This window comes from Pristiophorus japonicus, chromosome 19 (genome assembly GCF_044704955.1).
Source record: "Pristiophorus japonicus isolate sPriJap1 chromosome 19, sPriJap1.hap1, whole genome shotgun sequence".
Lineage (NCBI taxonomy): Eukaryota > Metazoa > Chordata > Chondrichthyes > Pristiophoridae > Pristiophorus > Pristiophorus japonicus.
The window spans coordinates 64639742-64928099 of record NC_091995.1 but is presented as its reverse complement, the minus strand read 5'-3'; positions in this window follow the sequence as shown (position 1 = coordinate 64928099).

The window sequence follows — 288358 nt, the reverse complement described above, 5'->3', positions numbered from 1 at the left end:
TGAACCAACTCCTGATCCTGAACCAACTCCTGATCCTGAACCGGGTCCTGATCTTGACCAACTCCTGATCCTGAACCGGATCGTGATCCTGAACCGGGTCCTGATCCTGAACCGGATCCTGATGTGAACTGGGTCCTGATCCTGAACCAACTCCTGAACCTGAACCGGATCCTGATGTGAACTGGGTCCTGATCCTGACCAACTCCTTATCCAGAACCGGATCCTGATGTGAACTGGGTCCTGATCCTGAACCAACTCCTGATCCTGAACCGGATCGTGATCATGAACCGTGTCTTGACCCTGAACCGGGTCCTGATCCTGATCCAACTCCTGATCCTGAACCGGTTCCTGATCCTGAACCGGGTCCTGATCCTGAACCAACTCCTGATCCTGCACCGACTCCTAATCCTGAACCGGGTCCTGATCCTGAACCGGGTCCTGATCCTGAACCGTGTCCTGATCCTGCCCAACTCCTGACCTGAACCGACTCCTGACCTTGCACAGGATCCTGATCCTGAATTGGGTCCTGATCCTGAACCACCTCCTGATCTTGAACCGGGTCCTGATCCTGAACCGGGTCCTGATCCTGAACCAACTCCTGATCTTGAACCGGGATCTGATCCTGAAATGAGTCCTGATCCTGCACCAGATCCTGATCTGAACTGGGTTCTCATCCTGAACCAACTCCTGAAACTGAATCGACTCCTGATCCTGAACCGGGACCTGATCCTGAACCGACTCCTGAACCTGAACCGGGTCCTGATCCTGAACTGGGTCCTTATTCTGAACCGTGTCCTGATCCTGAACCGAATCCTGATCCTGAACCTGGTCCTGATCCTGAACCAACTCCTGATCCTGAAGCGACTCCTGATCCTGAACCGTGTCCTGATCCTGAACCGGGTCCTGATCCTGAACCGTATCCTGATCCTGAACCGACTCCTGATCCTGAACCGGGTCCTGATCTTGAACCAGGTCCTGATCCTGAACCAACTCCTGATCCTGAACCTGGTCCTGATCCTGAATCGGGTCCTGATCCAGAACCAACTCCTGATCCTGAACCGGGTCCTGATCATGAACTGGATCTTGATCCTGAACCGGATCCTAATCCTGAAATGCGTCCTGATCCTAAACCGGGTCCTGATACTGAACCAACTCCTGATCCTGAACCAACTCATGATCCTGAACCGGGTCCTGATCCTGAAGTGGATCTTCATCCTGAACCGGATCCTGACCTGAACCGGGTCCTGATCCTGATCCGGATCCTGATCCTGAACCGACTCCTGATCCTGAACCGGGTCCTGATCCTGACCCGGGTCCTGATCCTGACCAACTCCTGATCCTGAACCGACTCCTGATCCTGCACCGGATCCTGATCCTGAATTGGGTCCTGATCATGAACCAACTCCTGATCTTGAACCGGGTACTGATCCTGAAATGAGTCCTGATTCTGCACCAGATCCTAATCCTGAACTGGATCCTGATCTGAACTGGGCCCTCATCCTGAATCAACTCCTGAACCTGAATCGGGTCCCGATCCTGAACCAAATCCTGATCCTGAAACAACTCCTGAACCTGAACCGGTTCATGATCCTGAACCGACTCCTGATCCTGAACCGGATCCTGATCCTGAACCAGATCCTGACCTTAACCGGCTCCTGATCCTGAACCGGATCCTGAACTGGGTCCTGATCCTGAACCGGATCCTGATCCTGAACCAACTCCTGATCCTGAACCGGGTCCTGATCCTGACCAACTCCTGGTCCTGAACCGGATCGTGATCCTGAAACGGGTCCTGATCCTGAACCGGATCCTGATGCGAACTGGGTCCTGATCCTGAACCAACTCCTGAACCTGAACCGGATCCTGATGTGAACTGGGTCCTGATCCTGACCAACTCCTTATCCCGAACCGGATCTGATGTGAACTGGGTCCTGATCCTGAACCAACTCCTGATCCTGAACTGAATCGTGATCCTGAACCGGGTCCTGATCTTGAACCGGGTCCTGATCCTGAACCGACTCCTGATCCTGAACCGACTCCTGATCCTGAACCGGGTCCTGATCTTGAACCGTGTCCTGATCCTGAACCAACTCCTGATCCTGAACCTGGTCCTGATCCTGAACCGGGACCTGATCCTGAACCAACTCCTGATCCTGAACCGGGTCCTGATCCTGAACCGGATCCTGATGTGAACTGGGTCCTGATCCTGAACCAACTCCTGAACCTGATCCGGATCCTGATGTGAACTGGGTCCTGATCCTGACCAACTCCTTATCCAGAACCGGATCCTGATGTGAACTGGGTCCTGATCCTGAACCAACTCCTGATCCTGAACGGGATCGTGATCATGAACTGTGTCTTGACCCTGAACCGGGTCCTGATCCTGAACTAACTCCTGATCCTGAACCGGTTCCTGATCCTGAACCGGGTCCTGATCCTGAACCAACTCCTGATCCTGCACCGACTCCTAATCCTGAAACGGGTCCTGATCCTGAACCGGGTCCTGATCCTGAACCGGGTCCTGATCCTGCCCAACTCCTGATCCTGAACCGACTCCTGACCTTGCACAGGATCCTGATCCTGAATTGGGTCCTGATCCTGAACCAACTCCTGATCTTGAACCGGGTCCTGATCCTGAACCGGGTCCTGATCCTGAGCCAACTCCTGATCTTGAACCGGGAACTGATCCTGAAATGAGTCCTGATCCTGCACCAGATCCTGATCTGAACCGGGACCTGATCCTGAACCGACTCCTGAACCTGAACCGGGTCCTGATCCTGAACTGGGTCCTTATGCTGAACCGGGTCCTGATCCTGAACCGAATCCTGATCCTGAACCTTGTCCTGATCCTGAACCAACTCCTGATCCTGAAGCGACTCCTGATCCTGAACCGTGTCCTGATCCTGAACCGGGTCCTGATCCTGAACCGACTCCTGATCCTGAACCGACTCCTGATCCTGAACCGGGTCCTGATCTTGAACCGTGTCCTGATCCTGAACCAACTCCTGATCCTGAACCTGGTCCTGATCCTGAATCGGGTCCTGATCCTGAACCAACTCCTGATCCTGAACCGGGTCCTGATCATGAACTGGGTCTTGATCCTGAACCGGATCCTAATCCTGAAATGCGTCCTGATCCTGAACCGGGTCCTGATACTGAACCAACTCCTGATCCTGAACCAACTCATGATCCTGAACCGGGTCCTGATCCTGAACTGAATGTTCATCCTGAACCGGATCCTGACCCAAACCGGGTCCTTATCCTGAACCGGATCCTGATCCTGAACCGGGTCCTGATCCTGACCAACTCCTGATCCTCAACCACTCCTGATCCTGAACCGGATCGTGATCCTGAACCGGGTCCTGATCCTGAACCGGGTCCTGATCCTGAAATGAGTCCTGATCCTGAACGAACTCCTGATCCTGAACCAGGTCCTGATCCTGAACTGGGTTCTGATCCTGAACCAACTCCTGATCCTGAACAGGGTGCTGATCCTGAACCAACTCCTGATCCTGAAACAACTCCAGATCCTGAACGGAGTCCTTATCCTGAACGGGGTCCTGATCCTGAACCGACTCCTGATCCAGCACCCGGGTCCTGATCCTGAACCGGGTCCTGATGCTGAACCAATTCCTGATCCTGAACCAACTCCTGATCTTGAACCGGGTACTGATCCTGAACTGGGTCATGATCCTGAACTGCATACTGACCTGAACTGGGTCCTGATCCTGAATCGGATCCTGATCCTGAAATAAGTCCTCATCCTTCACCAGATCCTAATCCTGAACTGGATCATAATCTGAACTGTGTCCTGATTCTGAACTAACTCCTGAACCTGAATCGGGTCCTGATCCTGAACTAACTCCTGAGCCTGAACCGGGTCCTGATCCTGAACCAACTCCTGATACTGAACCGTCTCCTGATCCTGAACCGGGTCCTGATCCTGACCCGGGTCCTGATCCTGACCAACTCCTGATCCTGAACCGACTCCTGATCCTGCACCGGATCCTGATCCTGAATTGGGTCCTGATCATGAACCAACTCCTGATCTTGAACCGGGTACTGATCCTGAAATGAGTCCTGATTCTGCACCAGATCCTAATCCTGAACTGGATCCTGATCTGAACTGGGCCCTCATCCTGAATCAACTCCTGAACCTGAATCGGGTCCCGATCCTGAACCAAATCCTGATCCTGAAACAACTCCTGAACCTGAACCGGTTCCTGATCCTGAACCGACTCCTGATCCTGAACCGGATCCTGATCCTGAACCAGATCCTGACCTTAACCGGCTCCTGATCCTGAACCGGATCCTGAACTGGGTCCTGATCCTGAACCGGATCCTGATCCTGAACCAACTCCTGATCCTGAACCGGGTCCTGATCCTGACCAACTCCTGGTCCTGAACCGGATCGTGATCCTGAAACGGGTCCTGATCCTGAACCGGATCCTGATGCAAACTGGGTCCTGATCCTGAACCAACTCCTGAACCTGAACCGGATCCTGATGTGAACTGGGTCCTGATCCTGACCAACTCCTTATCCCGAACCGGATCTGATGTGAACTGGGTCCTGATCCTGAACCAACTCCTGATCCTGAACTGAATCGTGATCCTGAAACGGGTCCTGATCTTGAACCGGGTCCTGATCCTGAACCGACTCCTGATCCTGAACCGACTCCTGATCCTGAACCGGGTCCTGATCTTGAACCGGGTCCTGATCCTGAACCGACTCCTGATCCTGAACCGACTCCTGATCCTGAACCGGGTCCTGATCTTGAACCGTGTCCTGATCCTGAACCAACTCCTGATCCTGAACCTGGTCCTGATCCTGAACCGGGACCTGATCCTGAACCAACTCCTGATCCTGAACCGGGTCCTGATCCTGAACCGACTCCTGATCCTGAACCGGGTCCTGATCCCGAACCAAGTCCTGATCCTCAACCGACTCCTAATCCTGAACCTGGTCCTGATCCTGAACCGACACTTGATCCTGAACCAGGTCCTGATGCTGACCAACTCCTGATCCTGAACCGACTCCTGATCCTGCACCGGATCCTGATCCTGAATTGGGTCCTGATACAGAACCAACTCCTGATCTTGAACCGGGTCCTGATCCTGAACCGGGTCCTGATCCTGAACCAACTCCTGATCCTGAACCGGGTCCTGATTCTGAACCGGGTCCTGATCCTGAACCGACTCCTGATCCTGAACCGTGTCCTGATCCTGACCAACTCCTGATCCTGAACCGACTCCTGATCCTGCACCGGATCCTGATCCTGAATTTGGTCCTGATCCTGAACCAACTCCTGATCTTGAACCGGGTCCTGATCTTGAACCGAGTCCTGATCCTGAACCAACTCCTGATCTTGAACCCGGAACTGATCCTGAAATGAGTCCTGATCCTGCACCTGATCCTGATCTGAACTGGGTTCTCATCCTGAACCAACTCCTGAACCTGAATCGTGTCCTGATCATGAACCAACTCCTGATCCTGGAGCAACTCCTGATCCTGAACCAACTCCTGATCCTGAACCAACTCTTGATAATGAAACGGATCCTGATCCTGAACCGGGTCCTGACCCTGAACCGGATCCTGATCATGAACTAATGCCTGGTAATGAAACGGGTCCTGATCCTGAAGCAAATCTTGATCCTGAACCGGGTCCGGATTCTGACCAACACCTGATCCTGAACCAACTCCTGATCCTGAACTGAGTCCTGATCCCGAACCGGGTCCTGACCCTGAACCGACTCCTGTTCCTGCACCGGGTACTGATCCTGAATTGGGTCCTGATCCTGATCCAACTCCTGATCTTGAACCGGGTCCTGATCCTGAACCGGATCCTGATCCTGAACCAACTCCTGATCCTGAACCAACTCCTGATCCTGAACCGGGTCCTGATCTTGACCAACTCCTGATCCTGAACCGGATCGTGATCCTGAACCGGGTCCTGATCCTGAACCGGATCCTGATGTGAACTGGGTCCTGATCCTGAACCAACTCCTGAACCTGAACCGGATCCTGATGTGAACTGGGTCCTGATCCTGACCAACTCCTTGTCCAGAACCGGATCCTGATGTGAACTGGGTCCTGATCCTGAACCAACTTCTGATCCTGAACCGGATCGTGATCATGAACCGTGTCTTGACCCTGAACCGGGTCCTGATCCTGATCCAACTCTTGATCCTGAACCGGTTCCTGATCCTGAACCGGGTCCTGATCCTGAACCAACTCCTGATCCTGCACCGACTCCTAATCCTGAACCGGGTCCTGATCCTGAACCGGGTCCTGATCCTGAACCGTGTCCTGATCCTTCGCAACTCCTGACCTGAACCGACTCCTGACTTTGCACAGGATCCTGATCCTGAATTGGGTCCTGATCCTGAACCAACTCCTGATCTTGAACCGGGTCCTGATCCTGAACCGGGTCCTGATCCTGAACCAACTCCTGATCTTGAACCGGGATCTGATCCTGAAATGAGTCCTGATCCTGCACCAGATCCTGATCTGAACTGGGTTCTCATCCTGAACCAACTCCTGAAACTGAATCGACTCCTGATCCTGAACCGGGACCTGATCCTGAACCGACTCCTGAACCTGAACCGGGTCCTGATCCTGAACTGGGTCCTTATTCTGAACCGTGTCCTGATCCTGAACCGAATCCTGATCCTGAACCTGGTCCTGATCCTGAACCAACTCCTGATCCTGAAGCGACTCCTGATCCTGAACCGTGTCCTGATCCTGAACCGGGTCCTGATCCTGAACCGACTCCTGATCCTGAACCGACTCCTGATCCTGAACCGGGTCCTGATCTTGAACCAGGTCCTGATCCTGAACCAACTCCTGATCCTGAACCTGGTCCTGATCCTGAATCGGGTCCTGATCCTGAACCGACTCCTGATCCTGCACCCGGGTCCTGATCCTGAACCGGGTCCTGATGCTGAACCAACTCCTGATCCTGAACCAACTCCTGATCTTGAACCGGGTACTGATCCTGAACTCGGTCATGATCCTGAACTGCATACTGACCTGAACTGGGTCCTAATCCTGAATCGGATCCTGATCCTGAAATAAGTCCTCATCCTTCACCAGATCCTAATCCTGAACTGGATCATAATCTGAACTGTGTCCTGATTCTGAACCAACTCCTGAACCTGAATCGGGTCCTGATCCTGAACTAACTCCTGAGCCTGAACCGGGTCCTGATCCTGAACGAACTCCTGATACTGAACCGACTCCGGATCCTGAACCGGGTCCTGATCCTGACCCGGGTCCTGATCCTGACCAACTCCTGATCCTGAACCGACTCCTGATCCTGCACCGGATCCTGATCCTGAATTGGGTCCTGATCATGAACCAACTCCTGATCTTGAACCGGGTACTGATCCTGAAATGAGTCCTGATTCTGCACCAGATCCTAATCCTGAACTGGATCCTGATCTGAACTGGGTCCTCATCCTGAATCAACTCCTGAACCTGAATCGGGTCCCGATCCTGAACCAAATCCTGATCCTGAAACAACTCCTGAACCTGAACCGGTTCCTGATCCTGAACCGACTCCTGATCCTGAACCGGATCCTGATCCTGAACCAGATCCTGACCTTAACCGGCTCCTGATCCTGAACCGGATCCTGAACTGGGTCCTGATCCTGAACCGGATCCTGATCCTGAACCAACTCCTGATCCTGAACCGGGTCCTGATCCTGACCAACTCCTGGTCCTGAACCGGATCGTGATCCTGAAACGGGTCCTGATCCTGAACCGGATCCTGATGCGAACTGGGTCCTGATCCTGAACCAACTCCTGAACCTGAACCGGATCCTGATGTGAACTGGGTCCTGATCCTGACCAACTCCTTATCCCGAACCGGATCTGATGTGAACTGGGTCCTGATCCTGAACCAACTCCTGATCCTGAACTGAATCGTGATCCTGAACCGGGTCCTGATCTTGAACCGGGTCCTGATCCTGAACCGACTCCTGATCCTGAACCGACTCCTGATCCTGAACCGGGTCCTGATCTTGAACCGTGTCCTGATCCTGAACCAACTCCTGATCCTGAACCTGGTCCTGATCCTGAACCGGGACCTGATCCTGAACCAACTCCTGATCCTGAACCGGGTCCTGATCCTGAACCGACTCCTGATCCTGAACCGGGTCCTGATCCCGAACCAAGTCCTGATCCTCAACCGACTCCTAATCCTGAACCTGGTCCTGATCCTGAACCGACACTTGATCCTGAACCAGGTCCTGATGCTGACCAACTCCTGATCCTGAACCGACTCCTGATCCTGCACCGGATCCTGATCCTGAATTGGGTCCTGATACTGAACCAACTCCTGATCTTGAACCGGGTCCTGATCCTGAAACGGGTCCTGATCCTGAACCAACTCCTGATCCTGAACCGGGTCCTGATTCTGAACCGGGTCCTGATCCTGAACCGACTCCTGATCCTGAACCGTGTCCTGATCCTGACCAACTCCTGATCCTGAACCGACTCCTGATCCTGCACCGGATCCTGATCCTGAATTTGGTCCTGATCCTGAACCAACTCCTGATCTTGAACCGGGTCCTGATCCTGAACCGAGTCCTGATCCTGAACCAACTCCTGATCTTGAACCCGGAACTGATCCTGAAATGAGTCCTGATCCTGCACCTGATCCTGATCTGAACTGGGTTCTCATCCTGAACCAACTCCTGAACCTGAATCGTGTCCTGATCATGAACCAACTCCTGATCCTGGAGCAACTCCTGATCCTGAACCAACTCCTGATCCTGAACCAACTCTTGATAATGAAACGGATCCTGATCCTGAACCGGGTCCTGACCCTGAACCGGATCCTGATCATGAACTAATGCCTGGTAATGAAACGGGTCCTGATCCTGAAGCAAATCTTGATCCTGAACCGGGTCCGGATTCTGACCAACACCTGATCCTGAACCAACTCCTGATCCTGAACTGAGTCCTGATCCCGAACCGGGTCCTGACCCTGAACCGACTCCTGTTCCTGCACCGGGTACTGATCCTGAATTGGGTCCTGATCCTGATCCAACTCCTGATCTTGAACCGGGTCCTGATCCTGAACCGGATCCTGATCCTGAACCAACTCCTGATCCTGAACCAACTCCTGATCCTGAACCGGGTCCTGATCTTGACCAACTCCTGATCCTGAACCGGATCGTGATCCTGAACCGGGTCCTGATCCTGAACCGGATCCTGATGTGAACTGGGTCCTGATCCTGAACCAACTCCTGAACCTGAACCGGATCCTGATGTGAACTGGGTCCTGATCCTGACCAACTCCTTATCCAGAACCGGATCCTGATGTGAACTGGGTCCTGATCCTGAACCAACTTCTGATCCTGAACCGGATCGTGATCATGAACCGTGTCTTGACCCTGAACCGGGTCCTGATCCTGATCCAACTCTTGATCCTGAACCGGTTCCTGATCCTGAACCGGGTCCTGATCCTGAACCAACTCCTGATCCTGCACCGACTCCTAATCCTGAACCGGGTCCTGATCCTGAACCGGGTCCTGATCCTGAACCGTGTCCTGATCCTGCCCAACTCCTGACCTGAACCGACTCCTGACTTTGCACAGGATCCTGATCCTGAATTGGGTCCTGATCCTGAACCAACTCCTGATCTTGAACCGGGTCCTGATCCTGAACCGGGTCCTGATCCTGAACCAACTCCTGATCTTGAACCGAGATCTGATCCTGAAATGAGTCCTGATCCTACACCAGATCCTGATCTGAACTGGGTTCTCATCCTGAACCAACTCCTGAAACTGAATCGACTCCTGATCCTGAACCGGGACCTGATCCTGAACCGACTCCTGAACCTGAACCGGGTCCTGATCCTGAACTGGGTCCTTATTCTGAACCGTGTCCTGATCCTGAACCGAATCCTGATCCTGAACCGGGTCCTGATCCTGAATCAACTACTGATCCTGAAGCGACTCCTGATCCTGAACCGTGTCCTGATCCTGAACCGGGTCCTGATCCTGAACCGACTCCTGATCCTGAACCGACTCCTGATCCTGAACCGGGTCCTGATCTTGAACCAGGTCCTGATCCTGAACCAACTCCTGATCCTGAACCTGGTCCTGATCCTGAATCGGGTCCTGATCCTGAACCGACTCCTGATCCTGCACCCGGTTCCTGATCCTGAACCGGGTCCTGATGCTGAACCAACTCCTGATCCTGAACCAACTCCTGATCTTGAACCGGGTACTGATCCTGAACTGGGTCATGATCCTGAACTGCATACTGACCTGAACTGGGTCCTGATCCTGAATCGGATCCTGATCCTGAAATAAGTCCTCATCCTTCACCAGATCCTAATCCTGAACTGGATCATAATCTGAACTGTGTCCTGATTCTGAACCAACTCCTGAACCTGAATCGGGTCCTGATCCTGAACTAACTCCTGAGCCTGAACCGGGTCCTGATCCTGAACGAACTCCTGATACTGAACCGACTCCGGATCCTGAACCGGGTCCTGATCCTGACCCGGGTCCTGATCCTGACCAACTCCTGATCCTGAACCGACTCCTGATCCTGCACCGGATCCTGATCCTGAATTGGGTCCTGATCATGAACCAACTCCTGATCTTGAACCGGGTACTGATCCTGAAATGAGTCCTGATTCTGCACCAGATCCTAATCCTGAACTGGATCCTGATCTGAACTGGGTCCTCATCCTGAATCAACTCCTGAACCTGAATCGGGTCCCGATCCTGAACCAAATCCTGATCCTGAAACAACTCCTGAACCTGAACCGGTTCCTGATCCTGAACCGACTCCTGATCCTGAACCGGATCCTGATCCTGAACCAGATCCTGACCTTAACCGGCTCCTGATCCTGAACCGGATCCTGAACTGGGTCCTGATCCTGAACCGGATCCTGATCCTGAACCAACTCCTGATCCTGAACCAACTCCTGATCCTGACCAACTCCTGGTCCTGAACCGGATCGTGATCCTGAAACGGGTCCTGATCCTGAACCGGATCCTGATGCGAACTGGGTCCTGATCCTGAACCAACTCCTGAACCTGAACCGGATCCTGATGTGAACTGGGTCCTGATCCTGACCAACTCCTTATCCCGAACCGGATCTGATGTGAACTGGGTCCTGATCCTGAACCAACTCCTGATCCTGAACTGAATCGTGATCCTGAACCGGGTCCTGATCTTGAACCGGGTCCTGATCCTGAACCGACTCCTGATCCTGAACCGACTCCTGATCCTGAACCGGGTCCTGATCTTGAACCGTGTCGGGATCCTGAACCAACTCCTGATCCTGAACCTGGTCCTGATCCTGAACCGGGACCTGATCCTGAACCAACTCCTGATCCTGAACCGGGTCCTGATCCTGAACCGACTCCTGATCCTGAACCGGGTCCTGATCCCGAACCAAGTCCTGATCCTCAACCGACTCCTAATCCTGAACCTGGTCCTGATCCTGAACCGACACTCGATCCTGAACCAGGTCCTGATGCTGACCAACTCCTGATCCTGAACCGACTCCTGATCCTGCACCGGATCCTGATCCTGAATTGGGTCCTGATACTGAACCAACTCCTGATCTTGAACCGGGTCCTGATCCTGAACCGGGTCCTGATCCTGAACCAACTCCTGATCCTGAACCGGGTCCTGATTCTGAACCGGGTCCTGATCCTGAACCGACTCCTGATCCTGAACCGTGTCCTGATCCTGACCAACTCCTGATCCTGAACCGACTCCTGATCCTGCACCGGATCCTGATCCTGAATTTGGTCCTGATCCTGAACCAACTCCTGATCTTGAACCGGGTCCTGATCCTGAACCGAGTCCTGATCCTGAACCAACTCCTGATCTTGAACCCGGAACTGATCCTGAAATTAGTCCTGATCCTGCACCAGATCCTGATCTGAACTGGGTTCTCATCCTGAACCAACTCCTGAACCTGAATCGTGTCCTGATCATGAACCAACTCCTGATCCTGGAGCAACTCCTGATCCTGAACCAACTCCTGATCCTGAACCAACTCTTGATAATGATACGGATCCTGATCCTGAACCGGGTCCTGACCCTGAACCGGATCCTGATCATGAACGAATGCCTGGTAATGAAACGGGTCCTGATCCTGAAGCAAATCTTGATCCTGAACCGGGTCCGGATCCTGACCAACACCTGATCCTGAACCAACTTCTGATCCTGAACTGAGTCCTGATCCCGAACCGGGTCCTGACCCTGAACCGACTCCTGTTCCTGCACCGGGTACTGATCCTGAATTGGGTCCTGATCCTGATCCAACTCCTGATCTTGAACCGGGTCCTGATACTGAACCGGATCCTGATCCTGAACCAACTCCTGATCCTGAACCAACTCCTGATCCTGAACCGGGTCCTGATCTTGACCAACTCCTGATCCTGAACCGGATCGTGATCCTGAACCGGGTCCTGATCCTGAACCGGATCCTGATGTGAACTGGGTCCTGATCCTGAACCAACTCCTGAACCTGAACCGGATCCTGATGTGAACTGGGTCCTGATCCTGACCAACTCCTTATCCAGAACCGGATCCTGATGTGAACTGGGTCCTGATCCTGAACCAACTCCTGATCCTGAACCGGATCGTGATCATGAACCGTGTCTTGACCCTGAACCGGGTCCTGATCCTGATCCAACTCCTGATCCTGAACCGGTTCCTGATCCTGAACCGGGTCCTGATCCTGAACCAACTCCTGATCCTGCACCGACTCCTAATCCTGAACCGGGTCCTGATCCTGAACCGGGTCCTGATCCTGAACCGTGTCCTGATCCTGCCCAACTCCTGACCTGAACCGACTCCTGACCTTGCACAGGATCCTGATCCTGAATTGGGTCCTGATCCTGAACCACCTCCTGATCTTGAACCGGGTCCTGATCCTGAACCGGGTCCTGATCCTGAACCAACTCCTGATCTTGAACCGGGATCTGATCCTGAAATGAGTCCTGATCCTGCACCAGATCCTGATCTGAACTGGGTTCTCATCCTGAACCAACTCCTGAAACTGAATCGACTCCTGATCCTGAACCGGGACCTGATCCTGAACCGACTCCTGAACCTGAACCGGGTCCTGATCCTGAACTGGGTCCTTATTCTGAACCGTGTCCTGATCCTGAACCGAATCCTGATCCTGAACCTGGTCCTGATCCTGAACCAACTCCTGATCCTGAAGCGACTCCTGATCCTGAACCGTGTCCTGATCCTGAACCGGGTCCTGATCCTGAACCGTATCCTGATCCTGAACCGACTCCTGATCCTGAACCGGGTCCTGATCTTGAACCAGGTCCTGATCCTGAACCAACTCCTGATCCTGAACCTGGTCCTGATCCTGAATCGGGTCCTGATCCAGAACCAACTCCTGATCCTGAACCGGGTCCTGATCATGAACTGGATCTTGATCCTGAACCGGATCCTAATCCTGAAATGCGTCCTGATCCTAAACCGGGTCCTGATACTGAACCAACTCCTGATCCTGAACCAACTCATGATCCTGAACCGGGTCCTGATCCTGAAGTGGATCTTCATCCTGAACCGGATCCTGACCTGAACCGGGTCCTGATCCTGATCCGGATCCTGATCCTGAACCGGGTCCTGATCCTGATCCTACTCCTGATCCTGAACCGGTTCCTGATCCTGAACCGGGTCCTGATCCTGAACCAACTCCTGATCCTGCACCGACTCCTAATCCTGAACCGGGTCCTGATCCTGAACCGGGTCCTGATCCTGAACCGCGTCCTGATCCTGCCCAACTCCTGACCTGAACCGACTCCTGACCTTGCACAGGATCCTGATCCTGAATTGGGTCCTGATCCTGAACCAACTCCTGATCTTGAACCGGGTCCTGATCCTGAACCGGGTCCTGATCCTGAACCAACTCCTGATCTTGAACCGGGATCTGATCCTGAAATGAGTCCTGATCCTGCACCAGATCCTGATCTGAACTGGGTTCTCATCCTGAACCAACTCCTGAAACTGAATCGACTCCTGATCCTGAACCGGGACCTGATCCTGAACCGACTCCTGAACCTCAACCGGGTCCTGATCCTGAACTGGGTCCTTATTCTGAACCGTGTCCTGATCCTGAACCGAATCCTGATCCTGAACCTGGTCCTGATCCTGAACCAACTCCTGATCCTGAAGCGACTCCTGATCCTGAACCGTGTCCTGATCCTGAACCGGGTCCTGATCCTGAACCGACTCCTGATCCTGAACCGACTCCTGATCCTGAACCGGGTCCTGATCTTGAACCAGGTCCTGATCCTGAACCAACTCCTGATCCTGAACCTGGTCCTGATCCTGAATCGGGTCCTGATCCAGAACCAACTCCTGATCCTGAACCGGGTCCTGATCATGAACTGGATCTTGATCCTGAACCGGATCCTAATCCTGAAATGCGTCCTGATCCTAAACCGGGTCCTGATACTGAACCAACTCCTGATCCTGAACCAACTCATGATCCTGAACCGGGTCCTGATCCTGAAGTGGATCTTCATCCTGAACCGGATCCTGACCTGAACCGGGTCCTGATCCTGATCCGGATCCTGATCCTGAACCGGGTCCTGATCCTGACGAACTCCTGATCCTCAACCAACTCCTGATCCTGAACCGGATCGTGATCCTGAACCGGGTCCTGATCCTGAACCGGGTCCTGATCCTGAAATGAGTCCTGATCCTGAACGAACTCCTGATCCTGAACCAGGTCCTGATCCTGAAATGGGTCCTGATCCTGAACCAACTCCTGATCCTGAACAGGGTGCTGATCCTGAACCAACTCCTGATCCTGAACCAACTCCAGATCCTGAACGGGGTCCTGATCCTGAACGGGGTCCTGATCCTGAACCGACTCCTGATCCTGCACCGGGTCCTGATCCTGAACCGGGTCCTGATGCTGAACCAACTCCTGATCCTGAACCATCTCCTGATCTTGAACCGTGTACTGATCCTGAACAGGGTCATGATCCTGAACTGGATCCTGACCTGAACTGGGTCCGGATCCTGAATCGGATCCTGATCCTGAAATAAGTCCTCATCCTTCACCAGATCCTAATCCTGAACTGGATCATAATCTGAACTGTGTCCTGATTCTGAACCAACTCCTGAACCTGAATCGGGTCCTGATCCTGAACCAACTCCTGAGCCTAAACCGGGTCCTGATCCTGAAACAACTCCTGATCCTGAAACGGGTCCTGATCCTGAACCGGGTCCTGATCCTGAACCAACTCCTGATCCTGAACCGACTCCTGATCCTGAACCGGGACCTGATCCTGAATCGGGTCCTGATCCTCACCCGGGTCCTGATCCTGACCAACTCCTGATCCTGAACCGACTCCTGATCCTGCACCGGATCCTGATCCTGAATTGGGTCCTGATCATGAACCAACTCCTGATCTTGAACCGGGTACTGATCCTGAAATGAGTCCTGATTCTGCACCAGATCCTAATCCTGAACTGGATCCTGATCTGAACTGGGTCCTCATCCTGAATCAACTCCTAATCCTGAACCTGGTCCTGATCCTGAACCGACACTCGATCCTGAACCAGGTCCTGATGCTGACCAACTCCTGATCCTGAACCGACTCCTGATCCTGCACCGGATCCTGATCCTGAATTGGGTCCTGATACTGAACCAACTCCTGATCTTGAACCGGGTCCTGATCCTGAACCGGGTCCTGATCCTGAACCAACTCCTGATCCTGAACCGGGTCCTGATTCTGAACCGGGTCCTGATCCTGAACCGACTCCTGATCCTGAACCGTGTCCTGATCCTGACCAACTCCTGATCCTGAACCGACTCCTGATCCTGCACCGGATCCTGATCCTGAATTTGGTCCTGATCCTGAACCAACTCCTGATCTTGAACCGGGTCCTGATCCTGAACCGAGTCCTGATCCTGAACCAACTCCTGATCTTGAACCCGGAACTGATCCTGAAATTAGTCCTGATCCTGCACCAGATCCTGATCTGAACTGGGTTCTCATCCTGAACCAACTCCTGAACCTGAATCGTGTCCTGATCATGAACCAACTCCTGATCCTGGAGCAACTCCTGATCCTGAACCAACTCCTGATCCTGAACCAACTCTTGATAATGATACGGATCCTGATCCTGAACCGGGTCCTGACCCTGAACCGGATCCTGATCATGAACGAATGCCTGGTAATGAAACGGGTCCTGATCCTGAAGCAAATCTTGATCCTGAACCGGGTCCGGATCCTGACCAACACCTGATCCTGAACCAACTTCTGATCCTGAACTGAGTCCTGATCCCGAACCGGGTCCTGACCCTGAACCGACTCCTGTTCCTGCACCGGGTACTGATCCTGAATTGGGTCCTGATCCTGATCCAACTCCTGATCTTGAACCGGGTCCTGATACTGAACCGGATCCTGATCCTGAACCAACTCCTGATCCTGAACCAACTCCTGATCCTGAACCGGGTCCTGATCTTGACCAACTCCTGATCCTGAACCGGATCGTGATCCTGAACCGGGTCCTGATCCTGAACCGGATCCTGATGTGAACTGGGTCCTGATCCTGAACCAACTCCTGAACCTGAACCGGATCCTGATGTGAACTGGGTCCTGATCCTGACCAACTCCTTATCCAGAACCGGATCCTGATGTGAACTGGGTCCTGATCCTGAACCAACTCCTGATCCTGAACCGGATCGTGATCATGAACCGTGTCTTGACCCTGAACCGGGTCCTGATCCTGATCCAACTCCTGATCCTGAACCGGTTCCTGATCCTGAACCGGGTCCTGATCCTGAACCAACTCCTGATCCTGCACCGACTCCTAATCCTGAACCGGGTCCTGATCCTGAACCGGGTCCTGATCCTGAACCGTGTCCTGATCCTGCCCAACTCCTGACCTGAACCGACTCCTGACCTTGCACAGGATCCTGATCCTGAATTGGGTCCTGATCCTGAACCACCTCCTGATCTTGAACCGGGTCCTGATCCTGAACCGGGTCCTGATCCTGAACCAACTCCTGATCTTGAACCGGGATCTGATCCTGAAATGAGTCCTGATCCTGCACCAGATCCTGATCTGAACTGGGTTCTCATCCTGAACCAACTCCTGAAACTGAATCGACTCCTGATCCTGAACCGGGACCTGATCCTGAACCGACTCCTGACCCTGAACCGGGTCCTGATCCTGAACTGGGTCCTTATTCTGAACCGTGTCCTGATCCTGAACCGAATCCTGATCCTGAACCTGGTCCTGATCCTGAACCAACTCCTGATCCTGAAGCGACTCCTGATCCTGAACCGTGTCCTGATCCTGAACCGGGTCCTGATCCTGAACCGTATCCTGATCCTGAACCGACTCCTGATCCTGAACCGGGTCCTGATCTTGAACCAGGTCCTGATCCTGAACCAACTCCTGATCCTGAACCTGGTCCTGATCCTGAATCGGGTCCTGATCCAGAACCAACTCCTGATCCTGAACCGGGTCCTGATCATGAACTGGATCTTGATCCTGAACCGGATCCTAATCCTGAAATGCGTCCTGATCCTAAACCGGGTCCTGATACTGAACCAACTCCTGATCCTGAACCAACTCATGATCCTGAACCGGGTCCTGATCCTGAAGTGGATCTTCATCCTGAACCGGATCCTGACCTGAACCGGGTCCTGATCCTGATCCGGATCCTGATCCTGAACCGGGTCCTGATCCTGATCCTACTCCTGATCCTGAACCGGTTCCTGATCCTGAACCGGGTCCTGATCCTGAACCAACTCCTGATCCTGCACCGACTCCTAATCCTGAACCGGGTCCTGATCCTGAACCGGGTCCTGATCCTGAACCGCGTCCTGATCCTGCCCAACTCCTGACCTGAACCGACTCCTGACCTTGCACAGGATCCTGATCCTGAATTGGGTCCTGATCCTGAACCAACTCCTGATCTTGAACCGGGTCCTGATCCTGAACCGGGTCCTGATCCTGAACCAACTCCTGATCTTGAACCGGGATCTGATCCTGAAATGAGTCCTGATCCTGCACCAGATCCTGATCTGAACTGGGTTCTCATCCTGAACCAACTCCTGAAACTGAATCGACTCCTGATCCTGAACCGGGACCTGATCCTGAACCGACTCCTGAACCTCAACCGGGTCCTGATCCTGAACTGGGTCCTTATTCTGAACCGTGTCCTGATCCTGAACCGAATCCTGATCCTGAACCTGGTCCTGATCCTGAACCAACTCCTGATCCTGAAGCGACTCCTGATCCTGAACCGTGTCCTGATCCTGAACCGGGTCCTGATCCTGAACCGACTCCTGATCCTGAACCGACTCCTGATCCTGAACCGGGTCCTGATCTTGAACCAGGTCCTGATCCTGAACCAACTCCTGATCCTGAACCTGGTCCTGATCCTGAATCGGGTCCTGATCCAGAACCAACTCCTGATCCTGAACCGGGTCCTGATCATGAACTGGATCTTGATCCTGAACCGGATCCTAATCCTGAAATGCGTCCTGATCCTAAACCGGGTCCTGATACTGAACCAACTCCTGATCCTGAACCAACTCATGATCCTGAACCGGGTCCTGATCCTGAAGTGGATCTTCATCCTGAACCGGATCCTGACCTGAACCGGGTCCTGATCCTGATCCGGATCCTGATCCTGAACCGGGTCCTGATCCTGACGAACTCCTGATCCTCAACCAACTCCTGATCCTGAACCGGATCGTGATCCTGAACCGGGTCCTGATCCTGAACCGGGTCCTGATCCTGAAATGAGTCCTGATCCTGAACGAACTCCTGATCCTGAACCAGGTCCTGATCCTGAAATGGGTCCTGATCCTGAACCAACTCCTGATCCTGAACAGGGTGCTGATCCTGAACCAACTCCTGATCCTGAACCAACTCCAGATCCTGAACGGGGTCCTGATCCTGAACGGGGTCCTGATCCTGAACCGACTCCTGATCCTGCACCGGGTCCTGATCCTGAACCGGGTCCTGATGCTGAACCAACTCCTGATCCTGAACCATCTCCTGATCTTGAACCGTGTACTGATCCTGAACAGGGTCATGATCCTGAACTGGATCCTGACCTGAACTGGGTCCGGATCCTGAATCGGATCCTGATCCTGAAATAAGTCCTCATCCTTCACCAGATCCTAATCCTGAACTGGATCATAATCTGAACTGTGTCCTGATTCTGAACCAACTCCTGAACCTGAATCGGGTCCTGATCCTGAACCAACTCCTGAGCCTAAACCGGGTCCTGATCCTGAAACAACTCCTGATCCTGAAACGGGTCCTGATCCTGAACCGGGTCCTGATCCTGAACCAACTCCTGATCCTGAACCGACTCCTGATCCTGAACCGGGACCTGATCCTGAATCGGGTCCTGATCCTCACCCGGGTCCTGATCCTGACCAACTCCTGATCCTGAACCGACTCCTGATCCTGCACCGGATCCTGATCCTGAATTGGGTCCTGATCATGAACCAACTCCTGATCTTGAACCGGGTACTGATCCTGAAATGAGTCCTGATTCTGCACCAGATCCTAATCCTGAACTGGATCCTGATCTGAACTGGGTCCTCATCCTGAATCAACTCCTGAAACTGAACCGGGTCCTGATCCTGAACCAACTCCTGATCCTGCACCGACTCCTAATCCTGAACCGGGTCCTGATCCTGAACCGGGTCCTGATCCTGAACCGTGTCCTGATCCTGCCCAACTCCTGACCTGAACCGACTCCTGTCCTTGCACAGGATTCTGATCCTGAATTGGGTCCTGATCCTGAACCAACTCCTGATCTTGAACCGGGTCCTGATCCTGAACCGGGTCCTGATCCTGAACCAACTCCTGATCTTGAACCGGGAACTGATCCTGAAATGAGTCCTGATCCTGCACCAGATCCTGATCTGAACTGGGTTCTCATCCTGAACCAACTCCTGAAAATGAATCGACTCCTGATCCTGAACCGGGACCTGAACCTGAACCGTGTCCTGATCCTGAACCGAATCCTGATCCTGAACCTGGTCCTGATCCTGAACCAACTCCTGATCCTGAAGCGACTCCTGATCCTGAACCGTGTCCTGATCCTGAACCGGGTCCTGATCCTGAACCGACTCCTGATCCTGAACCGACACCTGATCCTGAACCGGGTCCTGATCCTGAATCGGGTCCTGATCCTGAACCAACTCCTGATCCTGAACCGGGTCCTGATCATGAACTGAATCTTGATCCTGAACCGGATCCTAATCCTGAAATGCGTCCTGATCCTGAACCGGGTCCTGATACTGAACCAACTCCTGATCCTGAACCAACTCATGATCCTGAACCGGGTCCTGATCCTGAACTGGATCTTCATCCTGAACCGGATCCTGACCTGAACCGGGTCCTGATCCTGAACCGAATCCTGATCCTGAACCGGGTCCTGATCCTGACCAACTCCTGATCCTCAACCAACTCCTGATCCTGAACCGGATCGTAATCCTGAACCGGGTCCTGATCCTGAACCGGGTCCTGATCCTGAAATGAGTCCTGATCCTGAACGAACTCCTGATCCTGAACAGGTCCTGATCCTGAAATGGGTCCTGATCCTGAACCAACTCCTGATCCTGAATAGGGTGCTGATCCTGAACCAACTCCTGATCCTGAACCAACTCCAGATCCTGAACGGGGTCCTGATCCTGAACCGACTCCTGATCCTGCACCGGGTCCTGATTCTGAACCGCGTCCTGATGCTGAACCAACTCCTGATCCTGAACCAACTCCTGATCTTGAACCGGGTACTGATCCTGAACTGGGTCATGATCCTGAACTGGATCCTGACCTGAACTGGGTCCTGATCCTGAATCGGATCCTGATCCTGAAATAAGTCCTCATCCTTCACCAGATCCTAATCCTGAACTGGATCATAATCTGAACTGTGTCCTGATTCTGAACCAACTCCTGAACCTAAATCGGGTCCTGATCCTGAACCAACTCCTGAGCCTGAACCGGGTCCTGATCCTGAACCAACTCCTGATCCTGAACCGGGTCCTGATCCTGAACCGGGTCCTGATCCTGAACCAACTCCTGATCCTGAACTTGGATCTGATCCTGAAATGAGTCCTGATCCTGCACCAGATCCTGATCCTGACCAACACCTGATCCTGAAACGACTCCTGATCCTGCACAGGATCATGATCTTGAATTGGGTTCTGATCCTGAACCAACTCCTGATCTTGAACCGGGTCCTGTTCCTGAACCGTGTCCTGATCCTGACAAACTCCTGATCCTGAACCGACTCCTGATCCTGCACAGGATCCTGATCCTGAATTGGGTCCTGATCCTGAACCAACTCCTGATCTTGAACCGGGTCCTGATCCTGAACCGGGTCCTGATCCTGAACCAACTCCTGAACTTGAACCGGGAACTGATCCTGAAATGAGTCCTGATCCTGCACCAGATCCTGATCTGAACTGGGTTCTCATCCTGAACCAACTCCTGAACCTGAATCGTGTCCTGATCATGAAGCAACTCCTGATCCTGGAGCAACTCCTGATCCTGAACCAACTCCTGATCCTGAACCAACTCTTGATAATGAAACGGATCCTGATCCTGAAACAACTCCTGATCCTGAACCGGGTCCTGACCCTGAACCGGATCCTGATCATGAACTAACTCCTGGTAATGAAACGGGTCCTGATCCTGAACCAACGCTTGAACCTGAACCGGGTCCTGATCCTGAAAAGGTGCTGACCCTGAATCTGGTCCTGATCTGAACTGACTCCTGATCCTGAACTGGATTCTGATCTTGAACCATGTCCTGATCCTGAATCGGGTCCTGATCTTGATCCGGCTACTGATCCTGAACCGGGTACTGATCCTGAACCTACTCATGATCGTGAACCAGATCCTGATCCTGAAATGGGTCCTGATCCTGAATCGTTTCCTGATCCTGAATCGGGTCCGGATCTGAACCGGGTCCTGATCCTGAAATGGGTCCTGATCCTGAAAGGTCCTGATCCTGAACCGGATTCTGATCCTGAACCGGGACATGATCCTGAAAAGTTCGATCCTGAATCTGGTGCTGATCTGAACCGACTCCTGATCCTGAACTGGATTCTGATCCTGAACCATGTCCTGATCCTGAATCGGGTCCTGATCTTGATCCGGCTCTTGATCCTGAACTGGGTCCTGATCCTGAACAGGATCCTGATCCTGAAATGGGTACTGATCCTGAACCGACTCCTGATCCTGAACCGGCTCCTGATCCTCAACCGAATCCTGATCCTGAAATGCGTTCTGATACTGAACCGACTCCTGATCCTGAACCGGGCCCTGATCCTGAAACGGGACCTGATCGTGAACCGGGCCCTGATCCTGAAATTGGTCCTGATCCAGAACTGGGTCCTGATCCTGATTCGGCTCCTGATCCTGATCCGGGCCCTGATCCTGAACTGTGTCCTGATCCTGAACCGGGTCCTGATCCTGAAATGTGTCCTGATTCTGAACCAACTCCTGATCCTGAACCAACTCCTGATCGTGAACCATATCCTGATCCTGAAATGGGTCCTGATCCTGAATCGTTTCCTGATCCTGAATCGGGTCTGGATCTGAACCGGGTCCTGATCCTGAAATGGGTCCTGATCCTGAAAGGTCCTGATCCTGACCCGGATTCTGAACCTGAACCGGGACATGATCCTGAAAAGGTCGATCCTGAATCTGGTCCTGATCTGAACCGACTCCTGATCCTGAACTGGATTCTGATCCTGAACCATGTCCTGATCCTGAATCGGGTCCTGATCTTGATCCGGCTCCTGATCCTGAACTGGGTCCTGATCCTGAACAGGATCCTGATCCTGATATGGGTACTGATCCTGCACCGACTCCTATTCCTGAACCGGGTCCTGATCCTCAACCGGATCCTGATCCTGAAATGCGTCCTGATCCTGAACCGACTCCTGATCCTGAACTGGGCCCTGATCCTGAAACGGGACCTGATCTTGAACCGGGTCCTGATCCTGAAATGGGTCCTGATGCTGAACCAACTCCTGATCCTAAACCAACTCCTGATCTTGAACCGGGTACTGATCCTGAACAGGGTCATGATCCTGAACTGGATCCTGACCTGAACTGGGTCCGGATCCTGAATCGGATCCTGATCCTGAAATAAGTCCTCTCCTTCACCAGATCCTAATCCTGAACTGGATCATAATCTGAACTGTGTCCTGATTCTGAACCAACTCCTGATCCTGAACCTGGTCCTGATCCTGAATCGGGTCCTGATCCTGAACCAACTCCTGATCCTGAACCGGGTCCTGATCATGAACTGGGTCTTGATCCTGAACCGGATCCTAATCCTGAAATGCGTCCTGATCCTGAATCGGGTCCTGATACTGAACCAACTCCTGATCCTGAACCAACTCATGATCCTGAACCGGGTCCTGATCCTGAACTGAATGTTCATCCTGAACCGGATCCTGACCCAAACCGGGTCCTGATCCTGAACCGGATCCTGATCCTGAACCGGGTCCTGATCCTGACCAACTCCTGATCCTCAACCAACTCCGGATCCTGAACCGGATCGTGATCCTGAACCGGGTCCTGATCCTGAACCGGGTCCTGATCCTGAAATGTGTCCTGATCCTGAACCAACTCCTGATCCTGAACCGACTGCTGATCCTGAAATGCGTCCTGATCCTGAACCGACTCCTGATCCTGAACCGGGCCCTGGTCCTGAAACGGGACCTGATCTTGAACCGGGTCCTGATCCTGAAATGGGTCCTGATCCAGAACTGGGTCCTGATCCTGATCCGGCTCCTGATCCTGATCCGGGCTCTGATCCTGAACTGTGTCCTGATCCTGAACCAACTCCTGATCTTGAACAGGGAACTGATCCTGAAATGAGTCCTGATCCTGCACCAGATCCTGATCTGAACTGGGTTCTCATCCTGAACCAACACCTGAAACTGAATCGACTCCTGATCCTGAACCGGGACCTGATCCTGAACCGACTCCTGATCCTGAACCGGGTCCTGATCCTGAACTGGGTCCTTATCCGGAACCGGGTCCTGATCCTGAACCGAATCCTGATCCTGAACCTGGTCCTGATCCTGAACCAACTCCTGATCCTGAAGAGACTCCTGATCCTGAACCGGGTCCTGAACCGACTCCTTACCCTGAACCAACTCCTGATCCTGAACCGGGTCCTCGTCCTGAAACAAGTCCTGATCCTGAACCGACTCCTAATCCTGAACCGGGTCCTGATGCTGAACCGGGTCCTGATCCTGAACCGGGTGCTGTTCCTGAACCGACTCTTGTTCCTGAACCAGGTCCTGATGCCGACCAACTCCTGATCCTGAACAGACTCCTGATCCTGCACTGGATCCTGATCCTGAATTGGGTCCTGATACTGAACCAACTCCTGATCTTGAACCGGGTCCTGATCCTGAACCGGGTCCTGATTCTGAACCGGGTCCTGATCCTGAACCGACTCCTGATCCTGAACCGTGTCCTGATCCTGACCAACTCCTGATCCTGAACCGACTCCTGATCCTGCACAGGATCCTGATCCTGAATTGGGTCCTGATCCTGAACCAACTCCTGATCTTGAACCGGGTCCTGATCCTGAACCGGGTCCTGATCCTGAACCAACTCCTGATCTTGAACCCGGAACTGATCCTGAAATGAGTCCTGATCCTGCACCAGATCCTGATCTGAACTGGGTTCTCATCCTGAACCAACTCCTGAACCTGAATCGTGTCCTGATCATGAACCAACTCCTGATCCTGGAGCAACTCCTGATCCTGAACCAACTCCTGATCCTGAACCAACTCTTGATAATGAAACGGATCCTGATCCTGAACCGGGTCCTGATCCTGAACCAACTCCTGATCCTGAAGAGACTGCTGATCCTGAACCGGGTCCTGAACCGACTCCTTACCCTGAACCAACTCCTGATCCTGAACCGGGTCCTGGTCGTGAACCAAGTCCTGATCCTGAACCGACTCCTAATCCTGAACCGGGACCTGATGCTGAACCGGGTCCTGATCCTGAACCGGGTGCTGTTCCTGAACCGACTCTTGTTCCTGAACCAGGTCCTGATGCTGACCAACTCCTGATCCTGAACAGACTCCTGATCCTGCACTGGATCCTGATCCTGAATTGGGTCCTGATACTGAACCAACTCCTGATCTTGAACCGGGTCCTGATCCTGAACCGGGTCCTGATTCTGAACCGGGTCCTGATCCTGAACCGACTCCTGATCCTGAACCGTGTCCTGATCCTGACCAACTCCTGATCCTGAACCGACTCCTGATCCTCCACCGGATCCTGATCCTGAATTTGGTCCTGATCCTGAACCAACTCCTGATCTTGAACCGGGTCCTGATCCTGAACCGGGTCCTGATCCTGAACCAACTCCTGATCTTGAACCCGGAACTGATACTGAAATGAGTCCTGATCCTGCACCAGATCCTGATCTGAACTGGGTTCTCATCCTGAAGCAACTCCTGAACCTGAATCGTGTCCTGATCATGAACCAACTCCTGATCCTGGAGCAACTCCTGATCCTGAACCAACTCCTGATCCTGAACCAACTCTTGATAATGAAACGGATCCTGATCCTGAACCGGGTCCTGACCCTGAACCGGATCCTAATCATGAACTAACTCCTGGTAATGAAACGGGTCCTGATCCTGAACCGGATCCTGATCCTGAACTGGATCCTGATCTGAACTGGGTCCTGATCCTGAAGCAAATCTTGATCCTGAACCGGGTCCGGATCCTGACCAGCTCCTGATCCTGAACCAACTCCTGATCCTGAACTGGTTCCTGATCCCGAACCGGGTCCTGACCCTGAACCGACTCCTGATCCTGCACCAGGTACTGATCCTGAATTGTGTCCTGATCCTGATCCAACTCCTGATCTTGAACCGGGTCCTGATCCTGAACCGGATCCTGATCCTGAACCAACTCCTGATCCTGAACCAACTCCTGATCCTGAACCGGGTCCTGATCTTGACCAACTCCTGATCCTGAACCGGATCGTGATCCTGAACCGGGTCCAGATCCTGAACCGGATCCTGATGTGAACTGGGTCCTGATCCTGAACCAACTCCTGAACCTGAACCTGATCCTGATGTGAACAGGGTCCTGATCCTGACCAACTCCTTATCCAGAACCGGATCCTGATGTGAACTGGGTACTGATCCTGAACCAACTCCTGATCCTGAACCGGATCGTGATCATGAACCGTGTCTTGACCCTGAACCAGGTCCTGATCCTGAACCAAATCCTGATCCTGAACCGGTTCCGGATCCTGAACCGGGTCCTGATCCTGAACCAACTCCTGATCCTGCACCGACTCCTAATCCTGAACCGGGTCCTGATCCTGAACCTGATCCTGATGTGAACAGGGTCCTGATCCTGAACCAACTCCTGATCCTGAACCGGATCGTGATCATGAACCGTGTCTTGACCCTGAACCAGGTCCTGATCCTGAACCAACTCCTGATCCTGAACCGGTTCCTGATCCTGAACCGGGTCCTGATCGTGAACCAACTCCTGATCCTGCAGCGACTCCTAATCCTGAACCGGGTCCTGATCCTGAACCGGGTCCTGATCCTGAACCGGGTCCTGATCCTGAACCGTGTCCTGATCCTGCCCAACTCCTGATCCTGAACCGACTCCTGACCTTGTACATGATCCTGATCCTGAATTGGGTCCTGATCCTGAACCAACTCCTGATCTTGAACCGGGTCCTGATCCTGAACCGGGTCCTGATCCAGAACCAACTCCTGATCTTGAACCGGGAACTGATCCTGCAATGAGTCCTGATCCTGCACCAGGTCCTGATCTGAACTGGGTTCTCATCCTGAACCAACTCCTGAAACTGAATCGACTCCTGATCCTGAACCGGGACCTGATCCTGAACCGACTCCTGAAACTGAATCGGGTCCTGATCCTGAACTGGGTCCTTATCCTGAACCGGGTCCTGATCCTGGACCGAATCCTGATCCTGAACCTGGTCCTGATCCTGAACCAACTCCTGATCCGGAAGCGACTCCTGATCCTGAACCGTGTCCTGATCCTGAACCGGGTCCTGATCCTGACCCGGGTCCTGATCCTGACCAACTCCTGATCCTGAACCGACTCCTGATCCTGCACCGGATCCTGATCCTGAATTGGGTCATGATCATGAACCAACTCCTGATCTTGAACCGGGTACTGATCCTGAAATGAGTCCTGATTCTGCACCAGATTCTAATCCTGAACTGGATCCTGATCTGAACTGGGTCCTCATCCTGAATCAACTCCTGAACCTGAACCGGGTCCTGATCCTGAACCAACTCCTGATCCTGCACCGGGTACTGATCCTGAATTGGGTCCTGATCCTGATCCAACTCCTGATCTTGAACCGGGTCCTGATCCTGAACCGGATCCTGATCCTGAACCAACTCCTGATCCTGAAACAACTCCTGAACCTGAACCGGCTCCTGATCCTGGAGCAACTCCTGATCCTGAACCAACTCCTGATCCTGAACCAACTCTTGATAATGAAACGGATCCTGATCCTGAACCGGGTCCTGACCCTGATCCGGATCCTGATCATGAACTAACTCCTGGTAATGAAACGGGTCCTGATACTGAACCAACGCTTCAACCTGAACCGGGTCCTGATCCTGAACCGGATCCTGATCCTGAACTGGATCCTGATCTGAACTGGGTCCTGATCCTGAAGCAAATCTTGATCCTGTACCGTGTCCGGATCCTGACCAACTCCTGATCCTGAACCAACTCCTGATCCTGAACTGGGTCCTGATCCCGAACCGGGTCCTGACCCTGAACCGACTCCTGATCCTGCACCGGGTACTGATCCTGAATTGGGTCCTGATCCTGATCCAACATCCTGATCTTGAACCGGGTCCTGATCCTGAACCGGATCCTGATCCTGAACCAACTCCTGATCTTGAAACAACTCCTGAACCTGAACCGGCTTCTGATCCTGGAGCAACTCCTGATCCTGAACCAACTCATGATCCTGAACTGGATCTTCATCCTGAACCGGATCCTGACCTGAACCGGGTCCTGATCCTGATCCGGATCCTGATCCTGAACCGGGTCCTGATCCTGACGAACTCCTGATCCTCAACCAACTCCTGATCCTGAACCGGATCGTGATCCTGAACCGGGTCCTGATCCTGAACCGGGTCCTGATCCTGAAATGAGTCCTGATCCTGAACGAACTCCTGATCCTGAACCAGGTCCTGATCCTGAAATGGGTCCTGATCCTGAACCAACTCCTGATCCTGAACAGGGTGCTGATCCTGAACCAACCCCTGATCCTGAACCAACTCCAGATCCTGAACGGGGTCCTGATACTGAACGGGGTCCTGATCCTGAACCGACTCCTGATCCTGCACCGGGTCCTGATCCTGAACCGGGTCCTGATGCTGAACCAACTCCTGATCCTGAACCAACTCCTGATCTTGAACCGGGTACTGATCCTGAACAGGGTCATGATCCTGAACTGGATCCTGACCTGAACTGGGTCCGGATCCTGAATCGGATCCTGATCCTGAAATAAGTCCTCTCCTTCACCAGATCCTAATCCTGAACTGGATCATAATCTGAACTGTGTCCTGATTCTGAACCAACTCCTGATCCTGAACCTGGTCCTGATCCTGAATCGGGTCCTGATCCTGAACCAACTCCTGATCCTGAACCGGGTCCTGATCATGAACTGGGTCTTGATCCTGAACCGGATCCTAATCCTGAAATGCGTCCTGATCCTGAACCGGGTCCTGATACTGAACCAACTCCTGATCCTGAACCAACTCATGATCCTGAACCGGGTCCTGATCCTGAACTGAATGTTCATCCTGAACCGGATCCTGACCCAAACCGGGTCCTGATCCTGAACCGGATCCTGATCCTGAACCGGGTCCTGATCCTGACCAACTCCTGATCCTCAACCAACTCGTGATCCTGAACCGGATCGTGATCCTGAACCGGGTCCTGATCCTGAACCGGGTCCTGATCCTGAAATGAGTCCTGATTCTGAACGAACTCCTGATCCTGAACCAGGTCCTGATCCTGAAATGGGTCCTGATCCTGAACCAACTCCTGATCCTGAACAGGGTGCTGATCCTGAACCAACTCCTGATCCTGAAACAACTCCAGATCCTGAACGGAGTCCTTATCCTGAACGGGGTCCTGATCCTGAACCGACTCCTGATCCAGCACCCGGGTCCTGATCCTGAACCGGGTCCTGATGCTGAACCAACTCCTGATCCTGAACCAACTCCTGATCTTGAACCGGGTACTGATCCTGAACTGGGTCATGATCCTGAACTGCATACAGACCTGAACTGGGTCTTGATCCTGAATCGGATCCTGATCCTGAAATAAGTCCTCATCCTTCACCAGATCCTAATCCTGAACTGGATCATAATCTGAACTGTGTCCTGATTCTGAACCAACTCCTGAACCTGAATCGGGTCCTGATCCTGAACTAACTCCTGAGCCTGAACCGGGTCCTGATCCTGAACCAACTCCTGATACTGAACCGACTCCTGATCCTGAACCGGGTCCTGATCCTGACCCGGGTTCTGATCCTGACCAACTCCTGATCCTGAACCGACTCCTGATCCAGCACCGGATCCTGATCCTGAATTGGGTCCTGATCATGAACCAACTCCTGATCTTGAACCGTGTAATGATCCTGAAATGAGTCCTGATTCTGCACCAGATCATAATCCTGAACTGGATCCTGATCTGAACTGGGTCCTCATCCTGAATCAACTCCTGAACCTGAACCAACTCCTGATCCTGAACCGGGTCCTGAACTGGGTCCTGATCCTGAACCGGATCCTGATCCTGAACCAACTCCTGATCCTGAACCGGGTCCTGATCCTGACCAACTCCTGGTCCTGAACCAGATCGTGATCCTGAAACGGGTCCTGATCCTGAACCGGATCCTGATGCGAACTGGGTCCTGATCCTGAACCAACTCCTGAACCTGAACCGGATCCTGATGTGAACTGGGTCCTGATCCTGACCAACTCCTTATCCCGAACCGGATCTGATGTGAACTGGGTCCTGATCCTGAACCAACTCCTGATCCTGAACTGAATCGTGATCCTGAACCGGGTCCTGATCTTGAACCGGGTCCTGATCCTGAACCGACTCCTGATCCTGAACCGACTCCTGATCCTGAACCGGGTCCTGATCTTGAACCGTGTCCTGATCCTGAACCAACTCCTGATCCTGAACCTGGTCCTGATCCTGAACCGGGACCTGATCCTGAACCAACTCCTGATCCTGAACCGGGTCCTGATCCTGAACCGACTCCTGATCCTGAACCGGGTCCTGATCCCGAACCAAGTCCTGATCCTGAACCGACTCCTAATCCTGAACCGGGTCCTGATCCTGAACCGACACTTGATCCTGAACCAGGTCCTAATGCTGACCAACTCCTGATCCTGAACCGACTCCTGATCCTGCACCGGATCCTGATCCTGAATTGGGTCCTGATACAGAACCAACTCCTGATCTTGAACCGGGTCCTGATCCTGAACCGGGTCCTGATCCTGAACCAACTCCTGATCCTGAACCGGGTCCTGATTCTGAACCGGGTCCTGATCCTGAACCGACTCCTGATCCTGAACCGTGTCCTGATCCTGACCAACTCCTGATCCTGAACCGACTCCTGATCCTGCACCGGATCCTGATCCTGAATTTGGTCCTGATCCTGAACCAACTCCTGATCTTGAACCGGGTCCTGATCCTGAACCGAGTCCTGATCCTGAACCAACTCCTGATCTTGAACCCGGAACTGATCCTGAAATGAGTCCTGATCCTGCACCTGATCCTGATCTGAACTGGGTTCTCATCCTGAACCAACTCCTGAACCTGAATCGTGTCCTGATCATGAACCAACTCCTGATCCTGGAGCAACTCCTGATCCTGAACCAACTCCTGATCCTGAACCAACTCTTGATAATGAAACGGATCCTGATCCTGAACCGGGTCCTGACCCTGAACCGGATCCTGATTATGAACTAATGCCTGGTAATGAAATGGGGCCTGATCCTGCAGCAAATCTTGATCCTGAACCGGGTCCGGATTCTGACCAACACCTGATCCTGAACCAACTCCTGATCCTGAACTGAGTCCTGATCCCGAACCGGGTCCTGACCCTGAACCGACTCCTGTTCCTGCACCGGGTACTGATCCTGAATTGGGTCCTGATCCTGATCCAACTCCTGATCTTGAACCGGGTCCTGATCCTGAACCGGATCCTGATCCTGAACCAACTCCTGATCCTGAACCAACTCCTGATCCTGAACCGGGTCCTGATCTTGACCAACTCCTGATCCTGAACCGGATCGTGATCCTGAACCGGGTCCTGATCCTGAACCGGATCCTGATGTGAACTGGGTCCTGATCCTGAACCAACTCCTGAACCTGAACCGGATCCTGATGTGAACTGGGTCCTGATCCTGACCAACTCCTTATCCAGAACCGGATCCTGATGTGAACTGGGTCCTGATCCTGAACCAACTCCTGATCCTGAACCGGATCGTGATCATGAACCGTGTCTTGACCCTGAACCGGGTCCTGATCCTGATCCAACTCTTGATCCTGAACCGGTTCCTGATCCTGAACCGGGTCCTGATCCTGAACCAACTCCTGATCCTGCACCGACTCCTAATCCTGAACCGGGTCCTGATCCTGAACCGGGTCCTGATCCTGAACCGTGTCCTGATCCTGCCCAACTCCTGACCTGAACCGACTCCTGACTTTGCACAGGATCCTGATCCTGAATTGGGTCCTGATCCTGAACCAACTCCTGATCTTGAACCGGGTCCTGATCCTGAACCGGGTCCTGATCCTGAACCAACTCCTGATCTTGAATCGGGATCTGATCCTGAAATGAGTCCTGATCCTGCACCAGATCCTGATCTGAACTGGGTTCTCATCCTGAACCAACTCCTGAAACTGAATCGACTCCTGATCCTGAACCGGGACCTGATCCTGAACCGACTCCTGAACCTGAACCGGGTCCTGATCCTGAACTGGGTCCTTATTCTGAACCGTGTCCTGATCCTGAACCGAATCCTGATCCTGAACCTGGTCCTGATCCTGAACCAACTCCTGATCCTGAAGCGACTCCTGATCCTGAACCGTGTCCTGATCCTGAACCGGGTCCTGATCCTGAACCGACTCCTGATCCTGAACCGGGTCCTGATCTTGAACCAGGTCCTGATCCTGAACCAACTCCTGATCCTGAACCTGGTCCTGATCCTGAATCGGGTCCTGATCCTGAACCGACTCCTGATCCTGCACCCGGGTCCTGATCCTGAACCGGGTCCTGATGCTGAACCAACTCCTGATCCTGAACCAACTCCTGATCTTGAACCGGGTACTGATCCTGAACTGGGTCATGATCCTGAACTGCATACTGACCTGAACTGGGTCCTGATCCTGAATCGGATCCTGTTCCTGAAATAAGTCCTCATCCTTCACCAGATCCTAATCCTGAACTGGATCATAATCTGAACTGTGTCCTGATTCTGAACCAACTCCTGAACCTGAATCGGGTCCTGATCCTGAACTAACTCCTGAGCCTGAACCGGGTCCTGATCCTGAACCAACTCCTGATACTGAACCGACTCCTGATCCTGAACCGGGTCCTGATCCTGACCCGGGTCCTGATCCTGACCAACTCCTGATCCTGAACCGACTCCTGATCCTGCACCGGATCCTGATCCTGAATTGGGTCCTGATCATGAACCAACTCCTGATCTTGAACCGGGTACTGATCCTGAAATGAGTCCTGATTCTGCACCAGATCCTAATCCTGAACTGGATCCTGATCTGAACTGAGTCCTCATCCTGAATCAACTCCTGAACCTGAATCGGGTCCCGATCCTGAACCAAATCCTGATCCTGAAACAACTCCTGAACCTGAACCGGTTCCTGAACCTGAACCGACTCCTGATCCTGAACCGGATCCTGATCCTGAACCAGATCCTGACCTTAACCGGCTCCTGATCCTGAACCGGATCCTGAACTGGGTACTGATCCTGAACCGGATCCTGATCCTGAACCAACTCCTGATCCTGAACCGGGTCCTGATCCTGACCAACTCCTGGTCCTGAACCGGATCGTGATCCTGAAACGGGTCCTGATCCTGAACCGGATCCTGATGCGAACTGGGTCCTGATCCTGAACCAACTCCTGAACCTGAACCGGATCCTGATGTGAACTGGGTCCTGATCCTGACCAACTCCTTATCCCGAACCGGATCTGATGTGAACTGGGTCCTGATCCTGAACCAACTCCTGATCCTGAACTGAATCGTGATCCTGAACCGGGTCCTGATCTTGAACCGGGTCCTGATCCTGAACCGACTCCTGATCCTGAACCGACGCCTGATCCTGAACCGGGTCCTGATCTTGAACCGTGTCCTGATCCTGAACCAAATCCTGATCCTGAACCTGGTCCTGATCCTGAACCGGGACCTGATCCTGAACCAACTCCTGATCATGAACCGGGTCCTGATCCTGAACCGACTCCTGATCCTGAACCGGGTCCTGATCCCGAACCAAGTCCTGATCCTCAACCGACTCCTAATCCTGAACCGGGTCCTGATCCTGAACCGACTCCTGATCCTGAACCGTGTCCTGATCCTGACCAACTCCTGATCCTGAACCGACTCCTGATCCTGCACCGGATCCTGATCCTGAATTTGGTCCTGATCCTGAACCAACTCCTGATCTTGAACCGGGTCCTGATCCTGAACCGAGTCCTGATCCTGAACCAACTCCTGATCTTGAACCCGGAACTGATCCTGAAATGAGTCCTGATCCTGCACCTGATCCTGATCTGAACTGGGTTCTCATCCTGAACCAACTCCTGAACCTGAATCGTGTCCTGATCATGAACCAACTCCTGATCCTGGAGCAACTCCTGATCCTGAACCAACTCCTGATCCTGAACCAACTCTTGATAATGAAACGGATCCTGATCCTGAACCGGGTCCTGACCCTGAACCGGATCCTGATTATGAACTAATGCCTGGTAATGAAACGGGGCCTGATCCTGCAGCAAATCTTGATCCTGAACCGGGTCCGGATTCTGACCAACACCTGATCCTGAACCAACTCCTGATCCTGAACTGAGTCCTGATCCCGAACCGGGTCCTGACCCTGAACCGACTCCTGTTCCTGCACCGGGTACTGATCCTGAATTGGGTCCTGATCCTGATCCAACTCCTGATCTTGAACCGGGTCCTGATCCTGAACCGGATCCTGATCCTGAACCAACTCCTGATCCTGAACCAACTCCTGATCCTGAACCGGGTCCTGATCTTCACCAACTCCTGATCCTGAACCGGATCGTGATCCTGAACCGGGTCCTGATCCTGAAACGGATCCTGATGTGAACTGGGTCCTGATCCTGAACCAACTCCTGAACCTGAACCGGATCCTGATGTGAACTGGGTCCTGATCCTGACCAACTCCTTATCCAGAACCGGATCCTGATGTGAACTGGGTCCTGATCCTGAACCAACTCCTGATCCTGAACCGGATCGTGATCATGAACCGTGTCTTGACCCTGAACCGGGTCCTGATCCTGATCCAACTCTTGATCCTGAACCGGTTCCTGATCCTGAACCGGGTCCTGATCCTGAACCAACTCCTGATCCTGCACCGACTCCTAATCCTGAACCGGGTCCTGATCCTGAACCGGGTCCTGATCCTGAACCGTGTCCTGATCCTGCCCAACTCCTGACCTGAACCGACTCCTGACTTTGCACAGGATCCTGATCCTGAATTGGGTCCTGATCCTGAACCAACTCCTGATCTTGAACCGGGTCCTGATCCTGAACCGGGTCCTGATCCTGAACCAACTCCTGATCTTGAACCGGGATCTGATCCTGAAATGAGTCCTGATCCTGCACCAGATCCTGATCTGAACTGGGTTCTCATCCTGAACCAACTCCTGAAACTGAATCGACTCCTGATCCTGAACCGGGACCTGATCCTGAACCGACTCCTGAACCTGAACCGGGTCCTGATCCTGAACTGGGTCCTTATTCTGAACCGTGTCCTGATCCTGAACCGAATCCTGATCCTGAACCTGGTCCTGATCCTGAACCAACTCCTGATCCTGAAGCGACTCCTGATCCTGAACCGTGTCCTGATCCTGAACCGGGTCCTGATCCTGAACCGACTCCTGATCCTGAACCGGGTCCTGATCTTGAACCAGGTCCTGATCCTGAACCAACTCCTGATCCTGAACCTGGTCCTGATCCTGAATCGGGTCCTGATCCTGAACCGACTCCTGATCCTGCACCCGGGTCCTGATCCTGAACCGGGTCCTGATGCTGAACCAACTCCTGATCCTGAACCAACTCCTGATCTTGAACCGGGTACTGATCCTGAACTGGGTCATGATCCTGAACTGCATACTGACCTGAACTGGGTCCTGATCCTGAATCGGATCCTGATCCTGAAATAAGTCCTCATCCTTCACCAGATCCTAATCCTGAACTGGATCATAATCTGAACTGTGTCCTGATTCTGAACCAACTCCTGAACCTGAATCGGGTCCTGATCCTGAACTAACTCCTGAGCCTGAACCGGGTCCTGATCCTGAACCAACTCCTGATCCTGCACCGACTCCTAATCCTGAACCGGGTCCTGATCCTGAACCGGGTCCTGATCCTGAACCGTGTCCTGATCCTGCCCAACTCCTGACCTGAACCGACTCCTGACTTTGCACAGGATCCTGATCCTGAATTGGGTCCTGATCCTGAACCAACTCCTGATCTTGAACCGGGATCTGATCCTGAAATGAGTCCTGATCCTGCACCAGATCCTGATCTGAACTGGGTTCTCATCCTGAACCAACTCCTGAAACTGAATCGACTCCTGATCCTGAACCGGGACCTGATCCTGAACCGACTCCTGAACCTGAACCGGGTCCTGATCCTGAACTGGGTCCTTATTCTGAACCGTGTCCTGATCCTGAATCGAATCCTGATCCTGAACCGGGTCCTGATCCTGAACCAACTCCTGATCCTGAAGCGAATCCTGATCCTGAACCGTGTCCTGATCCTGAACCGGGTCCTGATCCTGAACCGACTCCTGATCCTGAACCGGGTCCTGATCTTGAACCAGGTCCTGATCCTGAACCAACTCCTGATCCTGAACCTGGTCCTGATCCTGAATCGGGTCCTGATCCTGAACCGACTCCTGATCCTGCACCCGGGTCCTGATCCTGAACCGGGTCCTGATGCTGAACCAACTCCTGATCCTGAACCAACTCCTGATCTTGAACCGGGTACTGATCCTGAACTGGGTCATGATCCTGAACTGCATACTGACCTGAACTGGGTCCTGATCCTGAATCGGATCCTGATCCTGAAATAAGTCCTCATCCTTCACCAGATCCTAATCCTGAACTGGATCATAATCTGAACTGTGTCCTGATTCTGAACCAACTCCTGAACCTGAATCGGGTCCTGATCCTGAACTAACTCCTGAGCCTGAACCGGGTCCTGATCCTGAACCAACTCCTGATACTGAACCGACTCCTGATCCTGAACCGGGTCCTGATCCTGACCCGGGTCCTGATCCTGACCAACTCCTGATCCTGAACCGACTCCTGATCCTGCACCGGATCCTGATCCTGAATTGGGTCCTGATCATGAACCAACTCCTGATCTTGAACCGGGTACTGATCCTGAAATGAGTCCTGATTCTGCACCAGATCCTAATCATGAACTGGATCCTGATCTGAACTGGGTCCTCATCCTGAATCAACTCCTGAACCTGAATCGGGTCCCGATCCTGAACCAAATCCTGATCCTGAAACAACTCCTGAACCTGAACCGGTTCCTGATCCTGAACCGACTCCTGATCCTGAACCGGATCCTGATCCTGAACCAGATCCTGACCTTAACCGGCTCCTGATCCTGAACCGGATCCTGAACTGGGTCCTGATCCTGAACCGGATCCTGATCCTGAACCAACTCCTGATCCTGAACCGGGTCCTGATCCTGACCAACTCCTGGTCCTGAACCGGATCGTGATCCTGAAACGGGTCCTGATCCTGAACCGGATCCTGATGCGAACTGGGTCCTGATCCTGAACCAACTCCTGAACCTGAACCGGATCCTGATGTGAACTGGGTCCTGATCCTGACCAACTCCTTATCCCGAACCGGATCTGATGTGAACTGGGTCCTGATCCTGAACCAACTCCTGATCCTGAACTGAATCGTGATCCTGAACCGGGTCCTGATCTTGAACCGGGTCCTGATCCTGAACCGACTCCTGATCCTGAACCGGGTCCTGATCCTGAACCGACTCCTGATCCTGAACCGGGTCCTGATCCCGAACCAAGTCCTGATCCTCAACCGACTCCTAATCCTGAACCGGGTCCTGATCCTGAACCGACACTTGATCCTGAACCAGGTCCTGATGCTGACCAACTCCTGATCCTGAACCGACGCCTGATCCTGAACCGGGTCCTGATCTTGAACCGTGTCCTGATCCTGAACCAAATCCTGATCCTGAACCTGGTCCTGATCCTGAACCGGGACCTGATCCTGAACCAACTCCTGATCATGAACCGGGTCCTGATCCTGAACCGACTCCTGATCCTGAACCGGGTCCTGATCCCGAACCAAGTCCTGATCCTCAACCGACTCCTAATCCTGAACCGGGTCCTGATCCTGAACCGACTCCTGATCCTGAACCGTGTCCTGATCCTGACCAACTCCTGATCCTGAACCGACTCCTGATCCTGCACCGGATCCTGATCCTGAATTTGGTCCTGATCCTGAACCAACTCCTGATCTTGAACCGGGTCCTGATCCTGAACCGAGTCCTGATCCTGAACCAACTCCTGATCTTGAACCCGGAACTGATCCTGAAATGAGTCCTGATCCTGCACCTGATCCTGATCTGAACTGGGTTCTCATCCTGAACCAACTCCTGAACCTGAATCGTGTCCTGATCATGAACCAACTCCTGATCCTGGAGCAACTCCTGATCCTGAACCAACTCCTGATCCTGAACCAACTCTTGATAATGAAACGGATCCTGATCCTGATCCGGGTCCTGACCCTGAACCGGATCCTGATTATGAACTAATGCCTGGTAATGAAACGGGGCCTGATCCTGCAGCAAATCTTGATCCTGAACCGGGTCCGGATTCTGACCAACACCTGATCCTGAACCAACTCCTGATCCTGAACTGAGTCCTGATCCCGAACCGGGTCCTGACCCTGAACCGACTCCTGTTCCTGCACCGGGTACTGATCCTGAATTGGGTCCTGATCCTGATCCAACTCCTGATCTTGAACCGGGTCCTGATCCTGAACCGGATCCTGATCCTGAACCAACTCCTGATCCTGAACCAACTCCTGATCCTGAACCGGGTCCTGATCTTCACCAACTCCTGATCCTGAACCGGATCGTGATCCTGAACCGGGTCCTGATCCTGAAACGGATCCTGATGTGAACTGGGTCCTGATCCTGAACCAACTCCTGAACCTGAACCGGATCCTGATGTGAACTGGGTCCTGATCCTGACCAACTCCTTATCCAGAACCGGATCCTGATGTGAACTGGGTCCTGATCCTGAACCAACTCCTGATCCTGAACCGGATCGTGATCATGAACCGTGTCTTGACCCTGAACCGGGTCCTGATCCTGATCCAACTCTTGATCCTGAACCGGTTCCTGATCCTGAACCGGGTCCTGATCCTGAACCAACTCCTGATCCTGCACCGACTCCTAATCCTGAACCGGGTCCTGATCCTGAACCGGGTCCTGATCCTGAACCGTGTCCTGATCCTGCCCAACTCCTGACCTGAACCGACTCCTGACTTTGCACAGGATCCTGATCCTGAATTGGGTCCTGATCCTGAACCAACTCCTGATCTTGAACCGGGTCCTGATCCTGAACCGGGTCCTGATCCTGAACCAACTCCTGATCTTGAACCGGGATCTGATCCTGAAATGAGTCCTGATCCTGCACCAGATCCTGATCTGAACTGGGTTCTCATCCTGAACCAACTCCTGAAACTGAATCGACTCCTGATCCTGAACCGGGACCTGATCCTGAACCGACTCCTGAACCTGAACCGGGTCCTGATCCTGAACTGGGTCCTTATTCTGAACCGTGTCCTGATCCTGAACCGAATCCTGATCCTGAACCTGGTCCTGATCCTGAACCAACTCCTGATCCTGAAGCGACTCCTGATCCTGAACCGTGTCCTGATCCTGAACCGGGTCCTGATCCTGAACCGACTCCTGATCCTGAACCGGGTCCTGATCTTGAACCAGGTCCTGATCCTGAACCAACTCCTGATCCTGAACCTGGTCCTGATCCTGAATCGGGTCCTGATCCTGAACCGACTCCTGATCCTGCACCCGGGTCCTGATCCTGAACCGGGTCCTGATGCTGAACCAACTCCTGATCCTGAACCAACTCCTGATCTTGAACCGGGTACTGATCCTGAACTGGGTCATGATCCTGAACTGCATACTGACCTGAACTGGGTCCTGATCCTGAATCGGATCCTGATCCTGAAATAAGTCCTCATCCTTCACCAGATCCTAATCCTGAACTGGATCATAATCTGAACTGTGTCCTGATTCTGAACCAACTCCTGAACCTGAATCGGGTCCTGATCCTGAACTAACTCCTGAGCCTGAACCGGGTCCTGATCCTGAACCAACTCCTGATCCTGCACCGACTCCTAATCCTGAACCGGGTCCTGATCCTGAACCGGGTCCTGATCCTGAACCGTGTCCTGATCCTGCCCAACTCCTGACCTGAACCGACTCCTGACTTTGCACAGGATCCTGATCCTGAATTGGGTCCTGATCCTGAACCAACTCCTGATCTTGAACCGGGTCCTGATCCTGAACCGGGTCCTGATCCTGAACCAACTCCTGATCTTGAACCGGGATCTGATCCTGAAATGAGTCCTGATCCTGCACCAGATCCTGATCTGAACTGGGTTCTCATCCTGAACCAACTCCTGAAACTGAATCGACTCCTGATCCTGAACCGGGACCTGATCCTGAACCGACTCCTGAACCTGAACCGGGTCCTGATCCTGAACTGGGTCCTTATTCTGAACCGTGTCCTGATCCTGAACCGAATCCTGATCCTGAACCGGGTCCTGATCCTGAACCAACTCCTGATCCTGAAGCGAATCCTGATCCTGAACCGTGTCCTGATCCTGAACCGGGTCCTGATCCTGAACCGACTCCTGATCCTGAACCGGGTCCTGATCTTGAACCAGGTCCTGATCCTGAACCAACTCCTGATCCTGAACCTGGTCCTGATCCTGAATAGGGTCCTGATCCTGAACCGACTCCTGATCCTGCACCCGGGTCCTGATCCTGAACCGGGTCCTGATGCTGAACCAACTCCTGATCCTGAACCAACTCCTGATCTTGAACCGGGTACTGATCCTGAACTGGGTCATGATCCTGAACTGCATACTGACCTGAACTGGGTCCTGATCCTGAATCGGATCCTGATCCTGAAATAAGTCCTCATCCTTCACCAGATCCTAATCCTGAACTGGATCATAATCTGAACTGTGTCCTGATTCTGAACCAACTCCTGAACCTGAATCGGGTCCTGATCCTGAACTAACTCCTGAGCCTGAACCGGGTCCTGATCCTGAACCAACTCCTGATACTGAACCGACTCCTGATCCTGAACCGGGTCCTGATCCTGACCCGGGTCCTGATCCTGACCAACTCCTGATCCTGAACCGACTCCTGATCCTGCACCGGATCCTGATCCTGAATTGGGTCCTGATCATGAACCAACTCCTGATCTTGAACCGGGTACTGATCCTGAAATGAGTCCTGATTCTGCACCAGATCCTAATCATGAACTGGATCCTGATCTGAACTGGGTCCTCATCCTGAATCAACTCCTGAACCTGAATCGGGTCCCGATCCTGAACCAAATCCTGATCCTGAAACAACTCCTGAACCTGAACCGGTTCCTGATCCTGAACCGACTCCTGATCCTGAACCGGATCCTGATCCTGAACCAGATCCTGACCTTAACCGGCTCCTGATCCTGAACCGGATCCTGAACTGGGTCCTGATCCTGAACCGGATCCTGATCCTGAACCAACTCCTGATCCTGAACCGGGTCCTGATCCTGACCAACTCCTGGTCCTGAACCGGATCGTGATCCTGAAACGGGTCCTGATCCTGAACCGGATCCTGATGCGAACTGGGTCCTGATCCTGAACCAACTCCTGAACCTGAACCGGATCCTGATGTGAACTGGGTCCTGATCCTGACCAACTCCTTATCCCGAACCGGATCTGATGTGAACTGGGTCCTGATCCTGAACCAACTCCTGATCCTGAACTGAATCGTGATCCTGAACCGGGTCCTGATCTTGAACCGGGTCCTGATCCTGAACCGACTCCTGATCCTGAACCGGGTCCTGATCCTGAACCGACTCCTGATCCTGAACCGGGTCCTGATCCCGAACCAAGTCCTGATCCTCAACCGACTCCTAATCCTGAACCGGGTCCTGATCCTGAACCGACACTTGATCCTGAACCAGGTCCTGATGCTGACCAACTCCTGATCCTGAACCGACTCCTGATCCTGCACCGGATCCTGATCCTGAATTGGGTCCTGATACAGAACCAACTCCTGATCTTGTACCGGGTCCTGATCCTGAACCGGGTCCTGATCCTGAACCAACTCCTGATCCTGAACCGGGTCCTGATTCTGAACCGGGTCCTGATCCTGAACCGACTCCTGATCCTGAACCGTGTCCTGATCCTGACCAACTCCTGATCCTGAACCGACTCCTGATCCTGCACCGGATCCTGATCCTGAATTTGGTCCTGATCCTGAACCAACTCCTGATCTTGAACCGGGTCCTGATCCTGAACCGAGTCCTGATCCTGAACCAACTCCTGATCTTGAACCCGGAACTGATCCTGAAATGAGTCCTGATCCTGCACCTGATCCTGATCTGAACTGGGTTCTCATCCTGAACCAACTCCTGAACCTGAATCGTGTCCTGATCATGAACCAACTCCTGATCCTGGAGCAACTCCTGATCCTGAACCAACTCTTGATAATGAAACGGATCCTGATCCTGAACCGGGTCCTGACCCTGAACCGGATCCTGATCATGAACGAATGCCTGGTAATGAAACGGGTCCTGATCCTGAAGCAAATCTTGATCCTGAACCGGGTCCGGATCCTGACCAACACCTGATCCTGAACCAACTCCTGATCCTGAACTGAGTCCTGATCCCGAACCGGGTCCTGACCCTGAACCGACTCCTGTTCCTGCACCGGGTACTGATCCTGAATTGGGTCCTGATCCTGATCCAACTCCTGATCTTGAACCGGGTCCTGATCCTGAACCGGATCCTGATCCTGAACCAACTCCTGATCCTGAACCGGGTCCTGATCTTGACCAACTCCTGATCCTGAACCGGATCGTGATCCTGAACCGGGTCCTGATCCTGAACCGGATCCTTATGTGAACTGGGTCCTGATCCTGAACCAACTCCTGAACCTGAACCGGATCCTGATGTGAACTGGGTCCCGATCCTGACCAACTCCTTATCCAGAACCGGATCCTGATGTGAACTGGGTCCTGATCCTGAACCAACTCCTGATCCTGAACCGGATCGTGATCATGAACCGTGTCTTGACCCTGAACCGGGTCCTGATCCTGATCCAACTGCTGATCCTGAACCGGTTCCTGATCCTGAACCGGGTCCTGATCCTGAACCAACTCCTGATCCTGCACCGACTCCTAATCCTGAACCGGGTCCTGATCCTGAACCGGGTCCTGATCCTGAACCGTGTCCTGATCTTGACCAACACCTGATCCTGAACCAACTCCTGATCCTGCACCGACTCCTAATCCTGATCCAACTCCTGATCCTGAACCGGTTCCTGATCCTGAACCGGGTCCTGATCTTGACCAACACCTGATCCTGAACCAACTCCTGATCTTGAACCGGGTCCTGATCCTGAACCGGGTCCTGATCCTGAACCAACTCCTGATCTTGAACCGGGATCTGATCCTGAAATGAGTCCTGATCCTGCACCAGATCCTGATCTGAACTGGGTTCTCATCCTGAACCAACTCCTGAAACTGAATCGACTCCTGATCCTGAACCGGGACCTGATCCTGAACCGACTCCTGAACCTTAACCGGGTCCTGGTCCTGAACTGGGTTCTTATTCTGAACCGTGTCCTGATCCTGAACCGAATCCTGATCCTGAACCTGGTCCTGATCCTGAACCAACTCCTGATCCTGAAGCGACTCCTGATCCTGAACCGTGTCCTGATCCTGAACCGGGTCCTGATCCTGAACCGACTCCTGATCATGAACCGACTCCTGATCCTGAACCGGGTCCTGATCTTGAACCAGGTCCAGATCCTGAACCAACTCCTGATCCTGAACCTGGTCCTGATCCTGAATCGGGTCCTGATCCAGAACCAACTCCTGATCCTGAACCGGGTCCTGATCATGAACTGGATCTTGATCCTGAACCGGATCCTAATCCTGAAATGCGTCCTGATCCTAAACCGGGTCCTGATACTGAACCAACTCCTGATCCTGAACCAACTCATGATCCTGAACCGGGTCCTGATCCTGAAGTGGATCTTCATCCTGAACCGGATCCTGACCTGAACCGGGTCCTGATCCTGATCCGGATCCTGATCCTGAACCGGGTCCTGATCCTGATCCAACTCCTGATCCTGAACCGGTTCCTGATCCTGAACCGGGTCCTGATCCTGAACCAACTCCTGATCCTGCACCGACTCCTAATCCTGAACCAGGTCCTGATCCTGAACCGGGTCCTGATCCTGAACCGTGTCCTGATCCTGCCCAACTCCTGACCTGAACCGACTCCTGACCTTGCACAGGATCCTGATCCTGAATTGGCTCCTGATCCTGAACCAACTCCTGATCTTGAACCGGGTCCTGATCCTGAACCGGGTCCTGATCCTGAACCAACTCCTGATCTTGAACCGGGATCTGATCCTGAAATGAGTCCTGATCCTGCACCAGATCCTGATCTGAACTGGGTTCTCATCCTGAACCAACTCCTGAAACTGAATCGACTCCTGATCCTGAACCGGGACCTGATCCTGAACCGACTCCTGAACCTCAACCGGGTCCTGATCCTGAACTGGGTCCTTATTCTGAACCGTGTCCTGATCCTGAACCGAATCCTGATCCTGAACCTGGTCCTGATCCTGAACCAACTCCTGATCCTGAAGCGACTCCTGATCCTGAACCGTGTCCTGATCCTGAACCGGGTCCTGATCCTGAACCGACTCCTGATCCTGAACCGACTCCTGATCCTGAACCGGGTCCTGATCTTGAACCAGGTCCTGATCCTGAACCAACTCCTGATCCTGAACCTGGTCCTGATCCTGAATCGGGTCCTGATCCAGAAGCAACTCCTGATCCTGAACCGGGTCCTGATCATGAACTGGATCTTGATCCTGAACCGGATCCTAATCCTGAAATGCGTCCTGATCCTAAACCGGGTCCTGATACTGAACCAACTCCTGATCCTGAACCAACTCATGATCCTGAACCGGGTCCTGATCCTGAAGTGGATCTTCATCCTGAACCGGATCCTGACCTGAACCGGGTCCTGATCCTGATCCGGATCCTGATCCTGAACCGGGTCCTGATCCTGACGAACTCCTGATCCTCAACCAACTCCTGATCCTGAACCGGATCGTGATCCTGAACCGGGTCCTGATCCTGAACCGGGTCCTGATCCTGAAATGAGTCCTGATCCTGAACGAACTCCTGATCCTGAACCAGGTCCTGATCCTGAAATGGGTCCTGATCCTGAACCAACTCCTGATCCTGAACAGGGTGCTGATCCTGAACCAACTCCTGATCCTGAACCAACTCCAGATCCTGAACGGGGTCCTGATCCTGAACGGGGTCCTGATCCTGAACCGACTCCTGATCCTGCACCGGGTCCTGATCCTGAACCGGGTCCTGATGCTGACTAAACTCCTGATCCTGAACCAACTCCTGATCTTGAACCGGGTACTGATCCTGAACAGGGTCATGGTCCTGAACTGGATCCTGACCTGAACTGGGTCCGGATCCTGAATCGGATCCTGATCCCGAAATAAGTCCTCATCCTTCACCAGATCCTAATCGTGAACTGGATCATAATCTGAACTGTGTCCTGATTCTGAACCAACTCCTGAACCTGAATCGGGTCCTGATCCTGAACCAACTCCTGAGCCTAAACCGGGTCCTGATCCTGAAACAACTCCTGATCCTGAACCGGGTCCTGATCCTGAACCGGGTCCTGATCCTGATCCAACTCCTGATCCTGAACCGACTCCTGATCCTGAACCGGGACCTGATCCTGAATCGGGTCCTGATCCTGACCCGGGTCCTGATCCTGACCAACTCCTGATCCTGAACCGACTCCTGATCCTGCACCGGATCCTGATCCTGAATTGGGTCATGATCATGAACCAACTCCTGATCTTGAACCGGGTACTGATCCTGAAATGAGTCCTGATTCTGCACCAGATCCTAATCCTGAACTGGATCCTGATCTGAACTGGGTCCTCATCCTGAATCAACTCCTGAAACTGAACCGGGTCCTGATCCTGAACCAACTCCTGATCCTGCACCGACTCCTAATCCTGAACCGGGTCCTGATCCTGAACCGGGTCCTGATCCTGAACCGTGTCCTGATCCTGCCCAACTCCTGACCTGAACCGACTCCTGTCCTTGCACAGGATTCTGATCCTGAATTGGGTCCTGATCCTGAACCAACTCCTGATCTTGAACAGGGTCCTGATCCTGAACCAACTCCTGATCCTGAAGCGACTCCTGATCCTGAACCGTGTCCTGATCCTGAACCGGGTCCTGATCCTGAACCGACTCCTGATCATGAACCGACTCCTGATCCTGAACCGGGTCCTGATCCTGAACCAACTCCTGATCCTGAACCGGGATCTGATCCTGAAATGAGTCCTGATCCTGCACCAGATCCTGATCCTGACCAACACCTGATCCTGAAACGACTCCTGATCCTGCACAGGATCATGATCTTGAATTGGGTTCTGATCCTGAACCAACTCCTGATCTTGAACCGGGTCCTGTTCCTGAACCGTGTCCTGATCCTGACCAACTCCTGATCCTGAACCGACTCCTGATCCTGCACAGGATCCTGATCCTGAATTGGGTCCTGATCCTGAACCAACTCCTGATCTTGAACCGGGTCCTGATCCTGAACCGGGTCCTGATCCTGAACCAACTCCTGAACTTGAACCGGGAACTGATCCTGAAATGAGTCCTGATCCTGCACCAGATCCTGATCTGAACTGGGTTCTCATCCTGAACCAACTCCTGAAACTGAATCGACTCCTGATCCTGAACCGGGACTTGATCCTGAACCGACTCCTGAAGCTGAATCGGGTCCTGATCCTGAACTGGGTCCTTATCCTGAACCGGGTCCTGATCCTGGACCGAATCCTGATCCTGAACCTGGTCCTGATCCTGAACCAACTCCTGATCCTGAAGCGACCCCTGATCCTGAACCGTGTCCTGATCCTGAACCGGGTCCTGATCCTGAACCGACATCTGATCCTGAACCGACTCCTGATCCTGAACCGGGTCCTGATCTTGAACCGGGTCCTGATCCTGAACCAACTCCTGATTCTGAACCGGGTCCTGATCCTGCTTCGGGTCCTAATCCTGAACCAACTCCTGATCCTGAACCGACTCCTTATCCTGAACCGGGTCCTGATCCTGAACCGGGTCCTGATCCTGAAACGGGTGCTATTCCTAAACCGACTCCTGATCCTGAACCGGGTCCTGATGCTGACCAACTCCTGATCCTGAACCGACTCCTGATCCTGCACCGGATCCTGATCCTGAATTGGGTCCTGATACTGAACCAACTCCTGATCTTGAACCGGGTCCTTATCCTGAACCGGGTCCTGATCCTGAAATGTGTCCTGATTCTGAACCAACACCTGATCCTGAACCAACTCCTGATCGTGAACCATATCCTGATCCTGAAATGGGTCCTGATCCTGAATCGTTTCCTGATCCTGAAAGGTCCTGATCCTGACCCGGATTCTGATCCTGAACCGGGACATGATCCTGAAAAGGTCGATCCTGAATCTGGTCCTGATCCTGAACCGAGTCCTGATCCTGAACTGGGTCCTTATCCGGAAGCGGATCCTGATCCTGAACCGAATCCTGATCCTGAACCTGGTTCTGATCCTGAACCAACTCCTGATCCTGAAGTGACTCCAGATCCTGAACCGGGTCCTGAACCGACTCCTGATCCTGAACCAACTCCTGATCCTGAACCGGGTCCTGGTCCAGAACCAAGTCCTGATCCTGAACCGACTCCTAATCCTGAACCGGGTCCTGATCCTGAACCGGGTCCTGATTCTGAACCGGGTGCTGTTCCTGAACCGACTCTTGTTCCTGAACCAGGTCCTGATGCTGACCAACTCCTGATCCTGAACCGACTCCTGATCCTGCACCGGATCCTGGTCCTGAATTTAGTCCTGATCCTGAACCAACTCCTGATCTTGAACCGGGTCCTGATCCTGAACCGGGTCCTGATCCTGAACCAACTCCTGATCTTGAACCCGGAACTGATCCTGAAATGAGTCCTGATCCTGCACCAGATCCTGATCTGAACTGGGTTCTCATCCTGAACCAACTCCTGAACCTGAATCGTGTCCTGATCATGAACCAACTCCTGATCCTGGAGCAACTCCTGATCCTGAACCAACTCCTGATCCTGAACCAACTCTTGATAATGAAACGGATCCTGATCCTGAACCGGGTCCTGACCCTGAACCGGATCCTAATCATGAACTAACTCCTGGTAATGAAACGGGTCCTGATCCTGAACCGGATCCTGATCCTGAACTGGATCCTGATCTGAACTGGGTCCTGATCCTGAAGCAAATCTTGATCCTGAACCGGGTCCGGATCCTGACCAACTCCTGATCCTGAACCAACTCCTGATCCTGAACTGGTTCCTGATCCCGAACCGGGTCCTGACCCTGAACCGACTCCTGTTCCTGCACCAGGTACTGATCCTGAATTGTGTCCTGATCCTGATCCAACTCCTGATCTTGAACCGGGTCCTGATCCTGAACCGGATCCTGATCCTGAACCAACTCCTGATCCTGAACCAACTCCTGATCCTGAACCGGGTCCTGATCTTGACCAACTCCTGATCCTGAACCGGATCGTGATACTGAACCGGGTCCAGATCCTGAACCGGATCCTGATGTGAACTGGGTCCTGATCCTGAACCAACTCCTGAACCTGAACCTGATCCTGATGTGAACAGGGTCCTGATCCTGACCAACTCCTTATCCAGAACCGGATCCTGATGTGAACTGGGTACTGATCCTGAACCAACTCCTGATCCTGAACCGGATCGTGATCATGAACCGTGTCTTGACCCTGAACCAGGTCCTGATCCTGAACCAACTCCTGATCCTGAACCGGTTCCTGATCCTGAACCGGGTCCTGATCCTGAACCAACTCCTGATCCTGCACCGACTCCTAATCCTGAACCGGGTCCTGATCCTGAACCGGGTCCTGATCCTGAACCGGGTCCTGATCCTGAACCGTGTCCTGATCCTGCCCAACTCCTGATCCTGAACCGACTCCTGACCTTATACATGATCCTGCTCCTGAATTGGGTCCTGATCCTGAACCAACTCCTGATCTTGAACCGGGTCCTGATCCTGAACCGGGTCCTGATCCAGAACCAACTCCTGATCTTGAACCGGGAACTGATCCTGCAATGAGTCCTGATCCTGCACCAGGTCCTGATCTGAACTGGGTTCTCATCCTGAACCAACTCCTGAAACTGAATCGACTCCTGATCCTGAACCGGGACCTGATCCTGAAGCGACTCCTGAAGCTGAATCGGGTCCTGATCCTGAACTGGGTCCTTATCCTGAACCGGGTCCTGATCCTGGACCGAATCCTGATCCTGAACCTGGTCCTGATCCTGAACCAACTCCTGATCCTGAAGCGACCCCTGATCCTGAACCGTGTCCTGATCCTGAACCGGGTCCTGATCCTGAACCGACATCTGATCCTGAACCGACTCCTGATCCTGAACCGGGTCCTGATCTTGAACCGGGTCCTGATCCTGAACCAGCTCCTGATTCTGAACCGGGTCCTGATCCTGCTTCGGGTCCTAATCCTGAACCAACTCCTGATCCTGAACCGACTCCTAATCCTGAACCGGGTCCTGATCCTGAACCGGGTCCTGATCCTGAAACGGGTGCTATTCCTAAACCGACTCCTGATCCTGAACCGGGTCCTGATGCTGACCAACTCCTGATCCTGAACCGACTCCTGATCCTGCACCGGATCCTGATCCTGAATTGGGTCCTGATACTGAACCAACTCCTGATCTTGAACCGGGTCCTTATCCTGAACCGGGTCCTGATCCTGAACCAACTCCTGATCCTGAACCGGGTCCTGATCCTGAACCGGGTCCTGATCTTGAACCAACTCCTGATCCTGAACCGGGTCCTGATCCTGAACCGGGTCCTGATCCTGAACCGGATCCTGACCTGAACGCACTCCTGATCCTGAACCAACTTCAGATCCTGAACCAACTCCTGTTCCTGACCATCTCCCGATCCTGAACCGGATCGTGATCCTGAACCGGGTCCTGATCCTGAACCGCATCCTGATGTGAACTGGGTCCTGATCCAAGTCCTGAACCTAACCAGATCCTGATGTGAACTGGGTCCTGATCCTGACCAACTCCTTATCGAGAACCGGATCCTGATGTGAACTGGGTCCTGATCCTTAACCAACTCCTGATCTTGAACCGGATCGTGATCATGAACCGTGTCTTGACCCAGAACCGGGTCCTGATCCTGAACCACCTCCTGATCTTGAACCGGGTCCTGATCCTGAACCGGGTCCTGATCCTGAACCAACTCCTGATCCTGAACCGACTCCTAATCCTGAACCGGGTCCTGATCCTGAACCGGTCCTGATTCTGAACCGGGTCCTGTTCCTTAACTGACTCCTGATCCTGAACCGTGTCCTGATCCTGACCAACACCTGATCCTGAAACGACTCCTGATCCTGCACAGGATCCTGATCTTGAATTGGGTTCTGATCCTGAACCAACTCCTGATCTTGAACCGGGTCCTGATCCTGAACCGTGTCCTGATCCTGACCAACTCCTGATCCTGAACCGACTCCTGATCCTGCACAGGATCCTGATCCTGAATTGGGTCCTGATCCTGAACCAACTCCTGATCTTGAACCGGGTCCTGATCCTGAACCGGGTCCTGATCCTGAACCAACTCCTGAACTTGAACCGGGAACTGATCCTGAAATGAGTCCTGATCCTGCACCCGATCCTGATCTGAACTGGGTTCTCATCCTGAACCAACTCCTGAACCTGAATCGTGTCCTGATCATGAAGCAACTCCTGATCCTGGAGCAACTCCTGATCCTGAACCAACTCCTGATCCTGAACCAACTCTTGATAATGAAACGGATCCTGATCCTGAAACAACTCCTGATCCTGAACCGGGTCCTGACCCTGAACCGGATCCTGATCATGAACTAACTCCTGGTAATGAAACGGGTCCTGATCCTGAACCAACGCTTGAACCTGAACCGGGTCCTGATCCTGAAAAGGTGCTGACCCTGAATCTGGTCCTGATCTGAACTGACTCCTGATCCTGAACTGGATTCTGATCTTGATCCGGCTACTGATCCTGAACCGGGTACTGATCCTGAACCTACTCATGATCGTGAACCAGATCCTGATCCTGAAATGGGTCCTGATCCTGAATCGTTTCCTGATCCTGAATCGGGTCCGGATCTGAACCGGGTCCTGATCCTGAAATGGGTCCTGATCCTGAAAGGTCCTGATCCTGAACCGGATTCTGATCCTGAACCGGGACATGATCCTGAAAAGTTCGATCCTGAATCTGGTGCTGATCTGAACCGACTCCTGATCCTGAACTGGATTCTGATCCTGAACCATGTCCTGATATTGAATCGGGTCCTGATCTTGATCCGGCTCCTGATCCTGAACTGGGTCCTAATCCGGAACCGGATCCTGATCCTGAAATGGGTACTGATCCTGAACCGATTCCTGATCCTGAACCGGCTCCTGATCCTCAACCGAATCCTGATCCTGAAATGCGTTCTGATACTGAACCGACTCCTGATCCTGAACCGGGCCCTGATCCTGAAACGGGACCTGATCGTGAACCGGACCCTGATCCTGAAATTGGTCCTGATCCAGAACTGGGTCCTGATCCTGATTCGGCTCCTGATCCTGAACCGGGCCCTGATCCTGAACTGTGTCCTGATCCTGAACCGGGTCCTGATCCTGAAATGTGTCCTGATTCTGAAACAACACCTGATCCTGAACCAACTCCTGATCGTGAACCATATCCTGATCCTGAAATGGGTCCTGATCCTGAATCGTTTCCTGATCCTGAATCGGGTCCGGATCTGAACCGGGTCCTGATCCTGAAATGGGTCCTGATCCTGAAAGGTCCTGATCCTGACCCGGATTCCGATCCTGAACCGGGACATGATCCTGAAAAGGTCGATCCTGAATCTGGTCCGGATCCTGAACCGAGTCCTGATCCTGAACTGGGTCCTTATCCGGAAGCGGATCCTGATCCTGAACCGAATCCTGATCCTGAACCTGGTTCTGATCCTGAACCAACTCCTGATCCTGAAGTGATCCAGATCCTGAACCGGGTCCTGAACCGACTCCTGATCCTGAACCAACTGCTGATCCTGAACCGGGTCCTGGTCCAGAACCAAGTCCTGATCCTGAACCGACTCCTAATCCTGAACCGGGTCCTGATCCTGAACCGGGTCCTGATCCTGAACCGGGTGCTGTTCCTGAACCGACTCTTGTTCCTGAACCAGGTCCTGATGCTGACCAACTCCTGATCCTGAACCGACTCCTGATCCTGCACCGGATCCTGATCCTGAATTGGGTCCTGATACTGAACCAACTCCTGACCTTGAACCGGGTCCTGATCCTGAACCGGGTACTGATTCTGAACCGGGTCCTGATCCTGAACCGACTCCTAATCCTGAACCGGGTCCTGAACCTGAACCGGGTCCTGATCCTGAACCGGGTGCTGTTCCTGAACCGACTCTTGTTCCTGGACCAGGTCCTGATGCTGACCAACTCCTGATCCTGAACCGACTCCTGATCCTGCACCGGATCCTGATCCTGAATTTGGTCCTGATCCTGAACCAACTCCTGATCTTGAACCGGGTCCTGATCCTGAACCGGGTCCTGATCCTGAACCAACTCCTGATCTTGAACCCGGAACTGGTCCTGAAATGAGTCCTGATTCTGCACCAGATCCTGATCTGAACTGGGTTCTCATCCTGAACCAACTCCTGAACCTGAATCGTGTCCTGATCATGAACCAACTCCTGATCCTGGAGCAACTCCTGATCCTGAACCATCTCCTGATCCTGAACCAACTCTTGATAATGAAACGGATCCTGATCCTGAACCGGGTCCTGACCCTGAACCGGATCCTAATCATGAACTAACTCCTGATAATGAAACGGGTCCTGATCCTAAACCAACGCTTGAACCTGAACCTGGTCCTGATCCTGAACCGACTCCTGATCCTGCACCGGATCCTGATCCTGAATTTGGTCCTGATCCTGAACCAACTCCTGATCTTGAACCGGGTCCTGATCCTGAACCGGATCCTGATCCTGAACCAACTCCTGATCCTGAACCAACTCCTGATCCTGAACCGGGTCCTGATCCTGACCAACTCCTGATCCTGAACCGGATCGTGACCCTGAACCGGGTCCTGATCCTGAACTGGATCCTGATGTGAACTGGGTCCTGATCCTGAACCAACTCCTGAACCTGAACCGGATCCTGATGTGAACTGGGTCCTGATCCTGATCAACTCCTTATCCAGAACCGGATCCTGATGTGAACTGGGTACTGATCCTGAATCAACTCCTGATCCTGAACCGGATCGTGATCATGAACCGTGTCTTGACCCTGAACCGGGTCCTGATCCTGAACCAACTCCTGATCCTGAACCGGTTCCTGATCCTGAACCGGGTCCTGATCCTGAACCAACTCCTGATCCTGCACCGACTCCTAATCCTGAACCAACTCCTGATCTTGAACCGGGAACTGATCCTGAAATGAGTCCTGATCCTGCACCAGGTCCTGATGCTGACCAATTCCTGACCCTGAACCGACTCCTGATCCTGCACAGGATCCTGATCCTGAATTGGGTCCTGATACTGAACCAAATCCTGATCCTGAACCGGGTCCTGATCCTGAACCGGGTCCTGATCCTGAACCGGGTGCTGTTCCTGAACCGACTCTTGTCCCTGGACCAGGTCCTGATGCTGACCAACTCCTGATCCTGAACCGACTCCTGATCCTGCACCGGATCCTGATCCTGAATTTGGTCCTGATCCTGAACCAACTCCTGATCTTGAACCGGGTCCTGATCCTGAACCAACTCCTGATCTTGAACCCGGAACTGATCCTGAAATGAGTCCTGATTCTGCACCAGATCCTGATCTGAACTGGGTTCTCATCCTGAACCAACTCCTGAACCTGAATCGTGTCCTGATCATGAACCAACTCCTGATCCTGGAGCAACTCCTGATCCTGAACCATCTCCTGATCCTGAACCAACTCTTGATAATGAAACGGATCCTGATCCTGAACCGGGTCCTGACCGTGAACCGGATCCTAATCATGAACTAACTCCTGGTAATGAAACGGGTCCTGAACCTAAACCAACGCTTGAACCTGAACCTGGTCCTGATCCTGAACCGGATCCTAATCCTGAAATGCGTCCTGATCCTGAACCGGGTCCTGATACTGAACCAACTCCTGATCCTGAACCGGGTCCTGATCCTGAACCGGATCCTGATCCTGAACCAACTCCTGATCCTGAACCAACTCCTGATCCTGAACCGGGTCCTGATCCTGACCAACTCCTGATCCTGAACCGGATCGTGACCCTGAACCGGGTCCTGATCCTGAACTGGAGCCTGATGTGAACTGGGTCCTGATCCTGAACCAACTCCTGAACCTGAACCGGATCCTGATGTGAACTGGGTCCTGATCCTGATCAACTCCTTATCCCGAACCGGATCCTGATGTGAACTGGGTACTGATCCTGAATCAACTCCTGATCCTGAACCGGATCGTGATCATGAACCGTGTCTTGACCCTGAACCGGGTCCTGATCCTGAACCAACTCCTGATCCTGAACCGGTTCCTGATCCTGAACCGGGTCCTGATCCTGAACCAACTCCTGATCTTGAACCGGGAACTGATCCTGAAATGAGTCCTGATCCTGCACCAGGTCCTGATGCTGACCAATTCCTGATCCTGAACCGACTCCTGATCCTGCACAGGATCCTGATCCTGAATTGGGTCCTAATACTGAACCAAATCCTGATCTTGAACCGGGTCCTGATCCTGAACCGGGTCCTGATCCTGAACCAACTCCTGATCCTGAACCGGGTCCTGATTCTGAACCGGGTCCTGATCCTGAACCGACTCCTGATCCTGAACCGTGTCCTGATCCTGACCAACTCCTGATCCTGAACCGACTCCTGATCCTGCACCGGATCCTGATCCTGAATTTGGTCCTAATCCTGAACCAACTCCTGATCTTGAACCGGGTCCTGATCCTGAACCGGGTCCTGATCCTGAACCAACTCCTGATCTTGAACCCGGAACTGACCCTGAAATGAGTCCTGATCCTGCACCAGATCCTGATCTGAACTGGGTTCTCATCCTGAACCAACTCCTGAACCTGAATCGTGTCCTGATCATGCACCAACTCCTGATCTTGGAGCAACTCCTGATCCTGAACCAACTCCTGATCCTGAACCAACTCTTGATAATGAAACGGATCCTGATCCTCAACCGGGTCCTGACCCTGAACCGGATCCTGATCTTGAACTAACTCCTGGTAATGAAACGGGTCCTGGTCCTGAACCAACGCTTGAACCTGAACCGGGTCCTGATCATGAACCGGATCCCGATCCTGAACTGGATCCTGATCTGAACTGGGTCCTGATTCTGAAACAAATCTTGATCCTGAACCGGGTCCGGATCCTGACCAACTCCTGATCCTGAACCAACTCCTGATCCTGAACTGGGTCCTGATCCCGAACCGGGTCCTGACCCTGAACCGACTCCTGATCCTGCACCGGGTACTGATCCTGAATTGGGTCCTGATCCTGATCCAACTCCTGATCTTGAACCGGGTCCTGATCCTGAACCGGATCCTGATCCTGAACCGAATCCTGATCCTGAACCTGGTTCTGATCCTGAACCAACTCCTGATCCTGAAGAGACTCCAGATCCTGAACCGGGTCCTGAACCGACTCCTGATACTGAACCAACTCCTGATACTGAACCGGGTCCTGGTCCAGAACCAAGTCCTGATCCTGAGCCGGGTCCTGATCCTGAACCGGGTCCTGATCCTGAACCGAGTCCTGATCCTGAACTGGGTCCTTATCCGGAACCGGGCCCTGATCCTGAACCGAATCCTGATCCTGAACCTGGTTCTGATCCTGAACCAACTCCTGATCCTGAAGAGACTCCAGATCCTGAACCGGGTCCTGAACCGACTCCTGATCCTGAACCAACTCCTGATCCTGAACCGGGTCCTGGTCCAGAACCAAGTCCTGATCCTGAACCGACTCCTAATCCTGAACCGGGTCCTGATCCTGAACCGGGTCCTGATCCTGAACCGGGTGCTGTTCCTGAACCGACTCTTGTTCCTGAACCAGGTCCTGATGCTGACCAACTCCTGATCCTGAACCGACTCCTGATCCTGCACCGGATCCTGATCCTGAATTGGGTCCTGATACTGAACCAACTCCTGACCTTGAACCAGGTCCTGATCCTGAACCGGGTCCTGATTCCGAACCGGGTCCTGATCCTGAACCGACTCCTGATCCTGAACCGTGTCCTGATCCTGACCAACTCCTGATCCTGAACCGACTCCTGATCCTGCACCGGATCCTGATCCTGAATTGGGTCCTGATACTGAACCAACTCCTGACCTTGAACCAGGTCCTGATCCTGAACCGGGTCCTGATTCCGAACCGGGTCCTGATCCTGAACCGACTCCTGATCCTGAACCGTGTCCTGATCCTGAACCAACTCCTGATCTTGAACCCGGAACTGATCCTGAAATGAGTCCTGATTCTGCACCAGATCCTGATCTGAACTGGGTTCTCATCCTGAACCAACTCCTGAACCTGAATCGTGTCCTGATCATGAACCAACTCCTGATCCTGGAGCAACTCCTGATCCTGAACCAACTCCTGATCCTGAACCAACTCTTGATAATGAAACGGATCCTGATCCTGAACCGGGTCCTGACCCTGAACCGGATCCTAATCATGAACTAACTCCTGGTAATGAAACGGCTCCTGATCCTAAACCAACGCTTGAACCTGAACCTGGTCCTGATCCTGAACCGGATCCTGATCCTGAAATGGATCCCGATCTGAACTGGGTCCTGATCCTGAAGCAAATCTTGATCCTGAACCGGGTCCGTATCCTGACCAACTCCTGATCCTGAACCAACTCCTGATCCTGAACTGGGTCCTGACCCCGAACCGGGTCGTGACCCTGAACCGATTCCTGATCCTGCACCGGGTACTGATCCTGAATTGTGTCCTGATCCTGATCCAACTCCTGATCTTGAACCGGATCCTGATCCTGAACCGGATCCTGATCCTGAACCAACTCCTGATCCTGAACCAACTCCTGATCCTGAACCGGGTCCTGATCTTGACCAACTCCTGATCCTGAACAGGATCCTGATCCTGAACCGGATCCTGATCCTGAACCGGATCCTGATGTGAACTGGGTCCTGATCCTGAACCAACTCCTGAACCTGAACCTGATCCTGATGTGAACTGGGTCCTGATCCTGACCAACTCCTTATCCAGAACCGGATCCTGATGTGAACTGGGTCCTGAATCTGAACCAACTCCTGAACCTGAACCTGATCCTGATGTGAACTGGGTCCTGACCCTGAACCAACTCCTGATCCTGAACCGGATCGTGATCATGAACCGTGTCTTGACCCTGAACCGGGTCCTGATCCTGAACCAACTCCTGATCCTGAACCGGTTCCTGATCCTGAACCGGGTCCTGATCCTGAACCGGGTCCTGACCCTGAACCGGGTCCTGATCCTGAACCGTGTCGTGATCCTGCGCAACTCCTGATCCTGAACCGACTCCTGACCTTGTACATGATCCTGATCCTGAATTGAGTCCTGATCCTGAAACAACTCCTGATACTGAACCAACTACTGACCTTGAACCGGGTCCTGATTCTGAACCGGGTCCTGATTCCGAACCGGGTCCTGATCCTGAACCGACTCCTGATCCTGAACCGTGTCCTGATCCTGACCAACTCCTGATCCTGAACCGACTCCTGATCCTGCACCGGATCCTGATCCTGAATTTGTTCCTGTTCCTGAACCAACTCCTGATCTTGAACCGGTTCCTGATCCTGAACCGGGTCCTGATCCTGAACCAACTCCTGATCTTGAACCCGGAACTGATCCTGAAATGAGTCCTGATTCTGCACCAGATCCTGATCTGAACTGGGTTCTCATCCTGAACCAACTCCTGAACCTGAATCGTGTCCTGATCATGAACCAACTCCTGATCCTGGAGCAACTCCTGATCCTGAACCAACTCCTGATCCTGAACCAACTCTTGATAATGAAACGGATCCTGATCCTGAACCGGGTCCTGACCCTGAACCGGATCCTAATCATGAACTAACTCCTGGTAATGAAACGGGTCCTGATCCTAAACCAACGCTTGAACCTGAACCTGGTCCTGATCCTGAACCGGATCCTGATCCTGAACTGGATCCCGATCTGAACTGGGTCCTGATCCTGAAGCAAATCTTGATCCTGAACCGGGTCCGGATCCTGACCAACTCCTGATCCTGAACCAACTCCTGATCCTGAACTGGGTCCTGATCCCGAACCGGGTCGTGACCCTGAACCGATTCCTGATCCTGCACCGGGTACTGATCCTGAATTGTGTCCTGATCCTGATCCAACTCCTGATCTTGAACCGGGTCCTGATCCTGAACCGGATCCTGATCCCGAACCAACTCCTGATCCTGAAACGACTCCTGATCCTGAACCGGGTCCTGATCTTGAACGGGTCCTGATACTGAATCAACTCCTGATCCTGCACAGGGTCCTGATTGTCCTGATCCTGAACCAACTCCTGATCTTGAACCGGGAACTGATCCTGAAATGAGTCCTGATCCTGCACCAGATCCTGATCTGAACTGGGTTCTCATCCTGAACCAACACCTGAAACTGAATCGACTCCTGATCCTGAACCGGGATCTGATCCTGAACCGACTCCTGATCCTGAACCGGGTCCTAATCCTGAACTGGGTCCTTATCCGGAACCGGGTCCTGATCCTGAACCGAATCCTGATCCTGAACCTGGTCCTAATCCTGAACCAACTCCTGATCCTGAAGAGACTCCTGATCCTGAACCGGGTCCTGAACCGACTCCTTACCCTGAACCAACTCCTGATCCTGAACCGTGTCCTGGTCCTGAACCAAGTCCTGATCCTGAACCAACTCCTGATCCTGAACCGACTGCTGATCCTGAAATGGGTCCTGATCCTGAACCAACTCCTGATGCTGAAAAAACTCCTGATCGTGAACCAGAACCTGATCCTGAAATGGGTCCTGATCCTGAACCGGGTCCTGATCCTGAATCGTTTCCTGATCCTGAATCGGGTCCGGATCTGAACCGGGTCCTGATCATGAAATGGGTCCTGATCCTGAAAAGTCCTGATCCTGAACCGGATTCTGATCCTGAACCGGGACCTGATCCTGAACCGGGTTCTGATCCTGAAAAGGTCGATCCTGAATCTAGTCCTGATCTGAACCGACTCCTGATCCTGAACTGGATTCTGATCCTGAACCATGTCCTGATCCTGAATCGCGTCCTGATCATGATCCAGCTCCTGATCCTGAACTGGGTCCTGATCCTGAACCGGATCCTGATCCTGAAATGGGTGCTGATCCTGAACCGACACCTGATCCTGAATCGGGTCCTGATCCTGAAATAGGTCCTGATCCAGAACTGGGTCCTGATCGTGACGGGTCCTGATCCTGATCCGGGCCCTGATCCTGAACTGTGTCCTGATCCTGAAATGTGTCCTGATCCTGAACCAACTACTGATCCTGAAAAGATCCTGATCCTGCATCTGGTCCTTATCTAAACCGACTCCTGATCCTGAACTGGATACTGATCCTGAACCATGTCCTGATCCTGAATCGGGTCCTGATCTTGATCCGCCTCATGATCCTGAACCGGGTCCTGATCCTGAACCGGATCCTGATCCTGAAATGGGTCCTGATCCTGAACCGACTCCTGATCCTGAAATGGATCCTGATCCTGAACCATGTCCTGATCCTGAACCTGGCCCTGATCCTGAACCGGGACCTGATCCTGAACCGGGTCCTGATCCTGAAAAGGTCCTGATCCTGAATCCGGTCCTGATCTGAACCGGATCCTGATCCTGAAATGGGTCCTGATCCTGAAAAGGTCCTGATCCTGAATCGGGTCCGGATCTGAACCGGGTCCTGATCCCGAAATGTGTCCTGATCCTGAAAAGGTCCTGATCCTGAACCGGATTCAGATCCTGAACCGGGACATGATCCTGAAAAGGTCGATCATGAATCTGGTCCTGTTCTGAACCGACTCCTGATCCTGAACTGGATTCTGGTCCTGAACCATGTCCTGATCCTGAATCGGGTCCTGATTTTGATCCGGCTCTTGATGCTGAACCTGGTCCTGATCCTGAACCGGATCCTGATCCTGAAATGTGTCCTGATCCTGAACCGACTCCTGATCCTGAACCGGGCCCTGATCCTGAAACGGGACCTGATCCTGAACCGGGTCCTGATCCTGAAATGGGTCCTGATCCAGGACAGGGTCCTGATCCTGATCCGGCTCCTGATCCTGATCCGGGCCCTGATCCTGAACTGTGTCCTGATCATGAACCGGGTCCTGATCCTGAAATGGGTCCTGATCCTTAACCGACTCCTGATCCTGAACCGGGCCCTGATCCTGAAACGGGACCTGATCCTGAACCGGGTCCTGATCCTGAAATGGGTCCTGATCCAGAACTGGGTCCTTATCCTGATCCTGCTCCTGATCCTGATCCGGGCCCTGATCCTGAACTGTGTCCTGATCATGAACCGGGTCCTGATCCTGAAATGTGTCCTGATCCTGAACCAACTCTTGATCCTGAACCGACTCCTGATCCTGAAATGGGTCCTGATTCTGAACCAACTCCTGATCCTGAACCAAATCCTGATCGTGAACCAGATCCTGATCCTGAAATAGTTCCTGATCCTGAACTGGATCCTGATCCTGAATCGTTTCCTGATCCTGAATCGGGTCCGGATCTGAACCGGGTCCTGATCCTGAAATGGGTCCTGATCCTGAAAAGGTCCTGATCCTGAACCGGATTCTGATCCTGAACCGGGACCTGATCCTGAAAAGGTCGATCCTGAATCTGGTCCTGATTTGAACCGACTCCTGATCCTGAACTGGATTCTGATCCTGAACCATGTCCTGATCCAGAATCGGGTCCTGATCTTGATACGGCTACTGATCCTGAACCGGGTCCTGATACTGAACCGGATCCTGATCCTGAAATGGGTCCTGATCCTGAACCGATTCGTGATCCTGAACCGGGCCCTGCTCCTGAAACGGGTCCTGATCCTGAAATGCGTCCTGATCCTGAAATGGGTCCTGATCCTGAACTGGGTCCTGATCCTGATCCGGGTCCTGATCCTGATCTGGGCCCTAATCCTGAACTGTGTGCTGATCCTGAACCGGGTCCTGATCCTGAAATGTGTCCTGATCCTGAACCAACTCCAGATCCTGAACCGACTCCTGATCCTGAAATGTGTCCTGATCCTGAACCAACTCCAGATCCTGAACCGACTCCTGATCCTGAAAAGGTCCTGATCCTGAACCCGATCCTGATCCTGAACCGGGACCTGATCCTGAAAAGGTGCTGATCCTGAATCTGGTCCTGATTTGAACCGACTCCTGATCCTGAACTGGATTCTGATCTTGAACCATGTCCAGATCCTGAATCGGGTCCTGACCTTGATCCGGCTACTGATCCTGAACCGGGTACTGATCCTGAACCTACTCATGATCGTGAACCAGATCCTGATCCTGAAATGGGTCCTGATCCTGAATCGTTTCCTGATGCTGAATCGGGTCCGGATCTGAACCGGGTCCTGATCCTGAAATGGGTCCTGATCCTAGAAAAGGTCCTGATCCTGAACCGGATTCTGATCCTGAACCGGGACATGATCCTGAAAAGGTCGATCCTGAATCTGGTGCTGATCTGAACCGACTCCTGATCCTGAACTGGATTCTGATCCTGAATCATGTCCTGATCCTGAATCGGGTCCTGATCTTGATCCGGCTCCTGATCCTGAACTGGGTCCTGATCCTGAACAGGATCCTGATCCTGAAATGGGTACTGATCCTGAACCGATTCCTGATCCTGAACCGGCTCCTGATCCTCAACCGAATCCTGATCCTGAAATGCGTTCTGATACTGAACCGACTCCTGATCTTGAACCGGGCCCTGATCCTGAAACGGGACCTGATCGTGAACCGGGCCCTGATCCTGAAATGGGTCCTGATCCAGAACTGGGTCCTGATCCTGATCCGGCTCCTGATCTTGATACGGGCCCTGATCCTGAACTGTGTCCTGATCCTGAACCGGGTCCTGATCCTGAATTGTGTCCTGATTCTGAACCAACTCCTGATCCTGAACCAACTCCTGATCGTGAACCATATCCTGATCCTGAAATGGGTCCTGATCCTGAATCGTTTCCTGATCCTGAATCGGGTCCGGATCTGAACCGGGTCCTGATCCTGAAATGGGTCCTGATCCTGAAAGGTCCTGATCCTGACCCGGATTCTGATCCTGAACCGGGACATGATCCTGAAAAGGTCGATCCTGAATCTGGTCCTGATCTGAACCGACTCCTGATCCTGAACTGGATTCTGATCCTGAACCATGTCCTGATCCTGAATCGGGTCCTGATCTTGATCCGGCTCCTGATCCTGAACTGGGTCCTGATCCTGATCAGGATCCTGATCGTGATATGGGTACTGATCCTGCACCGACTCCTATTCCTGAACCGGGTCCTGATCCTCAAACGGATCCTGATCCTGAAATGCGTCCTGATCCTGAACCGACTCCTGATCCTGAACCGGGCCCTAATCCTGAAACGGGACCTGATCTTGAACCGGGTCCTGATCCTGAAATGGGTCCTGATCCAGAACTGGGTCCTGATCCTGAAATGGGTCCTGATCCAGAACTGGGTCCTGATCCTGATCCGGCTCCTGATCCTGAACTGGGTCCTGATCCTGAACAGGATCCTGATCCTGATATGGGTACTGATCCTGCACCGACTCCTATTCCTGAACTGTGTCCTGATCCTGAACCGGGTCCTGATCCTGAAATGTGTCCTGATCCTGAACCAACTCCTGATCCTGAACCGACTCCTGATCCTGAAATGGGTCCTGATCCTGAACCAACTCCTGATCCTGAAAAAAATCCTGATCGTGAACCAGATCCTGATCCTGAAATGGGTCCTGATCCTGAACCGGGTCCTGATCCTGAATCGTTTCCTGATCCTGAATCGGGTCCGGATCTGAACCGGGTCCTGATCATGAAATGGGTCCTGACCCTGAAAAGTCCTGATCCTGAACCGGGACCTGATCCTGAAAAGGTCGATCCTGAATCTAGTCCTGATCTGAACCGACTCCTGATCCTGAACTGGATTCTGATCCTGAACCATGTCCTGATCCTGAATCGCGTCCTGATCATGATCCAGCTCCTGATCCTGAACTGGGTCTTGATCCTGAACTGGATCCTGATCCTGAAATGGGTGCTGATCCTGAACCGACACCTGATCCTGAACCGGGCCCTGATCCTGAAATGGGACCTGATCCTGAACCGGGTCCTGATCCTGAAATGAGTCCTGATCCAGAACTGGGTCCTGATCCTGAACCGGGTCCTGATTGTTACCCGGATCCTGATCCTGAACCAGGTCCTGATCCTGAACCGGGTCCTGGTCCTGAAACAACTCCTTATCCTGAACCAATTCCTGATCCTGAACCGGCCATGATCCTGAACTGGGTCCTGATCCTCAACGGGGTCCTGATCCTGAATCGGGTCCTGATCCTGAACCGGGTCCTGATCCTGAAACAACTCCTCATCTTGAACCAATTCCTGATCCTGAACCGGCCCTGATCCTGAACTGGGTCCTGATCCTGAACCGGGACCTGATCCTGCATCGGGTCCTGATCCAGAATCAGGTCCAGATCCTGAACCGGGACCTGATCCTGAAAAGGTCTTGCTCCTGAATCGGGTCCTGATCTTGATCCGGCTCCTGATCCTGAACTGGGTCCTGATCCTGAACAGGATTCTGATCCTGAAATGGGTATTGATCCTGAACCGACTGCTGATCCTGAACCGGGTCCTGATCCTGAACCGGATCCTGATCCTGAAATGCGTCCTGATCCTAAACCGACGCCTGATCCTGAACCGGGCCCTGATCCTGAAACGGGACCTGATCGTGAACCGGGTCCTGATCCTGAAATGGGTCCTGATCCAGAACTGGGTCCTGATCCTGATCCGGCTCCTGATCCTGATCCGGGCTCTGATCCTGAACTGTGTCCTGATCCTGAACCGGGACCTGATCCTGAAATGTGTCCTGATCCTGAACCAACTCCTGATCCTGAACCGAGTCCTGATCCTGAAATGGGTCCTGATCCTGAACCAACTCCTGATCCTGAAAAAACTCCTGATCGTGAACCTGATCCTCGTCCTGAAATGGGTCCTGATCCTGAACCGGGTCCTGATCCTGAATCGTTTCCTGATCCTGAATCGGGTCCGGATCTGAACCGGGTCCTGATCATGAAATGGGTCCTGATCCTGAAAAGTCCTGATCCTGAACCGGATTCTGATCCTGAAACGGGACCTGATCCTGAACCGGGTTCTGATCCTGAAATGTGTCCTGATACTGAACCGGGACCTGATCCTGAAAAGGTCGATCCTGAAACTAGTCCTGATCTGAACCGACTCCTGATCCTGAACTGGATTCTGATCCTGAACCATGTCCTGATCCTGAATCGCGTCCTGATCATGATCCAACTCCTGATCCTGAACTGTGTCCTGATCCTGAACTGGATCCTGATCCTGAAATGGGTGCTGATCCTGAACCGACACCTGATCCTGAACCGGGCCCTGATCCTGAAATGGGACCTGATCCTGAACCGGGTCCTGATCCTGAAATGAGTCCTGATCCAGAACTGGGTCCTGATCCTGAACCGGGTCCTGATTGTTATCCGGATCCTGATCCTGAACCGGGTCCTGATCCTGAACCGGGTCCTGGTCCTGAAACAACTCCTTATCCTGAACCAATTCCTGATCCTGAACCGGCCATGATCCTGAACTGGGTCCTGATCCTGAACGGGGTCCTGATCCTGAATCGTGTCCTGATCCTGAACCGGGTCCTGATCCTGAAACAACTCCTCATCCTGAACCAATTCCTGATCCTGAACCGGCCCTGATCCTGAACTGGGTCCTGACCCTGAACCTGGACCTGATCCTGCATCGGGTCCTGATCCTGAATCAGATCCAGATCCCGAACCGGGACCTGATCCTGAAAAGCTCTTGCTCCTGAATCGGGTCCTGATCTTGATCCGGCTCCTGATCCTGAACTGGGTCCTGATCCTGAACAGGATTCTGATCCTGAAATGGGTATTGATCCTGAACCGACTCCTGATCCTGAACCGGGTCCTGATCCTGAACCGGATCCTGATCCTGAAATGCGTCCTGATCCTGAACCGACTCCTGATCCTGAACCGGGCCATGATTCTGAAACGGGACCTGATCGTGAACCGGGTCCTGATCCTGAAATGGGTCCTGATCCAGATCTGGGTCCTGATCCAGATCCGGCTCCTGATCCTGATCCGGGCCCTGATCCTGAACTGTGTCCTGATCCTGAACCGGGTCCTGATCCTGAAATGTGTCCTGATCCTGAACCAACTCCTGATCCTGAACCGACTCCTGATCCTGAAATGGGTCCTGATCCTGAACCAACTCCTGATCCTGAACCAACTCCTAATCGTGAACCAGATCCTGATCCTGAAATGGGTCCTGATCCTGAATCGGGTCCTGATCCTGAATCGTTTCCTGATCCTGAATCGGGTCCGGCTCTGAACCAGGTCCTTATCCTGAAATGTGTCCTGATCCTGAAAGGTCCTGATCCTGAACCGGATTCTGATCCTGATCCGGGCCCTGATCCTGAACTGTGTCCTGATCCTGAACCGGGTCCTGATCCTGAAATGTATCCTGATTCTGAACCAACTCCTGATCCTGAACCAACTCCTGATCGTGAACCATATCCTGATCCTGAAATGGGTCCTGATCCTGAATCGTTTCCTGATCCTGAATCGGGTCCGGATCTGAACCGGGTCCTGATCCTGAAATGGGTCCTGATCCTGAAAGGTCCTGATCCTGACCCGGATTCTGATCCTGAACCGGGACATGATCCTGAAAAGGTCGATCCTGAATCTGGTCCTGATCTGAACCGACTCCTGATCCTGAACTGGATTCTGATCCTGAACCATGTCCTGATCCTGAATCGGGTCCTGATCTTGATCCGGCTCCTGATCCTGAACTGGGTCCTGATCCTGAACAGGATCCTGATCCTGATATGGGTACTGATCCTGCACCGACTCCTATTCCTGAACCGGGTCCTGATCCTCAAATGGATCCTGATCCTGAAATGCGTCCTGATCCTGAACCGACTCCTGATCCTGAACCGGGCCCTAATCCTGAAACGGGACCTGATCTTGAACCGGGTCCTGATCCTGAAATGGGTCCTGATCCAGAACTGGGTCCTGATCCTGAAATGGGTCCTGATCCAGAACTGGGTCCTGATCCTGATCCGGCTCCTGATCCTGATCCGGGCTCTGATCCTGAACTGTGTCCTGATCCTGAACCGGGTCCTGATCCTGAAATGTGTCCTGATCCTGAACCAACTCCTGATCCTGAACCGACTCCTGATCCTGAAATGGGTCCTGATCCTGAACCAACTCCTGATCCTGAAAAAAATCCTGATCGTGAACCAGATCCTGATCCTGAAATGGGTCCTGATCCTGAACCGGGTCCTGATCCTGAATCGTTTCCTGATCCTGAATCGGGTCCGGATCTGAACCGGGTCCTGATCATGAAATGGGTCCTGACCCTGAAAAGTCCTGATCCTGAACCGGGACCTGATCCTGAAAAGGTCGATCCTGAATCTAGTCCTGATCTGAACCGACTCCTGATCCTGAACTGGATTCTGATCCTGAACCATGTCCTGATCCTGAATCGCGTCCTGATCATGATCCAGCTCCTGATCCTGAACTGGGTCTTGATCCTGAACTGGATCCTGATCCTGAAATGGGTGCTGATCCTGAACCGACACCTGATCCTGAACCGGGCCCTGATCCTGAAATGGGACCTGATCCTGAACCGGGTCCTGATCCAGAACTGGGTCCTGATCCTGAACCGGGTCCTGATTGTTACCCGGATCCTGATCCTGAACCAGGTCCTGATCCTAAACCGGGTCCTGGTCCTGAAACAACTCCTTATCCTGAACCAATTCCTGATCCTGAACCGGCCATGATCCTGAACTGGGTCCTGATCCTCAACGGGGTCCTGATCCTGAACCGGGTCCTGATCCTGAAACAACTCCTCATCTTGAACCAATTCCTGATCCTGAACCGGCCCTGATCCTGAACTGGGTCATGATCCTGAACCGGGACCTGATCCTGCATCGGGTCCATTTCCAGAATCAGGTCCAGATCCTGAACCGGGACCTGATCCTGAAAAGGTCTTGCTCCTGAATCGGGTCCTGATCTTGATCCGGCTCCTGATCCTGAACTGGGTCCTGATCCTGAACAGGATTCTGATCCTGAAATGGGTATTGATCCTGAACCGACTCCTGATCCTGAACCGGGCTCTGATCCTGAACTGTGTCCTGATCCTGAACCGGGACCTGATCCTGAAATGTGTCCTGATCCTGAACCAACTCCTGATCCTGAACCAAGTCCTGATCCTGAAATGGGTCCTGATCCTGAACCAACTCCTGATCCTGAAAAAACTCCTGATCGTGAACCTGATCCTCGTCCTGAAATGGGTCCTGATCCTGAACCGGGTCCTGATCCTGAATCGTTTCCTGATCCTGAATCGGGTCCGGATCTGAACCGGGTCCTGATCATGAAATGGGTCCTGATCCTGAAAAGTCCTGATCCTGAACCGGATTCTGATCCTGAAACGGGACCTGATCCTGAACCGGGTTCTGATCCTGAAATGTGTCCTGATACTGAACCGGGACCTGATCCTGAAAAGGTCGATCCTGAATCTAGTCCTGATCTGAACCGACTCCTGATCCTGAACTGGATTCTGATCCTGAACCATGTCCTGATCCTGAATCGCGTCCTGATCATGATCCAACTCCTGATCCTGAACTGTGTCCTGATCCTGAACTGGATCCTGATCCTGAAATGGGTGCTGATCCTGAACCGACACCTGATCCTGAACCTGGCCCTGATCCTGAAATGGGACCTGATCCTGAACCGGGTCCTGATCCTGAAATGGGTCCTGATCCAGAACTGGGTCCTGATCCTGAACCGGGTCCTGATTGTTACCCGGATCCTGATCCTGAACCGGGTCCTGATCCTGAACCGGGTCCTGGTCCTGAAACAACTCCTTATCCTGAACCAATTCCTGATCCTGAACCGGCCATGATCCTGAACTGGGTCCTGATCCTGAACGGGGTCCTGGTCCTGAATCGTGTCCTGATCCTGAACCGGGTCCTGATCCTGAAACAACTCCTCATCCTGAACCAATTCCTGATCCTGAACCGGCCCTGATCCTGAACTGGGTCCTGATCCTGAACCGGGACCTGATCCTGCATCGGGTCCTGATCCTGTATCAGGTCCAGATCCTGAACCGGGACCTGATCCTGAAAAGGTCTTGCTCCTGAATCGGGTCCTGATCTTAATCCGGCTCCTGATCCTGAACTGGGTCCTGATCCTGAACAGGATTCTGATCCTGAAATGGGTATTGATCCTGAACCGACTCCTGATCCTGAACCGGGTCCTGATCCTGAACCGGATCCTGATCCTGAAATGCGTCCTGATCCTGAACCGACTCCTGATCCTGAACCGGGCCCTGATCCTGAAACGGGACCTGATCGTGAACCGGGTCCTGATCCTGAAATGGGTCCTGATCCAGATCTGGGTCCTGATCCAGATCCGGCTCCTGATCCTGATCCGGGCCCTGATCCTGAACTGTGTCCTGATCCTGAACCGGGTCCTGATCCTGAAATGTGTCCTGATCCTGAACCAACTCCTGATCCTGAACCGACTCCTGATCCTGAAATGGGTCCTGATCCTGAACCAACTCCTGATCCTGAACCAACTCCTAATCGTGAACCAGATCCTGATCCTGAAATGGGTCCTGATCCTGAATCGGGTCCTGATCCTGAATCGTTTCCTGATCCTGAATCGGGTCCGGGTCTGAACCAGGTCCTTATCCTGAAATGTGTCCTGATCCTGAAAGGTCCTGATCCTGAACCGGATTCTGATCCTGAACCGGGACCTGATCCTGAAAAGGTCAATCCTGAATCTAGTCCTGATCTGAACCGACTCCTGATCCTGAACTGGATTCTGATCCTGAACCATGTCCTGATCCTGAATCGGGTCCTGATCTTGATCCGGCTCCTGATCCTGAACTGGGTCCTGATCCTGAACCGACTCCTGATCCTGAACTGGATCCTGATCCTGAACCATGTCCTGATCCTGAACCGGGCCCTGATCCTGAACCGGGACCTGATCCTGAACCGGATCCTGATCCTGAAATGGGTCCTGATCCAGAACTGGGTCCTGATCGTGAACCGGGTCCTGATCCTGAACCGAATCATGATCCTGAAATGGGTCCTGATCCTGAACCGGCTCCTGATCATGAACTGGATCCTGATCCTGAACGATGTCCTCATCCTGAACCGGGCCCTGATCCTGAACCGGTACCTGATCCTGAACCGGGTCCTGATGCTGAAATGGGTCCTGATCCTGAACTGGGTCCTGATCCTGAACCGGGTCCTGATCCTGAAATGTGTCCTGATCCTGAACCAACTCCTGATCCTGAACCGACTCCTGATCCTGAAATGGGTCCTGATCCTGAACCAACATCTGATCCTGAACCAACTCCTGATCCTGAACCAGATCCTGATCCTGAAGTGAGTCCTGATCCTGAACCGGGCCCTGATCCTGAAACGGGACCTGATCGTGAACCGGGCCCTGATCCTGAAATGGGTCCTGATCCAGAACTGGGTCCTGATCCTGATTCGGCTCCTGATCCTGATCCGGGCCCTGACCCTGAACTGTGTCCTGATCCTGAACCGGGTCCTGATCCTGAAATGTGTCCTGATTCTGAACCAACTCCTGATCCTGAACCGAGTCCTGATCGTGAACCATATCCTGATCCTGAAATGGGTCCTGATCCTGAATCGTTTCCTGATCCTGAATCGGGTCCGGATCTGAACCGGGTCCTGATCCTGAAATGGGTCCTCATCCTGAAAGGTCCTGATCCTGACCCGGATTCTGATCCTGAACCGGGACATGATCCTGAAAAGGTCGATCCTGAATCTGGTCCTGATCTGAACCGACTTCTGATCCTGAACTGGATTCTGATCCTGAACCATGACCTAATCCTGAATCGGGTACTGATCCTGCACCGACTCCTGATCCTGAACTGGGTCCTGATCCTCAACCGGATCCTGATCCTGAAATGCGTCCTGATCCTGAACCGACTCCTGATCCTGAACCGGGCCCTGATCCTGAAACGGGACCTGATCTTGAACCGGGTCCTGATCCTGAAATGGGTCCTGATCCAGAACTGGGTCCTGATCCTGATCCGGCTCCTGATCCTGATCCGGGCTCTGATCCTGAACTGTGTCCTGATCCTGAACCGGGTCCTGATCCTGAAATGTGTCCTGATCCTGAACCAACTCCTGATCCTGAATCGACTCCTGATCCTGAAATGGGTCCTGATCCTGAACAAACTCCTGATCCTGAACCAACTCATAATCGTGAACCAGATCCTGATCCTGAAATGGGTCCTGATCCTGAATCGGGTCCTGATCCTGAATCGTTTCCTGATCCTGAATCGGGTCCGGGTCTGAACCAGGTCCTTATCCTGAAATGTGTCCTGATCCTGAAAGGTCCTGATCCTGAACCGGATTCTGATCCTGAACCGGGACCTGATCCTGAAAAGGTCGATCCTGAATCTAGTCCTGATCTGAACCGACTCCTGATCCTGAACTGGATTCTTATCCTGAACCATGTCCTGATCCTGAATCGGGTCCTGATCTTGATCCGGCTCCTGATCCTGAACTGGGTCCTGATCCTGAACCGACTCCTGATCCTGAACTGGATCCTGATCCTGAACCATGTCCTGATCCTGAACCGGGCCCTGATCCTGAACCGGGACCTGATCCTGAACCGGATCCTGATCCTGAAATGGGTCCTGATCCAGAACTGGGTCCTGATCGTGAACCGGGTCCTGATCCTGAACCGAATCATGATCCTGAAATGGGTCCTGATCCTGAACCGGCTCCTGATCATGAACTGGATCCTGATCCTGAACGATGTCCTCATCCTGAACCGGGCCCTGATCCTGAACCGGTACCTGATCCTGAACCGGGTCCTGATCCTGAAATGGGTCCTGATCCTGAACTGGGTCCTGATCCTGAACCGGGTCCTGATCCTGAAATGTGTCCTGATCCTGAACCAACTCCTGATCCTGAACCGACTCCTGATCCTGAAATGGGTCCTGATCCTGAACCAACACCTGATCCTGAACCAACTCCTGATCCTGAACCAGATCCTGATCCTGAAGTGAGTCCTGATCCTGAACCGGGCCCTGATCCTGAAACGGGACCTGATCGTGAACCGGGCCCTGATCCTGAAATGGGTCCTGATCCAGAACTGGGTCCTGATCCTGATCCGGCTCCTGATCCTGATCCGGGCCCTGACCCTGAACTGTGTCCTGATCCTGAACCGGGTCCTGATCCTGAAATGTGTCCTGATTCTGAACCAACTCCTGATCCTGAACCAACTCCTGATCGTGAACCATATCCTGATCCTGGAATGGGTCCTGATCCTGAATCGTTTCCTGATCCTGAATCGGGTCCGGATCTGAACCGGGTCCTGATCCTGAAATGGGTCCTCATCCTGAAAGGTCCTGATCCTGACCCGGATTCTGATCCTGAACCGGGACATGATCCTGAAAAGGTCGATCCTGAATCTGGTCCTGATCTGAACCGACTTCTGATCCTGAACTGGATTCTGATCCTGAACCATGACCTAATCCTGAATCGGGTACTGATCCTGCACCGACCCCTGATCCTGAACTGGGTCCTGATCCTCAACCGGATCCTGATCCTGAAATGCGTCCTGATCCTGAACCGACTCCTGATCCTGAACCGGGCCCTGATCCTGAAACGGGACCTGATCTTGAACCGGGTCCTGATCCTGAAATGGGTCCTGATCCAGAACTGGCTCCTGATCCAGATCCGGCTCCTGATCCTGATCCGGGCTCTGATCCTGAACTGTGTCCTGATCCTGAACCGGGTCCTGATCCTGAAATGTGTCCTGATCCTGAACCAACTCCTGATCCTGAACCGACTCCTGATCCTGAAATGGGTCCTGATCCTGAACCAACTCCTGATCCTGAAAAAACTCCTGATCGTGAACCAGATCCTGATCCTGAAATGGGTCCTGATCCTGAACCGGGTCCTGATCCTGAATCGTTTCCTGATCCTGAATCGGGTCCGGATCTGAACCGGGTCCTGATCATGAAATGGGTCCTGATCCTGAAAAGTCCTGATCCTGAACCGGGACCTGATCCTGAAAAGGTCGATCCTGAATCTAGTCCTGATCTGAACCGACTCCTGATCCTGAACTGGATTCTGATCCTGAACCATGTCCTGATCCTGAATCGCGTCCTGATCATGATCCAGCTCCTGATCCTGAACTGGGTCTTGATCCTGAACTGGATCCTGATCCTGAAATGGGTGCTGATCCTGAACCGACACCTGATCCTGAACCGGGCCCTGATCCTGAAACGGGACCTGATCGTGAACCGGGTCCTGATCCTGAAATGGGTCCTGATCCAGAACTGGGTCCTGATCCTGAACCGGGTCCTGATTGTTACCCGGATCCTGATCCTGAACCGGGTCCTGATCCTGAACCGGGTCCTGGTCCTGAAACAACTCCTTATCCTGAACCAATTCCTGATCCTGAACCGGCCCTGATCCTGAACTGGGTCCTGATCCTCAACGGGGTCCTGATCCTGAATCGGGTCCTGATCCTGAACCGGGTCCTGATCCTGAAACAACTCCTCATCCTGAACCAATTCCTGATCCTGAACCGGCCCTGATCCTGAACTGGGTCCTGATCCTGAACCGGGACCTGATCCTGCATCGGGTCCTGATCCAGAATCAGGTCCAGATCCTGAACCGGTACCTGATCCTGAAAAGGTCTTGCTCCTGAATCGGGTCCTGATCTTGATCCGGCTCCTGATCCTGAACTGGGTCCTGATCCTGAACAGGATTCTGATCCTGAAATGGGTATTGATCCTGAACCGACTCCTGATCCTGAACCGGGTCCTGATCCTGAACCGGATCCTGATCCTGAAATGCGTCCTGATCCTAAACCGACTCCTGATCCTGAACCGGGCCCTGATCCTGAAACGGGACCTGATCGTGAACCGGGTCCTGATCCTGAAATGGGTCCTGATCCAGAACTGGGTCCTGATCCTGATCCGGCTCCTGATCCTGATCAGGGCTCTGATCCTGAACTGTGTCCTGATCCTGAACCGGGACCTGATCCTGAAATGTGTCCTGATCCTGAACCAACTCCTAATCCTGAACCGAGTCCTGATCCTGAAATGGGTCCTGATCCTGAACCAACTCCTGATCCTGAAAAAACTCCTGATCGTGAAACTGATCCTCGTCCTGAAATGGGTCCTGATCCTGAACCGGGTCCTGATCCTGAATCGTTTCCTGATCCTGAATCGGGTCCGGATCTGAACCGGGTCCTGATCATGAAATGGGTCCTGATCCTGAAAAGTCCTGATCCTGAACCGGATTCTGATCCTGAAACGGGACCTGATCCTGAACCGGGTTCTGATCCTGAAATGTGTCCTGATACTGAACCGGGACCTGATCCTGAAAAGGTCGATCCTGAATCTAGTCCTGATCTGAACCGACTCCTGATCCTGAACTGGATTCTGATCCTGAACCATGTCCTGATCCTGAATCGCGTCCTGATCATGATCCAACTCCTGATCCTGAACTGTGTCCTGATCCTGAACTGGATCCTGATCCTGAAATGGGTGCTGATCCTGAACCGACACCTGATCCTGAACCGGGCCCTGATCCTGAAATGGGACCTGATCCTGAACCGGGTCCTGATCCTGAAATGGGTCCTGATCCAGAACTGGGTCCTGATCCTGAACCGGGTCCTGATTGTTACCCGGATCCTGATCCTGAACCGGGTCCTGATCCTGAACCGGGTCCTGGTCCTGAAACAACTCCTTATCCTGAACCAATTCCTGATCCTGAACCGGCCATGATCCTGAACTGGGTCCTGATCCTGAACGGGGTCCTGATCCTGAATCGTGTCCTGATCCTGAACCGGGTCCTGATCCTGAAACAATCCTCATCCTGAACCAATTCCTGATCCTGAACCGGCCCTGATCCTGAACTGGGTCCTGACCCTGAACCTGGACCTGATCCTGCATCGGGTCCTGATCCTGAATCAGGTCCAGATCCTGAACCGGGACCTGATCCTGAAAAGCTCTTGCTCCTGAATCGGGTCCTGATCTTGATCCGGCTCCTGATCCTGAACTGGGTCCTGATCCTGAACAGGATTCTGATCCTGAAATGGGTATTGATCCTGAACCGACTCCTGATCCTGAACCGGGTCCTGATCCTGAACCGGATCCTGATCCTGAAATGCGTCCTGATCCTGAACCGACTCCTGATCCTGAACCGGGCCCTGATTCTGAAACGGGACCTGATCGTGAACCGGGTCCTGATCCTGAAATGGGTCCTGATCCAGATCTGGGTCCTGATCCAGATCCGGCTCCTGATCCTGATCCGGGCCCTGATACTGAACTGTGTCCTGATCCTGAACCTGGTCCTGATCCTGAAATGTGTCCTGATCCTGAACCAACTCCTGATCCTGAACCAACTCCTAATCGTGAACCAGATCCTGATCCTGAAATGGGTCCTGATCCTGAATCGGGTCCTGATCCTGAATCGTTTCCTGATCCTGAATCGGGTCCGGGTCTGAACCAGGTCCTTATCCTGAAATGTGTCCTGATCCTGAAAGGTCCTGATCCTGAACCGGATTCTGATCCTGAACCGGGACCTGATCCTGAAAAGGTCGATCCTGAATCTAGTCCTGATCTGAACCGACTCCTGATCCTGAACTGGATTCTTATCCTGAACCATGTCCTGATCCTGAATCGGGTCCTGATCTTGATCCGGCTCCTGATCCTGAACTGGGTCCTGATCCTGAACCGACTCCTGATCCTGAACTGGATCCTGATCCTGAACCATGTCCTGATCCTGAACCGGGCCCTGATCCTGAACCGGGACCTGATCCTGAACCGGATCCTGATCCTGAAATGGGTCCTGATCCAGAACTGGGTCCTGATCGTGAACCGGGTCCTGATCCTGAACCGAATCATGATCCTGAAATGGGTCCTGATCCTGAACCGGCTCCTGATCATGAACTGGATCCTGATCCTGAACGATGTCCTCATCCTGAACCGGGCCCTGATCCTGAACCGGTACCTGATCCTGAACCGGGTCCTGATCCTGAAATGGGTCCTGATCCTGAACTGGGTCCTGATCCTGAACCGGGTCCTGATCCTGAAATGTGTCCTGATCCTGAACCAACTCCTGATCCTGAACCGACTCCTGATCCTGAAATGGGTCCTGATCCTGAACCAACACCTGATCCTGAACCAACTCCTGATCCTGAACCAGATCCTGATCCTGAAGTGAGTCCTGATCCTGAACCGGGCCCTGATCCTGAAACGGGACCTGATCGTGAACCGGGCCCTGATCCTGAAATGGGTCCTGATCCAGAACTGGGTCCTGATCCTGATCCGGCTCCTGATCCTGATCCGGGCCCTGACCCTGAACTGTGTCCTGATCCTGAACCGGGTCCTGATCCTGAAATGTGTCCTGATTCTGAACCAACTCCTGATCCTGAACCAACTCCTGATCGTGAACCATATCCTGATCCTGGAATGGGTCCTGATCCTGAATCGTTTCCTGATCCTGAATCGGGTCCGGATCTGAACCGGGTCCTGATCCTGAAATGGGTCCTCATCCTGAAAGGTCCTGATCCTGACCCGGATTCTGATCCTGAACCGGGACATGATCCTGAAAAGGTCGATCCTGAATCTGGTCCTGATCTGAACCGACTTCTGATCCTGAACTGGATTCTGATCCTGAACCATGACCTAATCCTGAATCGGGTACTGATCCTGCACCGACTCCTGATCCTGAACTGGGTCCTGATCCTCAACCGGATCCTGATCCTGAAATGCGTCCTGATCCTGAACCGACTCCTGATCCTGAACCGGGCCCTGATCCTGAAACGGGACCTGATCTTGAACCGGGTCCTGATCCTGAAATGGGTCCTGATCCAGAACTGGCTCCTGATCCTGATCCGGCTCCTGATCCTGATCCGGGCTCTGATCCTGAACTGTGTCCTGATCCTGAACCGGGTCCTGATCCTGAAATGTGTCCTGATCCTGAACCAACTCCTGATCCTGAACCGACTCCTGATCCTGAAATGGGTCCTGATCCTGAACCAACTCCTGATCCTGAAAAAACTCCTGATCGTGAACCAGATCCTGATCCTGAAATGGGTCCTGATCCTGAACCGGGTCCTGATCCTGAATCGTTTCCTGATCCTGAATCGGGTCCGGATCTGAACCGGGTCCTGATCATGAAATGGGTCCTGATCCTGAAAAGTCCTGATCCTGAACCGGGACCTGATCCTGAAAAGGTCGATCCTGAATCTAGTCCTGATCTGAACCGACTCCTGATCCTGAACTGGATTCTGATCCTGAACCATGTCCTGATCCTGAATCGCGTCCTGATCATGATCCAGCTCCTGATCCTGAACTGGGTCTTGATCCTGAACTGGATCCTGATCCTGAAATGGGTGCTGATCCTGAACCGACACCTGATCCTGAACCGGGCCCTGATCCTGAAACGGGACCTGATCGTGAACCGGGTCCTGATCCTGAAATGGGTCCTGATCCAGAACTGGGTCCTGATCCTGAACCGGGTCCTGATTGTTACCCGGATCCTGATCCTGAACCGGGTCCTGATCCTGAACCGGGTCCTGGTCCTGAAACAACTCCTTATCCTGAACCAATTCCTGATCCTGAACCGGCCCTGATCCTGAACTGGGTCCTGATCCTCAACGGGGTCCTGATCCTGAATCGGGTCCTGATCCTGAACCGGGTCCTGATCCTGAAACAACTCCTCATCCTGAACCAATTCCTGATCCTGAACCGGCCCTGATCCTGAACTGGGTCCTGATCCTGAACCGGGACCTGATCCTGCATCGGGTCCTGATCCAGAATCAGGTCCAGATCCTGAACCGGTACCTGATCCTGAAAAGGTCTTGCTCCTGAATCGGGTCCTGATCTTGATCCGGCTCCTGATCCTGAACTGGGTCCTGATCCTGAACAGGATTCTGATCCTGAAATGGGTATTGATCCTGAACCGACTCCTGATCCTGAACCGGGTCCTGATCCTGAACCGGATCCTGATCCTGAAATGCGTCCTGATCCTAAACCGACTCCTGATCCTGAACCGGGCCCTGATCCTGAAACGGGACCTGATCGTGAACCGGGTCCTGATCCTGAAATGGGTCCTGATCCAGAACTGGGTCCTGATCCTGATCCGGCTCCTGATCCTGATCAGGGCTCTGATCCTGAACTGTGTCCTGATCCTGAACCGGGACCTGATCCTGAAATGTGTCCTGATCCTGAACCAACTCCTAATCCTGAACCGAGTCCTGATCCTGAAATGGGTCCTGATCCTGAACCAACTCCTGATCCTGAAAAAACTCCTGATCGTGAAACTGATCCTCGTCCTGAAATGGGTCCTGATCCTGAACCGGGTCCTGATCCTGAATCGTTTCCTGATCCTGAATCGGGTCCGGATCTGAACCGGGTCCTGATCATGAAATGGGTCCTGATCCTGAAAAGTCCTGATCCTGAACCGGATTCTGATCCTGAAACGGGACCTGATCCTGAACCGGGTTCTGATCCTGAAATGTGTCCTGATACTGAACCGGGACCTGATCCTGAAAAGGTCGATCCTGAATCTAGTCCTGATCTGAACCGACTCCTGCTCCTGAACTGGATTCTGATCCTGAACCATGTCCTGATCCTGAATCGCGTCCTGATCATGATCCAACTCCTGATCCTGAACTGTGTCCTGATCCTGAACTGGATCCTGATCCTGAAATGGGTGCTGATCCTGAACCGACACCTGATCCTGAACCGGGCCCTGATCCTGAAATGGGACCTGATCCTGAACCGGGTCCTGATCCTGAAATGGGTCCTGATCCAGAACTGGGTCCTGATCCTGAACCGGGTCCTGATTGTTACCCGGATCCTGATCCTGAACCGGGTCCTGATCCTGAACCGGGTCCTGGTCCTGAAACAACTCCTTATCCTGAACCAATTCCTGATCCTGAACCGGCCATGATCCTGAACTGGGTCCTGATCCTGAACGGGGTCCTGATCCTGAATCGTGTCCTGATCCTGAACCGGGTCCTGATCCTGAAACAATCCTCATCCTGAACCAATTCCTGATCCTGAACCGGCCCTGATCCTGAACTGGGTCCTGACCCTGAACCTGGACCTGATCCTGCATCGGGTCCTGATCCTGAATCAGGTCCAGATCCTGAACCGGGACCTGATCCTGAAAAGCTCTTGCTCCTGAATCGGGTCCTGATCTTGATCCGGCTCCTGATCCTGAACTGGGTCCTGATCCTGAACAGGATTCTGATCCTGAAATGGGTATTGATCCTGAACCGACTCCTGATCCTGAACCGGGTCCTGATCCTGAACCGGATCCTGATCCTGAAATGCGTCCTGATCCTGAACCGACTCCTGATCCTGAACCGGGCCCTGATTCTGAAACGGGACCTGATCGTGAACCGGGTCCTGATCCTGAAATGGGTCCTGATCCAGATCTGGGTCCTGATCCAGATCCGGCTCCTGATCCTGATCCGGGCCCTGATACTGAACTGTGTCCTGATCCTGAACCTGGTCCTGATCCTGAAATGTGTCCTGATCCTGAACCAACTCCTGATCCTGAACCGACTCCTGATCCTGAAATGGGTCCTGATCCTGAACCAACTCCTGACCCTGAACCAACTCCTAATCGTGAACCAGATCCTGATCCTGAAATGGGTCCTGATCCTGAATCGGGTCCTGATCCTGAATCGTTTCCTGATCCTGAATCGGGTCCGGGTCTGAACCAGGTCCTTATCCTGAAATGTGTCCTGATCCTGAAAGGTCCTGATCCTGAACCGGATTCTGATCCTGAACCGGGACCTGATCCTGAAAAGGTCGATCCTGAATCTAGTCCTGATCTGAACCGACTCCTGATCCTGAACTGGATTCTGATCCTGAACCATGTCCTGATCCTGAATCGGGTCCTGATCTTGATCCGGCTCCTGATCCTGAACTGGGTCCTGATCCTGAACCGACTCCTGATCCTGAACTGGATCCTGATCCTGAACCATGTCCTGATCCTGAACCGGGCCCTGATCCTGAACCGGGACCTGATCCTGAACCGGATCCTGATCCTGAAATGGGTCCTGATCCAGAACTGGGTCCTGATCGTGAACCGGGTCCTGATCCTGAACCGAATCATGATCCTGAAATGGGTCCTGATCCTGAACCGGCTCCTGATCATGAACTGGATCCTGATCCTGAACGATGTCCTCATCCTGAACCGGGCCCTGATCCTGAACCGGTACCTGATCCTGAACCGGGTCCTGATCCTGAAATGGGTCCTGATCCTGAACTGGGTCCTGATCCTGAACCGGGTCCTGATCCTGAAATGTGTCCTGATCCTGAACCAACTCCTGATCCTGAACCGACTCCTGATCCTGAAATGGGTCCTGATCCTGAACCAACACCTGATCCTGAACCAACTCCTGATCCTGAACCAGATCCTGATCCTGAAATGAGTCCTGATCCTGAACCGGGCCCTGATCCTGAAACGGGACCTGATCGTGAACCGGGCCCTGATCCTGAAATGGGTCCTGATCCAGAACTGGGTCCTGATCCTGATCCGGCTCCTGATCCTGATCCGGGCCCTGACCCTGAACTGTGTCCTGATCCTGAACCGGGTCCTGATCCTGAAATGTGTCCTGATTCTGAACCAACTCCTGATCCTGAACCAACTCCTGATCGTGAACCATATCCTGATCCTGAAATGGGTCCTGATCCTGAATCGTTTCCTGATCCTGAATCGGGTCCGGATCTGAACCGGGTCCTGATCCTGAAATGGGTCCTCATCCTGAAAGGTCCTGATCCTGACCCGGATTCTGATCCTGAACCGGGACATGATCCTGAAAAGGTCGATCCTGAATCTGGTCCTGATCTGAACCGACTTCTGATCCTGAACTGGATTCTGATCCTGAACCATGACCTAATCCTGAATCGGGTACTGATCCTGCACCGACTCCTGATCCTGAACTGGGTCCTGATCCTCAACCGGATCCTGATCCTGAAATGCGTCCTGATCCTGAACCGACTCCTGATCCTGAACCGGGCCCTGATCCTGAAACGGGACCTGATCTTGAACCGGGTCCTGATCCTGAAATGGGTCCTGATCCAGAACTGGGTCCTGATCCTGATCCGGCTCCTGATCCTGATCCGGGCTCTGATCCTGAACTGTGTCCTGATCCTGAACCGGGTCCTGATCCTGAAATGTGTCCTGATCCTGAACCAACTCCTGATCCTGAATCGACTCCTGATCCTGAAATGGGTCCTGATCCTGAACAAACTCCTGATCCTGAACCAACTCATAATCGTGAACCAGATCCTGATCCTGAAATGGGTCCTGATCCTGAATCGGGTCCTGATCCTGAATCGTTTCCTGATCCTGAATCGGGTCCGGGTCTGAACCAGGTCCTTATCCTGAAATGTGTCCTGATCCTGAAAGGTCCTGATCCTGAACCGGATTCTGATCCTGAACCGGGACCTGATCCTGAAAAGGTCGATCCTGAATCTAGTCCTGATCTGAACCGACTCCTGATCCTGAACTGTATTCTGATCCTGAACCATGTCCTGATCCTGAATCGGGTCCTGATCTTGATCCGGCTCCTGATCCTGAACTGGGTCCTGATCCTGAACCGACTCCTGATCCTGAACTGGATCCTGATCCTGAACCATGTCCTGATCCTGAACCGGGCCCTGATCCTGAACCGGGACCTGATCCTGAACCGGATCCTGATCCTGAAATGGGTCCTGATCCAGAACTGGGTCCTGATCGTGAACCGGGTCCTGATCCTGAACCGAATCATGATCCTGAACCGGGTCCTGATCCTGACCCGGGTTCTGATCCTGACCAACTCCTGATCCTGAACCGACTCCTGATCCTGCACCGGATCCTGATCCTGAATTGGGTCCTGATCATGAACCAACTCCTGATCTTGAACCGGGTACTGATCCTGAAATGAGTCCTGATTCTGCACCAGATCCTAATCCTGAACTGGATCCTGATCTGAACTGGGTCCTCATCCTGAATCAACTCCTGAACCTGAATCGGGTCCCGATCCTGAACCAAATCCTGATCCTGAAACAACTCCTGAACCTGAACCGGTTCCTGATCCTGAACCGACTCCTGATCCTGAACCGGATCCTGATCCTGAACCAGATCCTGACCTTAACCGGCTCCTGATCCTGAACCGGATCCTGAACTGGGTCCTGATCCTGAACCGGATCCTGATCCTGAACCAACTCCTGATCCTGAACCGGGTCCTGATCCTGACCAACTCCTGGTCCTGAACCAGATCGTGATCCTGAAACGGGTCCTGATCCTGAACCGGATCCTGATGCGAACTGGGTCCTGATCCTGAACCAACTCCTGAACCTGAACCGGATCCTGATGTGAACTGGGTCCTGATCCTGACCAACTCCTTATCCCGAACCGGATCTGATGTGAACTGGGTCCTGATCCTGAACCAACTCCTGATCCTGAACTGAATCGTGATCCTGAACCGGGTCCTGATCTTGAACCGGGTCCTGATCCTGAACCGACTCCTGATCCTGAACCGACTCCTGATCCTGAACCGGGTCCTGATCTTGAACCGTGTCCTGATCCTGAACCAACTCCTGATCCTGAACCTGGTCCTGATCCTGAACCGGGACCTGATCCTGAACCAACTCCTGATCCTGAACCGGGTCCTGATCCTGAACCGACTCCTGATCCTGAACCGGGTCCTGATCCCGAACCAAGTCCTGATCCTGAACCGACTCCTAATCCTGAACCGAGTCCTGATCCTGAACCGACACTTGATCCTGAACCAGGTCCTGATGCTGACCAACTCCTGATCCTGAACCGACTCCTGATCCTGCACCGGATCCTGATCCTGAATTGGGTCCTGATACAGAACCAACTCCTGATCTTGAACCGGGTCCTGATCCTGAACCGGGTCCTGATCCTGAACCAACTCCTGATCCTGAACCGGGTCCTGATTCTGAACCGGGTCCTGATCCTGAACCGACTCCTGATCCTGAACCGTGTCCTGATCCTGACCAACTCCTGATCCTGAACCGACTCCTGATCCTGCACCGGATCCTGATCCTGAATTTGGTCCTGATCCTGAACCAACTCCTGATCTTGAACCGGGTCCTGATCCTGAACCGAGTCCTGATCCTGAACCAACTCCTGATCTTGAACCCGGAACTGATCCTGAAATGAGTCCTGATCCTGCACCTGATCCTGATCTGAACTGGGTTCTCATCCTGAACCAACTCCTGAACCTGAATCGTGTCCTGATCATGAACCAACTCCTGATCCTGGAGCAACTCCTGATCCTGAACCAACTCCTGATCCTGAACCAACTCTTGATAATGAAACGGATCCTGATCCTGAACCGGGTCCTGACCCTGAACCGGATCCTGATTATGAACTAATGCCTGGTAATGAAACGGGGCCTGATCCTGCAGCAAATCTTGATCCTGAACCGGGTCCGGATTCTGACCAACACCTGATCCTGAACCAACTCCTGATCCTGAACTGAGTCCTGATCCCGAACCGGGTCCTGACCCTGAACCGACTCCTGTTCCTGCACCGGGTACTGATCCTGAATTGGGTCCTGATCCTGATCCAACTCCTGATCTTGAACCGGGTCCTGATCCTGAACCGGATCCTGATCCTGAACCAACTCCTGATCCTGAACCAACTCCTGATCCTGAACCGGGTCCTGATCTTGACCAACTCCTGATCCTGAACCGGATCGTGATCCTGAACCGGGTCCTGATCCTGAACCGGATCCTGATGTGAACTGGGTCCTGATCCTGAACCAACTCCTGAACCTGAACCGGATCCTGATGTGAACTGGGTCCTGATCCTGACCAACTCCTTATCCAGAACCGGATCCTGATGTGAACTGGGTCCTGATCCTGAACCAACTCCTGATCCTGAACCGGATCGTGATCATGAACCGTGTCTTGACCCTGAACCGGGTCCTGATCCTGATCAAACTCTTGATCCTGAACCGGTTCCTGATCCTGAACCGGGTCCTGATCCTGAACCAACTCCTGATCCTGCACCGACTCCTAATCCTGAACCGGGTCCTGATCCTGAACCGGGTCCTGATCCTGAACCGTGTCCTGATCCTGCCCAACTCCTGACCTGAACCGACTCCTGACTTTGCACAGGATCCTGATCCTGAATTGGGTCCTGATCCTGAACCAACTCCTGATCTTGAACCGGGTCCTGATCCTGAACCGGGTCCTGATCCTGAACCAACTCCTGATCTTTAACCGGGATCTGATCCTGAAATGAGTCCTGATCCTGCACCAGATCCTGATCTGAACTGGGTTCTCATCCTGAACCAACTCCTGAAACTGAATCGACTGCTGATCCTGAACCGGGACCTGATCCTGAACCGACTCCTGAACCTGAACCGGGTCCTGATCCTGAACTGGGTCCTTATTCTGAACCGTGTCCTGATCCTGAACCGAATCCTGATCCTGAACCTGGTCCTGATCCTGAACCAACTCCTGATCCTGAAGCGACTCCTGATCCTGAACCGTGTCCTGATCCTGAACCGGGTCCTGATCCTGAACCGACTCCTGATCCTGAACCGGGTCCTGATCTTGAACCAGGTCCTGATCCTGAACCAACTCCTGATCCTGAACCTGGTCCTGATCCTGAATCGGGTCCTGATCCTGAACCGACTCCTGATCCTGCACCCGGGTCCTGATCCTGAACCGGGTCCTGATGCTGAACCAACTCCTGATCCTGAACCAACTCCTGATCTTGAACCGGGTACTGATCCTGAACTGGGTCATGATCCTGAACTGCATACTGACCTGAACTGGGTCCTGATCCTGAATCGGATCCTGATCCTGAAATAAGTCCTCATCCTTCACCAGATCCTAATCCTGAACAGGATCATAATCTGAACTGTGTCCTGATTCTGAACCAACTCCTGAACCTGAATCGGGTCCTGATCCTGAACTAACTCCTGAGCCTGAACCGGGTCCTGATCCTGAACCAACTCCTGATACTGAACCGACTCCTGATCCTGAACCGGGTCCTGATCCTGACCCGGGTCCTGATCCTGACCAACTCCTGATCCTGAACCGACTCCTGATCCTGCACCGGATCCTGATCCTGAATTGGGTCCTGATCATGAACCAACTCCTGATCTTGAACCGGGTACTGATCCTGAAATGAGTCCTGATTCTGCACCAGATCCTAATCCTGAACTGGATCCTGATCTGAACTGGGCCCTCATCCTGAATCAACTCCTGAACCTGAATCGGGTCCCGATCCTGAACCAAATCCTGATCCTGAAACAACTCCTGAACCTGAACCGGTTCCTGATCCTGAACCGACTCCTGATCCTGAACCGGATCCTGATCCTGAACCAGATCCTGACCTTAACCGGCTCCTGATCCTGAACCGGATCCTGAACTGGGTCCTGATCCTGAACCGGATCCTGATCCTGAACCAACTCCTGATCCTGAACCGGGTCCTGATCCTGACCAACTCCTGGTCCTGAACCGGATCGTGATCCTGAAACGGGTCCTGATCCTGAACCGGATCCTGATGCGAACTGGGTCCTGATCCTGAACCAACTCCTGAACCTGAACCGGATCCTGATGTGAACTGGGTCCTGATCCTGACCAACTCCTTATCCCGAACCGGATCTGATGTGAACTGGGTCCTGATCCTGAACCAACTCCTGATCCTGAACTGAATCGTGATCCTGAACCGGGTCCTGATCTTGAACCGGGTCCTGATCCTGAACCGACTCCTGATCCTGAACCGACTCCTGATCCTGAACCGGGTCCTGATCTTGAACCGTGTCCTGATCCTGAACCAACTCCTGATCCTGAACCTGGTCCTGATCCTGAACCGGGACCTGATCCTGAACCAACTCCTGATCCTGAACCGGGTCCTGATCCTGACCAACTCCTTATCCAGAACCGGATCCTGATGTGAACTGGGTCCTGATCCTGAACCAACTCCTGATCCTGAACGGGATCGTGATCATGAACCGGGTCCTGATCCTGAACTAACTCCTGATCCTGAACCGGTTCCTGATCCTGAACCGGGTCCTGATCCTGAACCAACTCCTGATCCTGCACCGACTCCTAATCCTGAAACGGGTCCTGATCCTGAACCGGGTCCTGATCCTGAACCGGGTCCTGATCCTGCCCAACTCCTGATCCTGAACCGACTCCTGACCTTGCACAGGATCCTGATCCTGAATTGGGTCCTGATCCTGAACCAACTCCTGATCTTGAACCGGGTCCTGATCCTGAACCGGGTCCTGATCCTGAGCCAACTCCTGATCTTGAACCGGGAACTGATCCTGAAATGAGTCCTGATCCTGCACCAGATCCTGATCTGAACCGGGACCTGATCCTGAACCGACTCCTGAACCTGAACCGGGTCCTGATCCTGAACTGGGTCCTTATGCTGAACCGGGTCCTGATCCTGAACCGAATCCTGATCCTGAACCTTGTCCTGATCCTGAACCAACTCCTGATCCTGAAGCGACTCCTGATCCTGAACCGTGTCCTGATCCTGAACCGGGTCCTGATCCTGAACCGACTCCTGATCCTGAACCGACTCCTGATCCTGAACCGGGACCTGAACCTGAACCGTGTCCTGATCCTGAACCGAATCCTGATCCTGAACCTGGTCCTGATCCTGAACCAACTCCTGATCCTGAAGCGACTCCTGATCCTGAACCGTGTCCTGATCCTGAACCGGGTCCTGATCCTGAACCGACTCCTGATCCTGAACCGACACCTGATCCTGAACCGGGTCCTGATCCTGAATCGGGTCCTGATCCTGAACCAACTCCTGATCCTGAACCGGGTCCTGATCATGAATTGAATCTTGATCCTGAACCGGATCGTAATCCTGAAATGCGTCCTGATCCTGAACCGGGTCCTGATACTGAACCAACTCCTGATCCTGAACCAACTCATGATCCTGAACCGGGTCCTGATCCTGAACTGGATCTTCATCCTGAACCGGATCCTGACCTGAACTGGGTCCGGATCCTGAATCGGATCCTGATCCTGAAATAAGTCCTCATCCTTCACCAGATCCTAATCCTGAACTGGATCATAATCTGAACTGTGTCCTGATTCTGAACCAACTCCTGAACCTGAATCGGGTCCTGATCCTGAACCAACTCCTGACCCTGAACCGGGTCCTGATCCTGAAACAACTCCTGATCCTGAACCGGATCCTGATGTGAACTGGGTCCTGATCCTGAACCAACTCCTGAACCTGATCCGGATCCTGATGTGAACTGGGTCCTGATCCTGACCAACTCCTTATCCAGAACCGGATCCTGATGTGAACTGGGTCCTGATCCTGAACCAACTCCTGATCCTGAACGGGATCGTGATCATGAACCGTGTCTTGACCCTGAACCGGGTCCTGATCCTGAACTAACTCCTGATCCTGAACCGGTTCCTGATCCTGAACCGGGTCCTGATCCTGAACCAACTCCTGATCCTGCACCGACTCCTAATCCTGAAACGGGTCCTGATCCTGAACCGGGTCCTGATCCTGAACCGGGTCCTGATCCTGCCCAACTCCTGATCCTGAACCGACTCCTGACCTTGCACAGGATCCTGATCCTGACTTGGGTCCTGATCCTGAACCAACTCCTGATCTTGAACCGGGTCCTGATCCTGAACCGGGTCCTGATCCTGAGCCAACTCCTGATCTTGAACCGGGAACTGATCCTGAAATGAGTCCTGATCCTGCACCAGATCCTGATCTGAACCGGGACCTGATCCTGAACCGACTCCTGAACCTGAACCGGGTCCTGATCCTGAACTGGGTCCTTATGCTTAACCGGGTCCTGATCCTGAACCGAATCCTGATCCTGAACCTTGTCCTGATCCTGAACCAACTCCTGATCCTGAAGCGACTCCTGATCCTGAACCGTGTCCTGATCCTGAACCGGGTCCTGATCCTGAACCGACTCCTGATCCTGAACCGACTCCTGATCCTGAACCGGGTCCTGATCTTGAACCGTGTCCTGATCCTGAACCAACTCCTGATCCTGAACCTGGTCCTGATCCTGAATCGGGTCCTGATCCTGAACCAACTCCTGATCCTGAACCGGGTCCTGATCATGAACTGGGTCTTGATCCTGAACCGGATCCTAATCCTGAAATGCGTCCTGATCCTGAACCGGGTCCTGATACTGAACCAACTCCTGATCCTGAACCAACTCATGATCCTGAACCGGGTCCTGATCCTGAACTGAATGTTCATCCTGAACCGGATCCTGACCCAAACCGGGTCCTGATCCTGAACCGGATCCTGATCCTGAACCGGGTCCTGATCCTGACCAACTCCTGATCCTCAACCAACTCCTGATCCTGAACCGGATCGTGATCCTGAACCGGGTCCTGATCCTGAACCGGGTCCTGATCCTGAACCAACTCCTGATCCTGCACCGACTCCTAATCCTGAACCGGGTCCTGATCCTGAACCGGGTCCTGATCCTGAACCGTGTCCTGATCCTGCCCAACTCCTGACCTGAACCGACTCCTGTCCTTGCACAGGATTCTGATCCTGAATTGGGTCCTGATCTAGAACCAACTCCTGATCTTGAACCGGTTCCTGATCCTGAACCGGGTCCTGATCCTGAACCAACTTCTGATCTTGAACCGGGAACTGATCCTGAAATGAGTCCTGATCCTGCACCAGATCCTGATCTGAACTGGGTTCTCATCCTGAACCAACTCCTGAAAATGAATCGACTCCTGATCCTGAACCGGGACCTGAACCTGAACCGTGTCCTGATCCTGAACCGAATCCTGATCCTGAATCTGGTCCTGATCCTGAACCAACTCCTGATCCTGAAGCGACTCCTGATCCTGAACCGTGTCCTGATCCTGAACCGGGTCCTGATCCTGAACCGACTCCTGATCCTGAACCGACACCTGATCCTGAACCGGGTCCTGATCCTGAATCGGGTCCTGATCCTGAACCAACTCCTGATCCTGAACCGGGTCCTGATCATGAATTGAATCTTGATCCTGAACCGGATCCTAATCCTGAAATGCGTCCTGATCCTGAACCGGGTCCTGATACTGAACCAACTCCTGATCCTGAACCAACTCATGATCCTGAACCGGGTCCTGATCCTGAACTGGATCTTCATCCTGAACCGGATCCTGACCTGAACTGGGTCCGGATCCTGAATCGGATCCTGATCCTGAAATAAGTCCTCATCCTTCACCAGATCCTAATGCTGAACTGGATCATAATCTGAACTGTGTCCTGATTCTGAACCAACTCCTGAACCTGAATCGGGTCCTGATCCTGAACCAACTCCTGATCTTGAACCGGGTCCTGATCCTGAACCGAGTCCTGATCCTGAACCAACTCCTGATCTTGAACCCGGAACTGATCCTGAAATGAGTCCTGATCCTGCACCTGATCCTGATCTGAACTGGGTTCTCATCCTGAACCAACTACTGAACCTGAATCGTGTCCTGATCATGAACCAACTCCTGATCCTGGAGCAACTCCTGATCCTGAACCAACTCCTGATCCTGAACCAACTCTTGATAATGAAACGGATCCTGATCCTGAACCGGGTCCTGACCCTGAACCGGATCCTGATTATGAACTAATGCCTGGTAATGAAACGGGGCCTGATCCTGCAGCAAATCTTGATCCTGAACCGGGTCCGGATTCTGACCAACACCTGATCCTGAACCAACTCCTGATCCTGAACTGAGTCCTGATCCCGAACCGGGTCCTGACCCTGAACCGAATCCTGTTCCTGCACCGGGTACTGATCCTGAATTGGGTCCTGATCCTGATCCAACTCCTGATCTTGAACCGGGTCCTGATCCTGAACCGGATCCTGATCCTGAACCAACTCCTGATCCTGAACCAACTCCTGATCCTGAACCGGGTCCTGATCTTGACCAACTCCTGATCCTGAACCGGATCGTGATCCTGAACCGGGTCCTGATCCTGAACCGGATCCTGATGTGAACTGGGTCCTGATCCTGAACCAACTCCTGAACCTGAACCGGATCCTGATGTGAACTGGGTCCTGATCCTGACCAACTCCTTATCCAGAACCGGATCCTGATGTGAACTGGGTCCTGATCCTGAACCAACTCCTGATCCTGAACCGGATCGTGATCATGAACCGTGTCTTGACCCTGAACCGGGTCCTGATCCTGATCAAACTCTTGATCCTGAACCGGTTCCTGATCCTGAACCGGGTCCTGATCCTGAACCAACTCCTGATCCTGCACCGACTCCTAATCCTGAACCGGGTCCTGATCCTGAACCGGGTCCTGATCCTGAACCGTGTCCTGATCCTGCCCAACTCCTGACCTGAACCGACTCCTGACTTTGCACAGGATCCTGATCCTGAATTGGGTCCTGATCCTGAACCAACTCCTGATCTTGAACCGGGTCCTGATCCTGAACCGGGTCCTGATCCTGAACCAACTCCTGATCTTGAACCGGGATCTGATCCTGAAATGAGTCCTGATCCTGCACCAGATCCTGATCTGAACTGGGTTCTCATCCTGAACCAACTCCTGAAACTGAATCGACTGCTGATCCTGAACCGGGACCTGATCCTGAACCGACTCCTGAACCTGAACCGGGTCCTGATCCTGAACTGGGTCCTTATTCTGAACCGTGTCCTGATCTTGAACCGAATCCTGATCCTGAACCTGGTCCTGATCCTGAACCAACTCCTGATCCTGAAGCGACTCCTGATCCTGAACCGTGTCCTGATCCTGAACCGGGTCCTGATCCTGAACCGACTCCTGATCCTGAACCGGGTCCTGATCTTGAACCAGGTCCTGATCCTGAACCAACTCCTGATCCTGAACCTGGTCCTGATCCTGAATCGGGTCCTGATCCTGAACCGACTCCTGATCCTGCACCCGGGTCCTGATCCTGAACCGGGTCCTGATGCTGAACCAACTCCTGATCCTGAACCAACTCCTGATCTTGAACCGGGTACTGATCCTGAACTGGGTCATGATCCTGAACTGCATACTGACCTGAACTGGGTCCTGATCCTGAATCGGATCCTGATCCTGAAATAAGTCCTCATCCTTCACCAGATCCTAATCCTGAACAGGATCATAATCTGAACTGTGTCCTGATTCTGAACCAACTCCTGAACCTGAATCGGGTCCTGATCCTGAACTAACTCCTGAGCCTGAACCGGGTCCTGATCCTGAACCAACTCCTGATACTGAACCGACTCCTGATCCTGAACCGGGTCCTGATCCTGACCCGGGTCCTGATCCTGACCAACTCCTGATCCTGAACCGACTCCTGATCCTGCACCGGATCCTGATCCTGAATTGGGTCCTGATCATGAACCAACTCCTGATCTTGAACCGGGTACTGATCCTGAAATGAGTCCTGATTCTGCACCAGATCCTAATCCTGAACTGGATCCTGATCTGAACTGGGCCCTCATCCTGAATCAACTCCTGAACCTGAATCGGGTCCCGATCCTGAACCAAATCCTGATCCTGAAACAACTCCTGAACCTGAACCGGTTCCTGATCCTGAACCGACTCCTGATCCTGAACCGGATCCTGATCCTGAACCAGATCCTGACCTTAACCGGCTCCTGATCCTGAACCGGATCCTGAACTGGGTCCTGATCCTGAACCGGATCCTGATCCTGAACCAACTCCTGATCCTGAACCGGGTCCTGATCCTGACCAACTCCTGGTCCTGAACCGGATCGTGATCCTGAAACGGGTCCTGATCCTGAACCGGATCCTGATGCGAACTGGGTCCTGATCCTGAACCAACTCCTGAACCTGAACCGGATCCTGATGTGAACTGGGTCCTGATCCTGACCAACTCCTTATCCCGAACCGGATCTGATGTGAACTGGGTCCTGATCCTGAACCAACTCCTGATCCTGAACTGAATCGTGATCCTGAACCGGGTCCTGATCTTGAACCGGGTCCTGATCCTGAACCGACTCCTGATCCTGAACCGACTCCTGATCCTGAACCGGGTCCTGATCTTGAACCGTGTCCTGATCCTGAACCAACTCCTGATCCTGAACCTGGTCCTGATCCTGAACCGGGACCTGATCCTGAACCAACTCCTGATCCTGAACCGGGTCCTGATCCTGACCAACTCCTTATCCAGAACCGGATCCTGATGTGAACTGGGTCCTGATCCTGAACCAACTCCTGATCCTGAACGGGATCGTGATCATGAACCGTGTCTTGACCCTGAACCGGGTCCTGATCCTGAACTAACTCCTGATCCTGAACCGGTTCCTGATCCTGAACCGGGTCCTGATCCTGAACCAACTCCTGATCCTGCACCGACTCCTAATCCTGAAACGGGTCCTGATCCTGAACCGGGTCCTGATCCTGAACCGGGTCCTGATCCTGCCCAACTCCTGATCCTGAACCGACTCCTGACCTTGCACAGGATCCTGATCCTGAATTGGGTCCTGATCCTGAACCAACTCCTGATCTTGAACCGGGTCCTGATCCTGAACCGGGTCCTGATCCTGAGCCAACTCCTGATCTTGAACCGGGAACTGATCCTGAAATGAGTCCTGATCCTGCACCAGATCCTGATCTGAACCGGGACCTGATCCTGAACCGACTCCTGAACCTGAACCGGGTCCTGATCCTGAACTGGGTCCTTATGCTGAACCGGGTCCTGATCCTGAACCGAATCCTGATCCTGAACCTTGTCCTGATCCTGAACCAACTCCTGATCCTGAAGCGACTCCTGATCCTGAACCGTGTCCTGATCCTGAACCGGGTCCTGATCCTGAACCGACTCCTGATCCTGAACCGACTCCTGATCCTGAACCGGGACCTGAACCTGAACCGTGTCCTGATCCTGAACCGAATCCTGATCCTGAACCTGGTCCTGATCCTGAACCAACTCCTGATCCTGAAGCGACTCCTGATCCTGAACCGTGTCCTGATCCTGAACCGGGTCCTGATCCTGAACCGACTCCTGATCCTGAACCGACACCTGATCCTGAACCGGGTCCTGATCCTGAATCGGGTCCTGATCCTGAACCAACTCCTGATCCTGAACCGGGTCCTGATCATGAATTGAATCTTGATCCTGAACCGGATCGTAATCCTGAAATGCGTCCTGATCCTGAACCGGGTCCTGATACTGAACCAACTCCTGATCCTGAACCAACTCATGATCCTGAACCGGGTCCTGATCCTGAACTGGATCTTCATCCTGAACCGGATCCTGACCTGAACTGGGTCCGGATCCTGAATCGGATCCTGATCCTGAAATAAGTCCTCATCCTTCACCAGATCCTAATCCTGAACTGGATCATAATCTGAACTGTGTCCTGATTCTGAACCAACTCCTGAACCTGAATCGGGTCCTGATCCTGAACCAACTCCTGACCCTGAACCGGGTCCTGATCCTGAAACAACTCCTGATCCTGAACCGGATCCTGATGTGAACTGGGTCCTGATCCTGAACCAACTCCTGAACCTGATCCGGATCCTGATGTGAACTGGGTCCTGATCCTGACCAACTCCTTATCCAGAACCGGATCCTGATGTGAACTGGGTCCTTATCCTGAACCAACTCCTGATCCTGAACGGGATCGTGATCATGAACCGTGTCTTGACCCTGAACCGGGTCCTGATCCTGAACTAACTCCTGATCCTGAACCGGTTCCTGATCCTGAACCGGGTCCTGATCCTGAACCAACTCCTGATCCTGCACCGACTCCTAATCCTGAAACGGGTCCTGATCCTGAACCGGGTCCTGATCCTGAACCGGGTCCTGATCCTGCCCAACTCCTGATCCTGAACCGACTCCTGACCTTGCACAGGATCCTGATCCTGAATTGGGTCCTGATCCTGAACCAACTCCTGATCTTGAACCGGGTCCTGATCCTGAACCGGGTCCTGATCCTGAGCCAACTCCTGATCTTGAACCGGGAACTGATCCTGAAATGAGTCCTGATCCTGCACCAGATCCTGATCTGAACCGGGACCTGATCCTGAACCGACTCCTGAACCTGAACCGGGTCCTGATCCTGAACTGGGTCCTTATGCTGAACCGGGTCCTGATCCTGAACCGAATCCTGATCCTGAACCTTGTCCTGATCCTGAACCAACTCCTGATCCTGAAGCGACTCCTGATCCTGAACCGTGTCCTGATCCTGAACCGGGTCCTGATCCTGAACCGACTCCTGATCCTGAACCTACTCCTGATCCTGAACCGGGTCCTGATCTTGAACCGTGTCCTGATCCTGAACCAACTCCTGATCCTGAACCTGGTCCTGATCCTGAATCGGGTCCTGATCCTGAACCAACTCCTGATCCTGAACCGGGTCCTGATCATGAACTGGGTCTTGATCCTGAACCGGATCCTAATCCTGAAATGCGTCCTGATCCTGAACCGGGTCCTGATACTGAACCAACTCCTGATCCTGAACCAACTCATGATCCTGAACCGGGTCCTGATCCTGAACTGAATGTTCATCCTGAACCGGATCCTGACCCAAACCGGGTCCTGATCCTGAACCGGATCCTGATCCTGAACCGGGTCCTGATCCTGACCAACTCCTGATCCTCAACCAACTCCTGATCCTGAACCGGATCGTGATCCTGAACCGGGTCCTGATCCTGAACCGGGTCCTGATCCTGAACCAACTCCTGATCCTGCACCGACTCCTAATCCTGAACCGGGTCCTGATCCTGAACCGGGTCCTGATCCTGAACCGTGTCCTGATCCTGCCCAACTCCTGACCTGAACCGACTCCTGTCCTTGCACAGGATTCTGATCCTGAATTGGGTCCTGATCTAGAACCAACTCCTGATCTTGAACCGGTTCCTGATCCTGAACCGGGTCCTGATCCTGAACCAACTTCTGATCTTGAACCGGGAACTGATCCTGAAATGAGTCCTGATCCTGCACCAGATCCTGATCTGAACTGGGTTCTCATCCTGAACCAACTCCTGAAAATGAATCGACTCCTGATCCTGAACCGGGACCTGAACCTGAACCGTGTCCTGATCCTGAACCGAATCCTGATCCTGAATCTGGTCCTGATCCTGAACCAACTCCTGATCCTGAAGCGACTCCTGATCCTGAACCGTGTCCTGATCCTGAACCGGGTCCTGATCCTGAACCGACTCCTGATCCTGAACCGACACCTGATCCTGAACCGGGTCCTGATCCTGAATCGGGTCCTGATCCTGAACCAACTCCTGATCCTGAACCGGGTCCTGATCATGAATTGAATCTTGATCCTGAACCGGATCCTAATCCTGAAATGCGTCCTGATCCTGAACCGGGTCCTGATACTGAACCAACTCCTGATCCTGAACCAACTCATGATCCTGAACCGGGTCCTGATCCTGAACTGGATCTTCATCCTGAACCGGATCCTGACCTGAACTGGGTCCGGATCCTGAATCGGATCCTGATCCTGAAATAAGTCCTCATCCTTCACCAGATCCTAATGCTGAACTGGATCATAATCTGAACTGTGTCCTGATTCTGAACCAACTCCTGAACCTGAATCGGGTCCTGATCCTGAACCAACTCCTGACCCTGAACCGGGTCCTGATCCTGAAACAACTCCTGATCCTGAACCGGATCCTGATGTGAACTGGGTCCTGATCCTGAACCAACTCCTGAACCTGATCCGGATCCTGATGTGAACTGGGTCCTGATCCTGACCAACTCCTTATCCAGAACCGGATCCTGATGTGAACTGGGTCCTGATCCTGAACCAACTCCTGATCCTGAACGGGATCGTGATCATGAATCGTGTCTTGACCCTGAACCGGGTCCTGATCCTGAACTAACTCCTGATCCTGAACCGGTTCCTGATCCTGAACCGGGTCCTGATCCTGAACCAACTCCTGATCCTGCACCGACTCCTAATCCTGAAACGGGTCCTGATCCGGAACCGGGTCCTGATCCTGAACCGGGTCCTGATCCTGCCCAACTCCTGATCCTGAACCGACTCCTGACCTTGCACAGGATCCTGATCCTGAATTGGGTCCTGATCCTGAACCAACTCCTGATCTTGAACCGGGTCCTGATCCTGAACCGGGTCCTGATCCTGAGCCAACTCCTGATCTTGAACCGGGAACTGATCCTGAAATGAGTCCTGATCCTGCACCAGATCCTGATCTGAACCGGGACCTGATCCTGAACCGACTCCTGAACCTGAACCGGGTCCTGATCCTGAACTGGGTCCTTATGCTGAACCGGGTCCTGATCCTGAACCGAATCCTGATCCTGAACCTTGTCCTGATCCTGAACCAACTCCTGATCCTGAAGCGACTCCTGATCCTGAACCGTGTCCTGATCCTGAACCGGGTCCTGATCCTGAACCGACTCCTGATCCTGAACCGACTCCTGATCCTGAACCGGGACCTGAACCTGAACCGTGTCCTGATCCTGAACCGAATCCTGATCCTGAACCTGGTCCTGATCCTGAACCAACTCCTGATCCTGAAGCGACTCCTGATCCTGAACCGTGTCCTGATCCTGAACCGGGTCCTGATCCTGAACCGACTCCTGATCCTGAACCGACACCTGATCCTGAACCGGGTCCTGATCCTGAATCGGGTCCTGATCCTGAACCAACTCCTGATCCTGAACCGGGTCCTGATCATGAATTGAATCTTGATCCTGAACCGGATCCTAATCCTGAAATGCGTCCTGATCCTGAACCGGTTCCTGATACTGAACCAACTCCTGATCCTGAACCAACTCATGATCCTGAACCGGGTCCTGATCCTGAACTGGATCTTCATCCTGAACCGGATCCTGACCTGAACTGGGTCCGGATCCTGAATCGGATCCTGATCCTGAAATAAGTCCTCATCCTTCACCAGATCCTAATCCTGAACTGGATCATAATCTGAACTGTGTCCTGATTCTGAACCAACTCCTGAACCTGAATCGGGTCCTGATCCTGAACCAACTCCTGACCCTGAACCGGGTCCTGATCCTGAAACAACTCCTGATCCTGAACCGGGTCCTGATCCTGAACCGGGTCCAGATCCTGAACCAACTCCTGATCCTGAACCGACTCCTGATCCTGAACCGGGACCTGATCCTGAATCGGGTCCTGATCCTGACCCGGGTCCTGATCCTGACCAACTCCTGATCCTGAACCGACTCCTGATCCTGCACCGGATCCTGATCCTGAATTGGGTCCTGATCATGAACCAACTCCTGATCTTGAACCGGGTACTGATCCTGAAATGAGTCCTGATTCTGCACCAGATCCTAATCCTGAACTGGATCCTGATCTGAACTGGGTCCTCATCCTGAATCAACTCCTGAAACTGAACCGGGTCCTGATCCTGAACCAACTCCTGATCCTGCACCGACTCCTAATCCTGAACCGGGTCCTGATCCTGAACCGGGTCCTGATCCTGAACCATGTCCTGATCCTGCCCAACTCCTGACCTGAACCGACTCCTGTCCTTGCACAGGATTCTGATCCTGAATTGGGTCCTGATCCTGAACCAACTCCTGATCTTGAACCGGGTCCTGATCCTGAACCGGGTCCTGATCCTGAACCAACTCCTGATCTTGAAACGGGAACTGATCCTGAAATGAGTCCTGATCCTGCACCAGATCCTGATCTGAACTGGGTTCTCATCCTGAACCAACTCCTGAAAATGAATCGACTCCTGATCCTGAACCGGGACCTGAACCTGAACCGTGTCCTGATCCTGAACCGAATCCTGATCCTGAACCTGGTCCTGATCCTGAACCAACTCCTGATCCTGAAGCGACTCCTGATCCTGAACCGTGTCCTGATCCTGAACCGGGTCCTGATCCTGAACCGACTCCTGATCCTGAACCGACACCTGATCCTGAACCGGGTCCTGATCCTGAATCGGGTCCTGATCCTGAACCAACTCCTGATCCTGAACCGGGTCCTGATCATGAATTGAATCTTGATCCTGAACCGGATCCTAATCCTGAAATGCGTCCTGATCCTGAACCGGGTCCTGATACTGAACCAACTCCTGATCCTGAACCAACTCATGATCCTGAACCGGGTCCTGATCCTGAACTGGATCTTCATCCTGAACCGGATCCTGACCTGAACTGGGTCCGGATCCTGAATCGGATCCTGATCCTGAAATAAGTCCTCATCCTTCACCAGATCCTAATGCTGAACTGGATCATAATCTGAACTGTGTCCTGATTCTGAACCAACTCCTGAACCTGAATCGGGTCCTGATCCTGAACCAACTCCTGACCCTGAACCGGGTCCTGATCCTGAAACAACTCCTGATCCTGAACCGGATCCTGATGTGAACTGGGTCCTGATCCTGAACCAACTCCTGAACCTGATCCGGATCCTGATGTGAACTGGGTCCTGATCCTGACCAACTCCTTATCCAGAACCGGATCCTGATGTGAACTGGGTCCTGATCCTGAACCAACTCCTGATCCTGAACGGGATCGTGATCATGAATCGTGTCTTGACCCTGAACCGGGTCCTGATCCTGAACTAACTCCTGATCCTGAACCGGTTCCTGATCCTGAACCGGGTCCTGATCCTGAACCAACTCCTGATCCTGCACCGACTCCTAATCCTGAAACGGGTCCTGATCCGGAACCGGGTCCTGATCCTGAACCGGGTCCTGATCCTGCCCAACTCCTGATCCTGAACCGACTCCTGACCTTGCACAGGATCCTGATCCTGAATTGGGTCCTGATCCTGAACCAACTCCTGATCTTGAACCGGGTCCTGATCCTGAACCGTGTCCTGATCCTGAGCCAACTCCTGATCTTGAACCGGGAACTGATCCTGAAATGAGTCCTGATCCTGCACCAGATCCTGATCTGAACCGGGACCTGATCCTGAACCGACTCCTGAACCTGAACCGGGTCCTGATCCTGAACTGGGTCCTTATGCTGAACCGGGTCCTGATCCTGAACCGAATCCTGATCCTGAACCTTGTCCTGATCCTGAACCAACTCCTGATCCTGAAGCGACTCCTGATCCTGAACCGTGTCCTGATCCTGAACCGGGTCCTGATCCTGAACCGACTCCTGATCCTGAACCGACTCCTGATCCTGAACCGGGACCTGAACCTGAACCGTGTCCTGATCCTGACCCGAATCCTGATCCTGAACCTGGTCCTGATCCTGAACCAACTCCTGATCCTGAACCTGGTCCTGATCCTGAATCGGGTCCTGATCCTGAAGCGACTCCTGATCCTGAACCGTGTCCTGATCCTGAACCGGGTCCTGATCCTGAACCGACTCCTGATCCTGAACCGACACCTGATCCTGAACCGGGTCCTGATCCTGAATCGGGTCCTGATCCTGAACCAACTCCTGATCCTGAACCGGGTCCTGATCATGAATTGAATCTTGATCCTGAACCGGATCCTAATCCTGAAATGCGTCCTGATCCTGAACCGGGTCCTGATACTGAACCAACTCCTGATCCTGAACCAACTCATGATCCTGAACCGGGTCCTGATCCTGAACTGGATCTTCATCCTGAACCGGATCCTGACCTGAACTGGGTCCGGATCCTGAATCGGATCCTGATCCTGAAATAAGTCCTCATCCTTCACCAGATCCTAATCCTGAACTGGATCATAATCTGAACTGTGTCCTGATTCTGAACCAACTCCTGAACCTGAATCGGGTCCTGATCCTGAACCAACTCCTGACCCTGAACCGGGTCCTGATCCTGAAACAACTCCTGATCCTGAACCGGGTCCTGATCCTGAACCGGGTCCAGATCCTGAACCAACTCCTGATCCTGAACCGACTCCTGATCCTGAACCGGGACCTGATCCTGAATCGGGTCCTGATCCTGACCCGGGTCCTGATCCTGACCAACTCCTGATCCTGAACCGACTCCTGATCCTGCACCGGATCCTGATCCTGAATTGGGTCCTGATCATGAACCAACTCCTGATCTTGAACCGGGTACTGATCCTGAAATGAGTCCTGATTCTGCACCAGATCCTAATCCTGAACTGGATCCTGATCTGAACTGGGTCCTCATCCTGAATCAACTCCTGAAACTGAACCGGGTCCTGATCCTGAACCAACTCCTGATCCTGCACCGACTCCTAATCCTGAACCGGGTCCTGATCCTGAACCGGGTCCTGATCCTGAACCATGTCCTGATCCTGCCCAACTCCTGACCTGAACCGACTCCTGTCCTTGCACAGGATTCTGATCCTGAATTGGGTCCTGATCCTGAACCAACTCCTGATCTTGAACCGGGTCCTGATCCTGAACCGGGTCCTGATCCTGAACCAACTCCTGATCTTGAAACGGGAACTGATCCTGAAATGAGTCCTGATCCTGCACCAGATCCTGATCTGAACTGGGTTCTCATCCTGAACCAACTCCTGAAAATGAATCGACTCCTGATCCTGAACCGGGACCTGAACCTGAACCGTGTCCTGATCCTGAACCGAATCCTGATCCTGAACCTGGTCCTGATCCTGAACCAACTCCTGATCCTGAAGCGACTCCTGATCCTGAACCGTGTCCTGATCCTGAACCGGGTCCTGATCCTGAACCGACTCCTGATCCTGAACCGACACCTGATCCTGAACCGGGTCCTGATCCTGAATCGGGTCCTGATCCTGAACCAACTCCTGATCCTGAACCGGGTCCTGATCATGAATTGAATCTTGATCCTGAACCGGATCCTAATCCTGAAATGCGTCCTGATCCTGAACCGGGTCCTGATACTGAACCAACTCCTGATCCTGAACCAACTCATGATCCTGAACCGGGTCCTGATCCTGAACTGGATCTTCATCCTGAACCGGATCCTGACCTGAACTGGGTCCGGATCCTGAATCGGATCCTGATCCTGAAATAAGTCCTCATCCTTCACCAGATCCTAATCCTGAACTGGATCATAATCTGAACTGTGTCCTGATTCTGAACCAACTCCTGAACCTGAATCGGGTCCTGATCCTGAACCAACTCCTGACCCTGAACCGGGTCCTGATCCTGAAACAACTCCTGATCCTGAACCGGATCCTGATGTGAACTGGGTCCTGATCCTGAACCAACTCCTGAACCTGATCCGGATCCTGATGTGAACTGGGTCCTGATCCTGACCAACTCCTTATCCAGAACCGGATCCTGATGTGAACTGGGTCCTGATCCTGAACCAACTCCTGATCCTGAACGGGATCGTGATCATGAACCGTGTCTTGACCCTGAACCGGGTCCTGATCCTGAACTAACTCCTGATCCTGAACCGGTTCCTGATCCTGAACCGGGTCCTGATCCTGAACCAACTCCTGATCCTGCACCGACTCCTAATCCTGAAACGGGTCCTGCTCCTGAACCGGGTCCTGATCCTGAACCGGGTCCTGATCCTGCCCAACTCCTGATCCTGAACCGACTCCTGACCTTGCACAGGATCCTGATCCTGAATTGGGTCCTGATCCTGAACCAACTCCTGATCTTGAACCGGGTCCTGATCCTGAACCGGGTCCTGATCCTGAGCCAACTCCTGATCTTGAACCGGGAACTGATCCTGAAATGAGTCCTGATCCTGCACCAGATCCTGATCTGAACCGGGACCTGATCCTGAACCGACTCCTGAACCTGAACCGGGTCCTGATCCTGAACTGGGTCCTTATGCTGAACCGGGTCCTGATCCTGAACCGAATCCTGATCCTGAACCTTGTCCTGATCCTGAACCAACTCCTGATCCTGAAGCGACTCCTGATCCTGAACCGTGTCCTGATCCTGAACCGGGTCCTGATCCTGAACCGACTCCTGATCCTGAACCGACTCCTGATCCTGAACCGGGTCCTGATCTTGAACCGTGTCCTGATCCTGAACCAACTCCTGATCCTGAACCTGGTCCTGATCCTGAATCGGGTCCTGATCCTGAACCAACTCCTGATCCTGAACCGGGTCCTGATCATGAACTGGGTCTTGATCCTGAACCGGATCCTAATCCTGAAATGCGTCCTGATCCTGAACCGGGTCCTGATACTGAACCAACTCCTGATCCTGAACCAACTCATGATCCTGAACCGGATCCTGATCCTGAACTGAATGTTCATCCTGAACCGGATCCTGACCCAAACCGGGTCCTGATCCTGAACCGGATCCTGATCCTGAACCGGGTCCTGATCCTGACCAACTCCTGATCCTCAACCAACTCCTGATCCTGAACCGGATCGTGATCCTGAACCGGGTCCTGATCCTGAACCGGGTCCTGATCCTGAACCAACTCCTGATCCTGCACCGACTCCTAATCCTGAACCGGGTCCTGATCCTGAACCGGGTCCTGATCCTGAACCGTGTCCTGATCCTGCCCAACTCCTGACCTGAACCGACTCCTGACTTTGCACAGGATCCTGATCCTGAATTGGGTCCTGATCCTGAACCAACTCCTGATCTTGAACCGGGTCCTGATCCTGAACCGGGTCCTGATCCTGAACCAACTCCTGATCTTGAACCGGGATCTGATCCTGAAATGAGTCCTGATCCTGCACCAGATCCTGATCTGAACTGGGTTCTCATCCTGAACCAACTCCTGAAACTGAATCGACTCCTGATCCTGAACCGGGACCTGATCCTGAACCGACTCCTGAACCTGAACCGGGTCCTGATCCTGAACTGGGTCCTTATTCTGAACCGTGTCCTGATCCTGAACCGAATCCTGATCCTGAACCTTGTCCTGATCCTGAACCAACTCCTGATCCTGAAGCGACTCCTGATCCTGAACCGTGTCCTGATCCTGAACCGGGTCCTGATCCTGAACCGACTCCTGATCCTGAACCGACTCCTGATCCTGAACCGGGTCCTGATCTTGAACCAGGTCCTGATCCTGAACCAACTCCTGATCCTGAACCTGGTCCTGATCCTGAATCGGGTCCTGATCCAGAACCAACTCCTGATCCTGAACCGGGTCCTGATCATGAACTGGATCTTGATCCTGAACCGGATCCTAATCCTGAAAAGCGTCCTGATCCTAAACCGGGTCCTGATACTGAACCAACTCCTGATCCTGAACCAACTCATGATCCTGAACCGGGTCCTGATCCTCAAGTGGATCTTCATCCTGAACCGGATCCTGACCTGAACCGGGTCCTGATCCTGATCCGGATCCTGATCCTGAACCGGGTCCTGATCCTGACGAACTCCTGATCCTCAACCAACTCCTGATCCTGAACCGGATCGTGATCCTGAACCGGGTCCTGATCCTGAACCGGGTCCTGATCCTGAAATGAGTCCTGATCCTGAACGAACTCCTGATCCTGAACCAGGTCCTGATCCTGAAATGGGTCCTGACCCTGAACCAACTCCTGATCCTGAACAGGGTGCTGATCCTGAACCAACTCCTGATCCTGAACCAACTCCAGATCCTGAACGGGGTCCTGATCCTGAACGGGGTCCTGATCCTGAACCGACTCCTGATCCTGCACCGGGTCCTGATCCTGAACCGGGTCCTGATGCTGAACCAACTCCTGATCCTGAACCAACTCCTGATCTTGAACCGTGTACTGATCCTGAACAGGGTCATGATCCTGAACTGGATCCTGACCTGAACTGGGTCCGGATCCTGAATCGGATCCTGATCCTGAAATAAGTCCTCATCCTTCACCAGATCCTAATCCTGAACTGGATCATAATCTGAACTGTGTCCTGATTCTGAACCAACTCCTGAACCTGAATCGGGTCCTGATCCTGAACCAACTCCTGAGCCTAAACCGGGTCCTGATCCTGAAACAACTCCTGATCCTGAACCGGGTCCTGATCCTGAACCGGGTCCTGATCCTGAACCAACTCCTGATCCTGAACCGACTCCTGATCCTGAACCGGGACCTGATCCTGAATCGGGTCCTGATCCTGACCCGGGTCCTGATCCTGACCAACTCCTGATCCTGAACCGACTCCTGATCCTGCACCGGATCCTGATCCTGAATTGGGTCCTGATCATGAACCAACTCCTGATCTTGAACCGGGTACTGATCCTGAAATGAGTCCTGATTCTGCACCAGATCCTAATCCTGAACTGGATCCTGATCTGAACTGGGTCCTCATCCTGAATCAACTCCTGAAACTGAACCGGGTCCTGATCCTGAACCAACTCCTGATCCTGCACCGACTCCTAATCCTGAACCGGGTCCTGATACTGAACCGGGTCCTGATCCTGAACCGTGTCCTGATCCTGCCCAACTCCTGACCTGAACCGACTCCTGTCCTTGCACAGGATTCTGATCCTGAATTGGGTCCTGATCCTGAACCAACTCCTGATCTTGAACCGGGTCCTGATCCTGAACCGGGTCCTGATCCTGAACCAACTCCTGATCTTGAACCGGGAACTGATCCTGAAATGAGTCCTGATCCTGCACCAGATCCTGATCTGAACTGGGTTCCCATCCTGAACCAACTCCTGAAAATGAATCGACTCCTGATCCTGAACCGGGACCTGAACCTGAACCGTGTCCTGATCCTGAACCGAATCCTGATCCTGAACCTGGTCCTGATCCTGAACCAACTCCTGATCCTGAAGCGACTCCTGATCCTGAACCGTGTCCTGATCCTGAACCGGGTCCTGATCCTGAACCGACTCCTGATCCTGAACCGACACCTGATCCTGAACCGGGTCCTGATCCTGAATCGGGTCCTGATCCTGAACCAACTCCTGATCCTGAACCGGGTCCTGATCATGAATTGAATCTTGATCCTGAACCGGATCCTAATCCTGAAATGCGTCCTGATCCTGAACCGGGTCCTGATACTGAACCAACTCCTGATCCTGAACCAACTCATGATCCTGAACCGGGTCCTGATCCTGAACTGGATCTTCATCCTGAACCGGATCCTGATCTGAACTGGGTCCGGATCCTGAATCGGATCCTGATCCTGAAATAAGTCCTCATCCTTCACCAGATCCTAATCCTGAACTGGATCATAATCTGAACTGTGTCCTGATTCTGAACCAACTCCTGAACCTGAATCGGGTCCTGATCCTGAACCAACTCCTGACCCTGAACCGGGTCCTGATCCTGAAACAACTCCTGATCCTGAACCGGATCCTGATGTGAACTGGGTCCTGATCCTGAACCAACTCCTGAACCTGATCCGGATCCTGATGTGAACTGGGTCCTGATCCTGACCAACTCCTTATCCAGAACCGGATCCTGATGTGAACTGGGTCCTGATCCTGAACCAACTCCTGATCCTGAACGGGATCGTGATCATGAACCGTGTCTTGACCCTGAACCGGGTCCTGATCCTGAACTAACTCCTGATCCTGAACCGGTTCCTGATCCTGAACCGGGTCCTGATCCTGAACCAACTCCTGATCCTGCACCGACTCCTAATCCTGAAACGGGTCCTGATCCGGAACCGGGTCCTGATCCTGAACCGGCTCCTGATCCTGCCCAACTCCTGATCCTGAACCGACTCCTGACCTTGCACAGGATCCTGATCCTGAATTGGGTCCTGATCCTGAACCAACTCCTGATCTTGAACCGGGTCCTGATCCTGAACCGGGTCCTGATCCTGAGCCAACTCCTGATCTTGAACCGGGAACTGATCCTGAAATGAGTCCTGATCCTGCACCAGATCCTGATCTGAACCGGGACCTGATCCTGAACCGACTCCTGAACCTGAACCGGGTCCTGATCCTGAACTGGGTCCTTATGCTGAACCGGGTCCTGATCCTGAACCGAATCCTGATCCTGAACCTTGTCCTGATCCTGAAACAACTCCTGATCCTGAAGCGACTCCTGATCCTGAACCGTGTCCTGATCCTGAACCGGGTCCTGATCCTGAACCGACTCCTGATCCTGAACCGACTCCTGATCCTGAACCGGGTCCTGATCTTGAACCGTGTCCTGATCCTGAACCAACTCCTGATCCTGAACCTGGTCCTGATCCTGAATCGGGTCCTGATCCTGAACCAACTCCTGATCCTGAACCGGGTCCTGATCATGAACTGGGTCTTGATCCTGAACCGGATCCTAATCCTGAAATGCGTCCTGATCCTGAACCAACTCATGATCCTGAACCGGGTCCTGATCCTGAACTGAATGTTCATCCTGAACCGGATCCTGACCCAAACCGGGTCCTGATCCTGAACCGGATCCTGATCCTGAACCGGGTCCTGATCCTGACCAACTCCTGATCCTGAACCGACTCCTGATCCTGCACCGGATCCTGATCCTGAATTGGGTCCTGATCATGAACCAACTCCTGAACTTGAACCGGGTACTGATCCTGAAATAAGTCCTGATTCTGCACCAGATCCTAATCCTGAACTGGATCCTGATCTGAACTGGGTCCTCATCCTGAATCAACTCCTGAAACTGAACCGGGTCCTGATCCTGAACCAACTCCTGATCCTGCACCGACTCCTAATCCTGCCCAACTCCTGACCTGAACCGACTCCTGTCCTTGCACAGGATTCTGATCCTGAATTGGGTCCTGATCCTGAACCAACTCCTGATCTTGAACCGGGTCCTGATCCTGAACCGGGTCCTGATCCTGAACCAACTCCTGATCTTGAACCGGGAACTGATCCTGAAATGAGTCCTGATCCTGCACCAGATCCTGATCTGAACTGGGTTCTCATCCTGAACCAACTCCTGAAAATGAATCGACTCCTGATCCTGAACCGGGACCTGAACCTGAACCGTGTCCTGATCCTGAACCGAATCCTGATCCTGAACCTGGTCCTGATCCTGAACCAACTCCTGATCCTGAAGCGACTCCTGATCCTGAACCGTGTCCTGATCCTGAACCGGGTCCTGATCCTGAACCGACTCCTGATCCTGAACCGAAACCTGATCCTGAACCGGGTCCTGATCCTGAATCGGGTCCTGATCCTGAACCAACTCCTGATCCTGAACCGGGTCCTGATCATGAATTGAATCTTGATCCTGAACCGGATCCTAATCCTGAAATGCGTCCTGATCCTGAACCGGGTCCTGATACTGAACCAACTCCTGATCCTGAACCAACTCATGATCCTGAACCGGGTCCTGATCCTGAACTGGATCTTCATCCTGAACCGGATCCTGACCTGAACTGGGTCTGGATCCTGAATCGGATCCTGATCCTGAAATAAGTCCTCATCCTTCACCAGATCCTAATCCTGAACTGGATCATAATCTGAACTGTGTCCTGATTCTGAACCAACTCCTGAACCTGAATCGGGTCCTGATCCTGAACCAACTCCTGACCCTGAACCGGGTCCTGATCCTGAAACAACTCCTGATCCTGAACCGGATCCTGATGTGAACTGGGTCCTGATCCTGAACCAACTCCTGAACCTGATCCGGATCCTGATGTGAACTGGGTCCTGATCCTGACCAACTCCTTATCCAGAACCGGATCCTGATGTGAACTGGGTCCTGATCCTGAACCAACTCCTGATCCTGAACGGGATCGTGATCATGAACCGTGTCTTGACCCTGAACCGGGTCCTGATCCTGAACTAACTCCTGATCCTGAACCGGTTCCTGATCCTGAACCGGGTCCTGATCCTGAACCAACTCCTGATCCTGCACCGACTCCTAATCCTGAAACGGGTCCTGATTCTGAACCGGGTCCTGATCCTTAACCGGGTCCTGATCCTGCCCAACTCCTGATCCTGAACCGACTCCTGACCTTGCACAGGATCCTGATCCTGAATTGGGTCCTGATCCTGAACCAACTCCTGATCTTGAACCGGGTCCTGATCCTGAACCGAGTCCTGATCCTGAGCCAACTCCTGATCTTGAACCGGGAACTGATCCTGAAATGAGTCCTGATCCTGCACCAGATCCTGATCTGAACCGGGACCTGATCCTGAACCGACTCCTGAACCTGAACCGGGTCCTGATCCTGAACTGGGTCCTTATGCTGAACCGGGTCCTGATCCTGAACCGAATCCTGATCCTGAACCTTGTCCTGATCCTGAACCAACTCCTGATCCTGAAGCGACTCCTGATCCTGAACCGTGTCCTGATCCTGAACCGGGTCCTGATCCTGAACCGACTCCTGATCCTGAACCGACTCCTGATCCTGAACCGGGTCCTGATCTTGAACCGTGTCCTGATCCTGAACCAACTCCTGATCCTGAACCTGGTCCTGATCCTGAATCGGGTCCTGATCCTGAACCAACTCCTGATCCTGAACCGGGTCCTGATCATGAACTGGGTCTTGATCCTGAACCGGATCCTAATCCTGAAATGCGTCCTGATCCTGAACCAACTCATGATCCTGAACCGGGTCCTGATCCTGAACTGAATGTTCATCCTGAATTGGGTCCTGATCATGAACCAACTCCTGATCTTGAACCGGGTACTGATCCTGAAATGAGTCCTGATTCTGCACCAGATCCTAATCCTGAACTGGATCCTGATCTGAACTGGGCCCTCATCCTGAATCAACTCCTGAACCTGAATCGGGTCCCGATCCTGAACCAAATCCTGATCCTGAAACAACTCCTGAACCTGAACCGGTTCCTGATCCTGAACCGACTTCTGATCCTGAACCAGATCCTGACCTTAACCGGCTCCTGATCCTGAACCGGATCCTGAACTGGGTCCTGATCCTGAACCGGATCCTGATCCTGAACCAACTCCTGATCCTGAACCGGGTCCTGATCCTGACCAACTCCTGGTCCTGAACCGGATCGTGATCCTGAAACGGGTCCTGATCCTGACCAACTCCTGATCCTGAACCGACTCCTGATCCTGCACCGGATCCTGATCCTGAATTGGGTCCTGATCATGAACCAACTCCTGAACTTGAACCGGGTACTGATCCTGAAATAAGTCCTGATTCTGCACCAGATCCTAATCCTGAACTGGATCCTGATCTGAACCGGGTCCTCATCCTGAATCAACTCCTGAAACTGAACCGGGTCCTGATCCTGAACCAACTCCTGATCCTGCACCGACTCCTAATCCTGCCCAACTCCTGACCTGAACCGACTCCTGTCCTTGCACAGGATTCTGATCCTGAATTGGGTCCTGATCCTGAACCAACTCCTGATCTTGAACCGGGTCCTGATCCTGAACCGGGTCCTGATCCTGAACCAACTCCTGATCTTGAACCGGGAACTGATCCTGAAATGAGTCCTGATCCTGCACCAGATCCTGATCTGAACTGGGTTCTCATCCTGAACCAACTCCTGAAAATGAATCGACTCCTGATCCTGAACCGGGACCTGAACCTGAACCGTGTCCTGATCCTGAACCGAATCCTGATCCTGAACCTGGTCCTGATCCTGAACCAACTCCTGATCCTGAAGCGACTCCTGATCCTGAACCGTGTCCTGATCCTGAACCGGGTCCTGATCCTGAACCGACTCCTGATCCTGAACCGACACCTGATCCTGAACCGGGTCCTGATCCTGAATCGGGTCCTGATCCTGAACCAACTCCTGATCCTGAACCGGGTCCTGATCATGAATTGAATCTTGATCCTGAACCGGATCCTAATCCTGAAATGCGTCCTGATCCTGAACCGGGTCCTGATACTGAACCAACTCCTGATCCTGAACCAACTCATGATCCTGAACCGGGTCCTGATCCTGAACTGGATCTTCATCCTGAACCGGATCCTGACCTGAACTGGGTCCGGATCCTGAATCGGATCCTGATCCTGAAATAAGTCCTCATCCTTCACCAGATCCTAATCCTGAACTGGATCATAATCTGAACTGTGTCCTGATTCTGAACCAACTCCTGAACCTGAATCGGGTCCTGATCCTGAACCAACTCCTGACCCTGAACCGGGTCCTGATCCTGAAACAACTCCTGATCCTGAACCGGATCCTGATGTGAACTGGGTCCTGATCCTGAACCAACTCCTGAACCTGATCCGGATCCTGATGTGAACTGGGTCCTGATCCTGACCAACTCCTTATCCAGAACCGGATCCTGATGTGAACTGGGTCCTGATCCTGAACCAACTCCTGATCCTGAACGGGATCGTGATCATGAACCGTGTCTTGACCCTGAACCGGGTCCTGATCCTGAACTAACTCCTGATCCTGAACCGGTTCCTGATCCTGAACCGGGTCCTGATCCTGAACCAACTCCTGATCCTGCACCGACTCCTAATCCTGAAACGGGTCCTGATTCTGAACCGGGTCCTGATCCTGAACCGGGTCCTGATCCTGCCCAACTCCTGATCCTGAACCGACTCCTGACCTTGCACAGGATCCTGATCCTGAATTGGGTCCTGATCCTGAACCAACTCCTGATCTTGAACCGGGTCCTGATCCTGAACCGGGTCCTGATCCTGAGCCAACTCCTGATCTTGAACCGGGAACTGATCCTGAAATGAGTCCTGATCCTGCACCAGATCCTGATCTGAACCGGGACCTGATCCTGAACCGACTCCTGAACCTGAACCGGGTCCTGATCCTGAACTGGGTCCTTATGCTGAACCGGGTCCTGATCCTGAACCGAATCCTGATCCTGAACCTTGTCCTGATCCTGAACCAACTCCTGATCCTGAAGCGACTCCTGATCCTGAACCGTGTCCTGATCCTGAACCGGGTCCTGATCCTGAACCGACTCCTGATCCTGAACCGACTCCTGATCCTGAACCGGGTCCTGATCTTGAACCGTGTCCTGATCCTGAACCAACTCCTGATCCTGAACCTGGTCCTGATCCTGAATCGGGTCCTGATCCTGAACCAACTCCTGATCCTGAACCGGGTCCTGATCATGAACTGGGTCTTGATCCTGAACCGGATCCTAATCCTGAAATGCGTCCTGATCCTGAACCAACTCATGATCCTGAACCGGGTCCTGATCCTGAACTGAATGTTCATCCTGAATTGGGTCCTGATCATGAACCAACTCCTGATCTTGAACCGGGTACTGATCCTGAAATGAGTCCTGATTCTGCACCAGATCCTAATCCTGAACTGGATCCTGATCTGAACTGGGCCCTCATCCTGAATCAACTCCTGAACCTGAATCGGGTCCCGATCCTGAACCAAATCCTGATCCTGAAACAACTCCTGAACCTGAACCGGTTCCTGATCCTGAACCGACTTCTGATCCTGAACCAGATCCTGACCTTAACCGGCTCCTGATCCTGAACCGGATCCTGAACTGGGTCCTGATCCTGAACCGGATCCTGATCCTGAACCAACTCCTGATCCTGAACCGGGTCCTGATCCTGACCAACTCCTGGTCCTGAACCGGATCGTGATCCTGAAACGGGTCCTGATCCTGAACCGGGTCCTGATGCGAACTGGGTCCTGATCCTGAACCGACTCCTGAACCTGAACCGGATCCTGATGTGAACTGGGTCCTGATCCTGACCAACTGCTTATCCCGAACCGGATCTGATGTGAACTGGGTCCTGATCCTGAACCAACTCCTGATCCTGAACTGAATCGTGATCCTGAACCGGGTCCTGATCTTGAACCGGGTCCTGATCCTGAACCGACTCCTGATCCTGAACCGACTCCTGATCCTGAACCGGGTCCTGATCTTGAACCGTGTCCTGATCCTGAACCAACTCCTGATCCTGAACCTGGTCCTGATCCTGAACCGGGACCTGATCCTGAACCAACTCCTGATCCTGAACAGGGTCCTGATCCTGAACCGGATCCTGATGTGAACTGGGTCCTGATCCTGAACCAACTCCTGAACCTGATCCGGATCCTGATGTGAACTGGGTCCTGATCCTGACCAACTCCTTATCCAGAACCGGATCCTGATGTGAACTGGGTCCTGATCCTGAACCAACTCCTGATCCTGAACGGGATCGTGATCATGAACCGTGTCTTGACCCTGAACCGGGTCCTGATCCTGAACTAACTCCTGATCCTGAACCGGTTCCGGATCCTGAACCGGGTCCTGATCCTGAACCAACTCCTGATCCTGCACCGACTCCTAATCCTGAAACGGGTCCTGATCCTGAACCGGGTCCTGATCCTGAACCGGGTCCTGATCCTTCCCAAATCCTGATCCTGAACCGACTCCTGACCTTGCACAGGATCCTGATCCTGAATTGGGTCCTGATCCTGAACCAACTCCTGATCTTGAACCGGGTCCTGATCCTGAACCGGGTCCTGATCCTGAGCCAACTCCTGATCTTGAACCGGGAACTGATCCTGAAATGAGTCCTGATCCTGCACCAGATCCTGATCTGAACCGGGACCTGATCCTGAACCGACTCCTGAACCTGAACCGGGTCCTGATCCTGAACTGGGTCCTTATGCTGAACCGGGTCCTGATCCTGAACCGAATCCTGATCCTGAACCTTGTCCTGATCCTGAACCAACTCCTGAACCTGAAGCGACTCCTGATCCTGAATCGTGTCCTGATCCTGAACCGGGTCCTGATCCTGAACCGACTCCTGATCCTGAACCGACTCCTGATCCTGAACCGGGTCCTGATCTTGAACCGTGTCCTGATCTTGAACCAACTCCTGATCCTGAACCTGGTCCTGATCCTGAATCGGGTCCTGATCCTGAACCAACTCCTGATCCTGAACCGGGTCCTGATCATGAACTGGGTCTTGATCCTGAACCGGATCCTAATCCTGAAATGCGTCCTGATCCTGAACCGGGTCCTGATACTGAACCAACTCCTGATCCTGAACCAACTCATGATCCTGAACCGGGTCCTGATCCTGAACTGAATGTTCATCCTGAACCGGATCCTGACCCAAACCGGGTCCTGATCCTGAACCGGATCCTGATCCTGAACCGGGTCCTGATCCTGACCAACTCCTGATCCTCAACCAACTCGTGATCCTGAACCGGATCGTGATCCTGAACCGGGTCCTGATCCTGAACCGGGTCCTGATCCTGAAATGAGTCCTGATCCTGAACGAACTCCTGATCCTGAACCAGGTCCTGATCCTGAACAGGGTGCTGATCCTGAACCAACTCCTGATCCTGAAACAACTCCAGATCCTGAACGGAGTCCTTATCCTGAACGGGGTCCTGATCCTGAACCGACTCCTGATCCAGCACCCGGGTCCTGATCCTGAACCGGGTCCTGATGCTGAACCAACTCCTGATCCTGAACCAACTCCTGATCTTGAACCGGGTACTGATCCTGAACTGGGTCATGATCCTGAACTGCATACTGACCTGAACTGGGTCCTGATCCTGAATCGGATCCTGATCCTGAAATAAGTCCTCATCCTTCACCAGATCCTTATCCTGAACTGGATCATAATCTGAACTGTGTCCTGATTCTGAACCAACTCCTGAACCTGAATCGGGTCCTGATCCTGAACTAACTCCTGAGCCTGAACCGGGTCCTGATCCTGAACCAACTCCTGATACTGAACCGACTCCTGATCCTGAACCGGGTCCTGATCCTGACCCGGGTCCTGATCCTGACCAACTCCTGATCCTGAACCGACTCCTGATCCTGCACCGGATCCTGATCCTGAATTGGGTCCTGATCATGAACCAACTCCTGATCTTGAACCGGGTACTGATCCTGAAATGAGTCCTGATTCTGCACCAGATCCTAATCCTGAACTGGATCCTGATCTGAACTGGGCCCTCATCCTGAATCAACTCCTGAACCTGAATCGGGTCCCGATCCTGAACCAAATCCTGATCCTGAAACAACTCCTGAACCTGAACCGGTTCATGATCCTGAACCGACTCCTGATCCTGAACCGGATCCTGATCCTGAACCAGATCCTGACCTTAACCGGCTCCTGATCCTGAACCGGATCCTGAACTGGGTCCTGATCCTGAACCGGATCCTGATCCTGAACCAACTCCTGATCCTGAACCGGGTCCTGATCCTGACCAACTCCTGGTCCTGAACCGGATCGTGATCCTGAAACGGGTCCTGATCCTGAACCGGATCCTGATGCGAACTGGGTCCTGATCCTGAACCAACTCCTGAACCTGAACCGGATCCTGATGTGAACTGGGTCCTGATCCTGACCAACTCCTTATCCCGAACCGGATCTGATGTGAACTGGGTCCTGATCCTGAACCAACTCCTGATCCTGAACTGAATCGTGATCCTGAACCGGGTCCTGATCTTGAACCGGGTCCTGATCCTGAACCGACTCCTGATCCTGAACCGACTCCTGATCCTGAACCGGGTCCTGATCTTGAACCGTGTCCTGATCCTGAACCAACTCCTGATCCTGAACCTGGTCCTGATCCTGAACCGGGACCTGATCCTGAACCAACTCCTGATCCTGAACCGGGTCCTGATCCTGAACCGACTCCTGATCCTGAACCGGGTCCTGATCCCGAACCAAGTCCTGATCCTCAACCGACTCCTAATCCTGAACCTGGTCCTGATCCTGAACCGACACTTGATCCTGAACCAGGTCCTGATGCTGACCAACTCCTGATCCTGAATTGGGTCCTGATACTGAACCAACTCCTGATCTTGAACCGGGTCCTGATCCTGAACCGGGTCCTGATCCTGAACCAACTCCTGATCCTGAACCGGGTCCTGATTCTGAACCGGGTCCTGATCCTGAACCGACTCCTGATCCTGAACCGTGTCCTGATCCTGACCAACTCCTGATCCTGAACCGACTCCTGATCCTGCACCGGATCCTGATCCTGAATTTGGTCCTGATCCTGAACCAACTCCTGATCTTGAACCGGGTCCTGATCTTGAACCGAGTCCTGATCCTGAACCAACTCCTGATCTTGAACCCGGAACTGATCCTGAAATGAGTCCTGATCCTGCACCTGATCCTGATCTGAACTGGGTTCTCATCCTGAACCAACTCCTGAACCTGAATCGTGTCCTGATCATGAACCAACTCCTGATCCTGGAGCAACTCCTGATCCTGAACCAACTCCTGATCCTGAACCAACTCCTGACCCTGAACCGGGTCCTGATCCTGAAACAACTCCTGATCCTGAACCGGATCCTGATGTGAACTGGGTCCTGATCCTGAACCAACTCCTGAACCTGATCCGGATCCTGATGTGAACTGGGTCCTGATCCTGACCAACTCCTTATCCAGAACCGGATCCTGATGTGAACTGGGTCCTGATCCTGAACCAACTCCTGATCCTGAACGGGATCGTGATCATGAATCGTGTCTTGACCCTGAACCGGGTCCTGATCCTGAACTAACTCCTGATCCTGAACCGGTTCCTGATCCTGAACCGGGTCCTGATCCTGAACCAACTCCTGATCCTGCACCGACTCCTAATCCTGAAACGGGTCCTGATCCGGAACCGGGTCCTGATCCTGAACCGGCTCCTGATCCTGCCCAACTCCTGATCCTGAACCGACTCCTGACCTTGCACAGGATCCTGATCCTGAATTGGGTCCTGATCCTGAACCAACTCCTGATCTTGAACCGGGTCCTGATCCTGAACCGGGTCCTGATCCTGAGCCAACTCCTGATCTTGAACCGGGAACTGATCCTGAAATGAGTCCTGATCCTGCACCAGATCCTGATCTGAACCGGGACCTGATCCTGAACCGACTCCTGAACCTGAACCGGGTCCTGATCCTGAACTGGGTCCTTATGCTGAACCGGGTCCTGATCCTGAACCGAATCCTGATCCTGAACCTTGTCCTGATCCTGAACCAACTCCTGATCCTGAAGCGACTCCTGATCCTGAACCGTGTCCTGATCCTGAACCGGGTCCTGATCCTGAACCGACTCCTGATCCTGAACCGACTCCTGATCCTGAACCGGGACCTGAACCTGAACCGTGTCCTGATCCTGAACCGAATCCTGATCCTGAACCTGGTCCTGATCCTGAACCAACTCCTGATCCTGAAGCGACTCCTGATCCTGAACCGTGTCCTGATCCTGAACCGGGTCCTGATCCTGAACCGACTCCTGATCCTGAACCGACACCTGATCCTGAACCGGGTCCTGATCCTGAATCGGGTCCTGATCCTGAACCAACTCCTGATCCTGAACCGGGTCCTGATCATGAATTGAATCTTGATCCTGAACCGGATCCTAATCCTGAAATGCGTCCTGATCCTGAACCGGGTCCTGATACTGAACCAACTCCTGATCCTGAACCAACTCATGATCCTGAACCGGGTCCTGATCCTGAACTGGATCTTCATCCTGAACCGGATCCTGACCTGAACTGGGTCTGGATCCTGAATCGGATCCTGATCCTGAAATAAGTCCTCATCCTTCACCAGATCCTAATCCTGAACTGGATCATAATCTGAACTGTGTCCTGATTCTGAACCAACTCCTGAACCTGAATCGGGTCCTGATCCTGAACCAACTCCTGACCCTGAACCGGGTCCTGATCCTGAAACAACTCCTGATCCTGAACCGGGTCCTGATCCTGAACCGGGTCCAGATCCTGAACCAACTCCTGATCCTGAACCGACTCCTGATCCTGAACCGGGACCTGATCCTGAATCGGGTCCTGATCCTGACCCGGGTCCTGATCCTGACCAACTCCTGATCCTGAACCGACTCCTGATCCTGCACCGGATCCTGATCCTGAATTGGGTCCTGATCATGAACCAACTCCTGATCTTGAACCGGGTACTGATCCTGAAATGAGTCCTGATTCTGCACCAGATCCTAATCCTGAACTGGATCCTGATCTGAACTGGGTCCTCATCCTGAATCAACTCCTGAAACTGAACCGGGTCCTGATCCTGAACCAACTCCTGATCCTGCACCGACTCCTAATCCTGAACCGGGTCCTGATCCTGAACCGGGTCCTGATCCTGAACCATGTCCTGATCCTGCCCAACTCCTGACCTGAACCGACTCCTGTCCTTGCACAGGATTCTGATCCTGAATTGGGTCCTGATCCTGAACCAACTCCTGATCTTGAACCGGGTCCTGATCCTGAACCGGGTCCTGATCCTGAACCAACTCCTGATCTTGAAACGGGAACTGATCCTGAAATGAGTCCTGATCCTGCACCAGATCCTGATCTGAACTGGGTTCTCATCCTGAACCAACTCCTGAAAATGAATCGACTCCTGATCCTGAACCGGGACCTGAACCTGAACCGTGTCCTGATCCTGAACCGAATCCTGATCCTGAACCTGGTCCTGATCCTGAACCAACTCCTGATCCTGAAGCGACTCCTGATCCTGAACCGTGTCCTGATCCTGAACCGGGTCCTGATCCTGAACCGACTCCTGATCCTGAACCGACACCTGATCCTGAACCGGGTCCTGATCCTGAATCGGGTCCTGATCCTGAACCAACTCCTGATCCTGAACCGGGTCCTGATCATGAATTGAATCTTGATCCTGAACCGGATCCTAATCCTGAAATGCGTCCTGATCCTGAACCGGGTCCTGATACTGAACCAACTCCTGATCCTGAACCAACTCATGATCCTGAACCGGGTCCTGATCCTGAACTGGATCTTCATCCTGAACCGGATCCTGACCTGAACTGGGTCCGGATCCTGAATCGGATCCTGATCCTGAAATAAGTCCTCATCCTTCACCAGATCCTAATCCTGAACTGGATCATAATCTGAACTGTGTCCTGATTCTGAACCAACTCCTGAACCTGAATCGGGTCCTGATCCTGAACCAACTCCTGATCTTGAACCGGGTCCTGATCCTGAACCGGGTCCTGATCCTGAACCAACTCCTGATCTTGAAACGGGAACTGATCCTGAAATGAGTCCTGATCCTGCACCAGATCCTGATCTGAACTGGGTTCTCATCCTGAACCAACTCCTGAAAATGAATCGACTCCTGATCCTGAACCGGGACCTGAACCTGAACCGTGTCCTGATCCTGAACCGAATCCTGATCCTGAACCTGGTCCTGATCCTGAACCAACTCCTGATCCTGAAGCGACTCCTGATCCTGAACCGTGTCCTGATCCTGAACCGGGTCCTGATCCTGAACCGACTCCTGATCCTGAACCGACACCTGATCCTGAACCGGGTCCTGATCCTGAATCGGGTCCTGATCCTGAACCAACTCCTGATCCTGAACCGGGTCCTGATCATGAATTGAATCTTGATCCTGAACCGGATCCTAATCCTGAAATGCGTCCTGATCCTGAACCGGGTCCTGATACTGAACCAACTCCTGATCCTGAACCAACTCATGATCCTGAACCGGGTCCTGATCCTGAACTGGATCTTCATCCTGAACCGGATCCTGACCTGAACTGGGTCCGGATCCTGAATCGGATCCTGATCCTGAAATAAGTCCTCATCCTTCACCAGATCCTAATCCTGAACTGGATCATAATCTGAACTGTGTCCTGATTCTGAACCAACTCCTGAACCTGAATCGGGTCCTGATCCTGAACCAAATCCTGACCCTGAACCGGGTCCTGATCCTGAAACAACTCCTGATCCTGAACCGGATCCTGATGTGAACTGGGTCCTGATCCTGAACCAACTCCTGAACCTGATCCGGATCCTGATGTGAACTGGGTCCTGATCCTGACCAACTCCTTATCCAGAACCGGATCCTGATGTGAACTGGGTCCTGATCCTGAACCAACTCCTGATCCTGAACGGGATCGTGATCATGAACCGTGTCTTGACCCTGAACCGGGTCCTGATCCTGAACTAACTCCTGATCCTGAACCGGTTCCTGATCCTGAACCGGGTCCTGATCCTGAACCAACTCCTGATCCTGCACCGACTCCTAATCCTGAAACGGGTCCTGCTCCTGAACCGGGTCCTGATCCTGAACCGGGTCCTGATCCTGCCCAACTCCTGATCCTGAACCGACTCCTGACCTTGCACAGGATCCTGATCCTGAATTGGGTCCTGATCCTGAACCAACTCCTGATCTTGAACCGGGTCCTGATCCTGAACCGGGAACTGATCCTGAAATGAGTCCTGATCCTGCACCAGATCCTGATCTGAACCGGGACCTGATCCTGAACCGACTCCTGAACCTGAACCGGGTCCTGATCCTGAACTGGGTCCTTATGCTGAACCGGGTCCTGATCCTGAACCGAATCCTGATCCTGAACCTTGTCCTGATCCTGAACCAACTCCTGATCCTGAAGCGACTCCTGATCCTGAACCGTGTCCTGATCCTGAACCGGGTCCTGATCCTGAACCGACTCCTGATCCTGAACCGACTCCTGATCCTGAACCGGGTCCTGATCTTGAACCGTGTCCTGATCCTGAACCAACTCCTGATCCTGAACCTGGTCCTGATCCTGAATCGGGTCCTGATCCTGAACCAACTCCTGATCCTGAACCGGGTCCTGATCATGAACTGGGTCTTGATCCTGAACCGGATCCTAATCCTGAAATGCGTCCTGATCCTGAACCGGGTCCTGATACTGAACCAACTCCTGATCCTGAACCAACTCATGATCCTGAACCGGATCCTGATCCTGAACTGAATGTTCATCCTGAACCGGATCCTGACCCAAACCGGGTCCTGATCCTGAACCGGATCCTGATCCTGAACCGGGTCCTGATCCTGACCAACTCCTGATCCTCAACCAACTCCTGATCCTGAACCGGATCGTGATCCTGAACCGGGTCCTGATCCTGAACCGGGTCCTGATCCTGAACCAACTCCTGATCCTGCACCGACTCCTAATCCTGAACCGGGTCCTGATCCTGAACCGGGTCCTGATCCTGAACCGTGTCCTGATCCTGCCCAACTCCTGACCTGAACCGACTCCTGACTTTGCACAGGATCCTGATCCTGAATTGGGTCCTGATCCTGAACCAACTCCTGATCTTGAACCGGGTCCTGATCCTGAACCGGGTCCTGATCCTGAACCAACTCCTGATCTTGAAACGGGATCTGATCCTGAAATGAGTCCTGATCCTGCACCAGATCCTGATCTGAACTGGGTTCTCATCCTGAACCAACTCCTGAAACTGAATCGACTCCTGATCCTGAACCGGGACCTGATCCTGAACCGACTCCTGAACCTGAACCGGGTCCTGATCCTGAACTGGGTCCTTATTCTGAACCGTGTCCTGATCCTGAACCGAATCCTGATCCTGAACCTTGTCCTGATCCTGAACCAACTCCTGATCCTGAAGCGACTCCTGATCCTGAACCGTGTCCTGATCCTGAACCGGGTCCTGATCCTGAACCGACTCCTGATCCTGAACCGACTCCTGATCCTGAACCGGGTCCTGATCTTGAACCAGGTCCTGATCCTGAACCAACTCCTGATCCTGAACCTGGTCCTGATCCTGAATCGGGTCCTGATCCAGAACCAACTCCTGATCCTGAACCGGGTCCTGATCATGAACTGGATCTTGATCCTGAACCGGATCCTAATCCTGAAAAGCGTCCTGATCCTAAACCGGGTCCTGATACTGAACCAACTCCTGATCCTGAACCAACTCATGATCCTGAACCGGGTCCTGATCCTCAAGTGGATCTTCATCCTGAACCGGATCCTGACCTGAACCGGGTCCTGATCCTGATCCGGATCCTGATCCTCAACCGGGTCCTGATCCTGACGAACTCCTGATCCTCAACCAACTCCTGATCCTGAACCGGATCGTGATCCTGAACCGGGTCCTGATCCTGAACCGGGTCCTGATCCTGAAATGAGTCCTGATCCTGAACGAACTCCTGATCCTGAACCAGGTCCTGATCCTGAAATGGGTCCTGACCCTGAACCAACTCCTGATCCTGAACAGGGTGCTGATCCTGAACCAACTCCTGATCCTGAACCAACTCCAGATCCTGAACGGGGTCCTGATCCTGAACGGGGTCCTGATCCTGAACCGACTCCTGATCCTGCACCGGGTCCTGATCCTGAACCGGGTCCTGATGCTGAACCAACTCCTGATCCTGAACCAACTCCTGATCTTGAACCGTGTACTGATCCTGAACAGGGTCATGATCCTGAACTGGATCCTGACCTGAACTGGGTCCGGATCCTGAATCGGATCCTGATCCTGAAATAAGTCCTCATCCTTCACCAGATCCTAATCCTGAACTGGATCATAATCTGAACTGTGTCCTGATTCTGAACCAACTCCTGAACCTGAATCGGGTCCTGATCCTGAACCAACTCCTGAGCCTAAACCGGGTCCTGATCCTGAAACAACTCCTGATCCTGAACCGGGTCCTGATCCTGAACCGGGTCCTGATCCTGAACCAACTCCTGATCCTGAACCGACTCCTGATCCTGAACCGGGACCTGATCCTGAATCGGGTCCTGATCCTGACCCGGGTCCTGATCCTGACCAACTCCTGATCCTGAACCGACTCCTGATCCTGCACCGGATCCTGATCCTGAATTGGGTCCTGATCATGAACCAACTCCTGATCTTGAACCGGGTACTGATCCTGAAATGAGTCCTGATTCTGCACCAGATCCTAATCCTGAACTGGATCCTGATCTGAACTGGGTCCTCATCCTGAATCAACTCCTGAAACTGAACCGGGTCCTGATCCTGAACCAACTCCTGATCCTGCACCGACTCCTAATCCTGAACCGGGTCCTGATCCTGAACCGGGTCCTGATCCTGAACCGTGTCCTGATCCTGCCCAACTCCTGACCTGAACCGACTCCTGTCCTTGCACAGGATTCTGATCCTGAATTGGGTCCTGATCCTGAACCAACTCCTGATCTTGAACCGGGTACCTGATCCTGAACCGGGTCCTGATCCTGAACCAACTCCTGATCTTGAACCGGGAACTGATCCTGAAATGAGTCCTGATCCTGCACCAGATCCTGATCTGAACTGGGTTCTCATCCTGAACCAACTCCTGAAAATGAATCGACTCCTGATCCTGAACCGGGACCTGAACCTGAACCGTGTCTTGATCCTGAACCGAATCCTGATCCTGAACCTGGTCCTGATCCTGAACCAACTCCTGATCCTGAAGCGACTCCTGATCCTGAACCGTGTCCTGATCCTGAACCGGGTCCTGATCCTGAACCGACTCCTGATCCTGAACCGACACCTGATCCTGAACCGGGTCCTGATCCTGAATCGGGTCCTGATCCTGAACCAACTCCTGATCCTGAACCGGGTCCTGATCATGAATTGAATCTTGATCCTGAACCGGATCCTAATCCTGAAATGCGTCCTGATCCTGAACCGGGTCCTGATACTGAACCAACTCCTGATCCTGAACCAACTCATGATCCTGAACCGGGTCCTGATCCTGAACTGGATCTTCATCCTGAACCGGATCCTGATCTGAACTGGGTCCGGATCCTGAATCGGATCCTGATCCTGAAATAAGTCCTCATCCTTCACCAGATCCTAATCCTGAACTGGATCATAATCTGAACTGTGTCCTGATTCTGAACCAACTCCTGAACCTGAATCGGGTCCTGATCCTGAACCAACTCCTGACCCTGAACCGGGTCCTGATCCTGAAACAACTCCTGATCCTGAACCGGATCCTGATGTGAACTGGGTCCTGATCCTGAACCAACTCCTGAACCTGATCCGGATCCTGATGTGAACTGGGTCCTGATCCTGACCAACTCCTTATCCAGAACCGGATCCTGATGTGAACTGGGTCCTGATCCTGAACCAACTCCTGATCCTGAACGGGATCGTGATCATGAACCGTGTCTTGACCCTGAACCGGGTCCTGATCCTGAACTAACTCCTGATCCTGAACCGGTTCCTGATCCTGAACCGGGTCCTGATCCTGAACCAACTCCTGATCCTGCACCGACTCCTAATCCTGAAACGGGTCCTGATCCTGAACCGGGTCCTGATCCTGAACCGGGTCCTGATCCTGCCCAACTCCTGATCCTGAACCGACTCCTGACCTTGCACAGGATCCTGATCCTGAATTGGGTCCTGATCCTGAACCAACTCCTGATCTTGAACCGGGTCCTGATCCTGAACCGGGTCCTGATCCTGAGCCAACTCCTGATCTTGAACCGGGAACTGATCCTGAAATGAGTCCTGATCCTGCACCAGATCCTGAACCTGAACCGGGTCCTGATCCTGAACTGGGTCCTTATGCTGAACCGGGTCCTGATCCTGAACCGAATCCTGATCCTGAAACTTGTCCTGATCCTGAAACAACTCCTGATCCTGAAGCGACTCCTGATCCTGAACCGTGTCCTGATCCTGAACCGGGTCCTGATCCTGAACCGACTCCTGATCCTGAACCGACTCCTGATCCTGAACCGGGTCCTGATCTTGAACCGTGTCCTGATCCTGAACCAACTCCTGATCCTGAACCTGGTCCTGATCCTGAATCGGGTCCTGATCCTGAACCAACTCCTGATCCTGAACCGGGTCCTGATCATGAACTGGGTCTTGATCCTGAACCGGATCCTAATCCTGAAATGCGTCCTGATCCTGAACCAACTCATGATCCTGAACCGGGTCCTGATCCTGAACTGAATGTTCATCCTGAACAGGATCCTGACCCAAACCGGGTCCTGATCCTGAACCGGATCCTGATCCTGAACCGGGTCCTGATCCTGACCAACTCCTGATCCTGAACCGACTCCTGATCCTGCACCGGATCCTGATCCTGAATTGGGTCCTGATCATGAACCAACTCCTGAACTTGAACCGGGTACTGATCCTGAAATAAGTCCTGATTCTGCACCAGATCCTAATCCTGAACTGGATCCTGATCTGAACTGGGTCCTCATCCTGAATCAACTCCTGAAACTGAACCGGGTCCTGATCCTGAACCAACTCCTGATCCTGCACCGACTCCTAATCCTGCCCAACTCCTGACCTGAACCGACTCCTGTCCTTGCACAGGATTCTGATCCTGAATTGGGTCCTGATCCTGAACCAACTCCTGATCTTGAACCGGGTCCTGATCCTGAACCGGGTCCTGATCCTGAACCAACTCCTGATCTTGAACCGGGAACTGATCCTGAAATGAGTCCTGATCCTGCACCAGATCCTGATCTGAACTGGGTTCTCATCCTGAACCAACTCCTGAAAATGAATCGACTCCTGATCCTGAACCGGGACCTGAACCTGAACCGTGTCCTGATCCTGAACCGAATCCTGATCCTGAACCTGGTCCTGATCCTGAACCAACTCCTGATCCTGAAGCGACTCCTGATCCTGAACCGTGTCCTGATCCTGAACCGGGTCCTGATCCTGAACCGACTCCTGATCCTGAACCGACACCTGATCCTGAACCGGGTCCTGATCCTGAATTGGGTCCTGATCCTGAACCAACTCCTGATCTTGAACCGGGTCCTGATCCTGAACCGGGTCCTGATCCTGAGCCAACTCCTGATCTTGAACCGGGAACTGATCCTGAAATGAGTCCTGATCCTGCACCAGATCCTGATCTGAACCGGGACCTGATCCTGAACCGACTCCTGAACCTGAACCGGGTCCTGATCCTGAACTGGGTCCTTATGCTGAACCGGGTCCTGATCCTGAACCGAATCCTGATCCTGAACCTTGTCCTGATCCTGAACCAACTCCTGATCCTGAAGCGACTCCTGATCCTGAACCGTGTCCTGATCCTGAACCGGGTCCTGATCCTGAACCGACTCCTGATCCTGAACCGACTCCTGATCCTGAACCGGGTCCTGATCTTGAACCGTGTCCTGATCCTGAACCAACTCCTGATCCTGAACCTGGTCCTGATCCTGAATCGGGTCCTGATCCTGAACCAACTCCTGATCCTGAACCGGGTCCTGATCATGAACTGGGTCTTGATCCTGAACCGGATCCTAATCCTGAAATGCGTCCTGATCCTGACCAACTCCTGATCCTGAACCGACTCCTGATCCTGCACCGGATCCTGATCCTGAATTGGGTCCTGATCATGAACCAACTCCTGATCTTGAACCGGGTACTGATCCTGAAATGAGTCCTGATTCTGCACCAGATCCTAATCCTGAACTGGATCCTGATCTGAACTGGGCCCTCATCCTGAATCAACTCCTGAACCTGAATCGGGTCCCGATCCTGAACCAAATCCTGATCCTGAAACAACTCCTGAACCTGAACCGGTTCCTGATCCTGAACCGACTTCTGATCCTGAACCAGATCCTGACCTTAACCGGCTCCTGATCCTGAACCGGATCCTGAACTGGGTCCTGATCCTGAACCGGATCCTGATCCTGAACCAACTCCTGATCCTGAACCGGGTCCTGATCCTGACCAACTCCTGGTCCTGAACCGGATCGTGATCCTGAAACGGGTCCTGATCCTGAACCGGGTCCTGATGCGAACTGGGTCCTGATCCTGAACCAACTCCTGAACCTGAACCGGATCCTGATGTGAACTGGGTCCTGATCCTGACCAACTGCTTATCCCGAACCGGATCTGATGTGAACTGGGTCCTGATCCTGAACCAACTCCTGATCCTGAACTGAATCGTGATCCTGAACCGGGTCCTGATCTTGAACCGGGTCCTGATCCTGAACCGACTCCTGATCCTGAACCGACTCCTGATCCTGAACCGGGTCCTGATCTTGAACCGTGTCCTGATCCTGAACCAACTCCTGATCCTGAACCTGGTCCTGATCCTGAACCGGGACCTGATCCTGAACCAACTCCTGATCCTGAACAGGATCCTGATGTGAACTGGGTCCTGATCCTGAACCAACTCCTGAACCTGATCCGGATCCTGATGTGAACTGGGTCCTGATCCTGACCAACTCCTTATCCAGAACCGGATCCTGATGTGAACTGGGTCCTGATCCTGAACCAACTCCTGATCCTGAACGGGATCGTGATCATGAACCGTGTCTTGACCCTGAACCGGGTCCTGATCCTGAACTAACTCCTGATCCTGAACCGGTTCCGGATCCTGAACCGGGTCCTGATCCTGAACCAACTCCTGATCCTGCACCGACTCCTAATCCTGAAACGGGTCCTGATCCTGAACCGGGTCCTGATCCTGAACCGGGTCCTGATCCTGCCCAACTCCTGATCCTGAACCGACTCCTGACCTTGCACAGGATCCTGATCCTGAATTGGGTCCTGATCCTGAACCAACTCCTGATCTTGAACCGGGTCCTGATCCTGAACCGGGTCCTGATCCTGAGCCAACTCCTGATCTTGAACCGGGAACTGATCCTGAAATGAGTCCTGATCCTGCACCAGATCCTGATCTGAACCGGGACCTGATCCTGAACCGACTCCTGAACCTGAACCGGGTCCTGATCCTGAACTGGGTCCTTATGCTGAACCGGGTCCTGATCCTGAACCGAATCCTGATCCTGAACCTTGTCCTGATCCTGAACCAACTCCTGAACCTGAAGCGACTCCTGATCCTGAATCGTGTCCTGATCCTGAACCGGGTCCTGATCCTGAACCGACTCCTGATCCTGAACCGACTCCTGATCCTGAACCGGGTCCTGATCTTGAACCGTGTCCTGATCTTGAACCAACTCCTGATCCTGAACCTGGTCCTGATCCTGAATCGGGTCCTGATCCTGAACCAACTCCTGATCCTGAACCGGGTCCTGATCATGAACTGGGTCTTGATCCTGAACCGGATCCTAATCCTGAAATGCGTCCTGATCCTGAACCGGGTCCTGATACTGAACCAACTCCTGATCCTGAACCAACTCATGATCCTGAACCGGGTCCTGATCCTGAACTGAATGTTCATCCTGAACCGGATCCTGACCCAAACCGGGTCCTGATCCTGAACCGGATCCTGATCCTGAACCGGGTCCTGATCCTGACCAACTCCTGATCCTCAACCAACTCCTGATCCTGAACCGGATCGTGATCCTGAACCGGGTCCTGATCCTGAACCGGGTCCTGATCCTGAAATGAGTCCTGATCCTGAACGAACTCCTGATCCTGAACCAGGTCCTGATCCTGAACAGGGTGCTGATCCTGAACCAACTCCTGATCCTGAAACAACTCCAGATCCTGAACAGAGTCCTTATCCTGAACGGGGTCCTGATCCTGAACCGACTCCTGATCCAGCACCCGGGTCCTGATCCTGAACCGGGTCCTGATGCTGAACCAACTCCTGATCCTGAACCAACTCCTGATCTTGAACCGGGTACTGATCCTGAACTGGGTCATGATCCTGAACTGCATACTGACCTGAACTGGGTCCTGATCCTGAATCGGATCCTGATCCTGAAATAAGTCCTCATCCTTCACCAGATCCTAATCCTGAACTGGATCATAATCTGAACTGTGTCCTGATTCTGAACCAACTCCTGAACCTGAATCGGGTCCTGATCCTGAACTAACTCCTGAGCCTGAACCGGGTCCTGATCCTGAACCAACTCCTGATACTGAACCGACTCCTGATCCTGAACCGGGTCCTGATCCTGACCCGGGTCCTGATCCTGACCAACTCCTGATCCTGAACCGACTCCTGATCCTGCACCGGATCCTGATCCTGAATTGGGTCCTGATCATGAACCAACTCCTGATCTTGAACCGGGTACTGATCCTGAAATGAGTCCTGATTCTGCACCAGATCCTAATCCTGAACTGGATCCTGATCTGAACTGGGCCCTCATCCTGAATCAACTCCTGAACCTGAATCGGGTCCTGATCCTGAACTAACTCCTGAGCCTGAACCGGGTCCTGATCCTGAACCAACTCCTGATACTGAACCGACTCCTGATCCTGAACCGGGTCCTGATCCTGACCCGGGTCCTGATCCTGACCAACTCCTGATCCTGAACCGACTCCTGATCCTGCACCGGATCCTGATCCTGAATTGGGTCCTGATCATGAACCAACTCCTGATCTTGAACCGGGTACTGATCCTGAAATGAGTCCTGATTCTGCACCAGATCCTAATCCTGAACTGGATCCTGATCTGAACTGGGCCCTCATCCTGAATCAACTCCTGAACCTGAATCGGGTCCCGATCCTGAACCAAATCCTGATCCTGAAACAACTCCTGAACCTGAACCGGTTCATGATCCTGAACCGACTCCTGATCCTGAACCGGATCCTGATCCTGAACCAGATCCTGACCTTAACCGGCTCCTGATCCTGAACCGGATCCTGAACTGGGTCCTGATCCTGAACCGGATCCTGATCCTGAACCAACTCCTGATCCTGAACCGGGTCCTGATCCTGACCAACTCCTGGTCCTGAACCGGATCGTGATCCTGAAACGGGTCCTGATCCTGAACCGGATCCTGATGCGAACTGGGTCCTGATCCTGAACCAACTCCTGAACCTGAACCGGATCCTGATGTGAACTGGGTCCTGATCCTGACCAACTCCTTATCCCGAACCGGATCTGATGTGAACTGGGTCCTGATCCTGAACCAACTCCTGATCCTGAACTGAATCGTGATCCTGAACCGGGTCCTGATCTTGAACCGGGTCCTGATCCTGAACCGACTCCTGATCCTGAACCGACTCCTGATCCTGAACCGGGTCCTGATCTTGAACCGTGTCCTGATCCTGAACCAACTCCTGATCCTGAACCTGGTCCTGATCCTGAACCGGGACCTGATCCTGAACCAACTCCTGATCCTGAACCGGGTCCTGATCCTGAACCGACTCCTGATCCTGAACCGGGTCCTGATCCCGAACCAAGTCCTGATCCTCAACCGACTCCTAATCCTGAACCTGGTCCTGATCCTGAACCGACACTTGATCCTGAACAAGGTCCTGATGCTGACCAACTCCTGATCCTGAATTGGGTCCTGATACTGAACCAACTCCTGATCTTGAACCGGGTCCTGATCCTGAACCGGGTCCTGATCCTGAACCAACTCCTGATCCTGAACCGGGTCCTGATTCTGAACCGGGTCCTGATCCTGAACCGACTCCTGATCCTGAACCGTGTCCTGATCCTGACCAACTCCTGATCCTGAACCGACTCCTGATCCTGCACCGGATCCTGATCCTGAATTTGGTCCTGATCCTGAACCAACTCCTGATCTTGAACCGGGTCCTGATCTTGAACCGAGTCCTGATCCTGAACCAACTCCTGATCTTGAACCCGGAACTGATCCTGAAATGAGTCCTGATCCTGCACCTGATCCTGATCTGAACTGGGTTCTCATCCTGAACCAACTCCTGAACCTGAATCGTGTCCTGATCATGAACCAACTCCTGATCCTGGAGCAACTCCTGATCCTGAACCAACTCCTGATCCTGAACCAACTCTTGATAAAGAAACGGATCCTGATCCTGAACCGGGTCCTGACCCTGAACCGGATCCTGATCATGAACTAATGCCTGGTAATGAAACGGGTCCTGATCCTGAAGCAAATCTTGATCCTGAACCGGGTCCGGATTCTGACCAACACCTGATCCTGAACCAACTCCTGATCCTGAACTGAGTCCTGATCCAGAACCGGGTCCTGACCCTGAACCGACTCCTGTTCCTGCACCGGGTACTGATCCTGAATTGGGTCCTGATCATGATCCAACTCCTGATCCTGAACCGGGTCCTGATCTTGACCAACTCCTGATCCTGAACCGGATCGTGATCCTGAACCGGGTCCTGATCCTGAACCGGATCCTGATGTGAACTGGGTCCTGATCCTGAACCAACTCCTGAACCTGAACCGGATCCTGATGTGAACTGGGTCCTGATCCTGACCAACTCCTTATCCAGAACCGGATCCTGATGTGAACTGGGTCCTGATCCTGAACCAACTTCTGATCCTGAACCGGATCGTGATCATGAACCGTGTCTTGACCCTGAACCGGGTCCTGATCCTGATCCAACTCTTGATCCTGAACCGGTTCCTGATCCTGAACCGGGTCCTGATCCTGAACCAACTCCTGATCCTGCACCGACTCCTAATCCTGAACCGGGTCCTGATCCTGAACCGGGTCCTGATCCTGAACCGTGTCCTGATCCTGCCCAACTCCTGACCTGAACCGACTCCTGACTTTGCACAGGATCCTGATCCTGAATTGGGTCCTGATCCTGAACCAACTCCTGATCTTGAACCGGGTCCTGATCCTGAACCGGGTCCTGATCCTGAACCAACTCCTGATCTTGAACCGGGATCTGATCCTGAAATGAGTCCTGATCCTGCACCAGATCCTGATCTGAACTGGGTTCTCATCCTGAACCAACTCCTGAAACTGAATCGACTCCTGATCCTGAACCGGGACCTGATCCTGAACCGACTCCTGAACCTGAACCGGGTCCTGATCCTGAACTGGGTCCTTATTCTGAACCGTGTCCTGATCCTGAACCGAATCCTGATCCTGAACCTGGTCCTGATCCTGAACCAACTCCTGATCCTGAAGCGACTCCTGATCCTGAACCGTGTCCTGATCCTGAACCGGATCCTGATCCTGAACCGACTCCTGATCCTGAACCGGGTCCTGATCTTGAACCAGGTCCTGATCCTGAACCAACTCTAGATCCTGAACCTGGTCCTGATCCTGAATCGGGTCCTGATCCTGAACCGACTCCTGATCCTGCACCCGGGTCCTGATCCTGAACCGGGTCCTGATGCTGAACCAACTCCTGATCCTGAACCAACTCCTGATCTTGAACCGGGTACTGATCCTGAACTGGGTCATGATCCTGAACTGCATACTGACCTGAACTGGGTCCCAATCCTGAATCGGATCCTGATCCTGAAATAAGTCCTCATCCTTCACCAGATCCTAATCCTGAACTGGATCATAATCTGAACTGTGTCCTGATTCTGAACCAACTCCTGAACATGAATCGGGTCCTGATCCTGAACTAACTCCTGAGCCTGAACCGGGTCCTGATCCTGAACGAACTCCTGATACTGAACCGACTCCTGATCCTGAACCGGGTCCTGATCCTGACCCGGGTCCTGATCCTGACCAACTCCTGATCCTGAACCGACTCCTGATCCTGCACCGGATCCTGATCCTGAATTGGGTCCTGATCATGAACCAACTCCTGATCTTGAACCGGGTACTGATCCTGAAATGAGTCCTGATTCTGCACCAGATCCTAATCCTGAACTGGATCCTGATCTGAACTGGGTCCTCATCCTGAATCAACTCCTGAACCTGAATCGGGTCCCGATCCTGAACCAAATCCTGATCCTGAAACAACTCCTGAACCTGAACCGGTTCCTGATCCTGAACCGACTCCTGATCCTGAACCGGATCCTGATCCTGAACCAGATCCTGACCTTAACCGGCTCCTGATCCTGAACCGGATCCTGAACTGGGTCCTGATCCTGAACCGGATCCTGATCCTGAACCAACTCCTGATCCTGAACCGGGTCCTGATCCTGACCAACTCCTGGTCCTGAACCGGATCGTGATCCTGAAACGGGTCCTGATCCTGAACCGGATCCTGATGCGAACTGGGTCCTGATCCTGAAACAAATCCTGAACCTGAACAGGATCCTGATGTGAACTGGGTCCTGATCCTGACCAACTCCTTATCCCGAACCGGATCTGATGTGAACTGGGTCCTGATCCTGAACCAACTCCTGATCCTGAACTGAATCGTGATCCTGAACCGGGTCCTGATCTTGAACCGGGTCCTGATCCTGAACCGACTCCTGATCCTGAACCGACTCCTGATCCTGAACCGACTCCTGATCCTGAACCGGGTCCTGATCTTGAACCGTGTCCTGATCCTGAACCAACTCCTGATCTTGAACCGGGTCCTGATCCTGAACCGGGTCCTGATCCTGAACCAACTCCTGATCCTGAACCGGGTCCTGATTCTGAACCGGGTCCTGATCCTGAACCGACTCCTGATCCTGAACCGTGTCCTGATCCTGACCAACTCCTGATCCTGAACCGACTCCTGATCCTGCACCGGATCCTGATCCTGAATTTGGTCCTGATCCTGAACCAACTCCTGATCTTGAACCGGGTCCTGATCCTGAACCAACTCCTGATCTTGAACCCGGAACTGATCCTGAAATGAGTCCTGATCCTGCACCTGATCCTGATCTGAACTGGGTTCTCATCCTGAACCAACTCCTGAACCTGAATCGTGTCCTGATCATGAACCAACTCCTGATCCTGGAGCAACTCCTGATCCTGAACCAACTCCTGATCCTGAACCAACTCTTGATAATGAAACGGATCCTGATCCTGAACCGGGTCCTGACCCTGAACCGGATCCTGATCATGAACGAATGCCTGGTAATGAAACGGGTCCTGATCCTGAAGCAAATCTTGATCCTGAACCGGGTCCGGATCCTGACCAACACCTGATCCTGAACCAACTCCTGATCCTGAACTGAGTCCTGATCCCGAACCGGGTCCTGATCTTGACCAACTCCTGATCCTGAACCGGATCGTGATCCTGAACCGGATCGTGATCCTGAACCAACTCCTGATCCTGAACCAACTCCTGATCCTGAACCGGGTCCTGATCTTGACCAACTCCTGATCCTGAACCGGATCGTGATCCTGAACCGGGTCCTGATCCTGAACCGGATCCTGATGTGAACTGGGTCCTGATCCTGAACCAACTCCTGAACCTGAACCGGATCCTGATGTGAACTGGGTCCTGATCCTGACCAACTCCTTATCCAGAACCGGATCCTGATGTGAACTGGGTCCTGATCCTGAACCAACTCCTGATCCTGAACCGGATCGTGATCATGAACCGTGTCTTGACCCTGAACCGGGTCCTGATCCTGATCCAACTCCTGATCCTGAACCGGTTCCTGATCCTGAACCGGGTCCTGATCCTGAACCAACTCCTGATCCTGCACCGACTCCTAATCCTGAACCGGGTCCTGATCCTGAACCGGGTCCTGATCCTGAACCGTGTCCTGATCCTGCCCAACTCCTGACCTGAACCGACGCCTGACCTTGCACAGGATCCTGATCCTGAATTGGGTCCTGATCCTGAACCACCTCCTGATCTTGAACCGGGTCCTGATCCTGAACCGGGTCCTGATCCTGAACCAACTCCTGATCTTGAACCGGGATCTGATCCTGAAATGAGTCCTGATCCTGCACCAGATCCTGATCTGAACTGGGTTCTCATCCTGAACCAACTCCTGAAACTGAATCGACTCCTGATCCTGAACCGGGACCTGATCCTGAACCGACTCCTGAACCTGGACCGGGTCCTGATCCTGAACTGGGTCCTTATTCTGAACCGTGTCCTGATCCTGAACCGAATCCTGATCCTGAACCTGGTCCTGATCCTGAACCAACTCCTGATCCTGAAGCGACTCCTGATCCTGAACCGTGTCCTGATCCTGAACCGGGTCCTGATCCTGAACCGACTCCTGATCCTGAACCGACTCCTGATCCTGAACCGGGTCCTGATCTTGAACCAGGTCCTGATCCTGAACCAACTCCTGATCCTGAACCTGGTCCTGATCCTGAATCGGGTCCTGATCCAGAACCAACTCCTGATCCTGAACCGGGTCCTGATCATGAACTGGATCTTGATCCTGAACCGGATCCTAATCCTGAAATGCGTCCTGATCCTAAACCGGGTCCTGATACTGAACCAACTCCTGATCCTGAACCAACTCATGATCCTGAACCGGGTCCTGATCCTGAAGTGGATCTTCATCCTGAACCGGATCCTGACCTGAACCGGGTCCTGATCCTGATCCGGATCCTGATCCTGAACCGGGTCCTGATCCTGATCCAACTCCTGATCCTGAACCGGTTCCTGATCCTGAACCGGGTCCTGATCCTGAACCAACTCCTGATCCTGCACCGACTCCTAATCCTGAACCGGGTCCTGATCCTGAACCGGGTCCTGATCCTGAACCGTGTCCTGATCCTGCCCAACTCCTGACCTGAACCGACTCCTGACCTTGCACAGGATCCTGATCCTGAATTGGGTCCTGATCCTGAACCAACTCCTGATCTTGAACCGGGTCCTGATCCTGAACCGGGTCCTGATCCTTAACCAACTCCTGATCTTGAACCGGGATCTGATCCTGAAATGAGTCCTGATCCTGCACCAGATCCTGATCTGAACTGGGTTCTCATCCTGAACCAACTCCTGAAACTGAATCGACTCCTGATCCTGAACCGGGACCTGATCCTGAACCGACTCCTGAACCTGAACCGGGTCCTGATCCTGAACTGGGTCCTTATTCTGAACCGTGTCCTGATCCTGAACCGAATCCTGATCCTGAACCTGGTCCTGATCCTGAACCAACTCCTGATCCTGAAGCGACTCCTGATCCTGAACCGTGTCCTGATCCTGAACCGGGTCCTGATCCTGAACCGACTCCTGATCCTGAACCGACTCCTGATCCTGAACCGGGTCCTGATCTTGAACCAGGTCCTGATCCTGAACCAACTCCTGATCCTGAACCTGGTCCTGATCCTGAATCGGGTCCTGATCCAGAACCAACTCCTGATCCTGAACCGGGTCCTGATCATGAACTGGATCTTGATCCTGAACCGGATCCTAATCCTGAAATGCGTCCTGATCCTAAACCGGGTCCTGATACTGAACCAACTCCTGATCCTGAACCAACTCATGATCCTGAACCGGGTCCTGATCCTGAAGTGGATCTTCATCCTGAACCGGATCCTGACCTGAACCGGGTCCTGATCCTGATCCGGATCCTGATCCTGAACCGGGTCCTGATCCTGACGAACTCCTGATCCTCAACCAACTCCTGATCCTGAACCGGATCGTGATCCTGAACCGGGTCCTGATCCTGAACCGGGTCCTGATCCTGAAATGAGTCCTGATCCTGAACGAACTCCTGATCCTGAACCAGGTCCTGATCCTGAAATGGGTCCTGATCCTGAACCAACTCCTGATCCTGAACAGGGTGCTGATCCTGAACCAACTCCTGATCCTGAACCAACTCCAGATCCTGAACGGGGTCCTGATCCTGAACGGGGTCCTGATCCTGAACCGACTCCTGATCCTGCACCGGGTCCTGATCCTGAACCGGGTCCTGATGCTGAACCAACTCCTGATCCTGAACCATCTCCTGATCTTGAACCGTGTACTGATCCTGAACAGGGTCATGATCCTGAACTGGATCCTGACCTGAACTGGGTCCGGATCCTGAATCGGATCCTGATCCTGAAATAAGTCCTTATCCTTCACCAGATCCTAATCCTGAACTGGATCATAATCTGAACTGTGTCCTGATTCTGAACCAACTCCTGAACCTGAATCGGGTCCTGATCCTGAACCAACTCCTGAGCCTAAACCGGGTCCTGATCCTGAAACAACTCCTGATCCTGAACCGGGTCCTGATCCTGAACCGGGTCCTGATCCTGAACCAACTCCTGATCCTGAACAGACTCCTGATCCTGAACCGGGACCTGATCCTGAATCGGGTCCTGATCCTGACCCGGGTCCTGATCCTGACCAACTCCTGATCCTGAACCGACTCCTGATCCTGCACCGGATCCTGATCCTGAATTGGGTCCTGATCATGAACCAACTCCTGATCTTGAACCGGGTACTGATCCTGAAATGAGTCCTGATTCTGCACCAGATCCTAATCCTGAACTGGATCCTGATCTGAACTGGGTCCTCATCCTGAATCAACTCCTGAAACTGAACCGGGTCCTGATCCTGAACCAACTCCTGATCCTGCACCGACTCCTAATCCTGAACCGGGTCCTGATCCTGAACCGGGTCCTGATCCTGAACCGTGTCCTGATCCTGCCCAACTCCTGACCTGAACCGACTCCTGTCCTTGCACAGGATTCTGATCCTGAATTGGGTCCTGACCCTGAACCAACTCCTGATCTTGAACCGGGTCCTGATCCTGAACCGGGTCCTGATCCTGAACCAACTCCTGATCTTGAACCGGGAACTGATCCTGAAATGAGTCCTGATCCTGCACCAGATCCTGATCTGAACTGGGTTCTCATCCTGAACCAACTCCTGAAAATGAATCGACTCCTGATCCTGAACCGGGACCTGAACCTGAACCGTGTCCTGATCCTGAACCGAATCCTGATCCTGAACCTGGTCCTGATCCTGAACCAACTCCTGATCCTGAAGCGACTCCTGATCCTGAACCGTGTCCTGATCCTGAACCGGGTCCTGATCCTGAACCGACTCCTGATCCTGAACCGGGTCCTGATCTTGAACCAGGTCCTGATCCTGAACCAACTCCTGATCCTGAACCTGGTCCTGATCCTGAATCGGGTCCTGATCCTGAACCGACTCCTGATCCTGAACCTGGTCCTGATCCTGAATCGGGTCCTGATCCTGAACCGGGTCCTGATCCTGAACCAACTCCTGATCTTGAACCGCGAACTGATCCTGAAATGAGTCCTGATCCTGCACCAGATCCTGATCTGAACTGGGTTCTCATCCTGAACCAACTCCTGAACCTGAATCGTGTCCTGATCATGAAGCAACTCCTGATCCTGGAGCAACTCCTGATCCTGAACCAACTCCTGATCCTGAACCAACTCTTGATAATGAAACGGATCCTGATCCTGAAACAACTCCTGATCCTGAACCGGGTCCTGACCCTGAACCGGATCCTGATCATGAACTAACTCCTGGTAATGAAACGGGTCCTGATCCTGAACCAACGCTTGAACCTGAACCGGGTCCTGATCCTGAACTGTGTCCTGATCCTGAACCGGGTCCTGATCCTGAAATGTGTCCTGATTCTGAACCAACTCCTGATCCTGAACCAACTCCTGATCGTGAACCATATCCTGATCCTGAAATGGGTCCTGATCCTGAATCGTTTCCTGATCCTGAATCGAATCTGGATCTGAACCGGGTCCTGATCCTGAAATGGGTCCTGATCCTGAAAGGTCCTGATCCTGACCCGGATTCTGAACCTGAACCGGGACATGATCCTGAAAAGGTCGATCCTGAATCTGGTCCTGATCTGAACCGACTCCTGATCCTGAACTGGATTCTGATCCTGAACCATGTCCTGATCCTGAATCGGGTCCTGATCTTGATCCGGCTCCTGATCCTGAACTGGGTCCTGATCCTGAACAGGATCCTGATCCTGATATGGGTATTGATCCTGAACCGACTCCTATTCCTGAACCGGGTCCTGATCCTCAACCGGATCCTGATCCTGAAATGCGTCCTGATCCTGAACCGACTCCTGATCCTGAACTGGATTCTGATCTTGAACCATGTCCTGATCCTGAATCGGGTCCTGATCTTGATCCGGCTACTGATCCTGAACCGGGTACTGATCCTGAACCTACTCATGATCGTGAACCATATCCTGATCCTGAAATGGGTCCTGATCCTGAATCGTTTCCTGATCCTGAATCGGGACATGATCCTGAAAAGTTCGATCCTGAATCTGGTGCTGATCTGAACCGACTCCTGATCCTGAACTGGATTCTGATCCTGAACCATGTCCTGATCCTGAATCGGGTCCTGATCTTGATCCGGCTCCTGATCCTGAACTGGGTCCTGATCCTGAACAGGATCCTGATCCTGAAATGGGTACTGATCCTGAACCGACTCCTGATCCTGAACCGGCTCCTGATCCTCAACCGAATCCTGATCCTGAAATGCGTTCTGATACTGAACCGACTCCTGATCCTGAACCGGGCCCTGATCCTGAAACGGGACCTGATCGTGAACCGGGCCCTGATCCTGAAATTGGTCCTGATCCAGAACTGGGTCCTGATCCTGATTCGGCTCCTGATCCTGATCCGGGCCCTGATCCTGAACTGTGTCCTGATCCTGAACCGGGTCCTGATCCTGAAATGTGTCCTGATTCTGAACCAACTCCTGATCCTGAACCAACTCCTGATCGTGAACCATATCCTGATCCTGAAATGGGTCCTGATCCTGAATCGTTTCCTGATCCTGAATCGAATCTGGATCTGAACCGGGTCCTGATCCTGAAATGGGTCCTGATCCTGAAAGGTCCTGATCCTGACCCGGATTCTGAACCTGAACCGGGACATGATCCTGAAAAGGTCGATCCTGAATCTGGTCCTGATCTGAACCGACTCCTGATCCTGAACTGGATTCTGATCCTGAACCATGTCCTGATCCTGAATCGGGTCCTGATCTTGATCCGGCTCCTGATCCTGAACTGGGTCCTGATCCTGAACAGGATCCTGATCCTGATATGGGTACTGATCCTGCACCGACTCCTATTCCTGAACCGGGTCCTGATCCTCAACCGGATCCTGATCCTGAAATGCGTCCTGATCCTGAACCGACTCCTGATCCTGAACCGGGCCCTGATCCTGAAACGGGACCTGATCTTGAACCGGGTCCTGATCCTGAAATGGGTCCTGATCCAGAACTGGGTCCTGATCCTGATCCGGCTCCTGATCCTGATCCGGGCTCTGATCCTGAACTGTGTCCTGATCCTGAACCGGGTCCTGATCCTGAAATGTGTCCTGATCCTGAACCAACGTCTGATCCTGAACCGACTGCTGATCCTGAAATGTGTCCTGATCCTGAACCGACTCCTGATCCTGAACCGGGCCCTGGTCCTGAAACGGGACCTGATCTTGAACCGGGTCCTGATCCTGAAATGGGTCCTGATCCAGAACTGGGTCCTGATCCTGATCCGGCTCCTGATCCTGATCCGGGCTCTGATCCTGAACTGTGTCCTGATCCTGAACCAACTCCTGATCTTGAACAGGGAACTGATCCTGAAATGAGTCCTGATCCTGCACCAGATCCTGATCTGAACTGGGTTCTCATCCTGAACCAACACCTGAAACTGAATCGACTCCTGATCCTGAACCGGGACCTGATCCTGAACCGACTCCTGATCCTGAACCGGGTCCTGATCCTGAACTGGGTCCTTATCCGGAACCGGGTCCTGATCCTGAACCGAATCCTGATCCTGAACCTGGTCCTGATCCTGAACCAACTCCTGATCCTGAAGAGACTCCTGATCCTGAACCGGGTCCTGAACCGACTCCTTACCCTGAACCAACTCCTGATCCTGAACCGGGTCCTGGTCCTGAACCAAGTCCTGATCCTGAACCGACTCCTAATCCTGAACCGGGTCCTGATGCTGAACCGGGTCCTGATCCTGAACCGGGTGCTGTTCCTGAACCGACTCTTGTTCCTGAACCAGGTCCTGATGCTGACCAACTCCTGATCCTGAACAGACTCCTGATCCTGCACTGGATCCTGATCCTGAATTGGGTCCTGATACTGAACCAACTCCTGATCTTGAACCGGGTCCTGATCCTGAACCGGGTCCTGATTCTGAACCGGGTCCTGATCCTGAACCGACTCCTGATCCTGAACCGTGTCCTGATCCTGACCAACTCCTGATCCTGAACCGACTCCTGATCCTGCACCGGATCCTGATCCTGAATTTGGTCCTGATCCTGAACCAACTCCTGATCTTGAACCGGGTCCTGATCCTGAACCGGGTCCTGATCCTGAACCAACTCCTGATCTTGAACCCGGAACTGATCCTGAAATGAGTCCTGATCCTGCACCAGATCCTGATCTGAACTGGGTTCTCATCCTGAACCAACTCCTGAACCTGAATCGTGTCCTGATCATGAACCAACTCCTGATCCTGGAGCAACTCCTGATCCTGAACCAACTCCTGATCCTGAACCAACTCTTGATAATGAAACGGATCCTGATCCTGAACCGGGTCCTGACCCTGAACCTTATCCTAATCATGAACTAACTCCTGGTAATGAAACGGGTCCTGATCCTGAACCGGATCCTGATCCTGAACTGGATCCTGATCTGAACTGGGTCCTGATCCTGAAGCAAATCTTGATCCTGAACCGGGTCCGGATCCTGACCAACTCCTGATCCTGAACCAACTCCTGATCCTGAACTGGTTCCTGATCCCGAACCGGGTCCTGACCCTGAACCGACTCCTGATCCTGCACCAGGTACTGATCCTGAATTGTGTCCTGATCCTGATCCAACTCCTGATCTTGAACCGGGTCCTGATCCTGAACCGGATCCTGATCCTGAACCAACTCCTGATCCTGAACCAACTCCTGATCCTGAACCGGGTCCTGATCTTGACCAACTCCTGATCCTGAACCGGATCGTGATCCTGAACCGGGTCCAGATCCTGAACCGGATCCTGATGTGAACTGGGTCCTGATCCTGAACCAACTCCTGAACCTGAACCTGATCCTGATGTGAACAGGGTCCTGATCCTGACCAACTCCTTATCCAGAACCGGATCCTGATGTGAACTGGGTACTGATCCTGAACCAACTCCTGATCCTGAACCGGATCGTGATCATGAACCGTGTCTTGACCCTGAACCAGGTCCTGATCCTGAACCAACTCCTGATCCTGAACCGGTTCCTGATCCTGAACCGGGTCCTGATCCTGAACCAACTCCTGATCCTGCACCGACTCCTAATCCTCAACCGGGTCCTGATCCTGAACCGGATCCTGATGTGAACTGGGTCCTGATCCTGAACCAACTCCTGAACCTGAACCTGATCCTGATGTGAACAGGGTCCTGATCCTGACCAACTCCTTATCCAGAACCGGATCCTGATGTGAACTGGGTACTGATCCTGAACCAACTCCTGATCCTGAACCGGATCGTGATCATGAACCGTGTCTTGACCCTGAACCAGGTCCTGATCCTGAACCAACTCCTGATCCTGAACCGGTTCCTGATCCTGAACCGGGTCCTGATCGTGAACCAACTCCTGATCCTGCACCGACTCCTAATCCTGAACCGGGTCCTGATCCTGAACCGGGTCCTGATCCTGAACCGGGTCCTGATCCTGAACCGTGTCCTGATCCTGCCCAACTCCTGATCCTGAACCGACTCCTGACCTTGTACATGATCCTGATCCTGAATTGGGTCCTGATCCTGAACCAACTCCTGATCTTGAACCGGGTCCTGATCCTGAACCGGGTCCTGATCCAGAACCAACTCCTGATCTTGAACCGGGAACTGATACTGCAATGAGTCCTGATCCTGCACCAGGTCCTGATCTGAACTGGGTTCTCATCCTGAACCAACTCCTGAAACTGAATCGACTCCTGATCCTGAACCGGGACCTGATCCTGAACCGACTCCTGAAACTGAATCGGGTCCTGATCCTGAACTGGGTCCTTATCCTGAACCGGGTCCTGATCCTGGACCGAATCCTGATCCTGAACCTGGTCCTGATCCTGAACCAACTCCTGATCCTGAACCGACTCCTGATCCTGCACCGGATCCTGATCCTGAATTGGGTCATGATCATGAACCAACTCCTGATCTTGAACCGGGTACTGATCCTGAAATGAGTCCTGATTCTGCACCAGATCCTAATCCTGAACTGGATCCTGATCTGAACTGGGTCCTCATCCTGAATCAACTCCTGAACCTGAACCGGGTCCTGATCCTGAACCAACTCCTGATCCTACACCGGGTACTGATCCTGAATTGGGTCCTGATCCTGATCCAACTACTGATCTTGAATCGGGTCCTGATCCTGAACCGGATCCTGATCCTGAACCAACTCCTGATCCTGAAACAACTCCTGAACCTGAACCGGCTCCTGATCCTGGAGCAACTCCTGATCCTGAACCAACTCCTGATCCTGAACCAACTCTTGATAATGAAACGGATCCTGATCCTGAACCGGGTCCTGACCCTGATCCGGATCCTGATCATGAACTAACTCCTGGTAATGAAACGGGTCCTGATCCTGAACCAACGCTTCAACCTGAACCGGGTCCTGATCCTGAACCGGATCCTGATCCTGAACTGGATCCTGATCTGAACTGGGTCCTGATCCTGAAGCAAATCTTGATCCTGTACCGTGTCCGGATCCTGACCAACTCCTGATCCTGAACCAACTCCTGATCCTGAACTGGATCCTGATCACGAACCGGGTCCTGACCCTGAACCGACTCTTGATCCTGCACCGGGTACTGATCCTGAATTGCGTCCTGATCCTGATCCAACTCCTGATCTTGAACCGGGTCCTGATCCTGAACCGGATCCTGATCCTGAACCAACTCCTGATCTTGAAACAACTCCTGAACCTGAACCGGCTTCTGATCCTGGAGCAACTCCTGATCCTGAACCAACTCATGATCCTGAACCGGGTCCTGATCCTGAACTGGATCTTCATCCTGAACCGGATCCTGACCTGAACCGGGTCCTGATCCTGATCCGGATCCTGATCCTGAACCGGGTCCTGATCCTGACGAACTCCTGATCCTCAACTAACTCCTGATCCTGAACCGGGATCTGATCCTGAAATGAGTCCTGATCCTGCACCAGATCCTGATCTGAACTGGGTTCTCATCCTGAACCAACTCCTGAAACTGAATCGACTCCTGATCCTGAACCGGGACCTGATCCTGAACCGACTCCTGAACCTGAACCGGGTCCTGATCCTGAACTGGGTCCTTATTCTGAACCGTGTCCTGATCCTGAACCGAATCCTGATCCTGAACCTGGTCCTGATCCTGAACCAACTCCTGATCCTGAAGCGACTCCTGATCCTGAACCGTGTCCTGATCCTGAACCGGGTCCTGATCCTGAACCGACTCCTGATCCTGAACCGACTCCTGATCCTGAACCGGGTCCTGATCTTGAACCAGGTCCTGATCCTGAACCAACTCCTGATCCTGAACCTGGTCCTGATCCTGAATCGGGTCCTGATCCAGAACCAACTCCTGATCCTGAACCGGGTCCTGATCATGAAATGCGTCCTGATCCTAAACCGGGTCCTGATACTGAACCAACTCCTGATCCTGAACCAACTCATGATCCTGAACCGGGTCCTGATCCTGAAGTGGATCTTCATCCTGAACCGGATCCTGACCTGAACCGGGTCCTGATCCTGATCCGGATCCTGATCCTGAACCGGGTCCTGATCCTGATCCAACTCCTGATCCTGAACCGGTTCCTGATCCTGAACCGGGTCCTGATCCTGAACCAACTCCTGATCCTGCACCGACTCCTAATCCTGAACCGGGTCCTGATCCTGAACCGGGTCCTGATCCTGAACCGTGTCCTGATCCTGCCCAACTCCTGAACTGAACCGACTCCTGACCTTGCACAGGATCCTGATCCTGAATTGGGTCCTGATCCTGAACCAACTCCTGATCTTGAACCGGGTCCTGATCCTGAACCGGGTCCTGATCCTTAACCAACTCCTGATCTTGAACCGGGATCTGATCCTGAAATGAGTCCTGATCCTGCACCAGATCCTGATCTGAACTGGGTTCTCATCCTGAACCAACTCCTGAAACTGAATCGACTCCTGATCCTGAACCGGGACCTGATCCTGAACCGACTCCTGAACCTGAACCGGGTCCTGATCCTGAACTGGGTCCTTATTCTGAACCGTGTCCTGATCCTGAACCGAATCCTGATCCTGAACCTGGTCCTGATCCTGAACCAACTCCTGATACTGAAGCGACTCCTGATCCTGAACCGTGTCCTGATCCTGAACCGGGTCCTGATCCTGAACCGACTCCTGATCCTGAACCGACTCCTGATCCTGAACCTGGTCCTGATCCTGAATAGGGTCCTGATCCAGAACCAACTCCTGATCCTGAACCGGGTCCTGATCATGAACTGGATCTTGATCCTGAACCGGATCCTAATCCTGAAATGCGTCCTGATCCTAAACCGGGTCCTGATACTGAACCAACTCCTGATCCTGAACCAACTCATGATCCTGAACCGGGTCCTGATCCTCAAGTGGATCTTCATCCTGAACCGGATCCTGACCTGAACCGGGTCCTGATCCTGATCCGGATCCTGATCCTGAACCGGGTCCTGATCCTGACGAACTCCTGATCCTCAACCAACTCCTGATCCTGAACCGGATCGTGATCCTGAACCGGGTCTTGATCCTGAACCGGGTCCTGATCCTGAAATGAGTCCTGATCCTGAACGAACTCCTGATCCTGAACCAGGTCCTGATCCTGAAATGGGTCCTGACCCTGAACCAACTCCTGATCCTGAACAGGGTGCTGATCCTGAACCAACTCCTGATCCTGAACCAACTCCAGATCCTGAACGGGGTCCTGATCCTGAACGGGGTCCTGATCCTGAAACGACTCCTGATCCTGCACCGGGTCCTGATCCTGAACCGGGTCCTGATGCTGAACCAACTCCTGATCCTGAACCAACTCCTGATCTTGAACCGTGTACTGATCCTGAACAGGGTCATGATCCTGAACTGGATCCTGACCTGAACTGGGTCCGGATCCTGAATCGGATCCTGATCCTGAAATAAGTCCTCATCCTTCACCAGATCCTAATCCTGAACTGGATCATAATCTGAACTGTGTCCTGATTCTGAACCAACTCCTGAACCTGAATCGGGTCCTGATCCTGAACCAACTCCTGAGCCTAAACCGGGTCCTGATCCTGAAACAACTCCTGATCCTGAACCGGGTCCTGATCCTGAACCGGGTCCTGATCCTGAACCAACTCCTGATCCTGAACCGACTCCTGATCCTGAACCGGGACCTGATCCTGAATCGGGTACTGATCCTGACCCGGGTCCTGATCCTGACCAACTCCTGATCCTGAACCGACTCCTGATCCTGCACCGGATCCTGATCCTGAATTGGGTCCTGATCATGAACCAACTCCTGATCTTGAACCGGGTACTGATCCTGAAATGAGTCCTGATTCTGCACCAGATCCTAATCCTGAACTGGATCCTGATCTGAACTGGGTCCTCATCCTGAATCAACTCCTGAAACTGAACCGGGTCCTGATCCTGAACCAACTCCTGATCCTGCACCGACTCCTAATCCTGCCCAACTCCTGACCTGAACCGACTCCTGTCCTTGCACAGGATTCTGATCCTGAATTGGGTCCTGATCCTGAACCAACTCCTGATCTTGAACCGGGTCCTGATCCTGAACCGGGTCCTGATCCTGAACCAACTCCTGATCTTGAACCGGGAACTGATCCTGAAATGAGTCCTGATCCTGCACCAGATCCTGATCTGAACTGGGTTCTCATCCTGAACCAACTCCTGAAAATGAATCGACTCCTGATCCTGAACCGGGACCTGAACCTGAACCGTGTCCTGATCCTGAACCGAATCCTGATCCTGAACCTGGTCCTGATCCTGAACCAACTCCTGATCCTGAAGCGACTCCTGATCCTGAACCGTGTCCTGATCCTGAACCGGGTCCTGATCCTGAATCGACTCCTGATCCTGAACCGACACCTGATCCTGAACCGGGTCCTGATCCTGAATCGGGTCCTGATCCTGAACCAACTCCTGATCCTGAACCGGGTCCTGATCATGAATTGAATCTTGATCCTGAACCGGATCCTAATCCTGAAATGCGTCCTGATCCTGAACCGGGTCCTGATACTGAACCAACTCCTGATCCTGAACCAACTCATGATCCTGAACCGGGTCCTGATCCTGAACTGGATCTTCATCCTGAACCGGATCCTGACCTGAACTGGGTCCGGATCCTGAATCGGATCCTGATCCTGAAATAAGTCCTCATCCTTCACCAGATCCTAATCCTGAACTGGATCATAATCTGAACTGTGTCCTGATTCTGAACCAACTCCTGAACCTGAATCGGGTCCTGATCCTGAACCAACTCCTGACCCTGAACCGGGTCCTGATCCTGAAACAACTCCTGATCCTGAACCGGATCCTGATGTGAACTGGGTCCTGATCCTGAACCAACTCCTGAACCTGATCCGGATCCTGATGTGAACTGGGTCCTGATCCTGACCAACTCCTTATCCAGAACCGGATCCTGATGTGAACTGGGTCCTGATCCTGAACCAACTCCTGATCCTGAACGGGATCGTGATCATGAACCGTGTCTTGACCCTGAACCGGGTCCTGATCCTGAACTAACTCCTGATCCTGAACCGGTTCCTGATCCTGAACCGGGTCCTGATCCTGAACCAACTCCTGATCCTGCACCGACTCCTAATCCTGAAACGGGTCCTGATCCTGAACCGGGTCCTGATCCTGAACCGGGTCCTGATCCTGCCCAACTCCTGATCCTGAACCGACTCCTGACCTTGCACAGGATCCTGATCCTGAATTGGGTCCTGATCCTGAACCAACTCCTGATCTTGAACCGGGTCCTGATCCTGAACCGGGTCCTGATCCTGAGCCAACTCCTGATCTTGAACCGGGAACTGATCCTGAAATGAGTCCTGATCCTGCACCAGATCCTGATCTGAACCGGGACCTGATCCTGAACCGACTCCTGAACCTGAACCGGGTCCTGATCCTGAACTGGGTCCTTATGCTGAACCGGGTCCTGATCCTGAACCGAATCCTGATCCTGAACCTTGACCTGATCCTGAACCAACTCCTGATCCTGAAGCGACTCCTGATCCTGAACCGTGTCCTGATCCTGAACCGGGTCCTGATCCTGAACCGACTCCTGATCCTGAACCGACTCCTGATCCTGAACCGGGTCCTGATCTTGAACCGTGTCCTGATCCTGAACCAACTCCTGATCCTGAACCTGGTCCTGATCCTGAATCGGGTCCTGATCCTGAACCAACTCCTGATCCTGAACCGGGTCCTGATCATGAACTGGGTCTTGATCCTGAACCGGATCCTAATCCTGAAATGCGTCCTGATCCTGAACCAACTCATGATCCTGAACCGGGTCCTGATCCTGAACTGAATGTTCATCCTGAACCGGATCCTGACCCAAACCGGGTCCTGATCCTGACCAACTCCTGATCCTCAACCAACTCCTGATCCTGAACCGGATCGTGATCCTGAACCGGGTCCTGATCCTGAACCGGGTTCTGATCCTGAAATGAGTCCTGATCCTGAACGAACTCCTGATCCTGAACCAGGTCCTGATCCTGAACTGGTTCCTGATCCTGAACCAACTCCTGATCCTGAACAGGGTGCTGATCCTGAACCAACTCCTGATCCTGAAACAACTCCAGATCCTGAACGGAGTCCTTATCCTGAACGGGGTCCTGATCCTGAACCGACTCCTGATCCAGCACCCGGGTCCTGATCCTGAACCGGGTCCTGATGCTGAACCAACTCCTGATCCTGAACCAACTCCTGATCTTGAACCGGGTACTGATCCTGAACTGGGTCATGATCCTGAACTGCATACTGACCTGAACTGGGTCCTGATCCTGAATCGGATCCTGATCCTGAAATAAGTCCTCATCCTTCACCAGATCCTAATCCTGAACTGGATCATAATCTGAACTGTGTCCTGATTCTGAACCAACTCCTGAACCTGAATCGGGTCCTGATCCTGAACTAACTCCTGAGCCTGAACCGGGTCCTGATCCTGAACCAACTCCTGATACTGAACCGACTCCTGATCCTGAACCGGGTCCTGATCCTGACCCGGGTCCTGATCCTGACCAACTCCTGATCCTGAACCGACTCCTGATCCTGCACCGGATCCTGATCCTGAATTGGGTCCTGATCATGAACCAACTCCTGATCTTGAACCGGGTACTGATCCTGAAATGAGTCCTGATTCTGCACCAGATCCTAATCCTGAACTGGATCCTGATCTGAACTGGGCCCTCATCCTGAATCAACTCCTGAACCTGAATCGGGTCCCGATCCTGAACCAAATCCTGATCCTGAAACAACTCCTGAACCTGAACCGGTTCATGATCCTGAACCGACTCCTGATCCTGAACCGGATCCTGATCCTGAACCAGATCCTGACCTTAACCGGCTCCTGATCCTGAACCGGATCCTGAACTGGGTCCTGATCCTGAACCGGATCCTGATCCTGAACCAACTCCTGATCCTGAACCGGGTCCTGATCCTGACCAACTCCTGGTCCTGAACCGGATCGTGATCCTGAAACGGGTCCTGATCCTGAACCGGATCCTGATGCGAACTGGGTCCTGATCCTGAACCAACTCCTGAACCTGAACCGGATCCTGATGTGAACTGGGTCCTGATCCTGACCAACTCCTTATCCCGAACCGGATCTGATGTGAACTGGGTCCTGATCCTGAACCAACTCCTGATCCTGAACTGAATCGTGATCCTGAACCGGGTCCTGATCTTGAACCGGGTCCTGATCCTGAACCGACTCCTGATCCTGAACCGACTCCTGATCCTGAACCGGGTCCTGATCTTGAACCGTGTCCTGATTCTGAACCAACTCCTGATCCTGAACCTGGTCCTGATCCTGAACCGGGACCTGATCCTGAACCAACTCCTGATCCTGAACCGGGTCCTGATCCTGAACCGGATCCTGATGTGAACTGGGTCCTGATCCTGAACCAACTCCTGAACCTGATCCGGATCCTGATGTGAACTGGGTCCTGATCCTGACCAACTCCTTATCCAGAACCGGATCCTGATGTGAACTGGGTCCTGATCCTGAACCAACTCCTGATCCTGAACGGGATCGTGATCATGAACTGTGTCTTGACCCTGAACCGGGTCCTGATCCTGAACTAACTCCTGATCCTGAACCGGTTCCTGATCCTGAACCGGGTCCTGATCCTGAACCAACTCCTGATCCTGCACCGACTCCTAATCCTGAAACGGGTCCTGATCCTGAACCGGGTCCTGATCCTGAACCGGGTCCTGATCCTGCCCAACTCCTGATCCTGAACCGACTCCTGACCTTGCACAGGATCCTGATCCTGAATTGGGTCCTGATCCTGAACCAACTCCTGATCTTGAACCGGGTCCTGATCCTGAACCGGGTCCTGATCCTGAGCCAACTCCTGATCTTGAACCGGGAACTGATCCTGAAATGAGTCCTGATCCTGCACCAGATCCTGATCTGAACCGGGACCTGATCCTGAACCGACTCCTGAACCTGAACCGGGTCCTGATCCTGAACTGGGTCCTTATGCTGAACCGGGTCCTGATCCTGAACCGAATCCTGATCCTGAACCTTGTCCTGATCCTGAACCAACTCCTGATCCTGAAGCGACTCCTGATCCTGAACCGTGTCCTGATCCTGAACCGGGTCCTGATCCTGAACCGACTCCTGATCCTGAACCGACTCCTGATCCTGAACCGGGTCCTGATCTTGAACCGTGTCCTGATCCTGAACCAACTCCTGATCCTGAACCTGGTCCTGATCCTGAATCGGGTCCTGATCCTGAACCAACTCCTGATCCTGAACCGGGTCCTGATCATGAACTGGGTCTTGATCCTGAACCGGATCCTAATCCTGAAATGCGTCCTGATCCTGAACCGGGTCCTGATACTGAACCAACTCCTGATCCTGAACCAACTCATGATCCTGAACCGGGTCCTGATCCTGAACTGAATGTTCATCCTGAACCGGATCCTGACCCAAACCGGGTCCTTATCCTGAACCGGATCCTGATCCTGAACCGGGTCCTGATCCTGACCAACTCCTGATCCTCAACCACTCCTGATCCTGAACCGGATCGTGATCCTGAACAGGGTGCTGATCCTGAACCAACTCCTGATCCTGAACCAACTCCAGATCCTGAACGGGGTCCTGATCCTGAACGGGGTCCTGATCCTGAAACGACTCCTGATCCTGCACCGGGTCCTGATCCTGAACCGGGTCCTGATGCTGAACCAACTCCTGATCCTGAACCAACTCCTGATCTTGAACCGTGTACTGATCCTGAACAGGGTCATGATCCTGAACTGGATCCTGACCTGAACTGGGTCCGGATCCTGAATCGGATCCTGATCCTGAAATAAGTCCTCATCCTTCACCAGATCCTAATCCTGAACTGGATCATAATCTGAACTGTGTCCTGATTCTGAACCAACTCCTGAACCTGAATCGGGTCCTGATCCTGAACCAACTCCTGAGCCTAAACCGGGTCCTGATCCTGAAACAACTCCTGATCCTGAACCGGGTCCTGATCCTGAACCGGGTCCTGATCCTGAACCAACTCCTGATCCTGAACCGACTCCTGATCCTGAACCGGGACCTGATCCTGAATCGGGTACTGATCCTGACCCGGGTCCTGATCCTGACCAACTCCTGATCCTGAACCGACTCCTGATCCTGCACCGGATCCTGATCCTGAATTGGGTCCTGACCATGAACCAACTCCTGATCTTGAACCGGGTACTGATCCTGAAATGAGTCCTGATTCTGCACCAGATCCTAATCCTGAACTGGATCCTGATCTGAACTGGGTCCTCATCCTGAATCAACTCCTGAAACTGAACCGGGTCCTGATCCTGAACCAACTCCTGATCCTGCACCGACTCCTAATCCTGCCCAACTCCTGACCTGAACCGACTCCTGTCCTTGCACAGGATTCTGATCCTGAATTGGGTCCTGATCCTGAACCAACTCCTGATCTTGAACCGGGTCCTGATCCTGAACCGGGTCCTGATCCTGAACCAACTCCTGATCTTGAACCGGGAACTGATCCTGAAATGAGTCCTGATCCTGCACCAGATCCTGATCTGAACTGGGTTCTCATCCTGAACCAACTCCTGAAAATGAATCGACTCCTGATCCTGAACCGGGACCTGAACCTGAACCGTGTCCTGATCCTGAACCGAATCCTGATCCTGAACCTGGTCCTGATCCTGAACCAACTCCTGATCCTGAAGCGACTCCTGATCCTGAACCGTGTCCTGATCCTGAACCGGGTCCTGATCCTGAATCGACTCCTGATCCTGAACCGACACCTGATCCTGAACCGGGTCCTGATCCTGAATCGGGTCCTGATCCTGAACCAACTCCTGATCCTGAACCGGGTCCTGATCATGAATTGAATCTTGATCCTGAACCGGATCCTAATCCTGAAATGCGTCCTGATCCTGAACCGGGTCCTGATACTGAACCAACTCCTGATCCTGAACCAACTCATGATCCTGAACCGGGTCCTGATCCTGAACTGGATCTTCATCCTGAACCGGATCCTGACCTGAACTGGGTCCGGATCCTGAATCGGATCCTGATCCTGAAATAAGTCCTCATCCTTCACCAGATCCTAATCCTGAACTGGATCATAATCTGAACTGTGTCCTGATTCTGAACCAACTCCTGAACCTGAATCGGGTCCTGATCCTGAACCAACTCCTGACCCTGAACCGGGTCCTGATCCTGAAACAACTCCTGATCCTGAACCGGATCCTGATGTGAACTGGGTCCTGATCCTGAACCAACTCCTGAACCTGATCCGGATCCTGATGTGAACTGGGTCCTGATCCTGACCAACTCCTTATCCAGAACCGGATCCTGATGTGAACTGGGTCCTGATCCTGAACCAACTCCTGATCCTGAACGGGATCGTGATCATGAACCGTGTCTTGACCCTGAACCGGGTCCTGATCCTGAACTAACTCCTGATCCTGAACCGGTTCCTGATCCTGAACCGGGTCCTGATCCTGAACCAACTCCTGATCCTGCACCGACTCCTAATCCTGAAACGGGTCCTGATCCTGAACCGGGTCCTGATCCTGAACCGGGTCCTGATCCTGCCCAACTCCTGATCCTGAACCGACTCCTGACCTTGCACAGGATCCTGATCCTGAATTGGGTCCTGATCCTGAACCAACTCCTGATCTTGAACCGGGTCCTGATCCTGAACCGGGTCCTGATCCTGAGCCAACTCCTGATCTTGAACCGGGAACTGATCCTGAAATGAGTCCTGATCCTGCACCAGATCCTGATCTGAACCGGGACCTGATCCTGAACCGACTCCTGAACCTGAACCGGGTCCTGATCCTGAACTGGGTCCTTATGCTGAACCGTGTCCTGATCCTGAACCGAATCCTGATCCTGAACCTGGTCCTGATCCTGAACCAACTCCTGATCCTGAAGCGACTCCTGATCCTGAACCGTGTCCTGATCCTGAACCGGGTCCTGATCCTGAACCGACTCCTGATCCTGAACCGACTCCTGATCCTGAACCGGGTCCTGATCTTGAACCAGGTCCTGATCCTGAACCAACTCCTGATCCTGAACCTGGTCCTGATCCTGAATCGGGTCCTGATCCAGAACCAACTCCTGATCCTGAACCGGGTCCTGATCATGAAATGCGTCCTGATCCTAAACCGGGTCCTGATACTGAACCAACTCCTGATCCTGAACCAACTCATGATCCTGAACCGGGTCCTGATCCTGAAGTGGATCTTCATCCTGAACCGGATCCTGACCTGAACCGGGTCCTGATCCTGATCCGGATCCTGATCCTGAACCGGGTCCTGATCCTGATCCAACTCCTGATCCTGAACCGGTTCCTGATCCTGAACCGGGTCCTGATCCTGAACCAACTCCTGATCCTGCACCGACTCCTAATCCTGAACCGGGTCCTGATCCTGAACCGGGTCCTGATCCTGAACCGTGTCCTGATCCTGCCCAACTCCTGAACTGAACCGACTCCTGACCTTGCACAGGATCCTGATCCTGAATTGGGTCCTGATCCTGAACCAACTCCTGATCTTGAACCGGGTCCTGATCCTGAACCGGGTCCTGATCCTTAACCAACTCCTGATCTTGAACCGGGATCTGATCCTGAAATGAGTCCTGATCCTGCACCAGATCCTGATCTGAACTGGGTTCTCATCCTGAACCAACTCCTGAAACTGAATCGACTGCTGATCCTGAACCGGGACCTGATCCTGAACCGACTCCTGAACCTGAACCGGGTCCTGATCCTGAACTGGGTCCTTATTCTGAACCGTGTCCTGATCCTGAACCGAATCCTGATCCTGAACCTGGTCCTGATCCTGAACCAACTCCTGATCCTGAAGCGACTCCTGATCCTGAACCGTGTCCTGATCCTGAACCGGGTCCTGATCCTGAACCGACTCCTGATCCTGAACCGACTCCTGATCCTGAACCTGGTCCTGATCCTGAATAGGGTCCTGATCCAGAACCAACTCCTGATCCTGAACCGGGTCCTGATCATGAACTGGATCTTGATCCTGAACCGGATCCTAATCCTGAAATGCGTCCTGATCCTAAACCGGGTCCTGATACTGAACCAACTCCTGATCCTGAACCAACTCATGATCCTGAACCGGGTCCTGATCCTCAAGTGGATCTTCATCCTGAACCGGATCCTGACCTGAACCGGGTCCTGATCCTGATCCGGATCCTGATCCTGAACCGGGTCCTGATCCTGACGAACTCCTGATCCTCAACCAACTCCTGATCCTGAACCGGATCGTGATCCTGAACCGGGTCTTGATCCTGAACCGGGTCCTGATCCTGAAATGAGTCCTGATCCTGAACGAACTCCTGATCCTGAACCAGGTCCTGATCCTGAAATGGGTCCTGACCCTGAACCAACTCCTGATCCTGAACAGGGTGCTGATCCTGAACCAACTCCTGATCCTGAACCAACTCCAGATCCTGAACGGGGTCCTGATCCTGAACGGGGTCCTGATCCTGAAACGACTCCTGATCCTGCACCGGGTCCTGATCCTGAACCGGGTCCTGATGCTGAACCAACTCCTGATCCTGAACCAACTCCTGATCTTGAACCGTGTACTGATCCTGAACAGGGTCATGATCCTGAACTGGATCCTGACCTGAACTGGGTCCGGATCCTGAATCGGATCCTGATCCTGAAATAAGTCCTCATCCTTCACCAGATCCTAATCCTGAACTGGATCATAATCTGAACTGTGTCCTGATTCTGAACCAACTCCTGAACCTGAATCGGGTCCTGATCCTGAACCAACTCCTGAGCCTAAACCGGGTCCTGATCCTGAAACAACTCCTGATCCTGAACCGGGTCCTGATCCTGAACCGGGTCCTGATCCTGAACCAACTCCTGATCCTGAACCGACTCCTGATCCTGAACCGGGACCTGATCCTGAATCGGGTACTGATCCTGACCCGGGTCCTGATCCTGACCAACTCCTGATCCTGAACCGACTCCTGATCCTGCACCGGATCCTGATCCTGAATTGGGTCCTGATCATGAACCAACTCCTGATCTTGAACCGGGTACTGATCCTGAAATGAGTCCTGATTCTGCACCAGATCCTAATCCTGAACTGGATCCTGATCTGAACTGGGTCCTCATCCTGAATCAACTCCTGAAACTGAACCGGGTCCTGATCCTGAACCAACTCCTGATCCTGCACCGACTCCTAATCCTGCCCAACTCCTGACCTGAACCGACTCCTGTCCTTGCACAGGATTCTGATCCTGAATTGGGTCCTGATCCTGAACCAACTCCTGATCTTGAACCGGGTCCTGATCCTGAACCGGGTCCTGATCCTGAACCAACTCCTGATCTTGAACCGGGAACTGATCCTGAAATGAGTCCTGATCCTGCACCAGATCCTGATCTGAACTGGGTTCTCATCCTGAACCAACTCCTGAAAATGAATCGACTCCTGATCCTGAACCGGGACCTGAACCTGAACCGTGTCCTGATCCTGAACCGAATCCTGATCCTGAACCTGGTCCTGATCCTGAACCAACTCCTGATCCTGAAGCGACTCCTGATCCTGAACCGTGTCCTGATCCTGAACCGGGTCCTGATCCTGAATCGACTCCTGATCCTGAACCGACACCTGATCCTGAACCGGGTCCTGATCCTGAATCGGGTCCTGATCCTGAACCAACTCCTGATCCTGAACCGGGTCCTGATCATGAATTGAATCTTGATCCTGAACCGGATCCTAATCCTGAAATGCGTCCTGATCCTGAACCGGGTCCTGATACTGAACCAACTCCTGATCCTGAACCAACTCATGATCCTGAACCGGGTCCTGATCCTGAACTGGATCTTCATCCTGAACCGGATCCTGACCTGAACTGGGTCCGGATCCTGAATCGGATCCTGATCCTGAAATAAGTCCTCATCCTTCACCAGATCCTAATCCTGAACTGGATCATAATCTGAACTGTGTCCTGATTCTGAACCAACTCCTGAACCTGAATCGGGTCCTGATCCTGAACCAACTCCTGACCCTGAACCGGGTCCTGATCCTGAAACAACTCCTGATCCTGAACCGGATCCTGATGTGAACTGGGTCCTGATCCTGAACCAACTCCTGAACCTGATCCGGATCCTGATGTGAACTGGGTCCTGATCCTGACCAACTCCTTATCCAGAACCGGATCCTGATGTGAACTGGGTCCTGATCCTGAACCAACTCCTGATCCTGAACGGGATCGTGATCATGAACCGTGTCTTGACCCTGAACCGGGTCCTGATCCTGAACTAACTCCTGATCCTGAACCGGTTCCTGATCCTGAACCGGGTCCTGATCCTGAACCAACTCCTGATCCTGCACCGACTCCTAATCCTGAAACGGGTCCTGATCCTGAACCGGGTCCTGATCCTGAACCGGGTCCTGATCCTGCCCAACTCCTGATCCTGAACCGACTCCTGACCTTGCACAGGATCCTGATCCTGAATTGGGTCCTGATCCTGAACCAACTCCTGATCTTGAACCGGGTCATGATCCTGAACCGGGTCCTGATCCTGAGCCAACTCCTGATCTTGAACCGGGAACTGATCCTGAAATGAGTCCTGATCCTGCACCAGATCCTGATCTGAACCGGGACCTGATCCTGAACCGACTCCTGAACCTGAACCGGGTCCTGATCCTGAACTGGGTCCTTATGCTGAACCGGGTCCTGATCCTGAACCGAATCCTGATCCTGAACCTTGACCTGATCCTGAACCAACTCCTGATCCTGAAGCGACTCCTGATCCTGAACCGTGTCCTGATCCTGAACCGGGTCCTGATCCTGAACCGACTCCTGATCCTGAACCGACTCCTGATCCTGAACCGGGTCCTGATCTTGAACCGTGTCCTGATCCTGAACCAACTCCTGATCCTGAACCTGGTCCTGATCCTGAATCGGGTCCTGATCCTGAACCAACTCCTGATCCTGAACCGGGTCCTGATCATGAACTGGGTCTTGATCCTGAACCGGATCCTAATCCTGAAATGCGTCCTGATCCTGAACCAACTCATGATCCTGAACCGGGTCCTGATCCTGAACTGAATGTTCATCCTGAACCGGATCCTGACCCAAACCGGGTCCTGATCCTGACCAACTCCTGATCCTCAACCAACTCCTGATCCTGAACCGGATCGTGATCCTGAACCGGGTCCTGATCCTGAACCGGGTTCTGATCCTGAAATGAGTCCTGATCCTGAACGAACTCCTGATCCTGAACCAGGTCCTGATCCTGAACTGGGTCCTGATCCTGAACCAACTCCTGATCCTGAACAGGGTGCTGATCCTGAACCAACTCCTGATCCTGAAACAACTCCAGATCCTGAACGGAGTCCTTATCCTGAACGGGGTCCTGATCCTGAACCGACTCCTGATCCAGCACCCGGGTCCTGATCCTGAACCGGGTCCTGATGCTGAACCAACTCCTGATCCTGAACCAACTCCTGATCTTGAACCGGGTACTGATCCTGAACTGGGTCATGATCCTGAACTGCATACTGACCTGAACTGGGTCCTGATCCTGAATCGGATCCTGATCCTGAAATAAGTCCTCATCCTTCACCAGATCCTAATCCTGAACTGGATCATAATCTGAACTGTGTCCTGATTCTGAACCAACTCCTGAACCTGAATCGGGTCCTGATCCTGAACTAACTCCTGAGCCTGAACCGGGTCCTGATCCTGAACCAACTCCTGATACTGAACCGACTCCTGATCCTGAACCGGGTCCTGATCCTGACCCGGGTCCTGATCCTGACCAACTCCTGATCCTGAACCGACTCCTGATCCTGCACCGGATCCTGATCCTGAATTGGGTCCTGATCATGAACCAACTCCTGATCTTGAACCGGGTACTGATCCTGAAATGAGTCCTGATTCTGCACCAGATCCTAATCCTGAACTGGATCCTGATCTGAACTGGGCCCTCATCCTGAATCAACTCCTGAACCTGAATCGGGTCCCGATCCTGAACCAAATCCTGATCCTGAAACAACTCCTGAACCTGAACCGGTTCATGATCCTGAACCGACTCCTGATCCTGAACCGGATCCTGATCCTGAACCAGATCCTGACCTTAACCGGCTCCTGATCCTGAACCGGATCCTGAACTGGGTCCTGATCCTGAACCGGATCCTGATCCTGAACCAACTCCTGATCCTGAACCGGGTCCTGATCCTGACCAACTCCTGGTCCTGAACCGGATCGTGATCCTGAAACGGGTCCTGATCCTGAACCGGATCCTGATGCGAACTGGGTCCTGATCCTGAACCAACTCCTGAACCTGAACCGGATCCTGATGTGAACTGGGTCCTGATCCTGACCAACTCCTTATCCCGAACCGGATCTGATGTGAACTGGGTCCTGATCCTGAACCAACTCCTGATCCTGAACTGAATCGTGATCCTGAACCGGGTCCTGATCTTGAACCGGGTCCTGATCCTGAACCGACTCCTGATCCTGAACCGACTCCTGATCCTGAACCGGGTCCTGATCTTGAACCGTGTCCTGATTCTGAACCAACTCCTGATCCTGAACCTGGTCCTGATCCTGAACCGGGACCTGATCCTGAACCAACTCCTGATCCTGAACCGGGTCCTGATCCTGAACCGGATCCTGATGTGAACTGGGTCCTGATCCTGAACCAACTCCTGAACCTGATCCGGATCCTGATGTGAACTGGGTCCTGATCCTGACCAACTCCTTATCCAGAACCGGATCCTGATGTGAACTGGGTCCTGATCCTGAACCAACTCCTGATCCTGAACGGGATCGTGATCATGAACTGTGTCTTGACCCTGAACCGGGTCCTGATCCTGAACTAACTCCTGATCCTGAACCGGTTCCTGATCCTGAACCGGGTCCTGATCCTGAACCAACTCCTGATCCTGCACCGACTCCTAATCCTGAAACGGGTCCTGATCCTGAACCGGGTCCTGATCCTGAACCGGGTCCTGATCCTGCCCAACTCCTGATCCTGAACCGACTCCTGACCTTGCACAGGATCCTGATCCTGAATTGGGTCCTGATCCTGAACCAACTCCTGATCTTGAACCGGGTCCTGATCCTGAACCGGGTCCTGATCCTGAGCCAACTCCTGATCTTGAACCGGGAACTGATCCTGAAATGAGTCCTGATCCTGCACCAGATCCTGATCTGAACCGGGACCTGATCCTGAACCGACTCCTGAACCTGAACCGGGTCCTGATCCTGAACTGGGTCCTTATGCTGAACCGGGTCCTGATCCTGAACCGAATCCTGATCCTGAACCTTGTCCTGATCCTGAACCAACTCCTGATCCTGAAGCGACTCCTGATCCTGAACCGTGTCCTGATCCTGAACCGGGTCCTGATCCTGAACCGACTCCTGATCCTGAACCGACTCCTGATCCTGAACCGGGTCCTGATCTTGAACCGTGTCCTGATCCTGAACCAACTCCTGATCCTGAACCTGGTCCTGATCCTGAATCGGGTCCTGATCCTGAACCAACTCCTGATCCTGAACCGGGTCCTGATCATGAACTGGGTCTTGATCCTGAACCGGATCCTAATCCTGAAATGCGTCCTGATCCTGAACCGGGTCCTGATACTGAACCAACTCCTGATCCTGAACCAACTCATGATCCTGAACCGGGTCCTGATCCTGAACTGAATGTTCATCCTGAACCGGATCCTGACCCAAACCGGGTCCTTATCCTGAACCGGATCCTGATCCTGAACCGGGTCCTGATCCTGACCAACTCCTGATCCTCAACCACTCCTGATCCTGAACCGGATCGTGATCCTGAACAGGGTGCTGATCCTGAACCAACTCCTGATCCTGAACCAACTCCAGATCCTGAACGGGGTCCTGATCCTGAACGGGGTCCTGATCCTGAAACGACTCCTGATCCTGCACCGGGTCCTGATCCTGAACCGGGTCCTGATGCTGAACCAACTCCTGATCCTGAACCAACTCCTGATCTTGAACCGTGTACTGATCCTGAACAGGGTCATGATCCTGAACTGGATCCTGACCTGAACTGGGTCCGGATCCTGAATCGGATCCTGATCCTGAAATAAGTCCTCATCCTTCACCAGATCCTAATCCTGAACTGGATCATAATCTGAACTGTGTCCTGATTCTGAACCAACTCCTGAACCTGAATCGGGTCCTGATCCTGAACCAACTCCTGAGCCTAAACCGGGTCCTGATCCTGAAACAACTCCTGATCCTGAACCGGGTCCTGATCCTGAACCGGGTCCTGATCCTGAACCAACTCCTGATCCTGAACCGACTCCTGATCCTGAACCGGGACCTGATCCTGAATCGGGTACTGATCCTGACCCGGGTCCTGATCCTGACCAACTCCTGATCCTGAACCGACTCCTGATCCTGCACCGGATCCTGATCCTGAATTGGGTCCTGATCATGAACCAACTCCTGATCTTGAACCGGGTACTGATCCTGAAATGAGTCCTGATTCTGCACCAGATCCTAATCCTGAACTGGATCCTGATCTGAACTGGGTCCTCATCCTGAATCAACTCCTGAAACTGAACCGGGTCCTGATCCTGAACCAACTCCTGATCCTGCACCGACTCCTAATCCTGCCCAACTCCTGACCTGAACCGACTCCTGTCCTTGCACAGGATTCTGATCCTGAATTGGGTCCTGATCCTGAACCAACTCCTGATCTTGAACCGGGTCCTGATCCTGAACCGGGTCCTGATCCTGAACCAACTCCTGATCTTGAACCGGGAACTGATCCTGAAATGAGTCCTGATCCTGCACCAGATCCTGATCTGAACTGGGTTCTCATCCTGAACCAACTCCTGAAAATGAATCGACTCCTGATCCTGAACCGGGACCTGAACCTGAACCGTGTCCTGATCCTGAACCGAATCCTGATCCTGAACCTGGTCCTGATCCTGAACCAACTCCTGATCCTGAAGCGACTCCTGATCCTGAACCGTGTCCTGATCCTGAACCGGGTCCTGATCCTGAATCGACTCCTGATCCTGAACCGACACCTGATCCTGAACCGGGTCCTGATCCTGAATCGGGTCCTGATCCTGAACCAACTCCTGATCCTGAACCGGGTCCTGATCATGAATTGAATCTTGATCCTGAACCGGATCCTAATCCTGAAATGCGTCCTGATCCTGAACCGGGTCCTGATACTGAACCAACTCCTGATCCTGAACCAACTCATGATCCTGAACCGGGTCCTGATCCTGAACTGGATCTTCATCCTGAACCGGATCCTGACCTGAACTGGGTCCGGATCCTGAATCGGATCCTGATCCTGAAATAAGTCCTCATCCTTCACCAGATCCTAATCCTGAACTGGATCATAATCTGAACTGTGTCCTGATTCTGAACCAACTCCTGAACCTGAATCGGGTCCTGATCCTGAACCAACTCCTGACCCTGAACCGGGTCCTGATCCTGAAACAACTCCTGATCCTGAACCGGATCCTGATGTGAACTGGGTCCTGATCCTGAACCAACTCCTGAACCTGATCCGGATCCTGATGTGAACTGGGTCCTGATCCTGACCAACTCCTTATCCAGAACCGGATCCTGATGTGAACTGGGTCCTGATCCTGAACCAACTCCTGATCCTGAACGGGATCGTGATCATGAACCGTGTCTTGACCCTGAACCGGGTCCTGATCCTGAACTAACTCCTGATCCTGAACCGGTTCCTGATCCTGAACCGGGTCCTGATCCTGAACCAACTCCTGATCCTGCACCGACTCCTAATCCTGAAACGGGTCCTGATCCTGAACCGGGTCCTGATCCTGAACCGGGTCCTGATCCTGCCCAACTCCTGATCCTGAACCGACTCCTGACCTTGCACAGGATCCTGATCCTGAATTGGGTCCTGATCCTGAACCAACTCCTGATCTTGAACCGGGTCCTGATCCTGAACCGGGTCCTGATCCTGAGCCAACTCCTGATCTTGAACCGGGAACTGATCCTGAAATGAGTCCTGATCCTGCACCAGATCCTGATCTGAACCGGGACCTGATCCTGAACCGACTCCTGAACCTGAACCGGGTCCTGATCCTGAACTGGGTCCTTATGCTGAACCGGGTCCTGATCCTGAACCGAATCCTGATCCTGAACCTTGACCTGATCCTGAACCAACTCCTGATCCTGAAGCGACTCCTGATCCTGAACCGTGTCCTGATCCTGAACCGGGTCCTGATCCTGAACCGACTCCTGATCCTGAACCGACTCCTGATCCTGAACCGGGTCCTGATCTTGAACCGTGTCCTGATCCTGAACCAACTCCTGATCCTGAACCTGGTCCTGATCCTGAATCGGGTCCTGATCCTGAACCAACTCCTGATCCTGAACCGGGTCCTGATCATGAACTGGGTCTTGATCCTGAACCGGATCCTAATCCTGAAATGCGTCCTGATCCTGAACCAACTCATGATCCTGAACCGGGTCCTGATCCTGAACTGAATGTTCATCCTGAACCGGATCCTGACCCAAACCGGGTCCTGATCCTGACCAACTCCTGATCCTCAACCAACTCCTGATCCTGAACCGGATCGTGATCCTGAACCGGGTCCTGATCCTGAACCGGGTTCTGATCCTGAAATGAGTCCTGATCCTGAACGAACTCCTGATCCTGAACCAGGTCCTGATCCTGAACTGGGTCCTGATCCTGAACCAACTCCTGATCCTGAACAGGGTGCTGATCCTGAACCAACTCCTGATCCTGAAACAACTCCAGATCCTGAACGGAGTCCTTATCCTGAACGGGGTCCTGATCCTGAACCGACTCCTGATCCAGCACCCGGGTCCTGATCCTGAACCGGGTCCTGATGCTGAACCAACTCCTGATCCTGAACCAACTCCTGATCTTGAACCGGGTACTGATCCTGAACTGGGTCATGATCCTGAACTGCATACTGACCTGAACTGGGTCCTGATCCTGAATCGGATCCTGATCCTGAAATAAGTCCTCATCCTTCACCAGATCCTAATCCTGAACTGGATCATAATCTGAACTGTGTCCTGATTCTGAACCAACTCCTGAACCTGAATCGGGTCCTGATCCTGAACTAACTCCTGAGCCTGAACCGGGTCCTGATCCTGAACCAACTCCTGATACTGAACCGACTCCTGATCCTGAACCGGGTCCTGATCCTGACCCGGGTCCTGATCCTGACCAACTCCTGATCCTGAACCGACTCCTGATCCTGCACCGGATCCTGATCCTGAATTGGGTCCTGATCATGAACCAACTCCTGATCTTGAACCGGGTACTGATCCTGAAATGAGTCCTGATTCTGCACCAGATCCTAATCCTGAACTGGATCCTGATCTGAACTGGGCCCTCATCCTGAATCAACTCCTGAACCTGAATCGGGTCCCGATCCTGAACCAAATCCTGATCCTGAAACAACTCCTGAACCTGAACCGGTTCATGATCCTGAACCGACTCCTGATCCTGAACCGGATCCTGATCCTGAACCAGATCCTGACCTTAACCGGCTCCTGATCCTGAACCGGATCCTGAACTGGGTCCTGATCCTGAACCGGATCCTGATCCTGAACCAACTCCTGATCCTGAACCGGGTCCTGATCCTGACCAACTCCTGGTCCTGAACCGGATCGTGATCCTGAAACGGGTCCTGATCCTGAACCGGATCCTGATGCGAACTGGGTCCTGATCCTGAACCAACACCTGAACCTGAACCGGATCCTGATGTGAACTGGGTCCTGATCCTGACCAACTCCTTATCCCGAACCGGATCTGATGTGAACTGGGTCCTGATCCTGAACCAACTCCTGATCCTGAACTGAATCGTGATCCTGAACCGGGTCCTGATCTTGAACCGGGTCCTGATCCTGAACCGACTCCTGATCCTGAACCGACTCCTGATCCTGAACCGGGTCCTGATCTTGAACCGTGTCCTGATTCTGAACCAACTCCTGATCCTGAACCTGGTCCTGATCCTGAACCGGGACCTGATCCTGAACCAACTCCTGATCCTGAACCGGGTCCTGATCCTGAACCGGATCCTGATGTGAACTGGGTCCTGATCCTGAACCAACTCCTGAACCTGATCCGGATCCTGATGTGAACTGGGTCCTGATCCTGACCAACTCCTTATCCAGAACCGGATCCTGATGTGAACTGGGTCCTGATCCTGAACCAACTCCTGATCCTGAACGGGATCGTGATCATGAACTGTGTCTTGACCCTGAACCGGGTCCTGATCCTGAACTAACTCCTGATCCTGAACCGGTTCCTGATCCTGAACCGGGTCCTGATCCTGAACCAACTCCTGATCCTGCACCGACTCCTAATCCTGAAACGGGTCCTGATCCTGAACCGGGTCCTGATCCTGAACCGGGTCCTGATCCTGCCCAACTCCTGATCCTGAACCGACTCCTGACCTTGCACAGGATCCTGATCCTGAATTGGGTCCTGATCCTGAACCAACTCCTGATCTTGAACCGGGTCCTGATCCTGAACCGGGTCCTGATCCTGAGCCAACTCCTGATCTTGAACCGGGAACTGATCCTGAAATGAGTCCTGATCCTGCACCAGATCCTGATCTGAACCGGGACCTGATCCTGAACCGACTCCTGAACCTGAACCGGGTCCTGATCCTGAACTGGGTCCTTATGCTGAACCGGGTCCTGATCCTGAACCGAATCCTGATCCTGAACCTTGTCCTGATCCTGAACCAACACCTGATCCTGAAGCGACTCCTGATCCTGAACCGTGTCCTGATCCTGAACCGGGTCCTGATCCTGAACCGACTCCTGATCCTGAACCGACTCCTGATCCTGAACCGGGTCCTGATCTTGAACCGTGTCCTGATCCTGAACCAACTCCTGATCCTGAACCTGGTCCTGATCCTGAATCGGGTCCTGATCCTGAACCAACTCCTGATCCTGAACCGGGTCCTGATCATGAACTGGGTCTTGATCCTGAACCGGATCCTAATCCTGAAATGCGTCCTGATCCTGAACCGGGTCCTGATACTGAACCAACTCCTGATCCTGAACCAACTCATGATCCTGAACCGGGTCCTGATCCTGAACTGAATGTTCATCCTGAACCGGATCCTGACCCAAACCGGGTCCTTATCCTGAACCGGATCCTGATCCTGAACCGGGTCCTGATCCTGACCAACTCCTGATCCTCAACCACTCCTGATCCTGAACCGGATCGTGATCCTGAACCGGGTCCTGATCCTGAACCGGGTCCTGATCCTGAAATGAGTCCTGATCCTGAACGAACTCCTGATCCTGAACCAGGTCCTGATCCTGAACTGGGTCCTGATCCTGAACCAACTCCTGATCCTGAACAGGGTGCTGATCCTGAACCAACTCCTGATCCTGAAACAACTCCAGATCCTGAACGGAGTCCTTATCCTGAACGGGGTCCTGATCCTGAACCGACTCCTGATCCAGCACCCGGGTCCTGATCCTGAACCGGGTCCTGATGCTGAACCAATTCCTGATCCTGAACCAACTCCTGATCTTGAACCGGGTACTGATCCTGAACTGGGTCATGATCCTGAACTGCATACTGACCTGAACTGGGTCCTGATCCTGAATCGGATCCTGATCCTGAAATAAGTCCTCATCCTTCACCAGATCCTAATCCTGAACTGGATCATAATCTGAACTGTGTCCTGATTCTGAACTAACTCCTGAACCTGAATCGGGTCCTGATCCTGAACTAACTCCTGAGCCTGAACCGGGTCCTGATCCTGAACCAACTCCTGATACTGAACCGACTCCTGATCCTGAACCGGGTCCTGATCCTGACCCGGGTCCTGATCCTGACCAACTCCTGATCCTGAACCGACTCCTGATCCTGCACCGGATCCTGATCCTGAATTGGGTCCTGATCATGAACCAACTCCTGATCTTGAACCGGGTACTGATCCTGAAATGAGTCCTGATTCTGCACCAGATCCTAATCCTGAACTGGATCCTGATCTGAACTGGGCCCTCATCCTGAATCAACTCCTGAACCTGAATCGGGTCCCGATCCTGAACCAAATCCTGATCCTGAAACAACTCCTGAACCTGAACCGGTTCCTGATCCTGAACCGACTCCTGATCCTGAACCGGATCCTGATCCTGAACCAGATCCTGACCTTAACCGGCTCCTGATCCTGAACCGGATCCTGAACTGGGTCCTGATCCTGAACCGGATCCTGATCCTGAACCAACTCCTGATCCTGAACCGGATCCTGATGCAAACTGGGTCCTGATCCTGAACCAACTCCTGAACCTGAACCGGATCCTGATGTGAACTGGGTCCTGATCCTGACCAACTCCTTATCCCGAACCGGATCTGATGTGAACTGGGTCCTGATCCTGAACCAACTCCTGATCCTGAACTGAATCGTGATCCTGAACCGGGTCCTGATCTTGAACCGGGTCCTGATCCTGAACCGACTCCTGATCCTGAACCGACTCCTGATCCTGAACCGGGTCCTGATCTTGAACCGTGTCCTGATCCTGAACCAACTCCTGATCCTGAACCTGGTCCTGATCCTGAACCGGGACCTGATCCTGAACCAACTCCTGATCCTGAACCGGGTCCTGATCCTGAACCGACTCCTGATCCTGAACCGGGTCCTGATCCCGAACCAAGTCCTGATCCTCAACCGACTCCTAATCCTGAACCTGGTCCTGATCCTGAACCGACACTTGATCCTGAACCAGGTCCTGATGCTGACCAACTCCTGATCCTGAACCGACTCCTGATCCTGCACCGGATCCTGATCCTGAATTGGGTCCTGATACAGAACCAACTCCTGATCTTGAACCGGGTCCTGATCCTGAACCGGGTCCTGATCCTGAACCAACTCCTGATCCTGAACCGGGTCCTGATTCTGAACCGGGTCCTGATCCTGAACCGACTCCTGATCCTGAACCGTGTCCTGATCCTGACCAACTCCTGATCCTGAACCGACTCCTGATCCGGCACCGGATCCTGATCCTGAATTTGGTCCTGATCCTGAACCAACTCCTGATCTTGAACCGGGTCCTGATCTTGAACCGAATCCTGATCCTGAACCAACTCCTGATCTTGAACCCGGAACTGATCCTGAAATGAGTCCTGATCCTGCACCTGATCCTGATCTGAACTGGGTTCTCATCCTGAACCAACTCCTGAACCTGAATCGTGTCCTGATCATGAACCAACTCCTGATCCTGGAGCAACTCCTGATCCTGAACCAACTCCTGATCCTGAACCAACTCTTGATAATGAAACGGATCCTGATCCTGAACCGGGTCCTGACCCTGAACCGGATCCTGATCATGAACTAATGCCTGGTAATGAAACGGGTCCTGATCCTGAAGCAAATCTTGATCCTGAACCGGGTCCGGATTCTGACCAACACCTGATCCTGAACCAACTCCTGATCCTGAACTGAGTCCTGATCCCGAACCGGGTCCTGACCCTGAACCGAATCCTGTTCCTGCACCGGGTACTGATCCTGAATTGGGTCCTGATCCTGATCCAACTCCTGATCTTGAACCGGGTCCTGATCCTGAACCGGATCCTGATCCTGAACCAACTCCTGATCCTGAACCAACTCCTGATCCTGAACCGGGTCCTGATCTTGACCAACTCCTGATCCTGAACCGGATCGTGATCCTGAACCGGGTCCTGATCCTGAACCGGATCCTGATGTGAACTGGGTCCTGATCCTGAACCAACTCCTGAACCTGAACCGGATCCTGATGTGAACTGGGTCCTGATCCTGACCAACTCCTTGTCCAGAACCGGATCCTGATGTGAACTGGGTCCTGATCCTGAACCAACTTCTGATCCTGAACCGGATCGTGATCATGAACCGTGTCTTGACCCTGAACCGGGTCCTGATCCTGATCCAACTCTTGATCCTGAACCGGTTCCTGATCCTGAACCGGGTCCTGATCCTGAACCAACTCCTGATCCTGCACCGACTCCTAATCCTGAACCGGGTCCTGATCCTGAACCGGGTCCTGATCCTGAACCGTGTCCTGATCCTTCGCAACTCCTGACCTGAACCGACTCCTGACTTTGCACAGGATCCTGATCCTGAATTGGGTCCTGATCCTGAACCAACTCCTGATCTTGAACCGGGTCCTGATCCTGAACCGGGTCCTGATCCTGAACCAACTCCTGATCTTGAACCGGGATCTGATCCTGAAATGAGTCCTGATCCTGCACCAGATCCTGATCTGAACTGGGTTCTCTTCCTGAACCAACTCCTGAAACTGAATCGACTCCTGATCCTGAACCGGGACCTGATCCTGAACCGACTCCTGAACCTGAACCGGGTCCTGATCCTGAACTGGGTCCTTATTCTGAACCGTGTCCTGATCCTGAACCGAATCCTGATCCTGAACCTGGTCCTGATCCTGAACCAACTCCTGATCCTGAAGCGACTCCTGATCCTGAACCGTGTCCTGATCCTGAACCGGGTCCTGATCCTGAACCGACTCCTGATCCTGAACCGACTCCTGATCCTGAACCGGGTCCTGATCTTGAACCAGGTCCTGATCCTGAACCAACTCCTGATCCTGAACCTGGTCCTGATCCTGAATCGGGTCCTGATCCTGAACCGACTCCTGATCCTGCACCCGGGTCCTGATCCTGAACCGGGTCCTGATGCTGAACCAACTCCTGATCCTGAACCAACTCCTGATCTTGAACCGGGTACTGATCCTGAACTCGGTCATGATCCTGAACTGCATACTGACCTGAACTGGGTCCTGATCCTGAATCGGATCCTGATCCTGAAATAAGTCCTCATCCTTCACCAGATCCTAATCCTGAACTGGATCATAATCTGAACTGTGTCCTGATTCTGAACCAACTCCTGAACCTGAATCGGGTCCTGATCCTGAACTAACTCCTGAGCCTGAACCGGGTTCTGATCCTGAACGAACTCCTGATACTGAACCGACTCCGGATCCTGAACCGGGTCCTGATCCTGACCCGGGTCCTGATCCTGACCAACTCCTGATCCTGAACCGACTCCTGATCCTGCACCGGATCCTGATCCTGAATTGGGTCCTGATCATGAACCAACTCCTGATCTTGAACCGGGTACTGATCCTGAAATGAGTCCTGATTCTGCACCAGATCCTAATCCTGAACTGGATCCTGATCTGAACTGGGTCCTCATCCTGAATCAACTCCTGAACCTGAATCGGGTCCCGATCCTGAACCAAATCCTGATCCTGAAACAACTCCTGAACCTGAACCGGTTCCTGATCCTGAACCGACTCCTGATCCTGAACCGGATCCTGATCCTGAACCAGATCCTGACCTTAACCGGCTCCTGATCCTGAACCGGATCCTGAACTGGGTCCTGATCCTGAACCGGATCCTGATCCTGAACCAACTCCTGATCCTGAACCGGGTCCTGATCCTGACCAACTCCTGGTCCTGAACCGGATCGTGATCCTGAAACGGGTCCTGATCCTGAACCGGATCCTGATGCGAACTGTGTCCTGATCCTGAACCAACTCCTGAACCTGAACCGGATCCTGATGTGAACTGGGTCCTGATCCTGACCAACTCCTTATCCCGAACCGGATCTGATGTGAACTGGGTCCTGATCCTGAACCAACTCCTGATCCTGAACTGAATCGTGATCCTGAACCGGGTCCTGATCTTGAACCGGGTCCTGATCCTGAACCGACTCCTGATCCTGAACCGACTCCTGATCCTGAACCGGGTCCTGATCTTGAACCGTGTCCTGATCCTGAACCAACTCCTGATCCTGAACCTGGTCCTGATCCTGAACCGGGACCTGATCCTGAACCAACTCCTGATCCTGAACCGGGTCCTGATCCTGAACCGACTCCTGATCCTGAACCGGGTCCTGATCCCGAACCAAGTCCTGATCCTCAACCGACTCCTAATCCTGAACCTGGTCCTGATCCTGAACCGGGACCTGATACTGAACCAACTCCTGATCTTGATCCGGGTCCTGATCCTGAACCGGGTCCTGATCCTGAACCAACTCCTGATCCTGAACAGGGTCCTGATCCTGAACCGGATCCTGATGTGTACTGGGTCCTGATCCTGAACCAACTCCTGAACCTGAACCGGATCCTGATGTGAACTGGTTCCTGATCCTGACCAACTCCTTATCCCGAACCGGATCTGATGTGAACTGGGGCCTGATCCTGCCCAACTCCTGACCTGAACCGACTCCTGACCTTGCACAAGATCCTGATCCTGAATTGGGTCCTGATCCTGAACCAACTCCTGATCTTGAACCGGGTCCTGATCCTGAACCGGATCCTGATCCTGAACCGACTCCTAATCCTGAACCGGGTCCTGATCCTGAACTGGGTCCTGATCCTGAACCGGGTGCTGTTCCTGAACCGACACTTGATCCTGAACCAGGTCCTGATGCTGACCAACTCCTGATCCTGAACCGACTCCTGATCCTGCACCGGATCCTGATCCTGAATTGGGTCCTGATACTGAACCAACTCCTGATCTTGAACCGGGTCCTGATCCTGAACCGGGTCCTGATCCTGAACCAACTCCTGATCCTGAACCGGGTCCTGATTCTGAACCGGGTCCTGATCCTGAACCGACTCCTGATCCTGAACCGTGTCCTGATCCTGACCAACTCCTGATCCTGAACCGACTCCTGATCCTGCACCGGATCCTGATCCTGAATTTGGTCCTGATCCTGAACCAACTCCTGATCTTGAACCGGGTCCTGATCCTGAACCGAGTCCTGATCCTGAACCAACTCCTGATCTTGAACCCGGAACTTATCCTGAAATGAGTCCTGATCCTGCACCTGATCCTGATCTGAACTGGGTTCTCATCCTGAACCAACTCCTGAACCTGAATCGTGTCCTGATCATGAACCAACTCCTGATCCTGGAGCAACTCCTGATCCTGAACCAACTCCTGATCCTGAACCAACTCTTGATAATGAAACGGATCCTGATCCTGAACCGGGTCCTGACCCTGAACCGGATCCTGATCATGAACTAATGCCTGGTAATGAAACGGGTCCTGATCCTGAAGCAAATCTTGATCCTGAACCGGGTCCGGATTCTGACCAACACCTGATCCTGAACCAACTCCTGATCCTGAACTGAGTCCTGATCCCGAACCGGGTCCTGACCCTGAACCGACTCCTGTTCCTGCACCGGGTACTGATCCTGAATTGGGTCCTGATCCTGATCCAACTCCTGATCTTGAACCGGGTCCTGATCCTGAACCGGATCCTGATCCTGAACCAACTCCTGATCCTGAACCAACTCCTGATCCTGAACCGGGTCCTGATCTTGACCAACTCCTGATCCTGAACCGGATCGTGATCCTGAACCGGGTCCTGATCCTGAACCGGATCCTGATGTGAACTGGGTCCTGATCCTGAACCAACTCCTGAACCTGAACCGGATCCTGATGTGAACTGGGTCCTGATCCTGACCAACTCCTTATCCAGAACCGGATCCTGATGTGAACTGGGTCCTGATCCTGAACCAACTTCTGATCCTGAACCGGATCGTGATCATGAACCGTGTCTTGACCCTGAACCGGGTCCTGATCCTGATCCAACTCTTGATCCTGAACCGGTTCCTGATCCTGAACCGGGTCCTGATCCTGAACCAACTCCTGATCCTGCACCGACTCCTAATCCTGAACCGGGTCCTGATCCTGAACCGGGTCCTGATCCTGAACCGTGTCCTGATCCTGCCCAACTCCTGACCTGAACCGACTCCTGACTTTGCACAGGATCCTGATCCTGAATTGGGTCCTGATCCTGAACCAACTCCTGATCTTGAACCGGGTCCTGATCCTGAACCGGGTCCTGATCCTGAACCAACTCCTGATCTTGAACCGAGATCTGATCCTGAAATGAGTCCTGATCCTGCACCAGATCCTGATCTGAACTGGGTTCTCATCCTGAACCAACTCCTGAAACTGAATCGACTCCTGATCCTGAACCGGGACCTGATCCTGAACCGACTCCTGAACCTGAACCGGGTCCTGATCCTGAACTGGGTCCTTATTCTGAACCGTGTCCTGATCCTGAACCGAATCCTGATCCTGAACCGGGTCCTGATCCTGAACCAACTACTGATCCTGAAGCGACTCCTGATCCTGAACCGTGTCCTGATCCTGAACCGGGTCCTGATCCTGAACCGACTCCTGATCCTGAACCGACTCCTGATCCTGAACCGGGTCCTGATCTTGAACCAGGTCCTGATCCTGAACCAACTCCTGATCCTGAACCTGGTCCTGATCCTGAATCGGGTCCTGATCCTGAACCGACTCCTGATCCTGCACCCGGTTCCTGATCCTGAACCGGGTCCTGATGCTGAACCAACTCCTGATCCTGAACCAACTCCTGATCTTGAACCGGGTACTGATCCTGAACTCGGTCATGATCCTGAACTGCATACTGACCTGAACTGGGTCCTGATCCTGAATCGGATCCTGATCCTGAAATAAGTCCTCATCCTTCACCAGATCCTAATCCTGAACTGGATCATAATCTGAACTGTGTCCTGATTCTGAACCAACTCCTGAACCTGAATCGGGTCCTGATCCTGAACTAACTCCTGAGCCTGAACCGGGTCCTGATCCTGAACGAACTCCTGATACTGAACCGACTCCTGATCCTGAACCGGGTCCTGATCCTGACCCGGGTCCTGATCCTGACCAACTCCTGATCCTGAACCGACTCCTGATCCTGCACCGGATCCTGATCCTGAATTGGGTCCTGATCATGAACCAACGCCTGATCTTGAACCGGGTACTGATCCTGAAATGAGTCCTGATTCTGCACCAGATCCTAATCCTGAACTGGATCCTGATCTGAACTGGGTCCTCATCCTGAATCAACTCCTGAACCTGAATCGGGTCCCGATCCTGAACCAAATCCTGATCCTGAAACAACTCCTGAACCTGAACCGGTTCCTGATCCTGAACCGACTCCTGATCCTGAACCGGATCCTGATCCTGAACCAGATCCTGACCTTAACCGGCTCCTGATCCTGAACCGGATCCTGAACTGGGTCCTGATCCTGAACCGGATCCTGATCCTGAACCAACTCCTGATCCTGAACCAACTCCTGATCCTGACCAACTCCTGGTCCTGAACCGGATCGTGATCCTGAAACGGGTCCTGATCCTGAACCGGATCCTGATGCGAACTGGGTCCTGATCCTGAACAAACTCCTGAACCTGAACCGGATCCTGATGTGAACTGGGTCCTGATCCTGACCAACTCCTTATCCCGAACCGGATCTGATGTGAACTGGGTCCTGATCCTGAACCAACTCCTGATCCTGAACTGAATCGTGATCCTGAACCGGGTCCTGATCTTGAACCGGGTCCTGATCCTGAACCGACTCCTGATCCTGAACCGACTCCTGATCCTGAACCGGGTCCTGATCTTGAACCGTGTCGGGATCCTGAACCAACTCCTGATCCTGAACCTGGTCCTGATCCTGAACCGGGACCTGATCCTGAACCAACTCCTGATCCTGAACCGGGTCCTGATCCTGAACCGACTCCTGATCCTGAACCGGGTCCTGATCCCGAACCAAGTCCTGATCCTCAACCGACTCCTAATCCTGAACCTGGTCCTGATCCTGAACCGACACTTGATCCTGAACCAGGTCCTGATGCTGACCAACTCCTGATCCTGAACCGACTCCTGATCCTGCACCGGATCCTGATCCTGAATTGGGTCCTGATACTGAACCAACTCCTGATCTTGAACCGGGTCCTGATCCTGAACCGGGTCCTGATCCTGAACCAACTCCTGATCCTGAACCGGGTCCTGATTCTGAACCGGGTCCTGATCCTGAACCGACTCCTGATCCTGAACCGTGTCCTGATCCTGACCAACTCCTGATCCTGAACCGACTCCTGATCCTGCACCGGATCCTGATCCTGAATTTGGTCCTGATCCTGAACCAACTCCTGATCTTGAACCGGGTCCTGATCCTGAACCGAGTCCTGATCCTGAACCAACTCCTGATCTTGAACCCGGAACTGATCCTGAAATGAGTCCTGATCCTGCACCTGATCCTGATCTGAACTGGGTTCTCATCCTGAACCAACTCCTGAACCTGAATCGTGTCCTGATCATGAACCAACTCCTGATCCTGGAGCAACTCCTGATCCTGAACCAACTCCTGATCCTGAACCAACTCTTGATAATGATACGAATCCTGATCCTGAACCGGGTCCTGACCCTGAACCGGATCCTGATCATGAACGAATGCCTGGTAATGAAACGGGTCCTGATCCTGAAGCAAATCTTGATCCTGAACCGGGTCCGGATCCTGACCAACACCTGATCCTGAACCAACTTCTGATCCTGAACTGAGTCCTGATCCCGAACCGGGTCCTGACCCTGAACCGACTCCTGTTCCTGCACCGGGTACTGATCCTGAATTGGGTCCTGATCCTGATCCAACTCCTGATCTTGAACCGGGTCCTGATACTGAACCGGATCCTGATCCTGAACCAACTCCTGATCCTGAACCAACTCCTGATCCTGAACCGGGTCCTGATCTTGACCAACTCCTGATCCTGAACCGGATCGTGATCCTGAACCGGGTCCTGATCCTGAACCGGATCCTGATGTGAACTGGGTCCTGATCCTGAACCAACTCCTGAACCTGAACCGGATCCTGATGTGAACTGGGTCCTGATCCTGACCAACTCCTTATCCAGAACCGGATCCTGATGTGAACTGGGTCCTGATCCTGAACCAACTCCTGATCCTGAACCGGATCGTGATCATGAACCGTGTCTTGACCCTGAACCGGGTCCTGATCCTGATCCAAGTCCTGATCCTGAACCGGTTCCTGATCCTGAACCGGGTCCTGATCCTGAACCAACTCCTGATCCTGCACCGACTCCTAATCCTGAACCGGGTCCTGATCCTGAACCGGGTCCTGATCCTGAACCGTGTCCTGATCCTGCCCAACTCCTGACCTGAACCGACTCCTGACCTTGCACAGGATCCTGATCCTGAATTGGGTCCTGATCCTGAACCAACTCCTGATCTTGAACCGGGTCCTGATCCTGAACCGGGTCCTGATCCTGAACCAACTCCTGATCTTGAACCGGGATCTGATCCTGAAATGAGTCCTGATCCTGCACCAGATCCTGATCTGAACTGGGTTCTCATCCTGAACCAACTCCTGAAACTGAATCGACTCCTGATCCTGAACCGGGACCTGATCCTGAACCGACTCCTGAACCTTAACCGGGTCCTGATCCTGAACTGGGTCCTTATTCTGAACCGTGTCCTGATCCTGAACCGAATCCTGATCCTGAACCTGGTCCTGATCCTGAACCAACTCCTGATCCTGAAGCGACTCCTGATCCTGAACCGTGTCCTGATCCTGAACCGGGTCCTGATCCTGAACCGTATCCTGATCCTGAACCGACTCCTGATCCTGAACAGGGTCCTGATCTTGAACCAGGTCCTGATCCTGAACCAACTCCTGATCCTGAACCTGGTCCTGATCCTGAATCGGGTCCTGATCCAGAACCAACTCCTGATCCTGAACCGGGTCCTGATCATGAACTGGATCTTGATCCTGAACCGGATCCTAATCCTGAAATGCGTCCTGATCCTAAACCGGGTCCTGATACTGAACCAACTCCTGATCCTGAACCAACTCATGATCCTGAACCGGGTCCTGATCCTGAAGTGGATCTTCATCCTGAACCGGATCCTGACCTGAACCGGGTCCTGATCCTGATCCGGATCCTGATCCTGAACCGGGTCCTGATCCTGATCCTACTCCTGATCCTGAACCGGTTCCTGATCCTGAACCGGGTCCTGATCCTGAACCAACTCCTGATCCTGCACCGACTCCTAATCCTGAACCGGGTCCTGATCCTGAACCGGGTCCTGATCCTGAACCGCGTCCTGATCCTGCCCAACTCCTGACCTGAACCGACTCCTGACCTTGCACAGGATCCTGATCCTGAATTGGGTCCTGATCCTGAACCAACTCCTGATCTTGAACCGGGTCCTGATCCTGAACCGGGTCCTGATCCTGAACCAACTCCTGATCTTGAACCGGGATCTGATCCTGAAATGAGTCCTGATCCTGCACCAGATCCTGATCTGAACTGGGTTCTCATCCTGAACCAACTCCTGAAACTGAATCGACTCCTGATCCTGAACCGGGACCTGATCCTGAACCGACTCCTGAACCTCAACCGGGTCCTGATCCTGAACTGGGTCCTTATTCTGAACCGTGTCCTGATCCTGAACCGAATCCTGATCCTGAACCTGGTCCTGATCCTGAACCAACTCCTGATCCTGAAGCGACTCCTGATCCTGAACCGTGTCCTGATCCTGAACCGGGTCCTGATCCTGAACCGACTCCTGATCCTGAACCGACTCCTGATCCTGAACCGGGTCCTGATCTTGAACCAGGTCCTGATCCTGAACCAACTCCTGATCCTGAACCTGGTCCTGATCCTGAATCGGGTCCTGATCCAGAACCAACTCCTGATCCTGAACCGGGTCCTGATCATGAACTGGATCTTGATCCTGAACCGGATCCTAATCCTGAAATGCGTCCTGATCCTAAACCGGGTCCTGATACTGAACCAACTCCTGATCCTGAACCAACTCATGATCCTGAACCGGGTCCTGATCCTGAAGTGGATCTTCATCCTGAACCGGATCCTGACCTGAACCGGGTCCTGATCCTGATCCGGATCCTGATCCTGAACCGGGTCCTGATCCTGACGAACTCCTGATCCTCAACCAACTCCTGATCCTGAACCGGATCGTGATCCTGAACCGGGTCCTGATCCTGAACCGGGTCCTGATCCTGAAATGAGTCCTGATCCTGAACGAACTCCTGATCCTGAACCAGGTCCTGATCCTGAAATGGGTCCTGATCCTGAACCAACTCCTGATCCTGAACAGGGTGCTGATCCTGAACCAACTCCTGATCCTGAACCAACTCCAGATCCTGAACGGGGTCCTGATCCTGAACGGGGTCCTGATCCTGAACCGACTCCTGATCCTGCACCGGGTCCTGATCCTGAACCGGGTCCTGATGCTGAACCAACTCCTGATCCTGAACCATCTCCTGATCTTGAACCGTGTACTGATCCTGAACAGGGTCATGATCCTGAACTGGATCCTGACCTGAACTGGGTCCGGATCCTGAATCGGATCCTGATCCTGAAATAAGTCCTCATCCTTCACCAGATCCTAATCCTGAACTGGATCATAATCTGAACTGTGTCCTGATTCTGAACCAACTCCTGAACCTGAATCGGGTCCTGATCCTGAACCAACTCCTGAGCCTAAACCGGGTCCTGATCCTGAAACAACTCCTGATCCTGAAACGGGTCCTGATCCTGAACCGGGTCCTGATCCTGAACCAACTCCTGATCCTGAACCGACTCCTGATCCTGAACCGGGACCTGATCCTGAATCGGGTCCTGATCCTCACCCGGGTCCTGATCCTGACCAACTCCTGATCCTGAACCGACTCCTGATCCTGCACCGGATCCTGATCCTGAATTGGGTCCTGATCATGAACCAACTCCTGATCTTGAACCGGGTACTGATCCTGAAATGAGTCCTGATTCTGCACCAGATCCTAATCCTGAACTGGATCCTGATCTGAACTGGGTCCTCATCCTGAATCAACTCCTGAAACTGAACCGGGTCCTGATCCTGAACCAACTCCTGATCCTGCACCGACTCCTAATCCTGAACCGGGTCCTGATCCTGAACCGGGTCCTGATCCTGAACCGTGTCCTGATCCTGCCCAACTCCTGACCTGAACCGACTCCTGTCCTTGCACAGGATTCTGATCCTGAATTGGGTCCTGATCCTGAACCAACTCCTGATCTTGAACCGGGTCCTGATCCTGAACCGGGTCCTGATCCTGAACCAACTCCTGATCTTGAACCGGGAACTGATCCTGAAATGAGTCCTGATCCTGCACCAGATCCTGATCTGAACTGGGTTCTCATCCTGAACCAACTCCTGAAAATGAATCGACTCCTGATCCTGAACCGGGACCTGAACCTGAACCGTGTCCTGATCCTGAACCGAATCCTGATCCTGAACCTGGTCCTGATCCTGAACCAACTCCTGACCCTGAAGCGACTCCTGATCCTGAACCGTGTCCTGATCCTGAACCGGGTCCTGATCCTGAACCGACTCCTGATCCTGAACCGACACCTGATCCTGAACCGGGTCCTGATCCTGAATCGGGTCCTGATCCTGAACCAACTCCTGATCCTGAACCGGGTCCTGATCATGAACTGAATCTTGATCCTGAACCGGATCCTAATCCTGAAATGCGTCCTGATCCTGAACTGGGTCCTGATACTGAACCAACTCCTGATCCTGAACCAACTCATGATCCTGAACCGGGTCCTGATCCTGAACTGGATCTTCATCCTGAACCGGATCCTGACCTGAACCGGGTCCTGATCCTGAACCGAATCCTGATCCTGAACCGGGTCCTGATCCTGACCAACTCCTGATCCTCAACCAACTCCTGATCCTGAACCGGATCGTGATCCTGAACCGGGTCCTGATTCTGAACCGGGTCCTGATCCTGAAATGAGTCCTGATCCTGAACGAACTCCTGATCCTGAACAGGTCCTGATCCTGAAATGGGTCCTGATCCTGAACCAACTCCTGATCCTGAATAGGGTGCTGATCCTGAACCAACTCCTGATCCTGAACCAACTCCAGATCCTGAACGGGGTCCTGATCCTGAACCGACTCCTGATCCTGCACCGGGTCCTGATTCTGAACCGCGTCCTGATGCTGAACCAACTCCTGATCCTGAACCAACTCCTGATCTTGAACCGGGTACTGATCCTGAACTGGGTCATGATCCTGAACTGGATCCTGACCTGAACTGGGTCCTGATCCTGAATCGGATCCTGATCCTGAAATAAGTCCTCATCCTTCACCAGATCCTAATCCTGAACTGGATCATAATCTGAACTGTGTCCTGATTCTGAACCAACTCCTGAACCTAAATCGGGTCCTGATCCTGAACCAACTCCTGAGCCTGAACCGGGTCCTGATCCTGAACCAACTCCTGATCCTGAACCGGGTCCTGATCCTGAACCGGGTCCTGATCCTGAACCAACTCCTGATCCTGAACCGGGATCTGATCCTGAAATGAGTCCTGATCCTGCACCAGATCCTGATCCTGACCAACACCTGATCCTGAAACGACTCCTGATCCTGCACAGGATCATGATCTTGAATTGGGTTCTGATCCTGAACCAACTCCTGATCTTGAACCGGGTCCTGTTCCTGAACCGTGTCCTGATCCTGACAAACTCCTGATCCTGAACCGACTCCTGATCCTGCACAGGATCCTGATCCTGAATTGGGTCCTGATCCTGAACCAACTCCTGATCTTGAACCGGGTCCTGATCCTGAACCGGGTCCTGATCCTGAACCAACTCCTGAACTTGAACCGGGAACTGATCCTGAAATGAGTCCTGATCCTGCACCAGATCCTGATCTGAACTGGGTTCTCATCCTGAACCAACTCCTGAACCTGAATCGTGTCCTGATCATGAAGCAACTCCTGATCCTGGAGCAACTCCTGATCCTGAACCAACTCCTGATCCTGAACCAACTCTTGATAATGAAACGGATCCTGATCCTGAAACAACTCCTGATCCTGAACCGGGTCCTGACCCTGAACCGGATCCTGATCATGAACTAACTCCTGGTAATGAAACGGGTCCTGATCCTGAACCAACGCTTGAACCTGAACCGGGTCCTGATCCTGAAAAGGTGCTGACCCTGAATCTGGTCCTGATCTGAACTGACTCCTGATCCTGAACTGGATTCTGATCTTGAACCATGTCCTGATCCTGAATCGGGTCCTGATCTTGATCCGGCTACTGATCCTGAACCGGGTACTGATCCTGAACCTACTCATGATCGTGAACCAGATCCTGATCCTGAAATGGGTCCTGATCCTGAATCGTTTCCTGATCCTGAATCGGGTCCGGATCTGAACCGGGTCCTGATCCTGAAATGGGTCCTGATCCTGAAAGGTCCTGATCCTGAACCGGATTCTGATCCTGAACCGGGACATGATCCTGAAAAGTTCGATCCTGAATCTGGTGCTGATCTGAACCGACTCCTGATCCTGAACTGGATTCTGATCCTGAACCATGTCCTGATCCTGAATCGGGTCCTGATCTTGATCCGGCTCCTGATCCTGAACTGGGTCCTGATCCTGAACAGGATCCTGATCCTGAAATGGGTACTGATCCTGAACCGACTCCTGATCCTGAACCGGCTCCTGATCCTCAACCGAATCCTGATCCTGAAATGCGTTCTGATACTGAACCGACTCCTGATCCTGAACCGGGCCCTGATCCTGAAACGGGACCTGATCGTGAACCGGGCCCTGATCCTGAAATTGGTCCTGATCCAGAACTGGGTCCTGATCCTGATTCGGCTCCTGATCCTGATCCGGGCCCTGATCCTGAACTGTGTCCTGATCCTGAACCGGGTCCTGATCCTGAAATGTGTCCTGATTCTGAACCAACTCCTGATCCTGAACCAACTCCTGATCGTGAACCATATCCTGATCCTGAAATGGGTCCTGATCCTGAATCGTTTCCTGATCCTGAATCGGGTCTGGATCTGAACCGGGTCCTGATCCTGAAATGGGTCCTGATCCTGAAAGGTCCTGATCCTGACCCGGATTCTGAACCTGAACCGGGACATGATCCTGAAAAGGTCGATCCTGAATCTGGTCCTGATCTGAACCGACTCCTGATCCTGAACTGGATTCTGATCCTGAACCATGTCCTGATCCTGAATCGAGTCCTGATCTTGATCCGGCTCCTGATCCTGAACTGGGTCCTGATCCTGAACAGGATCCTGATCCTGATATGGGTACTGATCCTGCACCGACTCCTATTCCTGAACCGGGTCCTGATCCTCAACCGGATCCTGATCCTGAAATGCGTCCTGATCCTGAACCGACTCCTGATCCTGAACCGGGCCCTGATCCTGAAACGGGACCTGATCTTGAACCGGGTCCTGATCCTGAAATGGGTCCTGATGCTGAACCAACTCCTGATCCTGAACCAACTCCTGATCTTGAACCGGGTACTGATCCTGAACAGGGTCATGATCCTGAACTGGATCCTGACCTGAACTGGGTCCGGATCCTGAATCGGATCCTGATCCTGAAATAAGTCCTCTCCTTCACCAGATCCTAATCCTGAACTGGATCATAATCTGAACTGTGTCCTGATTCTGAACCAACTCCTGATCCTGAACCTGGTCCTGATCCTGAATCGGGTCCTGATCCTGAACCAACTCCTGATCCTGAACCGGGTCCTGATCATGAACTGGGTCTTGATCCTGAACCGGATCCTAATCCTGAAATGCGTCCTGATCCTGAATCGGGTCCTGATACTGAACCAACTCCTGATCCTGAACCAACTCATGATCCTGAACCGGGTCCTGATCCTGAACTGAATGTTCATCCTGAACCGGATCCTGACCCAAACCGGGTCCTGATCCTGAACCGGATCCTGATCCTGAACCGGGTCCTGATCCTGACCAACTCCTGATCCTCAACCAACTCCGGATCCTGAACCGGATCGTGATCCTGAACCGGGTCCTGATCCTGAACCGGGTCCTGATCCTGAAATGTGTCCTGATCCTGAACCAACTCCTGATCCTGAACCGACTGCTGATCCTGAAATGCGTCCTGATCCTGAACCGACTCCTGATCCTGAACCGGGCCCTGGTCCTGAAACGGGACCTGATCTTGAACCGGGTCCTGATCCTGAAATGGGTCCTGATCCAGAACTGGGTCCTGATCCTGATCCGGCTCCTGATCCTGATCCGGGCTCTGATCCTGAACTGTGTCCTGATCCTGAACCAACTCCTGATCTTGAACAGGGAACTGATCCTGAAATGAGTCCTGATCCTGCACCAGATCCTGATCTGAACTGGGTTCTCATCCTGAACCAACACCTGAAACTGAATCGACTCCTGATCCTGAACCGGGACCTGATCCTGAACCGACTCCTGATCCTGAACCGGGTCCTGATCCTGAACTGGGTCCTTATCCGGAACCGGGTCCTGATCCTGAACCGAATCCTGATCCTGAACCTGGTCCTGATCCTGAACCAACTCCTGATCCTGAAGAGACTCCTGATCCTGAACCGGGTCCTGAACCGACTCCTTACCCTGAACCAACTCCTGATCCTGAACCGGGTCCTCGTCCTGAACCAAGTCCTGATCCTGAACCGACTCCTAATCCTGAACCGGGTCCTGATGCTGAACCGGGTCCTGATCCTGAACCGGGTGCTGTTCCTGAACCGACTCTTGTTCCTGAACCAGGTCCTGATGCTGACCAACTCCTGATCCTGAACAGACTCCTGATCCTGCACTGGATCCTGATCCTGAATTGGGTCCTGATACTGAACCAACTCCTGATCTTGAACCGGGTCCTGATCCTGAACCGGGTCCTGATTCTGAACCGGGTCCTGATCCTGAACCGACTCCTGATCCTGAACCGTGTCCTGATCCTGACCAACTCCTGATCCTGAACCGACTCCTGATCCTGCACCGGATCCTGATCCTGAATTTGGTCCTGATCCTGAACCAACTCCTGATCTTGAACCGGGTCCTGATCCTGAACCGGGTCCTGATCCTGAACCAACTCCTGATCTTGAACCCGGAACTGATCCTGAAATGAGTCCTGATCCTGCACCAGATCCTGATCTGAACTGGGTTCTCATCCTGAAGCAACTCCTGAACCTGAATCGTGTCCTGATCATGAACCAACTCCTGATCCTGGAGCAACTCCTGATCCTGAACCAACTCCTGATCCTGAACCAACTCTTGATAATGAAACGGATCCTGATCCTGAACCGGGTCCTGATCCTGAACCAACTCCTGATCCTGAAGAGACTCCTGATCCTGAACCGGGTCCTGAACCGACTCCTTACCCTGAACCAACTCCTGATCCTGAACCGGGTCCTGGTCGTGAACCAAGTCCTGATCCTGAACCGACTCCTAATCCTGAACCGGGACCTGATGCTGAACCGGGTCCTGATCCTGAACCGGGTGCTGTTCCTTAACCGACTCTTGTTCCTGAACCAGGTCCTGATGCTGACCAACTCCTGATCCTGAACAGACTCCTGATCCTGCACTGGATCCTGATCCTGAATTGGGTCCTGATACTGAACCAACTCCTGATCTTGAACCGGGTCCTGATCCTGAACCGGGTCCTGATTCTGAACCGGGTCCTGATCCTGAACCGACTCCTGATCCTGAACCGTGTCCTGATCCTGACCAACTCCTGATCCTGAACCGACTCCTGATCCTCCACCGGATCCTGATCCTGAATTTGGTCCTGATCCTGAACCAACTCCTGATCTTGAACCGGGTCCTGATCCTGAACCGGGTCCTGATCCTGAACCAACTCCTGATCTTGAACCCGGAACTGATCCTGAAATGAGTCCTGATCCTGCACCAGATCCTGATCTGAACTGGGTTCTCATCCTGAAGCAACTCCTGAACCTGAATCGTGTCCTGATCATGAACCAACTCCTGATCCTGGAGCAACTCCTGATCCTGAACCAACTCCTGATCCTGAACCAACTCTTGATAATGAAACGGATCCTGATCCTGAACCGGGTCCTGACCCTGAACCGGATCCTAATCATGAACTAACTCCTGGTAATGAAACGGGTCCTGATCCTGAACCGGATCCTGATCCTGAACTGGATCCTGATCTGAACTGGGTCCTGATCCTGAAGCAAATCTTGATCCTGAACCGGGTCCGGATCCTGACCAGCTCCTGATCCTGAACCAACTCCTGATCCTGAACTGGTTCCTGATCCCGAACCGGGTCCTGACCCTGAACCGACTCCTGATCCTGCACCAGGTACTGATCCTGAATTGTGTCCTGATCCTGATCCAACTCCTGATCTTGAACCGGGTCCTGATCCTGAACCGGATCCTGATCCTGAACCAACTCCTGATCCTGAACCAACTCCTGATCCTGAACCGGGTCCTGATCTTGACCAACTCCTGATCCTGAACCGGATCGTGATCCTGAACCGGGTCCAGATCCTGAACCGGATCCTGATGTGAACTGGGTCCTGATCCTGAACCAACTCCTGAACCTGAACCTGATCCTGATGTGAACAGGGTCCTGATCCTGACCAACTCCTTATCCAGAACCGGATCCTGATGTGAACTGGGTACTGATCCTGAACCAACTCCTGATCCTGAACCGGATCGTGATCATGAACCGTGTCTTGACCCTGAACCAGGTCCTGATCCTGAACCAACTCCTGATCCTGAACCGGTTGCGGATCCTGAACCGGGTCCTGATCCTGAACCAACTCCTGATCCTGCACCGACTCCTAATCCTGAACCGGGTCCTGATCCTGAACCGGATCCTGATGTGAACTGGGTCCTGATCCTGAACCAACTCCTGAACCTGAACCTGATCCTGATGTGAACAGGGTCCTGATCCTGAACCAACTCCTGATCCTGAACCGGATCGTGATCATGAACCGTGTCTTGACCCTGAACCAGGTCCTGATCCTGAACCAACTCCTGATCCTGAACCGGTTCCTGATCCTGAACCGGGTCCTGATCGTGAACCAACTCCTGATCCTGCAGCGACTCCTAATCCTGAACCGGGTCCTGATCCTGAACCGGGTCCTGATCCTGAACCGGGTCCTGATCCTGAACCGTGTCCTGATCCTGCCCAACTCCTGATCCTGAACCGACTCCTGACCTTGTACATGATCCTGATCCTGAATTGGGTCCTGATCCTGAACCAACTCCTGATCTTGAACCGGGTCCTGATCCTGAACCGGGTCCTGATCCAGAACCAACTCCTGATCTTGAACCGGGAACTGATCCTGCAATGAGTCCTGATCCTGCACCAGGTCCTGATCTGAACTGGGTTCTCATCCTGAACCAACTCCTGAAACTGAATCGACTCCTGATCCTGAACCGGGACCTGATCCTGAACCGACTCCTGAAACTGAATCGGGTCCTGATCCTGAACTGGGTCCTTATCCTGAACTGGGTCCTGATCCTGGACCGAATCCTGATCCTGAACCTGGTCCTGATCCTGAACCAACTCCTGATCCGGAAGCGACTCCTGATCCTGAACCGTGTCCTGATCCTGAACCGGGTCCTGATCCTGACCCGGGTCCTGATCCTGACCAACTCCTGATCCTGAACCGACTCCTGATCCTGCACCGGATCCTGATCCTGAATTGGGTCATGATCATGAACCAACTCCTGATCTTGAACCGGGTACTGATCCTGAAATGAGTCCTGATTCTGCACCAGATCCTAATCCTGAACTGGATCCTGATCTGAACTGGGTCCTCATCCTGAATCAACTCCTGAACCTGAACCGGGTCCTGATCCTGAACCAACTCCTGATCCTGCACCGGGTACTGATCCTGAATTGGGTCCTGATCCTGATCCAACTCCTGATCTTGAACCGGGTCCTGATCCTGAACCGGATCCTGATCCTGAACCAACTCCTGATCCTGAAACAACTCCTGAACCTGAACCGGCTCCTGATCCTGGAGCAACTCCTGATCCTGAACCAACTCCTGATCCTGAACCAACTCTTGATAATGAAACGGATCCTGATCCTGAACCGGGTCCTGACCCTGATCCGGATCCTGATCATGAACTAACTCCTGGTAATGAAACGGGTCCTGATACTGAACCAACGCTTCAACCTGAACCGGGTCCTGATCCTGAACCGGATCCTGATCCTGAACTGGATCCTGATCTGAACTGGGTCCTGATCCTGAAGCAAATCTTGATCCTGTACCGTGTCCGGATCCTGACCAACTCCTGATCCTGAACCAACTCCTGATCCTGAACTGGGTCCTGATCCCGAACCGGGTCCTGACCCTGAACCGACTCCTGATCCTGCACCGGGTACTGATCCTGAATTGGGTCCTGATCCTGATCCAACTCCTGATCTTGAACCGGGTCCTGATCCTGAACCGGATCCTGATCCTGAACCAACTCCTGATCTTGAAACAACTCCTGAACCTGAACCGGCTTCTGATCCTGGAGCAACTCCTGATCCTGAACCAACTCATGATCCTGAACCGGGTCCTGATCCTGAACTGGATCTTCATCCTGAACCGGATCCTGACCTGAACCGGGTCCTGATCCTGACCCGGATCCTGATCCTGAACCGGGTCCTGATCCTGACGAACTCCTGATCCTCAACCAACTCCTGATCCTGAACCGGATCGTGATCCTGAACCGGGTCCTGATCCTGAACCGGGTCCTGATCCTGAAATGAGTCCTGATCCTGAACGAACTCCTGATCCTGAACCAGGTCCTGATCCTGAAATGGGTCCTGACCCTGAACCAACTCCTGATCCTGAACAGGGTGCTGATCCTGAACCAACCCCTGATCCTGAACCAACTCCAGATCCTGAACGGGGTCCTGATACTGAACGGGGTCCTGATCCTGAACCGACTCCTGATCCTGCACCGGGTCCTGATCCTGAACCGGGTCCTGATGCTGAACCAACTCCTGATCCTGAACCAACTCCTAATCTTGAACCGGGTACTGATCCTGAACAGGGTCATGATCCTGAACTGGATCCTGACCTGAACTGGGTCCGGATCCTGAATCGGATCCTGATCCTGAAATAAGTCCTCTCCTTCACCAGATCCTAATCCTGAACTGGATCATAATCTGAACTGTGTCCTGATTCTGAACCAACTCCTGATCCTGAACCTGGTCCTGATCCTGAATCGGGTCCTGATCCTGAACCAACTCCTGATCCTGAACCGGGTCCTGATCATGAATTGGGTCTTGATCCTGAACCGGATCCTAATCCTGAAATGCGTCCTGATCCTGAACCGGGTCCTGATACTGAACCAACTCCTGATCCTGAACCAACTCATGATCCTGAACCGGGTCCTGATCCTGAACTGAATGTTCATCCTGAACCGGATCCTGACCCAAACCGGGTCCTGATCCTGAACCGGATCCTGATCCTGAACCGGGTCCTGATCCTGACCAACTCCTGATCCTCAACCAACTCGTGATCCTGAACCGGATCGTGATCCTGAACCGGGTCCTGATCCTGAACCGGGTCCTGATCCTGAAATGAGTCCTGATTCTGAACGAACTCCTGATCCTGAACCAGGTCCTGATCCTGAAATGGGTCCTGATCCTGAACCAACTCCTGATCCTGAACAGGGTGCTGATCCTGAACCAACTCCTGATCCTGAAACAACTCCAGATCCTGAACGGAGTCCTTATCCTGAACGGGGTCCTGATCCTGAACCGACTCCTGATCCAGCACCCGGGTCCTGATCCTGAACCGGGTCCTGATGCTGAACCAACTCCTGATCCTGAACCAACTCCTGATCTTGAACCGGGTACTGATCCTGAACTGGGTCATGATCCTGAACTGCATACTGACCTGAACTGGGTCCTGATCCTGAATCGGATCCTGATCCTGAAATAAGTCCTCATCCTTCACCAGATCCTAATCCTGAACTGGATCATAATCTGAACTGTGTCCTGATTCTGAACCAACTCCTGAACCTGAATCGGGTCCTGATCCTGAACTAACTCCTGAGCCTGAACCGGGTCCTGATCCTGAACCAACTCCTGATACTGAACCGACTCCTGATCCTGAACCGGGTCCTGATCCTGACCCGGGTTCTGATCCTGACCAACTCCTGATCCTGAACCGACTCCTGATCCTGCACCGGATCCTGATCCTGAATTGGGTCCTGATCATGAACCAACTCCTGATCTTGAACCGTGTAATGATCCTGAAATGAGTCCTGATTCTGCACCAGATCCTAGTCCTGAACTGGATCCTGATCTGAACTGGGTCCTCATCCTGAATCAACTCCTGAACCTGAACCAACTCCTGATCCTGAACCGGGTCCTGAACTGGGTCCTGATCCTGAACCGGATCCTGATCCTGAACCAACTCCTGATCCTGAACCGGGTCCTGATCCTGACCAACTCCTGGTCCTGAACCAGATCGTGATCCTGAAACGGGTCCTGATCCTGAACCGGATCCTGATGCGAACTGGGTCCTGATCCTGAACCAACTCCTGAACCTGAACCGGATCCTGATGTGAACTGGGTCCTGATCCTGACCAACTCCTTATCCCGAACCGGATCTGATGTGAACTGGGTCCTGATCCTGAACCAACTCCTGATCCTGAACTGAATCGTGATCCTGAACCGGGTCCTGATCTTGAAACGGGTCCTGATCCTGAACCGACTCCTGATCCTGAACCGACTCCTGATCCTGAACCGGGTCCTGATCTTGAACCGTGTCCTGATCCTGAACCAACTCCTGATCCTGAACCTGGTCCTGATCCTGAACCGGGACCTGATCCTGAACCAACTCCTGATCCTGAACCGGGTCCTGATCCTGAACCGACTCCTGATCCTGAACCGGGTCCTGATCCCGAACCAAGTCCTGATCCTGAACCGACTCCTAATCCTGAACCGGGTCCTGATCCTGAACCGACACTTGATCCTGAACCAGGTCCTAATGCTGACCAACTCCTGATCCTGAACCGACTCCTGATCCTGCACCGGATCCTGATCCTGAATTGGGTCCTGATACAGAACCAACTCCTGATCTTGAACCGGGTCCTGATCCTGAACCGGGTCCTGATCCTGAACCAACTCCTGATCCTGAACCGGGTCCTGATTCTGAACCGGGTCCTGATCCTGAACCGACTCCTGATCCTGAACCGTGTCCTGATCCTGACCAACTCCTGATCCTGAACCGACTCCTGATCCTGCACCGGATCCTGATCCTGAATTTGGTCCTGATCCTGAACCAACTCCTGATCTTGAACCGGGTCCTGATCCTGAACCGAGTCCTGATCCTGAACCAACTCCTGATCTTGAACCCGGAACTGATCCTGAAATGAGTCCTGATCCTGCACCTGATCCTGATCTGAACTGGGTTCTCATCCTGAACCAACTCCTGAACCTGAATCGTGTCCTGATCATGAACCAACTCCTTATCCTGGAGCAACTCCTGATCCTGAACCAACTCCTGATCCTGAACCAACTCTTGATAATGAAACGGATCCTGATCCTGAACCGGGTCCTGACCCTGAACCGGATCCTGATTATGAACTAATGCCTGGTAATGAAACGGGGCCTGATCCTGCAGCAAATCTTGATCCTGAACCGGGTCCGGATTCTGACCAACACCTGATCCTGAACCAACTCCTGATCCTGAACTGAGTCCTGATCCCGAACCGGGTCCTGACCCTGAACCGACTCCTGTTCCTGCACCGGGTACTGATCCTGAATTGGGTCCTGATCCTGATCCAACTCCTGATCTTGAACCGGGTCCTGATCCTGAACCGGATCCTGATCCTGAACCAACTCCTGATCCTGAACCAACTCCTGATCCTGAACCGGGTCCTGATCTTGACCAACTCCTGATCCTGAAACGGATCGTGATCCTGAACCGGGTCCTGATCCTGAACCGGATCCTGATGTGAACTGGGTCCTGATCCTGAACCAACTCCTGAACCTGAACCGGATCCTGATGTGAACTGGGTCCTGATCCTGACCAACTCCTTATCCAGAACCGGATCCTGATGTGAACTGGGTCCTGATCCTGAACCAACTCCTGATCCTGAACCGGATCGTGATCATGAACCGTGTCTTGACCCTGAACCGGGTCCTGATCCTGATCCAACTCTTGATCCTGAACCGGTTCCTGATCCTGAACCGGGTCCTGATCCTGAACCAACTCCTGATCCTGCACCGACTCCTAATCCTGAACCGGGTCCTGATCCTGAACCGGGTCCTGATCCTGAACCGTGTCCTGATCCTGCCCAACTCCTGACCTGAACCGACTCCTGACTTTGCACAGGATCCTGATCCTGAATTGGGTCCTGATCCTGAACCAACTCCTGATCTTGAACCGGGTCCTGATCCTGAACCGGGTCCTGATCCTGAACCAACTCCTGATCTTGAACCGGGATCTGATCCTGAAATGAGTCCTGATCCTGCACCAGATCCTGATCTGAACTGGGTTCTCATCCTGAACCAACTCCTGAAACTGAATCGACTCCTGATCCTGAACCGGGACCTGATCCTGAACCGACTCCTGAACCTGAACCGGGTCCTGATCCTGAACTGGGTCCTTATTCTGAACCGTGTCCTGATCCTGAACCGAATGCTGATCCTGAACCTGGTCCTGATCCTGAACCAACTCCTGATCCTGAAGCGACTCCTGATCCTGAACCGTGTCCTGATCCTGAACCGGGTCCTGATCCTGAACCGACTCCTGATCCTGAACCGGGTCCTGATCTTGAACCAGGTCCTGATCCTGAACCAACTCCTGATCCTGAACCTGGTCCTGATCCTGAATCGGGTCCTGATCCTGAACCGACTCCTGATCCTGCACCCGGGTCCTGATCCTGAACCGGGTCCTGATGCTGAACCAACTCCTGATCCTGAACCAACTCCTGATCTTGAACCGGGTACTGATCCTGAACTGGGTCATGATCCTGAACTGCATACTGACCTGAACTGGGTCCTGATCCTGAATCGGATCCTGTTCCTGAAATAAGTCCTCATCCTTCACCAGATCCTAATCCTGAACTGGATCATAATCTGAACTGTGTCCTGATTCTGAACCAACTCCTGAACCTGAATCGGGTCCTGATCCTGAACTAACTCCTGAGCCTGAACCGGGTCCTGATCCTGAACCAACTCCTGATACTGAACCGACTCCTGATCCTGAACCGGGTCCTGATCCTGACCCGGGTCCTGATCCTGACCAACTCCTGATCCTGAACCGACTCCTGATCCTGCACCGGATCCTGATCCTGAATTGGGTCCTGATCATGAACCAACTCCTGATCTTGAACCGGGTACTGATCCTGAAATGAGTCCTGATTCTGCACCAGATCCTAATCCTGAACTGGATCCTGATCTGAACTGAGTCCTCATCCTGAATCAACTCCTGAACCTGAATCGGGACCCGATCCTGAACCAAATCCTGATCCTGAAACAACTCCTGAACCTGAACCGGTTCCTGATCCTGAACCGACTCCTGATCCTGAACCGGATCCTGATCCTGAACCAGATCCTGACCTTAACCGGCTCCTGATCCTGAACCGGATCCTGAACTGGGTACTGATCCTGAACCGGATCCTGATCCTGAACCAACTCCTGATCCTGAACCGGGTCCTGATCCTGACCAACTCCTGGTCCTGAACCGGATCGTGATCCTGAAACGGGTCCTGATCCTGAACCGGATCCTGATGCGAACTGGGTCCTGATCCTGAACCAACTCCTGAACCTGAACCGGATCCTGATGTGAACTGGGTCCTGATCCTGACCAACTCCTTATCCCGAACCGGATCTGATGTGAACTGGGTCCTGATCCTGAACCAACTCCTGATTCTGAACTGAATCGTGATCCTGAACCGGGTCCTGATCTTGAACCGGGAACTGATCCTGAACCGACTCCTGATCCTGAACCGACGCCTGATCCTGAACCGGGTCCTGATCTTGAACCGTGTCCTGATCCTGAACCAACTCCTGATCCTGAACCTGGTCCTGATCCTGAACCGGGACCTGATCCTGAACCAACTCCTGATCATGAACCGGGTCCTGATCCTGAACCGACTCCTGATCCTGAACCGGGTCCTGATCCCGAACCAAGTCCTGATCCTCAACCGACTCCTAATCCTGAACCGGGTCCTGATCCTGAACCGACTCCTGATCCTGAACCGTGTCCTGATCCTGACCAACTCCTGATCCTGAACCGACTCCTGATCCTGCACCGGATCCTGATCCTGAATTTGGTCCTGATCCTGAACCAACTCCTGATCTTGAACCGGGTCCTGATCCTGAACCGAGTCCTGATCCTGAACCAACTCCTGATCTTGAACCCGGAACTGATCCTGAAATGAGTCCTGATCCTGCACCTGATCCTGATCTGAACTGGGTTCTCATCCTGAACCAACTCCTGAACCTGAATCGTGTCCTGATCATGAACCAACTCCTGATCCTGGAGCAACTCCTGATCCTGAACCAACTCCTGATCCTGAACCAACTCTTGATAATGAAACGGATCCTGATCCTGAACCGGGTCCTGACCCTGAACCGGATCCTGATTATGAACTAATGCCTGGTAATGAAACGGGGCCTGATCCTGCAGCAAATCTTGATCCTGAACCGGGTCCGGATTCTGACCAACACCTGATCCTGAACCAACTCCTGATCCTGAACTGAGTCCTGATCCCGAACCGGGTCCTGACCCTGAACCGACTCCTGTTCCTGCACCGGGTACTGATCCTGAATTGGGTCCTGATCCTGATCCAACTCCTGATCTTGAACCGGGTCCTGATCCTGAACCGGATCCTGATCCTGAACCAACTCCTGATCCTGAACCAACTCCTGATCCTGAACCGGGTCCTGATCTTCACCAACTCCTGATCCTGAACCGGATCGTGATCCTAAACCGGGTCCTGATCCTGAAACGGATCCTGATGTGAACTGGGTCCTGATCCTGAACCAACTCCTGAACCTGAACCGGATCCTGATGTGAACTGGGTCCTGATCCTGACCAACTCCTTATCCAGAACCGGATCCTGATGTGAACTGGGTCCTGATCCTGAACCAACTCCTGATCCTGAACCGGATCGTGATCATGAACCGTGTCTTGACCCTGAACCGGGTCCTGATCCTGATCCAACTCTTGATCCTGAACCGGTTCCTGATCCTGAACCGGGTCCTGATCCTGAACCAACTCCTGATCCTGCACCGACTCCTAATCCTGAACCGGGTCTTGATCCTGAACCGGGTCCTGATCCTGAACCGTGTCCTGATCCTGCCCAACTCCTGACCTGAACCGACTCCTGACTTTGCACAGGATCCTGATCCTGAATTGGGTCCTGATCCTGAACCAACTCCTGATCTTGAACCGGGTCCTGATCCTGAACCGGGTCCTGATCCTGAACCAACTCCTGATCTTGAACCGGGATCTGATCCTGAAATGAGTCCTGATCCTGCACCAGATCCTGATCTGAACTGGGTTCTCATCCTGAACCAACTCCTGAAACTGAATCGACTCCTGATCCTGAACCGGGACCTGATCCTGAACCGACTCCTGAACCTGAACCGGGTCCTGATCCTGAACTGGGTCCTTATTCTGAACCGTGTCCTGATCCTGAACCGAATCCTGATCCTGAACCTGGTCCTGATCCTGAACCAACTCCTGATCCTGAAGCGACTCCTGATCCTGAACCGTGTCCTGATCCTGAACCGGGTCCTGATCCTGAACCGACTCCTGATCCTGAACCGGGTCCTGATCTTGAACCAGGTCCTGATCCTGAACCAACTCCTGATCCTGAACCTGGTCCTGATCCTGAATCGGGTCCTGATCCTGAACCGACTCCTGATCCTGCACCCGGGTCCAGATCCTGAACCGGGTCCTGATGCTGAACCAACTCCTGATCCTGAACCAACTCCTGATCTTGAACCGGGTACTGATCCTGAACTGGGTCATGATCCTGAACTGCATACTGACCTGAACTGGGTCCTGATCCTGAATCGGATCCTGATCCTGAAATAAGTCCTCATCCTTCACCAGATCCTAATCCTGAACTGGATCATAATCTGAACTGTGTCCTGATTCTGAACCAACTCCTGAACCTGAATCGGGTCCTGATCCTGAACTAACTCCTGAGCCTGAACCGGGTCCTGATCCTGAACCAACTCCTGATCCTGCACCGACTCCTAATCCTGAACCGGGTCCTGATCCTGAACCGGGTCCTGATCCTGAACCGTGTCCTGATCCTGCCCAACTCCTGACCTGAACCGACTCCTGACTTTGCACAGGATCCTGATCCTGAATTGGGTCCTGATCCTGAACCAACTCCTGATCTTGAACCGGGTCCTGATCCTGAACCGGGTCCTGATCCTGAACCAACTCCTGATCTTGAACCGGGATCTGATCCTGAAATGAGTCCTGATCCTGCACCAGATCCTGATCTGAACTGGGTTCTCATCCTGAACCAACTCCTGAAACTGAATCGACTCCTGATCCTGAACCGGGACCTGATCCTGAACCGACTCCTGAACCTGAACCGGGTCCTGATCCTGAACTGGGTCCTTATTCTGAACCGTGTCCTGATCCTGAACCGAATCCTGATCCTGAACCGGGTCCTGATCCTGAACCAACTCCTGATCCTGAAGCGACTCCTGATCCTGAACCGTGTCCTGATCCTGAACCGGGTCCTGATCCTGAACCGACTCCTGATCCTGAACCGGGTCCTGATCTTGAACCAGGTCCTGATCCTGAACCAACTCCTGATCCTGAACCTGGTCCTGATCCTGAATCGGGTCCTGATCCTGAACCGACTCCTGATCCTGCACCCGGGTCCTGATCCTGAACCGGGTCCTGATGCTGAACCAACTCCTGATCCTGAACCAACTCCTGATCTTGAACCGGGTACTGATCCTGAACTGGGTCATGATCCTGAACTGCATACTGACCTGAACTGGGTCCTGATCCTGAATCGGATCCTGATCCTGAAATAAGTCCTCATCCTTCACCAGATCCTAATCCTGAACTGGATCATAATCTGAACTGTGTCCTGATTCTGAACCAACTCCTGAACCTGAATCGGGTCCTGATCCTGAACTAACTCCTGAGCCTGAACCGGGTCCTGATCCTGAACCAACTCCTGATACTGAACCGACTCCTGATCCTGAACCGGGTCCTGATCCTGAATTGGGTCCTGATCATGAACCAACTCCTGATCTTGAACCGGGTACTGATCCTGAAATGAGTCCTGATTCTGCACCAGATCCTAATCATGAACTGGATCCTGATCTGAACTGGGTCCTCATCCTGAATCAACTCCTGAACCTGAATCGGGTCCCGATCCTGAACCAAATCCTGATCCTGAAACAACTCCTGAACCTGAACCGGTTCCTGATCCTGAACCGACTCCTGATCCTGAACCGGATCCTGATCCTGAACCAGATCCTGACCTTAACCGGCTCCTGATCCTGAACCGGATCCTGAACTGGGTCCTGATCCTGAACCGGATCCTGATCCTGAACCAACTCCTGATCCTGAACCGGGTCCTGATCCTGACCAACTCCTGGTCCTGAACCGGATCGTGATCCTGAAACGGGTCCTGATCCTGAACCGGATCCTGATGCGAACTGGGTCCTGATCCTGAACCAACTCCTGAACCTGAACCGGATCCTGATGTGAACTGGGTCCTGATCCTGACCAACTCCTTATCCCGAACCGGATCTGATGTGAACTGGGTCCTGATCCTGAACCAACTCCTGATCCTGAACTGAATCGTGATCCTGAACCGGGTCCTGATCTTGAACCGGGTCCTGATCCTGAACCGACTCCTGATCCTGAACCGGGTCCTGATCCTGAATCGGGTCCTGATCCTGAACCGACTCCTGATCCTGCACCCGGGTCCTGATCCTGAACCGGGTCCTGATGCTGAACCAACTCCTGATCCTGAACCAACTCCTGATCTTGAACCGGGTACTGATCCTGAACTGGGTCATGATCCTGAACTGCATACTGACCTGAACTGGGTCCTGATCCTGAATCGGATCCTGATCCTGAAATAAGTCCTCATCCTTCACCAGATCCTAATCCTGAACTGGATCATAATCTGAACTGTGTCCTGATTCTGAACCAACTCCTGAACCTGAATCGGGTCCTGATCCTGAACTAACTCCTGAGCCTGAACCGGGTCCTGATCCTGAACCAACTCCTGATCCTGCACCGACTCCTAATCCTGAACCGGGTCCTGATCCTGAACCGGGTCCTGATCCTGAACCGTGTCCTGATCCTGCCCAACTCCTGACCTGAACCGACTCCTGACTTTGCACAGGATCCTGATCCTGAATTGGGTCCTGATCCTGAACCAACTCCTGATCTTGAACCGGGTCCTGATCCTGAACCGGGTCCTGATCCTGAACCAACTCCTGATCTTGAACCGGGATCTGATCCTGAAATGAGTCCTGATCCTGCACCAGATCCTGATCTGAACTGGGTTCTCATCCTGAACCAACTCCTGAAACTGAATCGACTCCTGATCCTGAACCGGGACCTGATCCTGAACCGACTCCTGAACCTGAACCGGGTCCTGATCCTGAACTGGGTCCTTATTCTGAACCGTGTCCTGATCCTGAACCGAATCCTGATCCTGAACCGGGTCCTGATCCTGAACCAACTCCTGATCCTGAAGCGACTCCTGATCCTGAACCGTGTCCTGATCCTGAACCGGGTCCTGATCCTGAACCGACTCCTGATCCTGAACCGGGTCCTGATCTTGAACCAGGTCCTGATCCTGAACCAACTCCTGATCCTGAACCTGGTCCTGATCCTGAATCGGGTCCTGATCCTGAACCGACTCCTGATCCTGCACCCGGGTCCTGATCCTGAACCGGGTCCTGATGCTGAACCAACTCCTGATCCTGAACCAACTCCTGATCTTGAACCGGGTACTGATCCTGAACTGGGTCATGATCCTGAACTGCATACTGACCTGAACTGGGTCCTGATCCTGAATCGGATCCTGATCCTGAAATAAGTCCTCATCCTTCACCAGATCCTAATCCTGAACTGGATCATAATCTGAACTGTGTCCTGATTCTGAACCAACTCCTGAACCTGAATCGGGTCCTGATCCTGAACTAACTCCTGAGCCTGAACCGGGTCCTGATCCTGAACCAACTCCTGATACTGAACCGACTCCTGATCCTGAACCGGGTCCTGATCCTGAATTGGGTCCTGATCATGAACCAACTCCTGATCTTGAACCGGGTACTGATCCTGAAATGAGTCCTGATTCTGCACCAGATCCTAATCATGAACTGGATCCTGATCTGAACTGGGTCCTCATCCTGAATCAACTCCTGAACCTGAATCGGGTCCCGATCCTGAACCAAATCCTGATCCTGAAACAACTCCTGAACCTGAACCGGTTCCTGATCCTGAACCGACTCCTGATCCTGAACCGGATCCTGATCCTGAACCAGATCCTGACCTTAACCGGATCCTGATCCTGAACCGGATCCTGAACTGGGTCCTGATCCTGAACCGGATCCTGATCCTGAACCAACTCCTGATCCTGAACCGGGTCCTGATCCTGACCAACTCCTGGTCCTGAACCGGATCGTGATCCTGAAACGGGTCCTGATCCTGAACCGGATCCTGATGCGAACTGGGTCCTGATCCTGAACCAACTCCTGAACCTGAACCGGATCCTGATGTGAACTGGGTCCTGATCCTGACCAACTCCTTATCCCGAACCGGATCTGATGTGAACTGGGTCCTGATCCTGAACCAACTCCTGATCCTGAACTGAATCGTGATCCTGAACCGGGTCCTGATCTTGAACCGGGTCCTGATCCTGAACCGACTCCTGATCCTGAACCGGGTCCTGATCCTGAACCGACTCCTGATCCTGAACCGGGTCCTGATCCCGAACCAAGTCCTGATCCTCAACCGACTCCTAATCCTGAACCGGGTCCTGATCCTGAACCGACACTTGATCCTGAACCAGGTCCTGATGCTGACCAACTCCTGATCCTGAACCGACTCCTGATCCTGCACCGGATCCTGATCCTGAATTGGGTCCTGATACTGAACCAACTCCTGATCTTGTACCGGGTCCTGATCCTGAACCGGGTCCTGATCCTGAACCAACTCCTGATCCTGAACCGGGTCCTGATTCTGAACCGGGTCCTGATCCTGAACCGACTCCTGATCCTGAACCGTGTCCTGATCCTGACCAACTCCTGATCCTGAACCGACTCCTGATCCTGCACCGGATCCTGATCCTGAATTTGGTCCTGATCCTGAACCAACTCCTGATCTTGAACCGGGTCCTGATCCTGAACCGAGTCCTGATCCTGAACCAACTCCTGATCTTGAACCCGGAACTGATCCTGAAATGAGTCCTGATCCTGCACCTGATCCTGATCTGAACTGGGTTCTCATCCTGAACCAACTCCTGAACCTGAATCGTGTCCTGATCATGAACCAACTCCTGATCCTGGAGCAACTCCTGATCCTGAACCAACTCCTGATCCTGAACCAACTCTTGATAATGAAACGGATCCTGATCCTGAACCGAGTCCTGACCCTGAACCGGATCCTGATCATGAACTAATGCCTGGTAATGAAACGGGTCCTGGTCCTGAAGCAAATCTTGATCCTGAACCGGGTCCGGATCCTGACCAACACCTGATCCTGAACCAACTCCTGATCCTGAACTGAGTCCTGATCCCGAACCGGGTCCTGACCCTGAACCGACTCCTGTTCCTGCACCGGGTACTGATCCTGAATTGGGTCCTGATCCTGATCCAACTCCTGATCTTGAACCGGGTCCTGATCCTGAACCGGATCCTGATCCTGAACCAACTCCTGATCCTGAACCAACTCCTGATCCTGAACCGGGTCCTGATCTTGACCAACTCCTGATCCTGAACCGGATCGTGATCCTGAACCGGGTCCTGATCCTGAACCGGATCCTGATGTGAACTTGGTCCTGATCCTGAACCAACTCCTGAACCTGAACCGGATCCTGATGTGAACTGGGTCCCGATCCTGACCAACTCCTTATCCAGAACCGGATCCTGATGTGAACTGGGTCCTGATCCTGAACCAACTCCTGATCCTGAACCGGATCGTGATCATGAACCGTGTCTTGACCCTGAACCGGGTCCTGATCCTGATCCAACTCCTGATCCTGAACCGGTTCCTGATCCTGAACCGGGTCCTGATCCTGAACCAACTCCTGATCCTGCACCGACTCCTAATCCTGAACCGGGTCCTGATCCTGAACCGGGTCCTGATCCTGAACCGTGTCCTGATCTTGACCAACACCTGATCCTGAACCAACTCCTGATCCTGCACCGACTCCTAATCCTGATCCAACTCCTGATCCTGAACCGGGTCCTGATCCTGAACCGGGTCCTGATCTTGACGTGGATCTTCATCCTGAACCGGATCCTGACCTGAACCGGGTCCTGATCCTGATCCGGATCCTGATCCTGAACCGGGTCCTGATCCTGACGAACTCCTGATCCTCAACCAACTCCTGATCCTGAACCGGATCGTGATCCTGAACCGGGTCCTGATCCTGAACCGGGTCCTGATCCTGAAATGAGTCCTGATACTGAACGAACTCCTGATCCTGAACCAGGTCCTGATCCTGAAATGGGTCCTGATCCTGAACCAACTCCTGATCCTGAACAGGGTGCTGATCCTGAACCAACTCCTGATCCTGAACCAACTCCAGATCCTGAACGGGGTCCTGATCCTGAACGGGGTCCTGATCCTGAACCGACTCCTGATCCTGCACCGGGTTCTGATCCTGAACCGGGTCCTGATGCTGAACCAACTCCTGATCCTGAACCAACTCCTGATCTTGAACCGGGTACTGATCCTGAACAGGGTCATGATCCTGAACTGGATCCTGACCTGAACTGGGTCCGGATCCTGAATCGGATCCTGATCCCGAAATAAGTCCTCATCCTTCACCAGATCCTAATCCTGAACTGGATCATAATCTGAACTGTGTCCTGATTCTGAACCAACTCCTGAACCTGAATCGGGTCCTGATCCTGAACCAACTCCTGAGCCTAAACCGTGTCCTGATCCTGAAACAACTCCTGATCCTGAACCGGGTCCTGATCCTGAACCGGGTCCTGATCCTGATCCAACTCCTGATCCTGAACCGACTCCTGATCCTGAACCGGGACCTGATCCTGAATCGGGTCCTGATCCTGACCCGGGTCCTGATCCTGACCAACTCCTGATCCTGAACCGACTCCTGATCCTGCACCGGATCCTGATCCTGAATTGGGTCATGATCATGAACCAACTCCTGATCTTGAACCGGGTACTGATCCTGAAATGAGTCCTGATTCTGCACCAGATCCTAATCCTGAACTGGATCCTGATCTGAACTGGGTCCTCATCCTGAATCAACTCCTGAAACTGAACCGGGTCCTGATCCTGAACCAACTCCTGATCCTGCACCGACTCCTAATCCTGAACCGGGTCCTGATCCTGAACCGGGTCCTGATCCTGAACCGTGTCCTGATCCTGCCCAACTCCTGACCTGAACCGACTCCTGTCCTTGCACAGGATTCTGATCCTGAATTGGGTCCTGATCCTGAACCAACTCCTGATCTTGAACAGGGTCCTGATCCTGAACCAACTCCTGATCCTGAAGCGACTCCTGATCCTGAACCGTGTCCTGATCCTGAACCGGGTCCTGATCCTGAACCGACTCCTGATCATGAACCGACTCCTGATCCTGAACCGGGTCCTGATCCTGAACCAACTCCTGATCCTGAACCGGGATCTGATCCTGAAATGAGTCCTGATCCTGCACCAGATCCTGATCCTGACCAACACCTGATCCTGAAACGACTCCTGATCCTGCACAGGATCATGATCTTGAATTGGGTTCTGATCCTGAACCAACTCCTGATCTTGAACCGGGTCCTGTTCCTGAACCGTGTCCTGATCCTGACCAACTCCTGATCCTGAACCGACTCCTGATCCTGCACAGGATCCTGATCCTGAATTGGGTCCTGATCCTGAACCAACTCCTGATCTTGAACCGGGTCCTGATCCTGAACCGGGTCCTGATCCTGAACCAACTCCTGAACTTGAACCGGGAACTGATCCTGAAATGAGTCCTGATCCTGCACCAGATCCTGATCTGAACTGGGTTCTCATCCTGAACCAACTCCTGAAACTGAATCGACTCCTGATCCTGAACCGGGACTTGATCCTGAACCGACTCCTGAAGCTGAATCGGGTCCTGATCCTGAACTGGGTCCTTATCCTGAACCGGGTCCTGATCCTGGACCGAATCCTGATCCTGAACCTGGTCCTGATCCTGAACCAACTCCTGATCCTGAAGCGACCCCTGATCCTGAACCGTGTCCTGATCCTGAACCGGGTCCTGATCCTGAACCGACATCTGATCCTGAACCGACTCCTGATCCTGAACCGGGTCCTGATCTTGAACCGGGTCCTGATCCTGAACCAACTCCTGATTCTGAACCGGGTCCTGATCCTGCTTCGGGTCCTAATCCTGAACCAACTCCTGATCCTGAACCGACTCCTAATCCTGAACCGGGTCCTGATCCTGAACCGGGTCCTGATCCTGAAACGGGTGCTATTCCTAAACCGACTCCTGATCCTGAACCGGGTCCTGATGCTGACCAACTCCTGATCCTGAACCGACTCCTGATCCTGCACCGGATCCTGATCCTGAATTGGGTCCTGATACTGAACCAACTCCTGATCTTGAACCGGGTCCTTATCCTGAACCGGGTCCTGATCCTGAAATGTGTCCTGATTCTGAACCAACACCTGATCCTGAACCAACTCCTGATCGTGAACCATATCCTGATCCTGAAATGGGTCCTGATCCTGAATCGTTTCCTGATCCTGAATCGGGTCCGGATCTGAACCGGGTCCTGATCCTGAAATGGGTCCTGATCCTGAAAGGTCCTGATCCTGACCCGGATTCTGATCCTGAACCGGGACATGATCCTGAAAAGGTCGATCCTGAATCTGGTCCTGATCCTGAACCGAGTCCTGATCCTGAACTGGGTCCTTATCCGGAAGCGGATCCTGATCCTGAACCGAATCCTGATCCTGAACCTGGTTCTGATCCTGAACCAACTCCTGATCCTGAAGTGACTCCAGATCCTGAACCGGGTCCTGAACCGACTCCTGATCCTGAACCAACTCCTGATCCTGAACCGGGTCCTGGTCCAGAACCAAGTCCTGATCCTGAACCGACTCCTAATCCTGAACCGGGTCCTGATCCTGAACCGGGTCCTGATTCTGAACCGGGTGCTGTTCCTGAACCGACTCTTGTTCCTGAACCAGGTCCTGATGCTGGCCAACTCCTGATCCTGAACCGACTCCTGATCCTGCACCGGATCCTGGTCCTGAATTTGGTCCTGATCCTGAACCAACTCCTGATCTTGAACCGGGTCCTGATCCTGAACCGGGTCCTGATCCTGAACCAACTCCTGATCTTGAACCCGGAACTGATCCTGAAATGAGTCCTGATCCTGCACCAGATCCTGATCTGAACTGGGTTCTCATCCTGAACCAACTCCTGAACCTGAATCGTGTCCTGATCATGAACCAACTCCTGATCCTGGAGCAACTCCTGATCCTGAACCAACTCCTGATCCTGAACCAACTCTTGATAATGAAACGGATCCTGATCCTGAACCGGGTCCTGACCCTGAACCGGATCCTAATCATGAACTAACTCCTGGTAATGAAACGGGTCCTGATCCTGAACCGGATCCTGATCCTGAACTGGATCCTGATCTGAACTGGGTCCTGATCCTGAAGCAAATCTTGATCCTGAACCGGGTCCGGATCCTGACCAACTCCTGATCCTGAACCAACTCCTGATCCTGAACTGGTTCCTGATCCCGAACCGGGTCCTGACCCTGAACCGACTCCTGTTCCTGCACCAGGTACTGATCCTGAATTGTGTCCTGATCCTGATCCAACTCCTGATCTTGAACCGGGTCCTGATCCTGAACCGGATCCTGATCCTGAACCAACTCCTGATCCTGAACCAACTCCTGATCCTGAACCGGGTCCTGATCTTGACCAACTCCTGATCCTGAACCGGATCGTGATACTGAACCGGGTCCAGATCCTGAACCGGATCCTGATGTGAACTGGGTCCTGATCCTGAACCAACTCCTGAACCTGAACCTGATCCTGATGTGAACAGGGTCCTGATCCTGACCAACTCCTTATCCAGAACCGGATCCTGATGTGAACTGGGTACTGATCCTGAACCAACTCCTGATCCTGAACCGGATCGTGATCATGAACCGTGTCTTGACCCTGAACCAGGTCCTGATCCTGAACCAACTCCTGATCCTGAACCGGTTCCTGATCCTGAACCGGGTCCTGATCCTGAACCAACTCCTGATCCTGCACCGACTCCTAATCCTGAACCGGGTCCTGATCCTGAACCGGGTCCTGATCCTGAACCGGGTCCTGATCCTGAACCGTGTCCTGATCCTGCCCAACTCCTGATCCTGAACCGACTCCTGACCTTATACATGATCCTGATCCTGAATTGGGTCCTGATCCTGAACCAACTCCTGATCTTGAACCGGGTCCTGATCCTGAACCGGGTCCTGATCCAGAACCAACTCCTGATCTTGAACCGGGAACTGATCCTGCAATGAGTCCTGATCCTGCACCAGGTCCTGATCTGAACTGGGTTCTCATCCTGAACCAACTCCTGAAACTGAATCGACTACTGATCCTGAACCGGGACCTGATCCTGAAGCGACTCCTGAAGCTGAATCGGGTCCTGATCCTGAACTGGGTCCTTATCCTGAACCGGGTCCTGATCCTGGACCGAATCCTGATCCTGAACCTGGTCCTGATCCTGAACCAACTCCTGATCCTGAAGCGACCCCTGATCCTGAACCGTGTCCTGATCCTGAACCGGGTCCTGATCCTGAACCGACATCTGATCCTGAACCGACTCCTGATCCTGAACCGGGTCCTGATCTTGAACCGGGTCCTGATCCTGAACCAACTCCTGATTCTGAACCGGGTCCTGATCCTGCTTCGGGTCCTAATCCTGAACCAACTCCTGATCCTGAACCGACTCCTAATCCTGAACCGGGTCCTGATCCTGAACCGGGTCCTGATCCTGAAACGGGTGCTATTCCTAAACCGACTCCTGATCCTGAACCGGGTCCTGATGCTGACCAACTCCTGATCCTGAACCGACTCCTGATCCTGCACCGGATCCTGATCCTGAATTGGGTCCTGATACTGAACCAACTCCTGATCTTGAACCGGGTCCTTATCCTGAACCGGGTCCTGATCCTGAACCAACTCCTGATCCTGAACCGGGTCCTGATCCTGAACCGGGTCCTGATCCTGAACCAACTCCTGATCCTGAACCGGGTCCTGATCCTGAACCGGGTCCTGATCCTGAACCGGATCCTGACCTGAACGCACTCCTGATCCTGAACCAACTTCAGATCCTGAACCAACACCTGTTCCTGACCATCTCCCGATCCTGAACCGGATCGTGATCCTGAACCGGGTCCTGATCCTGAACCGCATCCTGATGTGAACTGGGTCCTGATCCAAGTCCTGAACCTAACCAGATCCTGATGTGAACTGGGTCCTGAACCTGACCAACTCCTTATCGAGAACCGGATCCTGATGTGAACTGGGTCCTGATCCTTAACCAACTCCTGATCTTGAACCGGATCGTGATCATGAACCGTGTCTTGACCCAGAACCGGGTCCTGATCCTGAACCACCTCCTGATCTTGAACCGGGTCCTGATCCTGAACCGGGTCCTGATCCTGAACCAACTCCTGATCCTGAACCGACTCCTAATCCTGAACCGGGTCCTGATCCTGAACCGGTCCTGATTCTGAACCGGGTCCTGTTCCTTAACTGACTCCTGATCCTGAACCGTGTCCTGATCCTGACCAACACCTGATCCTGAAACGACTCCTGATCCTGCACAGGATCCTGATCTTGAATTGGGTTCTGATCCTGAACCAACTCCTGATCTTGAACCGGGTCCTGATCCTGAACCGTGTCCTGATCCTGACCAACTCCTGATCATGAACCGACTCCTGATCCTGCACAGGATCCTGATCCTGAATTGGGTCCTGATCCTGAACCAACTCCTGATCTTGAACCGGGTCCTGATCCTGAACCGGGTCCTGATCCTGAACCAACTCCTGAACTTGAACCGGGAACTGATCCTGAAATGAGTCCTGATCCTGCACCCGATCCTGATCTGAACTGGGTTCTCATCCTGAACCAACTCCTGAACCTGAATCGTGTCCTGATCATGAAGCAACTCCTGATCCTGGAGCAACTCCTGATCCTGAACCAACTCCTGATCCTGAACCAACTCTTGATAATGAAACGGATCCTGATCCTGAAACAACTCCTGATCCTGAACCGGGTCCTGACCCTGAACCGGATCCTGATCATGAACTAACTCCTGGTAATGAAACGGGTCCTGATCCTGAACCAACGCTTGAACCTGAACCGGGTCCTGATCCTGAAAAGGTGCTGACCCTGAATCTGGTCCTGATCTGAACTGACTCCTGATCCTGAACTGGATTCTGATCTTGAACCATGTCCTGATCCTGAATCGGGTCCTGATCTTGATCCGGCTACTGATCCTGAACCGGGTACTGATCCTGAACCTACTCATGATCGTGAACCAGATCCTGATCCTGAACTGAGTCCTGATCCCGAACCGGGTCCTGACCCTGAACCGACTCCTGTTCCTGCACCGGGTACTGATCCTGAATTGGGTCCTGATCCTGATCCAACTCCTGATCTTGAACCGGGTCCTGATCCTGAACCGGATCCTGATCCTGAACCAACTCCTGATCCTGAACCAACTCCTGATCCTGAACCGGGTCCTGATCTTGACCAACTCCTGATCCTGAACCGGATCGTGATCCTGAACCGGGTCCTGATCCTGAACCGGATCCTGATGTGAACTGGGTCCTGATCCTGAACCAACTCCTGAACCTGAACCGGATCCTGATGTGAACTGGGTCCCGATCCTGACCAACTCCTTATCCAGAACCGGATCCTGATGTGAACTGGGTCCTGATCCTGAACCAACTCCTGATCCTGAACCGGATCGTGATCATGAACCGTGTCTTGACCCTGAACCGGGTCCTGATCCTGATCCAACTCCTGATCCTGAACCGGTTCCTGATCCTGAACCGGGTCCTGATCCTGAACCAACTCCTGATCCTGCACCGACTCCTAATCCTGAACCGGGTCCTGATCCTGAACCGGGTCCTGATCCTGAACCGTGTCCTGATCTTGACCAACACCTGATCCTGAACCAACTCCTGATCCTGCACCGACTCCTAATCCTGATCCAACTCCTGATCCTGAACCGGGTCCTGATCCTGAACCGGGTCCTGATCTTGTCGTGGATCTTCATCCTGAACCGGATCCTGACCTGAACCGGGTCCTGATCCTGATCCGGATCCTGATCCTGACGAACTCCTGATCCTCAACCAACTCCTGATCCTGAACCGGATCGTGATCCTGAACCGGGTCCTGATCCTGAACCGGGTCCTGATCCTGAAATGAGTCCTGATACTGAACGAACTCCTGATCCTGAACCAGGTCCTGATCCTGAAATGGGTCCTGATCCTGAACCAACTCCTGATCCTGAACAGGGTGCTGATCCTGAACCAACTCCTGATCCTGAACCAACTCCAGATCCTGAACGGGGTCCTGATCCTGAACGGGGTCCTGATCCTGAACCGACTCCTGATCCTGCACCGGGTCCTGATCCTGAACCGGGTCCTGATGCTGAACCAACTCCTGATCCTGAACCAACTCCTGATCTTGAACCGGGTACTGATCCTGAACAGGGTCATGATCCTGAACTGGATCCTGACCTGAACTGGGTCCGGATCCTGAATCGGATCCTGATCCCGAAATAAGTCCTCATCCTTCACCAGATCCTAATCCTGAACTGGATCATAATCTGAACTGTGTCCTGATTCTGAACCAACTCCTGAACCTGAATCGGGTCCTGATCCTGAACCAACTCCTGAGCCTAAACCGTGTCCTGATCCTGAAACAACTCCTGATCCTGAACCGGGTCCTGATCCTGAACCGGGTCCTGATCCTGATCCAACTCCTGATCCTGAACCGACTCCTGATCCTGAACCGGGACCTGATCCTGAATCGGGTCCTGATCCTGACCCGGGTCCTGATCCTGACCAACTCCTGATCCTGAACCGACTCCTGATCCTGCACCGGATCCTGATCCTGAATTGGGTCATGATCATGAACCAACTCCTGATCTTGAACCGGGTACTGATCCTGAAATGAGTCCTGATTCTGCACCAGATCCTAATCCTGAACTGGATCCTGATCTGAACTGGGTCCTCATCCTGAATCAACTCCTGAAACTGAACCGGGTCCTGATCCTGAACCAACTCCTGATCCTGCACCGACTCCTAATCCTGAACCGGGTCCTGATCCTGAACCGGGTCCTGATCCTGAACCGTGTCCTGATCCTGCCCAACTCCTGACCTGAACCGACTCCTGTCCTTGCACAGGATTCTGATCCTGAATTGGGTCCTGATCCTGAACCAACTCCTGATCTTGAACAGGGTCCTGATCCTGAACCAGCTCCTGATCCTGAAGCGACTCCTGATCCTGAACCGTGTCCTGATCCTGAACCGGGTCCTGATCCTGAACCGACTCCTGATCATGAACCGACTCCTGATCCTGAACCGGGTCCTGATCCTGAACCAACTCCTGATCCTGAACCGGGATCTGATCCTGAAATGAGTCCTGATCCTGCACCAGATCCTGATCCTGACCAACACCTGATCCTGAAACGACTCCTGATCCTGCACAGGATCATGATCTTGAATTGGGTTCTGATCCTGAACCAACTCCTGATCTTGAACCGGGTCCTGTTCCTGAACCGTGTCCTGATCCTGACCAACTCCTGATCCTGAACCGACTCCTGATCCTGCACAGGATCCTGATCCTGAATTGGGTCCTGATCCTGAACCAACTCCTGATCTTGAACCGGGTCCTGATCCTGAACCGGGTCCTGATCCTGAACCAACTCCTGAACTTGAACCGGGAACTGATCCTGAAATGAGTCCTGATCCTGCACCAGATCCTGATCTGAACTGGGTTCTCATCCTGAACCAACTCCTGAAACTGAATCGACTCCTGATCCTGAACCGGGACTTGATCCTGAACCGACTCCTGAAGCTGAATCGGGTCCTGATCCTGAACTGGGTCCTTATCCTGAACCGGGTCCTGATCCTGGACCGAATCCTGATCCTGAACCTGGTCCTGATCCTGAACCAACTCCTGATCCTGAAGCGACCCCTGATCCTGAACCGTGTCCTGATCCTGAACCGGGTCCTGATCCTGAACCGACATCTGATCCTGAACCGACTCCTGATCCTGAACCGGGTCCTGATCTTGAACCGGGTCCTGATCCTGAACCAACTCCTGATTCTGAACCGGGTCCTGATCCTGCTTCGGGTCCTAATCCTGAACCAACTCCTGATCCTGAACCGACTCCTAATCCTGAACCGGGTCCTGATCCTGAACCGGGTCCTGATCCTGAAACGGGTGCTATTCCTAAACCGACTCCTGATCCTGAACCGGGTCCTGATGCTGACCAACTCCTGATCCTGAACCGACTCCTGATCCTGCACCGGATCCTGATCCTGAATTGGGTCCTGATACTGAACCAACTCCTGATCTTGAACCGGGTCCTTATCCTGAACCGGGTCCTGATCCTGAAATGTGTCCTGATTCTGAACCAACACCTGATCCTGAACCAACTCCTGATCGTGAACCATATCCTGATCCTGAAATGGGTCCTGATCCTGAATCGTTTCCTGATCCTGAATCGGGTCCGGATCTGAACCGGGTCCTGATCCTGAAATGGGTCCTGATCCTGAAAGGTCCTGATCCTGACCCGGATTCTGATCCTGAACCGGGACATGATCCTGAAAAGGTCGATCCTGAATCTGGTCCTGATCCTGAACCGAGTCCTGATCCTGAACTGGGTCCTTATCCGGAAGCGGATCCTGATCCTGAACCGAATCCTGATCCTGAACCTGGTTCTGATCCTGAACCAACTCCTGATCCTGAAGTGACTCCAGATCCTGAACCGGGTCCTGAACCGACTCCTGATCCTGAACCAACTCCTGATCCTGAACCGGGTCCTGGTCCAGAACCAAGTCCTGATCCTGAACCGACTCCTAATCCTGAACCGGGTCCTGATCCTGAACCGGGTCCTGATTCTGAACCGGGTGCTGTTCCTGAACCGACTCTTGTTCCTGAACCAGGTCCTGATGCTGACCAACTCCTGATCCTGAACCGACTCCTGATCCTGCACCGGATCCTGGTCCTGAATTTGGTCCTGATCCTGAACCAACTCCTGATCTTGAACCGGGTCCTGATCCTGAACCGGGTCCTGATCCTGAACCAACTCCTGATCTTGAACCCGGAACTGATCCTGAAATGAGTCCTGATCCTGCACCAGATCCTGATCTGAACTGGGTTCTCATCCTGAACCAACTCCTGAACCTGAATCGTGTCCTGATCATGAACCAACTCCTGATCCTGGAGCAACTCCTGATCCTGAACCAACTCCTGATCCTGAACCAACTCTTGATAATGAAACGGATCCTGATCCTGAACCGGGTCCTGACCCTGAACCGGATCCTAATCATGAACTAACTCCTGGTAATGAAACGGGTCCTGATCCTGAACCGGATCCTGATCCTGAACTGGATCCTGATCTGAACTGGGTCCTGATCCTGAAGCAAATCTTGATCCTGAACCGGGTCCGGATCCTGACCAACTCCTGATCCTGAACCAACTCCTGATCCTGAACTGGTTCCTGATCCCGAACCGGGTCCTGACCCTGAACCGACTCCTGTTCCTGCACCAGGTACTGATCCTGAATTGTGTCCTGATCCTGATCCAACTCCTGATCTTGAACCGGGTCCTGATCCTGAACCGGATCCTGATCCTGAACCAACTCCTGATCCTGAACCAACTCCTGATCCTGAACCGGGTCCTGATCTTGACCAACTCCTGATCCTGAACCGGATCGTGATACTGAACCGGGTCCAGATCCTGAACCGGATCCTGATGTGAACTGGGTCCTGATCCTGAACCAACTCCTGAACCTGAACCTGATCCTGATGTGAACAGGGTCCTGATCCTGACCAACTCCTTATCCAGAACCGGATCCTGATGTGAACTGGGTACTGATCCTGAACCAACTCCTGATCCTGAACCGGATCGTGATCATGAACCGTGTCTTGACCCTGAACCAGGTCCTGATCCTGAACCAACTCCTGATCCTGAACCGGTTCCTGATCCTGAACCGGGTCCTGATCCTGAACCAACTCCTGATCCTGCACCGACTCCTAATCCTGAACCGGGTCCTGATCCTGAACCGGGTCCTGATCCTGAACCGGGTCCTGATCCTGAACCGTGTCCTGATCCTGCCCAACTCCTGATCCTGAACCGACTCCTGACCTTATACATGATCCTGATCCTGAATTGGGTCCTGATCCTGAACCAACTCCTGATCTTGAACCGGGTCCTGATCCTGAACCGGGTCCTGATCCAGAACCAACTCCTGATCTTGAACCGGGAACTGATCCTGCAATGAGTCCTGATCCTGCACCAGGTCCTGATCTGAACTGGGTTCTCATCCTGAACCAACTCCTGAAACTGAATCGACTACTGATCCTGAACCGGGACCTGATCCTGAAGCGACTCCTGAAGCTGAATCGGGTCCTGATCCTGAACTGGGTCCTTATCCTGAACCGGGTCCTGATCCTGGACCGAATCCTGATCCTGAACCTGGTCCTGATCCTGAACCAACTCCTGATCCTGAAGCGACCCCTGATCCTGAACCGTGTCCTGATCCTGAACCGGGTCCTGATCCTGAACCGACATCTGATCCTGAACCGACTCCTGATCCTGAACCGGGTCCTGATCTTGAACCGGGTCCTGATCCTGAACCAACTCCTGATTCTGAACCGGGTCCTGATCCTGCTTCGGGTCCTAATCCTGAACCAACTCCTGATCCTGAACCGACTCCTAATCCTGAACCGGGTCCTGATCCTGAACCGGGTCCTGATCCTGAAACGGGTGCTATTCCTAAACCGACTCCTGATCCTGAACCGGGTCCTGATGCTGACCAACTCCTGATCCTGAACCGACTCCTGATCCTGCACCGGATCCTGATCCTGAATTGGGTCCTGATACTGAACCAACTCCTGATCTTGAACCGGGTCCTTATCCTGAACCGGGTCCTGATCCTGAACCAACTCCTGATCCTGAACCGGGTCCTGATCCTGAACCGGGTCCTGATCCTGAACCAACTCCTGATCCTGAACCGGGTCCTGATCCTGAACCGGGTCCTGATCCTGAACCGGATCCTGACCTGAACGCACTCCTGATCCTGAACCAACTTCAGATCCTGAACCAACTCCTGTTCCTGACCATCTCCCGATCCTGAACCGGATCGTGATCCTGAACCGGGTCCTGATCCTGAACCGCATCCTGATGTGAACTGGGTCCTGATCCAAGTCCTGAACCTAACCAGATCCTGATGTGAACTGGGTCCTGAACCTGACCAACTCCTTATCGAGAACCGGATCCTGATGTGAACTGGGTCCTGATCCTTAACCAACTCCTGATCTTGAACCGGATCGTGATCATGAACCGTGTCTTGACCCAGAACCGGGTCCTGATCCTGAACCACCTCCTGATCTTGAACCGGGTCCTGATCCTGAACCGGGTCCTGATCCTGAACCAACTCCTGATCCTGAACCGACTCCTAATCCTGAACCGGGTCCTGATCCTGAACCGGTCCTGATTCTGAACCGGGTCCTGTTCCTTAACTGACTCCTGATCCTGAACCGTGTCCTGATCCTGACCAACACCTGATCCTGAAACGACTCCTGATCCTGCACAGGATCCTGATCTTGAATTGGGTTCTGATCCTGAACCAACTCCTGATCTTGAACCGGGTCCTGATCCTGAACCGTGTCCTGATCCTGACCAACTCCTGATCCTGAACCGACTCCTGATCCTGCACAGGATCCTGATCCTGAATTGGGTCCTGATCCTGAACCAACTCCTGATCTTGAACCGGGTCCTGATCCTGAACCGGGTCCTGATCCTGAACCAACTCCTGAACTTGAACCGGGAACTGATCCTGAAATGAGTCCTGATCCTGCACCCGATCCTGATCTGAACTGGGTTCTCATCCTGAACCAACTCCTGAACCTGAATCGTGTCCTGATCATGAAGCAACTCCTGATCCTGGAGCAACTCCTGATCCTGAACCAACTCCTGATCCTGAACCAACTCTTGATAATGAAACGGATCCTGATCCTGAAACAACTCCTGATCCTGAACCGGGTCCTGACCCTGAACCGGATCCTGATCATGAACTAACTCCTGGTAATGAAACGGGTCCTGATCCTGAACCAACGCTTGAACCTGAACCGGGTCCTGATCCTGAAAAGGTGCTGACCCTGAATCTGGTCCTGATCTGAACTGACTCCTGATCCTGAACTGGATTCTGATCTTGAACCATGTCCTGATCCTGAATCGGGTCCTGATCTTGATCCGGCTACTGATCCTGAACCGGGTACTGATCCTGAACCTACTCATGATCGTGAACCAGATCCTGATCCTGAAATGGGTCCTGATCCTGAATCGTTTCCTGATCCTGAATCGGGTCCGGATCTGAACCGGGTCCTGATCCTGAAATGGGTCCTGATCCTGAAAGGTCCTGATCCTGAACCGGATTCTGATCCTGAACCGGGACATGATCCTGAAAAGTTCGATCCTGAATCTGGTGCTGATCTGAACCGACTCCTGATCCTGAACTGGATTCTGATCCTGAACCATGTCCTGATATTGAATCGGGTCCTGATCTTGATCCGGCTCCTGATCCTGAACTGGGTCCTAATCCGGAACCGGATCCTGATCCTGAAATGGGTACTGATCCTGAACCGACTCCTGATCCTGAACCGGCTCCTGATCCTCAACCGAATCCTGATCCTGAAATGCGTTCTGATACTGAACCGACTCCTGATCCTGAACCGGGCCCTGATCCTGAAAGGGGACCTGATCGTGAACCGGACCCTGATCCTGAAATTGGTCCTGATCCAGAACTGGGTCCTGATCCTGATTCGTCTCCTGATCCTGAACCGGGCCCTGATCCTGAACTGTGTCCTGATCCTGAACCGGGTCCTGATCCTGAAATGTGTCCTGATTCTGAAACAACACCTGATCCTGAACCAACTCCTGATCGTGAACCATATCCTGATCCTGAAATGGGTCCTGATCCTGAATCGTTTCCTGATCCTGAATCGGGTCCGGATCTGAACCGGGTCCTGATCCTGAAATGGGTCCTGATCCTGAAAGGTCCTGATCCTGACCCGGATTCCGATCCTGAACCGGGACATGATCCTGAAAAGGTCGATCCTGAATCTGGTCCGGATCCTGAACCGAGTCCTGATCCTGAACTGGGTCCTTATCCGGAAGCGGATCCTGATCCTGAACCGAATCCTGATCCTGAACCTGGTTCTGATCCTGAACCAACTCCTGATCCTGAAGTGATCCAGATCCTGAACCGGGTCCTGAACCGACTCCTGATCCTGAACCAACTGCTGATCCTGAACCGGGTCCTGGTCCAGAACCAAGTCCTGATCCTGAACCGACTCCTAATCCTGAACCGGGTCCTGATCCTGAACCGGGTCCTGATCCTGAACCGGGTGCTGTTCCTGAACCGACTCTTGTTCCTGAACCAGGTCCTGATGCTGACCAACTCCTGATCCTGAACCGACTCCTGATCCTGCACCGGATCCTGATCCTGAATTGGGTCCTGATACTGAACCAACTCCTGACCTTGAACCGGGTCCTGATCCTGAACCGGGTACTGATTCTGAACCGGGTCCTGATCCTGAACCGACTCCTAATCCTGAACCGGGTCCTGAACCTGAACCGGGTCCTGATCCTGAACCGGGTGCTGTTCCTGAACCGACTCTTGTTCCTGGACCAGGTCCTGATGCTGACCAACTCCTGATCCTGAACCGACTCCTGATCCTGCACCGGATCCTGATCCTGAATTTGGTCCTGATCCTGAACCAACTCCTGATCTTGAACCGGGTCCTGATCCTGAACCGGGTCCTGATCCTGAACCAACTCCTGATCTTGAACCCGGAACTGGTCCTGAAATGAGTCCTGATTCTGCACCAGATCCTGATCTGAACTGGGTTCTCATCCTGAACCAACTCCTGAACCTGAATCGTGTCCTGATCATGAACCAACTCCTGATCCTGGAGCAACTCCTGATCCTGAACCATCTCCTGATCCTGAACCAACTCTTGATAATGAAACGGATCCTGATCCTGAACCGGGTCCTGACCCTGAACCGGATCCTAATCATGAACTAACTCCTGGTAATGAAACGGGTCCTGATCCTAAACCAACGCTTGAACCTGAACCTGGTCCTGATCCTGAACCGACTCCTGATCCTGCACCGGATCCTGATCCTGAATTTGGTCCTGATCCTGAACCAACTCCTGATCTTGAACCGGGTCCTGATCCTGAACCGGATCCTGATCCTGAACCAACTCCTGATCCTGAACCAACTCCTGATCCTGAACCGGGTCCTGATCCTGACCAACTCCTGATCCTGAACCGGATCGTGACCCTGAACCGGGTCCTGATCCTGAACTGGATCCTGATGTGAACTGGGTCCTGATCCTGAACCAACTCCTGAACCTGAACCGGATCCTGATGTGAACTGGGTCCTGATCCTGATCAACTCCTTATCCAGAACCGGATCCTGATGTGAACTGGGTACTGATCCTGAATCAACTCCTGATCCTGAACCGGATCGTGATCATGAACCGTGTCTTGACCCTGAACCGGGTCCTGATCCTGAACCAACTCCTGATCCTGAACCGGTTCCTGATCCTGAACCGGGTCCTGATCCTGAACCAACTCCTGATCCTGCACCGACTCCTAATCCTGAACCAACTCCTGATCTTGAACCGGGAACTGATCCTGAAATGAGTCCTGATCCTGCACCAGGTCCTGATGCTGACCAATTCCTGACCCTGAACCGACTCCTGATCCTGCACAGGATCCTGATCCTGAATTGGGTCCTGATACTGAACCAAATCCTGATCCTGAACCGGGTCCTGATCCTGAACCGGGTCCTGATCCTGAACCGGGTGCTGTTCCTGAACCGACTCTTGTCCCTGGACCAGGTCCTGATGCTGACCAACTCCTGATCCTGAACCGACTCCTGATCCTGCACCGGATCCTGATCCTGAATTTGGTCCTGATCCTGAACCAACTCCTGATCTTGAACCGGGTCCTGATCCTGAACCAACTCCTGATCTTGAACCCGGAACTGATCCTGAAATGAGTCCTGATTCTGCACCAGATCCTGATCTGAACTGGGTTCTCATCCTGAACCAACTCCTGAACCTGAATCGTGTCCTGATCATGAACCAACTCCTGATCCTGGAGCAACTCCTGATCCTGAACCATCTCCTGATCCTGAACCAACTCTTGATAATGAAACGGATCCTGATCCTGAACCGGGTCCTGACCGTGAACCGGATCCTAATCATGAACTAACTCCTGGTAATGAAACGGGTCCTGATCCTAAGCCAACGCTTGAACCTGAACCTGGTCCTGATCCTGAACCGGATCCTAATCCTGAAATGCGTCCTGATCCTGAACCGGGTCCTGATACTGAACCAACTCCTGATCCTGAACCGGGTCCTGATCCTGAACCGGATCCTGATCCTGAACCAACTCCTGATCCTGAACCAACTCCTGATCCTGAACCGGGTCCTGATCCTGACCGACTCCTGATCCTGAACCGGATCGTGACCCTGAACCGGGTCCTGATCCTGAACTGGAGCCCGATGTGAACTGGGTCCTGATCCTGAACCAACTCCTGAACCTGAACCGGATCCTGATGTGAACTGGGTCCTGATCCTGATCAACTCCTTATCCCGAACCGGATCCTGATGTGAACTGGGTACTGATCCTGAATCAACTCCTGATCCTGAACCGGATCGTGATCATGAACCGTGTCTTGACCCTGAACCGGGTCCTGATCCTGAACCAACTCCTGATCCTGAACCGGTTCCTGATCCTGAACCGGGTCCTGATCCTGAACCAACTCCTGATCTTGAACCGGGAACTGATCCTGAAATGAGTCCTGATCCTGCACCAGGTCCTGATGCTGACCAATTCCTGATCCTGAACCGACTCCTGATCCTGCACAGGATCCTGATCCTGAATTGGGTCCTAATACTGAACCAAATCCTGATCTTGAACCGGGTCCTGATCCTGAACCGGGTCCTGATCCTGAACCAACTCCTGATCCTGAACCGGGTCCTGATTCTGAACCGGGTCCTGATCCTGAACCGACTCCTGATCCAGAACCGTGTCCTGATCCTGACCAACTCCTGATCCTGAACCGACTCCTGATCCTGCACCGGATCCTGATCCTGAATTTGGTCCTAATCCTGAACCAACTCCTGATCTTGAACCGGGTCCTGATCCTGAACCGGGTCCTGATCCTGAACCAACTCCTGATCTTGAACCCGGAACTGACCCTGAAATGAGTCCTGATCCTGCACCAGATCCTGATCTGAACTGGGTTCTCATCCTGAACCAACTCCTGAACCTGAATCGTGTCCTGATCATGCACCAACTCCTGATCTTGGAGCAACTCCTGATCCTGAACCAACTCCTGATCCTGAACCAACTCTTGATAATGAAACGGATCCTGATCCTCAACCGGGTCCTGACCCTGAACCGGATCCTGATCTTGAACTAACTCCTGGTAATGAAACGGGTCCTGGTCCTGAACCAACGCTTGAACCTGAACCGGGTCCTGATCATGAACCGGATCCCGATCCTGAACTGGATCCTGATCTGAACTGGGTCCTGATTCTGAAGCAAATCTTGATCCTGAACCGGGTCCGGATCCTGACCAACTCCTGATCCTGAACCAACTCCTGATCCTGAACTGGGTCCTGATCCCGAACCGGGTCCTGACCCTGAACCGACTCCTGATCCTGCACCGGGTACTGATCCTGAATTGGGTCCTGATCCTGATCCAACTCCTGATCTTGAACCGGGTCCTGATCCTGAACCGGATCCTGATCCTGAACCGAATCCTGATCCTGAACCTGGTTCTGATCCTGAACCAACTCCTGATCCTGAAGAGACTCCAGATCCTGAACCGGGTCCTGAACCGACTCCTGATACTGAACCAACTCCTGATACTGAACCGGGTCCTGGTCCAGAACCAAGTCCTGATCCTGAGCCGGGTCCTGATCCTGAACGGGGTCCTGATCCTGAACCGAGTCCTGATCCTGAACTGGGTCCTTATCCGGAACCGGGCCCTGATCCTGAACCGAATCCTGATCCTGAACCTGGTTCTGATCCTGAACCAACTCCTGATCCTGAAGAGACTCCAGATCCTGAACCGGGTCCTGAACCGACTCCTGATCCTGAACCAACTCCTGATCCTGAACCGGGTCCTGGTCCAGAACCAAGTCCTGATCCTGAACCGACTCCTAATCCTGAACCGGGTCCTGATCCTGAACCGGGTCCTGATCCTGAACCGGGTGCTGTTCCTGAACCGACTCTTGTTCCTGAACCAGGTCCTGATGCTGACCAACTCCTGATCCTGAACCGACTCCTGATCCTGCACCGGATCCTGATCCTGAATTGGGTCCTGATACTGAACCAACTCCTGACCTTGAACCAGGTCCTGATCCTGAACCGGGTCCTGATTCCGAACCGGGTCCTGATCCTGAACCGACTCCTGATCCTGAACCGTGTCCTGATCCTGACCAACTCCTGATCCTGAACCGACTCCTGATCCTGCACCGGATCCTGATCCTGAATTGGGTCCTGATACTGAACCAACTCCTGACCTTGAACCAGGTCCTGATCCTGAACCGGGTCCTGATTCCGAACCGGGTCCTGATCCTGAACCGACTCCTGATCCTGAACCGTGTCCTGATCCTGAACCAACTCCTGATCTTGAACCCGGAACTGATCCTGAAATGAGTCCTGATTCTGCACCAGATCCTGATCTGAACTGGGTTCTCATCCTGAACCAACTCCTGAACCTGAATCGTGTCCTGATCATGAACCAACTCCTGATCCTGGAGCAACTCCTGATCCTGAACCAACTCCTGATCCTGAACCAACTCTTGATAATGAAACGGATCCTGATCCTGAACCGGGTCCTGACCCTGAACCGGATCCTAATCATGAACTAACTCCTGGTAATGAAACGGGTCCTGATCCTAAACCAACGCTTGAACCTGAACCTGGTCCTGATCCTGAACCGGATCCTGATCCTGAACTGGATCCCGATCTGAACTGGGTCCTGATCCTGAAGCAAATCTTGATCCTGAACCGGGTCCGTATCCTGACCAACTCCTGATCCTGAACCAACTCCTGATCCTGAACTGGGTCCTGACCCCGAACCGGGTCGTGACCCTGAACCGATTCCTGATCCTGCACCGGGTACTGATCCTGAATTGTGTCCTGATCCTGATCCAACTCCTGATCTTGAACCGGATCCTGATCCTGAACCGGATCCTGATCCTGAACCAACTCCTGATCCTGAACCAACTCCTGATCCTGAACCGGGTCCTGATCTTGACCAACTCCTGATCCTGAACAGGATCCTGATCCTGAACCGGATCCTGATCCTGAACCGGATCCTGATGTGAACTGGGTCCTGATCCTGAACCAACTCCTGAACCTGAACCTGATCCTGATGTGAACTGGGTCCTGATCCTGACCAACTCCTTATCCAGAACCGGATCCTGATGTGAACTGGGTCCTGAATCTGAACCAACTCCTGAACCTGAACCTGATCCTGATGTGAACTGGGTCCTGACCCTGAACCAACTCCTGATCCTGAACCGGATCGTGATCATGAACCGTGTCTTGACCCTGAACCGGGTCCTGATCCTGAACCAACTCCTGATCCTGAACCGGTTCCTGATCCTGAACCGGGTCCTGATCCTGAACCGGGTCCTGATCCTGAACCGTGTCCTGATCCTGCGCAACTCCTGATCCTGAACCGACTCCTGACCTTGTACATGATCCTGATCCTGAATTGAGTCCTGATCCTGAAACAACTCCTGATACTGAACCAACTACTGACCTTGAACCGGGTCCTGATTCTGAACCGGGTCCTGATTCCGAACCGGGTCCTGATCCTGAACCGACTCCTGATCCTGAACCGTGTCCTGATCCTGACCAACTCCTGATCCTGAACCGACTCCTGATCCTGCACCGGATCCTGATCCTGAATTTGTTCCTGTTCCTGAACCAACTCCTGATCTTGAACCGGTTCCTGATCCTGAACCGGGTCCTGATCCTGAACCAACTCCTGATCTTGAACCCGGAACTGATCCTGAAATGAGTCCTGATTCTGCACCAGATCCTGATCTGAACTGGGTTCTCATCCTGAACCAACTCCTGAACCTGAATCGTGTCCTGATCATGAACCAACTCCTGATCCTGGAGCAACTCCTGATCCTGAACCAACTCCTGATCCTGAACCAACTCTTGATAATGAAACGGATCCTGATCCTGAACCGGGTCCTGACCCTGAACCGGATCCTAATCATGAACTAACTCCTGGTAATCAAACGGGTCCTGATCCTAAACCAACGCTTGAATCTGAACCTGGTCCTGATCCTGAACCGGATCCTGATCCTGAACTGGATCCCGATCTGAACTGGGTCCTGATCCTGAAGCAAATCTTGATCCTGAACCGGGTCCGGATCCTGACCAACTCCTGATCCTGAACCAACTCCTGATCCTGAACTGGGTCCTGATCCCGAACCGGGTCGTGACCCTGAACCGATTCCTGATCCTGCACCGGGTACTGATCCTGAATTGTGTCCTGATCCTGATCCAACTCCTGATCTTGAACCGGGTCCTGATCCTGAACCGGATCCTGATCCCGAACCAACTCCTGATCCTGAAACGACTCCTGATCCTGAACCGGGTCCTGATCTTGAACCGGGTCCTGATACTGAACCAACTCCTGATCCTGCACAGGGTCCTGATTGTCCTGATCCTGAACCAACTCCTGATCTTGAACCGGGAACTGATCCTGAAATGAGTCCTGATCCTGCACCAGATCCTGATCTGAACTGGGTTCTCATCCTGAACCAACACCTGAAACTGAATCGACTCCTGATCCTGAACCGGGATCTGATCCTGAACCGACTCCTGATCCTGAACCGGGTCCTAATCCTGAACTGGGTCCTTATCCGGAACCGGGTCCTGATCCTGAACCGAATCCTGATCCTGAACCTGGTCCTAATCCTGAACCAACTCCTGATCCTGAAGAGACTCCTGATCCTGAACCGGGTCCTGAACCGACTCCTTACCCTGAACCAACTCCTGATCCTGAACCGTGTCCTGGTCCTGAACCAAGTCCTGATCCTGAACCAACTCCTGATCCTGAACCGACTGCTGATCCTGAAATGGGTCCTGATCCTGAACCAACTCCTGATGCTGAAAAAACTCCTGATCGTGAACCAGAACCTGATCCTGAAATGGGTCCTGATCCTGAACCGGGTCCTGATCCTGAATCGTTTCCTGATCCTGAATCGGGTCCGGATCTGAACCGGGTCCTGATCATGAAATGGGTCCTGATCCTGAAAAGTCCTGATCCTGAACCGGATTCTGATCCTGAACCGGGACCTGATCCTGAACCGGGTTCTGATCCTGAAAAGGTCGATCCTGAATCTAGTCCTGATCTGAACCGACTCCTGATCCTGAACTGGATTCTGATCCTGAACCATGTCCTGATCCTGAATCGCGTCCTGATCATGATCCAGCTCCTGATCCTGAACTGGGTCCTGATCCTGAACCGGATCCTGATCCTGAAATGGGTGCTGATCCTGAACCGACACCTGATCCTGAATCGGGTCCTGATCCTGAAATAGGTCCTGATCCAGAACTGGGTCCTGATCGTGACGGGTCCTGATCCTGATCCGGGCCCTGATCCTGAACTGTGTCCTGATCCTGAAATGTGTCCTGATCCTGAACCAACTACTGATCCTGAAAAGATCCTGATCCTGCATCTGGTCCTTATCTAAACCGACTCCTGATCCTGAACTTGATACTGATCCTGAACCATGTCCTGATCCTGAATCGGGTCCTGATCTTGATCCGCCTCATGATCCTGAACCGGGTCCTGATCCTGAACCGGATCCTGATCCTGAAATGGGTCCTGATCCTGAACCGACTCCTGATCCTGAAATGGATCCTGATCCTGAACCATGTCCTGATCCTGAACCTGGCCCTGATCCTGAACCGGGACCTGATCCTGAACCGGGTCCTGATCCTGAAAAGGTCCTGATCCTGAATCCGGTCCTGATCTGAACCGGATCCTGATCCTGAAATGGGTCCTGATCCTGAAAAGGTCCTGATCCTGAATCGGGTCCGGATCTGAACCGGGTCCTGATCCCGAAATGTGTCCTGATCCTGAAAAGGTCCTGATCCTGAACCGGATTCAGATCCTGAACCGGGACATGATCCTGAAAAGGTCGATCATGAATCTGGTCCTGATCTGAACCGACTCCTGATCCTGAACTGGATTCTGGTCCTGAACCATGTCCTGATCCAGAATCGGGTCCTGATCTTGATCCGGCTCTTGATGCTGAACCTGGTCCTGATCCTGAACCGGATCCTGATCCTGAAATGGGTCCTGATCCTGAACCGACTCCTGATCCTGAACCGGGCCCTGATCCTGAAACGGGACCTGATCCTGAACCGGGTCCTGATCCTGAAATGGGTCCTGATCCAGGACTGGGTCCTGATCCTGATCCGGCTCCTGATCCTGATCCGGGCCCTGATCCTGAACTGTGTCCTGATCATGAACCGGGTCCTGATCCTGAAATGGGTCCTGATCCTTAACCGACTCCTGATCCTGAACCGGGCCCTGATCCTGAAACGGGACCTGATCCTGAACCGGGTCCTGATCCTGAAATGGGTCCTGATCCAGAACTGGATCCTTATCCTGATCCTGCTCCTGATCCTGATCCGGGCCCTGATCCTGAACTGTGTCCTGATCATGAACCGGGTCCTGATCCTGAAATGTGTCCTGATCCTGAACCAACTCTTGATCCTGAACCGACTCCTGATCCTGAAATGGGTCCTGATTCTGAACCAACTCCTGATCCTGAACCAAATCCTGATCGTGAACCAGATCCTGATCCTGAAATAGTTCCTGATCCTGAACTGGATCCTGATCCTGAATCGTTTCCTGATCCTGAATCGGGTCCGGATCTGAACCGGGTCCTGATCCTGAAATGGGTCCTGATCCTGAAAAGGTCCTGATCCTGAACCGGATTCTGATCCTGAACCGGGACCTGATCCTGAAAAGGTCGATCCTGAATCTGGTCCTGATTTGAACCGACTCCTGATCCTGAACTGGATTCTGATCCTGAACCATATCCTGATCCAGAATCGGGTCCTGATCTTGATACGGCTACTGATCCTGAACCGGGTCCTGATACTGAACCGGATCCTGATCCTGAAATGGGTCCTAATCCTGAACCGATTCGTGATCCTGAACCGGGCCCTGCTCCTGAAACGGGTCCTGATCCTGAAATGCGTCCTGATCCTGAAATGGGTCCTGATCCTGAACTGGGTCCTGATCCTGATCCGGGTCCTGATCCTGATCTGGGCCCTAATCCTGAACTGTGTGCTGATCCTGAACCGGGTCCTGATCCTGAAATGTGTCCTGATCCTGAACCAACTCCAGATCCTGAACCGACTCCTGATCCTGAAATGTGTCCTGATCCTGAACCAACTCCAGATCCTGAACCGACTCCTGATCCTGAAAAGGTCCTGATCCTGAACCCGATCCTGATCCTGAACCGGGACCTGATCCTGAAAAGGTGCTGATCCTGAATCTGGTCCTGATTTGAACCGACTCCTGATCCTGAACTGGATTCTGATCTTGAACCATGTCCAGATCCTGAATCGGGTCCTGACCTTGATCCGGCTACTGATCCTGAACCGGGTACTGATCCTGAACCTACTCATGATCGTGAACCAGATCCTGATCCTGAAATGGGTCCTGATCCTGAATCGTTTCCTGATGCTGAATCGGGTCCGGATCTGAACCGGGTCCTGATCCTGAAATGGGTCCTGATCCTAGAAAAGGTCCTGATCCTGAACCGGATTCTGATCCTGAACCGGGACATGATCCTGAAAAGGTCGATCCTGAATCTGGTGCTGATCTGAACCGACTCCTGATCCTGAACTGGATTCTGATCCTGAATCATGTCCTGATCCTGAATCGGGTCCTGATCTTGATCCGGCTCCTGATCCTGAACTGGGTCCTGATCCTGAACAGGATCCTGATCCTGAAATGGGTACTGATCCTGAACCGATTCCTGATCCTGAACCGGCTCCTGATCCTCAACCGAATCCTGATCCTGAAATGCGTTCTGATACTGAACCGACTCCTGATCTTGAACCGGGCCCTGATCCTGAAACGGGACCTGATCGTGAACCGGGCCCTGATCCTGAAATGGGTCCTGATCCAGAACTGGGTCCTGATCCTGATCCGGCTCCTGATCCTGATCCGGGCCCTGATCCTGAACTGTGTCCTGATCCTGAACCGGGTCCTGATCCTGAACCAACTCCTGATCGTGAACCATATCCTGATCCTGAAATGGGTCCTGATCCTGAATCGTTTCCTGATCCTGAATCGGGTCCGGATCTGAACCGGGTCCTGATCCTGAAATGGGTCCTGATCCTGAAAGGTCCTGATCCTGACCCGGATTCTGATCCTGAACCGGGACATGATCCTGAAAAGGTCGATCCTGAATCTGGTCCTGATCTGAACCGACTCCTGATCCTGAACTGGATTCTGATCCTGAACCATGTCCTGATCCTGAATCGGGTCCTGATCTTGATCCGGCTCCTGATCCTGAACTGGGTCCTGATCCTGAACAGGATCCTGATCCTGATATGGGTACTGATCCTGCACCGACTCCTATTCCTGAACCGGGTCCTGATCCTCAAACGGATCCTGATCCTGAAATGCGTCCTGATCCTGAACCGACTCCTGATCCTGAACCGGGCCCTAATCCTGAAACGGGACCTGATCTTGAACCGGGTCCTGATCCTGAAATGGGTCCTGATCCAGAACTGGGTCCTGATCCTGAAATGGGTCCTGATCCAGAACTGGGTCCTGATCCTGATCCGGCTCCTGATCCTGAACTGGGTCCTGATCCTGAACAGGATCCTGATCCTGATATGGGTACTGATCCTGCACCGACTCCTATTCCTGAACTGTGTCCTGATCCTGAACCGGGTCCTGATCCTGAAATGTGTCCTGATCCTGAACCAACTCCTGATCCTGAACCGACTCCTGATCCTGAAATGGGTCCTGATCCTGAACCAACTCCTGATCCTGAAAAAAATCCTGATCGTGAACCAGATCCTGATCCTGAAATGGGTCCTGATCCTGAACCGGGTCCTGATCCTGAATCGTTTCCTGATCCTGAATCGGGTCCGGATCTGAACCGGGTCCTGATCATGAAATGGGTCCTGACCCTGAAAAGTCCTGATCCTGAACCGGGACCTGATCCTGAAAAGGTCGATCCTGAATCTAGTCCTGATCTGAACCGACTCCTGATCCTGAACTGGATTCTGATCCTGAACCATGTCCTGATCCTGAATCGCGTCCTGATCATGATCCAGCTCCTGATCCTGAACTGGGTCTTGATCCTGAACTGGATCCTGATCCTGAAATGGGTGCTGATCCTGAACCGACACCTGATCCTGAACCGGGCCCTGATCCTGAAATGGGACCTGATCCTGAACCGGGTCCTGATCCTGAAATAAGTCCTGATCCAGAACTGGGTCCTGATCCTGAACCGGGTCCTGATTGTTACCCGGATCCTGATCCTGAACCAGGTCCTGATCCTGAACCGGGTCCTGGTCCTGAAACAACTCCTTATCCTGAACCAATTCCTGATCCTGAACCGGCCATGATCCTGAACTGGGTCCTGATCCTCAACGGGGTCCTGATCCTGAATCGGGTCCTGATCCTGAACCGGGTCCTGATCCTGAAACAACTCCTCATCTTGAACCAATTCCTGATCCTGAACCGGCCCTGATCCTGAACTGGGTCCTGATCCTGAACCGGGACCTGATCCTGCATCGGGTCCTGATCCAGAATCAGGTCCAGATCCTGAACCGGGACCTGATCCTGAAAAGGTCTTGCTCCTGAATCGGGTCCTGATCTTGATCCGGCTCCTGATCCTGAACTGGGTCCTGATCCTGAACAGGATTCTGATCCTGAAATGGGTATTGATCCTGAACCGACTGCTGATCCTGAACCGGGTCCTGATCCTGAACCGGATCCTGATCCTGAAATGCGTCCTGATCCTAAACCGACGCCTGATCCTGAACCGGGCCCTGATCCTGAAACGGGACCTGATCGTGAACCGGGTCCTGATCCTGAAATGGGTCCTGATCCAGAACTGGGTCCTGATCCTGATCCGGCTCCTGATCCTGATCCGGGCTCTGATCCTGAACTGTGTCCTGATCCTGAACCGGGACCTGATCCTGAAATGTGTCCTGATCCTGAACCAACTCCTGATCCTGAACCGAGTCCTGATCCTGAAATGGGTCCTGATCCTGAACCAACTCCTGATCCTGAAAAAACTCCTGATCGTGAACCTGATCCTCGTCCTGAAATGGGTCCTGATCCTGAACCGGGTCCTGATCCTGAATCGTTTCCTGATCCTGAATCGGGTCCGGATCTGAACCGGGTCCTGATCATGAAATGGGTCCTGATCCTGAAAAGTCCTGATCCTGAACCGGATTCTGATCCTGAAACGGGACCTGATCCTGAACCGGGTTCTGATCCTGAAATGTGTCCTGATACTGAACCGGGACCTGATCCTGAAAAGGTCGATCCTGAAACTAGTCCTGATCTGAACCGACTCCTGATCCTGAACTGGATTCTGATCCTGAACCATGTCCTGATCCTGAATCGCGTCCTGATCATGATCCAACTCCTGATCCTGAACTGTGTCCTGATCCTGAACTGGATCCTGATCCTGAAATGGGTGCTGATCCTGAACCGACACCTGATCCTGAACCGGGCCCTGATCCTGAAATGGGACCTGATCCTGAACCGGGTCCTGATCCTGAAATGGGTCCTGATCCAGAACTGGGTCCTGATCCTGAACCGGGTCCTGATTGTTATCCGGATCCTGATCCTGAACCGGGTCCTGATCCTGAACCGGGTCCTGGTCCTGAAACAACTCCTTATCCTGAACCAATTCCTGATCCTGAACCGGCCATGATCCTGAACTGGGTCCTGATCCTGAACGGGGTCCTGATCCTGAATCGTGTCCTGATCCTGAACCGGGTCCTGATCCTGAAACAACTCCTCATCCTGAACCAATTCCTGATCCTGAACCGGCCCTGATCCTGAACTGGGTCCTGACCCTGAACCTGGACCTGATCCTGCATCGGGTCCTGATCCTGAATCAGGTCCAGATCCCGAACCGGGACCTGATCCTGAAAAGCTCTTGCTCCTGAATCGGGTCCTGATCTTGATCCGGCTCCTGATCCTGAACTGGGTCCTGATCCTGAACAGGATTCTGATCCTGAAATGGGTATTGATCCTGAACCGACTCCTGATCCTGAACCGGGTCCTGATCCTGAACCGGATCCTGATCCTGAAATGCGTCCTGATCCTGAACCGACTCCTGATCCTGAACCGGGCCATGATTCTGAAACGGGACCTGATCGTGAACCGGGTCCTGATCCTGAAATGGGTCCTGATCCAGATCTGGGTCCTGATCCAGATCCGGCTCCTGATTCTGATCCGGGCCCTGATCCTGAACTGTGTCCTGATCCTGAACCGGGTCCTGATCCTGAAATGTGTCCTGATCCTGAACCAACTCCTGATCCTGAACCGACTCCTGATCCTGAAATGGGTCCTGATCCTGAACCAACTCCTGATCCTGAACCAACTCCTAATCGTGAACCAGATCCTGATCCTGAAATGGGTCCTGATACTGAATCGGGTCCTGATCCTGAATCGTTTCCTGATCCTGAATCGGGTCCGGCTCTGAACCAGGTCCTTATCCTGAAATGTGTCCTGATCCTGAAAGGTCCTGATCCTGAACCGGATTCTGATCCTGATCCGGGCCCTGATCCTGAACTGTGTCCTGATCCTGAACCGGGTCCTGATCCTGAAATGTATCCTGATTCTGAACCAACTCCTGATCCTGAACCAACTCCTGATCGTGAACCATATCCTGATCCTGAAATGGGTCCTGATCCTGAATCGTTTCCTGATCCTGAATCGGGTCCGGATCTGAACCGGGTCCTGATCCTGAAATGGGTCCTGATCCTGAAAGGTCCTGATCCTGACCCGGATTCTGATCCTGAACCGGGACATGATCCTGAAAAGGTCGATCCTGAATCTGGTCCTGATCTGAACCGACTCCTGATCCTGAACTGGATTCTGATCCTGAACCATGTCCTGATCCTGAATCGGGTCCTGATCTTGATCCGGCTCCTGATCCTGAACTGGGTCCTGATCCTGAACAGGATCCTGATCCTGATATGGGTACTGATCCTGCACCGACTCCTATTCCTGAACCGGGTCCTGATCCTCAAATGGATCCTGATCCTGAAATGCGTCCTGATCCTGAACCGACTCCTGATCCTGAACCGGGCCCTAATCCTGAAACGGGACCTGATCTTGAACCGGGTCCTGATCCTGAAATGGGTCCTGATCCAGAACTGGGTCCTGATCCTGAAATGGGTCCTGATCCAGAACTGGGTCCTGATCCTGATCCGGCTCCTGATCCTGATCCGGGCTCTGATCCTGAACTGTGTCCTGATCCTGAACCGGGTCCTGATCCTGAAATGTGTCCTGATCCTGAACCAACTCCTGATCCTGAACCGACTCCTGATCCTGAAATGGGTCCTGATCCTGAACCAACTCCTGATCCTGAAAAAAATCCTGATCGTGAACCAGATCCTGATCCTGAAATGGGTCCTGATCCTGAACCGGGTCCTGATCCTGAATCGTTTCCTGATCCTGAATCGGGTCCGGATCTGAACCGGGTCCTGATCATGAAATGGGTCCTGACCCTGAAAAGTCCTGATCCTGAACCGGGACCTGATCCTGAAAAGGTCGATCCTGAATCTAGTCCTGATCTGAACCGACTCCTGATCCTGAACTGGATTCTGATCCTGAACCATGTCCTGATCCTGAATCGCGTCCTGATCATGATCCAGCTCCTGATCCTGAACTGGGTCTTGATCCTGAACTGGATCCTGATCCTGAAATGGGTGCTGATCCTGAACCGACACCTGATCCTGAACCGGGCCCTGATCCTGAAATGGGACCTGATCCTGAACCGGGTCCTGATCCAGAACTGGGTCCTGATCCTGAACCGGGTCCTGATTGTTACCCGGATCCTGATCCTGAACCAGGTCCTGATCCTAAACCGGGTCCTGGTCCTGAAACAACTCCTTATCCTGAACCAATTCCTGATCCTGAACCGGCCATGATCCTGAACTGGGTCCTGATCCTCAACGGGGTCCTGATCCTGAACCGGGTCCTGATCCTGAAACAACTCCTCATCTTGAACCAATTCCTGATCCTGAACCGGCCCTGATCCTGAACTGGGTCATGATCCTGAACCGGGACCTGATCCTGCATCGGGTCCTGATCCAGAATCAGGTCCAGATCCTGAACCGGGACCTGATCCTGAAAAGGTCTTGCTCCTGAATCGGGTCCTGATCTTGATCCGGCTCCTGATCCTGAACTGGGTCCTGATCCTGAACAGGATTCTGATCCTGAAATGGGTATTGATCCTGAACCGACTCCTGATCCTGAACCGGGCTCTGATCCTGAACTGTGTCCTGATCCTGAACCGGGACCTGATCCTGAAATGTGTCCTGATCCTGAACCAACTCCTGATCCTGAACCAAGTCCTGATCCTGAAATGGGTCCTGATCCTGAACCAACTCCTGATCCTGAAAAAACTCCTGATCGTGAACCTGATCCTCGTCCTGAAATGGGTCCTGATCCTGAACCGGGTCCTGATCCTGAATCGTTTCCTGATCCTGAATCGGGTCCGGATCTGAACCGGGTCCTGATCATGAAATGGGTCCTGATCCTGAAAAGTCCTGATCCTGAACCGGATTCTGATCCTGAAACGGGACCTGATCCTGAACCGGGTTCTGATCCTGAAATGTGTCCTGATACTGAACCGGGACCTGATCCTGAAAAGGTCGATCCTGAATCTAGTCCTGATCTGAACCGACTCCTGATCCTGAACTGGATTCTGATCCTGAACCATGTCCTGATCCTGAATCGCGTCCTGATCATGATCCAACTCCTGATCCTGAACTGTGTCCTGATCCTGAACTGGATCCTGATCCTGAAATGGGTGCTGATCCTGAACCGACACCTGATCCTGAACCGGGCCCTGATCCTGAAATGGGACCTGATCCTGAACCGGGTCCTGATCCTGAAATGAGTCCTGATCCAGAACTGGGTCCTGATCCTGAACCGGGTCCTGATTGTTACCCGGATCCTGATCCTGAACCGGGTCCTGATCCTGAACCGGGTCCTGGTCCTGAAACAACTCCTTATCCTGAACCAATTCCTGATCCTGAACCGGCCATGATCCTGAACTGGGTCCTGATCCTGAACGGGGTCCTGGTCCTGAATCGTGTCCTGATCCTGAACCGGGTCCTGATCCTGAAACAACTCCTCATCCTGAACCAATTCCTGATCCTGAACCGGCCCTGATCCTGAACTGGGTCCTGATCCTGAACCGGGACCTGATCCTGCATCGGGTCCTGATCCTGTATCAGGTCCAGATCCTGAACCGGGACCTGATCCTGAAAAGGTCTTGCTCCTGAATCGGGTCCTGATCTTAATCCGGCTCCTGATCCTGAACTGGGTCCTGATCCTGAACAGGATTCTGATCCTGAAATGGGTATTGATCCTGAACCGACTCCTGATCCTGAACCGGGTCCTGATCCTGAACCGGATCCTGATCCTGAAATGCGTCCTGATCCTGAACCGACTCCTGATCCTGAACCGGGCCCTGATCCTGAAACGGGACCTGATCGTGAACCGGGTCCTGATCCTGAAATGGGTCCTGATCCAGATCTGGGTCCTGATCCAGATCCGGCTCCTGATCCTGATCCGGGCCCTGATCCTGAACTGTGTCCTGATCCTGAACCGGGTCCTGATCCTGAAATGTGTCCTGATCCTGAACCAACTCCTGATCCTGAACCGACTCCTGATCCTGAAATGGGTCCTGATCCTGAACCAACTCCTGATCCTGAACCAACTCCTAATCGTGAACCAGATCCTGATCCTGAAATGGGTCCTGATCCTGAATCGGGTCCTGATCCTGAATCGTTTCCTGATCCTGAATCGGGTCCGGGTCTGAACCAGGTCCTTATCCTGAAATGTGTCCTGATCCTGAAAGGTCCTGATCCTGAACCGGATTCTGATCCTGAACCGGGACCTGATCCTGAAAAGGTCAATCCTGAATCTAGTCCTGATCTGAACCGACTCCTGATCCTGAACTGGATTCTGATCCTGAACCATGTCCTGATCCTGAATCGGGTCCTGATCTTGATCCGGCTCCTGATCCTGAACTGGGTCCTGATCCTGAACCGACTCCTGATCCTGAACTGGATCCTGATCCTGAACCATGTCCTGATCCTGAACCGGGCCCTGATCCTGAACCAGGACCTGATCCTGAACCGGATCCTGATCCTGAAATGGGTCCTGATCCAGAACTGGGTCCTGATCGTGAACCGGGTCCTGATCCTGAACCGAATCATGATCCTGAAATGGGTCCTGATCCTGAACCGGCTCCTGATCATGAACTGGATCCTCATCCTGAACGATGTCCTCATCCTGAACCGGGCCCTGATCCTGAACCGGTACCTGATCCTGAACCGGGTCCTGATGCTGAAATGGGTCCTGATCCTGAACTGGGTCCTGATCCTGAACCGGGTCCTGATCCTGAAATGTGTCCTGATCCTGAACCAACTCCTGATCCTGAACCGACTCCTGATCCTGAAATGGGTCCTGATCCTGAACCAACATCTGATCCTGAACCAACTCCTGATCCTGAACCAGATCCTGATCCTGAAGTGAGTCCTGATCCTGAACCGGGCCCTGATCCTGAAACGGGACCTGATCGTGAACCGGGCCCTGATCCTGAAATGGGTCCTGATCCAGAACTGGGTCCTGATCCTGATTCGGCTCCTGATCCTGATCCGGGCCCTGACCCTGAACTGTGTCCTGATCCTGAACCGGGTCCTGATCCTGAAATGTGTCCTGATTCTGAACCAACTCCTGATCCTGAACCAGCTCCTGATCGTGAACCATATCCTGATCCTGAAATGGGTCCTGATCCTGAATCGTTTCCTGATCCTGAATCGGGTCCGGATCTGAACCGGGTCCTGATCCTGAAATGGGTCCTCATCCTGAAAGGTCCTGATCCTGACCCGGATTCTGATCCTGAATCGGGACATGATCCTGAAAAGGTCGATCCTGAATCTGGTCCTGATCTGAACCGACTTCTGATCCTGAACTGGATTCTGATCCTGAACCATGACCTAATCCTGAATCGGGTACTGATCCTGCACCGACTCCTGATCCTGAACTGGGTCCTGATCCTCAACCGGATCCTGATCCTGAAATGCGTCCTGATCCTGAACCGACTCCTGATCCTGAACCGGGCCCTGATCCTGAAACGGGACCTGATCTTGAACCGGGTCCTGATCCTGAAATGGGTCCTGATCCAGAACTGGGTCCTGATCCTGATCCGGCTCCTGATCCTGATCCGGGCTCTGATCCTGAACTGTGTCCTGATCCTGAACCGGGTCCTGATCCTGAAATGTGTCCTGATCCTGAACCAACTCCTGATCCTGAATCGACTCCTGATCCTGAAATGGGTCCTGATCCTGAACAAACTCCTGATCCTGAACCAACTCATAATCGTGAACCAGATCCTGATCCTGAAATGGGTCCTGATCCTGAATCGGGTCCTGATCCTGAATCGTTTCCTGATCCTGAATCGGGTCCGGGTCTGAACCAGGTCCTTATCCTGAAATGTGTCCTGATCCTGAAAGGTCCTGATCCTGAACCGGATTCTGATCCTGAACCGGGACCTGATCCTGAAAAGGTCGATCCTGAATCTAGTCCTGATCTGAACCGACTCCTGATCCTGAACTGGATTCTGATCCTGAACCATGTCCTGATCCTGAATCGGGTCCTGATCTTGATCCGGCTCCTGATCCTGAACTGGGTCCTGATCCTGAACCGACTCCTGATCCTGAACTGGATCCTGATCCTGAACCATGTCCTGATCCTGAACCGGGCCCTGATCCTGAACCGGGACCTGATCCTGAACCGGATCCTGATCCTGAAATGGGTCCTGATCCAGAACTGGGTCCTGATCGTGAACCGGGTCCTGATCCTGAACCGAATCATGATCCTGAAATGGGTCCTGATCCTGAACCGGCTCCTGATCATGAACTGGATCCTGATCCTGAACGATGTCCTCATCCTGAACCGGGCCCTGATCCTGAACCGGTACCTGATCCTGAACCGGGTCCTGATCCTGAAATGGGTCCTGATCCTGAACTGGGTCCTGATCCTGAACCGGGTCCTGATCCTGAAATGTGTCCTGATCCTGAACCAACTCCTGATCCTGAACCGACTCCTGATCCTGAAATGGGTCCTGATCCTGAACCAGCACCTGATCCTGAACCAACTCCTGATCCTGAACCAGATCCTGATCCTGAAATGAGTCCTGATCCTGAACCGGGCCCTGATCCTGAAACGGGACCTGATCGTGAACCGGGCCCTGATCCTGAAATGGGTCCTGATCCAGAACTGGGTCCTGATCCTGATCCGGCTCCTGATCCTGATCCGGGCCCTGACCCTGAACTGTGTCCTGATCCTGAACCGGGTCCTGATCCTGAAATGTGTCCTGATTCTGAACCAACTCCTGATCCTGAACCAACTCCTGATCGTGAACCATATCCTGATCCTGGAATGGGTCCTGATCCTGAATCGTTTCCTGATCCTGAATCGGGTCCGGATCTGAACCGGGTCCTGATCCTGAAATGGGTCCTCATCCTGAAAGGTCCTGATCCTGACCCGGATTCTGATCCTGAACCGGGACATGATCCTGAAAAGGTCGATCCTGAATCTGGTCCTGATCTGAACCGACTTCTGATCCTGAACTGGATTCTGATCCTGAACCATGACCTAATCCTGAATCGGGTACTGATCCTGCACCGACTCCTGATCCTGAACTGGGTCCTGATCCTCAACCGGATCCTGATCCTGAAATGCGTCCTGATCCTGAACCGACTCCTGATCCTGAACCGGGCCCTGATCCTGAAACGGGACCTGATCTTGAACCAGGTCCTGATCCTGAAATGGGTCCTGATCCAGAACTGGCTCCTGATCCTGATCCGGCTCCTGATCCTGATCCGGGCTCTGATCCTGAACTGTGTCCTGATCCTGAACCGGGTCCTGATCCTGAAATGTGTCCTGATCCTGAACCAACTCCTGATCCTGAACCGACTCCTGATCCTGAAATGGGTCCTGATCCTGAACCAACTCCTGATCCTGAAAAAACTCCTGATCGTGAACCAGATCCTGATCCTGAAATGGGTCCTGATCCTGAACCGGGTCCTGATCCTGAATCGTTTCCTGATCCTGAATCGGGTCCGGATCTGAACCGGGTCCTGATCATGAAATGGGTCCTGATCCTGAAAAGTCCTGATCCTGAACCGGGCCCTGATCCTGAAATGTGTCCTGATCCTGAACCAACTCCTGATCCTGAACCGACTCCTGATCCTGAAATGGGTCCTGATCCTGAACCAACTCCTGATCCTGAAAAAACTCCTGATCGTGAACCAGATCCTGATCCTGAAATGGGTCCTGATCCTGAACCGGGTCCTGATCCTGAATCGTTTCCTGATCCTGAATCGGGTCCGGATCTGAACCGGGTCCTGATCCTGAAATGCGTCCTGATCCTGAACCGACTCCTGATCCTGAACCGGGCCCTGATCCTGAAACGGGACCTGATCTTGAACCGGGTCCTGATCCTGAAATGGGTCCTGATCCAGAACTGGCTCCTGATCCTGATCCGGCTCCTGATCCTGATCCGGGCTCTGATCCTGAACTGTGTCCTGATCCTGAACCGGGTCCTGATCCTGAAATGTGTCCTGATCCTGAACCAACTCCTGATCCTGAACCGACTCCTGATCCTGAAATGGGTCCTGATCCTGAACCAACTCCTGATCCTGAAAAAACTCCTGATCGTGAACCAGATCCTGATCCTGAAATGGGTCCTGATCCTGAACCGGGTCCTGATCCTGAATCGTTTCCTGATCCTGAATCGGGTCCGGATCTGAACCGGGTCCTGATCATGAAATGGGTCCTGATCCTGAAAAGTCCTGATCCTGAACCGGGACCTGATCCTGAAAAGGTCGATCCTGAATCTAGTCCTGATCTGAACCGACTCCTGATCCTGAACTGGATTCTGATCCTGAACCATGTCCTGATCCTGAATCGCGTCCTGATCATGATCCAGCTCCTGATCCTGAACTGGGTCTTGATCCTGAACTGGATCCTGATCCTGAAATGGGTGCTGATCCTGAACCGACACCTGATCCTGAACCGGGCCCTGATCCTGAAACGGGACCTGATCGTGAACCGGGTCCTGATCCTGAAATGGGTCCTGATCCAGAACTGGGTCCTGATCCTGAACCGGGTCCTGATTGTTACCCGGATCCTGATCCTGAACCGGGTCCTGATCCTGAACCGGGTCCTGGTCCTGAAACAACTCCTTATCCTGAACCAATTCCTGATCCTGAACCGGCCCTGATCCTGAACTGGGTCCTGATCCTCAACGGGGTCCTGATCCTGAATCGGGTCCTGATCCTGAACCGGGTCCTGATCCTGAAACAACTCCTCATCCTGAACCAATTCCTGATCCTGAACCGGCCCTGATCCTGAACTGGGTCCTGATCCTGAACCGGGACCTGATCCTGCATCGGGTCCTGATCCAGAATCAGGTCCAGATCCTGAACCGGTACCTGATCCTGAAAAGGTCTTGCTCCTGAATCGGGTCCTGATCTTGATCCGGCTCCTGATCCTGAACTGGGTCCTGATCCTGAACAGGATTCTGATCCTGAAATGGGTATTGATCCTGAACCGACTCCTGATCCTGAACCGGGTCCTGATCCTGAACCGGATCCTGATCCTGAAATGCGTCCTGATCCTAAACCGACTCCTGATCCTGAACCGGGCCCTGATCCTGAAACGGGACCTGATCGTGAACCGGGTCCTGATCCTGAAATGGGTCCTGATCCAGAACTGGGTCCTGATCCTGATCCGGCTCCTGATCCTGATCAGGGCTCTGATCCTGAACTGTGTCCTGATCCTGAACCGGGACCTGATCCTGAAATGTGTCCTGATCCTGAACCAACTCCTAATCCTGAACCGAGTCCTGATCCTGAAATGGGTCCTGATCCTGAACCAACTCCTGATCCTGAAAAAACTCCTGATCGTGAAACTGATCCTCGTCCTGAAATGGGTCCTGATCCTGAACCGGGTCCTGATCCTGAATCGTTTCCTGATCCTGAATCGGGTCCGGATCTGAACCGGGTCCTGATCATGAAATGGGTCCTGATCCTGAAAAGTCCTGATCCTGAACCGGATTCTGATCCTGAAACGGGACCTGATCCTGAACCGGGTTCTGATCCTGAAATGTGTCCTGATACTGAACCGGGACCTGATCCTGAAAAGGTCGATCCTGAATCTAGTCCTGATCTGAACCGACTCCTGATCCTGAACTGGATTCTGATCCTGAACCATGTCCTGATCCTGAATCGCGTCCTGATCATGATCCAACTCCTGATCCTGAACTGTGTCCTGATCCTGAACTGGATCCTGATCCTGAAATGGGTGCTGATCCTGAACCGACACCTGATCCTGAACCGGGCCCTGATCCTGAAATGGGACCTGATCCTGAACCGGGTCCTGATCCTGAAATGGGTCCTGATCCAGAACTGGGTCCTGATCCTGAACCGGGTCCTGATTGTTACCCGGATCCTGATCCTGAACCGGGTCCTGATCCTGAACCGGGTCCTGGTCCTGAAACAACTCCTTATCCTGAACCAATTCCTGATCCTGAACCGGCCATGATCCTGAACTGGGTCCTGATCCTGAACGGGGTCCTGATCCTGAATCGTGTCCTGATCCTGAACCGGGTCCTGATCCTGAAACAACTCCTCATCCTGAACCAATTCCTGATCCTGAACCGGCCCTGATCCTGAACTGGGTCCTGACCCTGAACCTGGACCTGATCCTGCATCGGGTCCTGATCCTGAATCAGGTCCAGATCCTGAACCGGGACCTGATCCTGAAAAGCTCTTGCTCCTGAATCGGGTCCTGATCTTGATCCGGCTCCTGATCCTGAACTGGGTCCTGATCCTGAACAGGATTCTGATCCTGAAATGGGTATTGATCCTGAACCGACTCCTGATCCTGAACCGGGTCCTGATCCTGAACCGGATCCTGATCCTGAAATGCGTCCTGATCCTGAACCGACTCCTGATCCTGAACCGGGCCCTGATTCTGAAACGGGACCTGATCGTGAACCGGGTCCTGATCCTGAAATGGGTCCTGATCCAGATCTGGGTCCTGATCCAGATCCGGCTCCTGATCCTGATCCGGGCCCTGATCCTGAACTGTGTCCTGATCCTGAACCGGGTCCTGATCCTGAAATGTGTCCTGATCCTGAACCAACTCCTGATCCTGAACCGACTCCTGATCCTGAAATGGGTCCTGATCCTGAACCAACTCCTGATCCTGAACCAACTCCTAATCGTGAACCAGATCCTGATCCTGAAATGGGTCCTGATCCTGAATCGGGTCCTGATCCTGAATCGTTTCCTGATCCTGAATCGGGTCCGGGTCTGAACCAGGTCCTTATCCTGAAATGTGTCCTGATCCTGAAAGGTCCTGATCCTGAACCGGATTCTGATCCTGAACCGGGAACTGATCCTGAAAAGGTCGATCCTGAATCTAGTCCTGATCTGAACCGACTCCTGATCCTGAACTGGATTCTGATCCTGAACCATGTCCTGATCCTGAATCGGGTCCTGATCTTGATCCGGCTCCTGATCCTGAACTGGGTCCTGATCCTGAACCGACTCCTGATCCTGAACTGGATCCTGATCCTGAACCATGTCCTGATCCTGAACCGGGCCCTGATCCTGAACCGGGACCTGATCCTGAACCGGATCCTGATCCTGAAATGGGTCCTGATCCAGAACTGGGTCCTGATCGTGAACCGGGTCCTGATCCTGAACCGAATCATGATCCTGAAATGGGTCCTGATCCTGAACCGGCTCCTGATCATGAACTGGATCCTGATCCTGAACGATGTCCTCATCCTGAACCGGGCCCTGATCCTGAACCGGTACCTGATCCTGAACCGGGTCCTGATCCTGAAATGGGTCCTGATCCTGAACTGGGTCCTGATCCTGAACCGGGTCCTGATCCTGAAATGTGTCCTGATCCTGAACCAACTCCTGATCCTGAACCGACTCCTGATCCTGAAATGGGTCCTGATCCTGAACCAGCACCTGATCCTGAACCAACTCCTGATCCTGAACCAGATCCTGATCCTGAAATGAGTCCTGATCCTGAACCGGGCCCTGATCCTGAAACGGGACCTGATCGTGAACCGGGCCCTGATCCTGAAATGGGTCCTGATCCAGAACTGGGTCCTGATCCTGATCCGGCTCCTGATCCTGATCCGGGCCCTGACCCTGAACTGTGTCCTGATCCTGAACCGGGTCCTGATCCTGAAATGTGTCCTGATTCTGAACCAACTCCTGATCCTGAACCAACTCCTGATCGTGAACCATATCCTGATCCTGAAATGGGTCCTGATCCTGAATCGTTTCCTGATCCTGAATCGGGTCCGGATCTGAACCGGGTCCTGATCCTGAAATGGGTCCTCATCCTGAAAGGTCCTGATCCTGACCCGGATTCTGATCCTGAACCGGGACATGATCCTGAAAAGGTCGATCCTGAATCTGGTCCTGATCTGAACCGACTTCTGATCCTGAACTGGATTCTGATCCTGAACCATGACCTAATCCTGAATCGGGTACTGATCCTGCACCGACTCCTGATCCTGAACTGGGTCCTGATCCTCAACCGGATCCTGATCCTGAAATGCGTCCTGATCCTGAACCGACTCCTGATCCTGAACCGGGCCCTGATCCTGAAACGGGACCTGATCTTGAACCGGGTCCTGATCCTGAAATGGGTCCTGATCCAGAACTGGGTCCTGATCCTGATCCGGCTCCTGATCCTGATCCGGGCTCTGATCCTGAACTGTGTCCTGATCCTGAACCGGGTCCTGATCCTGAAATGTGTCCTGATCCTGAACCAACTCCTGATCCTGAATCGACTCCTGATCCTGAAATGGGTCCTGATCCTGAACAAACTCCTGATCCTGAACCAACTCATAATCGTGAACCAGATCCTGATCCTGAAATGGGTCCTGATCCTGAATCGGGTCCTGATCCTGAATCGTTTCCTGATCCTGAATCGGGTCCGGGTCTGAACCAGGTCCTTATCCTGAAATGTGTCCTGATCCTGAAAGGTCCTGATCCTGAACCGGATTCTGATCCTGAACCGGGACCTGATCCTGAAAAGGTCGATCCTGAATCTAGTCCTGATCTGAACCGACTCCTGATCCTGAACTGTATTCTGATCCTGAACCATGTCCTGATCCTGAATCGGGTCCTGATCTTGATCCGGCTCCTGATCCTGAACTGGGTCCTGATCCTGAACCGACTCCTGATCCTGAACTGGATCCTGATCCTGAACCATGTCCTGATCCTGAACCGGGCCCTGATCCTGAACCGGGACCTGATCCTGAACCGGATCCTGATCCTGAAATGGGTCCTGATCCAGAACTGGGTCCTGATCGTGAACCGGGTCCTGATCCTGAACCGAATCATGATCCTGAACCGGGTCCTGATCCTGACCCGGGTTCTGATCCTGACCAACTCCTGATCCTGAACCGACTCCTGATCCTGCACCGGATCCTGATCCTGAATTGGGTCCTGATCATGAACCAACTCCTGATCTTGAACCGGGTACTGATCCTGAAATGAGTCCTGATTCTGCACCAGATCCTAATCCTGAACTGGATCCTGATCTGAACTGGGTCCTCATCCTGAATCAACTCCTGAACCTGAATCGGGTCCCGATCCTGAACCAAATCCTGATCCTGAAACAACTCCTGAACCTGAACCGGTTCCTGATCCTGAACCGACTCCTGATCCTGAACCGGATCCTGATCCTGAACCAGATCCTGACCTTAACCGGCTCCTGATCCTGAACCGGATCCTGAACTGGGTCCTGATCCTGAACCGGATCCTGATCCTGAACCAACTCCTGATCCTGAACCGGGTCCTGATCCTGACCAACTCCTGGTCCTGAACCAGATCGTGATCCTGAAACGGGTCCTGATCCTGAACCGGATCCTGATGCGAACTGGGTCCTGATCCTGAACCAACTCCTGAACCTGAACCGGATCCTGATGTGAACTGGGTCCTGATCCTGACCAACTCCTTATCCCGAACCGGATCTGATGTGAACTGGGTCCTGATCCTGAACCAACTCCTGATCCTGAACTGAATCGTGATCCTGAACCGGGTCCTGATCTTGAACCGGGTCCTGATCCTGAACCGACTCCTGATCCTGAACCGACTCCTGATCCTGAACCGGGTCCTGATCTTGAACCGTGTCCTGATCCTGAACCAACTCCTGATCCTGAACCTGGTCCTGATCCTGAACCGGGACCTGATCCTGAACCAACTCCTGATCCTGAACCGGGTCCTGATCCTGAACCGACTCCTGATCCTGAACCGGGTCCTGATCCCGAACCAAGTCCTGATCCTGAACCGACTCCTAATCCTGAACCGAGTCCTGATCCTGAACCGACACTTGATCCTGAACCAGGTCCTGATGCTGACCAACTCCTGATCCTGAACCGACACCTGATCCTGCACCGGATCCTGATCCTGAATTGGGTCCTGATACAGAACCAACTCCTGATCTTGAACCGGGTCCTGATCCTGAACCGGGTCCTGATCCTGAACCAACTCCTGATCCTGAACCGGGTCCTGATTCTGAACCGGGTCCTGATCCTGAACCGACTCCTGATCCTGAACCGTGTCCTGATCCTGACCAACTCCTGATCCTGAACCGACTCCTGATCCTGCACCGGATCCTGATCCTGAATTTGGTCCTGATCCTGAACCAACTCCTGATCTTGAACCGGGTCCTGATCCTGAACCGAGTCCTGATCCTGAACCAACTCCTGATCTTGAACCCGGAACTGATCCTGAAATGAGTCCTGATCCTGCACCTGATCCTGATCTGAACTGGGTTCTCATCCTGAACCAACTCCTGAACCTGAATCGTGTCCTGATCATGAACCAACTCCTGATCCTGGAGCAACTCCTGATCCTGAACCAACTCCTGATCCTGAACCAACTCTTGATAATGAAACGGATCCTGATCCTGAACCGGGTCCTGACCCTGAACCGGATCCTGATTATGAACTAATGCCTGGTAATGAAACGGGGCCTGATCCTGCAGCAAATCTTGATCCTGAACCGGGTCCGGATTCTGACCAACACCTGATCCTGAACCAACTCCTGATCCTGAACTGAGTCCTGATCCCGAACCGGGTCCTGACCCTGAACCGACTCCTGTTCCTGCACCGGGTACTGATCCTGAATTGGGTCCTGATCCTGACCCAACTCCTGATCTTGAACCGGGTCCTGATCCTGAACCGGATCCTGATCCTGAACCAACTCCTGATCCTGAACCAACTCCTGATCCTGAACCGGGTCCTGATCTTGACCAACTCCTGATCCTGAACCGGATCGTGATCCTGAACCGGGTCCTGATCCTGAACCGGATCCTGATGTGAACTGGGTCCTGATCCTGAACCAACTCCTGAACCTGAACCGGATCCTGATGTGAACTGGGTCCTGATCCTGACCAACTCCTTATCCAGAACCGGATCCTGATGTGAACTGGGTCCTGATCCTGAACCAACTCCTGATCCTGAACCGGATCGTGATCATGAACCGTGTCTTGACCCTGAACCGGGTCCTGATCCTGATCCAACTCTTGATCCTGAACCGGTTCCTGATCCTGAACCGGGTCCTGATCCTGAACCAACTCCTGATCCTGCACCGACTCCTAATCCTGAACCGGGTCCTGATCCTGAACCGGGTCCTGATCCTGAACCGTGTCCTGATCCTGCCCAACTCCTGACCTGAACCGACTCCTGACTTTGCACAGGATCCTGATCCTGAATTGGGTCCTGATCCTGAACCAACTCCTGATCTTGAACCGGGTCCTGATCCTGAACCGGGTCCTGATCCTGAACCAACTCCTGATCTTTAACCGGGATCTGATCCTGAAATGAGTCCTGATCCTGCACCAGATCCTGATCTGAACTGGGTTCTCATCCTGAACCAACTCCTGAAACTGAATCGACTGCTGATCCTGAACCGGGACCTGATCCTGAACCGACTCCTGAACCTGAACCGGGTCCTGATCCTGAACTGGGTCCTTATTCTGAACCGTGTCCTGATCCTGAACCGAATCCTGATCCTGAACCTGGTCCTGATCCTGAACCAACTCCTGATCCTGAAGCGACTCCTGATCCTGAACCGTGTCCTGATCCTGAACCGGGTCCTGATCCTGAACCGACTCCTGATCCTGAACCGGGTCCTGATCTTGAACCAGGTCCTGATCCTGAACCAACTCCTGATCCTGAACCTGGTCCTGATCCTGAATCGGGTCCTGATCCTGAACCGACTCCTGATCCTGCACCCGGGTCCTGATCCTGAACCGGGTCCTGATGCTGAACCAACTCCTGATCCTGAACCAACTCCTGATCTTGAACCGGGTACTGATCCTGAACTGGGTCATGATCCTGAACTGCATACTGACCTGAACTGGGTCCTGATCCTGAATCGGATCCTGATCCTGAAATAAGTCCTCATCCTTCACCAGATCCTAATCCTGAACAGGATCATAATCTGAACTGTGTCCTGATTCTGAACCAACTCCTGAACCTGAATCGGGTCCTGATCCTGAACTAACTCCTGAGCCTGAACCGGGTCCTGATCCTGAACCAACTCCTGATACTGAACCGACTCCTGATCCTGAACCGGGTCCTGATCCTGACCCGGGTCCTGATCCTGACCAACTCCTGATCCTGAACCGACTCCTGATCCTGCACCGGATCCTGATCCTGAATTGGGTCCTGATCATGAACCAACTCCTGATCTTGAACCGGGTACTGATCCTGAAATGAGTCCTGATTCTGCACCAGATCCTAATCCTGAACTGGATCCTGATCTGAACTGGGTCCTCATCCTGAATCAACTCCTGAACCTGAATCGGGTCCCGATCCTGAACCAAATCCTGATCCTGAAACAACTCCTGAACCTGAACCGGTTCCTGATCCTGAACCGACTCCTGATCCTGAACCGGATCCTGATCCTGAACCAGATCCTGACCTTAACCGGCTCCTGATCCTGAACCGGATCCTGAACTGGGTCCTGATCCTGAACCGGATCCTGATCCTGAACCAACTCCTGATCCTGAACCGGGTCCTGATCCTGACCAACTCCTGGTCCTGAACCGGATCGTGATCCTGAAACGGGTCCTGATCCTGAACCGGATCCTGATGCGAACTGGGTCCTGATCCTGAACCAACTCCTGAACCTGAACCGGATCCTGATGTGAACTGGGTCCTGATCCTGACCAACTCCTTATCCCGAACCGGATCTGATGTGAACTGGGTCCTGATCCTGAACCAACTCCTGATCCTGAACTGAAACGTGATCCTGAACCGGGTCCTGATCTTGAACCGGGTCCTGATCCTGAACCGACTCCTGATCCTGAACCGACTCCTGATCCTGAACCGGGTCCTGATCTTGAACCGTGTCCTGATCCTGAACCAACTCCTGATCCTGAACCTGGTCCTGATCCTGAACCGGGACCTGATCCTGAACCAACTCCTGATCCTGAACCGGGTCCTGATCTTGACCAACTCCTGATCCTGAACCGGATCGTGATCCTGAACCGGGTCCTGATCCTGAACCGGTTCCTGATCCTGAACCGACTCCTGATCATGAACCGGATCCTGATCCTGAACCAGATCCTGACCTTAACCGGCTCCTGATCCTGAACCGGATCCTGAACTGGGTCCTGATCCTGAACCGGATCCTGATCCTGAACCAACTCCTGATCCTGAACCGGGTCCTGATCCTGACCAACTCCTGGTCCTGAACCAGATCGTGATCCTGAAACGGGTCCTGATCCTGAACCGGATCCTGATGCGAACTGGGTCCTGATCCTGAACCAACTCCTGAACCTGAACCGGATCCTGATGTGAACTGGGTCCTGATCCTGACCAACTCCTTATCCCGAACCGGATCTGATGTGAACTGGGTCCTGATCCTGAACCAACTCCTGATCCTGAACTGAATCGTGATCCTGAACCGGGTCCTGATCTTGAACCGGGTCCTGATCCTGAACCGACTCCTGATCCTGAACCGACTCCTGATCCTGAACCGGGTCCTGATCTTGAACCGTGTCCTGATCCTGAACCAACTCCTGATCCTGAACCTGGTCCTGATCCTGAACCGGGACCTGATCCTGAACCAACTCCTGATCCTGAACCGGGTCCTGATCCTGAACCGACTCCTGATCCTGAACCGGGTCCTGATCCCGAACCAAGTCCTGATCCTGAACCGACTCCTAATCCTGAACCGAGTCCTGATCCTGAACCGACACTTGATCCTGAACCAGGTCCTGATGCTGACCAACTCCTGATCCTGAACCGACTCCTGATCCTGCACCGGATCCTGATCCTGAATTGGGTCCTGATACAGAACCAACTCCTGATCTTGAACCGGGTCCTGATCCTGAACCGGGTCCTGATCCTGAACCAACTCCTGATCCTGAACCGGGTCCTGATTCTGAACCGGGTCCTGATCCTGAACCGACTCCTGATCCTGAACCGTGTCCTGATCCTGACCAACTCCTGATCCTGAACCGACTCCTGATCCTGCACCGGATCCTGATCCTGAATTTGGTCCTGATCCTGAACCAACTCCTGATCTTGAACCGGGTCCTGATCCTGAACCGAGTCCTGATCCTGAACCAACTCCTGATCTTGAACCCGGAACTGATCCTGAAATGAGTCCTGATCCTGCACCTGATCCTGATCTGAACTGGGTTCTCATCCTGAACCAACTCCTGAACCTGAATCGTGTCCTGATCATGAACCAACTCCTGATCCTGGAGCAACTCCTGATCCTGAACCAACTCCTGATCCTGAACCAACTCTTGATAATGAAACGGATCCTGATCCTGAACCGGGTCCTGACCCTGAACCGGATCCTGATTATGAACTAATGCCTGGTAATGAAACGGGGCCTGAACCTGCAGCAAATCTTGATCCTGAACCGGGTCCGGATTCTGACCAACACCTGATCCTGAACCAACTCCTGATCCTGCACCGACTCCTAATCCTGAACCGGGTCCTGATCCTGAACCGGGTCCTGATCCTGAACCGTGTCCTGATCCTGCCCAACTCCTGACCTGAACCGACTCCTGACTTTGCACAGGATCCTGATCCTGAATTGGGTCCTGATCCTGAACCAACTCCTGATCTTGAACCGGGTCCTGATCCTGAACCGGGTCCTGATCCTGAACCAACTCCTGATCTTTAACCGGGATCTGATCCTGAAATGAGTCCTGATCCTGCACCAGATCCTGATCTGAACTGGGTTCTCATCCTGAACCAACTCCTGAAACTGAATCGACTGCTGATCCTGAACCGGGACCTGATCCTGAACCGACTCCTGAACCTGAACCGGGTCCTGATCCTGAACTGGGTCCTTATTCTGAACCGTGTCCTGATCCTGAACCGAATCCTGATCCTGAACCTGGTCCTGATCCTGAACCAACTCCTGATCCTGAAGCGACTCCTGATCCTGAACCGTGTCCTGATCCTGAACCGGGTCCTGATCCTGAACCGACTCCTGATCCTGAACCGGGTCCTGATCTTGAACCAGGTCCTGATCCTGAACCAACTCCTGATCCTGAACCTGGTCCTGATCCTGAATCGGGTCCTGATCCTGAACCGACTCCTGATCCTGCACCCGGGTCCTGATCCTGAACCGGGTCCTGATGCTGAACCAACTCCTGATCCTGAACCAACTCCTGATCTTGAACCGGGTACTGATCCTGAACTGGGTCATGATCCTGAACTGCATACTGACCTGAACTGGGTCCTGATCCTGAATCGGATCCTGATCCTGAAATAAGTCCTCATCCTTCACCAGATCCTAATCCTGAACAGGATCATAATCTGAACTGTGTCCTGATTCTGAACCAACTCCTGAACCTGAATCGGGTCCTGATCCTGAACTAACTCCTGAGCCTGAACCGGGTCCTGATCCTGAACCAACTCCTGATACTGAACCGACTCCTGATCCTGAACCGGGTCCTGATCCTGACCCGGGTCCTGATCCTGACCAACTCCTGATCCTGAACCGACTCCTGATCCTGCACCGGATCCTGATCCTGAATTGGGTCCTGATCATGAACCAACTCCTGATCTTGAACCGGGTACTGATCCTGAAATGAGTCCTGATTCTGCACCAGATCCTAATCCTGAACTGGATCCTGATCTGAACTGGGTCCTCATCCTGAATCAACTCCTGAACCTGAATCGGGTCCCGATCCTGAACCAAATCCTGATCCTGAAACAACTCCTGAACCTGAACCGGTTCCTGATCCTGAACCGACTCCTGATCCTGAACCGGATCCTGATCCTGAACCAGATCCTGACCTTAACCGGCTCCTGATCCTGAACCGGATCCTGAACTGGGTCCTGATCCTGAACCGGATCCTGATCCTGAACCAACTCCTGATCCTGAACCGGGTCCTGATCCTGACCAACTCCTGGTCCTGAACCGGATCGTGATCCTGAAACGGGTCCTGATCCTGAACCGGATCCTGATGCGAACTGGGTCCTGATCCTGAACCAACTCCTGAACCTGAACCGGATCCTGATGTGAACTGGGTCCTGATCCTGACCAACTCCTTATCCCGAACCGGATCTGATGTGAACTGGGTCCTGATCCTGAACCAACTCCTGATCCTGAACTGAATCGTGATCCTGAACCGGGTCCTGATCTTGAACCGGGTCCTGATCCTGAACCGACTCCTGATCCTGAACCGACTCCTGATCCTGAACCGGGTCCTGATCTTGAACCGTGTCCTGATCCTGAACCAACTCCTGATCCTGAACCTGGTCCTGATCCTGAACCGGGACCTGATCCTGAACCAACTCCTGATCCTGAACCGGGTCCTGATCTTGACCAACTCCTGATCCTGAACCGGATCGTGATCCTGAACCGGGTCCTGATCCTGAACCGGTTCCTGATCCTGAACCGACTCCTGATCATGAACCGGATCCTGATCCTGAACCAGATCCTGACCTTAACCGGCTCCTGATCCTGAACCGGATCCTGAACTGGGTCCTGATCCTGAACCGGATCCTGATCCTGAACCAACTCCTGATCCTGAACCGGGTCCTGATCCTGACCAACTCCTGGTCCTGAACCAGATCGTGATCCTGAAACGGGTCCTGATCCTGAACCGGATCCTGATGCGAACTGGGTCCTGATCCTGAACCAACTCCTGAACCTGAACCGGATCCTGATGTGAACTGGGTCCTGATCCTGACCAACTCCTTATCCCGAACCGGATCTGATGTGAACTGGGTCCTGATCCTGAACCAACTCCTGATCCTGAACTGAATCGTGATCCTGAACCGGGTCCTGATCTTGAACCGGGTCCTGATCCTGAACCGACTCCTGATCCTGAACCGACTCCTGATCCTGAACCGGGTCCTGATCTTGAACCGTGTCCTGATCCTGAACCAACTCCTGATCCTGAACCTGGTCCTGATCCTGAACCGGGACCTGATCCTGAACCAACTCCTGATCCTGAACCGGGTCCTGATCCTGAACCGACTCCTGATCCTGAACCGGGTCCTGATCCCGAACCAAGTCCTGATCCTGAACCGACTCCTAATCCTGAACCGAGTCCTGATCCTGAACCGACACTTGATCCTGAACCAGGTCCTGATGCTGACCAACTCCTGATCCTGAACCGACTCCTGATCCTGCACCGGATCCTGATCCTGAATTGGGTCCTGATACAGAACCAACTCCTGATCTTGAACCGGGTCCTGATCCTGAACCGGGTCCTGATCCTGAACCAACTCCTGATCCTGAACCGGGTCCTGATTCTGAACCGGGTCCTGATCCTGAACCGACTCCTGATCCTGAACCGTGTCCTGATCCTGACCAACTCCTGATCCTGAACCGACTCCTGATCCTGCACCGGATCCTGATCATGAATTTGGTCCTGATCCTGAACCAACTCCTGATCTTGAACCGGGTCCTGATCCTGAACCGAGTCCTGATCCTGAACCAACTCCTGATCTTGAACCCGGAACTGATCCTGAAATGAGTCCTGATCCTGCACCTGATCCTGATCTGAACTGGGTTCTCATCCTGAACCAACTCCTGAACCTGAATCGTGTCCTGATCATGAACCAACTCCTGATCCTGGAGCAACTCCTGATCCTGAACCAACTCCTGATCCTGAACCAACTCTTGATAATGAAACGGATCCTGATCCTGAACCGGGTCCTGACCCTGAACCGGATCCTGATTATGAACTAATGCCTGGTAATGAAACGGGGCCTGATCCTGCAGCAAATCTTGATCCTGAACCGGGTCCGGATTCTGACCAACACCTGATCCTGAACCAACTCATGATCCTGAACTGAGTCCTGATCCCGAACCGGGTCCTGACCCTGAACCGACTCCTGTTCCTGCACCGGGTACTGATCCTGAATTGGGTCCTGATCCTGATCCAACTCCTGATCTTGAACCGGGTCCTGATCCTGAACCGGATCCTGATCCTGAACCAACTCCTGATCCTGAACCAACTCCTGATCCTGAACCGGGTCCTGATCTTGACCAACTCCTGATCCTGAACCGGATCGTGATCCTGAACCGGGTCCTGATCCTGAACCGGATCCTGATGTGAACTGGGTCCTGATCCTGAACCAACTCCTGAACCTGAACCGGATCCTGATGTGAACTGGGTCCTGATCCTGACCAACTCCTTATCCAGAACCGGATCCTGATGTGAACTGGGTCCTGATCCTGAACCAACTCCTGATCCTGAACCGGATCGTGATCATGAACCGTGTCTTGACCCTGAACCGGGTCCTGATCCTGATCAAACTCTTGATCCTGAACCGGTTCCTGATCCTGAACCGGGTCCTGATCCTGAACCAACTCCTGATCCTGCACCGACTCCTAATCCTGAACCGGGTCCTGATCCTGAACCGGGTCCTGATCCTGAACCGTGTCCTGATCCTGCCCAACTCCTGACCTGAACCGACTCCTGACTTTGCACAGGATCCTGATCCTGAATTGGGTCCTGATCCTGAACCAACTCCTGATCTTGAACCGGGTCCTGATCCTGAACCGGGTCCTGATCCTGAACCAACTCCTGATCTTTAACCGGGATCTGATCCTGAAATGAGTCCTGATCCTGCACCAGATCCTGATCTGAACTGGGTTCTCATCCTGAACCAACTCCTGAAACTGAATCGACTGCTGATCCTGAACCGGGACCTGATCCTGAACCGACTCCTGAACCTGAACCGGGTCCTGATCCTGAACTGGGTCCTTATTCTGAACCGTGTCCTGATCCTGAACCGAATCCTGATCCTGAACCTGGTCCTGATCCTGAACCAACTCCTGATCCTGAAGCGACTCCTGATCCTGAACCGTGTCCTGATCCTGAACCGGGTCCTGATCCTGAACCGACTCCTGATCCTGAACCGGGTCCTGATCTTGAACCAGGTCCTGATCCTGAACCAACTCCTGATCCTGAACCTGGTCCTGATCCTGAATCGGGTCCTGATCCTGAACCGACTCCTGATCCTGCACCCGGGTCCTGATCCTGAACCGGGTCCTGATGCTGAACCAACTCCTGATCCTGAACCAACTCCTGATCTTGAACCGGGTACTGATCCTGAACTGGGTCATGATCCTGAACTGCATACTGACCTGAACTGGGTCCTGATCCTGAATCGGATCCTGATCCTGAAATAAGTCCTCATCCTTCACCAGATCCTAATCCTGAACAGGATCATAATCTGAACTGTGTCCTGATTCTGAACCAACTCCTGAACCTGAATCGGGTCCTGATCCTGAACTAACTCCTGAGCCTGAACCGGGTCCTGATCCTGAACCAACTCCTGATACTGAACCGACTCCTGATCCTGAACCGGGTCCTGATCCTGACCCGGGTCCTGATCCTGACCAACTCCTGATCCTGAACCGACTCCTGATCCTGCACCGGATCCTGATCCTGAATTGGGTCCTGATCATGAACCAACTCCTGATCTTGAACCGGGTACTGATCCTGAAATGAGTCCTGATTCTGCACCAGATCCTAATCCTGAACTGGATCCTGATCTGAACTGGGTCCTCATCCTGAATCAACTCCTGAACCTGAATCGGGTCCCGATCCTGAACCAAATCCTGATCCTGAAACAACTCCTGAACCTGAACCGGTTCCTGATCCTGAACCGACTCCTGATCCTGAACCGGATCCTGATCCTGAACCAGATCCTGACCTTAACCGGCTCCTGATCCTGAACCGGATCCTGAACTGGGTCCTGATCCTGAACCGGATCCTGATCCTGAACCAACTCCTGATCCTGAACCGGGTCCTGATCCTGACCAACTCCTGGTCCTGAACCGGATCGTGATCCTGAAACGGGTCCTGATCCTGAACCGGATCCTGATGCGAACTGGGTCCTGATCCTGAACCAACTCCTGAACCTGAACCGGATCCTGATGTGAACTGGGTCCTGATCCTGACCAACTCCTTATCCCGAACCGGATCTGATGTGAACTGGGTCCTGATCCTGAACCAACTCCTGATCCTGAACTGAATCGTGATCCTGAACCGGGTCCTGATCTTGAACCGGGTCCTGATCCTGAACCGACTCCTGATCCTGAACCGACTCCTGATCCTGAACCGGGTCCTGATCTTGAACCGTGTCCTGATCCTGAACCAACTCCTGATCCTGAACCTGGTCCTGATCCTGAACCGGGACCTGATCCTGAACCAACTCCTGATCCTGAACCGGGTCCTGATCTTGACCAACTCCTGATCCTGAACCGGATCGTGATCCTGAACCGGGTCCTGATCCTGAACCGGATCCTGATGTGAACTGGGTCCTGATCCTGAACCAACTCCTGAACCTGAACAGGATCCTGATGTGAACTGGGTCCTGATCCTGACCAACTCCTTATCCAGAACCGGATCCTGATGTGAACTTGGTCCTGATCCTGAACCAACTCCTGATCCTGAACCGGTTCGTGATCATGAACCGTGTCTTGACCCTGAACCGGGTCCTGATCCTGATCCAACTCTTGATCCTGAACCGGTTCCTGATCCTGAACCGGGTCCTGATCCTGAACCAACTCCTGATCCTGCACCGACTCCTAATCCTGAACCGGGTCCTGATCCTGAACCGGGTCCTGATCCTGAACCGTGTCCTGATCCTGCCCAACTCCTGACCTGAACCGACTCCTGACTTTGCACAGGATCCTGATCCTGAATTGGGTCCTGATCCTGAACCAACTCCTGATCTTGAACCGGGTCCTGATCCTGAACCGGGTCCTGATCCTGAACCAACTCCTGATCTTGAACCGGGATCTGATCCTGAAATGAGTCCTGATCCTGCACCAGATCCTGATCTGAACTGGGTTCTCATCCTGAACCAACTCCTGAAACTGAATCGACTGCTGATCCTGAACCTGGTCCTGATCCTGAACCAACTCCTGATCCTGAAGCGACTCCTGATCCTGAACCGTGTCCTGATCCTGAACCGGGTCCTGATCCTGAACCGACTCCTGATCCTGAACCGGGTCCTGATCTTGAACCAGGTCCTGATCCTGAACCAACTCCTGATCCTGAACCTGGTCCTGATCCTGAATCGGGTCCTGATCCTGAACCGACTCCTGATCCTGCACCCGGGTCCTGATCCTGAACCGGGTCCTGATGCTGAACCAACTCCTGATCCTGAACCAACTCCTGATCTTGAACCGGGTACTGATCCTGAACTGGGTCATGATCCTGAACTGCATACTGACCTGAACTGGGTCCTGATCCTGAATCGGATCCTGATCCTGAAATAAGTCCTCATCCTTCACCAGATCCTAATCCTGAACTGGATCATAATCTGAACTGTGTCCTGATTCTGAACCAACTCCTGAACCTGAATCGGGTCCTGATCCTGAACTAACTCCTGAGCCTGAACCGGGTCCTGATCCTGAACCAACTCCTGATACTGAACCGACTCCTGATCCTGAACCGGGTCCTGATCCTGACCCGGGTCCTGATCCTGACCAACTCCTGATCCTGAACCGACTCCTGATCCTGCACCGGATCCTGATCCTGAATTGGGTCCTGATCATGAACCAACTCCTGATCTTGAACCGGGTATTGATCCTGAAATGAGTCCTGATTCTGCACCAGATCCTAATCCTGAACTGGATCCTGATCTGAACTGGGTTCTCATCCTGAATCAACTCCTGAACCTGAATCGGGTCCCGATCCTGAACCAAATCCTGATCCTGAAACAACTACTGAACCTGAACCGGTTCCTGATCCTGAACCGACTCCTGATCCTGAAATGGATCCTGATCCTGAACCAGATCCTGACCTTAACCGGCTCCTGATCCTGAACTGGATCCTGAACTGGGTCCTGATCCTGAACCGGATCCTGATCCTGAACCAACTCCTGATCCTGAACCGTGTCCTGATCCTGACCAACTCCTGGTCCTGAACCGGATCGTGATCCTGAAACGGGTCCTGATCCTGAACCGGATCCTGATGCGAACTGGGTCCTGATCCTGAACCAACTCCTGAACCTGAACCGGATCCTGATGTGAACTGGGTCCTGATCCTGACCAACTCCTTATCCCGAACCGGATCTGATGTGAACTGGGTCCTGATCCTGAACCAACTCCTGATCCTGAACTGAATCGTGATCCTGAACCGGGTCCTGATCTTGAACCGGGTCCTGATCCTGAACCGACTCCTGATCCTGAACCGACTCCTGATCCTGAACCGGGTCCTGATCTTGAACCGTGTCCTGATCCTGAACCAACTCCTGATCCTGAACCTGGTCCTGATCCTGAACCGGGACCTGATCCTGAACCAACTCCTGATCCTGAACCGGGTCCTGATCCTGAACCGACTCCTGATCCTGAACCGGGTCCTGATCCCGAACCAAGTCCTGATCCTCAACCGACTCCTAATCCTGAACCGGGTCCTGATCCTGAACCGACACTTGATCCTGAACCAGGTCCTGATGCTGACCAACTCCTGATCCTGAACCGACTCCTGATCCTGCACCGGATCCTGATCCTGAATTGGGTCCTGATACTGAACCAACTCCTGATCTTGAACCGGGTCCTGATTCTGAACCGGGTCCTGATCCTGAACCAACTCCTGATCCTGAACCGGGTCCTGATTCTGAACCGGTCCTGATCCTGAACCGACTCCTGATCCTGAACCAACTCTTGATAATGAAACGGATCCTGATCCTGAACCGGGTCCTGACCCTGAACCGGATCCTGATCATGAACGAATGCCTGGTAATGAAACGGGTCCTGATCCTGAAGCAAATCTTGATCCTGAACCGGGTCCGGATCCTGACCAACACCTGATCCTGAACCAACTCCTGATCCTGAACTGAGTCCTGATCCCGAACCGGGTCCTGACCCTGAACCGACTCCTGTTCCTGCACCGGGTACTGATCCTGAATTGGGTCCTGATCCTGATCCAACTCCTGATCTTGAACCGGGTCCTGATCCTGAACCGGATCCTGATCCTGAACCAACTCCTGATCCTGAACCAACTCCTGATCCTGAACCGGGTCCTGATCTTGACCAACTCCTGATCCTGAACCGGATCGTGATCCTGAACCGGGTCCTGATCCTGAACCGGATCCTGATGTGAACTGGGTCCTGATCCTGAACCAACTCCTGAACCTGAACCGGATCCTGATGTGAACTGGGTCCCGATCCTGACCAACTCCTTATCCAGAACCGGATCCTGATGTGAACTGGGTCCTGATCCTGAACCAACTCCTGATCCTGAACCGGATCGTGATCATGAACCGTGTCTTGACCCTGAACCGGGTCCTGATCCTGATCCAACTCCTGATCCTGAACCGGTTCCTGATCCTGAACCGGGTCCTGATCCTGAACCAACTCCTGATCCTGCACCGACTCCTAATCCTGAACCGGGTCCTGATCCTGAACCGGGTCCTGATCCTGAACCGTGTCCTGATCCTGCCCAACTCCTGACCTGAACCGACTCCTGACCTTGCACAGGATCCTGATCCTGAATTGGGTCCTGATCCTGAACCAACTCCTGATCTTGAACCGGGTCCTGATCCTGAACCGGGTCCTGATCCTGAACCAACTCCTGATCTTGAACCGGGATCTGATCCTGAAATGAGTCCTGATCCTGCACCAGATCCTGATCTGAACTGGGTTCTCATCCTGAACCAACTCCTGAAACTGAATCGACTCCTGATCCTGAACCGGGACCTGATCCTGAACCGACTCCTGAACCTTAACCGGGTCCTGATCCTGAACTGGGTCCTTATTCTGAACCGTGTCCTGATCCTGAACCGAATCCTGATCCTGAACCTGGTCCTGATCCTGAACCAACTCCTGATCCTGAAGCGACTCCTGATCCTGAACCGTGTCCTGATCCTGAACCGGGTCCTGATCCTGAACCGACTCCTGATCATGAACCGACTCCTGATCCTGAACCGGGTCCTGATCTTGAACCAGGTCCTGATCCTGAACCAACTCCTGATCCTGAACCTGGTCCTAATCCTGAATCGGGTCCTGATCCAGAACCAACTCCTGATCCTGAACCGGGTCCTGATCATGAACTGGATCTTGATCCTGAACCGGATCCTAATCCTGAAATGCGTCCTGATCCTAAACCGGGTCCTGATACTGAACCAACTCCTGATCCTGAACCAACTCATGATCCTGAACCGGGTCCTGATCCTGAAGTGGATCTTCATCCTGAACCGAATCCTGACCTGAACCGGGTCCTGATCCTGATCCGGATCCTGATCCTGAACCGGGTCCTGATCCTGATCCAACTCCTGATCTTGAACCGGGTCCTGATCCTGAACCGGGTCCTGATCCTGAACCAACTCCTGATCCTGAACCGGGTCCTGATTCTGAACCGGGTCCTGATCCTGAACCGACTCCTGATCCTGAACCGTGTCCTGATCCTGACCAACTCCTGATCCTGAACCGACTCCTGATCCTGCACCGGATCCTGATTCTGAATTTGGTCCTGATCCTGAACCAACTCCTGATCTTGAACCGGGTCCTGATCCTGAACCGAGTCCTGATCCTGAACCAACTCCTGATCTTGAACCCGGAACTGATCCTGAAATGAGTCCTGATCCTGCACCTGATCCTGATCTGAACTGGGTTCTCATCCTGAACCAACTCCTGAACCTGAATCGTGTCCTGATCATGAACCAACTCCTGATCCTGGAGCAACTCCTGATCCTGAACCAACTCCTGATCCTGAACCAACTCTTGATAATGAAACGGATCCTGATCCTGAACCGGGTCCTGACCCTGAACCGGATCCTGATCATGAACGAATGCCTGGTAATGAAACGGGTCCTGATCCTGAAGCAAATCTTGATCCTGAACCGGGTCCGGATCCTGACCAACACCTGATCCTGAACCAACTCCTGATCCTGAACTGAGTCCTGATCCCGAACCGGGTCCTGACCCTGAACCGACTCCTGTTCCTGCACCGGGTACTGATCCTGAATTGGGTCCTGATCCTGATCCAACTCCTGATCTTGAACCGGGTCCTGATCCTGAACCGGATCCTGATCCTGAACCAACTCCTGATCCTGAACCAACTCCTGATCCTGAACCGGGTCCTGATCTTGACCAACTCCTGATCCTGAACCGGATCGTGATCCTGAACCGGGTCCTGATCCTGAACCGGATCCTGATGTGAACTGGGTCCTGATCCTGAACCAACTCCTGAACCTGAACCGGATCCTGATGTGAACTGGGTCCCGATCCTGACCAACTCCTTATCCAGAACCGGATCCTGATGTGAACTGGGTCCTGATCCTGAACCAACTCCTGATCCTGAACCGGATCGTGATCATGAACCGTGTCTTGACCCTGAACCGGGTCCTGATCCTGATCCAACTCCTGATCCTGAACCGGTTCCTGATCCTGAACCGGGTCCTGATCCTGAACCAACTCCTGATCCTGCACCGACTCCTAATCCTGAACCGGGTCCTGATCCTGAACCGGGTCCTGATCCTGAACCGTGTCCTGATCCTGCCCAACTCCTGTCCTGAACCGACTCCTGACCTTGCACAGGATCCTGATCCTGAATTGGGTCCTGATCCTGAACCAACTCCTGATCTTGAACCGGGTCCTGATCCTGAACCGGGTCCTGATCCTGAACCAACTCCTGATCTTGAACCGGGATCTGATCCTGAAATGAGTCCTGATCCTGCACCAGATCCTGATCTGAACTGGGTTCTCATCCTGAACCAACTCCTGAAACTGAATCGACTCCTGATCCTGAACCGGGACCTGATCCTAAACCGACTCCTGAACCTTAACCGGGTCCTGATCCTGAACTGGGTCCTTATTCTGAACCGTGTCCTGATCCTGAACCGAATCCTGATCCTGAACCTGGTCCTGATCCTGAACCAACTCCTGATCCTGAAGCGACTCCTGATCCTGAACCGTGTCCTGATCCTGAACCGGGTCCTGATCCTGAACCGACTCCTGATCATGAACCGACTCCTGATCCTGAACCGGGTCCTGATCTTGAACCAGGTCCTGATCCTGAACCAACTCCTGATCCTGAACCTGGTCCTAATCCTGAATCGGGTCCTGATCCAGAACCAACTCCTGATCCTGAACCGGGTCCTGATCATGAACTGGATCTTGATCCTGAACCGGATCCTAATCCTGAAATGCGTCCTGATCCTAAACCGGGTCCTGATACTGAACCAACTCCTGATCCTGAACCAACTCATGATCCTGAACCGGGTCCTGATCCTGAAGTGGATCTTCATCCTGAACCGAATCCTGACCTGAACCGGGTCCTGATCCTGATCCGGATCCTGATCCTGAACCGGGTCCTGATCCTGATCCAACTCCTGATCTTGAACCGGGTCCTGATCCTGAACCGGGTCCTGATCCTGAACCAACTCCTGATCCTGAACCGGGTCCTGATTCTGAACCGGGTCCTGATCCTGAACCGACTCCTGATCCTGAACCGTGTCCTGATCCTGACCAACTCCTGATCCTGAACCGACTCCTGATCCTGCACCGGATCCTGATTCTGAATTTGGTCCTGATCCTGAACCAACTCCTGATCTTGAACCGGGTCCTGATCCTGAACCGAGTCCTGATCCTGAACCAACTCCTGATCTTGAACCCGGAACTGATCCTGAAATGAGTCCTGATCCTGCACCTGATCCTGATCTGAACTGGGTTCTCATCCTGAACCAACTCCTGAACCTGAATCGTGTCCTGATCATGAACCAACTCCTTATCCTGGAGCAACTCCTGATCCTGAACCAACTCCTGATCCTGAACCAACTCTTGATAATGAAACGGATCCTGATCCTGAACCGGGTCCTGACCCTGAACCGGATCCTGATCATGAACGAATGCCTGGTAATGAAACGGGTCCTGATCCTGAAGCAAATCTTGATCCTGAACCGGGTCCGGATCCTGACCAACACCTGATCCTGAACCAACTCCTGATCCTGAACTGAGTCCTGATCCCGAACCGGGTCCTGACCCTGAACCGACTCCTGTTCCTGCACCGGGTACTGATCCTGAATTGGGTCCTGATCCTGATCCAACTCCTGATCTTGAACCGGGTCCTGATCCTGAACCGGATCCTGATCCTGAACCAACTCCTGATCCTGAACCAACTCCTGATCCTGAACCGGGACCTGATCTTGACCAACTCCTGATCCTGAACCGGATCGTGATCCTGAACCGGGTCCTGATCCTGAACCGGATCCTGATGTGAACTGGGTCCTGATCCTGAACCAACTCCTGAACCTGAACCGGATCCTGATGTGAACTGGGTCCCGATCCTGACCAACTCCTTATCCAGAACCGGATCCTGATGTGAACTGGGTCCTGATCCTGAACCAACTCCTGATCCTGAACCGGATCGTGATCATGAACCGTGTCTTGACCCTGAACCGGGTCCTGATCCTGATCCAACTCCTGATCCTGAACCGGTTCCTGATCCTGAACCGGGTCCTGATCCTGAACCAACTCCTGATCCTGCACCGACTCCTAATCCTGAACCGGGTCCTGATCCTGAACCGGGTCCTGATCCTGAACCGTGTCCTGATCCTGCCCAACTCCTGTCCTGAACCGACTCCTGACCTTGCACAGGATCCTGATCCTGAATTGGGTCCTGATCCTGAACCAACTCCTGATCTTGAACCGGGTCCTGATCCTGAACCGGGTCCTGATCCTGAACCAACTCCTGATCTTGAACCGGGATCTGATCCTGAAATGAGTCCTGATCCTGCACCAGATCCTGATCTGAACTGGGTTCTCATCCTGAACCAACTCCTGAAACTGAATCGACTCCTGATCCTGAACCGGGACCTGATCCTAAACCGACTCCTGAACCTTAACCGGGTCCTGATCCTGAACTGGGTCCTTATTCTGAACCGTGTCCTGATCCTGAACCGAATCCTGATCCTGAACCTGGTCCTGATCCTGAACCAACTCCTGATCCTGAAGCGACTCCTGATCCTGAACCGTGTCCTGATCCTGAACCGGGTCCTGATCCTGAACCGACTCCTGATCATGAACCGACTCCTGATCCTGAACCGGGTCCTGATCTTGAACCAGGTCCTGATCCTGAACCAACTCCTGATCCTGAACCTGGTCCTGATCCTGAATCGGGTCCTGATCCAGAACCAACTCCTGATCCTGAACTGGGTCCTGATCATGAACTGGATCTTGATCCTGAACCGGATCCTAATCCTGAAATGCGTCCTGATCCTAAACCGGGTCCTGATACTGAACCAACTCCTGATCCTGAACCAACTCATGATCCTGAACCGGGTCCTGATCCTGAAGTGGATCTTCATCCTGAACCGGATCCTGACCTGAACCGGGTCCTGATCCTGATCCGGATCCTGATCCTGAACCGGGTCCTGATCCTGATCCAACTCCTGATCTTGAACCGGTTCCTGATCCTGAACCGGGTCCTGATCCTGAACCAACTCCTGATCCTGCACCGACTCCTAATCCTGAACCGGGTCCTGATCCTGAACCGGGTCCTGATCCTGAACCGTGTCCTGATCCTGCCCAACTCCTGACCTGAACCGACTCCTGACCTTGCACAAGATCCTGATCCTGAATTGGGTCCTGATCCTGAACCAACTCCTGATCTTGAACCGGGTCCTGATCCTGAACCGGATCCTGATCCTGAACCGACTCCTAATCCTGAACCGGGTCCTGATCCTGAACTGGGTCCTGATCCTGAACCGGGTGCTGTTCCTGAACCGACACTTGATCCTGAACCAGGTCCTGATGCTGACCAACTCCTGATCCTGAACCGACTCCTGATCCTGCACCGGATCCTGATCCTGAATTGGGTCCTGATACTGAACCAACTCCTGATCTTGATCCGGGTCCTGATCCTGAACCGGGTCCTGATCCTGAACCAACTCCTGATCCTGAACAGGGTCCTGATCCTGAACCGGATCCTGATGTGTACTGGGTCCTGATCCTGAACCAACTCCTGAACCTGAACCGGATCCTGATGTGAACTGGTTCCTTATCCTGACCAACTCCTTATCCCGAACCGGATCTGATGTGAACTGGGGCCTGATCCTGACCAACTCCTGATCCTGAACCGAATCGTGATCATGAACCGTGTCTTGACCCTGAACCGGGTCCTGATCCTGAACCGGGTCCTGATCCTGAACCAACTCCTGATACTGAACCAGGTCCTGATCCTGAACCGGGACCTGATCCGGAATCGACTCCTGATCCTGAACCGTGTCCTGATCCTGACCAAATCCTGATCCTGAACCGAATCCTGATCCTGCACAGGATCCTGATCCTGAATTGGGTCCTGATCCTGAACCAACTCCTGATCTTGAACCGGGTCCTGATCCTGAACCGTGTCCTGATCCTGAACCAACTCCTGATCTTGAACCGGGAACTGATCCTGAAATGAGTCCTGATCCTGCACCAGATCCTGATCTGAACTGGGTTCTCATCCTGAACCAACTCCTGAAACTGAATCGAATACTGATCCTGAACCGGGACCTGATCCTGAACCGACTCCTGAACCTGAACCGGGTCCTGATCCTGAACTGGGTCCTTATTCTGAACCGTGTCCTGATCCTGAACCGAATCCTGATCCTGAACCTGGTCCTGATCCTGAACCAACTCCTGATCCTGAAGCGACTCCTGATCCTGAACCGTGTCCTGATCCTGTACTGGGTCCTGATCCTGAACCGACTCCTGATCCTGAACCGACTCCTGATCCTGAACCGGGTCCTGATCTTGAACCAGGTCCTGATCCTGATCCAACTCCTGATCCTGAACCTGGTCCTGAACCTGAATCGGGTCCTGATCCTGAACCGACTCCTGATCCTGCACCCGGGTCCTGATCCTGAACCGGGTCCTGATGCTGAACCAACTCCTGATCCTGAACCAACTCCTGATCTTGAACCGGGTACTGATCCTGAACTGGGTCATGATCCTGAACTGCATACTGACCTGAACTGGGTCCTGATCCTGAATCGGATCCTGATCCTGAAATAAGTCCTCATCCTTCACCAGATCCTAATCCTGAACTGGATCATAATCTGAACTGTGTCCTGATTCTGAACCAACTCCTGAACCTGAATCGGGTCCTGATCCTGAACTAACTCCTGAGCCTGAACCGGGTCCTGATCCTGAACCAACTCCTGATACTGAACCGACTCCTGATCCTGAACCGGGTCCTGATCCTGACCCGGGTCCTGATCCTGACCAACTCCTGATCCTGAACCGACTCCTGATCCTGCACCGGATCTTGATCCTGAATTGGGTCCTGATCATGAACCAACTCCTGATCTTGAACCGGGTACTGATCCTGAAATGAGTCCTGATTCTGCACCAGATCCTAATCCTGAACTGGATCCTGATCTGAACTGGTCCTCATCCTGAATCAACTCCTGAACCTGAATCGGGTCCCGATCCTGAACCAAATCCTGATCCTGAAACAACTCCTGATCCTGAACCGTGTCCTGATCCTGAACCAACTCCTGATCTTGAACCGGGAACTGATCCTGAAATGAGTCCTGATCCTGCACCAGATCCTGATCTGAACTGGGTTCTCATCCTGAACCAACTCCTGAAACTGAATCGAATACTGATCCTGAACCGGGACCTGATCCTGAACCAACTCCTGATCCTGAACCGGGTCCTGATCATGAACTGGATCTTGATCCTGAACCGGATCCTAATCCTGAAATGCGTCCTGATCCTAAACCGGGTCCTGATACTGAACCAACTCCTGATCCTGAACCAACTCATGATCCTGAACCGGGTCCTGATCCTGAAGTGGATCTTCATCCTGAACCGAATCCTGACCTGAACCGGGTCCTGATCCTGATCCGGATCCTGATCCTGAACCGGGTCCTGATCCTGATCCAACTCCTGATCTTGAACCGGGTCCTGATCCTGAACCGGGTCCTGATCCTGAACCAACTCCTGATCCTGAACCGGGTCCTGATTCTGAACCGGGTCCTGATCCTGAACCGACTCCTGATCCTGAACCGTGTCCTGATCCTGACCAACTCCTGATCCTGAACCGACTCCTGATCCTGCACCGGATCCTGATTCTGAATTTGGTCCTGATCCTGAACCAACTCCTGATCTTGAACCGGGTCCTGATCCTGAACCGAGTCCTGATCCTGAACCAACTCCTGATCTTGAACCCGGAACTGATCCTGAAATGAGTCCTGATCCTGCACCTGATCCTGATCTGAACTGGGTTCTCATCCTGAACCAACTCCTGAACCTGAATCGTGTCCTGATCATGAACCAACTCCTGATCCTGGAGCAACTCCTGATCCTGAACCAACTCCTGATCCTGAACCAACTCTTGATAATGAAACGGATCCTGATCCTGAACCGGGTCCTGACCCTGAACCGGATCCTGATCATGAACGAATGCCTGGTAATGAAACGGGTCCTGATCCTGAAGCAAATCTTGATCCTGAACCGGGTCCGGATCCTGACCAACACCTGATCCTGAACCAACTCCTGATCCTGAACTGAGTCCTGATCCCGAACCGGGTCCTGACCCTGAACCGACTCCTGTTCCTGCACCGGGTACTGATCCTGAATTGGGTCCTGATCCTGATCCAACTCCTGATCTTGAACCGGGTCCTGATCCTGAACCGGATCCTGATCCTGAACCAACTCCTGATCCTGAACCAACTCCTGATCCTGAACCGGGTCCTGATCTTGACCAACTCCTGATCCTGAACCGGATCGTGATCCTGAACCGGGTCCTGATCCTGAACCGGATCCTGATGTGAACTGGGTCCTGATCCTGAACCAACTCCTGAACCTGAACCGGATCCTGATGTGAACTGGGTCCCGATCCTGACCAACTCCTTATCCAGAACCGGATCCTGATGTGAACTGGGTCCTGATCCTGAACCAACTCCTGATCCTGAACCGGATCGTGATCATGAACCGTGTCTTGACCCTGAACCGGGTCCTGATCCTGATCCAACTCCTGATCCTGAACCGGTTCCTGATCCTGAACCGGGTCCTGATCCTGAACCAACTCCTGATCCTGCACCGACTCCTAATCCTGAACCGGGTCCTGATCCTGAACCGGGTCCTGATCCTGAACCGTGTCCTGATCCTGCCCAACTCCTGTCCTGAACCGACTCCTGACCTTGCACAGGATCCTGATCCTGAATTGGGTCCTGATCCTGAACCAACTCCTGATCTTGAACCGGGTCCTGATCCTGAACCGGGTCCTGATCCTGAACCAACTCCTGATCTTGAACCGGGATCTGATCCTGAAATGAGTCCTGATCCTGCACCAGATCCTGATCTGAACTGGGTTCTCATCCTGAACCAACTCCTGAAACTGAATCGACTCCTGATCCTGAACCGGGACCTGATCCTAAACCGACTCCTGAACCTTAACCGGGTCCTGATCCTGAACTGGGTCCTTATTCTGAACCGTGTCCTGATCCTGAACCGAATCCTGATCCTGAACCTGGTCCTGATCCTGAACCAACTCCTGAACCTGAACCGGATCCTGATGTGAACTGGGTCCCGATCCTGACCAACTCCTTATCCAGAACCGGATCCTGATGTGAACTGGGTCCTGATCCTGAACCAACTCCTGATCCTGAACCGGATCGTGATCATGAACCGTGTCTTGACCCTGAACCGGGTCCTGATCCTGATCCAACTCCTGATCCTGAACCGGTTCCTGATCCTGAACCGGGTCCTGATCCTGAACCAACTCCTGATCCTGCACCGACTCCTAATCCTGAACCGGGTCCTGATCCTGAACCGGGTCCTGATCCTGAACCGTGTCCTGATCCTGCCCAACTCCTGACCTGAACCGACTCCTGACCTTGCACAGGATCCTGATCCTGAATTGGGTCCTGATCCTGAACCAACTCCTGATCTTGAACCGGGTCCTGATCCTGAACCGGGTCCTGATCCTGAACCAACTCCTGATCTTGAACCGGGATCTGATCCTGAAATGAGTCCTGATCCTGCACCAGATCCTGATCTGAACTGGGTTCTCATCCTGAACCAACTCCTGAAACTGAATCGACTCCTGATCCTGAACCGGGACCTGATCCTGAACCGACTCCTGAACCTTAACCGGGTCCTGATCCTGAACTGGGTCCTTATTCTGAACCGTGTCCTGATCCTGAACCGAATCCTGATCCTGAACCTGGTCCTGATCCTGAACCAACTCCTGATCCTGAAGCGACTCCTGATCCTGAACCGTGTCCTGATCCTGAACCGGGTCCTGATCCTGAACCGACTCCTGATCATGAACCGACTCCTGATCCTGAACCGGGTCCTGATCTTGAACCAGGTCCTGATCCTGAACCAACTCCTGATCCTGAACCTGGTCCTAATCCTGAATCGGGTCCTGATCCAGAACCAACTCCTGATCCTGAACCGGGTCCTGATCATGAACTGGATCTTGATCCTGAACCGGATCCTAATCCTGAAATGCGTCCTGATCCTAAACCGGGTCCTGATACTGAACCAACTCCTGATCCTGAACCAACTCATGATCCTGAACCGGGTCCTGATCCTGAAGTGGATCTTCATCCTGAACCGAATCCTGACCTGAACCGGGTCCTGATCCTGATCCGGATCCTGATCCTGAACCGGGTCCTGATCCTGATCCAACTCCTGATCTTGAACCGGGTCCTGATCCTGAACCGGGTCCTGATCCTGAACCAACTCCTGATCCTGAACCGGGTCCTGATTCTGAACCGGGTCCTGATCCTGAACCGACTCCTGATCCTGAACCGTGTCCTGATCCTGACCAACTCCTGATCCTGAACCGACTCCTGATCCTGCACCGGATCCTGATTCTGAATTTGGTCCTGATCCTGAACCAACTCCTGATCTTGAACCCGGAACTGATCCTGAAATGAGTCCTGATCCTGCACCTGATCCTGATCTGAACTGGGTTCTCATCCTGAACCAACTCCTGAACCTGAATCGTGTCCTGATCATGAACCAACTCCTGATCCTGGAGCAACTCCTGATCCTGAACCAACTCCTGATCCTGAACCAACTCTTGATAATGAAACGGATCCTGATCCTGAACCGGGTCCTGACCCTGAACCGGATCCTGATCATGAACGAATGCCTGGTAATGAAACGGGTCCTGATCCTGAAGCAAATCTTGATCCTGAACCGGGTCCGGATCCTGACCAACACCTGATCCTGAACCAACTCCTGATCCTGAACTGAGTCCTGATCCCGAACCGGGTCCTGACCCTGAACCGACTCCTGTTCCTGCACCGGGTACTGATCCTGAATTGGGTCCTGATCCTGATCCAACTCCTGATCTTGAACCGGGTCCTGATCCTGAACCGGATCCTGATCCTGAACCAACTCCTGATCCTGAACCAACTCCTGATCCTGAACCGGGTCCTGATCTTGACCAACTCCTGATCCTGAACCGGATCGTGATCCTGAACCGGGTCCTGATCCTGAACCGGATCCTGATGTGAACTGGGTCCTGATCCTGAACCAACTCCTGAACCTGAACCGGATCCTGATGTGAACTGGGTCCCGATCCTGACCAACTCCTTATCCAGAACCGGATCCTGATGTGAACTGGGTCCTGATCCTGAACCAACTCCTGATCCTGAACCGGATCGTGATCATGAACCGTGTCTTGACCCTGAACCGGGTCCTGATCCTGATCCAACTCCTGATCCTGAACCGGTTCCTGATCCTGAACCGGGTCCTGATCCTGAACCAACTCCTGATCCTGCACCGACTCCTAATCCTGAACCGGGTCCTGATCCTGAACCGGGTCCTGATCCTGAACCGTGTCCTGATCCTGCCCAACTCCTGTCCTGAACCGACTCCTGACCTTGCACAGGATCCTGATCCTGAATTGGGTCCTGATCCTGAACCAACTCCTGATCTTGAACCGGGTCCTGATCCTGAACCGGGTCCTGATCCTGAACCAACTCCTGATCTTGAACCGGGATCTGATCCTGAAATGAGTCCTGATCCTGCACCAGATCCTGATCTGAACTGGGTTCTCATCCTGAACCAACTCCTGAAACTGAATCGACTCCTGATCCTGAACCGGGACCTGATCCTAAACCGACTCCTGAACCTTAACCGGGTCCTGATCCTGAACTGGGTCCTTATTCTGAACCGTGTCCTGATCCTGAACCGAATCCTGATCCTGAACCTGGTCCTGATCCTGAACCAACTCCTGATCCTGAAGCGACTCCTGATCCTGAACCGTGTCCTGATCCTGAACCGGGTCCTGATCCTGAACCGACTCCTGATCATGAACCGACTCCTGATCCTGAACCGGGTCCTGATCTTGAACCAGGTCCTGATCCTGAACCAACTCCTGATCCTGAACCTGGTCCTAATCCTGAATCGGGTCCTGATCCAGAACCAACTCCTGATCCTGAACCGGGTCCTGATCATGAACTGGATCTTGATCCTGAACCGGATCCTAATCCTGAAATGCGTCCTGATCCTAAACCGGGTCCTGATACTGAACCAACTCCTGATCCTGAACCAACTCATGATCCTGAACCGGGTCCTGATCCTGAAGTGGATCTTCATCCTGAACCGAATCCTGACCTGAACCGGGTCCTGATCCTGATCCGGATCCTGATCCTGAACCGGGTCCTGATCCTGATCCAACTCCTGATCTTGAACCGGGTCCTGATCCTGAACCGGGTCCTGATCCTGAACCAACTCCTGATCCTGAACCGGGTCCTGATTCTGAACCGGGTCCTGATCCTGAACCGACTCCTGATCCTGAACCGTGTCCTGATCCTGACCAACTCCTGATCCTGAACCGACTCCTGATCCTGCACCGGATCCTGATTCTGAATTTGGTCCTGATCCTGAACCAACTCCTGATCTTGAACCGGGTCCTGATCCTGAACCGAGTCCTGATCCTGAACCAACTCCTGATCTTGAACCCGGAACTGATCCTGAAATGAGTCCTGATCCTGCACCTGATCCTGATCTGAACTGGGTTCTCATCCTGAACCAACTCCTGAACCTGAATCGTGTCCTGATCATGAACCAACTCCTGATCCTGGAGCAACTCCTGATCCTGAACCAACTCCTGATCCTGAACCAACTCTTGATAATGAAACGGATCCTGATCCTGAACCGGGTCCTGACCCTGAACCGGATCCTGATCATGAACGAATGCCTGGTAATGAAACGGGTCCTGATCCTGAAGCAAATCTTGATCCTGAACCGGGTCCGGATCCTGACCAACACCTGATCCTGAACCAACTCCTGATCCTGAACTGAGTCCTGATCCCGAACCGGGTCCTGACCCTGAACCGACTCCTGTTCCTGCACCGGGTACTGATCCTGAATTGGGTCCTGATCCTGATCCAACTCCTGATCTTGAACCGGGTCCTGATCCTGAACCGGATCCTGATCCTGAACCAACTCCTGATCCTGAACCAACTCCTGATCCTGAACCGGGTCCTGATCTTGACCAACTCCTGATCCTGAACCGGATCGTGATCCTGAACCGGGTCCTGATCCTGAACCGGATCCTGATGTGAACTGGGTCCTGATCCTGAACCAACTCCTGAACCTGAACCGGATCCTGATGTGAACTGGGTCCCGATCCTGACCAACTCCTTATCCAGAACCGGATCCTGATGTGAACTGGGTCCTGATCCTGAACCAACTCCTGATCCTGAACCGGATCGTGATCATGAACCGTGTCTTGACCCTGAACCGGGTCCTGATCCTGATCCAACTCCTGATCCTGAACCGGTTCCTGATCCTGAACCGGGTCCTGATCCTGAACCAACTCCTGATCCTGCACCGACTCCTAATCCTGAACCGGGTCCTGATCCTGAACCGGGTCCTGATCCTGAACCGTGTCCTGATCCTGCCCAACTCCTGTCCTGAACCGACTCCTGACCTTGCACAGGATCCTGATCCTGAATTGGGTCCTGATCCTGAACCAACTCCTGATCTTGAACCGGGTCCTGATCCTGAACCGGGTCCTGATCCTGAACCAACTCCTGATCTTGAACCGGGATCTGATCCTGAAATGAGTCCTGATCCTGCACCAGATCCTGATCTGAACTGGGTTCTCATCCTGAACCAACTCCTGAAACTGAATCGACTCCTGATCCTGAACCGGGACCTGATCCTAAACCGACTCCTGAACCTTAACCGGGTCCTGATCCTGAACTGGGTCCTTATTCTGAACCGTGTCCTGATCCTGAACCGAATCCTGATCCTGAACCTGGTCCTGATCCTGAACCAACTCCTGATCCTGAAGCGACTCCTGATCCTGAACCGTGTCCTGATCCTGAACCGGGTCCTGATCCTGAACCGACTCCTGATCATGAACCGACTCCTGATCCTGAACCGGGTCCTGATCTTGAACCAGGTCCTGATCCTGAACCAACTCCTGATCCTGAACCTGGTCCTGATCCTGAATCGGGTCCTGATCCAGAACCAACTCCTGATCCTGAACTGGGTCCTGATCATGAACTGGATCTTGATCCTGAACCGGATCCTAATCCTGAAATGCGTCCTGATCCTAAACCGGGTCCTGATACTGAACCAACTCCTGATCCTGAACCAACTCATGATCCTGAACCGGGTCCTGATCCTGAAGTGGATCTTCATCCTGAACCGGATCCTGACCTGAACCGGGTCCTGATCCTGATCCGGATCCTGATCCTGAACCGGGTCCTGATCCTGATCCAACTCCTGATCTTGAACCGGTTCCTGATCCTGAACCGGGTCCTGATCCTGAACCAACTCCTGATCCTGCACCGACTCCTAATCCTGAACCGGGTCCTGATCCTGAACCGGGTCCTGATCCTGAACCGTGTCCTGATCCTGCCCAACTCCTGACCTGAACCGACTCCTGACCTTGCACAAGATCCTGATCCTGAATTGGGTCCTGATCCTGAACCAACTCCTGATCTTGAACCGGGTCCTGATCCTGAACCGGATCCTGATCCTGAACCGACTCCTAATCCTGAACCGGGTCCTGATCCTGAACTGGGTCCTGATCCTGAACCGGGTGCTGTTCCTGAACCGACACTTGATCCTGAACCAGGTCCTGATGCTGACCAACTCCTGATCCTGAACCGACTCCTGATCCTGCACCGGATCCTGATCCTGAATTGGGTCCTGATACTGAACCAACTCCTGATCTTGATCCGGGTCCTGATCCTGAACCGGGTCCTGATCCTGAACCAACTCCTGATCCTGAACAGGGTCCTGATCCTGAACCGGATCCTGATGTGTACTGGGTCCTGATCCTGAACCAACTCCTGAACCTGAACCGGATCCTGATGTGAACTGGTTCCTGATCCTGACCAACTCCTTATCCCGAACCGGATCTGATGTGAACTGGGGCCTGATCCTGACCAACTCCTGATCCTGAACCGAATCGTGATCATGAACCGTGTCTTGACCCTGAACCGGGTCCTGATCCTGAACCGGGTCCTGATCCTGAACCAACTCCTGATACTGAACCAGGTCCTGATCCTGAACCGGGACCTGATCCGGAATCGACTCCTGATCCTGAACCGTGTCCTGATCCTGACCAAATCCTGATCCTGAACCGAATCCTGATCCTGCACAGGATCCTGATCCTGAATTGGGTCCTGATCCTGAACCAACTCCTGATCTTGAACCGGGTCCTGATCCTGAACCGTGTCCTGATCCTGAACCAACTCCTGATCTTGAACCGGGAACTGATCCTGAAATGAGTCCTGATCCTGCACCAGATCCTGATCTGAACTGGGTTCTCATCCTGAACCAACTCCTGAAACTGAATCGAATACTGATCCTGAACCGGGACCTGATCCTGAACCGACTCCTGAACCTGAACCGGGTCCTGATCCTGAACTGGGTCCTTATTCTGAACCGTGTCCTGATCCTGAACCGAATCCTGATCCTGAACCTGGTCCTGATCCTGAACCAACTCCTGATCCTGAAGCGACTCCTGATCCTGAACCGTGTCCTGATCCTGTACTGGGTCCTGATCCTGAACCGACTCCTGATCCTGAACCGACTCCTGATCCTGAACCGGGTCCTGATCTTGAACCAGGTCCTGATCCTGATCCAACTCCTGATCCTGAACCTGGTCCTGAACCTGAATCGGGTCCTGATCCTGAACCGACTCCTGATCCTGCACCCGGGTCCTGATCCTGAACCGGGTCCTGATGCTGAACCAACTCCTGATCCTGAACCAACTCCTGATCTTGAACCGGGTACTGATCCTGAACTGGGTCATGATCCTGAACTGCATACTGACCTGAACTGGGTCCTGATCCTGAATCGGATCCTGATCCTGAAATAAGTCCTCATCCTTCACCAGATCCTAATCCTGAACTGGATCATAATCTGAACTGTGTCCTGATTCTGAACCAACTCCTGAACCTGAATCGGGTCCTGATCCTGAACTAACTCCTGAGCCTGAACCGGGTCCTGATCCTGAACCAACTCCTGATACTGAACCGACTCCTGATCCTGAACCGGGTCCTGATCCTGACCCGGGTCCTGATCCTGACCAACTCCTGATCCTGAACCGACTCCTGATCCTGCACCGGATCTTGATCCTGAATTGGGTCCTGATCATGAACCAACTCCTGATCTTGAACCGGGTACTGATCCTGAAATGAGTCCTGATTCTGCACCAGATCCTAATCCTGAACTGGATCCTGATCTGAACTGGGTCCTCATCCTGAATCAACTCCTGAACCTGAATCGGGTCCCGATCCTGAACCAAATCCTGATCCTGAAACAACTCCTGATCCTGAACCGTGTCCTGATCCTGAACCAACTCCTGATCTTGAACCGGGAACTGATCCTGAAATGAGTCCTGATCCTGCACCAGATCCTGATCTGAACTGGGTTCTCATCCTGAACCAACTCCTGAAACTGAATCGAATACTGATCCTGAACCGGGACCTGATCCTGAACCAACTCCTGATCCTGAACCGGGTCCTGATCATGAACTGGATCTTGATCCTGAACCGGATCCTAATCCTGAAATGCGTCCTGATCCTAAACCGGGTCCTGATACTGAACCAACTCCTGATCCTGAACCAACTCATGATCCTGAACCGGGTCCTGATCCTGAAGTGGATCTTCATCCTGAACCGAATCCTGACCTGAACCGGGTCCTGATCCTGATCCGGATCCTGATCCTGAACCGGGTCCTGATCCTGATCCAACTCCTGATCTTGAACCGGGTCCTGATCCTGAACCGGGTCCTGATCCTGAACCAACTCCTGATCCTGAACCGGGTCCTGATTCTGAACCGGGTCCTGATCCTGAACCGACTCCTGATCCTGAACCGTGTCCTGATCCTGACCAACTCCTGATCCTGAACCGACTCCTGATCCTGCACCGGATCCTGATTCTGAATTTGGTCCTGATCCTGAACCAACTCCTGATCTTGAACCGGGTCCTGATCCTGAACCGAGTCCTGATCCTGAACCAACTCCTGATCTTGAACCCGGAACTGATCCTGAAATGAGTCCTGATCCTGCACCTGATCCTGATCTGAACTGGGTTCTCATCCTGAACCAACTCCTGAACCTGAATCGTGTCCTGATCATGAACCAACTCCTGATCCTGGAGCAACTCCTGATCCTGAACCAACTCCTGATCCTGAACCAACTCTTGATAATGAAACGGATCCTGATCCTGAACCGGGTCCTGACCCTGAACCGGATCCTGATCATGAACGAATGCCTGGTAATGAAACGGGTCCTGATCCTGAAGCAAATCTTGATCCTGAACCGGGTCCGGATCCTGACCAACACCTGATCCTGAACCAACTCCTGATCCTGAACTGAGTCCTGATCCCGAACCGGGTCCTGACCCTGAACCGACTCCTGTTCCTGCACCGGGTACTGATCCTGAATTGGGTCCTGATCCTGATCCAACTCCTGATCTTGAACCGGGTCCTGATCCTGAACCGGATCCTGATCCTGAACCAACTCCTGATCCTGAACCAACTCCTGATCCTGAACCGGGTCCTGATCTTGACCAACTCCTGATCCTGAACCGGATCGTGATCCTGAACCGGGTCCTGATCCTGAACCGGATCCTGATGTGAACTGGGTCCTGATCCTGAACCAACTCCTGAACCTGAACCGGATCCTGATGTGAACTGGGTCCCGATCCTGACCAACTCCTTATCCAGAACCGGATCCTGATGTGAACTGGGTCCTGATCCTGAACCAACTCCTGATCCTGAACCGGATCGTGATCATGAACCGTGTCTTGACCCTGAACCGGGTCCTGATCCTGATCCAACTCCTGATCCTGAACCGGTTCCTGATCCTGAACCGGGTCCTGATCCTGAACCAACTCCTGATCCTGCACCGACTCCTAATCCTGAACCGGGTCCTGATCCTGAACCGGGTCCTGATCCTGAACCGTGTCCTGATCCTGCCCAACTCCTGTCCTGAACCGACTCCTGACCTTGCACAGGATCCTGATCCTGAATTGGGTCCTGATCCTGAACCAACTCCTGATCTTGAACCGGGTCCTGATCCTGAACCGGGTCCTGATCCTGAACCAACTCCTGATCTTGAACCGGGATCTGATCCTGAAATGAGTCCTGATCCTGCACCAGATCCTGATCTGAACTGGGTTCTCATCCTGAACCAACTCCTGAAACTGAATCGACTCCTGATCCTGAACCGGGACCTGATCCTAAACCGACTCCTGAACCTTAACCGGGTCCTGATCCTGAACTGGGTCCTTATTCTGAACCGTGTCCTGATCCTGAACCGAATCCTGATCCTGAACCTGGTCCTGATCCTGAACCAACTCCTGATCCTGAAGCGACTCCTGATCCTGTACCGTGTCCTGATCCTGAACCGGGTCCTGATCCTGAACCGACTCCTGATCATGAACCGACTCCTGATCCTGAACCGGGTCCTGATCTTGAACCAGGTCCTGATCCTGAACCAACTCCTGATCCTGAACCTGGTCCTAATCCTGAATCGGGTCCTGATCCAGAACCAACTCCTGATCCTGAACCGGGTCCTGATCATGAACTGGATCTTGATCCTGAACCGGATCCTAATCCTGAAATGCGTCCTGATCCTAAACCGGGTCCTGATACTGAACCAACTCCTGATCCTGAACCAACTCATGATCCTGAACCGGGTCCTGATCCTGAAGTGGATCTTCATCCTGAACCGAATCCTGACCTGAACCGGGTCCTGATCCTGATCCGGATCCTGATCCTGAACCGGGTCCTGATCCTGATCCAACTCCTGATCTTGAACCGGGTCCTGATCCTGAACCGGGTCCTGATCCTGAACCAACTCCTGATCCTGAACCGGGTCCTGATTCTGAACCGGGTCCTGATCCTGAACCGACTCCTGATCCTGAACCGTGTCCTGATCCTGACCAACTCCTGATCCTGAACCGACTCCTGATCCTGCACCGGATCCTGATTCTGAATTTGGTCCTGATCCTGAACCAACTCCTGATCTTGAACCGGGTCCTGATCCTGAACCGAGTCCTGATCCTGAACCAACTCCTGATCTTGAACCCGGAACTGATCCTGAAATGAGTCCTGATCCTGCACCTGATCCTGATCTGAACTGGGTTCTCATCCTGAACCAACTCCTGAACCTGAATCGTGTCCTGATCATGAACCAACTCCTGATCCTGGAGCAACTCCTGATCCTGAACCAACTCCTGATCCTGAACCAACTCTTGATAATGAAACGGATCCTGATCCTGAACCGGGTCCTGACCCTGAACCGGATCCTGATCATGAACGAATGCCTGGTAATGAAACGGGTCCTGATCCTGAAGCAAATCTTGATCCTGAACCGGGTCCGGATCCTGACCAACACCTGATCCTGAACCAACTCCTGATCCTGAACTGAGTCCTGATCCCGAACCGGGTCCTGACCCTGAACCGACTCCTGTTCCTGCACCGGGTACTGATCCTGAATTGGGTCCTGATCCTGATCCAACTCCTGATCTTGAACCGGGTCCTGATCCTGAACCGGATCCTGATCCTGAACCAACTCCTGATCCTGAACCAACTCCTGATCCTGAACCGGGTCCTGATCTTGACCAACTCCTGATCCTGAACCGGATCGTGATCCTGAACCGGGTCCTGATCCTGAACCGGATCCTGATGTGAACTGGGTCCTGATCCTGAACCAACTCCTGAACCTGAACCGGATCCTGATGTGAACTGGGTCCCGATCCTGACCAACTCCTTATCCAGAACCGGATCCTGATGTGAACTGGGTCCTGATCCTGAACCAACTCCTGATCCTGAACCGGATCGTGATCATGAACCGTGTCTTGACCCTGAACCGGGTCCTGATCCTGATCCAACTCCTGATCCTGAACCGGTTCCTGATCCTGAACCGGGTCCTGATCCTGAACCAACTCCTGATCCTGCACCGACTCCTAATCCTGAACCGGGTCCTGATCCTGAACCGGGTCCTGATCCTGAACCGTGTCCTGATCCTGCCCAACTCCTGTCCTGAACCGACTCCTGACCTTGCACAGGATCCTGATCCTGAATTGGGTCCTGATCCTGAACCAACTCCTGATCTTGAACCGGGTCCTGATCCTGAACCGGGTCCTGATCCTGAACCAACTCCTGATCTTGAACCGGGATCTGATCCTGAAATGAGTCCTGATCCTGCACCAGATCCTGATCTGAACTGGGTTCTCATCCTGAACCAACTCCTGAAACTGAATCGACTCCTGATCCTGAACCGGGACCTGATCCTAAACCGACTCCTGAACCTTAACCGGGTCCTGATCCTGAACTGGGTCCTTATTCTGAACCGTGTCCTGATCCTGAACCGAATCCTGATCCTGAACCTGGTCCTGATCCTGAACCAACTCCTGATCCTGAAGCGACTCCTGATCCTGAACCGTGTCCTGATCCTGAACCGGGTCCTGATCCTGAACCGACTCCTGATCATGAACCGACTCCTGATCCTGAACCGGGTCCTGATCTTGAACCAGGTCCTGATCCTGAACCAACTCCTGATCCTGAACCTGGTCCTGATCCTGAATCGGGTCCTGATCCAGAACCAACTCCTGATCCTGAACTGGGTCCTGATCATGAACTGGATCTTGATCCTGAACCGGATCCTAATCCTGAAATGCGTCCTGATCCTAAACCGGGTCCTGATACTGAACCAACTCCTGATCCTGAACCAACTCATGATCCTGAACCGGGTCCTGATCCTGAAGTGGATCTTCATCCTGAACCGGATCCTGACCTGAACCGGGTCCTGATCCTGATCCGGATCCTGATCCTGAACCGGGTCCTGATCCTGATCCAACTCCTGATCTTGAACCGGTTCCTGATCCTGAACCGGGTCCTGATCCTGAACCAACTCCTGATCCTGCACCGACTCCTAATCCTGAACCGGGTCCTGATCCTGAACCGGGTCCTGATCCTGAACCGTGTCCTGATCCTGCCCAACTCCTGACCTGAACCGACTCCTGACCTTGCACAAGATCCTGATCCTGAATTGGGTCCTGATCCTGAACCAACTCCTGATCTTGAACCGGGTCCTGATCCTGAACCGGATCCTGATCCTGAACCGACTCCTAATCCTGAACCGGGTCCTGATCCTGAACTGGGTCCTGATCCTGAACCGGGTGCTGTTCCTGAACCGACACTTGATCCTGAACCAGGTCCTGATGCTGACCAACTCCTGATCCTGAACCGACTCCTGATCCTGCACCGGATCCTGATCCTGAATTGGGTCCTGATACTGAACCAACTCCTGATCTTGATCCGGGTCCTGATCCTGAACCGGGTCCTGATCCTGAACCAACTCCTGATCCTGAACAGGGTCCTGATCCTGAACCGGATCCTGATGTGTACTGGGTCCTGATCCTGAACCAACTCCTGAACCTGAACCGGATCCTGATGTGAACTGGTTCCTGATCCTGACCAACTCCTTATCCCGAACCGGATCTGATGTGAACTGGGGCCTGATCCTGACCAACTCCTGATCCTGAACCGAATTGTGATCATGAACCGTGTCTTGACCCTGAACCGGGTCCTGATCCTGAACCGGGTCCTGATCCTGAACCAACTCCTGATACTGAACCAGGTCCTGATCCTGAACCGGGACCTGATCCGGAATCGACTCCTGATCCTGAACCGTGTCCTGATCCTGACCAAATCCTGATCCTGAACCGAATCCTGATCCTGCACAGGATCCTGATCCTGAATTGGGTCCTGATCCTGAACCAACTCCTGATCTTGAACCGGGTCCTGATCCTGAACCGTGTCCTGATCCTGAACCAACTCCTGATCTTGAACCGGGAACTGATCCTGAAATGAGTCCTGATCCTGCACCAGATCCTGATCTGAACTGGGTTCTCATCCTGAACCAACTCCTGAAACTGAATCGAATACTGATCCTGAACCGGGACCTGATCCTGAACCGACTCCTGAACCTGAACCGGGTCCTGATCCTGAACTGGGTCCTTATTCTGAACCGTGTCCTGATCCTGAACCGAATCCTGATCCTGAACCTGGTCCTGATCCTGAACCAACTCCTGATCCTGAAGCGACTCCTGATCCTGAACCGTGTCCTGATCCTGTACTGGGTCCTGATCCTGAACCGACTCCTGATCCTGAACCGACTCCTGATCCTGAACCGGGTCCTGATCTTGAACCAGGTCCTGATCCTGATCCAACTCCTGATCCTGAACCTGGTCCTGAACCTGAATCGGGTCCTGATCCTGAACCGACTCCTGATCCTGCACCCGGGTCCTGATCCTGAACCGGGTCCTGATGCTGAACCAACTCCTGATCCTGAACCAACTCCTGATCTTGAACCGGGTACTGATCCTGAACTGGGTCATGATCCTGAACTGCATACTGACCTGAACTGGGTCCTGATCCTGAATCGGATCCTGATCCTGAAATAAGTCCTCATCCTTCACCAGATCCTAATCCTGAACTGGATCATAATCTGAACTGTGTCCTGATTCTGAACCAACTCCTGAACCTGAATCGGGTCCTGATCCTGAACTAACTCCTGAGCCTGAACCGGGTCCTGATCCTGAACCAACTCCTGATACTGAACCGACTCCTGATCCTGAACCGGGTCCTGATCCTGACCCGGGTCCTGATCCTGACCAACTCCTGATCCTGAACCGACTCCTGATCCTGCACCGGATCTTGATCCTGAATTGGGTCCTGATCATGAACCAACTCCTGATCTTGAACCGGGTACTGATCCTGAAATGAGTCCTGATTCTGCACCAGATCCTAATCCTGAACTGGATCCTGATCTGAACTGGGTCCTCATCCTGAATCAACTCCTGAACCTGAATCGGGTCCCGATCCTGAACCAAATCCTGATCCTGAAACAACTCCTGATCCTGAACCGTGTCCTGATCCTGAACCAACTCCTGATCTTGAACCGGGAACTGATCCTGAAATGAGTCCTGATCCTGCACCAGATCCTGATCTGAACTGGGTTCTCATCCTGAACCAACTCCTGAAACTGAATCGAATACTGATCCTGAACCGGGACCTGATCCTGAACCGACTCCTGAACCTGAACCGGGTCCTGATCCTGAACTGGGTCCTTATTCTGAACCGTGTCCTGATCCTGAACCGAATCCTGATCCTGAACCTGGTCCTGATCCTGAACCAACTCCTGATCCTGAAGCGACTCCTGATCCTGAACCGTGTCCTGATCCTGAACTGGGTCCTGATCCTGAACCGACTCCTGATCCTGAACCGACTCCTGATCCTGAACCGGGTCCTGATCTTGAACCAGGTCCTGATCCTGATCCAACTCCTGATCCTGAACCTGGTCCTGAACCTGAATCGGGTCCTGATCCTGAACCGACTCCTGATCCTGCACCCGGGTCCTGATCCTGAACCGGGTCCTGATGCTGAACCAACTCCTGATCCTGAACCAACTCCTGATCTTGAACCGGGTACTGATCCTGAACTGGGTCATGATCCTGAACTGCATACTGACCTGAACTGGGTCCTGATCCTGAATCGGATCCTGATCCTGAAATAAGTCCTCATCCTTCACCAGATCCTAATCCTGAACTGGATCATAATCTGAACTGTGTCCTGATTCTGAACCAACTCCTGAACCTGAATCGGGTCCTGATCCTGAACTAACTCCTGAGCCTGAACCGGGTCCTGATCCTGAACCAACTCCTGATACTGAACCGACTCCTGATCCTGAACCGGGTCCTGATCCTGACCCGGGTCCTGATCCTGACCAACTCCTGATCCTGAACCGACTCCTGATCCTGCACCGGATCTTGATCCTGAATTGGGTCCTGATCATGAACCAACTCCTGATCTTGAACCGGGTACTGATCCTGAAATGAGTCCTGATTCTGCACCAGATCCTAATCCTGAACTGGATCCTGATCTGAACTGGGTCCTCATCCTGAATCAACTCCTGAACCTGAATCGGGTCCCGATCCTGAACCAAATCCTGATCCTGAAACAACTCCTGAACCTGAACCGGTTCCTGATCCTGAACCGACTCCTGATCCTGAAATGAGTCCTGATCCTGCACCAGATCCTGATCTGAACTGGGTTCTCATCCTGAACCAACTCCTGAAACTGAATCGACTCCTGATCCTGAACCGGGACCTGATCCTGAACCGACTCCTGAACCTTAACCGGGTCCTGATCCTGAACTGGGTCCTTATTCTGAACCGTGTCCTGATCCTGAACCGAATCCTGATCCTGAACCTGGTCCTGATCCTGAACCAACTCCTGATCCTGAAGCGACTCCTGATCCTGAACCGTGTCCTGATCCTGAACCGGGTCCTGATCCTGAACCGACTCCTGATCATGGACCGACTCCTGATCCTGAACCGGGTCCTGATCTTGAACCAGGTCCTGATCCTGAACCAACTCCTGATCCTGAACCTGGTCCTGATCCTGAATCGGGTCCTGATCCAGAACCAACTCCTGATCCTGAACCGGGTCCTGATCATGAACTGGATCTTGATCCTGAACCGGATCCTAATCCTGAAATGCGTCCTGATCCTAAACCGGGTCCTGATACTGAACCAACGCCTGATCCTGAACCAACTCATGATCCTGAACCGGGTCCTGATCCTGAAGTGGATCTTCATCCTGAACCGGATCCTGACCTGAACCGGGTCCTGATCCTGATCCGGATCCTGATCCTGAACCGGGTCCTGATCCTGATCCAACTCCTGATCTTGAACCGGTTCCTGATCCTGAACCGGGTCCTGATCCTGAACCAACTCCTGATCCTGCACCGACTCCTAATCCTGAACCGGGTCCTGATCCTGAACCGGGTCCTGATCCTGAACCGTGTCCTGATCCTGCCCAACTCCTGACCTGAACCGACTCCTGACCTTGCACAAGATCCTGATCCTGAATTGGGTCCTGATCCTGAACCAACTCCTGATCTTGAACCGGGTCCTGATCCTGAACCGGATCCTGATCCTGAACCAACTCCTGATCCTGAACCGACTCCTAATCCTGAACCGGGTCCTGATCCTGAACTGGGTCCTGATCCTGAACCGGGTGCTGTTCCTGAACCGACACTTGATCCTGAACCAGGTCCTGATGCTGACCAACTCCTGATCCTGAACCGACTCCTGATCCTGCACCGGATCCTGATCCTGAATTGGGTCCTGATACTGAACCAACTCCTGATCTTGATCCGGGTCCTGATCCTGAACCGGGTCCTGATCCTGAACCAACTCCTGATCCTGAACAGGGTCCTGATCCTGAACCGGATCCTGATGTGTACTGGGTCCTGATCCTGAACCAACTCCTGAACCTGAACCGGATCCTGATGTGAACTGGTTCCTGATCCTGACCAACTCCTTATCCCGAACCGGATCTGATGTGAACTGGGGCCTGATCCTGCCCAACTCCTGACCTGAACCGACTCCTGACCTTGCACAAGATCCTGATCCTGAATTGGGTCCTGATCCTGAACCAACTCCTGATCTTGAACCGGGTCCTGATCCTGAACCGGATCCTGATCCTGAACCGACTCCTAATCCTGAACCGGGTCCTGATCCTGAACTGGGTCCTGATCCTGAACCGGGTGCTGTTCCTGAACCGACACTTGATCCTGAACCAGGTCCTGATGCTGACCAACTCCTGATCCTGAACCGACTCCTGATCCTGCACCGGATCCTGATCCTGAATTGGGTCCTGATACTGAACCAACTCCTGATCTTGATCCGGGTCCTGATCCTGAACCGGGTCCTGATCCTGAACCAACTCCTGATCCTGAACAGGGTCCTGATCCTGAACCGGATCCTGATGTGTACTGGGTCCTGATCCTGAACCAACTCCTGAACCTGAACCGGATCCTGATGTGAACTGGTTCCTGATCCTGACCAACTCCTTATCCCGAACCGGATCTGATGTGAACTGGGGCCTGATCCTGACCAACTCCTGATCCTGAACCGAATCGTGATCATGAACCGTGTCTTGACCCTGAACCGGGTCCTGATCCTGAACCGGGTCCTGATCCTGAACCAACTCCTGATACTGAACCAGGTCCTGATCCTGAACCGGGACCTGATCCGGAATCGACTCCTGATCCTGAACCGTGTCCTGATCCTGACCAAATCCTGATCCTGAACCGACTCCTGATCCTGCACAGGATCCTGATCCTGAATTGGGTCCTGATCCTGAACCAACTCCTGATCTTGAACCGGGTCCTGATCCTGAACCGTGTCCTGATCCTGAACCAACTCCTGATCTTGAACCGGGAACTGATCCTGAAATGAGTCCTGATCCTGCACCAGATCCTGATCTGAACTGGGTTCTCATCCTGAACCAACTCCTGAAACTGAATCGAATACTGATCCTGAACCGGGACCTGATCCTGAACCGACTCCTGAACCTGAACCGGGTCCTGATCCTGAACTGGGTCCTTATTCTGAACCGTGTCCTGATCCTGAACCGAATCCTGATCCTGAACCTGGTCCTGATCCTGAACCAACTCCTGATCCTGAAGCGACTCCTGATCCTGAACCGTGTCCTGATCCTGAACTGGGTCCTGATCCTGAACCGACTCCTGATCCTGAACCGACTCCTGATCCTGAACCGGGTCCTGATCTTGAACCAGGTCCTGATCCTGATCCAACTCCTGATCCTGAACCTGGTCCTGAACCTGAATCGGGTCCTGATCCTGAACCGACTCCTGATCCTGCACCCGGGTCCTGATCCTGAACCGGGTCCTGATGCTGAACCAACTCCTGATCCTGAACCAACTCCTGATCTTGAACCGGGTACTGATCCTGAACTGGGTCATGATCCTGAACTGCATACTGACCTGAACTGGGTCCTGATCCTGAATCGGATCCTGATCCTGAAATAAGTCCTCATCCTTCACCAGATCCTAATCCTGAACTGGATCATAATCTGAACTGTGTCCTGATTCTGAACCAACTCCTGAACCTGAATCGGGTCCTGATCCTGAACTAACTCCTGAGCCTGAACCGGGTCCTGATCCTGAACCAACTCCTGATACTGAACCGACTCCTGATCCTGAACCGGGTCCTGATCCTGACCCGGGTCCTGATCCTGACCAACTCCTGATCCTGAACCGACTCCTGATCCTGCACCGGATCTTGATCCTGAATTGGGTCCTGATCATGAACCAACTCCTGATCTTGAACCGGGTACTGATCCTGAAATGAGTCCTGATTCTGCACCAGATCCTAATCCTGAACTGGATCCTGATCTGAACTGGGTCCTCATCCTGAATCAACTCCTGAACCTGAATCGGGTCCCGATCCTGAACCAAATCCTGATCCTGAAACAACTCCTGAACCTGAACCGGTTCCTGATCCTGAACCGACTCCTGATCCTGAAATGAGTCCTGATCCTGCACCAGATCCTGATCTGAACTGGGTTCTCATCCTGAACCAACTCCTGAAACTGAATCGACTCCTGATCCTGAACCGGGACCTGATCCTGAACCGACTCCTGAACCTTAACCGGGTCCTGATCCTGAACTGGGTCCTTATTCTGAACCGTGTCCTGATCCTGAACCGAATCCTGATCCTGAACCTGGTCCTGATCCTGAACCAACTCCTGATCCTGAAGCGACTCCTGATCCTGAAACGTGTCCTGATCCTGAACCGGGTCCTGATCCTGAACCGACTCCTGATCATGGACCGACTCCTGATCCTGAACCGGGTCCTGATCTTGAACCAGGTCCTGATCCTGAACCAACTCCTGATCCTGAACCTGGTCCTGATCCTGAATCGGGTCCTGATCCAGAACCAACTCCTGATCCTGAACCGGGTCCTGATCATGAACTGGATCTTGATCCTGAACCGGATCCTAATCCTGAAATGCGTCCTGATCCTAAACCGGGTCCTGATACTGAACCAACTCCTGATCCTGAACCAACTCATGATCCTGAACCGGGTCCTGATCCTGAAGTGGATCTTCATCCTGAACCGGATCCTGACCTGAACCGGGTCCTGATCCTGATCCGGATCCTGATCCTGAACCGGGTCCTGATCCTGATCCAACTCCTGATCTTGAACCGGTTCCTGATCCTGAACCGGGTCCTGATCCTGAACCAACTCCTGATCCTGCACCGACTCCTAATCCTGAACCGGGTCCTGATCCTGAACCGGGTCCTGATCCTGAACCGTGTCCTGATCCTGCCCAACTCCTGACCTGAACCGACTCCTGACCTTGCACAAGATCCTGATCCTGAATTGGGTCCTGATCCTGAACCAACTCCTGATCTTGAACCGGGTCCTGATCCTGAACCGGATCCTGATCCTGAACCAACTCCTGATCCTGAACCGACTCCTAATCCTGAACCGGGTCCTGATCCTGAACTGGGTCCTGATCCTGAACCGGGTGCTGTTCCTGAACCGACACTTGATCCTGAACCAGGTCCTGATGCTGACCAACTCCTGATCCTGAACCGACTCCTGATCCTGCACCGGATCCTGATCCTGAATTGGGTCCTGATACTGAACCAACTCCTGATCTTGATCCGGGTCCTGATCCTGAACCGGGTCCTGATCCTGAACCAACTCCTGATCCTGAACAGGGTCCTGATCCTGAACCGGATCCTGATGTGTACTGGGTCCTGATCCTGAACCAACTCCTGAACCTGAACCGGATCCTGATATTGAACTGGTTCCTGATCCTGACCAACTCCTTATCCCGAACCGGATCTGATGTGAACTGGGGCCTGATCCTGACCAACTCCTGATCCTGAACCGAATCGTGATCATGAACCGTGTCTTGACCCTGAACCGGGTCCTGATCCTGAACCGGGTCCTGATCCTGAACCAACTCCTGATACTGAACCAGGTCCTGATCCTGAACCGGGACCTGATCCGGAATCGACTCCTGATCCTGAACCGTGTCCTGATCCTGACCAAATCCTGATCCTGAACCGACTCCTGATCCTGCACAGGATCCTGATCCTGAATTGGGTCCTGATCCTGAACCAACTCCTGATCTTGAACCGGGTCCTGATCCTGAACCGTGTCCTGATCCTGAACCAACTCCTGATCTTGAACCGGGAACTGATCCTGAAATGAGTCCTGATCCTGCACCAGATCCTGATCTGAACTGGGTTCTCATCCTGAACCAACTCCTGAAACTGAATCGAATACTGATCCTGAACCGGGACCTGATCCTGAACCGACTCCTGAACCTGAACCGGGTCCTGATCCTGAACTGGGTCCTTATTCTGAACCGTGTCCTGATCCTGAACCGAATCCTGATCCTGAACCTGGTCCTGATCCTGAACCAACTCCTGATCCTGAAGCGACTCCTGATCCTGAACCGTGTCCTGATCCTGAACTGGGTCCTGATCCTGAACCGACTCCTGATCCTGAACCGACTCCTGATCCTGAACCGGGTCCTGATCTTGAACCAGGTCCTGATCCTGATCCAACTCCTGATCCTGAACCTGGTCCTGAACCTGAATCGGGTCCTGATCCTGAACCGACTCCTGATCCTGCACCCGGGTCCTGATCCTGAACCGGGTCCTGATGCTGAACCAACTCCTGATCCTGAACCAACTCCTGATCTTGAACCGGGTACTGATCCTGAACTGGGTCATGATCCTGAACTGCATACTGACCTGAACTGGGTCCTGATCCTGAATCGGATCCTGATCCTGAAATAAGTCCTCATCCTTCACCAGATCCTAATCCTGAACTGGATCATAATCTGAACTGTGTCCTGATTCTGAACCAACTCCTGAACCTGAATCGGGTCCTGATCCTGAACTAACTCCTGAGCCTGAACCGGGTCCTGATCCTGAACCAACTCCTGATACTGAACCGACTCCTGATCCTGAACCGGGTCCTGATCCTGACCCGGGTCCTGATCCTGACCAACTCCTGATCCTGAACCGACTCCTGATCCTGCACCGGATCTTGATCCTGAATTGGGTCCTGATCATGAACCAACTCCTGATCTTGAACCGGGTACTGATCCTGAAATGAGTCCTGATTCTGCACCAGATCCTAATCCTGAACTGGATCCTGATCTGAACTGGGTCCTCATCCTGAATCAACTCCTGAACCTGAATCGGGTCCCGATCCTGAACCAAATCCTGATCCTGAAACAACTCCTGAACCTGAACCGGTTCCTGATCCTGAACCGACTCCTGATCCTGAAATGAGTCCTGATCCTGCACCAGATCCTGATCTGAACTGGGTTCTCATCCTGAACCAACTCCTGAAACTGAATCGACTCCTGATCCTGAACCGGGACCTGATCCTGAACCGACTCCTGAACCTTAACCGGGTCCTGATCCTGAACTGGGTCCTTATTCTGAACCGTGTCCTGATCCTGAACCGAATCCTGATCCTGAACCTGGTCCTGATCCTGAACCAACTCCTGATCCTGAAGCGACTCCTGATCCTGAAACGTGTCCTGATCCTGAACCGGGTCCTGATCCTGAACCGACTCCTGATCATGGACCGACTCCTGATCCTGAACCGGGTCCTGATCTTGAACCAGGTCCTGATCCTGAACCAACTCCTGATCCTGAACCTGGTCCTGATCCTGAATCGGGTCCTGATCCAGAACCAACTCCTGATCCTGAACCGGGTCCTGATCATGAACTGGATCTTGATCCTGAACCGGATCCTAATCCTGAAATGCGTCCTGATCCTAAACCGGGTCCTGATACTGAACCAACTCCTGATCCTGAACCAACTCATGATCCTGAACCGGGTCCTGATCCTGAAGTGGATCTTCATCCTGAACCGGATCCTGACCTGAACCGGGTCCTGATCCTGATCCGGATCCTGATCCTGAACCGGGTCCTGATCCTGATCCAACTCCTGATCTTGAACCGGTTCCTGATCCTGAACCGGGTCCTGATCCTGAACCAACTCCTGATCCTGCACCGACTCCTAATCCTGAACCGGGTCCTGATCCTGAACCGGGTCCTGATCCTGAACCGTGTCCTGATCCTGCCCAACTCCTGACCTGAACCGACTCCTGACCTTGCTCAAGATCCTGATCCTGAATTGGGTCCTGATCCTGAACCAACTCCTGATCTTGAACCGGGTCCTGATCCTGAACCGGATCCTGATCCTGAACCAACTCCTGATCCTGAACCGACTCCTAATCCTGAACCGGGTCCTGATCCTGAACTGGGTCCTGATCCTGAACCGGGTGCTGTTCCTGAACCGACACTTGATCCTGAACCAGGTCCTGATGCTGACCAACTCCTGATCCTGAACCGACTCCTGATCCTGCACCGGATCCTGATCCTGAATTGGGTCCTGATACTGAACCAACTCCTGATCTTGATCCGGGTCCTGATCCTGAACCGGGTCCTGATCCTGAACCAACTCCTGATCCTGAACAGGGTCCTGATCCTGAACCGGATCCTGATGTGTACTGGGTCCTGATCCTGAACCAACTCCTGAACCTGAACCGGATCCTGATGTGAACTGGTTCCTGATCCTGACCAACTCCTTATCCCGAACCGGATCTGATGTGAACTGGGGCCTGATCCTGACCAACTCCTGATCCTGAACCGAATCGTGATCATGAACCGTGTCTTGACCCTGAACCGGGTCCTGATCCTGAACCGGGTCCTGATCCTGAACCAACTCCTGATACTGAACCAGGTCCTGATCCTGAACCGGGACCTGATCCGGAATCGACTCCTGATCCTGAACCGTGTCCTGATCCTGACCAAATCCTGATCCTGAACCGACTCCTGATCCTGCACAGGATCCTGATCCTGAATTGGGTCCTGATCCTGAACCAACTCCTGATCTTGAACCGGGTCCTGATCCTGAACCGTGTCCTGATCCTGAACCAACTCCTGATCTTGAACCGGGAACTGATCCTGAAATGAGTCCTGATCCTGCACCAGATCCTGATCTGAACTGGGTTCTCATCCTGAACCAACTCCTGAAACTGAATCGAATACTGATCCTGAACCGGGACCTGATCCTGAACCGACTCCTGAACCTGAACCGGGTCCTGATCCTGAACTGGGTCCTTATTCTGAACCGTGTCCTGATCCTGAACCGAATCCTGATCCTGAACCTGGTCCTGATCCTGAACCAACTCCTGATCCTGAAGCGACTCCTGATCCTGAACCGTGTCCTGATCCTGAACTGGGTCCTGATCCTGAACCGACTCCTGATCCTGAACCGACTCCTGATCCTGAACCGGGTCCTGATCTTGAACCAGGTCCTGATCCTGATCCAACTCCTGGTCCTGAACCTGGTCCTGAACCTGAATCGGGTCCTGATCCTGAACCGACTCCTGATCCTGCACCCGGGTCCTGATCCTGAACCGGGTCCTGATGCTGAACCAACTCCTGATCCTGAACCAACTCCTGATCTTGAACCGGGTACTGATCCTGAACTGGGTCATGATCCTGAACTGCATACTGACCTGAACTGGGTCCTGATCCTGAATCGGATCCTGATCCTGAATTAAGTCCTCATCCTTCACCAGATCCTAATCCTGAACTGGATCATAATCTGAACTGTGTCCTGATTCTGAACCAACTCCTGAACCTGAATCGGGTCCTGATCCTGAACTAACTCCTGAGCCTGAACCGGCTCCTGATCCTGAACCAACTCCTGATACTGAACCGACTCCTGATCCTGAACCGGGTCCTGATCCTGACCCGGGTCCTGATCCTGACCAACTCCTGATCCTGAACCGACTCCTGATCCTGCACCGGATCTTGATCCTGAATTGGGTCCTGATCATGAACCAACTCCTGATCTTGAACCGGGTACTGATCCTGAAATGAGTTCTGATTCTGCACCAGATCCTAATCCTGAACTGGATCCTGATCTGAACTGGGTCCTCATCCTGAATCAACTCCTGAACCTGAATCGGGTCCCGATCCTGAACCAAATCCTGATCCTGAAACAACTCCTGAACCTGAACCGGTTCCTGATCCTGAACCGACTCCTGATCCTGAACCGGATCCTGATCCTGAACCAGATCCTGACCTTAACCGGCTCCTGATCCTGAACCGGATCCTGAACTGGGTCCTGATCCTGAACCGGATCCTGATCCTGAACCAACTCCTGATCCTGAACCGGGTCCTGATCCTGACCAACTCCTGGTCCTGAACCGGATCGTGATCCTGAAACGGGTCCTGATCCTGAGCCGGATCCTGATGCGAACTGGGTCCTGATCCTGAACCAACTCCTGAACCTGAACCGGATCCTGATGTGAACTGGGTCCTGATCCTGACCAACTCCTTATCCCGAACCGGATCTGATGTGAACTGGGTCCTGATCCTGAACCAACTCCTGATCCTGAACTGAATCGTGATCCTGAACCGGGTCCTGATCTTGAACCGGGTCCTGATCCTGAACCGACTCCTGATCCTGAACCGACTCCTGATCCTGAACCGGGTCCTGATCTTGAACCGTGTCCTGATCCTGAACCAACTCCTGATCCTGAACCTGGTCCTGATCCTGAACCGGGACCTGATCCTGAACCAACTCCGGATCCTGAACCGGGTCCTGATCCTGAACCGACTCCTGATCCTGAACCGGGTCCTGATCCCGAACCAAGTCCTGATCCTCAACCGACTCCTAATCCTGAACCGGGTCCTGATCCTGAACCGACACTTGATCCTGAACCAGGTCCTGATGCTGACCAACTCCTGATCCTGAACCGACTCCTGATCCTGCACCGGATCCTGATCCTGAATTGGGTCCTGATACAGAACCAACTCCTGATCTTGAACCGGGTCCTGATCCTGAACCGGGTCCTGATCCTGAACCAACTCCTGATCCTGAACCGGGTCCTGATTCTGAACCGGGTCCTGATCCTGAACCGACTCCTGATCCTGAACCGTGTCCTGATCCTGACCAACTCCTGATCCTGAACCGACTCCTGATCCTGCACCGGATCCTGATCCTGAATTTGGTCCTGATCCTGAACCAACTCCTGATCTTGAACCGGGTCCTGATCCTGAACCGAGTCCTGATCCTGAACCAACTCCTGATCTTGAACCCGGAACTGATCCTGAAATGAGTCCTGATCCTGCACCTGATCCTGATCTAAACTGGGTTCTCGTCCTGAACCAACTCCTGAACCTGAATAGTGTCCTGATCATGAACCAACTCCTGATCCTGGAGCAACTCCTGATCCTGAACCAACTCCTGATCCTGAACCAACTCTTGATAATGAAACGGATTCTGATCCTGAACCGGGTCCTGACCCTGAACCGGATCCTGATCATGAACGAATGCCTGGTAATGAAACGGGTCCTGATCCTGAAGCAAATCTTGATCCTGAACCGGGTCCGGATCCTGACCAACACCTGATCCTGAACCAACTCCTGATCCTGAACTGAGTCCTGATCCCGAACCGGGTCCTGACCCTGAACCGACTCCTGTTCCTGCACCGGGTACTGATCCTGAATTGGGTCCTGATCCTGATCCAATTCCTGATCTTGAACCGTGTCCTGATCCTGAACCAACTCCTGATCCTGAACCTGGTCCTGATCCTGAACCGGGACCTGATCCTGAACCAACTCCTGATCCTGAACCGGGTCCTGATCCTGAACCGACTCCTGATCCTGAACCGGGTCCTGATCCCGAACCAAGTCCTGATCCTCAACCGGCTCCTAATCCTGAACCGGGTCCTGATCCTGAACCGACACTTGATCCTGAACCAGGTCCTGATGCTGACCAACTCCTGATCCTGAACCGACTCCTGATCCTGCACCGGATCCTGATCCTGAATTGGGTCCTGATACAGAACCAACTCCTGATCTTGAACCGGGTCCTGATCCTGAACCGGGTCCTGATCCTGAACCAACTCCTGATCCTGAACCGGGTCCTGATTCTGAACCGGGTCCTGATCCTGAACCGACTCCTGATCCTGAACCGTGTCCTGATCCTGACCAACTCCTGATCCTGAACCGACTCCTGATCCTGCACCGGATCCTGATCCTGAATTTGGTCCTGATCCTGAACCAACTCCTGATCTTGAACCGGGTCCTGATCCTGAACCGAGTCCTGATCCTGAACCAACTCCTGATCTTGAACCCGGAACTGATCCTGAAATGAGTCCTGATCCTGCACCTGATCCTGATCTGAACTGGGTTCTCGTCCTGAACCAACTCCTGAACCTGAATAGTGTCCTGATCATGAACCAACTCCTGATCCTGGAGCAACTCCTGATCCTGAACCAACTCCTGATCCTGAACCAACTCTTGATAATGAAACGGATCCTGATCCTGAACCGGGTCCTGACCCTGAACCGGATCCTGATCATGAACGAATGCCTGGTAATGAAACGGGTCCTGATCCTGAAGCAAATCTTGATCCTGAACCGGGTACGGATCCTGACCAACACCTGATCCTGAACCAACACCTGATCCTGAACTGAGTCCTGATCCCGAACCGGGTCCTGACCCTGAACCGACTCCTGTTCCTGCACCGGGTACTGATCCTGAATTGGGTCCTGATCCTGATCCAACTCCTGATCTTGAACCGGGTCCTGATCCTGAACCGGATCCTGATCCTGAACCAACTCCTGATCCTGAACCAACTCCTGATCCTGAACCGTGTCCTGATCCTGACCAACTCCTGATACTGAACCGACTCCTGATCCTGCACCGGATCCTGATCCTGAATTTGGTCCTGATCCTGAACCAAATCCTGATCTTGAACCGGGTCCTGATCCTGAACCGAGTCCTGATCCTGAACCAACTCCTGATCTTGAACCCGGAACTGATCCTGAAATGAGTCCTGATCCTGCACCAGATCCTGATCTGAACTGGGTTCTCATCCTGAACCAACTCCTGAACCTGAATCGTGTCCTGATCATGAACCAACTCCTGATCCTGGAGCAACTCCTGATCCTGAACCAACTCCTGATCCTGAACCAACTCTTGATAATGAAACGGATCCTGATCCTGAACAGGGTCCTGAACCTGAACCGGATCCTGATCATGAACTAACACCTGGTAATGAAACGGGTCCTGATCCTGAACCAACGCTTGAACCTGAACCGGGTCCTGATCCTGAACCGGATCCTGATCCTGAACTGGATCCTGATCTGAACTGGGTCCTGATACTGAAGCAAATCTTGATCCCGAACCGGGTCCTGACCCTGAACCGACTCCTGTTCTTGCACCGGGTACTGATCCTGAATTGGGTCCTGATCCTGAACCAACTCCTGATCCTGAACCGGATCGTGATCATGAAACGTGTCTTGACCCTGAACCGGGTCCTGATCTTGATCCAACTCCTGATCCTGAACCGGTTCCTGATCCTGAACCGGGTCTTGATCCTGAACCAACTCCTGATCCTGCACCGACTCCTAATCCTGAACCGGGTCCTGATCCTGAACCGGGTCCTGATCCTGAACCGGGTCCTGATCCTGAACCGTGTCCTGATCCTGTCCAACTCCTTATCCTGAACCGACTCCTGATCTTACACCAGATCCTGATCCTGAATTGGGTCCTGATACTGAACCAACTCCTGATCTTGAACGGGCTCCGGATCCTGAACCGACTCCTGATCCTGAACCGGATCCTGAACCGGTTCCTGATCCTGAACCGGATCCTGATCTTGAACCGGATCCTGACCTGGGTCCTGATCCTGAACCGGATCCTGATGTGACCTGGGTCCTTTTCCTGAACCAACTCCTGATCCTGAACCGGGTCCTGATCCTGACCAACTCCTGATCTGATCCGGATCGTGACCCTGAACAGGGTCCTGATCCTGAACCGGATCCTGATGTGTACTGGGTCCTGATCCTGAACCAACTCCTGAACCTGCACCGGATCCTGATGTGAACTGGTTCCTGATCCTGACCAACTCCTTATCCCGAACCGGATCTGATGTGAACTGGGTCCTGATCCTGACCCAACTCCTGATCCTGAACCGAATCGTGATCATGAACCGTGTCTTGACCCTGAACCGGGTCCTGATCCTGAACCGGGTCCTGATCCTGAACCAACTCCTGATACTGAACCAGGTCCTGATCCTGAACCGGGACCTGATCCGGAATCGACTCCTGATCCTGAACCGTGTCCTGATCCTGACCAAATCCTGATCCTGAACCGACTCCTGATCCTGCACAGGATCCTGATCCTGAATTGGGTCCTGATCCTGAACCAACTCCTGATCTTGAACCGGGTCATGATCCTGAACCGTGTCCTGATCCTGAACCAACTCCTGATCTTGAACCGGGAACTGATCCTGAAATGAGTCCTGATCCTGCACCAGATCCTGATCTGAACTGGGTTCTCATCCTGAACCAACACCTGAAACTGAATCGACTCCTGATCCTGAACCGGGACCTCTTCCT